Source organism: Arvicanthis niloticus, chromosome 11 (genome assembly GCF_011762505.2).
Source record: "Arvicanthis niloticus isolate mArvNil1 chromosome 11, mArvNil1.pat.X, whole genome shotgun sequence".
NCBI lineage: Eukaryota > Metazoa > Chordata > Mammalia > Rodentia > Muridae > Arvicanthis > Arvicanthis niloticus.
The window spans coordinates 69,304,807-69,593,164 of NC_047668.1; the positions used below are offsets into that span (position 1 = coordinate 69,304,807).

The 288,358-nt window shown below is 48.2% G+C and overlaps 2 protein-coding genes and 3 long non-coding RNA genes across 35 annotated transcripts in view; 1 reads left to right on the forward strand and 4 right to left on the reverse strand.

The window, feature by feature from the left end:
* Window positions 1–17,380: 17,380 nt before the first annotated feature.
* LOC143443983 (uncharacterized) lies at window positions 17,381–34,405 on the forward strand. The gene is made up of 3 exons (XR_013113443.1): window positions 17,381–17,939; window positions 25,393–25,478; window positions 32,529–34,405. It is a non-coding gene; the product is annotated as an uncharacterized LOC143443983 (long non-coding RNA).
* Window positions 34,406–43,496: 9,091 nt separating this feature from the next.
* On the reverse strand, window positions 43,497–144,038 carry LOC143443925 (uncharacterized). Of its 28 annotated transcripts, XR_013113354.1 has the most exons (13): window positions 91,261–91,956; window positions 90,615–90,720; window positions 88,260–88,351; window positions 84,762–84,835; window positions 83,282–83,454; window positions 76,828–77,125; window positions 72,143–76,401; window positions 66,868–68,727; window positions 66,395–66,492; window positions 51,011–61,270; window positions 50,073–50,156; window positions 47,422–47,612; window positions 43,497–46,895 (listed from the first exon to the last, which is right to left on the reverse strand). It is a non-coding gene; the product is annotated as an uncharacterized LOC143443925 (long non-coding RNA). The 28 variants fall into 28 exon arrangements; XR_013113360.1 differs by lacking the exons at window positions 88,260–88,351; window positions 90,615–90,720; window positions 91,261–91,956 and adding an exon at window positions 137,059–144,038 and having other exon boundaries at window positions 72,143–74,609; window positions 75,782–76,401; XR_013113366.1 differs by lacking the exons at window positions 88,260–88,351; window positions 90,615–90,720; window positions 91,261–91,956 and adding an exon at window positions 137,059–144,038 and having other exon boundaries at window positions 72,143–72,285; window positions 74,084–76,401.
* Window positions 144,039–148,184: 4,146 nt separating this feature from the next.
* On the reverse strand, window positions 148,185–170,368 carry LOC143443927 (uncharacterized). The gene is made up of 9 exons (XR_013113371.1): window positions 169,878–170,368; window positions 167,905–168,009; window positions 165,877–165,932; window positions 164,523–164,601; window positions 162,139–162,310; window positions 159,573–159,684; window positions 149,799–155,824; window positions 149,208–149,338; window positions 148,185–149,122 (listed from the first exon to the last, which is right to left on the reverse strand). It is a non-coding gene; the product is annotated as an uncharacterized LOC143443927 (long non-coding RNA).
* A 31,817-nt stretch (window positions 170,369–202,185) lies between these two features.
* On the reverse strand, window positions 202,186–204,596 carry Zfp36l2 (ZFP36 ring finger protein like 2). Its single transcript, XM_034514175.2, has 2 exons — window positions 204,237–204,596; window positions 202,186–203,740 (listed from the first exon to the last, which is right to left on the reverse strand). The coding sequence occupies exons 1-2, from the start codon at window positions 204,285–204,287 to the stop codon at window positions 202,331–202,333; spliced, it is 1,461 nt and encodes a 486-aa protein (XP_034370066.1). The 5' UTR covers window positions 204,288–204,596; the 3' UTR covers window positions 202,186–202,330.
* A 2,044-nt stretch (window positions 204,597–206,640) lies between these two features.
* The window catches only part of Thada (THADA armadillo repeat containing), a 294,393-nt gene continuing 212,675 nt past the window's right edge, over window positions 206,641–288,358 (reverse strand). For all 4 annotated transcript variants that reach the window (XM_076942388.1, XM_076942389.1, XM_034514071.2 and 1 more), the window contains 8 exons: window positions 269,935–270,029; window positions 246,672–247,045; window positions 245,355–245,473; window positions 244,760–244,832; window positions 241,438–241,591; window positions 240,281–240,412; window positions 209,878–210,047; window positions 206,641–208,879 (listed from right to left, as the gene is read on the reverse strand). In XM_076942388.1, coding sequence (XP_076798503.1) covers window positions 208,499–208,879; window positions 209,878–210,047; window positions 240,281–240,412; window positions 241,438–241,591; window positions 244,760–244,832; window positions 245,355–245,473; window positions 246,672–247,045; window positions 269,935–270,029 — 1,498 coding nt within the window. In that variant the 3' untranslated portion in view covers window positions 206,641–208,498. The remainder of the gene's footprint in view (window positions 208,880–209,877; window positions 210,048–240,280; window positions 240,413–241,437; window positions 241,592–244,759; window positions 244,833–245,354; window positions 245,474–246,671; window positions 247,046–269,934; window positions 270,030–288,358) is intronic.

The following is a 288,358-nucleotide window of genomic DNA, read 5'->3' on the forward strand; positions in this document are numbered from 1 at the left end:
AAGAGCGCCAACAAAAAAAGTTACTGAAGTCATATCTCCATCATCTGCAGATGGCTGTGTATTTATTTCTCACCAAAGTAAAATCCCAAATGGACTATAGATATTTGCAGAGTCAAAACTGCTTCCTCCCTGCAGAGCTAGGATGGAGCTTTGATCTTCTGAGAAAATAGAAAGGTTGGCTCCAGCCTGGCAGCCATGATGTGTCATGGACTCTGTTGGGGTGGGATGAGGTCTGGGGTCCGGAGGGACTGACCAAATGGGCCAGGTGGACACAGTGCTCAAAAAAGGAAGCCTGGAGGGAGCCAAGTGGTGTGTGTGTGTGTGTGTGTGTGTGTGTGTGTGTGTGTGTCAGAAATCAAAACAGGCAGGTGACTGGCCCAGAGTAACCCTCTGTCAGACCACAGACAGACAGAGTTCACTGTCTGAACTCTGAACAAGCCAGTATGTAGCGGGAGAGCCAATTGTGGAAAATTACCCAGCAAAATACACTGCCCCCAGACACAGAACCCTGCTTTTAGGCATTTAGCCCCCGTTTTTCTTTGAATCCTTAGCTCTAGACACTGAGTTTTGCATAAGGAGATAGATGGTCCTCGGACTGAGAGCTCCTAATCTGTTTCAGGGGAGCCTAGGTTATGCTGAGCCTGCCTATCCCCGTCACCAGGGGGCGCCCTCCTGCGGAGTAGACTCCTCCCAGCGGTCCTTTCTCTTCAGAACCCAGCTCCTGGATTCTAGAGGAGCTAAGTGAGGACTGAACTCTGCAAACCGAGAGACTCCTTAGGGGTTCTGAGGCCAAATGTGGATAAGCGCAGAGGCAAAGCATGAAGGCTGGCTGCCAACCAACAGCTTGCTCTCCTGTCTCCTCTCCTTGTCCTCTGGCCACTGACACCCAGAATGTGTTTGCATGTTTCCCTCTGTTTCTTGTTTTGCCCTCCTTTGGCTTCAGAGACCCTCTGGTCATGCTGACTTCTGTTACCAGAGTCCTATGTTCCCTTCAGATCTAGGACAACATTTAGATGTGTCCTCACAGCTGTGGGAAGGGAGTGCTGGAGTGGGTGGGGCTTAGACCACATAGGAGACCTTATCCACAGAGAAGCCAGAACCCTGCAAGTATTTTGATGTCCTTTCTAGAATATTCCAGACTTTTCTTTAAAAACAAACAAACAAACAAACAAAATTATTTATTTATTTTCTTACTCACTTTACATCCCACTCACTGCCCACCTCCTGGTTGCCCCTTCCCACAATCCTTCCCTCATCCCCCTCCCCTTCTCTTCTGTGTGAGTGGGGGCCCCTCTTATTATCCCCCCCCCCGGCACTTTAAGTCTCTGTGAGGCTAAGTGCGTCTTCTCCCACTGAGGCCAGACAAGGCAGCCCAGCTAGAACATATCCTAGAGACAGGCAACAGCTTTTGGGACAGCCTCCAATTCAGTGGTTCAGGATCCACATGAAGACCAAGCTGCACATCTGTTACATATGTGGGGGGGGGGGCGGATTCTAGGCTTTTATAGTAATCTTCTCTACTCTTTCCCAGTTCTATGAAATTCCCCTAGTGAGGAGTGTCCTAGCTTTGTGGCCCTGCAGGGTTTGGGGTGGAACCCTTGGGCCCAAGACTGAATCTGGTAGAACCCCCAGGATACATTCAGCAGTATCTGGAAGCTGGGCCTGTGGCCTGCGTTTGGTTCAGTCAGTTTCTCTGGCTCCTGGCAGGGTAGCGACCTCATCCCCCACCTGCCCCACCCTCTCCCACAGCCCTTGGCTCTGCAATGTGCTCTCCTTTTGAGACTTTCAACAGAGCAGAGCCTGGCCTGGCCCACCTCAAAGCCTGACCCTGAGTCATGGCCCTGGCCCTGCACAGGACGTGGTTCACGCCGGTTCAGAAAACTATACAGCAAAGTCAGAAACCATCTGCACCTCTTCTTCCGCCCTAGACATTATTTATGTGTGTGGCTTTGTGTTTGTGGCTAAATGTGGCTATGTGAGGGCTGTTAATTAACCCTTCGAGAAATGTGCTTCCCAGCAGGGCAGGGACAGGAACCGGGAACATGTTTCTGATCAAGTAGTTAAATGCAGAAGATTTATCCCACTTCAGATTAGGCGCTTAATGAAGCCAAAGGAAGGCACGCTCAGGAGATGCGGTTGAATAAGGCCTGCTCTGTGCACAGAGATTGTCAGAAGGGCAGGAAGTGCTAAATCAACTGTGCTTCTAGACCTGGAAGAAGGCAGGAGGTGCCTGGGGTCGAGGGCCAGGGCGAGCTTCAAGAGTCAGTATGTTGCCTGAGGCCAAGCACAAGAGACCCTCATAGGTGACTCGCCAGTGACTGTGTGGTTACTTCATCTCTGGCCATCTGTAGAATGGGACCCCACCTGCCGCAGAAGGTACTTGTAGAGGAAGAGTCATAGTGATTTGTGAGCTTTCCAGAGACGCCTTGACTTCTTCACCTGTGTAAAGGAGGTCATTCTAAAATATTCATAGTGGATCACATGACTGTGGCTTACCCAATGCTGTAAATGGTTTACCCAAGTGCTATAGAGCATCCACACGCTAGAGACAGGAGAGAGCAACTTTGGGGTCCTCTTTCATCTTTGGTTTCCTAGCCAAGACCCATCTCTTATCCCACCCTTCCCAGATATACTAAGCTGGTTCTGTCTGGAGGGTTGCAGGCAGGAAGTCTTACATGGCCCTGCCGGGTGTGGGGTGGGGACTCCATGGGCCACCGAGGCCTGCAGATATTTATAACTGAGGCTCTTTACATTCCGTGGAGAGAAATGCCTTAAAAACACCATTGAGAGGCAGGCCTCAGACGCCTGCATGTGGCCAAGCTTCCTGTCACAGGCAAATGAGCCCAGAAAACAAGAAACCATATTCACAGTTCTGAGGCTTCTCTGCTTCCCAGGCTGATTTCATTTGAAACTATTCAAGATGGGGAGGGAGGGAGGAAGGGAAGGAAAAGAAAACAGGGTCCAGCTGGATTCCCTGGGGACCATGTGATGGCTGGGATACCGTGGGACCTCCCAGAGCCAAATTTAGCAACTTAGAAGGTCATTGTGAGGAGTGGGGGACAGAAGGAATACCTCAGAAGGAGACACAGTACAAAGCAGTCTCCCAAACTACATTTTCCCCTTCCCTGTGCCACCTTTCTTTCCTCTCACTTTTTCTTTTTTCTTTTTTTTTTACTCTTTTTTTATTAGATATTTTATTTACACTTCAGATGCCACCCCCTTTCCCCATTCCCCTCCCTTAGAAAACCCTTATCCCATGCCCCCTTTTCCTTTTTGCATTTATACATTTTTTAAAATAATGTTAATCATAAGCGTTATAAGTTTGGAATTGTTCAATCAGAGGTGTAACCCACTGACCAACCTAGATATAACAACTATCTTTGACTGGTGGAGATCCATGAATATCTGCCTCCCTGTCTCCCCCCTCTTTCTCTCTTTCATCACCTAGCTTCTCCTCTCTTTCTTCTTCTCCTCTTCTTACTCCTTTTCTTCCTCTCAGTACTCCTCCTACCTTAGCTCCTCCTACACATCACCCTTCCTGTTAAAATGAAACTTTTCTCTCAAAATACAATTAGAGCATAATTGTGCCAATTTGTACCAGTGAGGTACAAGATAGTCCTAATACCCAGTCCATCATTTTGTTGACTAACCAGCACCTCTGTCATCTATCCTAACTAAAACATTTAGTTCTGAACCTGGCTTTAGGATGAATGTCAGCTGACGACCATCCTCTCAAATCTTTTCTCTTAAGGTAAATAGCTATAAGTTTTCAACCCCGTCAGAAATCCAGAATGACTGAGTTAACTATAATTGTGGGAAGCACAAAGCATAGCTTCTAAAACTTAGCCAATTTATAGAGACCTCTGAACACCTGAAAAGCCCCTATACTACCGAACGTTGGAGCATCAAATCTTCAGCCTTCTGGCCCAGAATCATCTGACAGACCTTGGTGATGCAGGTTTATTAAGGACTGATTACTCTGTCTAGGCAGATATAATCAGTCGACTATTCTGCATGTGTGTCCTTTTCTGGACAGTAATTTGTCTGTAGATGGAGAAAGGCAATTCTTGCCTAGTGGCTGTTACCACACAACTGGAGTAACTCCAAGGATGCTCAATTTCTTCTTAGAATCCACGACAGGAAGCTGTCAGGAGCAGACAGGTCTCTAATCAATATGAACATTAATATATAAATATTTGTAGCGTCAGTTCTATGGACTTCTGATGTTTTGAAAACCAACTATCCATGTAAGGTAACCTGGACTGTTGTCTATTCACTCCTCTCAGCTGTTTCTAAATAAAATATGGAAAACACCCTAACAATAAACTCAAAAATATGAATTTGCTATAGTCCCTTAACTCATAGGTTAACCGTCCTGAATCAGTTAAAAAAGTTAAAAAAGGGCTGGGTCTAGGCATTGTATTCCTAAATGTGTTATACAGGCACAATGCCCATGGGCGTATCAATATTCATCTCATTTTTATATTAATAAGAGGCTCGTACCAATGAAAACCTTAAATTTGAGATCAAAGTAAATTTTGTACCATTTAAGAAATTATAACTTCATCTTGATAATAATTATACAGATTTCTACCAATAGGTTATGGCTATGCAATAAGTCCTAGCTAATCCCTCCTGTTCCAACAAAACCACTACTTGTCCCTAGAAAGACAGACCATTATTAACCACATTAGTCCCCAAGCTCAGGGAATAGGGGCGCTGACTCTTCTTTAACTTCTTCAAGCTGATTAAGGGCGTTGAGATTTTAGAAGAGGGGTGGGGGGGGGGAGAGTAAGTTGATAAGCCTCTGATGCTGCCTCTCACTTTTTCTTAACCACCTGACCTGACGCTTTCTGCTGTATCTCTTTGAAATGTACTCAGATCAGACTGAATCAAGGTCCTCTAATGAGTCAACACAGGTAGTCTAAACTGAAGTGACCCCAAATGTCTGCAACAAACCCAAGTTGAAGAACCTGTGCTCTGGGGCCTGCAAGGGTGCCTAGTGGGAAAGGCCCTCCGACTCCTCCGAGGGAAGACCAGAGGAAATGACAAGATTGCCCATTTCAAAGGGGCTCCGATGGAACCATTGCTGGTGAGGCATGTCCTTTGGTCACTTTCTCCTTCCTGGAGACTCTCCTGGCATTGCTAGCCAATCAACAGAGACTCAGGAAACCTACAGTCCACTCCAGAACTCAAGAGTGCATTCATCCAATACCAGGCCAGATTCCTTTGTAAGAGGTTTGTGTCCTCAATCTTGAGGTCAGAGAAGGGCTGAGCAAGTGTCCTCAATGTCTTTCTTTTAGACCCTCTCCTGCCCAGGACAACAAAGTTACCAATGTGCCCAGGAACTTTGATGATTCAGCCAGGCGTCATATGGCAATAGTATGTTCAATAGAGATAGAAAACATTTCATGGCTACGTTATCCAACATGGTAGCCATGAGCCAACGCAGAGAGCCATTGAGCTTCAGAATGAACCAGGGACAGAACCTCACCTCTTTGATTTAAGTGCATCTTCCATACCTACATGCGGCTGGGAGCTGCTTTATGGACAGTGAGGTGTTAGCATCCCTTTAAAGTCATATCACCTTCTCTGTACCCTGGTAGCCACGCCAGTCCTACAGAATCCTGCCCCATTACACAGAGGGGAAACTGAGGCTTGAGAGAGTGCACTTTGGAGAACATAGAAAGCCCCGACTTTCTGAGCCCACTCTCTCATCTGTCTCCCAGTCCAGGCTTCCGGCCAGCAGCTCCTCTGGACCCTGTGTTCTGACTGCTGTGTGGGAAGTCAAGGGTGATGAAACCCAAGCCCACTTGGCTAGTGCCCAGCTGTGGTTTCACACTTGAGCTGAAGAGCTGGGTGGGGGGCAGCTATCACAGGGTGGGAGCACACAGGCTGAGCCAGCAAGCCCTCTGAGCAAGGTTTCCAGGCCAAGCAGGCCTCCAACTCCTGATGGTTCCCCCCTGGTGACTGAGAACCCTGGTATATGACCCAGGCCCTCCTGAAATCCTATTTAAGTGAGAACCAAGAATTATGGCGGGTGAGGGAGATGGGACAGTAGGGTACATTAGCTCTTCTAAGGACACAACAAGCTAGCTTGATCTTCCCACTAGCTCCACTGGCTACATAATTTGTGGAACCCAGTGCAAAATGGAAAATGCAGGGCCTCTGGTGTAAAAATTAACAAGGATTTCAAAATGGGAACATAGATATGAATCCAAGCATGTGGTCCTCTGACCATGGAGCCCTGTGCAGCTTGCACTGGTAACCATGGAGCTAGCCTGCTACCAACATCTCTGGCCTTTGAGGAACTCAGAAAAGAGAGACCCATCTTCTGGACCAGGCTTAGGATAAAACTAGCCTGTCCCTAGCCTCCTCTGGAGGCAGAAAATGCTTTTCAGTTCTGTGACAAAAGCATATATCATCATGTCTTAGGCAGGTGTGTGTGTGTGTGTGTGTGTGTGTGTGTGTGTGTGTGTGTGTGTGTGTTAAGGACCAGAGTAAGCTTCGCATGAGCTTTGATTCTTTCCTAGCCAAAGAGGGCTCAGAACAGAAAGTGCTTCACTGGGGAGCAGCAGTGAAGCCCTTGTACAGCATACCATCCAGTACAAGCGAGGACCTTCCTGCTTCCTTTAGTCCAGCGAGGACCTTCCCTGCTTCCTTTAGCCCAGCTCTCTCATACAGGGCCCACATCTGCACCTTTCACAGATGGAGGAATCAGTCCCCAAACAAGAGGTTTCCTGAAGGAGAAGAGGGTGATTGAGTCTTGAGCAATTGTTCTACAGGGATGTTCATTCATCAAAATCCATCAAGCTGTGCACTTAGAACCCAAGTGCTTTGTATGCAAATCATTCCCGGAGACAAAGCTGGGTTTCATGAAGAACTGTGTTTTTAAAAGCAGGATACAGAGGCTCTGGGAAATTGAACTGAGGAACTTGAGAGTAGGCCCACGCAGTCACAAAGAAGCCAAGCTGGGGTCGGAATAACAAGCTCTTACCTGACCGTGACCCCCTCCCATAGGAAGAGGCTGTCTTGCAGGGTCACGGTTGAGTGAGCACATACTGGTGCTGACATCCACAGTGCCCTGGGAGCTGCATAAGGCTCTCGGGTCCAGCCACCCTTGTGGAAGTGGGGTAGAGCTGGGGCAGCCTCTCCTGACGGCATGCCTTCCTAGCTCTTTCACATAAAGTGAGCAGAGCAGGTAGAGGGTTGAGGAGGCATCAGATAGTGGCATGCAAGATGCAGCAATGCTTTCATATGTGTCCCTAATGAGTTCCTCTCCACAGGAAGCTGCTTTGGCTATAAGTGTGAAGGATGAAGGATGGGGAAAGCATCAGAGGGGACTCGGGTTTCCTAAAGAGAAGCGGAGGCTTTTTATAGACAAAACAGTATCAGGGAGCTGGAGAGGTCAGCTCAGGTGGTAGCATGCTTGTCTAATAAGCATGAAGTCTCTGGGTTCTACTCTCAGTGCCACAGAAACTGCAGGGTGGAGGCAGGAGGATCAGAAGTTCAAGGTCAGTCTGGAATCCACAAGATTCCCATCAGCAGGTAGGGGGTCAAAATCAAAACAGAAAAACAAAAGCCAATATCAAGTTGAAACTGTCTTAAACCTTGCAGACCTCCACCAGCAGAAGGAGACTGGAAGTATTGCTTCTGCGGCTGGCTTGGCCCTGTTCTCACAGGTCTTCAATCCGATGCATAGATAGGATTTGTTTTTACCCGTGGGTCTCTTCACCAAAGAATGTAAGTTGCTTATCACTATGGACTCCTGACTCTTACCCAGGGACCAACACAAACATCCTGGTGCTTAATAATTGCTGGCAGATGAAGAACTCTACCAAATACCAAGAGTGGGTGTGGTGGGACGGGGGCTTTGGTCCTCACCATCTTCCTAACATAGCCACACCCTTCTTGGCTTTTATCCCTAACAAGCTCTCTGGGTTCCTAAACCTTAACCACCTCTCCATCCGTAGAATAACACATTTTGCCAGTGAAAAAGCTGAAGAAGCCCAGAGAGTTTAAGAGATTGTCCCAAGGACATACTGTGAGGAATTGAGCGTCAGGCTAAGAACTCGGGCTTCCTGGCTGCTTCACCACCCAGGCAATGTGAGCTTCGCTCTCTCAGTTCCCCACCCCACCCTGTGCAGTGCTGGAGCGGAGCTGGGTGGGGCTGGCCACAGGGAGTCTTGAGGCTTGGCTTGGGCCAGGCACTCAGGAAAATTGGACCGTTTTTTTTTTTTTTTTTTTTTTTTTTCCCTGGGGCGGAAATGAGAAACAGATGTGACTATGGGAGCTGGGGTGCAGACTCATGCTGTGTTGGGGGCTCAGGTTACAGAAGGGACTTGTGACTGTGGTTGTAGAAACTGCTCGAAACCCCAAAGCTGGGGTCCAGCCTGGGCCTGGGAAGCTAAGCTCCTTCCCCTAACTCTCTACTTTCTGGTATCTCTGAGAATCTGATGCAGCCAGTAGAACAAGAAACTGGGGTGTGTATGTGGGGGGGGGGACACGACCCCAGCTTCTGTGGCTGCTCACTCCACTTTGTCTGTAGTCAAAGCTGCTTCTCAACTCAAAGCTGAGGCCCTGTACCCCACATGTTCCCTCAGGAAGATGCCCAGAAAGGCCAAAGCTGCCCCACAGCCTAGGCCTGGCTGGAGAGCCTTTGAGCACCCCCAAACATGTTTGCAACCTCACATGATACTTCCTGTGTCACCAACCTGCCCCAAATCTTTGGAGTGAAGGGATGACCCTGCTAACAGCACTCAATTGTTCCTGGAAAGTATCAAGTACTGGGAATGCTTTGGGAAGCTTCACCTGAGTGAGGATTGTGGTGACCGGAGTATAGGGGATGGGATAAAGCCAGATTCCAGAGCAAGTGAGGCTCCCAGGTAGGCAGAGAGCCTGGAATGATTTAGCAATACATGATACGGTTTGTGAACATCTGGGCTGATCTGCCAGGGTCCCCTTGGTCATGCTTGGTCAGAAAAGCATCTCATTCGATGACATACTCATGCATTCGTTTAATAGGTGTGTTTGCACACCCATGTGGACACTAGCATAAGCCCTGGGTGACCACCATCTCTGATGAAGATCCAGAGGTGACAGGGCATGGATTCCTTCTCCAGGACCTCCTTGCTGGTTCATTCATTAGGGAGTAGAATATGGACTTCATGCCAGCATCCTTCTGGATTATGGACTCTGTCAGTGGTCAAAACACAGCCACAGTGAAATGGGTGTCTGCGGGGGATATGGCCTATGAAACACAAACCTAGGCAGGCGCAGCGGCTCTAATGCAGTGGCCCACCTGTAATCTAAACGCTAAGGAGGCAGATAGGAGGAGTAACGGAAGTTCATACCCAGTCTTCAGGCCAGCCAGGGCCACATAATGAGAATCTATGTAAAAACAACACACCAGGCTGAGCGTGGTGGTATACACCTGCAATACCAGCATTTAGGAAGCTGAGGCAGGAGGGTTACAGTGAGTTTGTGGTTAGTCAGGCCAACGGGTATGAGAACATGAAATTTAATGTCAGGGGCTGGGGGGGGGAGAAAAGAAAAGAAAAATTAAATAGTATGTTTGGAAGGCAGTGAGTGCCTCAGAAAGAGAAATTAAACAAGGTATGTGGGGATGGGTATTGGTCACTTTTCTGTGATTGCTGTGATAGAAGCTACTGGCGGGAGGTTGTGGGAGAGGGTTAACCTTGACTCATAGTTCAGAGGGAACTGTCCCTCAGGGCAGACAGAGCAAGGCAGAGTCCACCAGCATGGCAGGATCTTGCAGTGGTTTCTCCCATTATGACAACTAGGAAACAGAAAGCTGGAGCCAGAACCAGAGACAACTGTCAAGGTCCCAAGTCCCACTCCCGACAGGTAGCCCCACATACTAAGGGTTCCACAATGTCCCAAACAACTGGAATGGCTAGGGACCAAGTGTTCAAACCACAAGCCTACAGGAGACAGTTTACACTCACAGTATAACAGAAGGTCAAGAAGATAGTGTCTTGTTGCCATGGTCCCCAAGCCAGGAAGGGAGAGGAGAGCAAAGAGAAAGGAGAGTGGCAAAACATTGGAGCTGGAGATAGAGTTGAAATGAGGTATCTAGGGGGTGTGCAAAGGCCCTGAGGCAGCAGCAGCAACAGGAGACATCAGGGAGGGGGGAGTAGGGGTGGGCCTTTAGCTGTAGCTTTGAGTGGAAGATACCAAAGAGGATTTTATTTGTAGGATTTTTTTTGTTTTATTTTATGTGTTTGAGCATGCATGTGACATGTGTGTGAGCACCCAAGGAGAGCAGAAGAGGCTATTGGGTTTTCTGGAGCTGGAGTTACAGGCAGTTGTGAATTGTATAATGTGGGTGCTGGAAAGTAAACTTGGGTTCTCTGGAAGAGTAGCATGTATACTCAAACACAGATACACACATGCACACAGACACACATCACACACAGAGAGACATGCATACATAGGCACACACATACAAATACACACACACACACACACACACACACAGAGAGAGAGAGAGAGAGAGAGAGAGAGAGAGAGAGAGAGAGAGAGAGAGAGTCTTGTATAGCCCAGACTGGTCTTGGACTTACTATGTAACAAAGAATGACTCTAAACTTTTGATTCTCAGATTCCTAACCCCTGTGCACAGGAATTATGGGACTGTACTACCACACCCAGCTTATTTGGTGCTGGGCTCAAACCCAGAGCTTCATGCCTGCCAGGTGAGCCCTCCACCAACTGCCCTGCATTCTTAAACGACCACTGGTGCTGTTAAGTCTGCTATAAACTAGAACTAGCAAAGACAATGAAGAGCCAGGGGACAGCTATGACAGTTGTGGCAAGACTCTTACTGCCAGGAGGCAGCAGTGGGACTGTGGACATTCTAGGAGAGAAATCACACAAGGTTTCATGGTAATGGAGCAGGGGCTGATTAACTCTGACTCAGGATCTTTTCCCATGGGAAGTGACTCAGACGGTGTCATGGAAGACGAGAAGCTGACAGTACTCCAGAGACCCACAGCCTCTTTCACGGCTTGGCAGTGACAAATGACTAGGCTGAGATGAGGAGGGACCTCTAGATGTAGCCAAGCATGAGGTGTTGGCCAGAGACGCCAGAGCTGCTGAGGATCCAGGAAGGGCATCTTGTGGGCACCAGCAGTTCATGAAGGAGCTAGAACCCATGAGGCCACCTGTCCAGCTAACACCAGGTCCTGGCCACCAAGAAGGGGTTGGAAGGAGATGGAGACAGAAGCAAATGGGAAGGAGACACAGTGTGTCTGGCAGTGCTGGGGGGCAGTGCTGGGGGCAGTTCTGGGGGCAGTTCTGGGGGCAGTCTTGGGGCAGTGCTGGGGGCAGTGCTGGGGGCAGTCTTGGGGCAGTGCTGGGGGCAGTGCTGGGGCAGTGCTGGGGGCAGTGCTGGGAGCAGTGCTGGGGGCAGTTTTGGGGCGGTGCTGGGGGCGGTGCTGGGGGCGGTGCTGGGGGCAGTGCTGGGGGCAGTGCTGGGGGAGGAGGGACTGGAAGCCTCCAGTAGAGGAATAGTCTAGCACATGTGCATGGGGCTGTCAGGAAGGGGACCAGGTGGCTCTGGGGACAAATATAAGTCAGCAAAGCCTGGGCAGAACTAGAGACATCTTCAAAAAATAGGATGACAGAGCCTAGTAGATGACTCTCACAGTTGCTGCTCATGCATGCGTGCACACACACACACACATACATACACAGTATGCACACACACATACACATACATACACAGTATGCACACACACATACACATACATACACAGTATGCACATACATGCACACATACACAATATGCACACACACATACACATACATACACAGTATGCACACACACATACACATACATACACAATATGCACACACACATATACACATATACACATACATGCACACACATATATACATATACACATACACACATACACACATATACACATACACACAATACACACATATACATAAACATACACATTCACACACATATACACATACACATATACACACATATACACATAAACACAATACATACACATACACACGCATACGCACATATACACATATACATACAATACACACATACACACAAACACACATGCATACATATATATACACATACACACATATACACATAAACACATAAACACAATACATACACATACACACGCATACGCACATATACACATATACACACAATACACACATACACACATATACACAAACACACATGCACACACATATACACATACACATATACACACATATACACATAAACACAATACATACACATACACACACATACGCACATATACACATATACACACAATACACACATACACACAAACACACATGCACACATATATACACATACACATATACGCACATATACACATAAACACAATACATACACACGCATACGCACATATACACATATACACACACATACACATATACACACAAACACACATGAACACACATATACACATATACACACATATACACATACACACAATATACACATACACACACATACACATATATACACAATACACACACACACAAACACACATTCACACATATATACACATACACACAAATATATATACACACAATACACACACATATACACATACATACAATACACACACATGCACACACATACACACAATATACACATACACACATACACACATATACACACAATATACACATACACACATACACACATATACACAAACACACATGCACAAACACATATACACACATATACACAATATACCCATACATACATATACACATACATACAATACACACATACAGAGAGAGAGAAGAAGAGAAAAAAGAGGGAAAGAGAGAGAGAGAGAGAGAGAGAGAGAGAGAGAGAGAGAGAGAATAATGAGACATTTTTAAGGATGTGAGACTAAGCCAAGGAAACAAAGACACTGGTGTTCCATCTCTACGCTGTAGGGTGGTTTTCCTAGCCATGGTCGTCCACTCTGCTATGAGGTGCTTGGCTCCAGGCATCTCCAGGCATGTGTCTTGAGGAAGCTCTGCTTAGAAGTCTAGCTCCCTCCTCTATACCTTAGTTCCAAGGACAAGGAGAGACGGGGTCCAACATGAATCTTAAAGGCAGATCCTGGAGGTGGTCTCTCTGGATGATACTGAGAAATCACAGACAGACAGACAGACAGACAGACACGCTCCACAATGGCCCAAAGCCCCACTTCAGGTGAGGGGTATGGAATCTCCAGAGGCCTTCATAGCATCTTGTCAGTGGATCATCTTAGGCAACCATTTCTTGTGTGCCCTCATGTACATGGGATGTCATTTAGAAATGCCCCTTCATGTCCCCAGGGTTCTTGTTCTCCTAGCAGGCCTTCCAGGGCAGACTTACTGCAATGGAAGGCTGCCATCAAAGCCCAGTTCTCATTTAGAAGGGGGAAGCAGGATGTGATGTCCGCGGGCCCAAAGAAGAGAGGCCATGAAACTCAAAGTCAGTTCCATCACTCACTGCAGAAGAAGAATGGTGGGATATTCTCAGTAGAGTTTGTGAGTAAACAGGCAGAGCCTGACTCCCAGGGAGAAGCCAAGAGGTGTCTGGCTGAATCCACCCAGCAGAGCAATGGCTAATGGTGGTATCATGCTGAGGCAGGGGGTTGCCACTCAGGAAACTCTTTAGAAGTGGCAGACATCTGGGTCTAGGAAGTGGATTCACAGAATAGCACCTGACCTGGTGTAATGGGGAACATGAGTCTGGGTTCTCGGGGTTCATAGGGACTGAGGCCACAGAGGCAGGATCTGTACCCTGGTCGTGTAGAGAGACCGCCGACTTTAGCATTGCCTCCCATCCATCACAGGAGCCTCAGAAACCAAGATGGAGCATTTCTGTCTCAAGGTGTGTGTTGTGGGAAAAGAAAGACAATCCCATGGTCATTGTGAGCTCCTTTTTCCTTCTCTGTGGGGTTCATAAATGTCTTCAATGGTACATTCTCTGGGCTATGCGTGGGAGGGGTGAGAAAATTCTGGGAAAGTCACATTTTACTCTAAGGACACTGAGTTCAATATGTAAACATAGGACTCTGTGCTATGGACAAATTAAAGATCTATCTCTTTCCTGTAATGCAGTCATTCATTTATTCACCCATTCATTCACTCACGCATTCCCTGTGAACAGCACGCATGATTTCATCAGACCAGGATGAAGACAGTAATGCTGGAGACATAGCTCACTCAATAGTGCTTACTGTGCCAGCATGGGGAGCTGAGTCCCATCCCCAGAACACTCATACAAAAACCATGCATGGCAGCGCATGTAAGCCCAGCACTGAGGAGGCAGCCTACCTTAATGAGTGGGTTTGAAGCCAAGTGAGAAACTGTGTCCCAAAAAATAGGGTGAAAAGCAATTGAGTAAAACAGTTGAAGTGGCTATATACATGCACAAACCTATATACACACACACATTACAACAACAATAACAATAATGATAATAAACAATAACTTTTTTATTGGGTATTATATTTACATTTCAGATTTTATCCCCTTACCCCACTTCCCACCACCCAGAAACCTCCTATCCCATCCCCCCTCCTCATGCTTCTATGAGGCTGTGCCTCCACCTACCCCCCCACTCCCACTTCCCCCACCCTCACATTCCCCCCCACTCAGTGTTCAGCCTTCATGGGACCAAGACTCTCCTCTCCACCTATGCCTGACAAGGTCATCCTCCCCTACATATATAGCTGGAGCCATGGGTCCCTCCCTATGTGCTCCCAGGCTGGTGGTTTAGACCCTGGGGAGCTCTGGTTGGTTAGTATTGTTGCTCTCCTCATGGGGTCACAAACTCTTTCTGCTCCTTCAGTCTTCTCTCTAACCTCACCATTGGGAAACCCTTGATCAGTTCAATGGTTAGCTGTGAAGGTCGTCCTCTGAATGTGTCAGTCTCTGGCAGACCTCTAAGGAGACAGCTATATCAGGTTCTTGTCAACATGCACATCCATCAACAATAACTTTTAAAGATGAGAATTATACAAAAAAATGAAGATACTAGTTTTCCATATCTGCATTGTGGAGTGTGTGATTCATTCTCTCTCTCTCTCTCTCTCTCTCTGTCTCTCTCTCTCTCTCTCTCTCTCTCTCACACACACACACACACACACACAATTTACTTATTTATTTTATGAATAGACTGTAGGTGTCTTCAGACACACCATAAGAGGGCATCAGATGCCATTACAAAATGGCTGTGAGCCATCATGTTGTTGCTGGGATTTGAACTCAGGACCTCTAGAAGAGCAATCAGTGCTCTTAACCACTGAACCATCTCATCAGCCCCTGAAATGTGATTTTCAACCACCCACATGCCTCTGCAGGTTCATCTGGTGGCTTAGCATCTTTGACTCTAATCTTCAAACCTTTCTTTATGACTCATCACAGGCTTTGTTTGTGGCATTTACAGCAGCAAAGGCATCCGTTCTGTACCAGATACCTATTGTGGCATAATGAATTGGCCTAAAACTACAGCTGCGAATTATAAGGAAAAGGTATTCTCTCAGACCCCTGGCGATTGAGGAATTGGAAACAGCTTTGCCCAGTAGCTTTGCTTAGGGTCTCCTGAGGCTGTAATCAAGATGTCGTTAGGGGTTGTGGGTATCTGAGGCTGATTCCGAGGCACACCTAAATGAGGCCCCGAGCCATCAGCAGAAGACCTCTCTGTAGGGCAGCTTAAGTGTGTGGTACCATGGATAGCTTCCCTCTTGATAAGTCAATGTGAAATGACTTATTCACATGGGGGGTGGGGGCGGGGGTCCATGCCTACCGCAGAAGCAGCCCTTCCCATGTTTCCCTTGCTCTCAGAAAGATCATGTGTTACAGGTCATGAGATAACCTCTGATGAGACCAGAAAACTCTTGGGTCCAAAAATAATAGGAGCTTTCTGAGGGCAGCCAGTTGCACAGCCAGACAGCAGACAGCCAGGTGGAACAACCTGGGCCCCTTGACCCGTCCTGAGCAGAGCTCACTGCTGCAAAAGGAGACCTGTCTACTTATAAGATGTGGAACTCTTGGTGGCTGTTCAAGAGATGAGGCTAGCTCCTGTCTATAGGGCAAAAGAAGTATATAGTCAGGGTAGTGCATTCTGAGCTTGAGGGTCTGCTAGGGGCCTCCTGGAATGGTGGCCAGGCAGGGCTCCTAAGGATCTCCAAGCAATCTAGACACGGTAGGGTAGGAGACAGAGCTCAGAGGAGGGAGAACAAAGACCAGGGCTGGGCAGCCGCTCTTCTGTTTGATCAGCACATTTCTGGACTCTCACCTTTGGCTATTGGTTTACTCATGTGCTCGTTCACTCCTGCCAAATTCTTAGGCCGTAGATATGGGGACTGACCGTCTTCAGGAAGCTTGGTTTAATGGGGGAAGCTCCCAGTATGGCAGTGTGTCTATGAAGCCTAAGGAGGGTGGAGAGGGGGCAAGCCAGGCATATGGAAGTTCACCTGCTGGGAGAGAGTGGAGGTCAGAAGAGATGTGTGAGCCAAGCAAGGGGCCTTGGTTTAGAAGAAAGCAGTAAGGTCGTGCAGGAATTTAGTGAGGCATGAATGAATCAGACTTGCGTGATTGTGGGGACTCGGGGAAGATGGTCCTGTAGGGGACCATGGGTCCCCAGCTATCGCCTAGAACAGAAACATGCCAAGAGACCTTTAAGAGGAGGCACAAACACCAGAGGTGTCAGCCCAACTTCACAGTGAAGATGTAGCAGTCTGCCCTGACCATCTCAGAGCGACTGACTCCAGTGTCAGGCTGAGCCCTGCCTGCGTCTGGGAAAGAATTCTGGCCCTGCGGCCCTGACCCCAGTATTAGCTCTAACAAAAAACCTTGAAGGTGGTTAAGGATACCGGGCTGTGCGCAGTGAGTTGAAGAAAAGAGGCTCTCTTAAGCTCATTGGAGTGAGTGGGGCCGTGGAAGGCAAGGAAGAGGGAGGAGTCTTGTGGTTCGCTGTTGTGCCTGCTGAGAGGCAGCTGGGCTCATGTCGGAAGTCCATGTACTACAGTTCCAAACTGAGGTTCTGCTCCCTGTGGAGCCTCCATGCCAAGTCCTCCAGTCCAACAAGATGCAAGGGCGCTGTAGTCTCTGAAACAGCAGGTGGCGCCCTCCTGCTGAGATTAGATTTTTTAGGAGCTGTGGGTTTTTTTGTTGTTGTTGTTTTGTTTTGTTTTTTGTTTTTTTGGTGGTGGTGGTGGGGGGGACCTGTTGGGCTTGAAAGAGAAGAGCAGACACTCCCCGGGAGCTGGCCCCTGGGCGTTCACCTAGTCCCACCTTATCTACCCACTGTAGCCCAACCACTAGCCTCACCCTTGCTCTCCCTGTCTGTCTCTTGGGTCTCGGTGCCTTTGCTCTTCACCGCTAAGGTCCACAGGGCAAATCTGGGCTGCAGGAACTTCACAAGCTAAGGCAACTCCAGGACCAGGACGGTGGGGGGTGCAGTTGGTAGTGGAATGCCCCAGGGGGTCTTCTGAGCTCCCCTCAGGTCCCAATGGCTTTTCCTCTCAGGCCCTCAGAAGGTACTCCTTATGCCTAGCTGGGGGGGGGGGGTTCTAGTAGGTGACCAGGAGTGTTTGCCTATGGAGGGCTGGCTCTGCCAATGACAGCATAGACCCCAGCATCTCTATGCAGGGTGAACTGTGCCCACTGGTGAAGCTGCCCATTTTCTCCCAATCTCCAGTCTTTAGTCCTAGAAAACCTGAGGGGTGCAGAGGAGGCCCACAGGCTCCTCCACCTTTCCTGGCACCCTGTTCATTCCCTACTTGTTCTGTCCTTGGAACTGAAGTCCGACCTAGGCAATGCACCTGCGGCGGGTAGGCTGAAGGCTGGGCAGCAAGAAATGGAAGCAGAGAGTGCCCAGTTCAGGAGGACCCTGGGAAGAGATGAAGTACCATGAGGTAAGATGTATCAGACGGGCTCCAGGTAGGAGGGGACCAGGACGACAAGATGGGAAACTGAAAGAGGTTCCTGAAGGAGGAAGAAGAGGATGAAGAGAGGAAGAATTTTTAGAGGAAAGGTAGAAAACAGAGAAGTTTGTGGGGGTAAAGGGGAAGCCAGGGGGATGCTATGGCTCATCACAAAAAAGACAACAGATTTTGTAAGGAAGGGGGAAAGTATTGGAACATTAGAAGGTAGGGGCCGAGAGCCGCTCTCGGAGGCAGGCACCTGTCAACCCTGTGACAGACAGGTATGGAAACACCCTGAGCACCGCAGCAGACCCTCACGCCACCAGCCACCACCCCATTCATAAATGTGAAGCTGGAGCTGAGGAGTTGAACCATCCCCACCCACGTTACCCCACCCCCAAAGCACCCTCCACCCGGCTAGATAGCAGCCACCCCACCTCTCTGCTCCAGTTGACAGGGTAATCAGTAACTGTTCACCAAGATGGTAGCTCAGCCAGACAGGGGGGCCTTTGTGTGATCCCAGCCCCGCCGGGATCCCTAGCCTGGCCCTGAGTTTGCTCAGTGTTAATCATTGGCCAGCACCCAGGGTTACAGCCCCTCTAGAAGCTCTCAGGACTGGGGCCTTGGTGTCCCTCAGCCTCAGGCGAGGTTCACCTGGAGCAGGGAAGGGACAAAAAGGAAGGAGAAAGGAGGGCGCAGGCTCTGGGTGGAACTCAAGGACATTCTGCTACCACCTGTGCTTGTAGAGCCTGGCTTTCATGAAAGGTCCCACCTGGAGGGACTGAAAAGTCCCCCACTGGGCACCTCATCCTCCAGAGAAGTGAAAGAGGCAGAGGAAATCCTTTTCCCAAAAGAGTAAAGGGTATGGATGGGGTTGCTCTGGAGGTGAAGTGAGACTCTCTGGGGACCCACACAGGTGTAGACCCCTCCTCTGGACTCTGATGGAGACTGAGGGGTTGACTCACTATGTGCCAGAGGGACGAGGATGGTGGTGAAGCTTGGCCAGGAGCAAGGAGGAAGGCATACAGAGATGTACATACCAAGAGCAGAGGTAGAGAGGGGCACCTTCTATAGGAGCACACACTCCTGAACATGATCTCCGTTCATTATCCTAATAGCTTATGCGCCAGGGGCTACTCTACACCACGGTCTCAAATTAGGAAACAAGACACAAGTCCATCACTTGTCCAAGTCCCAGAGTTAGGAAAGGCAGCAGTGACAGACTGTTTCCAGACCTAGGACCTTGGGCTGTGGTCAAAATAGAGGGGATATGGAAAGAGAGAGACCCTAGATACCTTCCAGTAGCAGGGCATGGGCTCTAAGACTTGAGCCTCCAGTGAAAGGATTGCCTTTGAAGAGGAGCAGGCAGGGATCGGGCTTCTTCAGGTATTGGATACCTGGTTTAGACATTTCTCCACAGGGAAGGAGGTCAGGTGAGCCAGCCTCTGAACATCACACAGGGGAAGCCCCACCAGCCCCCATATTCCCTTTGGCCTTACCCTGAGAAATCAATATTGATGTTTTATGACCCAGGATAAGTACATGCTTTCTTCCCCTGTGGAGGGTTATCTGGTTTGAGGGGTTAATCAGTGACCGCTCTGTCAGGGGAGGGGAGCAACTGAGAAGAAAGCAGCTATTCAGCCTGAGCGCCTCAACTCAGCTCCCTAACCCAGTGGGCAAACCTGTTCTTTCTGCTGGGTGGAGACAGGGCCTTTGGGAAGCTGAGATTGAGTCCACAGGGTGTGTATGGAGGATGTACCCAAGGAAGGTATCCTCAGAACGAAGATCGCCCAGGGAATGAGCTGGCAAGGCAGGCGTGTTCTCCACGTGGCTGCCATGGAGTGGGGAGCATAGAAGAAACAAGAGTCAAAGTATAGAAGATTCATAGATGACTCCAGACAACGTGGGCCGCCTCTCTGGAGGGTCGGGGTATTGGAATTCAATATATATATCCTGTTACCCAGGATAGTTTTGGATAGGAGGTTTAATAAATCCCCATGAATCTTAATGTCCCTAAGAGCCTTATCTTCCAGGACAGTTTCAAAGACTAGATCAAATATTACACTTAAAGCAGGAAGAAAATAACTCTTTAGAAGAGAGGTAGAGATGTCTAGAGGGAGACTCAGTGGTTAAGAGTGTTTGCCGCTCTCCCAGAGGACCTGAGTTCCGTTCCCAGCATCCACATTAGAGGCTGCGCAACCACCTGTAACTCCAGCTCAGGGTACACACACAGGCACCTGCACTCACATGGACCTACCCACATTCAGATGCACACTCATAGGCATAATTAAAATAAAATTCTAGAGGGGGTTATTATGTGGCTATTTAAAATTCATAGTAGCTTGCTCTGCTTTCTATGAAAGGAACAGTTCTCTGGGTTGACAGTCCTGTTGCCTAGGAACACTCAGTAAAAGGCCATTAGGGTTGAGGAAAACAAGGACTCTTGAGGCCCCTGTCTACAAATGAGTTAGGATAAGACAATGAGAGCTCATTTATCTGTAAGGTACCTTCTGAAGACATGATGCGTGACCTTGAACTTGACCTTTCATTCCTGGTGTCGGATCACCCTCCACCAGGCCTGAACTAGATTCTCCATCTGCAGGATGAGAGCCTTGCTGTTCTGGAACACTGAAGGGAGAGCGGGAGCCTGTCCTCGGCTTAGAGAGGGGCTAAAGGCACAGGCTGGGGGCAAGGTGTTAGTCACCGGAGAAACAGACACAGGGCTGGTGTGGGAGAGGAGACGGGGTGTTGGTCACAGGGGAAGCAGAGGCCTGAGAGAGGCACCCTAGGAGAAGCACAAAACTTAGGAGTAGGTGGGCAAAAGCAATTGCAGTCAAAGCTGACTACCTGAGTTTAGTCCCTGGAACCAACATAGCCAAAGAGAAAAAGCAACTCCAGAAAGTCATGCGGTAATGTGTCACCACCATGCAGGCACGTGCAAAATAAATAAGCAAATATACAACACCTTCCTCAAAGCCCCTCTGGGATACTGGGGCCTGGAAGATGAGCCACATCCCTAGAGCTGGAGTCTTGAACTTGTGAAGGGTCAAGACAGTTTAGCTACATAGAGAAACATGCCTATCAAAGACCACAGATGTTCACTGTTAGTGGTCTGGATTGTAGTTTGGGAAATGGGAGATGAACACACGTAGTCAAGCTGGGCCTTTGTCTTGCCTGTGAATGATCAAGAGGGCACACTGTGGTCCTCGCTCCTTAGCCCGTCCTCTTGAGTGGAGCCAGCCATGGAGGAGTAAGTAACCAGTGTCCACCCTCACACCACTGTCTCCGCCATTTTCACACTATGCTGAACCAACTGATTTTCTGCTGAGCACAGAGTGACCAAGAGTACAGACTGCATTTCATGGCCCTCTTTTATGCCATGTAGCTGAAAGCAGAGGGAACTTGTCTTAGTCTGTTTATGATGCTGTAATCAAACATCTATGGATGTGATGGTTAATCTTGTTTGTCAACTTGAGTCCATCTGGAAGTGATGGAGTGATAAGCAATGGCACGGCTGTGAGGAATTTTGTTGGTCAGGTGAGATATGAGACAGAATATGACCCACCCCAAATTTGAGTGAGCCCTTGTCATGGTAACCAGATAAAAGCAGGTCCACCAAGAGAAGCTCCGCCTTCGTGCTGCCTTCTCAGTGATACAAGCTCATCTATGCGTTTTGCATCTTGCTGTGAGCTCGTCCACCCTGCTGCCACCTGCCTTCACCGACATCAGAATGCAGCTTCTTCAGCCTTCTAAAGTGTACTGAAGACCAGTGGGTCTCCCAAGATCCTCCAGGCCTTCAGTGACCAACTGGAATTGCGTGGGGCACCCAACTCTGTGCACTGAGCATCGTCCAGGTTCTGACCTCTGTGATGTGAAGTCAGCCATTGTTGGTCCATCAAGACTGTATTGTGTAAACCAACCTAAGGACCCCCCTTTAATATACACGAGTTCTACTGGTTCCGTCCCTCTGGAAAACCTCAGCAGACATGACAATTTATAAATAGTAGGAATTATTTTGCACAGTTCTTGAAGTGTACAAGCCCATGTGCCTGCTGAGGGCTGTTGTCCACTACCAAGACGGAGACTCATTGATAGGTTTTCATAGGGCAGAGGAGGGGGAACAAACAGGGAGTAGGACCCTTGAACCCAGCCCATCGTCACCTCCATTTTCTGTTGCTAGAAACAAAATACCTGACTGAGGCTATATGTTTTATAAAGAAAAGAATTCACTTAACTCCCACTTATAAAAGACTCAAGAGCACAGAGCCAGTAGCTACTGAGACCTCATGATGAGGGCATCCCATGCCACAGGTGCATATGGAAGAGACAGCTGATGGACATGGCTAGCGAGGAAACAGGAAAGAAGAAGCCAAGCTTGCTCGTGTGTAAGAAGGTAGGAACTAAGCCTCCCTCACCAGACCCATGCCCTTCCAGAGATCAGGGTTATCCATGTGTGAGAGTGGAGCCACCAGGACCTGATTACTTCTGTCCACGTGCTCATGGCCGGCCTCTACTCCTCTACTTCTCTGCTCTCTCTGTCTCTGTACGAGGTGCTACCTCTTAATGGTCCTGCCACCTCAGCACTACCTCACAGAGGAACAAGCTTCCAGCACACAAGCCTATTCACTGGGGCCCCGCCCTGTGTCTTAGCACTCCCTAAGGTTCATGCTTTTGAAAACCCTAAGTAACACTAAGTAGTAACTTTCCAACATATTCAAAACAAAGCAGATCCAAACAGAGACAATGTATGTAATTTCTGGATTGGCCACTCCCAGGCCAACCCAGGGCCCTGAAGGTCATTGTATCTGCTCATATGCTCACATGTCAGAGAGACAAGCCCCCCTCTTGGTCAAATCCCTTCTCTGCTTGCTTTCCAGTTACAGCTGCCAAAATCTATTGCATAACAGATTTAGAATACAGTCAGCAGTCTGTAGCCACAAGTTCCACACGGGTGGGACCCAACCAATGTGGACTGAAAATATTCAAGAAAAGAGCGTCTGTACTGAACACACATAGAGTTTTCTCATTATTATAGCCTCAAACAACCGATTAAATATGTATTTACCTCGCATTTACATCGTGTTAGGTATCATAAGTAATCTGGAGATAGTTTAAAGCATTCAAGAAGGCAAGGGGTAGGCAAATGCCTATCTCATTTTATATTAGGGACTATAACAGCTTCTGATGTTGATATCCATGAGGGAGAGGGAACCCATCCCCTGTGGATACCAAGAACAATTGTACCTGAAAGCTTCTCACATGTCTAAATTCCAGTATCCTAGAAGGCAGAGCAGGCCCGAATGTTATAGACCAGAAGCTAGTGGCCTCTGTGTTCTGTCAGAGGATTTAGTGGAACTGTCATCTGGGACAGGGAATGGGCAGGAAGCTTACTTGCTCTTGGTCCTGTAACTATAGAAGAATTTGGGAATTGGTGAGTAAGTCTTCTTGCTGATTTCAACAAATTCCTTTAAAAAAAAAAATGACCTTGGGTTATAACTGGCTAGTCTGCAGGCCAAGGGGGTTAGGGAATATACTTCTGCCAAGAAAGCTCACCTACTGGCTGCCAGCCATCTGAATTGACTGAGTCTGGCACACTGGAGCCTTGGAGAACTATGGAAGTCACATGCTTTCAGATCCCAGTGGAAGGCAGTCTAGGCTGACTCTACACAGCCAGACTGGGTAGGAACTGTGCCCTGGGCCTTTCTCAGGCTTTCCCAGTTAGGAATTCTCCACAACACAATGGGAATCAACCCAGCAGCCAAAACCAGATTAAGGGTGTGTTCCCTTTTTACCTGGGCCTATTGTCTCAGATGGCCTGGAGATAGTGGCCACTAAACCCAGAGAGGGACATGGGAGGGGTCTGGGAGGAGCCTGGGCAAAGGACTCAGAGAAAGTACAGCCAGTGTTGTCAGGCCTACAAACTGTCCAGACAAGACCTCTGGCTGGAGTTTTCTGAACATGGGACCGGCTTGAAGCAATATCCAGAAGTCTGAGCAGGCCTGCTGTTCAGCGCCTGCTGTAGATGTGGTGACAGAGGGTGATGACCCAGTTAGAGCCTCCCAGAGGGTAAAGCCACAGACTGAGGAGATCGCTGGACAGGGAGTTACTTCCAGAAAAATGGAAGAACAATGAGTCTTTAATGCCTCTGAGCAGCCTGGCTTGGTTAATTACTGGGGACTGGGGCTGTCTGCTGAGCCCCTACTGTTTTGTTTTCCAAGCAAGGGTTGGGTTCAATTGTGGTGTGTGGCTCTTCCATCATTCCACCACACACTGTCCCCTCACTGTGAGTTGGAGGAGGGTGGTGGCGGAGCACTCGCTATTGTGTGCTGGTCTCCAGGCCACAGGAGGCTGCATCCAGACATGACTGAAGGGTTGGGTACAGGATATGATGGTTCTCAAGGTGGCTTCCCTTGGCAGGCAGCATTTGTGTTTTGTGTGTGAGATTAGCAGATATGGGGTGCTAAAGGAGCAGAGTGACAGATTTGCCCCAAGGTCTCCCTTTCCTCTCAAAATAGCCTGACTTTTAGGAAAGCACATGACTCTCTTAGTAAAGCTGCGTTGCCCAGACACCTTCGCAGGTGTTTGTAGTTGCTACTAAATTATGGCCAACAGATATAGAAAGAGTTGGTCTTCAAGTTTTAAATCATACCCTGTAAAGGAAGGAGTCATACCCTGTTCTCCATTACTTCCTGATGGTGAGAAAGCCATGCTGGACCGTTCGCAGGAAAGCAGACCCTAAGGTACAAAGTGTGCAGTCAGGCCTTTAATGGGGGAAAGAAGGAAATTCCACTGAGACCATTTGGTAGTCTGAGTCTTTCCTAACAAATACAGACATACCTTAATTATTGTGCTGCCGGTAATAATCTCCGTGAGAGAGGTACGCAGACGCTATGTGAGTACAGAGGGGAGCACTGAGTCCTGTCAGAGCCATTTGGGGGTTTCCAGGAGGTGATGGCATTTGTGGAGTCTTGAAGGACAGTTAAGAGACTTTTGCAAGTGAGTATCTGAGTGGGGAAGGGCTTGCTTGACAGTGAGCATCCTGAGCAAACACTCAGGGTGTAGGAGCATCTGGAGAGTGCTCTAGCATGGGAGGCAGGCGTCAAAGAACATGGGCCAGGTGTGAAGGACCATGGATGTGGGAATCACCGAAAGCTGAACTGGAAAGTAGCTTCTCTCTCTCTCTCTCTCTCTCTCTCTCTCTCTCTCTCTCTCTCTCTCTCTCTCTCTCTCTCTCCCTTGCTCTTCCCCTCCCCCTCCTTTCTTTCTTCCCTCTCTCCTCTCCTTCCCTTTCCCTCTCAAGTCTCCCTGTCTCCCTCTCCTCCCCTTTTTTCTTCCCTCTCTCTCCTCCCCATCTGTTTCCTTCTCAATTCTGAAAATACTGAATAAGACAGGCCTAGGGTAGAAGAAGCGGATGTAATTTGTGATTTTTCCATTTTCCCCATAGAAACAATGTCACAACAGAGGACTATATTCCTGGCCTTGGGCCTGATGCACAAACTTTATGAGAACCAAGCACAAAATCAAACTCAGGTAGGTAGCCATGAGGATGCACACAGTCTGTGCACGCAAGTTTTCTCAGTAGCTCCTGAACAATCAAATAGGACTCCAAAGTAACTAACTAAAAATATGGATATATAATGCAATGTCCTTATTCCTAAAATTCTAGTAAAAATTATCACTTGAAAGGTAGCCCTACACAGTTTTAAAAGGTGTGTGTGTGTGTGTGTGTGTGTGTGTGTGTGTGCTCCATGCAGAGACCAGAAGGAAGCATCAGATCTCCTGGAGCTTGGGTTACAGTTGGTTGTGAGCTGCCAGATGCCAGTGCTATGGAAGACCAGCAAATACCTTTAACCATGGTGCCATGTCTGCAGCTCCTGAACTACACATTCCTAAGACATAATCTGATGAGTTCAGCTATTTATACACCCTCAAAATTATCACAATAGTAACTGGCTCAGTAGTTAAGAGCATTGGCTGTTCTTCCAAAGGATCCAGGTTCAATTCTCAGTATGCACACAGCAGCTCACAATGCCTGTAACGCTTGTTCTAGGGATCCAGCACCCTCTTCTGCTTCTGTGCATGGATGCAGTGCACAGATATATACCCGAAACACCCACACACATAATAAAATATTAATAAAAAATAACTACAACCAAGAATCTGACACTTTTAACATTTTGTGTGTCCCTTCTGGAAGTTTCCTTCGGGAGACGTCTGCTATTCTTTTTTTGACCCTGCAGATTAGTTCTCGTTCTTAAATAATTTTGTCTAAGTGACGTCATGCTGTATGTGCTCTTTTTGTCAGACTTTTCTTCCCCCACGTGGTTTATTGAGAAGCATCCATGTTGATACACTTGTGGATGGTTGACACCTTTTACATTCTGAGTGACATTGCCATATGAGATTAAAACACCAGTTACTCACTCACCCAAGGCCACATGCTTGCCTTGGTCCTAGTTTTAGGCTGCTACAGATAAAGCTGCAGTGAGTACTTATGAACCGGACTTCTACAAACACCTAGGCATGGAATGCTGGAGTCACATAGTGCACATTTAACTTTAATGAATGTGCCAAAACGTTTTCCTGCGCAGTCAGCGGTTACAGCTAATAGCTCTGTTGCTCTGCAGTTCTCCCATGTCTTAACCCACACTTGGGATGGAAGGTTTTTAGTTTAGCTGCTATGTAATAGTGGTATCTCAAGGCTTTTGTCTGTTTTTGATTAGTTTTCTTTGTAGCAAATTTTAAGTGTTTAATATATTCTGTGTATAATTCTGATATCATAGCCAGGATATGAAATCACCTTCTCCCAGGGTATGGTTGTTTTCATTCTTTGAAAAATGTCTGTTAAGAACAAAATATCTTAATTTTTCTAAAGTCCAGTTTAGCAGTTCATTCTCTTATGGATCATGCTTTTTGGATCATAAGTTCATTCTCTTATGGATCATGCGTTTTGGATCATAAGTTTTTTTATGGATCATGCCAGCCCACAACAACAGAAATTGTTTAATGGATATTAGGTCTGGAGTCTGTGCTAGGTTCTCTTGACATGTGGTACATGGAACAGTTTGGGCTTTGCTTATGGAAATGTACTTGTTATAGTATCATTTATTTAAGAATATTTCTGTGGTCCTGATGAGTCAGCACTTAAGAGCACCTATTGCTCTTGAAGAGGACTAAGTTCAGTTCCCAGCACCAATTTAGAAAGGTCACGACTGCCTGTAACTGCTCCCAGAGATCAGGCACCCTCTTCTGGCCTGTATAGGTACTACACTCAAATGTGCAAACCCACATTCAGACATCCAACACACACATAATTAAAAATAATACAAATAAGCCAGGTAACACTCAGGAGGCAAAGCCAAGTGGATTTCTGTGAGTTTAATGCCATCCTGGTCTATAAAGTGAGTTCCGGGACAGCCAGGGCTATTACACAGAGAAACCCTGTCTTGAAAACTATTTATTTATTTATTTATTTATTTATTCATTCATTCATTCATTCATCAATCTATTTATTTAAAAATAAGATAATTTGGGGCTGGCAGGATTGCTCAGTGGTTAAGAACACTTGCTGTTCTTGCAGAGGTTCCAGGTTCAGTTCCAGTACCCATATGGTGGCTCACAACAGTTCTAGGGAATCCAACACCCTCTTTGAATCTCTACTGAAAGCAGGTACAACGCACATGGTACACAACCATTGTGCAGGCAAAATGCTTTTAAACATAAAGTAAAATTAATAGATCTAAGTTATTTAAAATAATTTTTTTGAAGAATGCCTTTTCTGTGCCTCATTGTCTGTGCCTTGTTGAAAATCAGTTGTCCTGGCCAGGCAGTGGTGGCACTCGGGAGGCACGGTCAGGTGAATCACTGAGTTTGAGGCCAGCCTGGTCTACATGGAACAACAACTGTTCACTCACCTGCTCCTGCATGTTGTTCGCCTTATTCCAGTTCTACAGAGCAAGTTCTAGGACAGCCAAGGCTACACAGAGAAACCCTGTCTCAGAAATCAAAAAGAAAAGAAAGGAAAAGAAAGTCAGTTCTTGTGACTGTGTTCTACTTCCAGACTCTCGACTCTGTTTCATTGATCTTTCTGTAGGTTCGCATGCTAACAGCACATAAGGTGTGGTGATGCTTTTCACTGTACCTGATAATACATTTTGAAGTTTGTCTTTGTCTTCCAGCCTTATTCTTCAAGTTTTCTGGTACCTTCTGGTTCCTCTCTACTCCCATACAAATGCTAGAATCACTTTTCCAATTTTCATTTTTAAATTTTTAATTTTTGTATAGAACCCATTTAAAAAGGTAGCTAAAATAATCAGAATAATTTCGCCATTTAGAGATAAACCTTGAGATTATTTTTGGTATAAATTTCCAGGCTTCTTATGCACTAAACATATGCTTTATTGAATGTGCATTGAAAGAACTAGTCACTGTTCTTGATAACATCTTGATAACATCTGGCTTACAGAAATATAATTTACATACAGTAAAAGTCACCATTTTCAAGGGTGCAGTTCAGCGAGTTTGTTTGGTACATAGAGGGAACCACCACCACAATAACAATGCAGATGTTTCTGTCACCCTGACAGGTTCCCAAGGCAGCTGTGCCTCTCTGCCCACACACTGCTCCCACATCATCTGATTTCTGTCCCCATGATTTTGCATTTTTCCAGAATAGAACTAAGTGGAACCATGGGTCATCTTTTGTATCTGACATCTTCCCCTGGCCGTATTCATTTTGAGATTTACCAATGCTGTATATGTAAATAGTTCATTTTATTTTATTTTATTTTATTTCATTTCATTTCATTGTTTTGATTGCAACAGCTACCACAGTTTGGATGTTAACAGGCCTGATCTCCAGCCTAGCAGCATCAGGAAGTGGCAGAGTCCAGTGGGAGTTCTATAGGCTCTGGGGGTGTGCTCCTGAAGGGATTGTGGAGCCCTAGGCCCTTCCTCTTCTCTTTTGGCCATACGGCGAATCATTAGTTTTGACACACACTCTCCACTCTTGCCGTCCAGTGTGCCCACCAGTGGCCCAAAGCAGTGTGCAGGTTTAACCTTAGACCTTTTCTCTTTATAAATTAACTATGTTTGGTATTCTGTTACAGTACTGAAGCTGACCAACAGTTTGCTTCTGCACTCCTCAAGAGACAAACAGTTGGGTAGTGTCTGGTTTGAGGCACTTGTGAATAAAGCTGCTATAAATCTTTGCATATTACATTTGTGCACACATGTATTTTATTTCTTTTGTCTAAATATTTAAGCAGAATCGCTAAATCATGGGATGTGTGGATATTTAACTTTGGAAGAAACTGCTCCATGTTCTCCCTAGGCAGCTGTACCCTCTGGCATTCCCACTAATGATATAGAAAACTCCCACCGCCCTCCACAACCTCTTCAGCACCTGCCGAGATCCCTTTTTAAAGTGTAGCCATTAGACCTGGAACATCCTGTGTTGCCTTGTGTTTTCTTTGGTGTCTCCTCAGTAACTAATGAGAACAATCATTTTGTATGAGTTTTGGGACCTTATCTATAGATCATCTTTGGTGAAGTGTCGGGGACTGCTCTGCCAAATGTTGGAACCCGCACTGCCTCAAGCTTTTGGGGGCTAAATTGTCAGAGCCCGCACTGCTGCTCCGGTTCATGGGTCAGGGTTCAGCAAGAGAGAGAGTGAGGGCGGACGCAAAGAAAGGAAACCAGACAGAGTGTGATTCAGTCCCATTTATTCTCAAGTTTCTCTTCTTCTCTCTTTCCAAGTTTCTTGTTCCTAGTCCAAGTCCCAAGTCTCGAGTTCCTAGTCCCTAGTTCCTAGTCCCTAGTGCCTCCAAGTTCCAAGTTTCCAGTCCTCTCTTCTGTCTACCTCTCACCTTTTATAAGTCTCACTTCTTAAGTCACGCCTTTAAGTCTTGTCTCTAAGTCATACCTTTAAGTCACACACACCCAAGGGAAAATCCTAGGTATATAAAACAAGATGTTATCAGAGTGTGCTCAGCTGTTGTAGGCTGTTGAAAACAAGTCTCTTGTCAGGGTATATGGCTCAAGATGACTGCAAGGATGATAGCCGCCTTCTGTCAGCTCCCCACAGTGAAGCATCCAAAGTTTGTACCTTTTTTTTAAGTTGCACATCTTCTTACTATTGAGTTGTAAGAGTTAAACATTCTGGGAAGTGTTGGTTTAAATGCATTACAAATATCAGTTAAATTAATCTTATTTAACCCTTCGTGGTACAGACACTATTGTTTTCCTGATTTTGCAAAAGAGGGAACTGTGGTACAAGACCCCAGGTCTCCTATGTCAGCAAGTAGAGGGGCAGGGCTGGTGGGATGGCTCAGCGCATAAAGGTGATTGCCACCAAGACTGATTGCAAGAAGAGAACCCACTCTAGCAAGTGTCCTTTGACCTCCATATGTGTGTGCACATGCAAGCAAACACACACAGAATAAGTTGATAAATGTCACTTCAAAAATTCAAAAAAAGAGAGAAAGTGGATGGCCTCAGTGATCCCCAGACAGCCTGGCTCCCACCCTGCCCCCACCCCCATGATGCCCCCACTTCTCCCAGTGTTAGTACAGTTTCTGTCTGTGTGTGTGTGTGTGTGTATGTGTGTGTGTGTGTGTGTGTGTGTGTGTGTGTGTCTAAAACCCTCAACCCTGCAGGGAATCCATGTATTAATTTCTTGTCAATTTGGACAAAACAAAACACTTGGCAGAAGCAACTCAGAGGCTGGAAAGCTTATTTAGCACGTGGTGTCAGAGGCTTGGAGTACACCACGGTTGGGAAGGAATGGCGGCAGGGGCTCCATCCCTGACGGCGAGAGCCTGTGCCTTCCATTCCATCCATGGTGGTGTGTAGGTAGATGCTGCTCTTCATTTCACATCATGGCTGATGGGGAAGCAGAGGGTATACACTGGAACCAAAGCAGTCTAAACCGGTCTTAAACCCGCCCCTAGTGACCTGCTTCCAGCAGCCAGGCCTAGCTTCCTAAAGGCTCTGTCATGTTCCAAACAGCTCCAGGGACTAGAGACTATGTGCTTGGTTATGGGCTGAAGGGGACATTTCACGTTGAACCCTAACAGGCCACAGGTGGAGGGCCACAGGAGCAGGGCGTTTAAATGTGGTTCTGAGGAGATTTTCATATGAAAACGTGGAGAGCCATTAAAGCAGCCTTAGAGCCACCATTTGCTGTTCCTCTGAGAAAACAAAACAGGCATGTTACTCTCTTCAGGGTGCCGAGTTCTGAGTCAGGACTCATGTCCTCAAATACGCTCCTATATCGTCATTACGGTTCTCACCGACGGAATGAATTTTACAGGCAGTCATAAGTAAAACTCGGCCAGCAGAAACCTCAGTGAACAGGGATCCCTGTAATTTAGACAGTCCCTTAGTTATCAAGCAAGAAACACCAGGACTAGGAACCATATGGTGGAGTGGGCCAGTGTGAGGGAGGCAAAGCTCCCATTAAACAGTCATACAGAGCAGAACACAAATCCCACAAAGATCATAAGAAGCACCTGGAGGTGATGACTGTCTTTTATCATGACTGTGGCAATGGATTCATAAGCATATATCCCTGAGTAGAAATTCATTCATGGTGGAAAACTGACCTCAGAGCATAGTGGCCATCCCCATCTTCGTCAGAGTTGCTGTGACCACCATAGGAACCCCTCAACAAGAGACCTTAGGGGACAGAAGCATCATTGCTCTGTCCGTTTAATCAAGACATTTATATTTAGCCCCCACTGACCAACTTCACAGTGGGACAGTGAGCATCTGTCTTTCCTAATGTCAAAATCTTATTTTTTACAAAATAGTTTGGAAAAATAGTTTGGAAGATGTAAGTTTTTATGTTTTTAGCCAACCAATTCAAAAAAAATAATTTAAACCCTTATTTTGAAAACTCCTCAAGTCATTTACTTTAATTATGGAGAGGGTGGTGGTGGTTTAAATAATTAATTTTAGTTTTTTAATTTCAAGTTTTTTCCCCATTCGTATTTTATGTGTATGGGTATTTTGCCAGCACCGTCTGTGCACTGTGTATGTGCAGTTGTCTGTGCACTGTGTGTGTGCAGTGCTCCCAGAGGCCAGAAGAGGGCCCTCCTGAGCCCGAGGATTACAGGCGGCCACCATGCCTTCCGACATTGTCATGGAACTGGGGGTCCAAACTCTAGGCTTCACACTTTCGAAGGAAATAAATACTAAGCCTACTAAGCCATCTCCTTAGATCCCTCTACAGAATCAACAGGGGACAGTGCGTTCAGTTGCCATGTGACCAAAGCACTTCTGAATCGTTGTTTCTGAGTCACTTTACACTAGCTTACACTTAATGAAAAGCAGTTACTCACTTACTGCTCAAACAGCCCAGTGGCTTGAAGACACGGTCTAGTTTCATCTGAAATGTCCCCTGAAGTCACACAGCACTAACAACTTTTGGCCATAGAAGTCCACGAGTCTTGAACCTGTTCACTTTCTGTCCAAAGGGTGAGTAGAGGGTCTATCACCTCAAAGAGCTTCCTGTCGGCCCCTCTCACTTTAAAACACAGCCTCTTTACAGCATCCTTTTTTTTTTTTTTTTTTTTTTAGAAAACCCCACCATGCCTGCGCACACAGAGGTGCTTGCTCAGCAGTGGAAGAAGCCATCCTCTGAACCTGGGTGAACAGGAGGTACCACACACCCTCACGCCCAAGAGCTGGCCCTGGAGCCCAGATCTTCCAGAGAACCTTACATAGCTCAGGACAGTCTAAAACTGGGGCGAAGAAGAGAATATTGAATCTATTAAATATCAAGGAAGTCTTTCCTAAGATCTAGATTTTGAGAGACTGATGGTATTTTCATGTGTCAGGCAAAGGTTCTATTAGACACTTCTTGCTGAAGATGAAGACAGAGATAAAGCATAGAGTCCCAATCCAGATGACTTTAGAATTCAGGAAGCAGCTGGAGGCAGAGGCCAGAGACCAGAAGAGGAGGAATTATGGGAGCAAGCAAGACCAGATTCTCAGAAGCATCTGGGCAGTGGCCACTATATGAAACCCTCCCCAACCCTGTCCGACCTGCCTCTAACCATGTTGGCTGTGAAGTACCTGCAGTATGTGTCTATGTGCATATACCACGTGTTTACTAACTCGCTAACTCACACAGTCTGAATTTCCACTGAAAGACCCACATTGCCCATTCCTAAAACATCTCTTCCGAGAAAGCTTGCCAGCTAGTTCTGTTTCCTGGCCTACACCTTGGGGAGGCACCTGCTTGAGTATATGTGCTCACACATGCTCAGAGGCACACACTTGCCTACGGTTGGTCAGACTCCCCTCTCAGGCACAATTAACAACCCTCAGATACAGGTTGTCCCTCAGGCACAGAAAGACAGCCTGGGGGTGAAACAGCCGGGGTCCCCTAGGCTGTGTGCCTCTCCAAGGCCGGTGTCTACCACAGCCAGAGCCACATACACAGCTGCTGCCAGGACACAGGCTGCCATTGTGCCTCCTGGTCCAGGGGGACAATGAAAGCTTGTTTCCTCCCGGGAGCCCGACACCATCCCTCTCCTCTGCACACTGCCTGGCAGCCTAGGCCAGGGAGCCCAGCGCCCTGTTTCAGAAAGTTAGGGAGACTCCTCCAGTGTTATGGTCTCCTCAGGAAGTCCTAGGGAAACCCTGGTCTGATGGGGGACCCCAGGGGAACTGGTAGTCTCTTCTGCTCTCTGGATGAGGACAGAGCAACAGGATTCGAAGTTGTCCTGCCCCTTAGAGATCAAGTCAGACTGAGGCCTAGAGCAGAAGTCCAATTGGAGGGCCCACTGGGCCCACAGGAAGATCTCTGCTACCTGGGACTACCGTGTGCTACTGAGCTGGCCTTGCCCCATAGGGTTGCAGGCCTTGGACTATGCCTAGGAAGATAGTTTCATATCCTCATCCATTAGAATGTGGTACCACTCTGAATGTGAGCTTTAGATGTATGGAGACTACACCTAAAGACCATAGACAAAGTCATTAGAATATTTTTGTGTTGTTATTTTATTTTATTTTACTGCCATTCAATACCACCTTGGGCTTGGATGTAGTAACTCAACTGGTAGTGTCATTGCCTAACATGCATGAAGACCTGGGTGTCATCCCTGACACTGTATAAAGCCAGGCGTGATGGCACACACCTAAAATCCCAGCACTGGGGAGGAAGAGGTAGGAGGATCAGAAGTTCAAGACCATCCAACACAACACGAGCTACATATCTCGAAACGAAAGTAAAGCAAACCAGTACCACTCCTTCTCCCAGCCCTGACCGCCGCACCTCTGCAGTAGGAAATAGGTCATTCACCCCTCTGGTCTCTTGTCACTATTAATAAAGTACTCACTAGGCGCTCTGAGCACATGGGGACCAGACTTTTCTAATCTTGTTCTCTGTAACACCTTTGCACAAATCTTATGTCCTAGGCAAACTAATTTTTCTTGATTTCTTCCATATATACTGCTTTTCTTTCCGAGGTCGTTTCTTTTTTTTTTTTTTTAATAATTTGCATACAAAGTAATACCATTAACATTTATTGAGATAAGGGCATCAGAAAAAAATGCAAGATTTTTTTCAATGTATTGTCATTATTTTATTGCTGTTACTCAGTTGGTCTGAACTTTTTAAAAATTCATTTATGTGTGTTTTGTCAGAACGTATCTATAGGTCATTCATTTCTGGTGCTTACAGAAGTCAGAAGAGGGCGTTGGATCTCATGGAACTGGCGCTACAAACCATTGTGAGTCACCATGTGGATGCTGGGGATCTGAACCTGGACTCTCTGGAAGAGCAGCCAGTGCTCTTAACTACTGAGCCCCTTGTCTGAAATTTGAATTTAACTGGCAATTCTGTATTTTTGTTTGCTAAATTGGGCAACCTTAACTGAGCACCTGCCTTGAGCTATGCTCTCTACATAGGGGATGACAGTGCCTGCTCTCGGGGTGCTCCCAATATAGCAGAAGTCATCATAAGGTCCACCCCAACCCAAAGAAGCGTGAGGCTTTTACAGGGGGAAGGTACCATGGGAAGGAAAGGGACACCCACCTGGCTTCGGAAGGTCAGAAACGGCTTCTGTGATGAAGTTAACTTACTTGAATTAAGCCTTTAAAACTTAAGCTGACCATAGCACAGGCCTGTAGAATGTGAGCTCCCAGCCAGCCTAGCCTACATAGGGACAGTTTGTCTCAAATAAATAACCGGGACTTAGCTCCACTGAGCAGTGTGGCCGAGGAGATATGACACTATCTTGGGCCTAGATGTAGGAAGCGGTCTGTACAATGGGATCTGTGGCACAGGACCACAGACACTGAGAGCACTGCAGCAGAGATCGGCCTATGAGATTAGATAGAGAAAGGAATCAACAACCGTGGACAGCAACAAAGTCTTTCTGTGAGAGCTGAGACAGGGACATGACAGGTTGGGTATTGGTTGTCAGTAGCGGCACATGTCACCTTGGCTTTGTGCTGGAACCAGTTTGCATCTCTCCTTTTCCGTTAGATGATTCCCAGCACACAAACCTGTGGCTTGGTTGTGAGGAAAGGCGCAGCCCTGTCCATGTGTGTTGCTCGTGAGTGATCCCCATGACGGATGTACGTGGGTACCCCTGGGCTGTGTGGGGCAGCTGGTGCTACACGTCTTCTTGCCGTTTGGTTTTGGTATACTGGGGCAGCAAAGAATGCAATGGGCTTGGCCATCATCAATCAAAAGAGGCAAGTTCAAAACCCAGCTCTATCACTTGTTAGCTGGAGAACCACCATGAAGCCACAAAACCTCTCTGAGCCTGAGTTTCTCTCCATGTAAAAAGAAGAAACGCTCACTTCACCTTAAACAGAAACAAGCCAATAAATAAACAGTGCTAGGTTTGCAGGGTCATTATTAGGATAGATGAGACGAGGTAGATATAAAATCATAGATTTTACTTGGGCTCCAGGAGAGCTTGTTTTTCCTGCCCTTCAAATACCACACCTGCTATTCATTTAGCATAACAATAGCAGGAGCACGAGTATGATGTGAATGACCAGTTAAGGCTCTCTAGCTCCTAATTAAGAAGTCTTTTTCTGCCCTCACGCGTTTTTCCCATAGTCTCGTTCTTTGTTCTGAACTTAGAGGCATGCAGACTTGCTCTTCACTGCTGGGTAAAATGTAAAGAAATACAAATCCTTGGGTATAGTCCGGTATAGACACCAGTAAGTTTCTACTGATGTTAGTAACTGTTAAAGGTTGTCATTTTGCCCGGTTCTGACTTAAGACTGTCTCCGTGGAGAATGGAGAGGTGGGTAGCATGTTAAGCCCATGTATGGGTCTTGTAGAGAACAGGAATTAAATTGTCAGCAGGCACATCAGTTAGCTCACCGCGGATACCCCTGGCACTGGAGTTAGCTCCATAGGGATCCAATGCCTCTGGCCTCCAGGGGCATGGCCACTCACACGTGCACAGACACATTCCCAGGATTTAAAATAATAAAAGTAAACCTAAAAGCCGGGCGGTGGTGACACACGCCTTTAATCCCAGCATTCCAGAAGCAGAGGCAGGTGGATCTTTTGAATTTGAGGCCAGCCTGGTCTACAGAGTGAGTTCCAGGAACTCTGTCTTGAAAAACCAGGAGGCTCGAGGGGGCAGGGGTGGGGATAAGATTATTCTGCCCAGGCAGCCACCAGCCTCCATGGCTCTTGCTGGACTAGGAGTCTGCTCAGTCAGTCTCTGGAAGGACCTTCAGTTCTTGCACATCACTTTCTCCTGCCTCGGCCTGGCATGTCTGGAAGGCCTCTGGTCTCAATTGAATGTTGGACCTCTCCAAAACCCATCTGTTAAAGCCACAGTCCCCAGGATGGCTGGGTAGAGACTGGGCCTCCAAAGAAGCAACTGATTTAAACAGGGCCTCGTGTCCTTAGAAAGAAAACTGAAGAGCCAGGAGAGGAAGGCGGTGTGAACAGTGAGAGGTTCACTGGCTGCAAGCCCGGAGGAGGACCCTCCTTAGATACTGGATTCTGTCAGCTGTCAGCTTGATCTTGGGCTTCCCAAGCTTCTAGAATTGAGAGAAATAGCTATCCACTGTTGAAGTCACCAGGAGTGTCTTCACATGAAGTCTTGGGGAGCATCCCTGAGGCAGATCCACGCCCACATGGCTCCCACGGACAAGACTTGAGTTCATGCTTCTGCTTCCTTCTAATCAGCCCTTCCTCACCTCCAATGTCTTTCCTCATCTGCTCATTCTTGAATGGGCTTCTCTGCTCCCTTATTAGGGAGCAACAGATTCAACAAGTTGACATTCTCTGGGAAATTTTCACTCCCAACATGATCTACCCAGCTTTCTGTAAGCAAAGCAAGGGTGCTATTAAATGGTGCTTGTGGCTGCTGACTGGGAAGGTGTGTAGCTTGCTCTGGATGCTTGGTCCTCATAGTAAGGTGTGGATGGGTGTGAAAATGATGCCTTCCCATCATTTTCTGGGGTTTCTGCCCACTTAATTTCCTTATACTCTTCCTTCCCCGCAGGAACCCACCCTAGGCTTCATCCCACTTGGGGTCAGCTCACACTCCTCACCTGTCAGGGCAGCTGGCCTAACCTGGTCAGCTCTGCCGATCACTAGTACTGTTTCACTCTGGGAGGGCTGGTAGCCACCGCACTGGGCTCTGTGTTCAACACTGGCCTCGCCTTTCCTCAGCATTCAGCTCCAAGAACAGTCTCACATCCCCGTTTTACTGATTCTGTATGGCTCATGGAGAGAAACTTCCTGTGGAGGATTTCTAGGGAGGGAGAGTAGCTGAAGGAAGGTCGCGGTGGGATTGTAGTAACCGCAGATCAGCCCCTCCCCCTGGCCCAGACTTGAGGGCTGCCTTACCTGTCTACTTTAAAGTCCTCTTTCCCCTGTCCTACCCACCAAGTGTCCTGCTAGATGCAGAGATTATACCTCTGCATGTTCGAGTACATTTCCCTAGAACACCAGCAACTTGGAGCTACACACACACACACACACACACGCACACACACACACACACATACACACACACACACCTCTGCACCTGCATCTGCCTGCACATGGTGGGACCATGAGGACCTAGGTAGGAAAAAAGAACCTTTTTTTTTTTTTTTTTTTTTTTTAATTAACCAAGCTCTACTTAAGCTGGCAAAAAGAATGTCCATGGCTATATTCTCATCTCTGGACCCTGACATAGGACAGGGTACCATGGGTCTCCTTCTACCATACGATACTTCTGGCTGGCCCGAGCCTGCTTCTGCCCGATCCCAGCTGAGCCACTCAGTCGCCTTGACTCCTAGCCCCACCACTCTGACGGCCTTTGCCATGATTGTGCTCCCAGAAAACATCAGCTCTGGTAGCGCCTCTCCTTCCACGTAAAAAGAATGGAGAACGGCGTCTGCACGAACTCGGGGTGTGTTTCTTCTTGCCTTGTCAGAACAGTAGCTCCTATCTGGTTGGTGATGGGCTGGGAGCCAGACCCAACAATGGAGGCCTTGTAAGCTTGCCCAGGGGTGTGCTGGGAGCTCACAAGTTAGCGCGCACACACAACCCTTCCTGGTGCCACCTTCTTATCTCCTGCCATAGAGCCTTTGCCAGTCCTCCGCCTGTAACTCAACCCCCTGTAATTGCATGTCTCAGATACGGCATTCCTGGGCTTCGGCCATGATTAAACACTGACTCTAGGAGCTGAAGCCTTCGCTGACAACTGCAGGAGCTCCTACTGGGGAGGTGCTAGCTGCGTGTCCACCACTCTCTTGATTTTGGAGATACAGACCTCAAGAGCAGACACGGCTGCCTGGGATCCTCATGCGCACACCCCTATGGGGCCTCTAAGCACTGACCCTGTAACTGTCCCAGCCATCCCCTGGCTCCCCTGCAAGCCCACTGTCAACCTAGACCTGTAAGGGTGGATACTTTGTGATGTTCTGCAGAACCATGGGTCATCTCCTATCAGCTGTCACTTTGTCTGTCTCCAACATTGAGATCTACTCAGGTCTGAGGACTATACCCAGGACACCACAAGGGACTGGGGGCCACAGGGGCTATGATGCTCACACTGCTGGCAACACTGAGATACAGACACTGAGTCTCCTAAGTAAGGGGTTGGTACTTTAATAAGGGGATTGTAAACATCACACCCCCGTCAAGGAAATAGGTTTAGAACTTGGGAGCCTCACACTTCAGGATCAACCCTCTTGTCCATAGTACAGAGTACTTCAGGATCTATGTCCTTCAAACCCTGTGTCCCACCTCAGGGACTCAGGCCTCAGCAATTAGACATAGGCATAGTTGTGCTTGGGTAAACTAGGAGACCCTGAAACCACAATGAGGTAACTCAATTCAACTCTCTAGCTGACATCCCATTCACCCCCTTTATAACGGCAGTGTGATAGCCCAGATACACATAGAGACCCTAAGCCAGGTGAAGCACAGAAGCATCCGACGGAGTCAGCCTCAGGCCTACAGGCACCCTTAGCCTCCCAGAAGGCACAGCCTTCAAGCAAGAGCACTCAGCAAGTTGAGCCTCAGAGGCAGGGCTTCTGGATGGGGGAAAGTCTCACTGAGGACCCCCTTTCACCAGTGTTTCCCAGTCTCCTTGTATGGAGCTCCTAGAGCCAGACTGATCAGGTTCAAACTCTGGTCTTGCACTGATTACCTGGAGAATTTTGACAAACTTCTCCCTTAATGTTCCAGAGTCCCATTATTTCCATCTGTAAAATGGGTGTAATAAAAGTCTACTGTCACTGTGGCCTTAAAGAAGACCATAAGAGAGAATGGAGTGTACCTGCCTCAGTGTAGATGCTGTAGAGGTGGCTGGCAGTTCTGCTGGTTGTCATGACAGTATCCAAGGAAGAGTTGTGCTATTACAATGGGGGAGGGGGGCTCATAAACAAATGTGTTGCTCCCTTAACCAGAAATGCCTTCCCCTCTCATCATTATAGACTTCCCAGGCCGCCAGAAGCTCTAAGTCCCTGGGCAAGTACTCATCCTGTGAGCTGTGTCCCTAGTTTCTTGTACCAGAGTGACTTATTCTAGGTCCTAAGCCAACTGTGCTCAGACCCCAGAGGCATGCTTAGATCTATGGCTGTGGTTCTCAACGCCCCTAATACTAAAATTAACCCTTTAACACAGATCCTCATATTGTGGTGACCCCCAACCATAAAATTATTTTTGTTGCTACCTTGTAACTGTAATTGCGCTACTGTTGTGAATCATAATGTAAATATCTGATATGCAGGATATCTAACATAAGACCCGAAAAGGAGTCACGACCCACAGGTTGAGAACCGCTACTCTACGAGAAGAGCTTTGCCCTCTTTGGAGCCTCTGGTGTAGGTCAAAGGTCTCCAACCATGACACGGACAATGAAGGGTCTTAGTATATTAGGTATCTTTGGGTCTGTGTTACCTCAAGGCTTCTGAAGTCAGTAAGATGTATGCATCATCTCACACCGCTCTGGGGACCAGGAATTTGGGAGGAGTTTAGCACACTTCTACTCTGGGTCTGTCATAAGCATGCAGTTGAAGTTTCAGCCGTGGCTTGGTCATCTGACGCCCAGATGGATGCCAGGATCCACTTCTACCACAGAACAGTCACATGCCTGTCCTCTGTACTGCACTGATATTGTTGTGACCCTTCTGCTCTTGGCCACATGGAACCTTCCATAGGAATGCCTGAGTCTTCTTGAGACATGGATGCTGGTTTCCTCGAGAGCAATAGTTCTCAAGCTGTGGATCACGACCCCTTTGGGGATCGAAAGACTCTTTCCCAGGGGTTGCCTAAGACCATAGGAAAACACAGATATTTACGTTGTGATTCATAACAGCAGCAGCATTAGGAAAGCTGAGAACCACTGTTCTAGAGTTAGTAATAGCAATTTGAGAATGGTCTCACAGTATATTAGTATGACCCCACCTTGGAGGTTACATATAACCATTTTCATGATATCTGATTGTTTAAACACAGCAGATTTACTTGGTATGGGAGGGTGATGCACTGGGGTATGAATATTAGTAGGTAAGAATCATTGGGAGACATTTTAAAACCTGCTAGCACATCAGGAAAAGATACTGAAGAGACATAATTTTACTTCCCAGAGATAGTGACCTGAGTGAGCCACTGGGTAGGAGGATATGAAGAAGGAAGTGTCACCTCTGAAAGCATAGGCATGGCTTCGATACCTTCCCACACGGCTCTAGGTCATCCTGCCTATGTATGCTGGCCACACTGCCAGCCAGAAATATAGTTTTGATTAGTTATAAAGATTTATATTTGATTGAGACATGAGCCATCCTCCTCCTCCTCTCTCTCTCTCTCTCTCTCTCTCTCTCTCTCTCTCTCTCTCTCTCTCACACACACACACATACACACACACACACACACACACAAACCCCACTCCTGGTCTTAGAGCATTTGGAACATGGCTCCATCTTAGCTTCTGAGTATCTGATGTGCCATCCCATAGTAGCATCAGGAAAGAGGCAATGTCAAACTCTTGAACTGTGTAGACTGTAATTGTCTTCTCTCTGCCATGGTCTGGAAGGGACTTTGTCATGAAGAATGGCTTCCCTGACTTCTGCTCTTCCCAAGGGCATCATCGCCTACCTTCCGAAGCCCAGAGCTCCTTTCCCAGGTACAACGTCCTGGCTCCACTTCCTCAGGGCTGCACACTCCAAAACATGACAAGAATGTGGTAGCTTATGTGTCTGACAGAGCCCTTGCCTCCTCAGAGCCCCTGGGTCAGGGAAGGAGACTGGTGCTAAAGCATTCTTCAGGCCCTGAGTACCGTGAGAAGTGACCAGTGAATTCTAACCTAGACCTCTCCTGATTAAAAGATCACTGGATTTATTTATTTAGCACTGGGATCCATTCGACATGGCTATACCTCTAGTTGTCTAAAAAACAGTCTTCTTGTTCAAATGTTTCTAAAAGATGTGTGGCTTGCAACAAGAATAATCATAAGCACAGGAAGATGATGGGGAAGCCATTGGAATATCAGAGAGAAGATATTCTGATATCTTCTCTCTGGAGCTGGCAAGGGTAGGCAATGGGAAAGTAAGGACTGACTGGGATGCAAGCGATGGGGTCTATAGATATGGTGAGGCTGTTGTTTGGGTTACTTTTATTGTAAAGAAGGAAGGGAGGGATGGAAGGAGGGTACATTTTGGTTCACAGAGTGAAGAGACAACCGTGATGGGGAAGGCTTGGTGGTAGGAATGCAGGCAGCTGGTCACATTCCATCTGCAGTTAGGAGACAGAAAGAGATGAAAACTGATACTCAGTGCGGCTTCTCCTTTGTACTGCATCTGGTACCCCAGCCTAGGGGATGATGCTACCCATAGTGCAGGTGGACCTTCCCACCTTAATTAATCCTATCCAGAAATTCCTCAGCCCAGAGGTTTGTCTCCTGGGGGATTCTACATCCTTTAAGTTGACAGCCAATATTAAGCAGCACAGATGGTGATGATGGTTAATTAAAAATGCCCTGGCAGACAATAGGAGTCTACCCAGCAGCCAAAAATCAGACTAACACCCAAAACATAACAAGCATGCAGTCAAGTGAGGGTGTGATGGACAGAATCAAGTACAGAGATGCCCTCACTAGCAATAGTATATTCATACACTGTGTACATCTAACCCACGTCAGAAACAGTTGGTTGTTTTGCTTTGTTTTGGGTAGTTTGTTTTTTGTTTTGTTTTGTTTTGTTTTTACCAAGCTCATGGAGCAGAATGTTTGGAAGCAAACAAACCAGATGTGTACTTTTTTAAAAGTTAATTTTAAACAATGTTCAGACATGCTGTTTCATCTATAATGCGGTCTTTAACATATTCGGCATTGTAGTTGTGAGATATTCATAGAGATGTGCAAGCTCCATTTCTGTCTACAGCCAGAGACGACACTTCATCACTGCAGAAGGAAACCCCGTGCCCATTCGTCTCTCCCAGCTCCTTCTGCCCTCCAGCACCTGGTAACCACTAATCTACAGTCGCTGTGACCTGCCTATTTGGGGATTTCATATCAGTGGAATTGTACATGTGACCATTCTTGTCTGACTGTTGACTTACAATGTTTTCAAGGTTGATCATGTTATAGCATGTGTTTCATGCCTTTTTATTGACTAACCTGTGGATATGTGTATGTATACATATACAAACCTTTTATCTGTTTATCAGTTGACACGTTTGAGATTTTCTTCTTCGAGCTACTATTTATAAATAATTTTGCTGTTAATATTCATGTATACGTTTCAGTGCAGATGTATGTTTTCACGTCTTAAGGGTACAATTCCAGGGTTAGAAAACAACCCATGTTTAACTTACTCAGGAACTGCCAAGCCTTCTTCCATAGCAGCTGCAACATATTATGTTACCATAGCCACGAATGGTGGGCAATGGTTCCAATTTCACCCATCCTTTCTGATACATGCCATGACCTGCTCTCTATCCTACTCTTAAAATGTCATCCTATGGGCGTGGAGTGGTATTTTATTGTAGTTATGTTGAGCATGCTTCCATGTACTGATTTTTCATTTTCTTCTTATTTTAAAAAGAATGGGTGGTGTCGCGCCCCGCTTGTCCAGCAAGGAAGACGCGACAAACCGGATTCTTCTCAACAGCCTTTATTGGAAGCGCTCTTTTAGGTTTCTGGGAGAGACTAACTGGAATGCTCAGAATGGGCTACTTATATACCCCCAGCCCTGGGCGTGGCAAAGCACATGGAGGTGTCCGATTGGTCAATTTGCAATGACTCATTAGCATACTCATTAGCATACCCCGCCCGGGCGGGGTGATTGGCCAGGTTCGTGGTACCCTAGTTGTACCTTATTTGCATGCCCCGTTTGGGAGGGGCTGGAGTCAAGTTCAGCGCAGTGCACTGATGGTTTTCCCTGAAAGCCTTGAGTTAGCCGCCATCTTGGATAGTCGCGAATGTCAGCCGCTTTTGAGGCTGCGGCGCTGCTTCTCTCGGCTGGCAGCCACAGCCGCTTTTAGTCTGTGGCGCCGAGAGAAAAAACGGGCAGCCGCCTTGAGTCGGCGGCTGCACCGTAAGAAAAAACAGGTAGCTGCTTTGAAGTGGCGGCAGTTCCGCCGCTTTTAGCAGCTTTGAATCGGCCCGCTTTTCAAGCTGACATGACAGACCTGCGGTGCCTTCCAGCCGTCAGGTCTGTCAGGTCAGCTTCCTACAGGGTGGTCCTCCTCCACCTAGAATCAAACTCAAGGACAAACACTACTATTGAGCTATATCCCCAGACCTTTTTAGATTGAGGCAGGGTCTCATTAAGTTGCCCAGGCTGGTCTTCAATCTACTTAGTAGCTTAGGAAGTCTTGAATTTCTCATCTTCCCGCCTCAGCCTCCCAGATGCTGAAATTAGATGTGGTGGAGCAGGCTTGCCATTTGTCTTCTCTAGAGAAAGATTGTTCCTTTGTCTGTTTGTTTGCATTTTGTTTTGTGTGTGTGTGTTTGTTTGCATTTTCTAACCCAAGCTGACTTGGAACTCACTGTGCAGCACAGTCTGGCCTCATACCCAGAATGATTCTCCTGCCTCAACCTCCGGAATTTATAGCCATGCATCACCATAACTTGCTATCTTATTGTTGAATTATGAGGTGTTTTTTAATACATCTGTAGACAGTTTCTCAGACATGTAATTGCAAATATTTTCTCCACTGTGTGGTCATCTTTTCACTGTTTGGGTGGTATTTTTAAGTACAATGTTGTGTTACTTTGATGAAACTGGCTTTATTCTGGCTTCAGTTTGTACTTTGGTATCAAATCTAAGAAGTTAATATTTGATCCTCAAACATACTGTGTAGTTATATCTCTGACACTCAGAGGTACACTCCACTTTGGTTAATATTTTAGATGTGTTTATTTTCTTTTTACATGCATGAGTGGTTTGTGTCCATATATGTTTTTAACCACATGTGTTCCTAGGAAGTCAAAAAACGGGGTGGGGGAGAACCCCTGGAATTAGAGTTATGGATGTATGTGAGCCACCATGTAGGTGCTGGGAGCTGAAACCAGGTCACCTACAAAAGCCACAAGGTACAGTGGTCCTATTATATATTTTGAATATGAATGCTCCATTGTTCAGCACTATTTATTGAAAAAACTATTCTTTCCCACACTGAATTTTATTGCCCCCTTTGTTGTGAATCAGTTAACCATATGTCTAATCATTTCAAACTCTCCATGCATTTACATTGATCTACACATTCATGTTGCTGGCCCTACCAGCCTAACAGCACCACAGTCCTGTAATAGATTTTGAAAGAGGAAACTGTGAGTCTTTCTACTTTGTTCTCTCTCAAGATTGTTTTGGTTTGTTTGTTTGGTGCCATTCAGTTCTGATAGTTCTATATGAATTTTAAAATCAGCTTTCACATTTTGGGCTGGTGGGGGAAGCATTTGACTTTTCAAAGGATTTGTGCAGGAGTCTGCAGAACATCTTCAGGCGCACTGCCATCTACCAACAGTGAGTCTTTGAATGCACAAACACAGGGCGTTCATTTACTCGGGTTTTCCTTCATTTCTCCTAACAATGTTTGGTAATTATTCAGTGTACAAGCCTTCAAGTTCTTTTGTCAAATCCATTCCAATTTTGTTATTTTTCAATATGGCCCTAAGTGGAATTTGTTTTTTAAATTTAATTTTTGTATTGTTCTACTAAATTTTCATGAGGAAAATTAGTTAACAAAAAGTCTGCAAGCCTGAACTACACAACTCTCAGATTGCTCAACTCCCATGGCGAGCCATGAGCTGGCTAACCTGCAGTGGGAGGAAGAAGGCTGTGACCTCTTAACTCTCACCACTGCAGACAGCAGTGGCTTCTTCCCCTGTGGCCCTGAAGAACAGTTGGCTAATAAGGACCTCCCAGAAGGCACATGAGAGTCCATGGAGAAGAATGGATAAAGGACTATTTCCCAGTCTGAGGCACTTGGTCCCCTAGGAGGTTGGGAACCCTGGCAGTTCTTGCCCAGTGGGATCTCCTCATTGTTATGTATTTTCCATTCTTCTTTTCCAAGAGGAACCTTTAATTGTGGTTGCCTGTTTCATCCCCATTGTATATTGCGCATGAGTGGCTGGCTGGCTGGAGGAGATGGGCACAGAGACAACCTGCCTTTTGATTATATGCCACTGGACCAATATCTGAAGTTCACGGAGAGATCATACAATCACCAGGAGGACCCAGGCTTTGAGCTAGTTGCAGTAATTATTGGATAAAACCTGGTGGGCTTTGAACTTGGGAAAGAATTGGCATGTTTTGTGTGAGGAGGAGAGTGTGCATTTATTCAGGCAGAGAGCACTAACTTCAGTATCCATTGTCTTCTTTCTTGTTAGTGACAGAATGTTTAACTGGACTTATTGATACCAGGATGATATGCCTTAACTTCCCTCACAGCTAGAGATGTCTTAAGGGCAAGCCTGTGAATAAACATGATGGAAATGTAACCTCAGGCAGGGTCTGCAGACTTCTTCCTCTATTTCAATATCCTTCTGGCCCATGTCTGAAGTGGGGCAGTGGCTGGAGCATCCTCTTAGGAGAGACGAGGCGTTAACAAAGAAGGATCCTTGCACTGCCTGCCTAGGATTTGCCTCCACAGTCAACCTCCTTGTTTGGTACTCTGACTCATGAGTCCTTTTGTTGGGTCAGACTAACTTTGATTCGCTCTAATAAGGCTCTGTTCCATCTTTAAGATGGGACGGACCAGACTGTTTATATGCAAGTAAAAATGACCCAGTGGGGAGAGATAGCCTAACAGAGAATGAGAACATGGGAACCAGAAAAAGAACAGAACCCCTGAGAGGATGAAGAAGAATGAGACCCTGAGAACAAGTGAAAGGATTTTTCTTTGCCTGGAAAAACTGGGGTGTTTCATCCACCATGATGAGAAGGCTAAAACAGATCAGTATGAATCCTGAGAGACTGCGGACTCCTTGGTAGGGCGGTAAGTGATGCTCGGAATACCTACAAGAGAACAACGGAATGACAACTCATGGATTCCTCTGACTCCGCACTGGCACGGTTTACTTTCATTTAGATCCTTTAATGACATAATGTGCTCCTGTAAAATAACACACAAAGGCAAGCCTTGGTAATGACCCACATCTCGCCACATCTGCATCCCACTACCGCCTTCAGTCATCCCACATGTAATATTGCCATGCTTTCTCTATGCTTTCTCCATGCTTTCTCTATTATATGGTCTCACTGCCTCTCTACATTGCTAAGAAGAAAATTGTATTAGCTGCTTTTAACATCAATAAAAGGCCTCATTAATCTGTTAAGATTTACCTTTTTTGTTTATCTGTCTGTAGCTATCCCTCTGATATTCTAATCTCTCTAATATTAGTCTGAGCAGTCTCAGCTGGCGTAAGAGCGAAGCTGACTGGAGAGGAGAAAAATCTTAAGGCTGGTCTCGCACTATATTTCCAGACAAAAGCCTCTGCACCCGTCTCACAGTGGGCATGGCTGCAGAAGGGTTAAGACTCACCAGCCCTGGTGTCCCTCTGGCTTGAGGAGAAGGGCAGCTAAAAACTCATAGTTCCTCCTGGGTCCACTGCTGGTGTCAGGAAAAGTCAATGTGAAGATTTGACTTCCAAAGTTGCCTTCTGATCCACTACCATAGTCTTCTAATCACAAGCTGAGGAACAGGTGCCATCTTGGTTCTGAAAGATTTTCCTTCTAAGAGAAGATATTTGAAAAAAAAAAAAGAAAGAGAGGTGAACCCACTTAAGAACCAAGAAAAGCTTCAAGAAAGCCCTGGGCCTGCCTGCCATTGTTCTTTAACACAATCGGTACAGAAAGAAGAGGAAGGTCCATCCCAGAGTGAGCCTGTGTTTCTGTAGTCTGAGGAAATGTTTGCTTCTGAATTTTCCCTGTTGGGCTCAACTCAGTTATGCTGTTGGAGGAGGGGCATTAAACACAGCCATACAATTATTTTCTGTTGCTAACTCATAAGAAGACCCCCACCTTAGAAGCTATGCTTTGTGCTTCCCACAATTAAAGTCAACTCAGTCATTCTGGATTTCTGACGGGGTTGAAAACTTATAGCTATTTACCTTGAGAGAAAAGATCTGAGTGTATGGTCGTCAGCTGACATTCATCCTAAAGCCAGGTTCAGAACTAAATGTTTTAGTTAGGAGAGGTGCTGGTAGGTCAACAAAAGGATGGACTGGGTATTAGGACTATCTTGTACCTCACTGGTACAAATTGGCATAATTATGCTCTAATTGTATTTTGAGAGAAAAGTTTCCTTTTAACAGGAAGGGTGATGTGTAGAAGGAGCTAAGGTGGGAGGAGTACTGAGAGGAAGAAAAGGAGTAAGAAGAAGAGAAGAAGAAGGAGAGGAGAAGCTAGGTGATGAAAGAGAGATAGAGGGGGGAGACAGGGAAGCAGATGTTCATGAATCTCCACCAGTCAAAGATAGTAGATATATCTAGGTTGGGTAGTGGGTTACACCTCTGATTGAACAATACCAAACTTATAAAGCCTATGATTAACATTTTTTAAAAAAATGTATAAATGCAAAAAGGAAAAGGGGGCATGGGATAGGGGTTTTCTAAGGGGGGGAATGGGGAAAGGGGATGGCATCTGAAGTGTAAATGAAAGATCTAATAAAAAAAATATATAATAAAAAAAAAAAAAAGAAGACCCCCACCTCTCTCACATCCCTAGGACCCAGGACCAACTAAGCTGGTGCTGTCAGCCTCTGGCCCTTTCTGTTTCCCCCCTGTGGTGCTTGGGCTACAGAAAAGCTGGTTGAGGGTACAGTCATGGACCACTGCAGAGGAAAGACAAGGTGCCTGGCTGCAGTGTCTCCTGAGGCCTTTGTATGGTTCTGGGAACTTGAACGCCTCTGATTCCCCAACTCAGGAGAAGAGGGAACTATCTGCTGGACTACCCTTACATGAATAAGGCACACAGCTCCTATTGTCAAGGAAGCCAGGGACAGTGATTTGTATCTTTCTACAGCTTCAGCGTTCACAGGCTACCTGGCAAAGGACGGAGCCATGGCCTTCACTCTGTAGGGGCTCCTGCACTGAGCCAGAAACGAAAGCCACATGTAGAACACTGGAATATACTTGAGCTGGCTAGTTTTTTGTTTTGTTTGACATAAGCCAGGGTCATCTAGGGAAGGGTAAACTGTAGGCAAGCCTGTGGTGCATTTTCTTAATTGATCATTGATGTGGGAGACCCCAGTCCACTGTGGGTGGTGCCATCCCTAGACAGATTATATAAACAGGCCAAGCAAGCCATGGAGACAGAATTCCTCCATGGACCCTGCTTCAGTTCCTGCCTCCAGGTTCCTGCTGAGTTCCTGCCCTGGCTTCCCTTCCTGATGGACTATAAGCTGTAAGGTGAAATACACCTGTTTTGTTCATGGTGTTTATCACAGCAACAGAAAGCAAACTGGAGTCTGAATATGAAAGACAGAATAACTCCTAAGGAGGACACAGCTCCACAATTTGTCCCCACATTCTGAGCAAAGAGCTGGCTACAAATGGGCCTTTTCTGGGACAGAGGTAACTATCCCAGGAAAAAAAAAACTCACCCGGTAAAAGAAACTGGGTTTGGGCTCAAAACTGTGGATACTAAGAGAAGGCTGTCAAGATATTGCTTTGATTACAGACGTATCTGATAAAGCAGAGACCCAAAATAAAAGAGGCTCCACCGAGATGGATTGTTTTTTTTTTTAAATATATTTATTTTATTTTATGTGTATTGGTGTTTTCCCTACATGTACATATATTCACCCACGCACACCTCATGCCCATGGAGGCCAAAAGACGGCATCGGTTCCCCTAGATGACAGAAAGCCAAGAGGAGGGTGTTGGCAACCAAACCCCAGTCCTCCATGAGAGCTGCAAATGCTCTTAACTTCTGACCCGTATTTCCAGCTCAAAATGGATTGTTCTTTTCCTCTGTGTGTCCAGAAATAGAAGCCAGGACTCAGGCTGCTTCTGACAGTTCCTTTGCCTGTGTTCTCACATATACGACCCAAGATATGACCTCACATACATGGCCACACACAGGTTTGCAGCCTGTACCACAGATTCGAAAGAATCCAGGAGCGCCTGACTCCCTCCTTTTAAAGGCCCCATCAGTAAGCTACCCACAGTACTTTGCTCACACCCTACTTACCATAACTTTTATACCCATGGATTGCAGACCTCTAGCTGCAAGGAAGTCTGGGAGTCTGTAGGGTTTTTGTTTTTCACCAAGAAGCTGTGTGTCCAGAAAAAAAGAAAAACAACTTAATTTTTTTTATTATAAATATGTGTCAATGTCTCTGCGTGGGTATGTGACCATGGATGCAGGTATTCAAGGAAGTCAGAGAGGTCAGAGCTCCTTGGAGGTAGAGTTATACAGGTGTTATGAGCCACCTGATATGGTTGCTAAGAACCAAAGTCCAGTCCTCTGTAAGGGCAATGTGTGCTTTTAACCAGTAAACCATCTCTCCAGCTCTAGAAAAGACTTTCTGATCTATGAGAGAAAAGGTAACATTGATATGGGGGTCAACTAACAGCTGTGTCACAGAAGACCCCAAGTGTACAGCACAGAGATTCTTGTATGTGTCTGATAACGGGTAGGACAAAGAATCTGAGAAAATTACATCAAGACATCTCCCTGGCCAGAGCAATGTCTGGCCCAGATCTGGTCACATGGTTTGATGAGAGCCTATACAAACTTTCTAACCAAACCCAGTGACAAATGATAGCATTTTCTTTCTAGTCATAAAACCATGAGGATGTGACCCTGAACTGGGTGACATGGTTATTTTCTCTCTAGGTTGGGGGGGGGGGGGAGGTGCACAGCCCATCTGCAGAAGAAAGGATACAGCCAGCTCCTGAGACCCTTAAGGAGAAGACGCAGAAGATGCCTTTGCCATGGAAGTTGGCCTCAGCTTCCCATCCTTCCCCATCCTTGCTCCTCTGGAGAAATGTCTCAAGACGTCTCTCCTCCCAGGCTGACTTTCGGCCCTTTTCAGCCCAGAGTCCTGTCTTAGCACTGAAAGTGGCATTTCCCTCCCCTCCCCCCCAGACCCCAGGAATGAATGGATTTGTGAGCAGAGAACACACCTGACGTTGAACACAGGATAAAAGCATGTGGATTTCCCCTAGTTGACTCTTCTTGCTGCACGATAGTCCCGCTGCACTTTCAAGTTACCACAGAACACACCTTGCAGGGTAGGCTGCTGGGCCTCTCCTCATTTTCCCAGCCGGCCCTGCTTCCTGACAATCAGCCCCACCCTCAGGCTTGCTCCAGCAGGCCCAGCTGTGAGGAGGGGGCGAGGAAGGGCAACCATCAACAAGGACTGCATTCTGGGCCGCTGCTGTTATCAGCTAAGCCTGGGCTCTGACTCACCTGCCTCTGTGGGCAGCCTGTGGGTGTGGGTGGTGTTTGATTTGCCTGGAGGCTTCCCTTTGCCAGGACCTGTGAGTGGAGGTGGACACTAAACAAGAGGCCCATTGTTTCCTTCCCTCCAGAGTCAGGCTCTTTCCAGGACTTCCCTGAGCTGTCTTTTGTTGCTCATCCTCCTCCCTCTGGCCCCCTGCCCTCCAGCTTTTCCCTACCACCCCCTCACCAGCAGCTAGCGGTGGTAATGGTGAAGGCAGGAGGCGGTGGTAATGGTGAAGGCAGGAGATACCCATGAGGTGGACGCCCAGTAGTCAGAAGGAAACATCTGAACCCATGACCTTTGGGCTCCCCACTCCCTTGAAGCCTCCAGAGTCCCCCTCCACCTGCTGTAGACAGGAGGTGGGGTGCATAGCACAGTCTCTTTTCTCTCTTGGGGGGAGGTTGGGGATTGCTTTTTATTTTAAACCATCATCAGTGTGGTTTGGCTTCTTGGGCCATCTTTTAAACTCAGATTACAGATCTATGGGCTTCCTTCTTTGCTGTACCGGTCTGGGTCTGCCGCTGCTGCCTCGGAAACCCTTTGGTGGTGTGTCTGTCTACCTGACTGGTCTTGGCTGACTGAGGTGAAGCCAAAGCTACCTCCATCTCCAGGAAAGAGCAAGCCAAGAGTCAGAAAATTAAAAAAGAATGATTCGAGCACCTTAGGTCTTTGAAGAGCATTCGGACACTTCCTCCTGAAGGCCGTTCCCATCACTCCCTTCTAAGAAGAAGCCGGCTCTCCTCTGAGCACCGGCCTCAAAAAAACGAGCAGACTTACCTAGACCCACACCATGTTTCCAGTCCGAATACCACCCCTGCAGTGGACTCATTGTCTCTTTTTCTAAAGTAGAGGTGGAACAGTCCAGTTTGGTGATGGATCCGACAGACATTTAGGGCCAAGCTGATCACATATTGAGTCTTTCTTTGTGCATGCTTGTGTGCCTGTGTATGTTTAAATTTCTGAAACAGGGCATCGGGTAGTCCAGACTGGCATTGAACTCACTGTATTACCTTGAACCTCTGATCCTGCTGCCTCCCTGAATGCCAGAGTCACAGGTAGGCACTGCTAACTACACTCAGTCTCATGCAGTGCTGAGAATCTAACCCAGGGCTTTGTGCAAACTACACAAGTTCTCTACCAACTGAGTCCTTGCTCCATCAGCTAAGGAATCTAAAGCCCAGCACACCCATGGATTGGGCCAGCGGGATTACAAACATTCAAAGAAAACCTAGTGAAGCCAGGATGGCAAGGTGATGCCGTTGAACACACAGAGCAAGGAGAAGGGACACAAGGGGACCGAGAAGAGCAGAGGATTAGCGAGACAGGTCTGCTAACAGCCACGAGCATCCACTACATGTGAGCAGGAGCCCATGGAAACACTGCCGTACTGGGCAGAATCAGGCGGGCGATAACACCACATCCCACCAAAGCAATATTTGCTCACTGTCAGTTCCAACTCTAACCTGGAGGAAATGATTTCTGCCTGTGGGAATAAGGGCGTAGGCAGAGAGGAGGGCGCCTGCTGACACCACTTCATCTCCTCTGTGAAGTTCAGCTGCTCCCTCAACCACACAAACAAAACCTCTTTAGACCCCGCTGAAGCCCCTTGAGATCGGCTGTTACAGTACTAACCGCTCCTTTCTTGCAGCAAGGTTATCTGACCCACGTCAGAGTTCCTGGAAGGATTTTCTTCGCCATCTTACATCGCCAATGGTTCACAATGCCTCATAGAGATGGCTGCTGCCTGACATTGACCACTGAGTACTCTGTCTCTTGTTTAATCACCCTGCCACAAAATGTCAAGATCTCCAATCCTCCTGAAGAAACGGAGGCTGAGGACAGTAGCTGCCCCCACTGAGCCACTTAAATCAATTAAATCAGAATTTAATTTCACCCATCTTGCTCCAAGACTCTGACTTTCACTCCCCTTGAACATCCATGAGGAGACGAGAAGACCATAGTGCAGAAAGTGGGACCTGCATCTGTGACATGAGGTCACAACAAGAGCTATAACAAGCCAAGTCAGAGACCCAGTGGCAGCAAGAAGAGAGGCTGGGTCCCTCCTCCTACTAGAAAACAGTGCAATGGGGGAGAAGGGAAGAGGAGACACTGGTGTGGGTTCCCTGTATGTGCAAGGCGAAGCCTTGTAGACTGAGAGAAGTTTGGATGCAGCCAGGCCAGGGCCCCTTCTCTATGTAACACACTACACACTAGGAGGGACTGCTGCTAGGGCAGGGGGAGCCTAAGTCTGGAAGAAGCCCGGAGACCTTTCCTTCTGCACTGGAGCAGAAGCTGCAGAAAATCACATGGACCGGGTGAAAGCAGCAACGTGGAGCGGGGGTGGGGTGGGGGGGCTAATCCTGGTGGCTCTTCATGTCTCCCCCCCCCCCCAAGGCCCAGCTCAGCTCAGCATCAGACTCTGGAGGGATGTTCCTAACTCTACCAGCAGAGGTCTCCAGAGCAGAGGGCTAGAGGGCTTGGGGGCAGGGTAGGCTGCACACAGCTCTCCGCCCATTCACAGGTGTCCACATGCATGGGTGGTCTTTACTCATGCATAGGTGTGTCTGTGCTTGTGTGTATCCTTGTGGGTGGGTGTAAAATGAACGTATCTGTGTTTGTGGGCAGGAATCTACAAACAAGACCACGATTGCTGGTCGGCGTTGAAGGCATCCTCTTTGCACACGTGGGCACTGTTTGTAGCCCCATGAGTATGTGTGTGCACTGGGTGCCTGTATAACTTGTGCATAGACCTGCCTGCTTGGGCTTGTAAGCAAAGGGGGAAAATAAGTAACACGATTAGCTGTGGTATGCGCACCTGTAATCATAATACTCCAGAGGAGGAAGCAGAAGGATGGCTCATGGTTTCAAGAAGCCTATCTGGGCCAGACCCTTCATGAAAACAGGAGAAATGGGGTGTGGTGTGGTGTGGTTGTGCACACCACCACTAATCCCAGCACTCGGGAGGCAGAGACAGGCAGATCTCTGAGTTTAAAAGGAGAGGGGACAAAGGGAAGTGACAAGACACGGGACAAAGGATTATGACCTCTCAACCCAGCCTAAGTTTCTGTTAAAACCCCTTAGTCAGCAGGTGCTGATCATGACCAGAGCTCTGACCCATTCTGATTGTATTTGCAATCGGTAGGCCTTGTTCTTTGGAAGAGAAGGGCAAGCAGGAAGAAGGTAGGTGACTACCCCACAGGTGGATGGCTGGCTTGGAGAGGACAAAGGGGTCCGGCTGTTAGGCAAATCCAGGACCCAACTCTGCACCCGATACTGGAAGCCCATGCTGTGGGTAGCCACTTCTCTGGCCTGTGTGAGTTTCACCAGGGCTTCCAAGACAGGTCAGACTGGCAACTCTCAGCCTGTGGAGTGAGAGGAACTCTGGGCCCCACCACAGAAAGCTGTTTTAGTGTCCTGGGCTTCTATAACAAATTCCACACAGAGAAGCCTACAACATGACAAATGTCCCATCACGGCCCCTGACACCATCTTCCAAGAGCAGCATCCTTGGACACAACTGAAGAGTCTGCAGGGCTGGGCGTACTAAGCAAGGTCCCTTGCCTTTTCCAGGTTCTAGGACAGCCACGCTGTGTGTGCTTCTTTCTCCTGCTTTCAAGTCAGCCACAAGCAGCACGTTCAGACACTGCACTGCTCCCAAGGGCCCTCCCTGCAGCCTTTGCTTGCTGTCCTCTCTCGTCTGAGAACTTTTGTAACAACAGGGACCACACACAATCTTGACAGTCTTCCTACTTCGAAGTCTTAATGTAATTACACCTGCAAAGCCCCCTTTGCCTGTAAGGTGACATATGCACAGGTTCTGGGAAGTGGGATAAGGACATCTTTTGGGTGGAATATATTATTCTGAGTATCAAAGAAAATGGCCAACCTCTGTTAGGGTGACACCTTCTTCTTCTTCTTCTTCTTCTTCTTCTTCTTCTTCTTCTTCTTCTTCTTCTTCTTCTTCTTCTTCTTCTTCTTCTTCTTCCTTCTTCCTTCTTCCTTCTTCTTCTTCCTCTTCCTCTTCTTCTTCTTCTTCTTTCCTCCTCCTCCTTCTTCCTTCTTTATTCTTCCTCCTCCTCTTCCTCTTCTTCCTCCTTCCCTCCCTCCCTCTCTCTTTTTCCCCCTGAACCCAAGGCCTGATACATGCTAGACAAGGGCTCTAACACGTAGCCTATATTTTAAGATGGTCTCACTAAGTTGCCTAATCTAGTCTTGAATTCACTATTGTAGGCCAGACTGGCCTTGAATTTGCAATCCTCTTATCTCAGCCTCCTAATTAGCTGACTATTACAGGCTTATCCTAGCAGGCCTGGCTGGGAGTTGGAAGGGGCACTTTTTGTTTTTTTAGATTTAGTTTTTAAATTTTTAATTATGTGTCTGTGTGTCTGTCTGTGTGGGAGTAAGTTCATGTGAGTACAATTAACCACAGACACCAGAAGAGGGCAGCAGATCCCCTGGACCTGGAGTTACAAGTGGTTATGTGTGATCTGAAATGGGTGCTGGGAACCCAACTCAAGACCTCCACAAGGACAGATGGCTCTTGACCACTGTGAGCTATCTCTCCATCCCTGTGACACTCTTAATCCTCCCATGGCTTTCCCGAGACACTCTCCCAAGCTGAGAACACTCCTTTGTTGAGGATTCTCTGACCTTGGCAATGCTGTCTAGGGAACTGAGCTGTCCCAAGCATTAGGAACCAGTTCTGACCAGTGAAGGGGCTGCCCTTTATCTTGCTCTCCAGCAGCCCAAGGCCAGGAATTCATTATTACTGGGTACTGATTCCTGGGCCTCATCTCCTTCCCTTACCCTGACCAGCCATGGGTCCACATCCATGCTCCTTGAAGTCTTTTTACGCTATCAGCATTGGCCCCTCTGACCACTGTGCTAGGCCACCTTTGGACTACAGGGCTGAAGCCAGCAGGCTACACTCCTCTTCATATGGTGGAATCCCACCCATGGGCTCCTCCATGGAAAACCCAACCACATAACTCAGCATGAGGAAGAGGGTCATGCATGACAGCATAGGTCAGCACTAGGGGGCCACGGAGACCCCAGGCTTCCCAGATGCTTTTTTAAATGAAGCTCCCCAGCCCAGTCAGCACCACATCTGGAAGCAGGCTGGAAATTCCAGCCATGCTCCCCTGCTAGGAAGTGTGTCAAATCCTCCCAGAGACTTCATGGAAGCAGGAAACACTGGAGAGGGGCTGACTCTGCAGGACCCTAAGAGCGTTGGAGAAATCCAGATGTTACCAGGAGTCCACAGTCCTTAGCCCTGCTCTGTGCCTGCCCCCAAGGAAATTCAAGAGGCCTGGAAGGGATGACAGAGCTCGTGTCTCATCGGGACCCACAAGTGCATGTGTGCGTGTGAAATGCTGAGTTCTTGATATACGCTGAGTTATTTTTTCCTGGAGAGAAAAATGTTGACATGCCTTTGGAGGGTCATCTGCCCAGAAAGTCTCTTGATGCATGAAGAAGGAATGGTCTCTCTTCTCTCTGACACACGCACGCATCTCCCAGAGGCCCCAGGGCATCCATTCCTCAGAGCTGTGCTCACTGAGAAGAGCTGGCCACTGGCTCCTTCTGCAGCTCCCAGCAAGTGTAGCCCTCCAGTGATTGCCATGGCCACAGATCAAATGGCCAGAAACAGCAAGCACTGGTTTCCCTCTAGTTCTGGAGGCTTGGAAGTTCAAATTCAACATCACTGGCCTAAAGTCAGGCATCTACAGGCCAAGGCTCTGGGGCAAGCCCACTTCCTCGCTGTTCTTAGTGTCTAATAGATGTTTATATGCCTTGGCCTGTAGCCCCTTACCCCACCTTCACAGACCACCTCTCTCCCACCCCCTTCACCATGTCACCGGCTCTAACTCATTCTCTGTCCCTCTTATAAGCCACTTGTGATTAGATTGGACCTGCCTCAGCAGCAATCAACACCTCAAGATGCACAACTAATCAAACCCTTAAAGCTCTGTTGCTGTGAGGATAACACACAGAGAGACCTTAAGACCGAGCTTCACTGTCCAGCCATGTGCAGCAGAGGCCCCTCCCCGAGCATCAGTTTCCCTCCTGTTGCTTCAGGGTAGGTCCTCCAGCTAAATGGGCTTGGCCTCTCTGCTCTCTGCTTAGAACAGTCTCTGAAGCTCGTGTGGCTTCCTTTCCATTGCCAGAAGTGAGACTACTCTACCCTGCCTTTAGTACCTGGATGCCATGCACCAGGTAGGGATATGTGCCTACACCCAAGCGACATCCTCCACCCACGAAGAGTTTACTCTCCTCAACCCCCGAGTAGTTTCAGATCTTAGCTCTAACTTTCTCAGGTGCGGCCTCACTTGCCTATCTGTTGTTTGGGAAGAAGAATCCAGAAGAGATATTCGGGAGGAAGGGACGGCTGTGGACATTCCCCTCTAATGCTGTTTCCAGTGCCTTGGTCTCCTGGGGCTCGGCCACCTGCCTGGTCTCCTCAGCACTGTACTGACACTCTCCCTAGAGTACCCAAGAGCCTTGGAAGCCTTGTGAGTTGCTAAGGTGAGGTGCTGTACTTAAGCCTAGGAACACTAGAATTCAGAGGCCACCGCACACGCCTGTAAGGAAATGCAGCCACGGCTTAGCCAGTCCATGCTGTTCCCACTGCCTCGTGTCCCGACTGTTATTTCTGACGTACAAGCCACCTCCTGCAGAAAGCATCCAGTGTAAACTCCCTTAGACAGTGCTCCCAGAACTGTGGAATGGCTCCCTGTGCCCAGGACAGGCACTGATTCCTGCCTAGTGGTCGAGCTCCTGCTTTGGAGGGGCTCAGAGTAGGAGACAGGCAGCGACTGGAGAGATGGCATGGAACTCATCTCAGTCTGCTTCTCCAAAAGGGCCTTTCATGCCAGCTTGCCACAACCTGGAACTGACAGAGAAAGGAGTGTCAGTTGAGGACTATAAAGGTCAGGTTGGCCTGAGGGCATGTGTGTAGAGGGACTGTCTTTATTAACTAAGGTGGGAAGACCCAACCCGAATACAGGTGGCTCTAGTCATGAGCCCCACAGTGGATGAGTGACAGAGGCTGCTGAGCAGAACAGTTAGAGAGAAAGGATCTGTGAGTTTATTCTCCCCCTGCTCGTGATGGTGGGTGTGGTGCTTTTACGGTCCCTGGTACCAGGAGTTCCCTGCAAAATGGATTGTAACCTGGAAAGGCAAGCCAGATGAGTCCTTTTTTCCTTAAATTGCTTTTATGTCATATCTTATCATAGCGACAGAAACGAGAGTAAAACACTTTATCTCCCGCCGCAGAGAGATGTCCCTGAGTTAGCTAGATTTCCACTGTAGTGACGAAAAACAAACAAAAATCGGAGATGATCATCTTGAAGGAGGAAAGCGGTACCTCGCTCATGGTTTTGGAAGGTCTCCATCCATGGTTGGTTGGTCCTCTTACTTTGTGACAACGCAGAGGTCATGGTAGGAATGTGGGGCATAGAAGGCCACTACTTCGTGGAAGCCAAGAATCAAAGAGAAAAGGATCCTTTAGCTGCTTCGAAGACACACCCTCCAAAAGACAAACTTCCTTCCGGTAGGCCCAGCTTCCTGAAGGCTCCGTTAACTTCCAATGGCTCCTCAGGCTGGGCCCAAGCTTTCACTACAAAGTCCTTTGTGGATGCTTTATAGCAGTCCTTGTCCGAGGACCAAGAAAGAGGGCTGAAGACTGTGACTGGGAGCCATCAGTCACTGTTTGCCTTCCCTATGGTGGCGGAGAACTAGGTGAGAGGTTGCCTGACTCCTACAGGGAGGTCCCAGGGGGCACCAGTCCCCAGACCTAAGACAGAACAAACCCAGACCAGCAGACACACCTGAAGGCAGGACCAGCATATAGCTGTCCTTGTAGAGACAGCACTCTGCTGACTGAGCCATCCAAATTCTGTACTTTTGGGGGAGGGTGCAGTGTGTAGCTCACTATGTAACTGTGGGTAGCCTGGGAATCACTCTGCAGAGAAGACTGCCTCTGCCTCCCAAGTGCTGAGATTAAAGACGTGTGCCACTGTGCCCACCTAGATTCTGCTAGGGGTCACCTGGGTATGCCCTCTCTGCACAGAAAGAGCCTTTAGTGCTGTGCAGTATAGAGTTAGGAACATCTGGGTCAGGATGCACCAGACACCTGGAGGCAGGAAATATCTGTGCTAATGTCACAGTCTGGCCACAGACTGGCCTGGTTCCTAAGAGAACTCTGGGATTTCACCACGCTGTGGAGAGAAAGGCCTGGGTTCCAGCTCTGGGCTCTTGGCTGTGCATGTGGTCATTTCCCTCTCTGGAAAATCAGAACAATAACTAGACACCCCTCCCAGGATTGTCTCAAAGACTAAGAAAGATGACACCTAGGGTGTCTGACAGGGATGACAGTATCAATAAGAATTACAGCCTCACCATTGCTTGCTGCTCCAACCACTTGCTCAGGGTCAAGAATCAGGAACAAAACCTGATTAAAAAGTCACACCCACTCAGTTCAAGACTCCCAAAGAGATTTTAACTGATCAGGCAGGGATGTGCTGGCTGGTTTTATGTCAACTTGACACGAGATAAGAGTCATCTGAGAGGAGAGAACCTCAGCTGAGAAAACGCCTCCATGAGATCCAGCTACAGGGCATTCTCTTAGTGATCAAGATGGCACTATTGTGGGTGGTGCCATCCCTGGAGGTCCTGACCTCTACAAGAAAGCAGGCTGAGCAAGCCATGTAAAGCAAACCAGTAAGCAGCACTCCTCCATGGCCTCTGCACCAGTTCCTGCCTCCAGGTTCCTGCCCTGCTTGAGTTCCTGTCCTGACTTCCTTTGGTGATGGACTGTGATGTGGAAGTGTGAGCTGAGTAAACCCTGTCCTCCCCACTTGCTTTTGGCCATGGTGTTTCACCACAGCAGTAGCAACCCTGACTAAGAAGTGTCGCAGGGATCTTTGTTTATTAGTATTAAATATGTCTCCTTATGAGCTGGGGGACACAGATTGATTGGTAGAATACTTGCCTTGCATTCAAGAAACCCTGCATTCAATTCCCAGTACCACATAAACCAGGCACGGTGGCTCACATCTGTAGTCCCAGCACTTGGGAGGTGGAGACAGTATCAGAAGTTCAAGGTCATCTTCAGCTACATAATATGACATTCTGTCTATAAATAATTAATAAACAAACTTCCTAGGTGGTCCTGGACTTTGGTCAGCTTTGGAAACCACCAGAATAAATGATGCAGGGGTTTTATTTTCATCAAAGCCAGTTTGTATCCTCCAGCTAGAGGTCCAGCTTGAAGGTACCTGTCCATGGCCACTAGTCATAGCAAGTAAGGCCACTGTTTACCATGGGGAGGCTGGCATTCCTCCAGACAGTTCCAGTGACAGGGGAAGAGACAACACCCTAGTCCCCTCCTGCAGCTGCCTCAGCACCGTGGCCAGTGGAGCTCACCGTGAAATTGGTTCTCCATCCTCCCAAAGCCAGAGCAGGAGGCAGCTGGCTGACATCACAGATCCCACCAGAGGAGAGGCCTTTGAGAGCCAAGGAAATCCAGCCACCCCCTCCACCCAGCCCAGGTTTCTGCCAAACCCTGTGCCCTTCCCTCCTGATGGGGACACTCCATTTGGCCTAAGGAAACTTCTGGCCCTTGCATTTCCCAAATTAAACCAAGGCTGAGGTGTGGGGGATGGCCGTGGCTGGAGGAATCTGAGGGCAAGAGGAAAGTGAAGATATAAAGGAGTCCGGTGACCCTTGGTGAAATTGGAGGGGTTGGGTCTGATCCTGCCTCTGGTGACCTGGCCTTGATCCCCACAGGGGAAGTGCCTCGGTCGAGGATGGCTGAGGAAGAGGAAAGGCACAGAAAGATAGCACCGACCTCCACCATGGACTCCGACTGTTGACATGAGAGAGACAGGCCCGCTCAGCCTTGGTCTGGCTCTGGTCCACCGTGAGGAGGAAATGGTTTTCACTAAAAAACAAAGTTGAAAAACAGTTTGCTGACGGGGAATGAAAAAGGAAAGAGGGAAAGGAAGGGGAAGGGAAGGCTAGCTAAACTGTCTGCTCATCAGAATCACCTGGGCAGCTGCTAAAAACACAGATTCCGAAGCCCATGCCAAGTCAGTAAAATGTTATTCTTGGTAGCCTGGCTTTCTCTTCCTTACGGTTTAAAGACATAGACTCAACCAGCGTGGAAGATCTGGTGCTGGGTATGCCAAGGCGAAGGGCTGGCTCACAGTCCTTAAGGAAACGCCAAACCAAAGAGACCCAACAAACTCAGGGGAAACTCCTAAAGCTACTCACTCCTCCCCAGCCAGTCTGGGGCTCCCTGAGCTGAAACCCCGTGCCTGCCCTCACTGTGTTCCAAGAAGGGTCTTCAGGACTCTGCTAACACTTTCCTCTTGTCCCTGCCACCTCAGCCTCCTATGGGAGGCTCAGGCATTCCCACCCTGCAGTCCGCAGCCTAGCAGCATGTCTCCTAACAGGACTTCGTACTGTGGTTAATTAGGGACCTGGATTACCCAGGTGTGGTGTCTTTGTAAAAGGGACACAGGGTTAATTGGAGTAGGAGAGAACAGTAGGGTGAGGGAAGCAGAGATCTTTGTAGATCAGGGAAGGGGCCACAGACCAAAGGACACAGCTCAGTAGAAGACACTGGAGAGGCAAGGAATGGCTTCTCCCCAGATCCTGCCAGAAGGACCTGCCCTGCAGCCACACTGATATTAGCCCAGCCACACTGACGTGGACCCATGGCCTCCAGAGAGAGTACATGCTCGCTGTTTTCAGCCACCTGCTTTACAGAGCCCTGTGTACCAGACTTCAACAGACTCCCCACAGCTGATTGGTGAATCAGCTCTCACCAAGGACTCCAAGGTCCCCACAGTCCCTCACCACCCTTCTTCTGGGCCTCTCTAGACCCCTCAAGCATATTTTCAATGTTGCTTACAACTCCTTTCTGTCTGAACAGGCAATACACTGTGTGGCCATGTGGTCAGGGTTCTGTTCTTTCCTGTTTCATAGACTCCTTCCTAGCCATTGTCCCAAAATGAGACCTGGTACTCCACACCCTGACTCCCAACAGTAGGAGGCTCTCCATGTACCTTCCTGGCCTTTTTGATGAGACCCAGGTCACCTGCTCATCCATCAACACCTCACCCATACATCACCCTTTCTGGAAGTCCTCCCTGGCTGTCATGCCATTTGCTCAGTGCTTGGCACATAGTAGGTATTCAATAAACACCTGGGGCCCTGGGGCCAGCTGATCAGCTTTTAAGAAGGGATTGGCTCCCAATGGGCTTTGATGTCAGGAATGAATTATCCCAATGATGGTTTCCTCCTACTGGACAGTCCTATGGAAAGGTGGTTGGAAGCTATGGAGGCAGGGTCTAGATGGCAGAAGTGGGTCATGGCTGCCTTCACCCCAGTGACTTCATTCCTTCCCACAAGGCTACTTCCACACTTCACTCAAACCTCTGCTCAAATGTCAGCCCATCTACTAGTTAGTTACCTCCCCATTAGAGAGTTCTATCTTGTCCCTGGTCCTTTCCCCCTTTTTTAAAATTTTAGGTGTATGGGTATGTATGCTGTGCACCACATGTATGCAATATTCACAGAGGCCAGAAGGGAGCAGCAGAGCTACACACCGCTGTTAGCCACCCTCTGAGTGTTGTGACTTAAATCCAGGTACTCTGGGAAAACCCCTGAGCCATTTCTCCAGTCCCCAAACCTGCAATTTTTACCATGTTGTTTATAAGGAAAAATTAGGTCTTCTTAGCCTGTATATGTTTGCATATAATTGCACATAATATTACCCAAATTTTATTTAAATATGTGGGTATATGCTGAGTGTGATTGTTACAGGGTGTGTTTTTTAAGATTCATTTCATTTTTATTTATGAATGTGCACTTGTGATCTATCTAGTGTTGGTGCTGGGAACCAAATTCAAGTCCTCTGAAAGAAAATGTGTTCTTAATCACTGAGTCATCTATCCAGCTGCAGATGAGGGATTTTTGTTTTATTTCTTTGAAATTTTTAGATTTTTTTAAAAATCTTATTTATTTATTCATTCATTCATTCAATTATTGGTGGTGATGGTGGTGGTGTGTATGCACGTGTGTGTGTGCACATGCATGTGTGTATGTGTGTGCATGTGTGTATGCACATGCATCTATGTGTGCATGTGTGTGCATGTGTGTATACGTGTGTGTGCATGTGTATATGTGTGTGTGTCTGTGTGCATGCATGTGTGTACATATGTGTGTGTGTGTGTGTGCATGAGTGTGCATGTGTGGGGACACTTCTGGTACATGAGAGTCATGGTGAGCATACCATAGGACAGTTTTGAGGAGTCGGCTCCCTCCTTCAACTTTTACATGGGTTCAAGTATCAAACGGGTCACCAAGCTTTCAGGGAAAAATGCCTTTACCCAAGGAGCCAGCTCTCCAGCCCCTCGTGTGTCATAGATCTTTGCTATTTTGTGAGTTCTTCTTTTTCCTACCCTTTAACCCTGTTTTCAACCCTTATCACTAGATAAAAGAGAAAGAAGAATGGGGGGAGAGGGAGAGATAATGATTCCTGAATTTAATTTCTTTCCTTTTGCTTCTTCTTTTAGCACAACTACTAACAAACTGTACCCAACCTCCCTGAATGACCGCCCACCAACCTTGCCTATAAGGGCTCTACCATTTATGGTAGAAAAGGTCCCAGAATCCCAAACATCACACAATTGTAGAAGCTATCTGCAGTTGGCAAAACCACGCCTCAGCTAGAGCACAAGGCAAATCACAGTCAACTGTTATGGACAGTCCGAAGCAGCCCCACATCCCCACACCTGGGATTCAAACAAAAGCACATTCTTATAACATTTCTGTGTTTTTAAAGAAACCAAAATTCCAGGTTTGTCACTACACCAACATTGCTCTTGAAAAGCTTCATTATATTCTGTTTGCTGGATGGTTTGTCATGTATTTAGCCAGTCCCCTCCTGTTGGACACTTGGGCTCTTAGTCTTGCAGATTTGTAGGTAACAGTGAAGAACAACCTCACAGCTAAACCTTTCTTTGTCCTCTGTCTCCACGGGTGGAATAGACCCCACTAGGTTTCCCTTCCATCCCTGAGGAGGCCCGGAACTAGTCAAGAAACCTTACAGGCCTTGGAATTAAGCCTTCTATACCATGTTCCAGGGGCTCCTCACCCCAAGTCACCAGAGGATCTCTCTCCCCAGAACTGTCCTGTGTCTTGTCTTTCCTATCCCTCAGCCTTCATAGTCTCCCTGGAGGCTAAACTGCATCTCCCAGCTGGCCATGAGGCCATTTGCCCCCTGCAAAGCAGTCCCTGTTAGGTAAAATCTGAACAGTACATTTATTTACTGACTATCTGGGTGGACAAGCTGAGCTGAGGGAACTACCTGGATTGAAAGTCTATAGGGATAGAGACAGGTCACATGATGCTGAGCAACCGCTTGAGGACTCACCCCATTCAAGATAGAGGGGACCCCATATTTCCACCCCAGGCCCAGCTCAACTCCAGCTCCAGCCTCATGAATAATCCTGAGCCCCACTCTGGGGTGCAAAGAGCTTTCAGGGTGTTTTCTCCTTGTGGTACTAAAGCTGTTATGAAGGGCGCTGCTCTTCCGAGGAGCTGGGTGCCTAGAGGTGTACCCCAAGCTGGCTTTGAGACTGCACTCCCGGGGACTCAGCTGCATCTACAAGGGCTTTGGTGCCAATCTGCGAGGGCTACTCAGGCCTCTCCTTGAGCACATATAGCTCTCCCTGATTCTGTGACTACCCCTTGTTGAAGACCGAGTGCACATGCTTTGAGACTCTCACTGACCCTAGGGCTCTCGTCCTCAGCTAACCAGAACTTCACCTCCTAAGGCCACCTGCCCACAGCCCTGTAAGCTTTGCCTCTCCTTCCCACCCACAGTGTGTCAGCGGCCCCAAGGTGGAGCTTCAGGCCCCAGGACAGCTCTAAATGTATGGCTACCTGGGGGCCTCTCCTCTGAGACACAGACTGTTTTCACACTGGGTGGCACTCCTGGCTCTCTTCCAGAACCATCTTTTTGCCTCTTCACTGATGTGGGGCAAAGTCATTTAAGCCCCACAATTGAGCAAGCCCAAAATAGTGATCCAGTGGGGACCTGGGGGAGGGACAAGGCCACTTCCTCAGGTAAGTATTTCCAGGAAGTTTGACAGCCCTAGGGTCCCTGATGGCCTTAGTCACACAGGGCCTTCCTGACAATCTCTCTCCTCAGGGGCCTCAGGCACTTGCTTGCCAGGGATATGACTCTGGCCTGGTGGCTTGTGAGGGTTTGTGGCTGGAACAATCAAAGCCACCACTCTCTGTGGTTACTGCACAGAGAGTGTCTATACTGCCCTCCCCCTCACACACCCCTGCCTTGTTTCCATCTCCTGGGCCTCCTGCCAGCCCAGGGCACTTGGGAGTGTAGGACAAGCCTTTCTGTACTCCTGTTCCTCTCCTGCCACAGAGACAGAAGGTAAACCTCCCTCTTCCTCAGACAGGGGTAGGTGGTAACCCCACTGACCCCCACCCCATTCCAGCCATGGATGATTTCTACAAGTTTGACTGTAATGGCAATCTTCTAAGTAGACAGCAAAATTCATTCTTCATTTTAGTCAAGGGTAAGGCCATCCCTTCTTTTGCAGGGACACAAACCCTTGGAGCACAGCCCTGAGGTCTTTTCTCACAGTCCAGGAAATCAGTGAATTTTACCCACTGGATCCCACCAAGAATCCCCCCACCCACACACACACACCTCTTCAGCTACTGTGCCTCAACCTGGCTTACTGTGGCACACCCATTGTGTCCTTCATGGGTTAGGGTAGAGAGGGCTTGGCAGAGCTGAGTTGGGAGGTGATGGAGGAAAGCCAGTCCAAGGCTAAATTATGCCAGAATCCCATATACTAAGGGCCTTCCTGCTTGGTCTCATTCTAGCTATTAATAAGAAAACAAAGGGCTGGAGAAATGGCTCAGCAGCCGAGTACAGGTGCATCCCGAAGCAAGGCTAGGAAGAGACCGGCCATCCTGCCCGTGAGGACTGGAGGTCCACAGAGCAGAGGATGCTAAGCATACTCACCCAGCAGAAGGGGCATCAGATCCCAGGTCAACTTTACAATGCAGCCCAGACCCACTGAGGAAGGGACAGGGGCCAGCCGAGCCAAAAGCAGGTACTGCCTGGGTATGGAAATCAATAGAGTTCATCACCACAGATGAGCCTGACACTAGCCAGGACCTCTCCCCAGTGGGGTCCCAGGCCTCACAGGTCCCCATCACCCAACAGGGGTTCTTTTCCTTTGGCCATCATGGACATCCTCCAAGATCCTCCCTTTTTTGGCTGTCCCTTTTGTAGACTGGAAAGGGAGAGTGGATGAGAAAGAAGAATCTCTTCTGGACCCAGACAGAGCTGCTTGCAGCAGGCAGCTTACCCCCCACCCCCATACACACACACACACACACACACACACACACACACACACACATTGAACCCCCCCCCATCCTACCCCCACCAGCCCAGCCCTGCTCCCAGCCCTGACTCAGCCCATAAATTACCTCGGGATGGTGGCTGACTCAGTCAGGAAGCCCAGCATCCCCAACCCTAGGCCTCAACCCCACAGCTGGCTCTCATTCCCAGAGTGCAGGCCCCTCCTCTCAGGAAATTCCTGGAAAATATCAGGCTTCTTGGAGGAGAGATCTCCTAACCACAGCGCCAACAGGGACCGAAGCCACCACAGCCCATCCATCATTCTGCTGCCCTGCCCCTCCTCCCTCAGCCTGTGGGTTTGTGTGGGGCTGAATGTGGAGGTGTTAGTCTCCCTCGAGGACCAGACACACAGTCCTGAAGGGAACAGGGCGCAGAGTACAGTGCAGGGTGAGGCATCACAGCATGCTTTGGGGAAGCAAAAGACTGGTCCAGTTTCAACGATGTTGAAACCTGATAGGTGAAGAGGCAGGAAGGATGTTCCAGGCTCCAAGGCAGTGTGAGCAAGGCTGGGGAACACAAGCTAGTGTGTGTAGGGGCAGGGAGGGAAGGAAGGCCAAGCAGGGGAAAGAGCACCTGGGCAAGGGATGGGCTGCTGAGGCTAGAATACCAGGGTTCCTTCAACATCCAGAAGCTGCAGAAAGTCTTGAAGGCAAAGACCAGAAGATTCCAGGGGACTTAGGAGCACAGGATAGTGCTGGAGTGGCCAAAGACCTGATCCATCTAGTCAACCAGCCCAGAGAATACATGGTCCTGCCAGCATCCTCAGATTGTCTACTTAGGCCTGGGAGACAGAACACAGCCTCTGCCTCACCACACTCAGGCAGATGGCAGGTGCAGTACTCTGCCTTCCAGGAGCCCAGACAGAGGCAAGGACACGGCCTCTGGGAGCCCCTCCGTGTCCCCTTCGCCCGCGAAAGAGACACGTGAGGCAGTGTTTGGGTGGTTACCACAGCGAGGCTTTATTCTTGTATCAGCAGAAGCGGAAAGACCCCCAAGCCCAGAAAAGGCACTGCTATATGTACCCTAGAGTGGCGTGTTCACTTCTGATTGGCTGTTCACTCATTACCCATAATACGCCCCGGGATGGGCAGTGACTTTGGCACGCTTTTTGCCTTTTGCACCTGCGTAGTTAGTTGTTTACTTGTGGGAGGACAGGATGCCCGCGCCATCTTGTAATGACGAATGTTATCACGCTCATGCGGCTCCTAACAGCACAGAGAATAAGTCACTTCCTCAGAGCACTTCAAACCTAATGAAGAAAGATTTCCAGGTCCTTCTTATCTCCCCTGGGCCTTAGGGTTCCTTGAATCCTTTCCTCAAAGAAAACCCCATTCATTTCTGTGAGGAAAGCCAAGCCCAGGTCACAGATAAGTTTTCCTTACAAAATAGGTCTCTAAAACTATGGTAGTGCTTGGCCCACTTTCCCCCTTGGGAACCCTACAGTAACAGAAGAGGGAAACAAAATGAGGGGTTCACTCAAGGATGGGCAGTGAGTCCAAAAGCCATTCTGTCCCAGGCCAGGATGCTAACAGGCTGGATCCGGCATTTGCTCCCTCTCTTGGGAATTGTAGTTTTCCAGTATCTTGACCAGGTCAAAGACAAGCAAAGACACAGCCCTCCAGACAAGCCAACAGAAAGATGTAGAAGAAAATAGTAACAGTAGGTGGACACGCCATGAAAGCAAGGTTCCCAGTGTGCCCTCAGCTCAGGAAGCCACTTGACAGACGGTGTCTTAGTAAGTCCCTCCTTGTGCCCAGCTGGAGTAAGGCCTTCCACAGCCCCAGCATCAAAGCCGTTAAATACACACCACGGATGTTCCTAGGTTACCTGTTGTACCGCCCAGCTCCATCCAGCTGTGAAAGAGCTTCCTCTTTGGGTGTCGAGGCACGCCAACTTCAGTCAGAGCCCTTCCATTGTACTTGGTTCAACTTGTAACACAAAGACGAAAGGATAAAGCAAGAACCACCCAGACAGGCCTACCCGAAGCTTGGCCTCTAAAGGTGGCCAGGAGAGCTGGCCCTCCTTCCTGTCCTGCATGAGGCTCTGTTCTGTACCTGGGGCTGAGGGACACTTCCAGCTGTGTTGGGGTAGGTGAGGACAGCACCAGCTGGGCAGCCCTGGGAAGCAGGGTGGAAACATCCTGCCTCATTGTTCCTGGTCCACTTGTTTTCCAGAAATCTATCCCACCATTCAGAGACTAAATGGTGAGAGCAAGGATCTCCTGACTGGGCCAGCGGCTGGTTCAGCCCTGAGACAAAAATATGTCAGGAAGATCTTACCAATGGAACTGGGTTTGCCATGCCCATGCTGGGCCAGGCCACATCCCTATAGACACAACAGAAGCTGGGAGAGAAAGGCCTGGTGATGACTGGATTCTCCATGGGCCTTTTGCATTCTGGCATCAAAGAAGACTGAAAGTTACATATTTAATCCAGGGCACTGTTTTGGTGGCTCTGTTCATCTGTTTAGATGGCTAGCCTTCTGTTAGATCCAGTGGCATAGAAAAGTGTCTTAGTTAGGGTTTCCATTGTTATGAACAGACACCATGACCAAGGCATCTCTTATAAGGACAACATTTAATTGGAGCTGGCTTACAGATTCAGAGGTTCAGTCCATTATCATCAAGGTGGGAGCATGGCAACACCTAGGCAGACATGGCGCTAGAAGAGGTGAGAGTTCTACATCTTGTTCTGAAAGCAAGCAGGGGAAGACTGGCTTCCAGGCAGCTAGGACAAGGGTCTTAAAGCCCATGCCCACAGTGATACACTCCCTCCAACAAGGCCACACCTATTCCAACAAGATCACATCTCCAAATAGTGTCACTCCCTGGGCCAAGCATATTTAAACCACCACAGAAAGCATATGATTATTATTCTCCAGTAAAGTGCTCCATAACCATTCTCTGCTCAACACTCCCCTCAGGGATGGTCATTGCTTTAACAAGTGGTTTTCCACCCTGATACATCAGTCCCCTCTTGAGGACTCTCAGGGCACACTGTAAACAATGCCATCTTCAAGATCCCCTGAGGAGACCTAACTCACTTTGGATGCTTTGTTATTTCTCAAACTATTTGACCACAAAACCCCTTTGTCACAGGACATACAGTTATGAAAGTGTCCCATATGTTTTGGGAAACATTACATTCAAGTTTCTTACAGGTAGTTTTTTGTTTCTCTCCAAGGCACCCCAAGGGGAGCCAAAGAAAAAAGGAAGAAGGAATTGTCTGAACTCTGTGTGCATTCTACATACATGCACCCCAATTTAATCTGCAGATCCTTTTTTCTAAGGGAGTCTGCTTTGAATTTTCAAGAATGTCTTGATACTTGATGGAAGGACTCTGATGCTAAAACAAAGTTTGAGGTCTGCTGGGGTCTATATGCCACTGTGACCCTGAAACTAGTTCCCCGACCAGGTATCTGGCTGTCCTTTCCCCAGCACCTTGAGTTTAAGAGAATAGTTCCTAACCACCGGAGGCTTCCAGATTCTGGAGGACGCAATCATGGCCAGCACAGAATCACCAAGAAAAACTGCCTGTGTCTCAATGCAGACAAGAGTCCTGTGTCTGAGCTGCAGAAGGTCTGAAGGAAGCCAATTAGGGAGCAGAGGGAGTAGAGCTACCTCTGTGCCATCTAGAATGGCGGCAAAATATGGCCCAGGCCCCAGATAGTTCTCCTGTATGAAGTTTGTTTTCTTCACCTTTTGGAGCTGATTTTTCCCCCCTGGGCTAGAGGGATGACTCAGCGGTTAAGAGTATTTGCTACTTTGTCCTGAGGACTGGAGTTCTGATCCTATGTCACAAATGCCTGTAACTCCAGTTCCAAGGATTCTTGTGCCCTCTTCTGGCTTTTGTGGGCACTGCACACATATGTGCAGAATTACACAGATGCACATGTTTACACACACCCACAAAAATTAAAATAGATCTTAAAAAATAAAGAAAAAGAAATGTTTGATGGTTCTGTTCTGCAAATACCAGTCCTTTCCAGATCACTTCCTGGACCTCTGCGCAGAACTGGCTGCATCTCCTGGTTTTGCTTCCAATATTCTCAAATACTCATTCCTATCTTCTATGCATTTACTTCCTTGTGATGCATTTGTGTAAATTCTCAGATCCCTTTTCCAACTCTGTGCCGCCCATTGTGTGAAAATCTCCAACTATCACTTTTTTTTTTTTTTTTTTTTTGAGAGTGTTATCGTCTGGCTTTTGAAATTCCAACTCTAAGAACTCTTAAGTCTGTTTCTTAAGGTAACAAATGCTGGAGGGTCATGCTGGGATTCCCAGGGTCCACAGGCTGCTTCCAGCTCCCTCGCAGTCTCCCTAGGTCTCCTGCAGTAACCCAGTGTTCACGTTACCTATGTCCACCTCAACAGCCTCGCTAGAGAAGGTGAAAACAAAGCTACTCAGAGGAAGGAAACATTGAGGAAAAACACTGCTCTAAACATTTTCAAATATTCTCCCAGTTGTCTCCCATAGACAGAAGGTAACACTATTTCTATTGTGAGGATTCTAATTCTTCTAACACCCTTGGGTGGCCCCTGGGAACCAGCCCTAGCTCTGGCTGAACCTTGGTTATTCACACAAGGCTGTGCCACTCAGAAGCATCAGGAATTTGGTTCTTTTCTCTGGTCAGTCCTCCAAGCTCCCCTTCCCTTTCCATCTGCCCTTGTCTTCTCCTCCCCCTACTCCAGAGCTGGGTCTAGATGCTCCCATGCCTGGGCCTGGATAAAAGCTGAACAATGGATGCTGGAGCTGAGAGCCAGGGGGGCCATGGGAACAGCTGAGATTCTGGAGTGAGTGGCAGGAAAGGGGGAGGAGGGAATGGGCAGTTACATAGCCGGGTGTCCCCCCACCCCCCAGCCCTATTCTGGAAGCCCTGCAGTTACACAGGCTGGGTGCCCCCTCCCCCTCAGCCCTGCCCTGGAAGCCCTGCATCCCCAGCTGGTGGAAACCAGCCTGTTTCCCTTGGATGGCCCCCCGCTGGGCCTCTCATTCATTCAACAGCTATTTACTGGACACCTACTAGGTACTAGGCTCTAAGCCAGGAACAACCTTGCCCAGGGGACAGTCCCTTAAACACTGAAAAAACATTCACTACTGTGGCCCTGGACTCACCTCACAGCAGCAAGACAGAGGCCAATGCCTCTTGACAACTCAGAATGGAGCCCAGCAAGCTGCCATGACTTCTGCAGGGGTTCACAGCAGGATGGGCTTTGTCCCCAAGTCCCCTGGACATCTTCCCTAACTGGCAGTTAGCAGAGGTTACTTTGCCTCCGGTCTCTCCCACTCCCCCCACCCCCCAAGCCTTCTCATGTTTAGGTCTCCAGGGAGCCAGAGCAACTACCTTTATCCTGAAGAGTTGTTCTGGAAGCTTCGCCCGGACAGCATCACTGGCCTTCAGCCTTCCCCTGGCTTCCACAGAGTTCCCAAGTCTATCATGGCAATTGCTCAACTTTCCACTGCATGGCCATTGGGAACGCTTTTTCTCTGAAAGGCAGAAAGGCCTGGAAAGTTTGATGAGCAACTTTTCTCGGAAACTGCAAACCCCATCCTTGCTTTCGAATCCGGCTTCATGACCTGGCAGCTGGCTTCCGCTGGACTCTGCTCTTTCTGCTTATCTATGTTTCACAGGGTGTGTAAATCGGACTCTAGAAATTCCCGGTTTCTGTTGGGAAGAGGAAACCCAAGAAAGGGACAGGGCTCTTTGCTTTAATTTTCCTGCTATGTTCCTTACTAGGAGCTGTCTCAGATAACAAGGTTACTTTGAGTCATCACCAGGTCCTGTTCAAAATCAGTTGATCACAGAGAAAGGCTACTAGATGGTTCTCCAGAATGCACATAGCTTACTTAGGTCACGTGCACATACCCAGTGTATGCAATCACTCTATACTATGGGTTGGTTTGGTCTGGTCTGGTCTGGTCTGGTCTGGTGAGACAAGGATTCATACACCCCCAGCTGGCCTTGAATGTAGCCAAGGATGATCTTAACCTTCTGCTGCTCCTCCTGTCTCCTGACCGCTGGGATTGCAGGTGTGTAACATCATGCCTGGTTTATCAGACTGAGCATTGACTCTCGGGATTCTTGCATGCTAGGCAATCACCCTACCATGTGATTTACACTTCTAGTCCCCATAAGACCTTTTTTACAAACAGTTATGCATACTTCATATATGCATGCTAAATGCATACATATACGTCCATGTTCTACAAACATAACTGCTATGTGTCACATATGCACCATCCATACCATCTTTATTCTATATGAACATGCACTTCAGACATCAGCGTGCATTATAAGTACTGCATTAATAAATACACACAGCAATCACGGGGCTGGAGAGATGGCTCAGTGGTTACGAGGACTGGTTGTTCCTTCAGAGGACCAGGATTCAATTCCAAACATCCACATGGAGACTCACAATCATTTATAACTCCAGTTCCAGGAAATCCAATGCTCTTTTGGCCTTTGAGGGCAGTGGGCGTGCATGTGATTCACAGATAAACATGCAGGCAAACACACCCACACACATCAAATAAATACGTTTTAAAATTAAGAAAATACTCACACATTTGTAAACATACTCTAGTTTTCTGATTAAAATTCTTCTCAAGTTCTGTAGTTCTAAACCAGATATGATCCCAGCACTCAGAAGGTAGAGGCAAGAAAATCACAAGTTCAAGGCCAGCCAATTATAATGTACCCTTAAATCTCAGAACTCAGGAAGCGAAAACAGACAGATCTTTGTCTGAGGTGGTCAGGTCTCCATAGTGAGTTCTAGGCCAACTAGGGCTACATAGTGAGATCCTATCTAAGGAAAGGGGTGGGCTAGATATGTCTCAGTAGTTAGGAATACTTGTTGCTCTTTCAGAGGACCTGAGTTTGATTCCCAGAACCTATCCAGAGGCTCGCAACTATCTGTAACTCTGGTTACTAGAAATCCAATGATCTCTTCTGGCCTCCAAGGGCACCAGTTACACATATACTACAGAGACATACATGCAGGCAAAACATCTATATGCTTAAGATAAAATGAATTCTTAAAATTTTGAAGAGTTCAAGGCTATCCTCAGCTACAAAGCAAGCATGAGGCTAGCCTGGGGTACTTATAACCCCATGATACAACTCATCAATTTTCCCCAGTCTGTTCTCTACTGGCATTTTTCTTTTCTGTTTCTGAAACAAACAAAACAACAATTTTTTTCTCCTTACTATCTATAAATAAATGCAGCTGGGCACAAATTTCTCAAAATTCCAGGAAAATCAAATGAATTTGGGGATGCCTACCGTTCCTTCCTCTTTCTCTTGCTCATGCCTTTGTCTGCATGAGGCCAGGCATCAGATGCCTGGAGACACCTGCCTTCCATTAGATGTTTGGCCCTGGGGGAACACATCTGATTTGTCACAGTAATGGGAGAGTCATTTCTCACAGAACGTTGGTCCCCTGCCCACTGTTGGGGCACAGGATATCACGGAGGGTGTAATGACGTTGGTAGAGACAGGGCCATGGCAGGCATCACTAATTGATCACACCATCTGTCTTGTTGAGCTTGGTTTTGGCTTCGTAGTCTTCTGCAGAGCTTCTAGCCTTACCAGCTACTTGAGCCTGGCATGAGATGGGAATTGTGTGACCTCAGTGAGCCCCATGTACTCATTCTACAGGGGAAGACACTGTGGCCTGAGAGAGGTGATTTTTGTGAGGTGAGGTCACACTCCACACTGTTCAGCCAAAATGAGAACACATTTTGAGAACACAGAGGCTCCTGTCCACTTTGAACTCCATAAATATGGCCTCTGCAAGGACAAGATCTTCCTGTGAGAACAAGAAATGGAGTCAAGGGAGGCCAAGCAGGCCTGAAACTCCCCAGATGTGGGAACCCCTTAGTGACACCTTGCCCATCTTCACTAGGACAAACTGAGGGCTTCTACTCATGTCACATACAGCCCTTTGGACCCTCAGTCCCAGGCCTCTGGCCTTCAGGATCAATGTGGGATTGGGCACCTTCCACAGCCCATGCATTCCCTTCTGAGGTGTTCATCCTTACCCTCCCCCAAAGCTTTCCAGCCATACTAATCTCACAAAGCACCTCTCCCCATTCTTGGTACCTCACAAGTGGAGGTCCATCCCTATTCTGACCCTTCCTGGCCTCTTAACTGGTTCTCACATTTAATCCCACAGTTAAACCAGAAGGGAATCTTAGGGCCAGGTCTGGACTCCTGTTGCACCTCTCCCAAGAGCATCCTTTCTACCTCCTCCTCTGCCTCCTACCACAGATATCACTGTGTCTCCTTGCCTCTAAGGTACAATGCACCTCCATCTAAGCCGCTACACTGTGTTTCTATGCTTTGCTCACAATCAGTCAGATTCTGTTTGCTGTTGTCCACAAAGGTTGATTGTGTCTTGATTTTTATCACCTTCATGAGGTTGCTTTGAAGAACCAGCTCCCTTGTCTAGGAAGAGCCTTGACCCAGCACACCAATGCCTCCCATCTGCTCTGGAGATGTCCGTCTGCTTACTGAAAAGCACTCCAGCAGGGTGTGAATGCTGAAGACAATCCTGGTGACCAAGGCACATGCAGGTGACAGCACCCTGTTTCCAGTATTCTTAGCCTTGGGACGGCAGCTGCTGTGGGCAGCACTAATAAGGTGCTAGGGGGAGTAGGGGGAGACTCCTCCTGGGAGGCCACGTCCTGTAGCCAGCTGGACACACTGTTGTGCCACCTGTGCCTCTGCTTGCAGCCTGGGGTGGGCATTAGGGCTGCCAGGGACATTCTTTTCCAGGGGTGGGATGGACACAGCTTTCCTGAGAACTTCAGGGCAACGGAGGAGAGGGTGTACAGAGGAGCTATGAGGCTCAGCATCTGAGTCACTTCATATCCAGACAGACAGACAGACAGACAGACAGACAGACAGATGTGCCATGTATGCTCTTCTTGTCACACAGATTCCGCAGTCAGTCACATACCGTGGCACCTGCCCACCCACCTCTGCCAAGCAGCATGGTCAAAGACGCCACTGGATTCTTCCAAGTGATTGAGGAGGAAGATGCAGCAACACAGGGCAGCACAGGACCGGCTCGTGTTCTAATCTCATCACGGCTCAAACTCAAAAGGACAAAGAGGGAACTGTCTTCATCTGCAGTCTTTAGAAAATAACTTAGGTTGGGGAGGTAGCTCACTGTCAGAGTACTTAGTACATGTGAAGCTCTGAAAAAGAGTTGTCAACAACCTGTGCAGGACACAGAACCAAGAGACCATAGCTCAGTCAAACCCATTCCCCAGAAACCCCAAAAGCAGAAAATGTCGGGTCTGAACCCAAGAAGTCTGGGCTGTCAGACTAGTTCATCTTTGACTTTGAGGCTTCCTGGTCTCTGTGCAACAGGGCAGTGCCAGGCTCTTTCCAGTCTTAAACATGCACATGAAGAATTGGAGGTGGGGGAGGCTGATTCTGATGCTGATGACCTCATAGGCGAGAGAGGATAGGCAGAGAGTGCACTGGGTTCTTCTTTCATTGCTGTCCCGAGGTACCTGGTAGTTTGAGCATGCAGCCCACCATGGCGGAGAAGACACAGCAGCGGGATTATGAGGCAGCTGGTCACATTGCATCTGTAGTCAGGAAGCAGAGAGAGGTGGTGCTGGTGTTCAGCTCACAATTTTCTTTTTATTCATTCTTGTACTCCTGCACAGGGGATGCTGCTGCCTACATTTAGTGGGGGTCTCCCCACACCCATTAACCTGGTCTAGAATTCCTTCATAGGCATGCGCAGAGGTTTGATGTCTCCTAGGTGATTCTAGATCTTGACGCTGATAACGCAATTACCACAGAGTGATGGAATTGAAAGACTAAGGAGGAGGGGGTGCTACCCATTCCATACTGCAGCAAGGTCCCTCATTCTTCTCTCTACAGCGCCTCTCCGTCTCCATAGACAACTGTTCTGACCTTAGACTGCCTCTCCCTGGTTTAGAATTTTATATAAGAGGAATCCTACACGTATTCTTTGTCTAGTTTCCATCTTTGTTTTTAAGGTTTACCTGAGTTGGCATGCGAACCAGTCGCAACAGTCTTTTCTTGTTGCTGTGTAAATTTCCATCTTATAAAGAGATGTCATTTGTCTAGTTGTTTTCCTGTTGGCGAATATTTAGAATTGCAGATTAAAAGCGCAGTCACCGAAGGAGCTGAAGTGAAGCAGGTTGACATTACTAAGTGCTGGCGAAGACGTAGCAGCTGGAGCCCTCATTATCTGGGTGTGGGCGTGTGCAGTGGGGCAAGTGTCACTTCTCAGCAACGGCTCAAAATGAGCACACACTGCTTTGAACACAGCAATTCCATCTATACCCAAGAGAAAGACAGCTATGTCAGCTAAAGGACATGTGCCAGAATGTTCTTGGCAGCTTTATTGATAATTCCACACTGTGTGAACACACGTTCTCCATTATGTGACTGTTCCAGTCTCTCACGGAGCAGTATCGGCCCTACAGGAGGCAGAGGCAGGGTGTCCTGGCGCTCACACCTTGTATGAACTCACTATTAGTTCCTTGGTGTCAATTCCCAGAAGAGACTGAGTCCTGTCCCAGTTTGAACTTCATTACACATGGCTAAGCTGCCCCCAGTCTCCTCCTCCCCTGCTCTTCACCTGTGCCTGTGACAGGGGGCTTTCCCAAACCCCAAAGCCACCCTGTTTAAATATACCCTGCCCCCTCCCCTGGAACCCAGACAGTTCAGACTTTCCTAGAAGGAAGGCATGGTGTCGCTACACTGGACAGTACAATGGCCACCCCTCTCAGGATCAGGCTGCCGTGTCAGCAAGGCCTCATTCCCTCTGCTGCTGACACCAAGCTTATCTGCGTAGCTGTGGCCAGAGCATCTGTCTACTGGTGCTGGCAGCCTCTGTCTCTATAGTGTCCCCACGCGCTGGACACAGGAAGCGTGGCTGAAGCATCCAAGTGAGCAGCTGCACTGGCCTAGAGAGGAGATGCTGATGCAAGCCTGACCAAAGGCTATGTTAGCGGTCAGAGCAGCAACCAGTGCTTCCTCTTCACAGGCTTTGGTTCTCTCCCCAGCCTCTTTCAGTTTTCCTTCCTCAGTGCCCAGGGGATGTCCTCATGTCCCCATGATATTCAGGCAGTGGTGGAGTAGGGGTAAGAATCAAAGCAGCCTAGTGTCAGAGGCTTTCCCTCTTCTCTGCGATCAGAACAGGGTGATGTAAGGGACTCTGAGAAGTCCTCTATCTTGACAAGTTTCCAAATCTTAACAGTGGCAGTGCCTGAAATGCCCCCATTATACCCCTGCCTTTGTGCTGGATACTGCTCCACCCAAGCTGGCGGGAGGCAGAGCGGCCAGAGGGAGGGAAGTCATAAGCAGAAAAGGGGAAGGGAGGCTTCCTGCCTCCCCAACTTCCCAGCCCAGCTGCCATGGGGTGGGTCAGGCCAGCTGCCCTCAGCCCTTCTAACACAACCTGGCCTATCTCCAGATCAGGGAAGACCCAAGATTTAATGTCCCCCAAGTTCTTTGCTGTTAGGTATCTGACCTCTGTCATCAACACACACACACACAAAGAAAGAGAGAGAGAGAGAGAGAGAGAGAGAGAGAGAGAGAGAGAGAGAGAGAGAGAGGATGGCAGGAAACAAAATGGCTAGGCAGAGCCTAAGGACAGACTATGTATGACTCTGGTAGAGGAACTTAGTCACTGACTGAGCCAAAGGTTAGAGAAAAAAAAATGAGTCTGGGGTCATGGCTGACAGTTCACAGAGATGGGAATAAACACCAGAGGGAGATAAAAAGGAAAGAGATGGAGGACAGGCTACCCAGACAGATGCTTCTGATCCCAGTGACCCCCTCCTCTCATCCACTTGGAGATCCTTCAGTCAAGGAACCTGACCTTCTGCAGCTTCATTCCCCATCCTACCCCTTGAGCTCACCCTTAGCCTTGGATCCTGGAGCCACAACACTGCTGCCCTCTTTCCAAGGGTTCTTACCCAGGTCTAGAAGTTCTGAAGCATAGATAAGAAGAGCAGGAAGCTATGACCTCTATTTAGCCTGTTCCAGGGAGCTAGGAGCTTCCTGCCTAAGGGCAAAGGGCCAGGAGATATCCTGGGTCAGAGCAGGGGAGAGATGGGATGGCAGCCTGGAAGGGGTAACCTCTAGACTGTTGGTCCAGGAGCCCTCTCTGTGGAAGAGAGCAGCAATAAGCATCAGACATTCTCTCATGCAGCAAGGGTGTATAAGTGGTCATCACAGCAAATATGGCTCCACCCGGCTCAGACTAGGGAGCCCCCAGTTGGACAGCTAAGTACCAGCCTTCATACTCACGTGCCCCAACTAGAAAGGATGAGACCTTTGTCTCAAGATGGGGCATGGAGGCCCAGAGAACAGAGGCTGAGCTGGAACCCAGGGCAATCACAGGGGTCTTGAACTTGAGCCTGACCTCAGTTCATGCTATCTGTGGCACTGCATAAGCCGGCATTTCTGCACAAAGAATCACAGTGCCATGGAGTCTCAAAGGCCAGAACTAAGCTTGCTGTTATTGCCGTCTGTCTGCCCACAGATAAGTTACTGCCCAGCCAGGGGGATGTGACAGGGATTCTCAGCTTGGAAAAAGTCCAGAGAACTGGGACCAGCCATCCCTAGTCCTTCCCTCCAGGGCTTGATGAGGAGCACAGGCTGGCTTGGAGGGGTATACAGCTGCCTTGGCACCCAGACGGCAAGTGTGGTTTTTCTTATCTGGAACTAGGATTAGGCAATGTCACCCACAGGGGTGGGGAGGCTAGGATCAAACCCAACAAATTGCCAGAGGAAGTTTAAGCATCCATCCATCCAGTTATCATTAAGAAAATTGTACCCTAAATCAAGGAAAATAAACCAAGGAAGAAAAATATCCCCTCTAAGTCAGTGAACATCAGAAGGAGCTTTCAGGGTGGGCCCGGCCCTGGCCTCTCCATCACCCTTGCTGACCTTGGTTGGGCTCAGATCAGGCAACCTGCTCCCTTCCCATGGCCTTTCCTGCCCACCACTCTCCCTCCGGCCACCAGTCACCGAGAGCTGTTTCCAGGGTGACCCGAGGAGCAGAGGAGGGCTGTGACAGGGGGCTGGGGGCTGAGGGCTCTGAAATCCTGAACTAGGGCAGGGCTGGGGCAGCATCTCAATGAAGCTGCTGAGAGATTCCAGGCCTCCCGCCAGCTGCATGCAAGACCTACAAGGGGGACCTTCGCCACCTCCCTGTTCCAAAAGCAGCTGAGACTGAGCAGCTTGAGAGGACTGCAAGACAAAGCTAGAGCCAATCCTGAATGCTGGGTATCTTGTGCTCTGCTGGGGGTCAGCAGCCACTGCAGAAGCAGCCGACTGGGCCCAGCCTGGAAGGGACTGGTGATCTTGGGTCTCCCCGCTCCAGTCCTAGCTGCTCAGCTTAATATGCCTTAGGGCCAGGGTTCTGCCTGCTCTTTGGAGTCAATCTGGACCTTAAAAGCAGTCCTGTTCTGGGCCTCACACTGACTCTGCAGTGACTTTGCAGTGACTCGCACTGAGTCTGCAGTGGACAGCCAGGGCAGGCAGTCATTAGATTGACTAGGTTCTAAAGGAAGAGCCTGAGATGCACTGTACTTGGACAGGCCTCATAAAGCTCCTTGCTGATTCACAGATTAAAAAGTATCAAAGGCCCTGCAAACAGACAAAAACCACTTTCCGGTGAAAACTGTTCAGGGGTAGGAGGGCGCACACATGCGCAATGCTATGCCTATGGGTATGCGCATGCGCAATGCTATGCCTAGTTTATAAACAGAACTCAGAACTTTCCTGTCATCATCCCTATGGTGAATGGCAAAGCATGGACTCAGATTTGGGATCTCTCCACATGTGTCGCCAAAACAGACTAACTCAGAAGCTCCAGAATATCACCAGAAACTGGAGGCTGGGGTCAGCTGGCCTGCTCTGCACACACTCTCCTGGCTATTCTCTAGTTCTCTCTGAAGTGAGTCCCCTGCCCTGCCATGGGCCTGCCCTTCCTGCTTTCCATAGAGGCTCCTCGTACCTCAGTTCTCTAGTTCTGCTTTCTTTTCAGTTCCAAATCCTACAGTCACTGAAGATCAAGGCCAGCAACACAGTTACCCTAGAATGAAGAAGTGGGTCATTTTTCCAGGCCTGGGCAAGAGCTGTTGGAGGCTAGAAGAACATCATGTCCTCTGCCTTTCAGGGGTCAGTCATTCATGCTCCCCATCAGAGACCCTCACAGCCCAGGAAAATTTCAGTCCCTCCTTCAGTGCCCATCTTGGTTTGAAAAGCTCTCATTAGAGGTCACTATGTCCCTGCAGCCCCTAGAGCTGGTGACACCTGAGTCCCGTGGTATAGCCGCTGCAAAGCACTTCTGAGTTCTCAGAACCTGCACAAAGATGTGTGGGAAAGTCCCATTGAGTACATTCGATTTTCTCTGGCTAAATCTAATTAAGATGAAACCTGAGCCTTCTCAAGAACCATCCTATATTATTGGGCACTCCTAGAAAGCTAAAACTCACCTACATCCCTCAGCACCCCTCTCTGGACTCTTATTTCAACAACAAAATCCATGGCTTCTGCTTCCCAGTGAACCTAATAAGCAAGAATGGCCACCCTTCCCCCACAGCAGGCTCTCTCTCCACTGCTACCTGGCATTCTTTCTCATTTCCTAAGAGTCCAAACAAAAGAAAGCCAGACCAGCAACCAGAAGCAGGGTGGGTGAGGGAGGGCCCAGGGGCCATTATGGGAGTGAGCAAGTCCAATCTCACCGGCAGGATTTGGTCCTGCAGCAAAGGTGACGGGAGCCAGGCAAGGGTCACGTGATGCAGTGGAGGACCCAGCAGGCCCACATCCCAGAACCCAGAAAGGCTGACAGCGAAGATTGGCAGAGGGATCGTGCACATGTCAGGTGATTTCACCTTCCCTGGTAATTCTACATGGCTGCCATTCACCCCACTTTCCAGATGACTTAGCCAGGGCACAGAAATGCTAGACAGCGTGTGGAGACTACCTGGTACAGTCAGGATCCGAACTCAGGCAATCTGGCTCCAGGCTTGCTTCCCTACCACACCACCCTTGAGTACAGAGGCAACCAGGGCCTGCCATTGGATGTTCGGATAGCCATGCAAAACTCAGCAGCTTGATGCATCTTTATCCCCTCACGAACCTGCATTGGGCAGGTCATGATGAGAAGGGTTAGTTCCTGCTCCACAAGATGGTGATTGTGTGCTCGTCATCTGCAGATGGGAAGATCCATTTGCAAGATGGCTCACATGGTTAGCAAGTGAAGACTGGCTGTCAGCTGGGGATGCAGCCAGACCTGAGAGCGGGAGGCCCTTCCTCTGCACACAGGCCTCTGTGCCCCCACCAGCTGTGGCTGGTCACTTAGACTTCCTCTCAGCATGGAGTCTTTGTGCCAAGGGTGAGAAATCCTACAAGATTGGAAGGGGAAGTTAACGGTTTCTAAAAGCCTAGGTCTGCACAGAGCATGGCTTTCCCCAAGTGTATTGGTCAATACAGCCATAAACCCCAGACTGTGCAGGAGACCATCTGAGACCTGTCTTTAGATAGAAGGAATGCCAGAACATTCCCCGCCCACTCACCTCCAAACACCCTCCCCAAACAGTGAAGAGCCTCAAGACACCTTGTCCTGTGGCACCTCTTCTCAGGCCAGGACAAGCACAGACCTTCTTCCTAGACACTGTCTCCATGGCTAGATTTCTTAACCCTGAAACTTTTTTGAACCTCTTTGAAACATTGTCAAAGCATGCTCCCAATTCCAGCGTCTCAACCATAAGCAGAGAACAGCATTCACACATGGCCCCCAGCTTTCTCCATACAATTTTTATTTTGGTATAGTTTTACATTTATGGGGAGCGACCACAAAGATGGTGAGTTCCCATCTTCCCTCCCCTCAGCGTCACCTCGGTCACCTCGAACTGGCAGGGCTCATTTGTCACATCTCATAATCAGTTGGGTGATGTTACAAGCAGCATTACTAAACTATGCGTCCACTTCATTCCTTCACTTTAGCTGCTTCACCTAACATCCCTTTCTGTTCTGAGAGACTCTCTGCACTGAGTCATCGTGTCTCCCGAACTGTGACAGCTTCTCAGACATCCCACCATTTTGAGAACTATAGATCAACCTATAAAGTAAGTATGTAAAGTAAGATCACAGAGGTAAGTGCCCTCTCATCATGTCCCATGGAGCTCACATCATATCGATGTTAGCTCTGACAACTGGCTGAGGGAGGCCGTGCCTCTCTGCCAGGATAAAGGTCTTCCTTCGTCTTTGAAGTCTGTGCTGTCTGGAAGTCACACGCACAGCCAGTTCTGAGTATCTGTCTCAATCACCTGCAGTTCTTCTGCACCAGAGATTTCTATCTTTTCTCCAGTTTACTTAGTCTGTCCTTCCTCTACGCAAGCACAGATGCTGAGGTGCTTGTTCTGAGCTTTGGGTCACACAGTCTGGTGCTGTTGCATTTAACATGTCACACACCTTTAATCCCAGCACACGTGTTCAGCTTCATCCAGGGGAACTTCTGTGTGACTCCCTTGTTCCTCTGACACACTCCCGCTGTTTGTGTGTTGGTAATTCCATAACATTCCAGTGCTAGAAGATGCTCAGGGTGCATTTCTGAATCACTGACTTCTCCAGGAAGCCCTGGTTCCCTTTATTGGAGAGGAAAATTAGGAGTTTCATGCCTCTATTGACCTAGCTAGCCCAGTGTCCCCAAACTAAAATCAAGAACCAAGATCCGGACACTAGGGTGTGTCCATTGCTACTGTCAATCCTACTAGACTGTCAGCTGACAGAGCTTGTGAGTGTATGAGCATACTAACTACTCAGACGTACACGAATCTGTCACTGTTTCTATAGCTGTCTACCTGCGTGGATATCAAAGAAGCCAGATCTCAAGTGCTGCAGTTCTAGGTGATTGCCCTAGGAATCAGGATAGCCTGAGGCTGTTACTTCCAAAGTGAGAGCCCTGGCACCGGCCATCCACCATCCATTTACCTAACTATTCAGTCCTATCCTCCTGCACAATGGCTTTGGACTAGCTAATCCTTGCTCCAAGGGAAAGTTTTATCAACTAGAGACAGCAAGTAGGCACAGTTTCTTATGTCACCGTCTTAACACATTTCACTCATTTTCAAGGTCGCTTAGGTCAGAACTCACCCCCCTCAGATGAAGCTGCCTCAAATTATATATATATATATATATATATATATATATATTCAGTTAGTTCTGTTCATTTCTACAAACAATAATGGCATCATCTAACCATCTTGAAATCTGCATAAAGCCTCACTCCTTGTGCTACAAAATACTGTGGGTTTTTTTTTTTAATACACTTCATTTTTTATGTACTGTGTGTGCTGGGAGAGAGTGTGTGTCTGTATGGAGGGGAGGAGTCAGTTCCTTCCCTCCTTCCATCATCTTGGTCCTGGGGATTAAACTCGGCTCATCATGCTTTGTGACAAACATTCTGAGCCACTGAGCCATTGAGACAGCCTGACGCTGTGGGTTTTCACAGATGTTAGCAAGCATGAACAGCGTCATGTGTCACGTATTTACCATGCCAATGCAATGCAAAACCATTACCCTGGCTGCAGAAAAACCTCCCCCCTTCCTCCCATAGATTTAAACGTTGATTTCAGAGCTCCTCTTTGCACATGGTCTCATGTGACCCTCAGAGCAGCCACAACTGTTGGGAAAGGCAAAGAGGTCCAGTCTAGAGAGGAGGAAACTGATACTCCGAAGTGTGACAGGCTTGCCTTGGGCCTCTTAGCTAGTAGCTCCAAGCCTGCTGAGACCCTGAGCCTTCTCATTCTGGTTCTGACACCGAGTCACTGCGTGTCTATGAATTAATCACCTCCCTTGGCTGGCTTACTTGTTCCTGTGAGACAAGGCGCTTCGTAAGGCCACATTCATGTCTAGCTGGTTATGTCTAGCTTTTGGCATGATGGTGACTTACCCGCAGGGAGATTTGAAGGGCGTCACCAATAGGGAAGATGACTGGAGAAGTTGGGCCCAAGCAAAGGTCAAGATCTGCAGAAGCAGGTCCAAGCCAGGTCAGTGATGGGCTGTCCAGGAATCAGGGTAGATGCGCCCAGGTCACGTGTGTGAGCGCACAGAAACTTTACAGCCCCATTCTGAACTGCAGTCCTCAACCCCATGGGGTATGACTTGCAACTTTTCAAAAGTTGAATGAAGAAAAGCACACACACACACACACACACACACACAAAACCAAACTGTGCACACCACATATTATTATCTGCCCCTGCTCTAATTTATAGGCCAAAATGTCAAATGTATGATGTATGGGTCCAAAACAGCTGGAAGCTGCTGCCCAACAGAAATCTAACGCCCACTTAGATTTATCCTTACGTAACTCCCATGCCCACCATCATGCACCTTCAGCCGCTTGGCAAGTAAACCAACAGAGGCCCAGAGAGGCGCCATGAGAACTCCACTGGCTCCCAACTGGTGGGAGAGGCTCAAACCCAGCAGGAGCTTCCTGTCTTTGGTCCCTCACAGAACCACAGCACTCGCCTGCTTCACGAAGGCCACACAGCAAGGCTCATGGAGGAAGGTCCAGGGTAGAGGTGGCCAGGACCCCTGATCCAAGCTCACCACACGAAGGCTAGGCAGGATGAGGGGCCACTCACACTCAGAGATACTCTAACCAGAGCCAGGCTCCTCTGGATTTGTCAGTGAGAAGAGCAGTGAGCTGGAGAAGTGAAGACCAGCCCCCAGCCTCCACCGTTGGCCTGATGTACTACGTGTAGCCAATACCTCCCCATTCAACACTTGGGCTGGGCCTCTCAGCATCCTCAGGTTCTACTGTGACTTCAAAGGTCCTGTCTTCTGCCTCCTACCTTTCCTACTCTGTCCTGATCAATGTGAGCCTTCTGGAAGCCACACTTTGCTGCCTATTTCCTGTCCCCTGATCCAAATGCCCACACCCCTGTGTTAGCTGGTGATTCACAGGCTCACCGCACACTAATCACTTGTCCTCAGGTACCTGGTATGAAGAAGCCCTCGGTTTCCCTGTAAAGAGGAGGATCCCACTTTTCTGTGGAACACAGACCACCAGTCCATGTCTAGGGGACTTTCCCTAGGACTGTCAACCTGCACATCACCCATGGTCTGTTCGTTCAAGAATTCCAGTGTCAGAACATCCCCGGCAGCGGAAACAAAGACAGGAAAACTAAAGGGTAGGAGTTTACTATAGCCCAGGCTGTCTCACCAACCTTTTCCTGCTGCTACCCAATGTCGAGCCAGGAACTTCTCACGTACTACCAAAGGTCCCAGAAGACCCACATGGCAGCCCTGGTGGGAACCTGCCTACAAGCCTGTTGGGTTCGTTGGCCTGGAAATAGCACCAGACCTTCACTTCAGGATTTCACTGAAATGCCACCAACCCAGAAAAGCTAACTCTGACCACCTTCCTCACCTGGCTCCCAACAACCCTTTGCATCTGTCCTGACTGTTCCACCCCATCAAACGGCCCGCCTCCCGTATTTGTTCTTCATGGCCTCCGAAACCAGAACACGCACGGCAGTCTTGACACCATTGGTGGCTTTTCTCTGCCACTGAGAGTCACGCCTGGCACTGAGTAGATGCTCAGTGTATATTTTCAGTGAAAAACAGAGTGAAATTCTGCTGAGCACGCTGCACACCTTTAATCCCAGTCAGCAGGCAGAGACAGGTGGAACCCTGAGTTCAAGGCCAGCCTGGTCTACAGAGTGAGTTCCAGGACAGTCAGGGATACAGTAAAACTTTGTGTGTGGTAGGGTTTCAGGAAGGGGGATTCTTGGGTCCTAAAATTTCCAGAAGTAACCAACTCATGACTTGCCCAGCTCTCTTTGAACATCGTTTCCCACTGAGTTCTAAACAACAGACTCAGACATCAGGCCCTCTCCTTGGCCACCCCAACTGAGGCTGCTGCAATTACCTCAAGGCTAGGAATTGACCACAAGACACTGAACCTCCAGGAACTCTCAGCTAGCCCGTGTTCAAATGCAACTGTAGAAGCCTGTGTGCGCACACACGGCTTCCCAACCCAGCCTGCACACCTCAAATGCTTCCTTCTAACCTAGAGGTCCCCTCGCTAGAGGCGGGGCCAAAGCTTCACCTAAGGCCATTCACAGGAAAGCTGCCCTCTGTCCCCCAAATAATTAGCTTCCCTCCTTCTCTCGCTCTCACACTGGGAATCGAACTCATAGATTTATAAATGTTACCATTTTGTATCCCCTAACTCTCCCCAGAGCTTTCCCGATTTCCTTCCATTTAGGATGGGCCAAATTCCAGAGGTACTCTGCAAAGCCTGAGGAACACCTGAGGCTGCTGGACTAGAGCAAGCTGAAAGTCAAGATGGTAGGCCTCCAAGCGTGGATCCCCAGATTGGGGAGGTTGATCCTGGCATGAGAAAGGTTCCGAGGACAGACACATTAAGCCTCAGAATGGGCAACTGTAGATATGGACACCTAAGAAAACACAAATCAGGGAACGAGCTGGAGAGACACATAGATGGGGGGAAAAAGAAAAGAAAAGAAAAATAGACGGAGAAAGAAAGAAAATCAGAGCAAACAGTGCGCCTGCGCTCAGCCAGACAAGGACAGGCAGAGGTCGTCGGCAGAAGACACAGAGGCCCAGGGTGGCAGAAGACGCTGAATCGCCCTCTGTTCTTCCGCCGCACTGAGGGGCTTTCTTCGCGGCCGTGGGAAAGTGGTGGGCGAGCGCGCGCCCCGACTGCCCTGTGGACAGTAATTAGCCGGATTAGGGCGGGAGCTGCGCGGCCCTGCAGGCCTGGCCCCAGGAACAAAGGCCCCTTTGCCCGCTCAAACATGGGTCATGAGGTCACCAGGCAGGGTGCTCTAGGAATGGGCAAAGGAACACCCGCCTGCAGAATAAGGTCTCTGTGCACCTGCAGGGAAGCATGCTGGGTGGGAACCCTTTAGGAGGCTGCGGCCGGGCATGGGGGTCAGACTTGGGGATGAGGGGTAGAAGAGAAGAGGAGGAAAAGAGACATACAAATATAAATGTTGTGATCAGAGGGCAGGGACCTAAGCCATCTTAGTAATATCACGCTGTTTGTAATTTGGATAACAATTTATACCGGGTGCCCACACCCCGTGCCCCCCAACCCCGCCACACACACACATCTCATTAAGAAAAGGCCGTTGTGGTGCCAGACACCTGTAGTCCCAGTGCTCCAGAATGGGAAGCAAGAGGACCGGGCAGTCTAGACCAGCCTAGGCTACTAATGAGACGCCCGTCCCAATGTGACCCTGTTATAGCAATGGGTTTTACAGATAATCAAGGTGGGGTGCAAAGAGGTCTGGAGGAAGAAGTGTCTCACGTCTCCACTGATACATAGTAGGCATCCAACAAGTGTGTGTTGGGTGGGTTACAAGGTTGGAAGTGTCTGGAAAATACCGAAATACATAGTGCCCTCCCTGCTCACCTCTAGCCTGTGAAATCTGGGCAGTGGAGGCTCCCAGCTTATATGAGGTCTACTTCCTTCCAGGACAGGAATGAGACAGTGCTTGCATCCACCTGGAGCAATGCAGGGACACCAGAGTCAGGAGATGGGGGTGGGAAATGGGACTAGCTTTCTTTCCGTTCCATCTCTTAAAGCTCTGTGTGCAACCATGGAAGAGGGCCCCTCCAAAGCACCAAGGGAAGGGGTCAGAAGAGGAAGAACACAGTCTTTTCCCCACCACTAGATCTGGGGGACACTTCAGGGAGCAGCAAAGTTTGTAGATGCTGTCCACTAGCTGTCCACAAATCTCTCCTCACAGAAGATGGTATCAGGCACCAGCACACACCTGTCCGTGGTGGCAGGGAGGGCAACGGGTGTGGTAGGGATGGACAGATGGATATGATGCAGGTGGTTGGCACTTGAGGGTTATGGGGACTGAAGACTTCGATGCATGTGCCACCAGACAAACTGGTCAGATTTGAGCTTTCTCAGAGAAAAAAAGAAATCTGGCTTTTCAGGTAAGATGTCCAAGCAGGAAGGATGATGTGGGGGCCACATTAGCATAGGCAAAGAAGTTCTGCCTCCTTCTGAATTCTGAGAATGTCCAGGCTGCTCCCCCTAAATGTACCTCGCCCTTGTCAGTGAGTGAGAGAAGGGTGTTAAAATATGTGATGTTGGATGCCAAGCCCTCCCTAGCCAGGGTTCCTGTGTCCTGCTCTAGGCTGTCCCCATGCAGAGGACACTGTTAGGGTTTACTTGGTTGAAGTACTTTGGTGGCTCAGGGCCAAGGTATACAGCAGATATTACACCATGCAACAGAACTCAGGCAAGACATTTACTGAGGGGTGGGAAGCGAAAGCCTACCTCAGAGTGGGGGCAAGACAGACAGATAGACAGTAAGGGCTGGCTGTGATGGTGAGGACCCTTTAAGGTGCCACATTTGGCATGGCTCTGAGGTGCTGAAGGCAGGCTGGGGCTAAAACAGTACCTGCTCCAGAATCTGCAGGCCAGACAGTGCTCAGGCAGAGGGTTTCTAAGCCAGTAGGATCGAGATAACTAGGCTCAGAGCCAGGGGACAGAGTTTCTGACCCCCAGCTCAGATGAGGAAGCTCAGTGAACCATGGAGTGAGGTCTGTCTCCTGGGAGGGCATCACAGGCTGGGAGAGCATCGAAGGCTTGGCAAGCTTGTCCACTGCCCAGCCTTCCTCACACACTGCCTCTTCCCTCCTCCTTCCATCCCTCCATGCTATCTCCTTTCAGACCCAAAGTCTCCCCTGGTGGCTCTTCCCTCGAGCTCAATGGTTCTTAACCATCCTAATGCTTTGACTCTTTAACATAGTTCTTCATGTTGTAGTGACCCCCCCAGCCATAAAATTAGTTTCACTGCTACTTCATAACTGCAATTTTACTACAGTGAACTGTAATATTAATGTCTGTGTTTTCTGATATCTGTGAAAGGGTCATTTGACCTTCAGAGGGTCACAACTCGGGAGCTGAGAACCAGTGCTCTACCGAGAGAGACAGGCCTGAGTAGCAAGGAGCTCCTAGCCTCTGAAGTTGACTTGGGGAGAGGGGGATGCTGGCTTTGGGCTAGCAGTGGCTAAAATGGTGACTGGATATCAGAGTCTTCTCTCTTCTAGGAGCCAGAAGCCCATGAGAGGGCTTAGCTCCAGATCTCCCTCAGAGAGAAAGAAGTTCTCTCCCACCCCGTCACCATCGTAACACCCCATTCTCCACCCCCCTCGCCCCAACAAAGAGGAGGAAGATTGGAAAACTGAGCCTGAACTCTGTAAAAAAAGACTGACAGAGAGGCAGAAGGAGCACTACACCCGGCAGTGTGTGGCCTCAGGGACGACTCTCTATCTTTTGCAAGGGCTCCCCGACTCCCTGACACTTTCCAAGACAGCCAGACCTCTAGTCATGGTGAATGCTTGCTTCCTGTCCCAGCCCTAACCCACTAAGGTGGGGATGGGAGTTCTCCAGAGAATATCCTCAGAGAAATGTGGTATGTCTTAGCTGCCTCTGTCCCTGATCAAATTTCTAAGCTCTTTTCCCAGCCAGGCCCAGAACAGGGACAGGTCAATAGAAGTCATTCCCTTCCCCCCACTTTATTTTGCACACAACCAGCAGGTAGCTCATGTTCCCACTCTGGAAGCCCCAGGCTGCAGCCCGGCCCTTTCCTCCTGGAAGGAAAAATTGTATTCGGAGACTCGTGAACCATGAACATTTACCCAAACCTCGAGCTTAAAGGAGAATCACCCAGAACGATTCCCCTCCCCCAATCACCACCTCCAACTTCTGAGTCATGGGTATGTTCCTGAGTCCTGGCTTAGATACCTTAAGTGACATGGGATGGATACACCAGGACAGGCCTGAGTGTAAGGAGGGGTAGGAGCAGAGAGATGCTGACTCCTCTGTTACTGTGATGTCGCCCTTGGACCTGCTGGGGAAAAGACAAGAGTGGACATTCAAAGCACGTTAGGCAGCAAGTTAAGGTGGACCCAAGTGACCAGAGTGTCCTGCTGACGGGACAAAGAGAACACCAGAGTGTGCGGCAGGTCCCCTAACTGAACTCAGCAAGCCCTTCGGATCCTCCTCCAATGACAGAGACCAGGAGAGTAGGAGCAGTCTCCATGACTCTTCAAGGGACATTGTTCAAGACCCCTAGCAGGGCTGTGGATGCCGTTCAGTTGGTAGAAGGCTTGCCTAGCATGCACAAAGCCCTGTCTTCAGTTCCCGATACGGTTTAAACCGAATGTAGTGGTGCATGCTTGCCGTTCTTACACTCAGGAGCAGAGGCAGAAGTAGAAGAAGCTTAAGGGCATCTCCAGCTACATAGCAAGTTCAAGGCCAGCCTGGGATACATGAAACCATGCCTTAAAAACCTAGCAGTGGGCTAGAGAAATGGCTCATGGGTTAGTGTGTATACTCTTCTTTTAGAGAACCAGAGTATACTTCCCAGTACCCATGTAGTGTGACTTACAACTGCCTGTAACTCCAGCTCCAGGGGATCTGACCCCTCTTCTGTTCTCTGAGGAGACTGTATTCACAGGCACAAGCATATACTGCCCTCCAACACACACATACAGAGTCATACACACACACACATGCACACACATATATACACATACACATGCACACAGAGAAAGGGAGAGAGAGAGAGAGAGAGACAGAGAGAGAGAGAGAGAGAGAGAGAGAGAGAGAGAGAGAGAGAGAGAGAGAGAGCAAACAGATCAAAACAGATGGTCTTTGGGATTCAGCCGGGGCTGACCACGCCCATGCTGACTCAGCTACTAAAGGTCTTATTTTATGTCCCTGTTGTTTTATAACATCAGGAATTGAAACCAAGTTTAGCCAGGCAAGTTCTCTATCACTAATTCACATCCCTATAACCCCCGAGTTTCAATATACATACTGTTTTATTTTGCCACATGGTCTCACTTAAGTTACCCAGGCTGGTTTTGAACTCATTCTATGATCCACTCAGGCCTTGAATTTGCAGTCTTCCTGCCTCAGGTTTGTGAGTAGCTAGGATTACAGGTACCTGCCACCAGGCCTGTCTTGTGCTCATTTTTTATCCATCTTCTGACCACTGACATTCCACACTTTTGGGACTTGCAGTAAATTTGGAGTCCTGAGCCCCTCCATCCTACTCAGTGAAACCCAGAGCATTCATTTTTAGTACAGTCCAATATGGCTGTGGAAACACTCAGATCTCCTTCCCATGCTAAGCCATCTTGCCATTTTTTTGCTGCCTCTCTCACAGCAAACAAAAAATAGCCTGGCAAAAAAACCAAAAAGCCAAAAAAAAAAAACAATACAAAACAAAAAACCCTCCCTGTTAGAACCCCCACTGTCCCAGATTTCCTCCCATGGGTGAGGACCCTGCCCCTATAAATGACCTTGTCAAAGAAGATTCTAGAAGATAAAGACAAGATAGCTTATAGCAGAGTTGTGATGGGGGCACTGGGTTAGGACATAGGCTGAACTTCTCAGACAAAGAACAAGACTTAATCATATTGCCCAAGGGCTATGATCCAGCTCTGCTCAGAGCCTTGAAAAGACTGAGAAATAAGCCATTTGTTCCTCTTTGGCGTGGGAAGAGCTCTGGTTAGAGAGGCAGCCTGGACTGAGCGTAAGGCTCGGCTCAGGCCTCCCCAGCTGTATGACCTTGAACAGTGACTTCATCCTCTCTGATGCTCAGCTCCCCCGAGACAGAAAGCATTCCTCACACAGCCGTTAAGAAGAGTAGATGCAATAATGTAAGGACCACTCTGGGATGTTGCTTGTTGAATGTGTAAATGGATAAGAAAGAGAATTGATGGGGGCTGGGGAGATAGCTCACCAGTTAAGAGCACTTGCTGCTCTTACAGAGGACCCCATTCAGTTGCCAGCACCCACATAGTTCATTATAGTTTCAGGAGAGATCCAATGTCTTCTTCTAGCCTCCAAGGGCACCAGGGATATTTGTGGTGCACATACATGCAGGCACTCACACAAAATAAAATTTGGAAAAGTGGATGGATGGATGGATGGATGGATGGATAGATAGATAGATGGATGGTGAATGGATAGATGGATGGATGGATGGATGGATGGATGAACAGATGGGTAGATAGATGGATGGATGGATGGACAGATGGATGGACAGACAGATGGAAGGACAGACAGATGGACAGATAGATGGATGGGCAAATGGGTAGATGGATGAATGGATAAACGGATAGATAAATTGATGGATGGATGGTGGATGGATGGATGGATGGATGGATGGACAGATGGATAGATGGATGGATGGGTGGACAGATGGATGGATAGATGGACAGATGGACGGATGGACAGATGGACAGATGGATGGCTGGGCAAATGGGTAGATGGATGGATGGATGGATAAATGGATGGATAGATAAATTGATGGATGGATGGATGGATGAACAGATGGATAGATGGCTGGATGGGTAGACAGACGGATGGATGGACAGATGGACAGATGGATGGCTGGGCAAATGGGTAGATGGATGGATGAATGGATGGATGGATGGATGGATGGATGGATAAATGGATGGATAGATAAATTGATGGATGGACGGTGGATGGATGCATAGATGAATGGATGGACAGATGGGTGCATAGATGGACAGATGAGTAGATGGATAAATTAACAGATGGTCATTCTTCTTTCTTGCAGACCATCAGCCTCTACTTCTGAATTGATTAGTCCCACCTCAGAGTAGTTCTCTGACATCTATCAGATGCCTCAATTTGGGGTCCACAGCATACCCTTGGGGAAACTTCACCTCTTTCTCTGTTACAGTTCCCCCAGTGTCCCTCTCTCAATCACCATGCTGATGTCAAGGCATTCTCGTGTGGCACCAGGACTCCTCCATGCAGGATACCCATATATCAGGACACAGCAGTGAGCTACTGGCTCAGCTTGGGACTCTTTTCTTGCCAGTTTCTAGGCACAGCTCTGTCCACAGACCTGTGTGGGAAATCAGCTGTGTGGGTGGGGCAGAGATTTGGGTCTTGAGATTCAGAGTCTAGGAAGAAAAGGAGGAGAGAGTTAGCAGGTGGTCATTGCTAAGCACAAGAAAGCAGTCCTATGTGGAGTATCTGGAGAAGACTTGTGAAGAGATGACTTCTCAGTCTTCAAGAACGGGTAGATGTGGAGTACCCAAGCTGGAAGAAGAGTGCTCCAAGGAGAGAGAACAACCTAAGCAAAGGCAAGAGGGGTGAGGTGGGGTATGGATGTCTGCTAGGAGCACAGGGAGGGAAAGAGACGTGAAGTGGCATGGCTTTGGGAGGCTGTGGTACACACGGGGAGTGTGACAGCAAGAACTTCTAGATGATTATTCAAGCAGAGTTCAAGGTCATGATCAGGGTCTGGTTTCTCCCACTCGCTTCAAGGTCTCAGACCACAGCCACTTTCAGATCCACTTTCACCCATCCCAGCAGGCATTGGTGAGCCCTAGACTGAGGGGAAGGGGTTATGCTCTTCAGAAATTCAGAGCATCGGGGTGTTCTGTGCTTTTGGTAACCATCAATATTTATAAAGCTGCATAGATCATCACTGATTAGAAAGGAATAGATGGAGAAGCCCAGGCCTTGTACACTGCACCGAAGTCTGAGCTCTACTCATGTCTGTGTAAGGGCGAGCGAGGTGCTCACAGACACATGCAACTTCTCCTCTGGCCACAGATTCCCTTACTTCCTGCAGCCTGCAAGTGGCAGGTCTCTCCTCTCTGCACTTTCGCCAGCTAATCCAAGCCACACAGATCACCACCAACCAGCCAGCCAGCCAGCGGGTCTTATTTCCCTGGAATGTTGGCATTGAACTCAAGATCGGAAATGAACTCATTATCTGATTATTTTTATTTATGAAAATATAACTGCTCCGGGAGAGGCCTTTCTTGAATAGTTCTCTGAGTGGATGAGTAATCTCTCCCCTTCACAGACACACATTAAAAGCTTCAAACGTTCAGAGCCCTTTCCATACACACACATCTATACTTCTACACACATGAACAAGTACACACAGAGAGAGAGAGAGAGAGAGAGAGAGAGAGAGAGAGAGAGAGGCAGAGAGAGAAAGAGACAGAGAGAGACTGAGAGAGAGAAACAGCTTCGTGTTGTAGCAAGAAGCTGTCTTCAGGTGTACAGACATCACATGGAGATGTGTCTGGCATACAATAATCTTCTTTGAGGTCAAGGCCTTTGTCTCATTTATCCACTGTGGAAACCCCAGTGGTACATAATAAGCAATTAGTAAATACTTGCAGAATGAATGAACAAATAGCTAAGTAATAGATGTTTGTATACATAGAGACATTACTCAGACACATGCTTACAAGCATACACACCCAGCCTCTCTCCCTTCCAGGAACAAAGACAGAACCCCTCATTCCACAGCCTGAAGTCTTCATACTATGAACAAAGTTGAGAGTGAGTTATCCAGAATCTTCCAGTAAAAATGTCCACTGTCAGCTGCTAGGACATCAAGGTAGTACTTCTCCTGAGCCACTAAGATCTCCCTACAAGCTCAAAGCCATCCGTGAGCCTCCCAACCTGAGACCAAATGAGCAAGTCTTGCCAAGAAAGCCTAAGGGGGTTGGTAAGGGCAAATGAGTTTTCAGGAATGCTGTGTGAGAGCTGCCTACTCTCTCACCCATGTTTGGCTGGCTCACAGGCAAGTCTTGGCATGGGTCTGAGGCAATACCAGTCCCCCAGGCTCATGCTTAATCCCCTACCTCTATAGCTCACGGTTATAACCCAGCCTATCCACGGCCTGTGACTATCTTTCTGGGAACAGACAGGGCCAGAGGAAGGGCTGGAGTCGAGCCTATAGAGGAGTTATCTGGAGGCTGATATGAGAGCAGAGCATCCATCTTGCTATCCCCAGGTGCCTCCCTGTAAAGGGGCAGCCTGCAGTGGCTGAAAGATCTCTGGATGAGAGGGCTGACTTGAGGTGACATTCCTGTTGGTCACATGACTTTAGACATGTCAATGGCCCTGGAGCTCCAGCTGGCTTCAGTATCCGGGATAGTTTTATCTTCCTGTCTAAGGTTCCTCCCCTTCCTAGACCCCACTGCTTTCTGACATTCTTTTCATCCTAAAATTGAGGGAAAGAATTCATAGCTCAGTAGGACCTGGTGGCTTTAACCCAGCACTAGGAAGGCAGAGGCAGTCAGATTTCTGAGTTCAAGGTCAGCCTGATCTACAGAGTGAGTTCCTGGACAGCCAGAGCTACAAAGAGACAGAGAAACGCTGACTTGAAAAAAAAAATACAAATAAAATGGAATCCACAACCCCTTCTGGCGTGTTGCAAGCCTTATCTCATGGCCCCTTAAAAAGATGGGAGCACCCTGCGCCTTGACATCTAGGTCTTCACATCCATCAGTGGGAAACTACTACTTGACCTACCAAGAAGCAACACCGAGTGGACACTGAGGACAGTGCTAAGTTGTTTTACTGACACCACTCTGTCCCAAAGCCAAGTGAGCAAGAAGGATTCTGCTCCACATGTCCTACACCCAGAAGAAACACATGTAGACACAAGTAGGTGTGGACACAAATGTTTTAATCATGGAGGTTCAAATTGGAACATCCCAAATACCTGTGCACAGTGGGTGGTTAACCCAACTTCGATGTGCTCATACACTGGAACACTCTGCAGTGATTAAAACAACAAAAAGCATCAGCCAGGGAAATTCTCAAAGGCCTTACTTATGTTGAATAAAATAAACCAGACACCAACCCACAATCTGATACCATCTGCACAAAGGCCAACAACCTATGATGGTAAAAGTCAGACCCAGGGGTGGTCTTCTCTAGATAAGAGCACAAGGTAGTCTTAAAATATGTAATGCCTTGGTCTGCACTTATATGGGTAGAGACACATGTATAACCACCTAGCCCGATGTGCAGCAAAGTTCAATAAACTCAACTGCATATAAATTAGCATGAGGAATGGACCCAGTCACATAGGCTCTAACCCAAACAGAACAGAGGTCTGGGTTAAGGGGAAGAAGAGACGAGAAGAGCAAACAGTGGGCACACTAAGGCCCAGGACTGGTGGGCAGCACGGCGTAGGGCTGGCCATGCTACTTACAGCCTAGAAAGGCTGAGTGGCTTCACCAGGGAGGAGCTGCCACAAATACAAGCAAGGACCTGGTCAAGTACCCTTCAGTGGGTCTCCTGCACAGAGCAGGCATCTTGGGAGTCAAGGTGGTACCTAGCTTCCAAGCACACTGTCTGCCCATCTTTTTTTTTTTTTTTTTTTTTTCCTTCTTACAGCTGTGGAACAAAGGAAAGACTGAGTCCTACGTCTGTCTTTTGTTCCAAGTAACAGCCAAACTCAATTTGCCCAAGTGTGCTTGAATGAAAAGATGTAGAGAAAGGCTGGATGACACGGCTCAGTCGGTAGAGCGCTTGCCTCGGATATACGAAGACATGGGTTTGATCCCCAGCACCACAGAACATAGGCACAGGGCACATGCTGTAATCTGAGCATTCATGAGGCAGAGAGAGCAAAATTAAAAAAGTTCACGGTTGGGGCTGCAAAGGTGGCACAGCAGTTAAACGCGTTTGTTGCTTTTGCAGAGGACCTGAGGTCAATTCCCGACACCCACAGAGTGGTTAACGAACACCCCTAATTCTAGTTGCAGAGGATCAGAACCCCTCTCCTAGCTGCCTCAAGCACTGCACACATGAAACATGGATGTGCACGCAGATAAGATACTGGTACACGTAAAATTAAAATTGTTTAAAATCTTAAAAGCTTCAAGACCATCCTCAGCTACAGTGAGTTTGAAGCCAGCCTAAGCTACACCAGAGCCTGCTAACCACGAATAAACAAACAGCACGTATAAGGAGTGAGTGTTTGCTTTCTCTCAAACTGGACCTCTGGGCAATCTGTCCTTAGAGATTCTAGAAAACTGCAGGGAGCCTACCATTGTCTGGGCTCTGTTGAAGATGGCAGGTGAGTCTATAAATAGAAGAATGAATGTCTAGGTGAGCCTCCTGTGTCTTCTGTTCCTTACCTGTAGTTCTCTGACCATCTCCACATCCCTCAGATGCTGCTCATCCCAGCCTGCTCCTATGTAGCACCCTGTTGTAACCTAATCTTCCCGCTGTTCCTTGATCTCTTGCCTTGGTCCTCAGATCTAAGGAAGCTATCTTCCACAATACAGAGAGACCAAATGCTGTCCTCGGTAGGGTTTTTTTTTTTTTTTTCCTTAAGAGCCCAGAGAAGGTGAAAGCCAAACTTGAGGTACTGCTCTCAAGTGTCCAGGCAGGCAACTCCAGATCCAATCTTGCTATTCATCCTCCAGTGTGGCTGGGGCTAATGGTGACATTGGGGCTTACAATCAGAAAGCTGGGGGGTCCAGGAGACAGCAGAATTGCCAGGCTCCCTGCACCTGTATGAGCTGGCCAAACTATGGGAGACTGTGAACACATCTACACCATCATCCCTGGAGGACACTTAACGGCTGGGCGCTGGGACTCGGCAGCCATTCTCAGCTCTGTCCTCTCTTCCCTGCTTCAGCCACACTGGTCTGTTCTCATGAAGCCTTCAGTAGGCCGTCCCCATGCCCCTTCCCCCTGGCCCACCCAGCATAGACCTTTATTGCACAGAACCACAGTGACAGGTGAGTGAGCCACTCCCAGGAGCTGCCTAGCTTTGCTCAATCCCCAGGTGAGGAAATCTCGGTTGAGCAATCACTGATGTCTCTAAGCATATGGCTGACAACCAGTGGAGCCAGGATTTGAACCCATCAGTCAGCTGTTACCCCAATTCCTGCCCAGCCCTGCTCTATAGCCTGATAAAGCAGCTCCCACAAGCTGCCGTAGAGCCATGCTGACTGAAATATGAGCTGAGGTCCAAGATACCTGGGCTCAGGACCCCTAGCCCCTCCCCTTCCTGAGGAGACTGCTAAGCCCATCAATAGTCTCTCAGTCTCCTCATCTACACCATCCCAATGGGCTGGCATTAGATGAAGCCCTCATTGTTGCTTACACAAGTTCTTATGGGCAGTCAGACCAGCATAGACTCCACACATGGCCCAATCTGAACATGAAAAGCTGACCAAATATACAAAGGAAGGTAAGCATTCATAGGGCCTGCTCCAAAGAGATCCATGGGACCAGGAGAACATAACACCTCTACCTCTTCACAATAGCCAACACACACACACACACACACACACACACACACACACACACACACATACCCCAAGGACACTGAAGGTCACAGCTCCTGCTTCTCTAGCTCAGTCTGAACTCCTGGCCTAAACACTGCCATTCCCACCATATACTCCCTTGAGTGAACCCTATCAGAGTCTCCTTCCTGGGTTTCACACATGAATTCCCATTCAGAATGTGAATACCCCAGGAACAGGGGGTCTATTGTCCACATCCATCTCTCTCTGGAAGCCCCTGACACAGGCTGCTCCCCATAGCAGGCCTTTAAACCACGCTGAAATGAATGGGGTTAGATTTAGGGGATTTACCAGTACAACTTCAATATTTGGTTTTTATGGAGGAAGAAAAAGAACAGGCGGTGTGAGGGTGTGGCTGCGGGTTTGGAGACAAATGTACGCAAACGACTGTGCAATGCTATGCAGATATGCATGCTGGATTTGTGCAAAGGGGTCCTGTGACTTCGGGATTCTGGTTCTGGCAGGCTCTGCCCTCTGAGGGGCTCTGTGCCTGATGGAGACTTTATAATCTCATGTGGCAATGACAGAGATGGCTGCCACACAGCATCCTGGTGCCAGTAGAAAACATTCCTCTGTGAAGCCGCTCCCATCCCACAGGGCCCACTAGCTGAGACAGAGGCTGAGGACAGAGGCCTGCCTTGCATGAAGGCTTGGGCCTAGTCAGAGCTGGGGACTTCTGGGTTCTGGAGACAGCTCTTGGGCACAGCAAAGACCATTCCTTGGCTATTTTTAGGTTGTCAGAGTGCCCCGTAACTTTCTGCTGTAACTCCAACTGCCAGCCCTACTCCATGCTGCCCACCAGTCCTGTGCCCCAAGCAGGCAGTGGACCACAGTACCCAGAAGACATAGGGACTTCCCAACGTTGATAACCGCCATGTATGTGGCACCCTGTCTGGCCAGGTGCTTCAATAGGCTGTTATTTAACCCTCAGCAGATCCAGGCAGTACTGATAAGATTCCCATTTAATTATGATTAATTAATTTAATTAGTTAATTAATGACGATATAGAGGCCAAGGCCACTCAACGCGGTGGGGCTGGAATCCAAGTTTAAGTCTAGCAGGCCTAGTGACTCACATCCTTGTAATTCCAAGGACTCAGAGGCTGAGGCAAAAGGCTGCCATGATGGGCTACATAGCGATGTCCAGGCCAACCTGAGCTACAGAGTGAGACTCTGTCTCGAAGAGCAAAGAAGCAGGACTGGTGTTATGGCTCTGCAGGTAAAAGCACTTGCCACCAAACCTGACAGCCTCAGTTTGATTCCCAAGACCCATATGTAGGAGAAAATGATTCTTCTCAGGTGTCCCCTGGGCTCTACATATATGCCATAGTACACACACACACACATACACCTACATATATGCCATAGTACACACACACACACATACACCTACATATATGCCATAGTACACACACACATACACCTACATATATACCATAGTACACACACACACACACACGTTACTTTAAACCATACCAACTACTACTACCTGCCCTCACACAATCCTTCAAAAGCCATTGAACACCCAGCTCCAATGGCGGTCACTGGGGAGAGAGCCAAATTCAAGTCCAGTGCAATGACTGAAGTCCCCTCCATGTAAGGTCAGTTGACAGGCTTTGAAATGTACCCATCTTCTTCACTAAATGCAACCTGCCACTCAAGCACTGGAGTCTCATGCCTTTGGGATAAGCTGTTGCTTTCTGTACCCTCCTATATTAAAACACAAATCCTACTGGAAAAAGAAAGAGACTCAAATCAGCAGTGCGGGTTCCTGGTGCCTACGGACAGGAAGGTATACAAAAGGGAGGTGAGTTTAGCATGCAGATCGAGCCATCAAATTCAGCCTGAAATGATGACACCAGGGACAATGACCTTCCCAGGGCACCTTTACACTTTCCAATCAGTCACAGAAGGAGACCACACAGGAGATATTAGTTATTCTATAGCAGCAGAGGTGTGTAGTCCTAAAATACGGACACAAACCAGGATTATCATTCCACTTTGCTGTCAAGGAAACTAAGGTTCAAAGAAATTTTAAGTAATCCAGAACTAAAGGTGGGTCAGGATGAAACCAGTTCAGTTGTAGATGAAGGTTACATGTCCTCAAAGTCCTGCTGGGAAGAAAGAGAAGAGAGCAAGGGCAGGAGCCAAGAGGAAAGCCCGGGCTTCTGGGAATCTTCAAGGGGCTTTGCAAGGCAGCCCACAAATGGGGTTCCCACAGTGGCAGGTGGGCACCAAGCAGGCCAGGCCGGACAGGGCTGGCACTGACCCTAGCAGGAGAGGAGGTGCCAGCTCTCACCCGCCAGCCGGCCTGCCAGCTGGGGAAGCTTAATTAGAATTCCTCGGCCCTCCAACCCATTTCCTTCCTGGCATACAGGACAGCTAATGGCTTCTGTCGCTGCCAGAGTGAGCCGGGCTGGGCTGGCTGCTCCAGGGTGAACTGGGGATGGGGGTGACCTCAAACAAGCCCAGAATCATTCCTCTCCACTACCGTGGAGTAGGAAGCAACCCCTAATGTAACCTAATGATTCCCCAAGTCAAGAGCCCACCTGCCTGCCTCTCTGTCCGTCGCCCCAGGGCACAGTAGTTGTTGAGTATGGATAGACAGACACAGGCTGTGGGAAGCGTTAGTGATTAATGGGTGATGAAAACCAGACTCCAGCAGGATGGGGGTGGGAACAGAGAGGCATAGAGAGGCTGTCTGTTTCACACTTGGCTCAGCTTTGAGCCCATAATTGGGGGTGGGGGCCATAGCTGAGGGCAAGGCCTGACCCTGGCCTCTGAGTTCCAGCCTGAATAGAAGACCCTACTGTGGACATCAACCAGTACCAACTCAGACTCGGCCCTCAGGGGACTCTGGGAGCAGGCTGTTAACCCCCACAGACCTGCAGTTACCTTTAAACACCTTCTTTGCCTTTAAATCCATCCTCCACAGGTCAAAGGCAAAAAAAGCAGCCTTACACACCCCATCCCTTCATCTTCCTCTCAGGGACAAGAAGCCCCCCTCAACCTCCGTCAACATGACAACTGCCATGGTTCACACACAACCCTAAACACTGTCCCTGGGACCTACTGAGCCCAGCCTTCACCTTGTAAACTCTGGGAAGTTTAACTAAAGTGGATTTACCTCCAAAGAGAAACTGGCAGTAAAAAAACAACATCTAAGGCCCCCAGTGATGAATATAGACTGTTGAGACTACAGAAACCCAGGCAAGAGCAGGGCCTGTTACAGGGGTGCTCACAGGCCCAGCAGATAGGCTCTTGGGGATCCCTAAAGCCTTACCTTCCTCTCCTATACCTAGGAATGGCACATTGGGCATCTGTCCCAGTGCCTAGGAGGGCACTGTCAGCCCTGGGTAACCTCTATACTGTAAGCATCTTCCAGGGCTCTCTCACCAAGCCCCATCTCATCAGGAAAACCTAAAAGAAGGAACCAACTACAGATAGAAGAAGTGGTTTTAGGAAGGACAAGAACAAAGACATATATATGCTGATTGAAGACTTGCTTCTGACTGAAGGCCTGCCTTTCATGAAATTGAGAATTTCTTCTTGTTAAAAAAAAAAAAAAAAAAAAAAAAAATTCCCTGGCTGGAGGTACAGACCTGTAATCCCAACATTCAGGAGACTGAGGTAGGAAGCATACTGACAGGCTAGCCTGGGCTACTTAGCAAAAGCCTGTCTCCCCCCAAAAACAAGGAAAGCCCCATGTGAAAAGGCTGGGAGTGAGGATAGCCTTCTTCTCATGTGTTTATTGATTCATGTGTCTCTCTGAAGATCCTGAGGCCCTCCCTCCCGCAGAGGAAAACAGCACAGGGAGATGCCAAGTCTGGCCAACTCAAACTCTCCTCTTTCTGGATCTCCACCCTGCTAGGGGCTGGGGAGAGAAAAACTATTCACCATCTGGGAAGTGTTAGAGAGTTCCAGAAAGGGTCTGAAGTGGGGATGAGAAAACCTTTGTTAGGGTCTTTTAATCAGTAACGCAGAAACATAAATATAAAGCAGAAACAGAAATTCCTTGCAAATAATTCTAGATCCCCAGGAGACACCTGGGGCATAAATCATGTGCCCAGCAATTTGTTAAGGAAGCAAGCACATGATTTATTATTATTACTATTATTGTTGTTGTTGTTGTATTTCTTAATTTGTGTGTGTGTGTGTGTGTGTGTGTTGTGTGTGTGTGTGTGGTGAAGGACAGGCTGAGATCCACAGATTTGTGTGGCGGTCAGAGGATGACCTGTGTGAGCCAGTTCTCTCTCCTCCCACCACGTACATTCCAGGGATTGAATTCAGTTGTTAGGTTTGGCAGCTAGTCAGCAGAGTGCCTTTTCCCTCAGAGCATCTCCCTGGCCCAAGTTCAGGGTTTTAAACGTCACCCGTCCTGCCCAATCAGAGAATTCTTTGAGCCAGGGTGGGGGAGGGGTGGCCTTTACTGAGCTTTGGATCACAGTTCCTGTTTCTTGCCTCCACAGAGCCCAGACTTGTCCTCTAAGAGGAAGAGGGAGGCTGAGGGAGGTCACTCCCCTTCTCATCTCCTCTCACAGCCCAGCTCTTCCACAGGTAACTGGGCTGGAGTACTTGCACCCTGAGGGGGTCTTTAAAAAGAGAATATGAGATGCGGAGGGCCCCCACCTTGGGGCAGGGGAAAAGGCACCCTTGATTAAAGCCAGTGTGTGTGATATAAAAAAATATTGGAACTAGCTGGGCTGAGGCCAGAGCCCCAACCTGCAAGTTGTCACTGTCCCACCTCCACCCTGGGAGTCCCCAAATCTAGGAGACAGTGAGAACATGGGCGAATGATCCCTTTCTGTCACTATAGAACAAGTTACCTACAAGTTAGCCCTTCAAACGCCTGCTTATTGTCCACAGCCCTGCAGATCTCAGTCCAGGTGGGCCCAGCTGGGCTGGCAGCTCAGACGGCCAAACAATCAAAGATTCAGCTGCCTGAGGTGGTTTCTAGAAACTCTGAACCAATCCCTGCTTGGCTGTGACAGAAATCAGTTCCTTCAGTGAGAGGACAGAAGTTCACAGCTTCCTGCTGGTTGCCAGCTTCCAGAGGCTGCCTCTCTGAGGGTCTTTCTTCCATGTGGATCCCTCTGTCTTCAAATGACCACCAGATTCCTGTGTTGGCAACCAATGACGTCCCCTCCTGCTGTCAGATGAAGATCTCTCCTTCTGAGGGGGTGGTGGGGTGAGGTTTGCCATCCTTTCAGGAGCTCACAGCTGTAACCTTAATTACATCTTCAGAATCCGTGTTCCTGAGTTATGGGTCTGAGATTTCATCTTGTTCTGGTAACAGGCTGAGAAATCTCAGGAATCCTAGTTAGAATTCTGCCTCCTGACAGGGAACCAGATTGCTAGACTAGGACTGTGAGCCTGGCCTTCCTTCACTCACCCAGAAACCCAGAGGACAGGGTAGGCCCTTGATCTCCTCTGGGGCCAGCCTCTGGGCTTTCTATGACCCGAGAAGGAACCTGCTTCAGCACCAGAGGACTTGTCTCCGTGCGAGCCGCATGTCTTTCAGAGTTGCAGCCCTGCCATCCCCCAAGCTCCTGACTGGGCTCTGCCTTTCCTTTGCATTCCCCAGACACCTTCCAGCTACGTGCCTTCTCAGCCATCCACACTGGCCACCCCTTCCCATGCTGGTGTCTGGTGTATACCAGCCCTCAGCCCTACCCTGCTTTCTCCCTTACCCTAGTGGGCACCAGCAAGGCCACGTGTCCCAGGCACTATGGTGATGGCTGAGATAGTCTGTTTTGGGCCCTGCTGTAATCCCAACACTTATCTCAGTGCCAGAAGTATAGCTAGCATTCTAACAAACTTATTATGTGGTTTCTCTGGATTGAATCTATGGGGTCAATTCCATCCTGAACCTGACTGTCCTCTCAAGGTAAAAAATCTGGGTCCTTCTCTCCATCAGACTGGGAACAAAGTAAGACTGGATGTGCAGTCCAATGGGATGAAATGTTGCTATATGCTCTGCCTGGCCCCACTATGCATCTCACATGCAGAGAGACACCATCCATTACACAGAGAGAAACGCTGTGTTCCTGGTTTGTGGCTAGGAGGCTACTCCCCTTGACATACCTGGGACACCTTCAGCTGACCTCTATGAATTTACCCTCCTGGCCTTTCTCCTTCCATCTCTAAATTTGGGTCTGTGTTTTCTCCCCAGTGACCCACCCACTTCCTCTTGGGAGTCTAGCCAAGGACAGTGAGGCCTGAAGAACATTTTAATCCCAGCTCCAAAGCTCTGAGAGAGAAAGTGACTAAAAGCTCTGGAGTGCAGAGCCTGCTGCTTCCTGCAGGGCATTCTGAATGAAACACACATAACCCACAGCTGCAGTGAGACAAGCCGCCCGGAGGAGGGATGCCACCCGGGCTCCAAGCAGGCCGATGAGCACAGCAAGCAAGCTCTTGACTTGGGCCTCAGCCCCAGTGCCCTGGTGACCACCCTTCCTGCTCAGCTTTGAGGAATCAAGCCCGAGACATCAAGCGCATGTTACTGTTGGTCTTATTTAAATGCTCCCCCTTCCCAACACCTAATTGATGGAGAGAAGGAGGAGAAATTCCCCCCCATACCATCCTCCAAGAGGACTGCAAAGCCCCCTTTCTATCACCCCAGAGCAGCCCCCCAGTGACAATTCAGCTAGGTCACACCATTTCAAGCAAAACACCAACATGCTTCAAACGTCTCCAGGGAAAGTTGAGATATGCACTGGTCTTGAAGGTCCAGGTCCATGAACTCGTTTAGATATGTACCCCATCCGTATGAAGTACAGAATATTTCCAGAAGGTTCCCTGGAGCCTCATCTTATGGGCATCATCCATCACCCTGAGTAACCACACTTAACAGATTTCTCCTGCTGTCAGTTAGCTTTGCCTGGTTTTGAACTTTACTCTCATGGGATTGTGGGTAATATATGTATGTGCCTGACTCCTTCTGCTGCATATCTCAGACCTGCCCCTGGGCTTTCTATGATCTGAGTGAGATTTCTGCCTCCACATGGGACTCTGCCTCTTGTTCACCCTGACTTCCTTCCAGAACTGCAGCTACAACATCCCCAGGACCCTGCCTGGGCCTGAGCTTCCGTCACAGTCCCCTGGCGCCGTAAGTCAACGTGACCTTATGGCCATGGACACTTCCCACTCCTCTCCGATTGCAGACGCTCTGGCATCATCCACTGTTGATTCAGATGCACTCCTTGTCCATTTGATATCAAACTTATTTGATTGATAAGAGAGTTAGTTAAATCAGCAGTTCATTATCACATAATGAGGGGATGGGCTAATCATCTCAGGAGCATGGTGTGTCAGAGAAGGTTTGGGAAGAAGCTACTCGTTCATCTATTTAGATTACTTACTTGGGGGCTGGAGAGATGGCTCAGTGGTTAAGAACACTGACTACTCTTCCTCCAGAGGTCCTGAGTTCAATTCCCAGCAACCACATGGTGGCTCACAACCATCTGTAATGGAATCTGATGCCCTCTGCTGCTGGTATGTCTGAAGAGAGCAATGGTGTACTCATATGCATAAAATAAATAAATAAATATTTAGAATATTATTAAAATATTAAATTTAATAATATTTAATATTATTAAATGAATCCTAAAAACCAAGCTCTGCCTTCGGCAGCTATGGGGAGGGGGTGTGGCATGTGTGGAGGTCAGAGTTCAACACTTAGAAGTTGGTTCTGCTCTCTTGTTTCTACTGTAATGCATAGTCTAGGCTAGCTGGCCACTGGATGATCCTCCTGTCTCTGTCTCCCATCTGGTTGCAGAAGAGCTGGGATTTCAGATGTACATGGCAAGCACTTTTATCCAATGATCCATGACCCAAGCCCAGCACTTGTTTCTTAATAATCTACAATTTTATGGTAAAGCCAATGGAGAGCTGGGGAAAGAGCAGTTGGCATCTTTTTTACTCTCTCACCCTTTTCCCTTTTTGGTTTTCTGAAGCAGGGTTTTGTGTAGCCCAGGCTAACTTCAAACTTGCTCTAGAGCCAAGGCTGGCCTTGAACCCCTGATCTTCCTGCCTCCTTCTCCCGGGTATTGGGATTATAGATGTGTACCACCACACTCAGTCTCTACTTTTTTGAAGCTGGTGCTTGCTGTGTAACCCAGGCTGGCTCCAAGCTTCCCAAGGTCTTCGGTAATGGGTATGTGGCACTAGGCATAGCCTCCAAGTACCTTTGTAGAGTGCACTTAAACTAAACACCATTTCCCACGAACTCTCCAACAGAACGGTCAGGTTTTTGTGGCAGGGTTTCATGTAGCCCAGACCTGCTTCAAACTCAGAGGCATCCTCCTGCCTTCATGTGTCGCGTGATAATATCTGCCATTACAGGTATTAGCCCCCACATCTAGATTTGAGGCTTACACAAATCTTACCATTTATCTGTGTTTGTTTTTTTTTTTTTTTTTTTTTTTTTCCACTTGTGGAGGCTGGAAATGAGAAACAGATTTATTTTCAACCCCCCAAGTTCTTGGCTCTCTTATAATTTCTATAAATTTTATTTGAAACTTAGCTTCCTTTTCAATGCATTGTCCCCCCCCCCACCCTGTCACGTGCAACTTGATAATCCAACAGACACTTCCAAAGTGTACCTTAACATCTCTTTAGCCTAGATGGGCAGGGTAGAGTACTCAGGAGGCTGAGATAGCCAGGTCAAGGGTTCAAGGCCAACAAAACCCTGTCAAAACAAAATCTCCTTAAACCATTAACTCCTCGGGTACATTTCTTATGACCCAAGTCACTTCAAATGACAATTCTGCTAAGCTTTCTTCTACTATCTAAAAAAGCATCCCATGCTTCCAATGATGTCTCCCTCACTTCCCTTTAACCCCTGGCCTGTAGGCTCCTAGAAGACCATCAGGTTTCCAATGGTAACAGTAGACCTTCACAGCCCTGAGAGCCGCTGCCCACATCCCATACTTAGGCTTTGTTATGGCAGCAGGTCTGTCTCCAGCTAGCAGACAGTCTCTGCCAGCTTGCCTACTGTGCCCTAACACACCATCCTTGATCAGGGGCTTAGAACAGTGACAACCTTCTCTATTGTGTATGGATCTGGGTGACTGGGATGGCCTGGTGGTTCTCACTCCAGGTCTTGAGTTTGCAGTCAGAGGAAGGAAAAGCTTAGGGGCTTCTTCATTCACATGCTGGGGGCTCCACCAAGGATGGGTGGCTCAGGCTAGGGGGCCAAGGCTGTTCAAATGTCTAAGATTCCGAGTAGCTGGCTTTCTCCTGTGGCAACTGAAGAATCCCAGCGTCATTGTCCTAACAGAAGCCACTGGAGGCTACATGAGCTCTTCCATAAGAAGTCATTGTCACTTGCTACATTTAAAGAACAAGGCATCGGATCCCCTGGAGCTGGAGTTATAGGCAGTGTGAAGCCATGCAATGTGGAAGCTGAGGATCAAACTTGGGTCTTCTTCCAGACCACTCTCCAGGCCCACATCTAAGTTCTTGATGGTAGGAGAGCCAAAGAATAATGTATATATTTTAAAGCCCATAAGAAGCCAGGCATTATGATGCACACCTTTAGTCTCGGCACTTTCTGAGTTCAAGGCCAGCTTACTAAGCTTCATGGTGAGAACCTGTCTTTAAAATTAATCTAAGTAAACAAATAAAATCTGTAAGAGGTTAATATGTCCTGGCCACAGAACTAGAAAGGGACAAAGTTGAGATCTAAACCCAAATGTACCTTGCTACAGATTCATACCTTTAAATGCCTTCTTAGTTCCTAGTGCTGGTGCTGGGCTGTACTTTGTACATGCCAGGTCTATACCCCAGAATCATACCCAACTCCCACACTGCCTTCTGCAGTTATGGATGCAGATACCCTACATGACGTCCCCTGAAACCAGACAGTCATGACTTGCTCATAGATCTATCTGGTTTCCTCCCAGAAATCCAGAATGGCTCACATGAGGGAGAGTCCTCCTCTGGTGGCTGTGGCTGCTTGGCTGTAAGAAGGGCTGAGGTCTGTCTGACAGCACTTCGCTTCCCTGGTCTTTCTCCCTGTGGTCCTCAGTCCTCTGGGGGTGATTTCTGTGTCATTGTCACCATTGCCCACAGGCACCACCTTGTCAGCTCACCTTGACTGTACTCCCTCAATTAGTTTTGTTCCCATGGGAGAGGGAAGAGTGTCTGTCAGACTGGGATGGAGTTTCGTGTTGGAGGTATGTGGAGCCCAGCACTGGCATGGGAGTTGGTCAGGAGCAGGCTTCCTCTGAAGCCACCTACAAATTCTGCAAATCAGATATTTACGCCACGATTCAAACTTACAGTAATAAAGTAGTAATGCAATCATTTTATGCTTGGGTGTCACCACAACATGAGGCACTGTGTTAAAGGGACACAGCTTTAGGGAGGTTGAGAACCGATCACACTCTAAAGCCTGTGAGTTGGTCATCTGAAGGTTCAGAGAACTTGGGAGGCTGAGGCAGGAAGATCAAAGCCAACTTCTACATGAAACTCTGTCTCAAAAGAAAAAGAAAAAAAAACCTGGACCAATATTTCATATTATGAATGACACTTTGAGACAGAAGACAAAGCATCCACGAAACAAGTGGCTTGCAGGCCGGGTCGCCTTGAATGGTTTTATGTAGCCTGTGCCCTGCAGCCTCACATTCCTCCAGCAAGCATTTCTGTCCTGATGGGAGGCTATGCCTGCCGCAGGGAAAGCACTGCTTTTTCTAATTTGCCCACCCAGAGAGGGGGCTCCCGTCTCTAACTCAATGAAGATACCATATTCTGAGCAGCAGCAGGGGAGGACTGCAAAGTAACAAAATTAACCTACTTCATAGCACAAGCCATAGAAACCAACCTGACAAACCATAATAACATATGTATTAAATATCCAGAGCGAAAAATTGAACAAAATTGAGCCCCTGCAAAGGCAGAAGCCATGGCAGGTCTAAGGAGCTAAATATCTCTCCTCGCTAGAACACTCCCATTAAAGCAAACATGCCAGCGTTTCCCAGGCTCCACCTCAGGTCAACATTCCACCATCTTGAGATGAAGAATCTTGGGGCAGGGGCAATACCACACACACAGCGAAGGCCAGTGAGCCTGGTGTGTACAGTGAATGAGAGACGCTGCCTGAAGCAAGGTAGAAGTGAAGCTTACACCTGAGGTTCTCTCCTTCACATATGTCATGTGATATGTTGACAGACACACACATGCACACAAGTACATGCACAGGCACACACATGCACACGCACATGTACTCACAATACTGCAAGGCAGTACTGTTTCTTTTGCTTCACTTCATCACTAATCAACTCACTCACAGCCTCTGCACAGTGCAGAGGTGAGTGACAGTCTTCTAAGGAGAAGAATATGAATTTGAGTCTCTAAGTGCTAACTAACACTGTTACACAAGAGCTTTGGTGAGTGGCAAATGTCTCCTGTAGCTGCATCTGGAGGGAGGGATAACACGGCTGAACACCCAGGAATCTCCTTTGTGAATGGTCACATCAGGCAGGCCCCTGAGGATTCTGTGGGAAAACCATCCGTGACCAGTTGGCCTTCCTGGAGACACAAATCCTAAACAAGCCATGGACTACTGTAACAAGCACTTAGAACACTGCACAGCTCACAGTTGAAACCTTTACTCTGGGGACCACCCCAGGACCATGGGGAGTTCTTCAGAGAGCCTGTCCTGGAATTCTCATGCTATTCAATCCTGGGCTTTGCCTCCTCCAGGGAGTCCTCTATGACCACCTCATGCTGATCCCTCTCCTTTCTGGGAACTACAAACATCATTTAAATATATCTATTTCCTCTCCCCCTCCTACTCCCCCTCCCCCTCCTTCTCCTCCTTCGTTTGTTTTGTTTTGGTTTGGTTTGTTTTTTGAGACAAAGTTTTACATCCAAGTTGGATGACCTGGAACACATTACATAGATCTGGCTGGCCTTGAACTTACAAAGATCTTGCCTGCTTCTGCCTCCAGAGTGCTGGAACTAATTGCATGCTGGGCTAATCATACCTAGTTGTATCTAATTCCAGTCTTTATTATTCTCCCTAAATTATATTGAAACCACAGTGAGGGAAAAACTATGTCTAGTTTTTAAAAATTACATTTACTTATTTATTCCGTGCGTGTGCGTGTGCGTGTGCGTGTGTGTGTGTGTAAAGAGGGAACAACTTTCGGGAGTTAGCTCTTCCCTTCCACCGTGTAGATCCCAGGGATTGAACTCTGATCATCAGGTTTGGCAGCAGCCACCTTTACCCACTGAGCCAGCCCAGCCCAGCCTGGCACCTTTCAACACTTAATGTGGCAGATGCTCAGAAGTCTAGAGAAGAGGGGCCTGGTGATGAGTCAGCAGTTAGGAGGCTGCTGTTTTTTCAGAGCTTGGTTCTCATCACCTACACTGGGCAGATCATAACTGCCTCTAACTCCAGCTTGCGCTGCTTCCTTAAGTGAAGGATACGATGCACACACAGAAGTGCTCTATAAAGTTGGGGGAGGGGCAGACACACCTCCATCCTGGGTGACTTCTGAGAACAGCCTGTTCTAGCCATCTCTTTAGCTTGCCTTTCTCTTTTATCTACCTTAGAAATGGAGTGAAGAAATGAAAGTGGTAGTACACACCTTTAATTTCGGCAGATCTGGAAGCAGAGGTAGATGGAGCTCTGAGCCAGCCTACAGAATGAGTTCTAGGACAGCCAGGCATGTCTGGGAAAGCCACTGAGAAACTTCCTCTTGGAAAAACAACAACAACAACAACAACAGAAATGGAAAGACGGGAGTGAAATGAAACAGGGTGGTTGCACAAATGAACCAAAAGCACACTCAACAAGCTAGTTGTTCTGGCTGGTTTTGTGTATCAACTTGACACATGCTAGCATCATCAGAGAGGAGAGAAAAATGCCTCCACAAGGTCCAGCTGTAGAGCATCTTCTTAATTAGTGATCAATGGGAGAGGGCCCAGCCCATTGTGGGTGGTGCCATCCCTGGGCTGGTGGTCCTGGGTTCAATAAGAAAGCAGACAAAGCAAGCCATGTTGAACAAGCCAGTAAGCAGTATCCTTCCAGGGTCTTTACATCAGCTCCTGCCTCCTGGTTTCTGGGCATGCCTGTGAGGGATTCTCTTAATTATGTTGGCTGAGGTGGGAAGACCCACCCTAAACGTAGATGACACTATAAACTATGTTCAGACCTTGGGCAACATAAAAAGGGGAAAGCTAGCCAGGCAGTGGTGGTGCACGCCTTTAATCCCAGCACTTGGGAGGCAGAGGCAGGTGGATTTCTGAGTTCAAGACTAGCCTGGTCTACAGAGTAAGTTCCAGGACAGCCTGGGCTACACAGAGAAATCCTGTCTCAAAAAAACCAAAAAAAAAAAAAAAAAAAAAAAAAAAAAAAGGGGGGGAGGGGGAACTAGGCTGGGTTGGTGGTGACACACTTCTTTAATCCCAGCACTCAGGAGACAGAGGCAGGAGGATCAGTGTGAATTTGAGGCCAGCCTGGTCTAAAGAGTGAGTTCCAGGGCAGTCAAGGCTACACATAGAAACCTTGTCTCAGAAGAAAGAAAGAAAGAAAGAGAGAGAGAGAGAGAGAGAGAGAGAGAGAGAGAGAGAGAGAAAGAAGAGAAAGCTGGCTAACATAAGCATTTGTTACTGTCTGCTTCGAGAGTGTGGTGCTGAGTGACAGCTGCCTCTTATTCCTGCCTCCAGGAGCTCCCACAATTAACTGTACCTTGGAACAAACCCTTTCTTCCTCAAGTTGCTTCTGTCAGGGTATTGTATCAGCAGTAGGAAAAGTCACTTGGCCGGCATCCAAGAATGTGACCTCAAACCTGTTTGTGTGGTTGCTTAACTTAGGGATGGGGGTCCTGGGTGGTAAATGAAGAACATGGAGGTAATCCTTTAAGTAAATGAATAGATCAACAAGACAAGTACAGGTGTTTGTGGGAAACACACAGAGTGCCACTGAAGGTCTGCACCCTGAGGGCCAAACAAAACAGGAAGCTGAGGCTAAAATCCTTCTTGGAGGGCCAGGGGTATAGCTCAGGGAAGGGTGCTTACTTAGTATGAGCAAAGTCCTGGGTTCGATTTCCAGCACCCCACACACAGACAAGAGCAACAGTAATGACAACCACTCTTGGAAGTGTCACTAGTCAGCCACCTTTGAACAGCAATCCTGACTGGGTGTGAGGGAGCAAGATCCAGGCAGGATTTGTCTGTTGTTGTTATGTCTCCTTTAAAAGGCATGAAGCAAAAAGGTGAAAAGTTAGCATCCATCACTGGGAGGTGCAGGAGGTTGGGAGGGGGGTGTGCTGTGTGGGCTTTGATTAGTTCTTTTTTGCACATTTTAAATATATCACAATACTTCAAACAAGATACTGCAAACTGAACCGGGAACGGGCTCGCTGGATATGAGCGCTCCCGGAACTGCCATGACTTGAGTTGGAATCCCCAGTGACCACCCCATGTGCTGTAGCCCCAGTGTTGGGAGACAGACAGGAAGATCCCCAGAGCACACTTACTGGCTATTCAGACCGACCTGAATGGCAAGACCCTATCTTAGGGGAATAAGACAAGTGATACAGGAAGACACCTGCTGTCCTCCTCTGGCTTTCACCTGGGTGTGTGCACTTGCACATGCATGTGCACCTATACATATAACACACATACACACAGAATCCTTGGAACTCAGGCATTAAAATCACCTGCTTTCCTAAAGGAAAAAAAACCTACAGTGAGATTCCATGTCACAGCAGTTAGAACAGCTGGACTCAGAACCACTGACAATGCCAAGTCCAACAGAGATGTAGAGTGACTGGAGCACCCGATACACCTGCCGTGCACTGTGAGACACACAGAGTGCAGATGCTTGAAAAAGGAAGCTGCCTGCTATCTCCTACAACTAAATGCTTTCCCCACGACCCAGCAACTCTACTTCTAGATATTTACCCAAAAGACACACATAGAAATATGTATACAAAATATGTATACAGCGGCTTCTCTTATAACAGCCACAACTCAGACGCAGTCCGTTAACCTGCAGACGATCTGCTTAATTAAGGAAACCAACTCTGCATGTACACTGTATGGATTTCAAAAACTCTGCTGAGAAATCAGGCATAAAGCAGCACAGGCTGCAGGACTCCATGGGGCTTCAATGCAAAGCCAGATGGAACTTAAGGGACATGTCACTAACAGCAGAGCCTGGAAGGGTGAGCTGGGAAGAGGATTCAGGGAATGTTCTGGACTGATGGTTGCTCTGTCAGTGTGCGGCGGATGACACAGGGCATCTATGTGGCAAAAGGCACATTGAGGAGCTGTGTGATAACAGGCCTTCGAGAAGGGTCATCAGCCTTCTGTTGCCCCTGAGACTGAAGGTCTGAGGTTAGTCTCCCAGGATTCACATGGCAGAAAGCGAAAACAGACTCCCACAAGTGGTCCTCTGACCTCCATCCACATGTGCGCTGTGGTAAAAGCACAGGGGACAGGCATGAACGTGTGTGTGTGTGTGTGTGTGCCCCCGTGCACACGCGCACGCACACAAGAATAATAAATTTCAATGCTTTTCAAGTAACTTTAATTTATACATTTGTTTCACTATTCCACTCTAGGTTTTTAAAAACTGTATCATCTGTGGTGTAAGGACACTCCACACCAATTAAGTCAGGGAGTCTTCTGGGTGAGGCCCAGGAATCTGCACTCTAAACAGGCTTCCAGCTTTAGAGCCCTAAGGTCCAGGTCCCCAGGGGTGACACCCACTCGCCCCTCCCCCACTTCAACCGGTGACACTTCCAACAGGGCAGGCTTGGCATCCCCCCTCCCTCCAAGCTCCCAACCCCTCTGCCTAGTCGCCCCTGGCAACCAAGAAAGGACTTGCAAATCCTCAAAGTGCAGCCGCCCAGGGAGGGGCGGCGCAATGTCAGCAAGACAAGGACACATCCAAAACGCTGGGTAATTGCCGGGCTGCTAATGCGTGGCCCTTTGTGCGACGGCGCAGAGCCAGCGGCCGCGCTCCCAAGCCCCGGCCTTTCAGGGCGCGCAGGGGGCCGGACGGCGGCGCTCCCGCGCTCCGCGGCGCATAATTAATCGGCCATCGCTGAGTAGGGGACAAAGGCGCCCATTCACCCCGTCCGCTCCTCCCTCCCCAGGATATTGTTATTGCGGAAAACTGCAGCCAGCTGGGCCGCAGGGCAACGTCAGCGCCATGGGAGAACGGACGCAGCAAGGAGACCCGAGCTCCCTCTCCTCCAGAACACCCCCTCCCCCAAGAGATCAGGGTGGGCAGGACGCAGGGTCCTTTTTGCAGGCTGCAGGACCCTGAAAGCCTCGAAGTTTCTGTCGGGGGGCGGAGGGGGACCCCAAGAGCAAGGGCTGTGGAAATGGGAATGGCACGTGCCTACGCTGGCTTCTAGGAGAGCTTAGATGCACTTGCTTGCTCAGGCTAGAGCCCTACCTAAGTCAGGCCCTGCACAACACCTAGAAGAATGGGTCAGTAGTTAAAGTCAGGGTCTCCCTTTGAGGAGTGTTGGGGGAAACTTGCCTGGGCCCACTGTTAGTATTCCGTCTAAACTCCACCTCCACAGTTACCTGGCAACAGCCAGGTAGGCCTGACCCACAGTTACCTGGCAACAGCCAGGTAGGCCTGACCCACTATAAAAGGGGCTGCTTGCCCCCTCCTCTCTCTTAATCTCTTACCCTCTTGCCTCTCTGTCCCCTCCCCCTTCCCTTTTCCCTCCACTTGGTCTTGGTCATGGCCTGCCTCTACCCTTCTACTCCTCTGCTCTCTCTCTCTCTCTCTCTCTCTCTCTCTCTCTCTCTCTCTCTCTCTCTCTCTCTCTCTCTGCCTCTACTACCCTCCTGGCTCCCCTCCCCATGCCCTCAATAAACTCTATTCTATACTATACCGGTGTGTGACTGACTGGTCCCTCACGGCAAGAGATGCCTCTACATGGGCCCGCTGAGACATCCCCTTCCCCATACCTCCCCACACACCCACAGAACATACTCTCTTTATCTTTTTATAAACACTTCACCCACTGTGCCCTTATCAAATGTATGAGATGGCTCAGTGGATAAGAGTCCTTGCTTTTAAACCCGGAGTCCTCAGCTCAGTCCCTGTAAACCTTATCGAACATGGAACGAGAGACCTCCACATATGTGCACCTCCCCTCAGACACCCCACCCCACCCCACGGTAATGATAAACAAAATTATTTTTAAAGTGAAGCAGTATCCTGGACATCTATCTGTATTTTCTTGTTCTTCGGGCCCTCTGAAGCTCTCTGATAGTAACTGCAAAACTGGCTCAGTGCTCCACCCTAGTTCCTGGGTGAAAAGACAGTCTACAGAAGTGAACTGGCTAGGCCATGGTCACAGAACAGGACTGGCTCTGAACCCAGAGCAGAAGACTGTAGAAGCTGCCAGGGAAGGAGGCTCTGGCCTTCCTTAAGCCTAAGCCCTCCCTGACTTCAAAGTCCTAGACCAAGTGTCTTATTAAAACCCCGACCTCTCCTTGTACTGTAAAAGACTCTGGCATGTTATGTTCTTGGGACTTCTGGGAGTTCCGCTACCAGCTGCATCAGAGGTGTCTTTGAGACTAGGCCCAAGGATTCAGGGATGTGTCAAGGCCACTGCCCACTGAACCTCAGTCATGGACGGCCATGGCAACATTTCACCATTCAGAGGCCCTGGCCTGAGGGATCCATTCCTCTTCAAAGTCCTTGTCCCCCCAGGCCTAGCAGAGGCTCAGGTTCCAGGTTGGCAAGGCTGGGCTTCACCTTTCCCACTGAACTGAAGGCATTAGGCACCAGGCCATTCCTCCTCAAAGCAGCACCAGTTGTGATGAGCCGCCATGGTCTTCCAAAACCTCAGCATTCTGAACAGCTCCCAGAACAAGCAGGGGGGTTCCAAAACCCTGCCTGCCCAGCCTGGCCCAGCCCAGCCCATCTCCTTGAGACGTTCTGTCCTTCAGCTGTGCTCTGGAAAATGTTTCCTTTGCCTAAGACTTCCAGTCTTGAGCAGGACCACAGGACAACGAGCCAGACCACCATAGAGTCTCAATCTTCCTGGCAAGATGGAGATGGGAAACCTTCTCTGTTAGCTAAGGAGCCCATTCTGACCTCCAAGGCACAGAGGGCACCCAACCAAGCTAATTCTGTAGCCAACACACCATGCTAGACACTGGAAAGCAATATCATATGACAGTCATATCTGTGGGTGGGAAAATGCACAGAAAATTCTAGAACAAAGTGGAGGGAAACAGAGTTCAGTCAAGGCCCAGCCAGGCCTGGAAGAACACAGACTAGCTGTCCAGCAGAAACTCAAGCAGGGACTCCTGAGGTCAACACAATTCTGACAAGACTTGGGACTTAGGCATCTCCCAGTGGCCAGGACACCAGCACAGCATCATAGAAAAGGATAGCCTAGCTGACTCCAGCAAAATAAGTGTTATTTACAACAGAGAATAGCCCAGCAGTGTCTGTGATAAGACTTAAACTAAAGGAGTGCAGACTATATTAAAGAACATCCTTGAAAATGTCCCCTGAAGTAATTAAAGTGAAAAGTCAAGATGTCTAACTTTTCCTCAGATGTTTTCAGAAGCACGAATAATGGGTGAATCTAGGGAAAGGCTCTTCAGTGATCCTGCTTGCTAGCCTTGGAGGCTTCTGAAGCATCCTGGGTACCACAGGGCCGGCACTCCCACACTCAGGCGCTGGAGCCACTCTTCTGTTCCTTCAGGCCCATCCCCTAACACATTCCCTTTCAGAAGCACCTGCCAGAGAACCCCAAACTGGTTTAACAATCCTTAAGGGAATGTCCTGTGTTACTGACCTTTGAATCTCAGTTCAGCTAACATCATGCTTTGTGAAAACTGAATATTCCCTAAACCTGGAATCCAGTTACTTGGTTGGCATGGATTCTAGTGCTGAGGGAGAGAGGGGTAAGAAGGACAGAGACCAATGGGGAGACTGAATAAAGAAAAGCAGGAGAAAACAGACAAACAAACAAACACACACCAGGTATGGTGGTGGAAACCCCAGAACTCAGGATGTGAAGACAGAAGGATCAAAAATTAAGGGTAAGCCTTAGCAACATAGAAAGTTAGAGGGTCAGCCTGAGCTACAAGAGAACTTTACTCAAAAAATAAAAGAAAATGACAAAAGAAAAGCTAGTGGAGCCCACATAGATTTTTATAGCCTACATGTTAGCACTACATGTCAGCATTGCATGTCAGTACTACATGTCAGTACTACATGTCAGCACTACATGTCAGCACTCCATGTCAGCATTACATGTCCGCATTGCATGTCAGTACTACATGTCAGTACTACATGTCAGCACTACATGTCAGCACTACATGTCAGTACTACATGTCAGCACCACATGTCAGCACTACATGTCAGCACCACATGTCAGCACTACATGTCAGTACTACATGTCAGCACTACATGTCAGCACATGTCAGTACATGTCAGCACTACACATCAGTACTATATGAGAACCACACACTCAGACCAGAGCTGATGAATTCTTCTTTGGCCAAGGCTAGTTAGTGAACAAGCACTCAGGGAGCCCAAGTCTGAATCTTGCCTTGTGCACTTCAACAGTCTGTAGCTCTCAAGCACACACTTCTTAGCCCTTTCGTCTGACTGTTTCAAGTTGATGACTATTGTCTCCTCAGGGAGGTGAGAAAGATGAGGGAGGCTCGCTTACTAAGCCTTCACCTGGCTGTGCTCACAGCTTGGGAGAAACACTGACCCACCGGTAAGCCCTCAGTAGACTCTAACCCCACGAGGAAAGGAACTGCATTGTCTGCCCTCTGGCACTGAGCAGAGTCGCTGACACACGGCTGGCACAGAGTCCTGAGTTGGGCTGAAGTGGGCAGCTGTCCTCACCAGGGCACACTGAGCAGGCCGTTTGACCTTGGATGGTCAATGAGCACCCAGAAGCCCTTCTTTAACTCCCATCCTCAGAGCAGGCCCTTCTTGCAATGGCTTGGAAAAAGGTCATGTTCTGGTTTCTGTGGCTGGTGTAGCATGCCCCATGTTGGGATGGGGTCCTCTCCTGATCTGGGCATAGGAACCCCTCTGGAAGAGCAGATCTGTCAAGCACATCACATTTCTAGTCGGGGCAAGACTTTCTGAGAGTGTTCCTGGTTAAAATCATGGTTGTTCCATGCCTACCCGCACTCCCAGCCTCCAGTGCTCGAACAGTGAGTGTCAGCGGTCAGTAAACCACCCTAGTTTGAGTATTTTATTATGGTGACCTGAGAGGACTAAGAAGCAGGGGAGTCTGGCCACACTTTGGGGGAGACACCCAAAGCTTCTCCCTTCTCAGCCTCTGTCCTATCCCTCTGTCCCCTAAGGGGCAGTCACCACCTGGGCCTCTGAGGCAATGGGACACATGTCCATCACATTCAACCTTTGCTTCCAGCATAAAATAGCCAGGCATTCTGGTGGAGAGCTCCTTCCTCCCCTCCCCTTCCTTCTCTCCCCGCCCCCTCCTCTTCTTTCTGCCCCCTCTCCCATCCTTTGGCTCTCAGAGCTTCCCAAGTGACAACATGTGGCCCCAGATCAAACCTTTGTCCTCAGCCCCTGCTAAAGCCTTTTTAGATGACTGCCTGCCTTCCTCCCCCAGCTCCTCCAGCTGGCCCCCTTCCTCACCCTCACACACCCCCACCAACCCCGCCATTCCTGGTTGCGATCAGCTTTCTAACTCCAGCCACACTTCCCCTTTCTGTCCGGAGAGCCTACAGCGCAGCTGCAGCAGGCCAGTGTTCCGCCAAGGTTCTCTTGCGAAGTCTGGCTGAGACCCACACCCTCTGGTCTGCCCACAGTTTCCCCACGCAGGCTCTGGAAGAAACCGTGCCCTCCAAAAGCAGTCCCCTACCTTCTGCCCATCCTGTCCAGAAAAGGGTGGCATCCACAGACAACTCACTGAGGGTCCAGGATGACTGGGTAGTAGAGGAAAGCAGAGCAACAGTTGAGCTGGCTTCTGCCTGTCCTACCTTCTATCCCTGCCTCCCTGCCGCCATCCCCCATCCCTGCCCCTGCCACAGTGCCAGGAGGCCCCAGGTGGTTACCCATTCCTTCTAAAACCCTCTTGTTTCTGGAATGAAGGGATAATTTGGTAGATTTTCCTGGCCCCTTCTCTTTCTTGGCCATTTCTCCCCAAGATGCTCTTGTCCAGTGCCTGGAGAAACAAGGTTTGGCCAGGGACACTCCACTACCTGAAGACAATCACCATTTCAGGCTTGCATGCTGTACCCAGTGTTCTTTCTGTGGCACTCTCCCCTCAGGAAAGCACTTCTCTCCATCCTGGACACAGAGCAAGGTATCCCCAGCCTGTCCTCAGGTGCACTTCACATCAAAGAAGTCAGTCTGTCTGGGAAGTGACCAGGCTACCCTGACTGAACCAGTCAGGGGTGAAGGGTGTTGCAGAAAGGTTCCCAGAGCTATCTCCGCTGAGTGAGGACTTGGAGCTATGGAACGAGCCCTAGTATGTACATTCTATCCTGAGGGGTGAGGTGGACCTGGACCATACATTTGCCACCTAACCATGGTGGCCTAGAAGCCCCGCTCTATGAATGTGGTAGAGGCCAGCCTTCAGGCTGTGGCCAGCAAGAGGACCTCGTAGAGACTGAGAACGGTTAAATAGAGAAGGGAAACCCGAGAGGAACAGAGGCTGTGGGGAGATCAGGGCAAGAGGAAAGAGACGGGATGAAGCAGACAGAATGTGGACATCAGAACCCCTCTGTCCTCCTTCACTGTCTCCCCTCTATCGATCACTCCTGAAATAAAGAAAAAAAAAAAAAAAAAAAAAAAAAAAAAAAAAAAAAAAAAAGGCACTCAGCCAGCAAGCCACAGAGCACAGGATACAACAACCTGTCAAGATCTAGGACATGTTCCACCACCAAGTCTGAGAGCCCTATGTGTCTGAGCCAAAAGCCCTGATATACGTACACACGAAGATGCTGTCAGACAGTCCCACCTCAGTACATCAGAACCATGGCCTCTCACAAATACTGAAATACTCTGGCCATTTCTAGGCCAAAGGGAATATTAAATCAGATTCCAGAGATACTGGGCATCACATCAGGGGACCTAGAGGATGTGATGGTTGATGGTTGACTATCTCTGATGGAGACCTCTCTCCTATGTCTCATCTGCCCTCTGCCAAGACATCCTGACCAGCTCCACAGCGGATCCCTCACCTGTCCAGTGAGTGGACAGATGCGTCAGAGGAAGACTACAGACAGCCTGCCCCTGGAATATACCACTCATCTCAACTCTACAAGGGCTGCCCTTGACAGACCTAAAGAAGATTTAACCTCCATAGAAAATGTATGGGAAGTGTAGCTCGGGGGCAGAGTATTTGATTAGCATGCTTACCTGAGGCACCACAGGAAGGAGAAAGGGAGAGAGAGAACTGAGGAACAGGTGTGTGCAGAGACTTATCAGAGCCAAAGGGATGTGTGCAACTTGGAAGCTATGGAGAAAGCTCGCCAGAGGCTGCCATCAGCAAGTGAGCACAGGAAAGATGCAGACACAGGGAATGCTGCTTCTCAGTCAGTGGGCTTTATCTTCTTCCCTCAGAGGACATTTGACAATATCAGACTACATTTCTGGTGGTCTCCATGAGGACTGTGGCTACTCACCCAGTAAAAGAGACCAGGAAGGCTATTTAATGTGTTACACTGCACAGGAAAGCCCCAAACTAGCTGGCTTTGAAAGTCAGCTGGGCAAAGTGAAGAGAGTGTGGCCTAGATAAAGGGATAAACAAACAGATACTGCACCATGTTAGACAAATTAAAAATTAAAGTTGGGGGGAGGCTGGCAAGATGGCTCATCGGGTAAAGGTGCTTGCTGCCAAGCCTGATGACCTGAGTTCAGTCCCACAGGATGGGAAAGAACTAACCCTCAAAAGTTATCTTCTGACCATACACACACACACACACACACACACACACACACACACACACACACACATCTTTGCATCATATGTCTCTACATACAAAATACACTTGTTTGTTTTGAGACAGGGTTTCTCTGTGTAGCCCTGGCTGTCCTGGAATTCACTCTGTAGACCAGGCTGGCCTCAAACTCACAGAGATCTGCCTGCCTCTGCCTCTCAAGTACTGGTATCAAAAGCATGTGCCACCACTCACAGTGACAAATGTTTTATTTAAAAAGAAAAAAAAAAGGGGGGGGGGGGAGTCCTGCCTGGGTAGTGATGAAGGCACATCAGGAACTCAGGCATAAAATTAATTAAAATACATGAGATGAAAGAGCAGCTCTTCCAGAAGGCCATGGTGTGTGGCTGGTCCCCTTGAGCCGTCTCAACTCCTGCCCTTTGCTCCAGCACCTATCTGGGGCCTCAGGCCTGCCTGAGGGAACCCTGCCTCACCCAGAGAGGGAGGAACAGTTTGCAGCTCTGCAACCAGATGGAGGGCAGGAGCTGAAATCGACATACTCAGAAAGAAGAAGGGTGGTGCGAGGGACCGGGTGACTGGGAAGGGGAAGAGAAAGGCGTGCTGCAAGTTTCAGGGTTTCACAATGTAACAAAAATACCAGACGGCCTGGGGGCCGCAGGAACAACTTCAAGTTGAGCAACAGCTGTACTACCGTTTCTAATCCATAGAAAATTCTCTTTCATTAGATCCCCTGCTAAAGCAAAGCCAGACCCTTCATTACCAGGACAGTGACTGAGAAAAAGACATTTGCCCTTAGTCACCAGGCCCCTCCTTGTTCTCCCACACACCCAGGCCAATGCTCCGCCCTGACTAAGCTTCTCGGATTCTGATTGCTGTGTTTACTGACCCCTACTCTGCCTTCACTGGACTCCAAAACAATAGCAAAATACCCACAAAAGCAGCACTAAAAACGCTGTGTGTGTCTGGCCAGTGTCTGGAAAAAAAAGCCATCTCTCTCAAATGGCAGCCCACATAGTCCTCCAAGAGTCTTAAGGTGGACCTCAGATTTACCTGTAGTTTGCTAGCAACCTAAATGAAGAAAAAGTTGTTGGTCATCAGCCTTACAAGTCTTGGGGTCTGCACATCAGAATCCCCTGTCCCCAATTCATCAGCAGATGCAACATTTTGCTGGAAGCCAGAGCCTAAAATGTCTCGTGCTCATGGTCTGAGGAGAGAACATCTGGAGAAGAGCATCCCAATGTGCACTACTGGGGGACAGGACTCCCCAAGTCTTAGAGAGAGGTGGATAAAGATTCTGTGGTGACCAGGAACAGCTCAGTTTCCTGATCCTCTGACTGGCTGGGGATAAGTATCTGGAAGAATGGATGGAATGTGTGGCCTTTAAGTGACCCCCCCCTTGAACTGTATTTCTCTCAACTGAGCTTTTGATAAAACTCAAGCAGCAGGAGGCAGTTGGAGGGTAACCGCTGACCATGGTCTGGCATCGCTACCCTAGTACCCGGGCATGAGGCGAGGGTGGAGCCATGGGCTCCTGGCACTTGCAGAGATATCATTCATGAATCAAGCTAGTCACAGACTCCCAGAAAGGCCCAGAGCATTCTGCTCTGATAAAGTGTCTGGGAGAAGTAGAAGCAAGACAGAGACCCCCATAGGGACTGTGGGTCCACTCCCACCTCTGAGCTTCCATCTCACTTTAGGTTGTCATGAGGGTAACATTTTACTCTGCCCAGACACTATGTTGCTGTCTGAAGTTAATCTTCACAAGCAAGCTATTAGCCGGATGCTGTGCTTGTGTTCATTTTGCAGAGAGCAAACTGAGGCTCGAGTCGTTTAGCCAAGTGCAAATCAACTGAGAAGGGCAAAGACTATGTTGCTCCCTCAAATCTGTTTGATTCCAAAGATCACATCCTTTTAAGGGCTACCTGTGAGACCCTGCCACACGGAAGGAGAGATGAAGCCTGTCGGGAAAGTGACAAGGTAGTTAATTGTCAGCATGGGACAGAACTCAGAACTCTAAGAAATAGTGACTGGGGAGGGGAGGGAGTTGGAAGACACACAATTCCCTCTTCCACTGTCCTTTCTGATTCCAGGACTGAGATCCAGAGCCAGCAGAGCTTTGAGGTGGGACCTGGAAGTGCCTGAGCCCTGAAGGAAGACTGTCTGCCCAGCCACGCATCTTAAACCTTTGTGAGGACAAGAGCACTGTGAGCAAATAACAACAACAACAAATAACAACAACAAACATGGCATGTGTTAGGATTTGGGTAAGAAGTATCCCCCTAAAAAGACTTGGTCCCCAAAACCATGTTCAGAGGTGGGGCTTTCAGGAAGTGGTTGAATCTTGGTGGTGCTAACCTCATCACTGGAGTCTCCACTGATGGATTCCCAAGTGACCGACTGTAGGAAACGTAGGAACTGGGAAGCTGAAGCGTGAGTATGAAGACACTGTTGAAGGGGTGTCTTTGCCTCAGACTCTTCCTCTCTGTCTTTCTCTCATGCCTGGCTGCTTCATCATATCTCTGTCTTGTCATAGACCTAAAAGCAAGCGAGCCACCAGCCGCTCCCTGCAGAGCCTCCTCCCATACGCCGTCTCTTCTGTGTGGAACACCTTAGTCTTCCCCTAATCTCTCTTCAGATCTGTCACTTCAAAAACTCTTCCTGACCTTCTGAATAAGGTAGCCAGCATTCTGCTATGGCACAGAATACTACTGTGCTAGGCTTGCTTACATGTGGTGCCATGAAGGCACGTCTCCCTCACAGGATAGGGCCTGTATCCGTTCTGCTCACATTATGCCCAGAGTCTTAGTCTTGTGTCCAACACACTGCAGAACCTAGAGAAAGAACACAGGTATCTGAAGACTAGAACTGAACTCTAAGTAGTCATGGTCCCCCAAAATTGTTGTAGAGCTCATAGTGCGGACAGTTCTTGGCTTAGGAATTTTCAACAATGGTGCAAAACCAATATGGATTCAGTAGAAATCACATTTCAAGTTTTGAATTGGCTTGTTCTGGCCACCATAGCTGGCCCCCGGTGATTACTACAAAGATACTCTCTAAGGATGCTGGTCGATAACACTGAGCCTGTGGATGGATAGGTGTGTGTGTGTGTGTGTGTGTGTGTGTGTGTGTGTGTGTGTGAACAGAGAGAGAGAGAGAGAGAGAGAGAGAGAACTATAGAGAATTGACTCAGCAATTATGGAAGCCGGCAAAGTTTGAAACTTGCAGGGTTAATGTCTGTTTCATGCAAAGTAGCAGGTTGCTACAAAACCAGGAAGAGCTGACATCTCAGTCTGAAGGCTGTCGGATGGGGTACTTCTCCCATTTGGGGTTAACCTTCTGTTCTATTCAATCCTCCCACTTACTAGATAAGCCCCACCCACATTTGCAGAGTAATCTGCTTGGCAAGGTTTAAATGTTAATCCTATTAAAAACACCTTTATAGAAACGGCCAAGACACCTGACCGAATATCTGGGTACCCAGTGACCCTGTCAAGTTGACATATAAAGCAGAACTTCACAGGGATCATATAAGAAAGCAGATGTGTTAGAGGCTTAGTGAGTACCAGAGACCAGTGCACCATAACACCAGCATGGGGGTTAGTCACTCCCTCATTCCAAATGCATTTATCAAATGTCTATGACAAGATTCTCGGTTCTTATTGCTGTGTAACAAACCACTCCTAAACCTAATGGGTTAAAATAACACAACTTTATTTGCTTATGGTTTTATAGGTCAATAATTTGGGAAGGGCTCAGCTTGGTGCCTCTGTCACTTCAAGTAGTCACTCGTGCACTTGAATTAGTTTAAAAAGCCCACAAAGGCCACAGCAAATGATCTAGTACCCACACTATGTGCTGGGTGATCTCATGACTCTGAACCTCAGTCTTTTCAGAATGATGGCTGTCTTCCCTGAGAATGTTCTACAAGGACAGGTATGAGGAGAGGTGAGGCTTATCAGAACTATTCTCGGCCATGGTTGTCATGTTACTAAAAGCAAGGCACATGCTTATAAAAGAATAGAACCATACAAGACATTTGTAGGGAAGGGTGTGGTTCTCTGAGAGCCCCTACACAGCTCTCTACCCCAAGACACAGGGGACTCTATCCTTCCTCCTGTTCCCCAAGGATCCTGAGTCCTGCTGAATGTCGATCCCACTCATGCAGCAAACACGGCCATCCGAGTGTTCCTAACATGTTTACACTCTGTAAGAGCAGATTGTGATATGATAACACAGTATTCATAGCTTATCACTTTTTAATGCAGATATCTGGGAGGGGGGTTGAAATATTATTTTAACTTAATTTTTGAGACAGATTCTTTCTTTTGATTTTCATTTTGGAGGGTTTATTTTCCAGGCAGGAATTCTCTGTGTAGCCCTGGCTGTCCTGGAATTGAACTCAGAGATCTGTCTGCCTCTGCCTCCTGAGAGTGCCAGAATTAAAGGTGTGCACCACCATTCCCAGAGTAATTTAATGTTGTTGTTATTATTGCTGTTTTCAGGTACATGTGTGCTAGCTCGTGTGTGCTGGCTCGTGTGTGCTGGCTCGTGTGTGCTGGCTCGTGTGTGATGGTTCATATCACACGTAATGAGGTCAGAGGACAACATCGGTTCTCCAGTTCTGTCTGTACACAGTTCCAGGAATTGAACTCAGAGCCTCAGGCACCTGCTGAGCTGTCTCCCCAGGCTTCAGAATAATTCTCTAAAGAAAACTGGTACCACTCATATGTACTTGTGGGAGAATACCTACATAGTAAATGTTCTCAGTGCTGCTTTGGAAAAATAAAAAAAAAGCTGGCAGTGGTGGTACACACCTTTAATCCTGACACTCAGGAGGCAGAGGCAGGCATATCTCTGTGAATTCTAGGCCAGCCTGGTCTACAGAGTGAATTCCCTTACAGACAAGGATACACAGAGAAACCCTGTGTCAAAAAACAAAAACAAACAAACAAAAAAAAAAAAAAGAGGAAATTGGATTCTGCTTCCTGGTGGGAGGAGGCAGGAGGAAGAGGAAGTTTAGAAGAGAAGCAAGAGGCTCGGATTTCCAGAAACTTCCTCATAGCTTCCTCCTCAGCACAGCTCATCCTGGCTACACCTACCCTTCAGGGCAAACCCAGCTCTGCCTTGCCCACAGTTTTCTCCTCCCATGCCTCCCTTCCCTTTGACCTGCCCTGGTTAGGTGGATGGCTGGCAGGAGGCCTTCATTTCTCTCCTTCAGGCCCTAGGTCCCAGCCTCAGGGACAATGGGCAGGTTGCTGAGAACAGAGGAGTCTGGCGGTATTCTCAACATTGTAGGGCAAGGAGGTTGAAAGGCCTGGGGTAGCTCAGGGACTAGTACAGCAGGCTAGCCAGCACTGGGGAAGAATAAGCGCTTTCAGCACCCACATGTGTGGATTCACAGCTGCCCCTCCTCACAAGTCTGGGAGGAGAATGTTGAGCTTCATGAGTTTGATAAGGATGTGTGTGTGAGTGTGAGTGTGTGAGTGTGTGTGTGTGTGTGCGTGTGCGTGTGTGTGCGCGCGCGTGCACTTATATGTATGTGTAGGTATTGTTACTAGCCTTTAACTGTGAGTCTGCTCTTCCTGTCTGTGTGTAAAAAACATCTACAATAGTAACAGACACAGATCACTTTAGACTTCTTGCAGACCTTTGAAAAAGCTTACCCATCACTGCTGCAGAACAACCACCAGGCAAGTGTTGCTAAAGGGTGGGTGAACATCTTTAATCCCAGCACTTGGGAGGCAGAGGCAGGTGGATTTCTGAGTTCGAGGCCAGCCTGGTCTACAGAGTGAGTTCCAGGACAGCCAGGGCTACACAGAGAAACCCTGTCTTGAAAAAAAAAAAAAAAAAGGGCAGGTGAGATGGCTGATAGTTAATGCCACACAAGCCTGAAACCCCAAGTTGGAACCTGTCATCTTCCTAAAGCTGGATGTGGTGGTTCAAGTCTGAGACCTCAGCACTCCTCTGACGACATGGGAAACAGAGATAGAGAATCACCTGTGATGGTTTGCATATGCCCGGCACTATTAGAAGATGTGGCCTTGTTGGAGTAGGTGTGTCACTGTGGGTGTGGGCTTTAAGACCCTCACCCTAGCTGCCTGGAAGTCAGTATTCTGCTAGCAGCCTTCAGATGAAGATGTAGAACTCCCAGCTCCTCCTGTACCACACTTGCCTGGATGCTGCCATGTTCCCACCTTGATGATAATGGACTGAACCTCTGAGTCTGTAAGCCAATCCCAATTAAACGTTGTCCTTTATAAGAGTTGCCTTGGTCATGGTGTCTGCTCACAGCAGTAAACCCCTAACTAAGACAACTTAGAAGTATGTGGGCCCTTGCCCTACAGAACAAAAAGCAGGAGGAAAAACAAGATGGATGGAGGGTGAGAACTGACCCCCAATGGCCATCCTCTGGACAGCATGCTTGCTGGCTCACTGGGTAAAGGTGCCTGCCACCAAGCCTGATGACCTGCGTTCCTGAGTTCAATTCCTGGAACCCATATGATTGAAGCAGAGAACCAAGCCCCTCAAGCTGTCCACTAACCTCTACAGAGTGTCATGTGTGCACACACACAAAAACACAACCACACACATACACACACTAAATTAAAAATAAATAAACTGTAAAGTATTAATCAAGAAGCACCTCAGGGGACAGGGACTGAAGAGATAGCTCAGTGGGTAAGAGTACCTGCTGCTCTTGCAAAGGATATGGGTTCAATTCCCAGCACCCACACGACAGCTCACAAACACATGTAATGCCAATCTCAGGGGATTCCATGCCTTCTAGGTTCTACAGGCACTGCATACATGTAGTGTATAGAAATGCATGTCGGCCAAACACCCATACATATAAAATTAAAATAAAGAACCTAAACACTCCACTGCTCTCAGAGCTGGCTCCCTGGCTGGAGGGCTATTCTCATTGTTTCCTTTGACAGTCCTGGTTCAGTTCTCCGTGTTTGAAACCTTACTCAGAGAGGGACCCACAGTTCTTCCCAGATCCCATAGGGTCCAGAGTACACGGAGGTCAAATTCTAGGTTTGTATGGTCAGCATACGAAGCCACACCCCTCTGAAAGTACCCTCTGCTTGCTCTGCATTTCTGATGTTCTTGAGATGGAGGACAAGCCTTGAGAGTTGAGAACTGTTATGTAACGCTGCTCTCTTGGAAAGAATGTGCACTCCATTTGTGACTCCAGGATGGCTCGGTATTTGCAAACCAGGCCAGTCTGCTTCCAGAGCCTCCTGGAGCTACCCTGGCCACTGCTTGGCTTCATGGAGTTAGATTATGTGGACCTAACAGGTACACCCCGTAAGCCTCAGTGTGAGCCATGCCTAGCCTGAGCCCCAGGAGACACAGTCAACAAGTACTAACTAACGGAGTGATCTGGGTTGGCTGGCTGTCTCTCCACTTCTCCATCAGCCCTCACCTCACTTAGGTGTGCCTGGATTAAGCAGAAACAATGAGGGGCCCACTTGTTTAGATTTGTAGCAAATAATAACTCTTTAACATAAACACCTCCCAAGTAATAGTCAAGACATGTCTATACTGAAAGAAATCATGTGCTGTCTGTCAGAAGCCTACTCTTTAGGGGCTGCACCGGGAGAAAACCCCACGGAGCCAGAAAAGCATAGGGAATGACTAAGAACAGCTGAACTAAAAAACACTGACAATGCCAAGTGCTGACACAGATGTAGAGTAACGGGACCGCTGATACACTTCCCATGCGCCATGAGACGCACAGAGTGTAGATGCTTGAGAAAGGAAGCCGGCTGCTTTTTCTTACAACTAAATGCCAGCCAGGTGTAGAGGAATACACCTCTAATCCTAGCGGAGTTCAAGGCTAGCCTGGTCTACAGAGTGAATTCCATGACAGCCGGGGCTACAAGCAGAGAAGCCCTGTCTTGAAAAACAAAGTAAAACAAAATAAACAAACAGAAACAAAGAAAGAAAGGAGGGAGGGAGGGAGGGAGGGAGGGAGGGAGAGAGAGAGAGAGAGAGATGCTTTCCAAACCAGCACAGCTTCTAAGCCCAGTACTTCTTGGTGGGCAGGCCTGTGTGACCTCCAAAAACTCCCTCATTCTACTGGCATGACCACATGACCTACGACTCTGTCAGAAGGGACCCAATAGCCAGTCCCTCAGCTACACACACAGCACATGTGGAGACACCCTCGATGAGGGAAGTGAGGCCATTAGATTGTGAGGCACACACCGAACCATCCTACGAAGGCAAGATCAGGGCCCACATACCCACACCAACACCCACAATGAGCTTGCCTTCAGCCCCACCCAGTTATACACTTGCCTCACACACACAAGCTCACACAGATCACGAACGACAGGCACCCACCTGCACACACTGAGACACACAGTCTCTCTTAAGATGACAGGGACCCAGCCAACCCTAGCTGTGACCCCAGATATGCCATACCTGGAGTTTTCATCCTGAATCCAAGCGCCTGAAATATTTCTGGGTCCCATCTCTCCCAACTGCCATACCTCAGGGTTCCCAGAGAAAGAGCCTCGTTTTCACTCCTAAGCCAAAGCAATAGGTCACCTTAAAACTTCTAGGAACTGAAATGGCAACTGTGAAGATTATAATACTAGATTATATATAAATAATATATATTATAACCATATTTTCCAGCATGTATTGAGTACCAACTACACACACAGACACACACACACACACACACACAGAGAGAGAGAGAGAGAGAGAGAGAGAGAGAGAAAGAGAGAGAACTATGCTAAAGCCTTTCTGTACCTTCCCAACCACCTAGAACATAGACGTGTCAGTAAACCCATTTACAGATAAGCAAGTCAAAGCTTTGGGGAAATTAAAGTTCTTGTTTCCTGTATATTGCAGCATCTGGCTCCAGGGCTGGCTCCAGAACATTCCCTGACCGCACAATGCCACAGGATAAGATCCAAGGATATTAGGGCTGGTCTCATGTCTCACATACAGGTATACTCCTGGCCCTCAGGAGATGCTGTGGGGCTTAGCCATGGAGCATGTGAGAGCAGCGGGGCAGTGGGGGAGCTTGGTTTCCTGCTCTTCTCTTCCCTATCCTCTGCTTAGTCAGGTTTGGGCCCTGGGAGTGGACTTGGAGACAGTCCTCTGAAAGGAAAAGCAGGCTTGCGTCTTCACAGGGAAGTGCTCCAGATCTCCATGGCTTGAGAGGGTGAGAGAGCCTCCCTCCCCACACCCTCACATCCCTGCCCCTCCTTCAGAGCACCACCCCCAGGAAATGGGAGCCAGGCCCCTACAGAGTTCTCCACAGGAGACAGCAGCCTCTGCGTGGGCACTGAGAACCCTGGACTGCCCAAGCCCACCTAGAATTGAGCAGAGGAAGGCTGTGTCGTGATGACTAGCCTCTGGGACATTCCTAACCCCAGCTAAAGGGGGATGCCTTCCTTGGCCTCCAGTGCTGCACTGGGGCCTGGCCAACAGCTGTTCCTGGCTGAAGGCTCGGTCTGTCCCACCCACCCAGTCAGTTCCTAGGAGACATGCAAGCAGCTTTGATGTGCTTGTCAAAGCGTTCTTGTTCTGACAGCTGTTTCCCAGGAGGGCAGTTCCTCCCACATCTGGCTATGGGATAGTGCCCCACCCACCAGCAGACAGCAATGCTGAGCACACAGGAACAGCTGAGGACCTCAGCCCATTGGGATTAAAAGGGGTCACTGCATCCCCATTTATAGATGAGGTCAGGTACTCTTTGCTCCCAAGGGCTGGCCACACTACCCTAAGGACTCTAATTCAGGTCTGGATCCTCCTCCTTGGCTCAGGCCCACCTCCACTTGCACAAGCCACATTCAGACCAGAAAAGTGTCTCAGGGCACCCAGAACTATAGAGGACAAAGGTGAAACAGTCAGAGTCGACTCAGAGCTTGCTCTGTCCTCTCAGGAGTGAGCACGTCTCCTGTGGGACCCACTGACCTGGGTCACTGTAATGATGATAGCAGATCTGAATTTATTTATTTATTTATTTATTTATTTATTTAATCATCTTTTATAACCCAGGCACAATTCTTTGTGCCTCGTAGGACAGTTACTGCATCCTTGACATTTATTCTAAGATGCCAGTAGCATCCAGGCCCCACCCACACCCCTCACATTATCAATAGACTTTGCTGATGTGCCCCAGGGGCAAGACCACACCCATGAGCATAACTGATCTTAAAACCACTTTAGTCCCAGCACTTGTGGAGTGGAGCAGGAGAACGGTAAGTTTAAGGCTAGCCTGGGCTACAGTAGTGAATGTGAGGCCAGCCTGGGCTATGTGAGACCCTGTCTGAAACGAAAAGACATGTATGATCTGTCCCCTGGACCTTCCCAGAGCTCCAGGAAAAGAGGCAGCATAGCCTTCCATACAGTGGTCCGAGCTTCTAAAGGTGGGATCGGGTAACATATGCACAAGACAATGCATGTGTGAGAAGTCCTGCGAAAGCCTGGAGCCAGAGAAAAATCATTGAAGCCTGGGGCTATCTAGAAAGGCTTCCTGGAGGAGGGAGGAATTTTTATTTGGCTAGATACAAGCAGCTAGGAAAGACAATAATGTAGGGAAGTCTCAAGAGCAGTAAAAGGTGCCCGTGGTGGGGATGAGTTTGCTGGCTTTCTCAGAGGTAAAGTCGGAGCTGTTAGTGAGCGGCTGACAGAGGAGATCTGCAAACAGGGCTCAAGACCACCCTGTCTTCGTTTTCTGACTTCTGCAGACCTGATGAGGGTCAGGTCCAGGGTAAGCAGGGAGGGTTCCTCATTCCTCAAGCCTGCCCCTGTATGATATCCCCCACCAGGCCATGTGGGCTTGGGCTGGCAGAGATTTCAAAGACCCAGGAGCCTACTAAACTTTATCCTGGAAGTCCCGGCTCTCCAACTCCAACCCCAGCTTGGACTTCATGCTGCCTAGACTTTCTGGGGACCCTTTTGATTTAAAAATGGGCGTCCAGAGGGCAAGACCCCACCCGGGGTCAAAGTGAAGAAATGTGGGGTTCGGGCTGCCCACAGGGGGCTTCTGAGAGAGCCTGCCAGCAGGGGGCGCTGTGAACTCAGGCACAGGCCCAGGCTTGGGGAGGGAGGCGGCAGCCACATGGTGAGGCCTCCAGACTCGGAGCCTCGCTCCACCCCAGGGAGCTTGCCCGCCTCCGCTCAGCAGGTTGTTCACCTCCTCCCTGCTTCCCAGGCTCACCCACCCTTCCCCCTCATCGGAGGAGGGAGAAGCGACTGTGCTGACCGTTTGGCCGATGATGAGACCAAGGTCAGAGAGAGCAAAATAACAAGGGGAGATGCAGATTCAGGTTGACCGGCATGCCAGTGTGTCAGCCCCAATGTGGTTGGGGCAACCTTTGGGCCTTGTTGGCAAGCCTACCCTGTCCCCAGGCTGACACTGCATGCTGCATAGGCTAGAGCGGACAACCCCACATCATGAGAGGAAATGCTGACCGGGGATAGAGGTACATGCTCATGCCCAAGTCTGGTGGAGCAGAGTGTAACCAGCATATGTGAATTCCCTCTCAACAGCTAGTTCTGACAACACACACACACACACACACACACACACACACACACACACACACACTGCCTGGGGTACTGAGTGCCATGTCGAGTACCCATCTGAGAAGCAGGTGTGACTATGAGCCCATCTGACAGATAAGAAAATGAAGGCTCAGTAAAAGTAGCTTTGAAGAGTTTTTGAGGTTACCAGGAGGAAACCATCATGCCCCAAGTCAACCTGGCACTTACCTGTGCTCCCAGGGCTCTTGGTGGGCCTAGGGGTCTAAGTAAAGAAAGTATGGAGCCCAGCCTATGGCCAAGACCATGGCTGAATCTGTGGCTGACGAGGATGCCACTGAGCATGGAGGGAAGAGGACAGGACCTCCTGGAGACCCAAGGAAGGAGTCCAGCAGGCCAGCTGGCTGTCTCTAGTCAGAGACCCTCCTGTAGGGGGCAAACCTTGACCAACAAAGCTTGATTCCCAACAGCCTGAACAAAGACAAGCAACTGGTTCACATCTCCACTGGGCATCAGCATCTGAGAAGAGAGGAAGGCAGGAACTGCCAGGAAAACGGGGCACCAGATCCTTGGGGAAAGGATATCAGATCTGTGGGTTCTACTGGCTGTTCTTGGTAGATACTGACCTAAGCTGTTAGGAAAATGGGGAGTTGGGTCTGGAAGCACACAGCAGTTTCTCCTTAGTCAGGAGGCTGAGGCAGGGAAATTCTGAGTTCCAGGAGCGCTTGGGCAATTTAGTGAGAAGTCTTCTTAAGATAAAAATAGAATAAAATACATTTTTAAAGAACTAAGGATACCAGGCATGTTATTATACACCTATAATCCTATAAAATTAATGTTTGCTTTTATTTCTTAAGAGAGGGGAAAGAATTCAAAAGACAGGCAACCCCAGGGTGTGCTCTTGCCAACAAAGACAATCAAGATTGAGTAGAATTAGAACCAGGTCTGCAACCAAGGAAGGGGCACACAACAGTCAGAGCCCCAGGAGAGCTGGCTAGGGTGTGTTCTAGAACTTGGAGAAGGATCCAGAGGTCTAGGCAGACCACAATCAAGAGTTTAGCAATGGTGACAAAATCTGAAGAGAATTTTGATTGATGAGAATTCAACTCAGGGCAGAAGGGGACTCAAGAGGTCAGCTGGCCTTAACCCAACTAAGGAGTAGGCTCCTCTCTGAAACTGCCCCTCCCCTCATCCCCTACCTCTCTATCATCACCACAAGGCTTGCCTAGCAGTGGCCCTGTGTGACAACAGAGCGCTGGAGTCAGGGATGCTACAGGAGAGACAGGAGGGAGAGCGTGCTGGCAGAGCGCTGGCTCCTATGCCGGGCTCCAGTGCTCTGCAGCTGTGGGGCTCGGCTCCTCCTCGGCTGATGCTGAAGATGAGATGACCTTAGTGGTGGGCTCTCTTGCTCTCGGTGGTTTCCTTTTTCCACCTAAGAAACAATTTCTTTTGTTCCAGATAACTAACGGGAAAGCGGATGCTGTTTAAAAGTCTGTACTTGAGGAGGTGTCTCATGGAGTCCCCAGAGGGCAGCTTGGTGGGCTGGCATTTCTCCCTGCCTGTCCACTCATATCCCCCCTGCCTCCTTGGCCTCCTGGCACAAGGGGTGTCTGCCTCGTATGACGCCCTCAGTCTCCTCTTGCTATCCAGCTCCATTGACAGGGAAGTCAGTGTGGACCCGCCCTTCCATCCTGCCTCTAACATGAAGTCCTATGTGCTCCTGCTCACACTGATCTGCTGACTCTCTGGTCCTTTCATATGGCACTATCCACAGGTCACCTTTGAGAACAAGGACGAGGAAGAAATAGCTACAGGGCTGACCTCAGCTCCCAAGAGGCTGTTGGCTTCACATGGGCAGGAGAAGCAACAAGGGGTCCCCAGTAGTAACTATGCAAAGGGCAGCAGGATGCCACAGTCTGAGCCTAGGTGACCTAAGAGACCCAATGACCCCATCCCAGAAGCTCTAGGGCCACCAGGTCAGCATTAAGCAGAACCAAAGCCCAGGCCACAGGTGTGGGATTCAAGGCTTCCATCCAAGAATGCAATTGGGCATCCTTCCTGGGAGATATTCGGCTGAAGCAAAAGAGAACAATTACGGGGCAGGGTGGAAAAGGACCTTCTGCAGTTAATCCCACCTTGGTAGCGTATCTCTGTTGGTAGACGGGGACCTGCCCAGCAAAACTAGGACTGAGCTGAGCCGCCAAGGGGCCCTGGACCTCTTAAGGCCCCTGTGGAGACGCCCTGGTGCCTAGGATATGCCAGGGCATTAGGCTATGGTTCAGTGACGAGAAGGAGAAGACAGAGGTGAGTGATGTCACCCAGGAATGAAGCAAGCGAGGCTACTGATAACATCGCCAGTCGGCCTCACTGTGGGCAAGGTGACTCACCCAGACAGCCACAGTCATCAGGACATTGTTGTTGTGCCCAGCCAGTAGGACTGGGAGGAGTGGCTCCTGCAGCTGGGACAGGTCCCCACTGAAGCCTCTGTTTGGTGAGACCTCAGAACACCATGTCCCCAACCTCCATTACCCTACCAGCTCAGGAAATGGCCCTCCCCGTGGCGGTTACCATTATCTTGGTCGCCAGCATTTGGTGGGGGTCTGTGGGGTGTGCTGGGTGATTTCCCTACCCACCCACTGAGCACAGCAGGTACCAGAGATTCTAACAGCACACCAGTTTCTCCCCCCTGGGTCGGACAACTGCCTTTGGAGACAACACCGGATGGTAAACTGCTAACCATAACCACGTGGCACCCTCATGGAAGGTACAGCCTGTTCCTCCTGCTAAAGATGCCTTAAGCCTGCTCCTAACCCATGCATTCTTGCCGCCTCAGAGTCTGCTGAGGCCAAGCTCGTCCTTCCCCACCTGTGGGGAGTACCGTGGACTGCTTGCTGTCCATGTTGAAAACTGAACAGCTACAGAAGGTACCGTTGAGCTTTGAGGTCACATGACTATACGTGGTGGCCCTGTTCCTTCTCGTTTCTAAAGTACTTCTCGTTCTCCTCGGCTGCCTAGAGCTATCTATTTGGCTTTCCTTTAGTAACTTTACCCTCCCACTGAACTTTCCCCCACTTAGCTGTCGTCTTCTGCAGCCTGACTCTTCATTCCTTCCTTTATCCATCCCATGAAAGAGCAGCTGAGCTAGGCATCCTTCTAAGCAAGGAACCAGATAAACCAGGACCTCTGAGGGTCACAATCTAGCCAGAAAATAACTAACAAGCAGATTAACTGGATGCATAAACTAAGTAGACAGCCCTGGAGACGCAGGCCTGTGATCCCAGCTCCTGAGAAGCTGAGGCAGGAGAATGGAATGTTCAGGTCCTGTCAGGGTTGTAGTATAAACTCAAGGCCAGCCTGGGCAACTCTAGAGAACTTGCATCCAAATAAAAACATTAGGACACCCTGTTCAGTGGTTCCCAGTTTAAATCATCCCCCCCACCACCACACACACACCTCCAAAACACACACTCGGGAAGCAGAGACCTGCTTTAGTCTCACGCATTTGAGGCTAACCTAATCTCCATCGCAATTTCCCGGCTAGCCAGGGCTACCTAGTGAGACCCTGTCTCAAAAGGAGAAGCAACAACAAAAATCAAGAAAACAAACAAAAAAAGGAGCCAGAAGATGTTGCTTAATGCCAGAGTGTTTGCTTGCCTGGCCTGTGTGGAGCACTCACTGCCATCCCAGATACTGAAGAAAGCGAACCAGACCAACCACTGCATGTGACAGGAAAAGCCAGGCGGAGGGCAGAAGGTGTCAGGCCCTGCTCAGCTCCAGCTTTCTGAGGAGAGCTCTGGAGGTAGTCAGGAGCTTTCCCTGCATAGCCCCTCCCAACAGGTTCCCTTGGCCAAGGAACATTCTCCACCCCAGTGAGGTTCTGCCAGGAGCCCGTGGCATAGCCTGGGGCACTTACTTCCTTCTCAACAAACAGGAGGCCTCTGAGGGCTCCTCCAGAATGAATGAACTCTCTCACCCCTGCATCCACCCCAGCTAACAGGAGGCGTTGGGGCCCCAGGTGGGAAGGCCTGCTCTGCCATCTATGAACTACATACCAGGCCCGGATGGCTTTCTCACCTGTAAAGAGTGGGGTGACATGAAGGCTCAAAGGAAGGTCTGGCTATGAAATTACCTAGCCCATAGTGGGTGCTAAACAGTGTTTCCTCGGGTAGCACTTAGGGGGAGGGTGGTCGTGATTGGGGGTGGTAACAGTGGGCCAGCTGGTCATCCAGAGCTTCAGTCAGTACAACCTGGTGCCTTGTCACTGCCCACCAGTGGCTGGGGCTGTGGGTGGAGAGGCACTCCCCATGACATCATGGGGTAGGAGCCAGGCAGGAGATGCGTGAGGCCCTAGGACTGTCACACCACAGGCCAGCTCTGACTTCCTCCAGGCAGGGCACCCAGCAGGCAAACCTTTTTTCCTTCCTTCTGCATTTGGAAAGAGCTATCCACCCTCCCATCTAGTGCTGGGTTGGTGGTTGGCTCCCAAGAGCCAGAGCAAGGAAGTGGGGACGGTATGCGCAGTCCTGGGGGCAGGCAGTGACAGCCACAGTACTATCACCTGGCATTCTCTGTGCTGTGGGGATTCTTGTACCCTTCACATTTGAGGAGCCCAGGGCTTCAAGGAATAAAGGCTATGGGTTCTGGGCAGCAAAAGAGAAGCCTGGCAGGGTAGAGGCTTGGCAAAGAGTGGAAGCTGGATCACGGTAGCAAGACCAGCCTGAGGCTGGGTGGGTTCCTGTCCCACATGACAGATGGAGAAACCCTCCCAAGTTCTCCCCCTGCAGCACCAGGTTCCTAGGGGTTACTAGAGCCTCCACGGAGACCCCAATGTCCTCAAGGTTTGCTGGCTGGGGCAGAGCAGAGAGATCATGACCCATCCCTTCTAAGACAAGAAATCAGACAGAGCTGACTGCTGTCTCTGCACAGTAGACTTAGGGGGAACTCACAGAGCTCTGACAGAAAGAAATGTGGCCTATCCCAGCTCCTGAAGAGCTGGCACTGAACCTGGACCCTCCCTCCCAAGTCCCCCCTCAAAGCCAGAAAGCGGGAACAGACACTGCAGTCTGTGGTACACTTCAGCCTGGGGTAATCTGGAGCAGGTAGATCTCCCAAAAGCCAGGTGGGTTTCTGAGCATGTCCTCAAGCCTGGCCACCATGAGTGCTCGCCCCTGTTGAGCATGGAGCAGGCAAGCTGGGCCCCACTGAGGGCTGAGTGTGGAAGCTGGCCTATGGGGAAGTGGTTTTTGACATGAGAAGGCAAAAGAGCCATGCTCCTCCACCCCCCCACCCCCCAAGACAAAAGCTGATACACAGCCGGGTACCCTCTGTGAGGCCCAGAGAACCAAAGGTGGAAGTTCAGGGGCAGGAAGGTGCCCTCACCGCTTCCTCCATCTCCCTGTGCTCCAGCACCACTGAGTACAGGGTGCTTGCTGTACCTGAGCCCAAGGTCTAGGGGTGGCCAGGCCAGAGCAGTTGTTTATCCACATGTACACCACACACATGTACATGCTGGACTATTCAAGAAGTGTGGGAAGAGGGACTGTGTGTGTGTGTGTGTGTGTGTACATGCATGTGTTTGTGTGTACACATGTGCAGGATCTGCTGTCACCCCCACCTGCACCATAGCCTCTGAGGACAGGACGCTCTGTCTCTGACTCTGGTCTACGCCAAGGGCTGCAAACCACAACCACGTCAGCAGCACATGCAAAGTGTCTGAGAGGTGGGGCCACCTCCGCAGGGTTCATAGCCTGGCACCAGCATGCATGCACAGGGTGGCATGCAGGACAGTCACACCCCCATTCTATTGCCCCCCCCAAGGCATTGCCAGGGCTTTGGGAAGGGAGATCTCCATTTGTACACTGGGTGGTTTCCCTTTCTGCCTCCTGTCCAGACAGCAGTAGACTCTGGAACACCATCTGTGGTCCAAGGTTCTAGATACCTGGTGATACCAGGGAACAGCAAAGCTCCCTGAACTCAGGCCCTGTTTATGTCAGGTAGAGTCTAACTGGGCAGAGACAAGAGCAGCAGCAGCAGCAGCAGGGGGCCATGTAGTCCATCATGAAAGAGACATTTCAATGTCCTGGGAGAAGGAGCCACCCAGAGTCTGGGGAGAATGTTCCTCCAAGCCTGTGTGCTACACTGCTCCTCTCTTGCTCCCTTCCCCCGCTCTCCCTGCCTCTGAGAGGCCTACTGGTCTCCCAGCACCTGATGTCACCTTTCTGGCTCCTTTACTAGGACTGACTCAAGGGGAAACCTCTGAGCAAGGTGTTCAAGCCACACCAGACAGCGCCATGTTTTCTCCTCCTTAGCTTCTTTCACCCCAACCCCTTACTTATTGTCTATCAAGTGTTTCTCTAAACATGAACTCTGGGACAACAGCAATCAATGGTTGCTGTCTATGATCTGCTATGATCCCTGGCTTCTGGAATGGTATCTGGGTCAAAGGATTCAAGAACTATAGGATGGATGGATGGGTGGGTAGATAGATGCAGACAGGCATCTGTAAAGCCAGGTCAGAGGATGGGAGTAGGACCAAGCCTGAACAAGCCATTTCTCTGTTCCAGGATATGTTGTCCCCAACATTTCTTTCCCATCACACATTGCACCTCTGGGGGTTTAGTAGGATGGTTTTCAGTTTACAGCTACAGGCCTAAAGACCACACAGGCCATAACCCAGGGTTGCTGGGCTGTCTCAGCCCTCCCTGTCCTCTCTGTAAGGAAGGCTCCTCTTTCTTCAGAGCCAGAATCTGCTTCTCCTCCCTCCATTCCTACTGCAAGGCTCGGGCTGCCCTTGTGCCCTGTTGCAGCCAACGGAATGTGGCACTTTCCATAGCCACTCAGTACGCAGGGGGTAAGCCAGGCATACACACAAGTATACACACACCACACATTCACATACACACACACACACACATGCTCACATACATGCATACATACACATGTAGACACACATGCACACAGTCACATACATGCTCACATATACACATACAAATATATACTCACAGGCACACATTCTCACACACATGCTCATATATACACACACTCATATACATATATACACACAAGCACACACACTCACATGCACACACTCATATACATACAAATGCACACTCACACACATGCTCATACATACACACAGATTATTGCCATCTCATAATATCCTGTATAAATTATCATTTTTAAATACTCCCATACTTAAAATCTCAGCACTTGGCGGTAAAGGCAGGAGGATTAGGAGTTCAGGATCGTCTTTAGTTACAAAGCAAATTCAGGGCCAACCTGGGCACATGAGAATCTATCTCAAGAAAGTGGGGTAAGGGGAGAAGTAGGGAAGAAGGGGCAGAGAAAAAGAGCTACTTATTAGCATGGGCACTGTCCTTCAGCTTTCTGCACACCAATGGCAGGAGTTGGTTGGTTGGTTGGTCGGTCGGTCGGTTGGTTGGCGACACTGGAGTGCACAGTGAGGGCCTGACACCCTCTGGGCAAGGGCTCCACTCCTGAGCTGCACTGGAACCATTTTCCACATTTTATTTGAAGCAGAGTCTACCTAAGTGGTCCACTCTTAGCCCAGGCAGGCCTTGAATTCTCAAGCCTCCCATCCCAGCCTCCCAAAGAACTGGGGTTACAGGCCTGGCTCAGTGACAGTTTTAAATGCAAGAGCATGTGTGTCCCCTGGGGATCTGCACAGTGACACAATGGCCAGCTGCCAAGCTTCCTTCTTCTATTTCTCAGTGGGGTGACAGGGTTGCACTGTCTCCTGGCCAAGACTGTTCTTACCCATCTACCCTCAGATGAGGTGCAACGAAGGAAGAGGAGGAGACTGGGAACAGGTGTCCCCAGGTCCCACCGTCCCCTGCCCCATCAGACTTTCTGAGACATTCCTCCATGTATAGATTACATGAGCTGTCTCCCAAAACCTGCCCAAATGCCAGAGCCATGAGCAAATGCGTTCCTCTTTGGAGCAACTAAGTTTGTTCTTCATTTTTTTTTTAATTTTGTTCATTTGTTTGTTGATTTTTGAGACAGGGTCTCATGTATTCCAGACTGGCCTCAAATGTAGTGTAGGATAACCTTATACTTTTTTGTTTTAAAGATTTATTTTAAAACACTCAAACACATAAAAGAAGTGAATCTAAATTTTTAAGGGGGGGCTTAAGAGGTAGGTGGCTCAGCAGTTAAAAGATTTGTTTACTTCACATACACCTTTAATCTCAGTATTTGGGAGGCAGACGGATCTAGGTGAATTTGAGGCCAGCCTGGTCTATGGAGTGGATTCCAGGACAGCTAAAGCTACATAGTGAGACCCTGTCTCAGAAAAAAAAATTAATATATATGAGTTTTTGCTGAAATGTGTATCTGTATGTGTGTCTGGTGCCTGTGGAGGTCAGAAGAGGGCTTCAGATCCCCTGGCACTGGAGTCATGGATGGTTGTGAGCTGCTGTATGGGTGTTAGCAATTGAATGTGGGTCCTTTGAAAAAGCAGCCAGTGTTTTTAACCACTGAGCCATCTCTCCAGACCCCAGGTACTTAAAAAAGTAAACAACAAACAAAAATTTATTAATTATGCATATGTGAGTTTTGTTGTTGTTAGGTTTTGGGGTTTTTTTTGTTTGTTTGTTTGGTTTGGTTTTTTGAGACAGGGTTTCTCTGTGTAGTCCTGGCTGTCCTGGAACTCACTTTGTAGACCAGGATGGCCTCGAACTCAGAAATCCGCCTGCCTCTGCCTCCCAAGTGCTGGGATTAAAGGCGTGTGCCACCACAGCCCGGCTTGTTGTTGTTTTAAAACAAGGTCTTGCTATGGCTGGCCTGGAACTCATAGAGATCCACCTGCCTCTGCCTCCTGAGCGCTGAAATGAAAGGTACAGCCAGCTTGTGTATGTATATGTGCATGTGTGAGTGTGTGTGTATGTGCATATGCTTGTGTATGTGCATGTGAGAGTGTATGAATGCACATGTGTGAGTGTATATGTATGTGCATGTGTGTGAGTGTGTATGTATGTGCATGTGCGTGTGCATATGTATGTATGAGTCTATGTAAGTGTGTGTATATGCATGTGAGTGTGTATGTGCATGTGTGTGAGTGTGTATGTGCATGTGTGTGTGCATATGTATGTATGAGTCTATGTATGTGCGTGTATGCGTATGTATGTATATGCATGTGTGTGTATGTGCATGTGTGTGTATGTGCATGTGTATGCATATGTATGTATGAGTCTATGTATGTGCGTGTGTGTGAATGTATGTGCATGTGAGTGTGTGTGTGTGCAGATGAATGTATAAGAGTATGTGGGGAGAACAGAAAACAAATCTGTCAGACTCGGCTCCATCTACCACATGAGTTCAGGCCTTACAGCAAATGGGTTTTATCCATTGAACCATTTCTCCAGTTCTAGCCTAGAATTTCTGATCCTCCTGCCTCTACCCTCTAAAGAGCCGAGTTATACTTGTACCACTCACCGTGCCTGGTTTATTTGGTTCTGGGGATTGAACCGAGCCAGGGCTTAATGGCGTGCTAGGTAAAAGCTTTGCCAACTGGGCTACATTCCTAGCCCTTCAGCTACTGAGACCGTGACAGTTACACAGCTGGTGGCTGACACAGGGCTTAGGAACCTGGGACAGAGCAGGCCTCATTTGGTTCAGTCAGTTCCCAAGGCTACATTCCTCTCCCCAGCCCCCAGGTTGCTGTCATTGTCCCTCTGCTTCCTCCAAATCTTCTCCCTGGTGACTTTATAAGTCTAAGGTTGAGCTAAGGCTAAATGTTGCCAGATTTTGACAAATCCAAAGGATTATCAAAACATGGAGACAGCCACAGCTGGGCTTTGACATGAGGAACAGGGGCGTGTTGGGAGGGTGAGAGCTGAGAACAGGCCCACTTCTGTCCAGGCTGAGCCTGGGCCCAGCAGGGCTCCTGGGCATCTGTTTCCTATCCTGATGCACTGAATGAAGCTGCTTTCCTCAGCTCCCCTACCCTGACCCCCACCATCTCCTCTGCTGACCCCACAGGAAATAGGTCAGAAGTCTGGCAAACAGAGTGTGGGCCCCTCTGATGGCGTAAAGGAGAGTCTGGGTGCAGAACCAAGCTGGGGTGTTCTCTTCCCCTCTGAACCAGCAAGGAAAGGCTACTCAAGGCCTCCCTTGGAGAGAGTATGATTCTCCTCAGCTTGCACACTTCTGCTCCTATGGGCAGCTACGAGATTGAGTGGTTCTCCTGATTCCACCTCAGGCCTCAGAGGTGTTTTTATGACAAGAAACAGGAGATGTCTCCTCAAAGTCCTTGGACAATAAGGAAAGTATATTTTCTCACAGAACAGTAAGTCCAGAGGAAGGGCTGCTTCCAAGACAGGTTGACCCTGGGGCTCAGCATTATCAAGGGTCCAGGTTATTTCCTCTTTCCCTGCCCTCAGCTGGCCACCTTATCCTTGGCTATCTTACTTTAAAGTTGCATGATGGCTGCCACCACCCCAGACATCACATCATCAGCCAATAATGTTCACAAGCAAAACAAACAAATAGCAGGAAGCATCTTGCCCTCTGTCCCACTGTAAGAGTAAGGAAGTCTTTTTCCCAGAAGTACCAGGAAACTGACCTGACTAGACATTGACTAGAATGATGCCGCATCTCAGGCCAGAATATGTTCTGGACAAGGGTGATCTTGGTACTATGGTTGCTTCAACATTGACTTCAGCTGAGGAGGAAGACAGATGCCTGGAACAATGTGGACACCTGGACATCCAGGAGAGTCCAGTGGGGTGGGGACACTGGGACCAGTCTGTGTGGGTCAGGGAGCAGCAGCAGAAGACAGGTTTCTTCACAGGGAGCCCAACTTCTCCTGTTTCCCAACAGTGTGTTTCAGGGGCTGTGCTCTCTTGAAGGAAGTAAATCCCGGAAGTATACAAAAGCCTGCAACTGAGGCAGACACTCGTCTCTCTCTCTCTCTCTTTCTCTGACCAGGAACTTAGTTCTTAAGAACATTGGTGTTGAAATTAGACTCAGATTTGTTTTCTGGTTTGTTTTGTTGTTGTTTTGAGACAAGGACTGTCTCACTTTATAGTTGGACTTCATTATGTACCCCAGGCTGGCCTATAATTCGTTATGTAGCACAGGCTGGCCTAGAGCTTGCTACAATCTTCCTGTCTCAGCCTTCTAAATGTTGGGATTTCAGGAATGAGTTATTTTGCCTGTGAATTCTGAACCTATTCTTTTCTGTTCTTTTTAGATATGGGAGTCTTGATTTGTAGCCCTGGATAGCCTTGAATCCAAAATTCTCTTGCTTCTGTGCCCAGAGTGCTGAGATTACCAGAAATTCTTTAATTATTCTCTACAGCCCTTTCTTTGTATGAAAAATGCCCAACTAACCAGGCACACCTTTAATCAGAATTTGTGTGGAGAGGCAGGCAGATCACTGAAGTCAAGGCCAGCCTGATCTACAGAACGAGTTCCAGGACAGCCAGGACAACACAGAAAATCCCTGTTTTGGAAAGAAAGAAAGAAAGAAGGAAAGAAAGAAAGAAAGAAAGAAAGAAAGAAAGAAAGAAAGAGGGAAAGAAAGAGAAAGAAGAATGGAAGAATGGAGAAAGGAAGCAGCTGTGGCTGACTCAGTCTGGCATTTAACTCCAGTTTCCCAATCTACAGAGCAGGAATGGGCGGCCTGGGCAGGGCTGGGAGTCTGCTCATGCCCATGGAGAATTCTCAGGATCCAGGAAGGGTCTTGCTCTGAGCCCAGTTCCTTCTACCCCACTGTTCTGTCCCCTGAAGCGTGGCTGAGTCCTGAGGAGAGGAAGGGACAGGCAGGCCTGGACAAGATGCTGGGACTGGGCCCCTCTGCCCAATCCCCCAAGGACACATTCCTTCAACACCCCCCCCCCCCATTCCAGTGGGTCCTTTTAAGCCAGAAAAGATGGCCAAGAATTGGTCCCTGAGGCTAGAGGTGGGAGAGCACTTGCCTAGAATGTGACAGGCTGCAGGCCTGGACTCCATCACCAGCGCTAAGAGTAGAACTTCTTTCCCTCCCACCCTCCCTTCCACCTTCCCCCTTCCTCCTTCCCTCCCTCCTCTCTATCCCCTTCCTTTTCTCTTTCTCCCTTCCTCCCTCCCTCCCTCCTTCCTTCCTACCTTGTTGGAGGCAGGTCTCATTGAGTAGCCCATGTCCACTCGTGCGGGAGAGTTCAAATTCTCTGCACAAACCTACCAAGTACTGATGTCTCAGGCCTGTGCCACCACGTCCAACTTCAGACAATTTTTAAAACCTAACTCTCTCTCTCTCTTACTAAAAATTTGGTTGGCAAATTAATAACTACATATGTCATAGAAGAAATTAAAATAAATGGCAGAAAGGATAGATGGATGGATGGATAGTTGACAGGTGCCATTTGTAAGGAAAGATTTTGGAGGAGGAGACAGACAGGCAGAGCCAGGATCTATGGGAGTTCGTGGGAAGGAGTCAGGAGGCTCTCCCAGGAAGCCTGGAGCACTGAGCCGGCCCAGCAGAGGGAAAGGTGGATTGATGGGTTTCTGACCTGGGAAGGCTGTCTGTCTCTATTCCCATCCCCCACTGAAGCTCCTCCCTAGGGTATATTCCAAACCTGGAAAGTCCCAGCTATCAGCAGGATACTTGCTATACCATGGTAAAACCAAAACCAAAACCAAAAAGGATGGATGGATGGATGAATAGACAGATGCAGTCACCAGTTAATCCCAAACCAAAGTGTTAGTCACACCTTCTCCCCAGAAACCTCCCTCCAACTCAACAACAAATAATTCCCTAGGCTGCCAGGTCCAGCTGTGCAGGCTGTCTGCTGCCCAGTGTCACACACGGTCATGTGACTAATGTGACATGGGGTATGTAGTGTGGTTACAAAACACGGCTTCTTCCTCTTCAAAGCTCAGGGAAAGCAGAATCACATTCAGAAGGAAAGGGGTCAGGGAACCTCCTCACCCAACACCATGGACTCTTCCTGACTTTTCTCTCTGGTTCCGAAAGCCCCAGCCTTTGCTTCTTTCTAGTCTGGGTTTGAGATGGCTTTAGCCCAACAGGCCAGTCCTTTGTTCCTAGACTTGGGTCTGGAGCCTCAGTCTGATGGGTGAGCCCTACCTAGGACATTGCTGCATCTCAGTTTCCTCATAAGAGAAACGAATTAGAACGAAGTTGATCATTGCTTGCCTAGCACGCAAGGAGCCCTGGGTTCCCCGCCAGCGCCAGGCCCCTGACCCGTGTGTCTCTCAGCCACAGAGCAGCCAGCTGTTTCAGAGGAAGCAGACTGGTAAACACTAGGATGTGGAGTCAGTGCTGGAAAAGATGGGGTTTGTGTGAGCATCCCAGTTGGGGTAAGTTGAAGGAAGAAGAGCCCGAGACAGGAGGGAAAGGACCAAAGTGTCTCCAAAGACATTGTGAAACTGTTAAACAGATGGCTTTCTCTCTTGCCTGTTTTCTTCCTTTTAAAAGAAAAACAGCTCATTGTTGGAAGAGGTCAGATTAGGGGGCAGAACAGTGCTGAGGGTTCAGGACTGGGGGCCATGAAACTCTCAGGCACCTGTGCCTTCTCTCCCCACTCCACAGTCCAGAGGGGTGTCCCATCACCGGCCTACTCGGTGGGCATAGAACCTGCTCCTGTATGTACACCCACCCTCATGTTAGTTTCCTCCCGAGCCTGCCTCCTCCTAGTCTTTATAATACCATGTAGCCCAAAGTCAAACAGTCAAGATCTATGCAGTCCCACTGAGCTGCATGGCCGAGCGGCTCAGGCGGGGGCAGTCTGAATCCCACCTGTGCGTAGTTCTAGCTGGGTAATCATTGTTCCTCGGAGCCCAGTTTCTCCATTTTCATAAAGAGCATAAAGAAAACACATGCAGCTGAGATGAAATGCAGATGGACACTTTTGGTTCCACCCCTAACAGCTGGATCTAACTAACTAGCTAACTAACTAACTAACTAATTAACTAACTAATTAACCCTAGCTCCTCTGACCTCCCTTCTCAAGTTTCAAAGAGGGAAACTGCTTGAGCAGAGCCTGAGACACACACAGCAAGAGTGTGTCCTGACCTGGCTGAGGGCTTCCTGTCAGAGGCGGTGGAATAACCTACCTGCTGGAGTCAGGGTTACTACTGCTGTGATGAACTACCATAACCAAAGCAACTTGGAGATGAAGGTTTATTTCACTCACAATTTCATAGATCAGTTCACCATCCAGAGCCATGAGGACAGGAGCTCAAGCAGGGCAGGAACCTGGAGGCAGGAGCTGATGGGGAGGCCATGGAGGACGCTGCATGCCGATTCATGCCACATGGCTTACTCAGAACTCAGGACCACCAACCCAGAGAGGGCACCACCTACAACAGGCTGAGCTCTTCTCCAGCAAAGAGTAATTAAGAAAATGCCCTCTAGGCTTGCCTACAACCGGATCTTACAGAGGCATTTTCTCACTTGAGGCTCAGTCCTCTCTGGAGATTCCAGCTCGCGTCCAGTTGACGTAAGAAACAACCAGCACACCACCAGAGAGGGTTTCAAGCGTGTCTTCCTCCTATCAAGAGCTATGGATGTTCTTCAGCAGAGGAGGGTTGCTGGGGGTTGCCCTGGTGCTGTTGGTATTTTGATGTTAATGCTGCCCTGAAGAGCGATTTCAAGTGAACTGTCTTCTAACTGGTCAAATAAAGGCTGGAGCTAGTGATTGGGCAGTGGAGAGGAAAGGAGGGGCTGGAGGTTTTAGAGAGTGGGGGAAGGGAGAGAACAGAGAAGACTGAGGAAGAGGAGGTGGGAGGAAGATGGAGCAGAACCACCTGGCCTGGAGAAGCTGTAACAGGAGATCTCAGAGCTGGGGAATAGAATAGTGTGGTGGTAGATCTGCCCAATCTAGGCATGCAGGTTATAAATATAGTAGCTGAGTTGTGTGTTTTTTGCACAAGCTTATTGGGGTGGGAAGTTTACCGCAGCAGAGGGTCCACTGTCTGGATTCTATATGTGTCTGTATTCTACAGGGAAGGGCTCAGCTCTTCCAAGCATCCCAGACCAGCAAAGGCCAAGGACCCAAGTGACTAGAGACTCTGGGACAGGCTGGATCTCCTTTGTACTGTTCTCATTGGGGAGATTGGAGATGTAGGCTCACTACATATTGGGGGGATTTGGATCAGGAAGTCTCTGAGCTGGCCTCAAGGGATATTGTAAGGATTCACAGGCCTGGTGCACCTGCTGAGGCCCAGAGGGCTCCACAGCTGGGCCTCCCTCATGGCACCAAAACCTGGTTGATAAGAGGTAGACCTGCAGATGTGAGCTGGGATTTCCCCATCTGATCAGCAGATCAGCAAAGCCTTTGTCCAGCTCACCCAGGTGAGCTAGGCCTGGAGGCTACTCCATCTGAAGGGTGATCCTGCCTGCGTGGCCGCACTGGCCGAGACAGGTTCCCTCTACAGGTAGGCTCCCTGGGCCCTCTCCAGCAGCTGGGCACCCGAGCAGGTGTGGAGGCGGGGGCTACAGGCTGACACTTCTAAAAATAGAACCCCAGAGCCTGGGAGGCAGTCAGGTGTGTCTGCCACACAGCCTTCCCAACACAAACACCCGGTACAAATCCGATGGCCACTGACCTGGGTCTGGTCCTGTTGATGGTTAGGCCCCCTTATCCAAACTCTTATAAACAGCCCCCGAGGTTTCCTGAGAACATCAGCCTCCTAAGGTCAAGCCTTTGCTGCTTCGTCTTCCGTGTCTGTAGTGGTGCTGGCACATGAAATGCTTGGAAAAAGAGCACCTGTTCAGTGACTGCCTCTCAAGTCATGCAAGGCCTGTGTGAGAGACTCTGCTGCTAAAGTATACTTACATTACATCCAGCAAGGGCCCTGGCTCTGGCTCAGATGGTAGAGTTCTTGCCTAACATGCACAAAGCCCTGGGTTCAATCCCCAACACTTCAAATAGCCAGGCGTGGTGGCTCAAGTCTGTAATCCCCAAACCTGGAAAGTAGAAGCAGGAATATCAGAGGTTCAGCGTCATCCTTGGCTACACAGAGAACTTGGAACACACGAAACCTCATCTCGAATACACTGAATCAATAGTACGTAGGTGTCTTTCAAATCATGTCGTGGGGCCAGCAAGATGGGTCAGTGGCCAAGGGCACTTGCCGTAAAACCCGACAACCCGAGTTCAATCACTAGGACCCATGTGGAGAACCAACTCCTAAACGCTGTCCTCTGACTGCTACATGCCAACTATGGCACCAGCACATGCATATGCAGACACAATAAATAAATAAATAAATAAATAAATAAATAAATAAATAAATAAATAAAATAATTTTCAAAAATTATCTCATATGTGCATGAAGGTGTTAGCTGCATTTTGCAAAAATAAATAAATAAATAAATAAATAAAAAATGTCAGCTCTCCAGAAGTGTGCCCATAGTTGCCACTTACTTCCTGGATCCAAAATGTGTCACTATTCTCTGTGGACTGGCTCCTGAGACACAGCACACAACTGTAACACCAGTCTTTAAGAACTGAAGGGAGAAGGGTCAGAAGGTCAAGTTCAAGATCCTCCTCTGACACTGACTTCTAGGCCAGCCTTAGGCCACACGAGACCCTGTCTCAGAAGAAGAAACCAAGAGAAGGCTGAAGAGGCGGTTCAGCAGTTAGTGCACCCACTGCTCTGACAGAGGAGTCAGATTCTCAGCACCCACACTGGGTGGCTCACAACCTCCTGGAACTCCAGCTCCAGGAGATTTGACACCTTCTGGCCTCCACGGGGACCTGCCCTTACGTGCACAGACTCATACACAAATAATCCTGCATATGCACAAATAAAAATAAGACTTTTAAAACAACAACAAAGAGTGCTCGTGGGTCCCTGTTCCTACTGTACTGCATGCCCAGCGCGGCCCTGAAGTGACAGCAGGGTACTAACACTGGAGCCATGCAGGAAAACATGAGGTGTAGCTCAAGAAAAACAACTCATCAGAAACTGAATGTCACCCTGGCACACGCTCTGGGTTTTATATCTCCACACAGTGTTTGGGACTCTTCAAAGCCCTAGCTAGGGCCCTTCTGGGCTGCCCCTCTCACCCAGGGTGCAAACAGCTTGGGTGGGGGAGGGAGGTGTACCCAGGAAGCATGAGGGTTGTGGGGAACAGCAGCTTTGAACCTTGTGGGAGGTGAGAGGGGACCCCCATTTTTGACAGGAAAAACCTCCCTAGCCAGAAGCACTGTGCTGGGCCATGAAGGAACAGACTGGGTCTGAGAGGCAGGAAACCCCAGTCAGCTTTCCTACAGCCTGTACAAGGTTACCAAGTAAGACCTAAGGATGCCAGAGCTCATGGCCTATGGGTGGATGGCCAGGAAGACACCATGGAAGAGAAGAATGGCAAATGTGAAAGACCACAGAGCCGTCTGGATGAGCGATCGAGGCATGGCGAAGTCGTTGGTGGATAGGTCTTTCGCTCTGTTGTGTTGTGGCTGCTTTGCATTTCAGTGCTGGAAAAGGGGCCCTATCTGCCCTGGGGCCTCAGGACATCCACTAAGAGGTGAGGAGGATGAGGAGGGTGTGCTATGACCAGGGCCCAATCAGCAGGTCAGGCTCCAATCCCATCTTGCATTGGATGACTGGAGAATGGTGTACATGAGGAAGCTGGTGAGGAAGGGGAGGTAACCAACAGGTGGCCACTGGACTGACCAAAGTCAACTTAAACATCGAAACCATAGCCCATCATTAAAGGGAGTCAGGACAGGAACTCACACAGGGCAGGAACCTGGAGGCAGGAGCTGAAGCAGAGGCCATGAGGAGTGCTGCTTACTGGCTTGCTCTCCATGGCTCCCTCAGCATTGCTTTATCATACAAACCCAGGACCACCTGCTTAGACGTGGTGCAGGCCAAGTGGGCTCCGCCCTCTCGCATCAGTTATTAATAAAAGAAAATTCCTCACAGACTTGCCTAGAGACCAGTCTGACAGAGTCATTTCCTCAATTGAGGTCCCCTCTTCCATGATGACTCCAGCTTGTGTTACATGGACATAAAACAACACAAAATAAAAGCTAGCCAGCACAGCGTGTTTGGAGTTTGTGTACAATACAGGTGTGTATATGTATGCATTTGTGCACATGCATGCCATAACATATATGTACAAGCCAGAGGACAGACTCCAGTGTCTTCCCTCATCTCGCTTGAGAAAGCATCTTGCTCTGTGCTATGCAAGCCAGGCTAGCTGGGCCATGGACTTCCAGAGACCCGCCCATCTCCATCTCCTGTCTTCCCGAGGGGCCACTGGGATTACAGCCCCTGCACCTGCTACACCCAGCTTTGTGTGAGTTCTGAGGACCAGACACAGTGTCAGGGTTACATGGCAGATGGTCTACTCACTGAGCTTCCCTCTTGCTTCCTAGCTGGCATGAGGTGAACGTCTCTGTACTGCCAAGCCCTCCCACAATGACAGACTGAAATCTCTTGAGACCATGAACCCAGGTAAACCACTGCTCCCTGAAGTTTTCCTCATACATTTGGCAAAGCAAGAGAACACTAAGACAGGCAGAGGTGAGTCACCCCCAGCTTCTCTGTGTGACACACAACTAGGCCTCCAGAAATGTTTGTTGACCAGATGAAATCATTAGAGTCATAAGTCAGCTACGAACAAGCCTGGTATGAACCAGAGGCCCAGGCTGCAGTCAGTGCAGGGAATCCTCACAAGCACCCCCATGTCACTACATTCCATGTCACTAAGCCTGTGCTTACTATGGAAATGAGGCTCGCCTAACAATAGACAGCAGTGGTAAGGGCTATGGAGTGTGGGTAGGCCTTCAGCCAATGCTGGGGGCTCCAAATCTCCTGCTCTCCCTACCCAGCACACCTTGGGAAGGGCAGTAGTCTTCTAGGCTTTGGGGCTAAGAAGTGCCAGGGCAGGCCCTCTGCCAACTCAGCAGAGGACTTTGGATGTGCTAACAGTGGTCACCCCACCACACCCCTATGCCAGAGCTGGGCCTGGGAATAACTGGACGTCAACAAGGACCAACACACACACACACACACACACACACACACACACACACACACACACACATACACACACACACACCAGGGGACTTGTGTAAAAAACCCTTTCCTAAGCAGTTTGCTTCAATTTGATTATTGTAATGACCCTATGAAGGAGACACTGTTCCTGTGCCCATTTTCTAGTTCTAGAAACTGAGACCCAGAGACAGATGAACTAAGTTACACAGTGTGTAATCAGGTTACTAAGTCACTCAGTGGGTAGTCCTCTGGTTTCCAGCCCAACTGCCTGCTTCAGGCTACATTTTTGCTTTCAACTCTTAGACTATACTATCAATCTTTTCTTCTCCTTCTCCTTCTCCTTCTCCTTCTCCTTCTCCTTCTCCTTCTCCTCCTTCTCCTTCTCCTTCTCCTTCTCCTTCTCCTTCTCTTCCTCCTCCTCCTCCTCCTTCTCCTTCTCTTTCTCCTCCTCCTCCTTCTTCTCCTTCTCTTCTTCCTCCTCCTCCTCCTCTTCTTCCTCCTCTTCCTCCTCCTCCTCCTTCTTCCCCTGCCCCTTCTGACAAAGCCTCACTGTGCAGTCTGGTCTGACCTGACACTCATTTTGTAACCTTGCCTTAGCCTCCTCAGTGCTGGGATTATAAGATTATAGCTGTCATGTCTCAGTATGTGTGATATGTGTATCTGTGTGGTGTATATATGTGTTGGATATGTGTATAGTATGTGATGTATGTATGTGTATTATTATATATGTATGTGTGGCATATATATGTAGTGTGTGAGGCATGTGTGATGTGTGTCATATGTCTATACAGTGAATGTATGGTGGGTGTATGGTCTATATGTGTGTGTGATGTATATGAGGTGGGTGTGGGTGTATGTATGTATGCATTGTGTGGGGGATGTATACTGTAAGTTTGTGATGTATGTGTGTTAGATGGGTATATGTTTGTGTGGTGTATGATGTGTGATATATGTGAGTGTTGTATGTGTATGTATATCTGTATATGTGCATAATCAGCGTATATATATATATATATGTGTGTGTGTGTATGTGTGTGTGGTATATATGTATAGGGTGGGGTGTATGTGTGTGTATGCTCACCTATGTACAAATGTAGGGTCAGAAGTCAACATTGGGTGTTTCCTTCTATGGATCATGTGATGGCTGGTTTTATGTCAACTTGACACAAGCTAGAGTTATCTGAAAGGACGGAACCTCAACTGAGAAAATACTTCCAGAGATCAGAGATCCAGCTATAAGGCATTTTCTTAATTAGTGATCGAGGGTGGGAGGGCCCAACCCATTGTGGGCTGGTGGTCCTGGGTTCAATACGAAAGCAGACTGAGCAAGTCATAGAAGCAAGCCAGTAAGCAGTGCTCCTTCATGGCCTCTGCACCAGCTCCTGCCTCCAGGTTCCTCCCCTGCTTCAGTTCCTGTCCTGGCTTCCTTTGGTGATGAACTGTGATATGGAAGTGTGAGCTGAGTAAACCCTTTTCTCCCCAGCTTGCTTTGGTCACGGCGTTTCATCGCAGCAATGGTGACCCTAAGACTGATCTCCACCTCATTTCTGAGGCAAGTCTCACTGCCTAAGGCTGTCCTGCAAGCCTTAGACTTGCCTGAGCTGTCAGCCAAGGAATGCATACCCACTTCCCTTAGATCTTCTTCCTCAGGGCTCGTGACTCCAAGACCCAACAGGTAAATGTCTGGCTCTTCTTTGCCAGGGCCCCTGCAGCCCCTCCTCCTCACTTTGCTCAACTCAGCCACCTGGCAGCAACTGCTGTGCCCACGTGCTGGTGGGCTCTGGGAGGAAGGGCAGGGAACTGATCTGGCTTTGAGCAACCTGATCTAGAAATGCCATATGGACTGGTGACAGGGTTTAGCAGCAGTTCTCAATGACCCTTTCACAGGGGTCCCCTAAGACCATCAGAAAATATAAGACACAATATGATTTATAACAGTAGCAAAATTACAATTATAAAGGAGCAACAAAGATAATGTCGTGGTTGGGGGTCAGCACAACATGAGTTCACAGCATTAGGAAGACTGAGAACCACTGGTTTAACAGGTAAGGGAGCCTGCAACCTGAGTTTGATCCCTGGGCCCCGCCTGGTGGAAGGAGAAAACTGATTCCTCCAAGTTGTTCTCTGACCTCCACACCCATACAGGGACGTGTGCACCCACACACCCTCTCACAAGCTCACACCCAGCGGTTCTGATGGTATGAAATGTCCTGGTGTGGGGCTGAGGCAACTAGGAAGGAGAACTGAGCTACTTAAGAACAGGGTATGTGGGATACAGCCTTCTGGGTCGGTCACTCACAGCGAGCTATGCTCTTCCAGATTCTAAGGAGTCATGGCAACGGAGCTGTGGACCCCTCCCTGGGACAGGCAGTAATACTGCATACGTGCTAACCGTTCAGTGGTTTCCTATCTCTCCCCGCTATACACACTCCTAGACCCTCTGTGACCCCCCACGTCACCCCGTTTCTCACGTCGCCCCATTCCTTACATTCATTTCGTTCCAAGCCCTGTATTAAGACCCCCAGGGTTAGTGAGAAGGTGTAGAGAGTAAGCAAGGGTATTTGTCACCAAGCAGAACAACCTGGATGTGATCTCCAACACCTACATGGTAGAAGAACACAAATGAGTCACAAAAGTTGTCCTCCGACTCACAAGTTTGTTGTGGCACACATGCACCCCCACACATGTGCAAACAAAAACAACCACAAAACAAACAAACAAAAAAAAAAAAAGCTAAAGAAAGGTCATCCACCTGTCTCAGTCTTGGATCCTCTCTCAGCCCCGTAGTCTGAGCAAGACCTGGCAGTCAGCTTTAGAGTCTCTCTGCCCTGGAGAGCTCAACTCTGTCCCACCACTGTGATGCATGCTGGGCCACTGTGATGCATGCTGGGTCACCATGATTCATGCTGGGCCACTGTGATGCATGCTGGGCCACTGTGATGCATGCTGGGTCACCATAATTCATTCTGGGCCACTGTGATGCATGCTGGGCCACCATGATGCATGCTGGGTCACCATGATTCATGCTGGGCCACTGTGATGCATGCTGGGCCACTATGATGCATGCTGGGTCATCGTGATTCATGCTGGGCCACTGTAATGCATGCTGGGCCACTATGATGCATGCTGGCTCACCATGAATTTATGCTGGGCCACTGTGATGCATGCTGGGCCACTATGATGCATGCTGGGCCACCATGATGCATGCTGGGTCACTGTGCACTGCTGTTTCTATGTGCTCCAATACACCTTGAGCAGTCTACTCCTGATGCTATCCCAGGGTGGCAGGCTCATCTGTTCCTTGTTTTTTCCACATGCTGTTTGCTGGGCCCCAGAGTGTTCACGCCCACTCCCCACCACCATACGTCAGCTGTCCACACATTGTCCCCACCAGGTCCTCTACCTTGAGCTTTACGAACACTGATTCGTCTGTTTCTCGAGAAGCCTGTGAAGAAAGCACACCAACCACACTCATTGTTTAGATGGAACCTGAAGCTGAGGGGGGCTGAAGGATGATACATTTCTACCATCTGCTACTCTCTCAGGGTCACTTTGGGCATTTCTTTCCGAGGACTCTCCCTTATAACCACCACCAACACAATATACACCAGGCAGGCAGAACCTTCCTCTTCCAGTCAATGCCCCCAAGGTACCTTCCTCTCTATGGCACAGACTTGCAAGAGCCAGGTTTGGGTCTGGCCTGAGTTACCACCCACCTGGACTAAGCATCGAGTTAACAAGCTGACCCCACATACCTATCCCCAGACCCTCTCCTGCCCGTCCTCTTACCCCTGCACGAGGCCACATTTCTCTGCTCTTGCTTTGCTCTGGGGTTGGAGCCTGCACATTATGAAGGGCAGCCCATTACTGGGCTCAGTCTGGGAGAGCTAGATCAGCACCAACTCCCCCACTTACCTCCCCAGCTCAAAGTGGGCTCAGCCTGACCTAGCACCTAGTCACCTACAGCTTTAGGCATGATTGTGTGAGGGACAGAGGAGGCCCACAGGGGGTGGGGACAGGAGAAGAGCCATTGCGGGCCATTGCCAGTAGCCACTATTTAATGGGGATGGAGTTTAAAATAGTGGCTGAGAGCAGGCAACAGACAAGGGAGCATTCCAGAAGCCCTAGGACAACAGGGCCTGCCTTCCCAAGAGAGGCGGGTTGGGGATTCTGTCAAGCATCACACACCTACCCCGGGGTTCCTGGATGGCCACAGTAACAGGTTCTGTATATCACAGACTTCGATGTTTCACAACACAAAGTGTGGACTTTAGACCACAGCAGAGTCCAGCATGCTTACCCCACTGCCCTGCCAATGTCCAGAGTGGGAGACTGATGTTCAAGCAGATGTAACTGGCTCAGGGTTGTGGAGAGAGAGACTAGAACAGGGCCTCCCGGCCCTCACCTCTGGCTCTACAGGTTGTGCTGTGTCATGTCAAAGGGATCAGATGTCACAGACTAGAATATGTTTAATTTCATGATGTTATATCAGCAGTAGGGAGGGGAGGGGCTAGGAATGAGGAGTGGAAATAAAAAAGTAACAAAGACAGTAAGGCTGACACACAGGCATGGTGCGCCCTCCCTCCCTCCTGAGAAGTCTAGTCAGGTGTAGCAGGTGTGGCCAGGTTCAGCACCCAATGCCTTAATTAACTCCTGGTGACAGTTTCTAGCTTATGCTTCATCACCTTGGGTCTCTTGTTTTTATCAGAACCAAAGGTTGATTGGCGGCTCTGGCAAGGGCTCAAAGCAGCACCAGTTCTACAGAGCGTTTACGACTACAGTGAATGAACAACAACTCTTCTCTCCCAGATGCAGCTGCCTTCCAGAAGCCTCTGCTGGCTCCTCACCTCGATCACTCCCTCAGAGGACCACACCGATCTTTCTTATCTGGCCACTGGAGAACAGGCTGAGCTGGCTGGGACCCAGCTTCCTGATGGCCACAGTCAGAATCCCACAAGGGTGTCCTCAGCCATGGACCTACCAGAGGCTTACAAACTATCCCTCGGTGCATGCTCCTCAGCCTCTCTCACTGGGACAAAGGTTCCAGGCCTTATCAACTGGAGAGGTAGAATATTAATCTGGCCATCTCTGCCCCAGCCCTGACCCCTGATGGCCACCGCTCTGCAGAGGATAGGTATCAGCACTCGGGATAGGTGAGGCAGATGACCTGAATCAGACCTTTCCAGACCCCTCGGATTCCTGTTTGGGCCCTTGGGGAGAGCAGCCCAGAATCTGTTAGCAGGGAGAATATCTGAGTTTTCTCCTCACTCAGCCAGGCTCTCCAGCCTCAGTCCTATGGCAGTTCCCCACACCCCAGATCTCAGCTGCACTACCATAGGCTATGTGGACTTTGAACTGTGGCCAGATACTTGTTCCTTTGAGACTTGGCCCCTAAGCCAAGTGATACCTCCTCTCCTTCCACCTAGATCCAGACCCTGAGCAGAACTCATTTGTGTTTGTACCCACTGAACCCCACCCATAGCCCTTGGCTTCTGGTCCAGAGATCACTTGGTGAAGCAGGGGTACCTTGCAGGAATGTCCTAGAGACCTCGGTAGAGGCAGGGTTCCCTTCTTGATAGGAATGTGTGTGTGTTTGTGTATGTATGCATGTGTGTACACACAGGTATGTGTGCCCATGCCTACAACACCCTCCTGAGACATTCGCTGTATGAAGTGACGCTGTCCATACACCAGGCGGTTTCCTTTATGGCCAAGTATAAAAGGTAATCATTGACCACTCGGATGCCACCCTGCGCGTCAGAGCCACCCAACCTCGACCCTGCCAGGCCCTGGATTATTTTACAGTCACATAAAAGGAGCCTCCAGACTGTTCCCTGAGGACTTTGGCCCTCGAGGGGGAGTGGTTCCTTGGAGACAACCCTTTCTTATAATATTTACTTGACCAGAGAGGAGACCCATGCCTTTTATCAAACACTGGGATTGTCTCAGCACAGCCCACTGAGCCACATGACCTAGCTACACCTGCTCTCCACCACCTGCCCCTTCCAAAAGGACCCTACAGAAGCTCAGACCCACCCAGCAGGGCCCTGCCCACCCTGGAGCTTAGAGAGAGCAGGAAAGTGTGTTTTCCTTTGCATGGTGTGTCTCATTGAGTCCTTGCTAATCTATGTGGTAGGCACAAACATGATGCCCATTTCACAGATAGGAAAGCCTGGGCTCAGAGAGGTCAAGCGACTTGCCCTATCACACAGCTTCGAAAGAGCCAACCCTGACAATAGCACTTCAAACCTGACAGTGAGGTTTCCAAACTCATCTATGTACTGCTACCGTTGAAAACAACTCTTAGCTGCACTTTAATAAGTTTGTTTACCTGTACTCATAAAGCATAAAGCTGCGATCAAAACTCTATGTATCATGTAACAGTAAATGTGTCCACCTCGGTGCTGATACTCGAACCAGGTTAAACCAACTCAACACTCTTCCCAAGTCTGCAGGGGGACTCTGGGTTCAACTTGGGAGGAAAGACAGGCAGGTGCCATGTTATGAAAGGATATTCCCATGGAAGAAACAACCAAAGCAGACGTCAACTGGCACAGAAGGCCAGGGAGTGCTTGGCCCAGGAGAAGCCCTGGGGACTAGTGTAGCCAGAGACTTTCAGCAGAGGCTAACGTTGTCTCCTGATAGTGCCAGACCTTGTCTAGGCTGTTACTGGGAGACACAGAGAGTTCATGACCAAAAACATGACTTTACCAGAGCTGGGTTCCAGAAACTTCTCTCTGGCTGCAGAGAAGAGTGTGGATCGCAATAATAGATTAGTATTTCCCAAGCTTCGTAAAGCTGCTCTGGAGCGGGAGGGCACAAGACCGAAGGCTGGTTGGGATAACTTCCCCTCTGGCTCTCAGCATCCACACTGTGTTCACCTACCCTGGTGGGCTCTGCTACCTCATGATACACCACGCCCTTCACTCTGCTTGATGGCTCAGCCCAAGCCCTCATACCCAGGTCAACTTCATTCTGAACACCAAAATTCTTTCTGCTTTCTCCGGGCTTGCCGAGATCTGGACAGCAGAGTCCCGGTTGTCACCACGGACAGATCCTGTCTACTCTAAGATTCCAGGTCTAAAACAAGCCTTCTGTGGGGTTGGGAGCGTGGCTCAGTTGGTAGCATGCCTACACAGCATAAACAAAGCCCTGAGTTCAGTCTCCAGCACTGAATAAAAGAAGGTGCTCACCTGCCATCCCAGTACTAGGGAGAAGGAAGCAAGAAGACCTGATGTTCAAGGTCACTGTCTGCCGTAAACCAAGCTCAGGACAATCTGGCCACTGGAGTTTCACACTGGGAACCTAAGTAAAAGTAGAAAAGATGAATTCCAAAGTTGTCTTACACCTCCAAATATGGTGTCTCTCTCTCTATCTCTCTCTCTCTCTCTCACACACACACACACACACACACACACACACACACACACACACTTGTGAATCTCAGCGCACAGGCGTGCCCATAGCAGCACTCAGGGTGTTCTTCGCTTCACTTGTCCCTCTGCTCAGAGTGAGGAAGGGGGGGGGATCTTGGGTGCCATTAAGCAAAGGATTAGAGGGTGATGGAGAAAGAAACAGGCAGGAAGTTGGAGAGAGACCAGGGAGACTTAAGCAAACTAAAACAGTTGACACTGTCAGAGAGTACGGGCTGGGGCCTGTGAGAAGGAACACAGATTGGCTGCCTCCCGCTGACTCGTGCCTCAGTTTCCCTCCAGTTTAAAGAAGTAAGGCTGCTGTAGGCATGAGTGAGTTTATAATAGAAACCAGCACAGGCTTGACCCCAAGGTGCTAAGTAGACAGAACCCTGTCCTGCCCACTAAGCCAGTGGCTGGGCTTCCCCTTGAGCTGGGGTAGGGTGTGGTCTGGTGAGCAACCTTTACTGTCTTGGCTTAAGCGACCTGCTGGGATGGGGACAGATGTGTCCAGGAGAGTAGAGTACTGAAGAAAATCTGCTACCTAGACAGCAAAGCCCCAGAAGATCTTGTCTGGCCTTCTGAGCCCTGCTCACTTCCCTGCGGTCTGTCTCTCAGGACTCTCTGGAGCACGTGCTGGCTTTCAGAATTGGATGTCCTAAAGAAAAAGAAAAAAGCGCTCCAGGGCTTCAGGTCTAGCTCACCACTTAGAGAACAAGGAAACGCAATGGTTCAGAGAAGAGCCAAGTGGAGGCAGGAAGAAGCCGGAGCCTGCGTGTTGTGGGGTCGGAGGGGTGCGGGGTGCACTGCACACTATAACTATGTCCACAGGCTGGACTGCTGACAGCGAAGCTGGTGTGTAACAATGAGGATGCTTCAGAAAGGAGCGGAGGCTGAGCTGTGTGTGGTCTGGGGAGCTGAGATCCGGATAAACATAAGTACCAAGGGGCCATATCTGGTCAGCCATGGGTGGGACAATTCCAACACCCGGGTAGTTGTGACAAATGTAAGACAGACACTGGAGATCCAGCATGCTGAATTCACTGGAGCCACCACCATCAAGTGCAGAAACTGCCACCATCTCTGGATATTCCTAGCTCCTCTATCCAACAGGACTGGGGATAGTCCCCCCACCAGCACCACCACCACAAACCACAGGCCTCAACTGTGTTGACAAATGGGTCCTTCCTCCTGCCCCATAGAACTGAGCCGTGACATTGTAAAGCTGGAAGTGAGTCATAGCATTCTTTCCTTCCTTCTTTCTGCTCCCCTTCGATCACAGACACCCCTCCATTCCCACTCTCTCAGCCCTCACACCCCAGCTTTTAAAACCCATAAACTGTATATAAATAGCCAGCAACAAAAATGCTCCAGTCCAGGCTGGGGTACAGAGGAGATTGTCAAGGTCCTGGAATGTGGGGTCTGTATACAGTGGGAGCTGTCTGGGTCACAGCAGATATCTGATCCTGTGAGCTTGCTGAGGTCAGTAGGGACCCGAGACAAGTCTGTCTGGGAGGTTATGGTTGGGGTGGGAGAGTCTGGGGGCACCTTTGGAACTGACATCAGTATGTTTGTCACATGTTCTACTAGTGAAGTAACAAGGGTGTGTGGGTCCCAGGTATGTCCTCATGACCATCTGAGTAGGGGTATGGGAGGAGGTGGTGGCCCTGTATGATGCAGGGGACCCTTAGAGTGTTTCTCTCCCTGGGAAGGGGAGGGGTGGAGATGCAGGGCTGGGGATCTGTAACTGGACAGCCTGCCTTGGCTTTTGCTTCTGCAGGATGTGAGCGGGCTGTTCTTGGATTGAGCCCAGCATCGCACCCTCCAGTCTGTTTCCCGCAGCAAGGTCAGAGTGTCAGTTAGTGGCTGTGGTTGGAATCTGTGTCACTTTCCCAGGGGACTACAGCAGGTAGGGACGCTTATAGCATATCCTGAGGTGCCTGCAACCACCCCATCCCTCAACCAGACTTCCCTCATCAGCTCAGCTGGAGAGAAGGGCGACCAGAAATGTGGGACACAAACACCATCCAACAGGACCTTTCTCCTCCCTGACTCAGTCTCCCCCAGCAGGACAGTGAGGAGGCCAGCAGTGAAGACATGTACACGAGGAGAGTTATGTGGCCCTGTCTTTTCTTTCCTTCTATTATATTCTAAACTATCTACTACACACAATGGCCAGAGTCACTAGGTGTCTGCTATCATCCTGAGGTTTCAAGACACATAGGAAAACCCAAAAAGCCTACAGTGTTAAAGAATTACAGCCAGAACTTCCCTGTTTCTGTCTGAGGGCCCTGTCCTCCCTCCTGTCTGTAGACAGATGTTAGACAGATCTATAGACGGACCTTACCTGCCTGGAGTCGTGGTCTGCGGGGAGCTGAGCCCAGCAGATGGGCTCTCTCATTTTACACCCCTCTCCCCTAAAGAAAGAATTCCATCAGAGACTCTCTGGCTGAGGGCTGTGGGTCCTTGGGTTATCTCCGGGAGGTACTGACAGGCAGCCAACCCAATCTTGAACCTGTCTATAGATGAAATGAAATTCTTAAAAAACCCATGGCAGGCCTGGGGGAGGCAGAGAGGGGCTTAAGGAAGTTCGTTGGAGCCTGGCAGGGTCTGTCTGGGATGTGCAACTTCTGTCATCTATTGGTCTGAGGAAGAACACCAGAGGCCCTCTAAGGATAAAAGCCCAGAGTAACAGGGGCTAGACTCCATGGACCAGAGCACAGCATCACGTTGCCCCTGGAGGCTCCCCTCCTGGGGTGGTGGCTGGGGTAGGGGCAGAAGTTGGGTCTGTGTTCTTTCACTCTTCAATGCTGGCTTCCCCATCTGTCAGTGCTCCTCAGAAGACCATCTTTCACTTCAGCCCCGGAGGCTGGCAGCAGGCCTACTGATGGAGCCATCCCCATCATGAACTCTGGAGGGAGCCCTCTCTGGGACTCACTAGAATTCCAAGCATGGCTGCTACCTTCTCCTGGGATTTTGCCCATGATACCTGGGGTCCTTGGGACAAAGCCAGCCATTCCCCAGGTTCAAGAATCTCTGAGTGTCAACATTACCAGAATAGTGGCAACTCCAGGGTCAGGTCTGAATTCTGAATTCCAGGGGGAGTCTCAGCTCAGAGGGAGCCGCTCGTTCTCCCCTGCCCTGTTCATCCATAAAGAACATTTATGCCTTATGCCGAGGCAGCACCTCCCACCTGGGGCTGCTGCTCACACAGTAAAGCAGTGAGAGGCGGCAGTGAGAGGACAAACATGCCTGTGTGAGTCTGGCTGAGGTGCAGAGGAAGCATGGCTGGAGCGAGGTGTTAATGGCCTCCTTCCCGCCTAGCTTGAGCCAGCTCTCCCAGACTCATTCCTTCTCCCCAGAAATGCCTCCTTCCTCCAGGTCCCAGCTCCCTCCACGTCCCTGGCTGCAGATCTGTCCTACTTTGACAAACAGCCCACTCAGCTCTTGGGTTTATGGCTTTGCCTAGCGCCTTCCTTTATGTGGTTGGGAACCTGTACTGTGGTCCTGGCAGAGTAGAGGATTCTGGGCTGGGAAGAGGGGCTGGGTCCAGTCAGCAAACCACAAGAGGAGGTTTGGGTGAACAACATGGAAAGACACACTTGCTGGGCCAAGCTGTGTTCAAGGATAGAAGGGGGAGTTCCAAGAAGGTGCTGAGCTTGAAGGGTGGAAGGGACATGAGAAACCATTCTGGAGGGGACAATGAGTAGCAATCAGTGAAGCTGCGGCCATCGTGGGTTGGTTGGTTTGCTTGCTTTGAGACAGGGTCTTGCATATTCCAGGCTGGGCTGGGACTTACTATGATATCCAAAGTTGACCTTGAACTTCTGACTCTACTGCCTCCATCTCCCAAGTGCCGAGATTACAGACATGTACCACCACACCTGATTTTATTCTGTGCTGGGAATCAAACCCAAGGCTTTGTACAAGCTAGGCAAGTACTCTAACAACTGAATTACACATTCGGCCCTTTGGTTTGAGATGTGATGTTTGTTAAGTCCCTACTGTCTCATGTCCACAAAAACTTGTAAGTGGAATCAATGCCATTTTACAGATGACAATACAATACCAGGGCCCAGAGACATGAAATAGGACATGTGTGTTGTAGACATGCACACTGTAGAGCTGGTTGGTGGCCAAACAGGCTCTCAAGCCCAGGCAGGTGGCTAAGGAAGGCACGGTGCTGGAGAAAAGCCACCACACTGTTCAGTCTTGTCAGGAATTGTAAAATGTTCAGATCTGGGCCTCAGACGGTTGGTTCAATGTTCCAGGAAGGCTAACAATAAAGGCTCATCCTATTCCAGAACTCTCTGTGCCCTTTGATACCTCAGGGTCCCTGGGAGACTTGAGTCGTAACTATCAGCATCTTCAATGCTAATGTGTGCTACACAGGTCTCACATGTCCAATGTACATAGAAGTTACCGAACAGAATAAACACTCTAGGGCAGGGGATGTGGCTCAGTTAGTGGGGTGCTTGCCCAGTGTACAGAAAGCCCTGGGTTTGGTCCCCAGTATCACATAAACCAGGCTTGGTGGTATATGCCTGAAATCCCAGCTCTTAGGAGGTAGAGCTAGGACGAGAAAAAGTTCAAGGCCAGCCTCAACTATATAGGGAATTTAAGGCTAGGCTGGGCTTTATATGAGACAGCACCTCAAAGATAGATAGATAATAGATAGATAGATAGATAGATAGATAGATAGATGTATCACATTCCAAATGCATTACTTACTTGTCATTTGCACTCAGCTCGCTTTCAGGATTCCAAGTCAAGCTGCTACCCAAGGGACCAGGTCTGTCAACCATGTTTGCTATAAAAGAGAATTTTTATTTTAAGAACTCAGGAACCACTTTGCAGACCAAGATACCAAGATAACACTTGGGCCAAGTTTCAGAGCAAGATGGGGATACAGTAGGGACAACCAGAGCACCTGAGGCTCCTTATGTATCAGGACAGTGTACTCCTTCACTCCCAGGAAGCAGCCCAGTTGTGGTGGTACAGGTGTGTAATCTCACACTAAGAAGGTAGAAGAAGCCACACAGGCTTGAGGCCAGGCTGGACAGCAAGAAGAAGCAGAGAGGGGAGGGGTGTTCTAGCACTCAGGAAGCAGAGGCAGGAGAATTCACTTAAGTTCAAGACCAGGCTTGTCTCCCTCCATATAGAGTCCCAGGCCAGTCAGGCAAACATAGCAAGACACTACCTCAAGGGGAGAAGAGATGGGGGGCAGGGGGTCGTGTTGTCTCTGTCAGGAGGTAGGAGGTGGTGGCAGGGAACACCAGAGACTAGGAGTCTAAGATGTTGGGAACAAGCTCATCCTGTCTCCCAACAGAGCAAGGACAATTCCAGGAACCAAGCAGCCCCTGGACTCAGCTGCCTCTATCTCTTATTTCTAACATGGCCATGACATGGAGTCTAACCTGGCCAGGCCAGCGTTTGTGCAGTAAAAGGAGTCAGCTTCGTATGGAACCCTGGCTTGCCCTCTCCATGGTGTGCTGGGCCAAAGGTTTATGATCCAAAGGGGGAAAAGCAAAAGAGGAAGCCTTCTGAAACACCTACTTCATAACCAGTGCAGTCTTTCGTGTTTTCAACTTTGTTTTTTGTTTTTTTTTATGGGTTTTTTTTTTTTTTGGGGGGGGTAACCCTTGACAACCTTGTAAAGGGAATCTGAGGACTCCCATTTTTGCATACAGGACTAAGAAAAGTCAAAGCAATTCAAAGGTAAAGGCAGCCCCTCTAACCAGTGGGGGCCTGATTCTAGTAGTGGGGGCCTCGCTGAGGGCTGAGCGTGAGGAGAAGTGTGGGCTTGGCCGGGGAACATCCTCTCGCCTGCCTTTATTGTTCACAGAACCGAAAAAGTGATGATAGCTTTCCTTCCTGTCTTTAAGAAAACAACAGAATCAAAACAAACAGAGAAGGGGAACTCCCCTCCTCCCTTCCCTGCCAGAGAGAAAAGGAAACTCTCCTGCCGGTGGCAACCTGTGCTACTTCATGCTGGGACAGAGGCTGCTAAGCCTGCTAAACCAGCACCCACACTAAACCCCGGGGCTGCCCTGTCCCCTGCATACTGAGTCTGGTCTTAGCTTACCTCCAAGAGAGGACACAGGCGCACAGGAGGCTGCTGAAGCTCCCTCCCTGGAAAAGCTTTGTAAGGCCGGGGCCAGGGGGAAACGGAAATATGTAAGTCCAAGATCTAAAAACAATAAGGGCTCTGGAAATAACTCCCAGTTAGTTCCTTCAGGGCTCCCAGCCCCCCCGCCTCATTTCTCAATGCCCAAACTACCCACACTTAATGAACTCAGAAAAGGGGAGTCACCCCCCACCCCAAGGTCCTTTCCTCCCTGTCCTAGACTTGCTTGTGTGTGCCTTGATGACCTTGCCAACAAAGTCTAGAACAGCCACAGGGCCCCTGCCAATGTAAGATACCCCTTACCTTACCGAATCTCTCCCACTTGGCTCTTTAGTCCCAAAACGCTTGTGGTAACTGGTTGTCTAAAGTGACTGACAGCCAGAGTGACTTCTGCCCCTCTGGACAGAGGTCTGAGGCCTTAAAAGGTGGTGGTGTCACCATTACTAAGCCCACAGTGACAATGTTTTCACCATACAGGTTCATTGGGTGAGCCTCTGCTTTAACAGACACTCTAAGGCCATCTGCACCCGTTGAAAGCTTTAGTTCAATTAAGGAATTTGTCTGCGGTCTGGGTTCACGGTGAGTTGGTAGCTAGGCGGATAGTTGTTCTCCACTGAGGCTGATTAGTCTCCGGAAGCAGTAAGTGACTAGTGCATTCCACACTCAGGCCTGTACCTGCTCCTTTGGGGAATGTCAGCGGTCTACCAGGGCCGGAGAAAAGGCTAGCATGGAGTGGGATCCAAAGGGAAGCTCCTCGGAGACTGGACCAGGGAGAACAGCCCAAGTGTTGGTTCTTGATATTGCTACTGTCGGACAGTTGCTGCTCCCGGCCACCAGCTGGCTCATTCCTATCCCAGGCCCTGCACTTAATGTCCCTGAGTTGGTATCAGCTGAATGAACGGTCACTACCTGAGCTTCCCTGGCCCCGGATGGCCAGAGGTCAGAGGTCAAGGAGGGGTTGCTCTCTGAAGACCAGGCCAGAGCAGGGCTGAAGCTGGGTCCTCTGAGCCCCTGCACAATCTCTTCCTTGGCATCCCCACTGCCTGAGGCCACTGTTACCAGTTCTCATGTAATAGTCAAACCTCATCTCCCTTCCTGATCTCTTACCAAAGCACAGGCCAGCCCGAACCCTGCCCTCCCTCCAGAGTTTTTGCTGGTTCCCGGTTTCTCGGTGGATAAATTCTGGTCCTGGGGATTAAGGGTTAACGCTACTTTCTTGGATCCTGATCCCTGCCCTGCATCTGGATGAGCACAGTATTGGAGGGAGGGCAGATGTGCTGGTTAGGTAGGCGCTTTGCCATGTCGCTGCCTTCCCAAAGGCCCGGTTCCAGTCACTTGTCTTTCTCTCTGCTGTCTTTCCTGACTCTAGGACCTTGCGTATCCTGGGCAAGCCTCCCTGGAAGCTGCACACCCCCTGTATAGCTCTGACCTGGAACTTGACCATACTGGCTTCACACTCACAGAGATCTATCTGCCTCTGCCTCGAGTGATGGAATAGAGGTGTGCACCACCCACCGAGTCTGGCTTCATGGTCTTAGACAGGGTCTAAGTTTCCCAAGCTGGCCTTGAATCCTCCTGCCTCAGCTTTCCAGATAGCCCAAGCCTAGCTAAGGCTCAGCTTTCTCTACCACCTCTAGAAAACGTCCTGACCCTCAGGCCCCTCAGCACCCTCCCTGAACACAGGGCAGATAAGGCTCTGTCAGGTCAGGGCTCTATTGTAGACCAGTTATCTGTCCTTACAGCTGGTTCTCCAGATCCTGGGCCTCCCCAACCGCCCCACTCTGGAGTCTGACTCAGCGGCACCCCAGGAACCTGTGCACGAATGGATCAATCTGCCCTGTAATGTCCAGTCAGTTCTCTCTGCCCTGCTGTGGCCAAGAGAACATTCTCTCCTGGGTAACTGGGAAGTGGCTGGCCTATGGGTGGTGCAGGACAGGGGACCACTTGAAGTGGTTTGTGGTACCTGCTATGGTCTAAAATACTCACCTGGAGTATCCACATCGACTTAGGAGTAGATGCTGTGCCAGGCAGTTATACTATATCTTCATGTGGCTGACAGAGATCCTGGGACTACATGGAAATGAATGGGACCTTGACAATGGAAACAATAATTATTATAATTATTATTTATTATGTAAAATATTTATATTGTTGTTGTTTTTCGAGACATGGGTTTGTAAACCAGCCTGGCCTCAAACTCACACCTGCCTCTGCCTCCCCAAATGCTAAGATTAAAAGAACACCACCACCACCCAGCTTGGAAGTCTTTTTAAGAAGTTGTCTGTGGGGTGGGAGTGGTGTATTTCACAATTTCACAGGTATGGCACTTGCCTGGGTTGCATGAGATCCTACATTCCACCCCCAGCACCAAATAAGTAATAAGTAAATAAATAAATACATAAATAAATAAGCATAAACAAGAAGTCTGCTTCCCATTTAGGGACCTGTCCTTCTCTATGTGATCTCCAGCTGTCACCCACTGCCCCACTCAAGTCCCACCTCCACTAAAGGGGCTTCAAGCACCACCCAGCAGAGACTGGGACTGGGGCCCAGGATGAGTCCTGGCTAGCTACCCACCTCCAACTGTGGTGTTGGCACAAGCCACTGGGTTTCAGGTTTCAGTGTTTTCCTGTCTAGGGCACTTTCTATTTTTCAATACTTTTCCTATCACAGCCAAATAACAGAAAAAGGAAATTAGCTGAACCTCCTAAAGACCAAGGGTTGGGGGTGAGGGGAGGGCAGGACAAGTGGGAGGACAGGCCAAGCTAGCATGGGAAAAGCCAGAGGCCGGGTTGCTGGGTACCAGTCCCCCTCCCTTCCCAGGCTGACTCATTGTTTCCCTACAAACAGCAGGCCTGCCAGGCCCCGTTCTTTCTTAATGAACAGCCCCAGAGCCTGCTGGATGCCATCCTGGCCTCCCAACAGCTGAGCCAGGCCTGGAGCAACTGAGTTATCTCTGCCTGCACCCACTTCATGAGGGACAGCCCCTTGTTCCCTCCAGGGACCAAGCCCTGCACAAGCTTGAGAAGAGAAGGGCGTGGGCAAGGCAGTGTCCTGGGAGCAGCCATCTTACCGAACTCAGGCTTTTCAAAGTCTGGGGTCTGGGGGGTGGTAACAAATCAAGTCCCAGGCTCCCCATCTGTAAAATGTTGGAATAATAATCCCGCATCTTAGAGGTGTTTGGTAAATCAATAACTTCACCTTTATCCCTTTGCATGTGTATGGGAGAGCATGTGTGTGTGTTGTTCAGATTAAGCTTTGTGTTCTGCACCTGGGCTACATCCTTGACCCTAAGGGTAACTGTATCTGTTTGTTTGTTTGTTTGTTTGTTGTTGTTTTTTGAGATGGAAGTCTCATGCAGCCCATAGAGTCCCCGAGTGGTCTTGACTTGCTAATCCTCCTGGTTCCACGTCCCAGAGTGCTGGGATTACAGAATTACACCTCCACCCCCCAGTTTTAATGCTACCTATTTTTTAAAGAGCTGTATGTAAGTGTGTTACAGTTGGGGGGGGGGGGAGAAGAGCTAGTGTTAAATAAAACACACCCAGAACCCCAGGCCAGGATCAGAGGGATATTCAGCTGTGGGGGTGGGGTGAGGGTGAGGGGATCCTCCAAGTCCCAGCAGTCCCAGCTTCTTCCCTCAGCACCCCTCAGTGAGAGCATTGACGGTCCCAGCAGGATCGGCCCAGAGCCTCTAAACCCCTTTTCTCATGGAAGCTGTGCTGGGCAATCCTCTGGGGAGCTAGGCGCCAGCTCCAGCTGACAACCTGCCCACCTGGGCCACTGACAAGAGGCTTTGGGTTTCCATCCAGAACTTTAGAAATTTTAAAACGATGGGCCCACGGGGATGAAGTGGTGGGGGAGGGGAGCCCAGCTGCAGCGCCCACCCCACCCTAACAGTGAGTCCAGGCTCACTGTGTTCTCATCTGAATTGGTGATCCAGATTGCTGGAGATGTACCTCAGCAGAGGAGTGCTGGTCCCGGCATGGCCAAGGCCTAGCCCCTAGGATCATCAAAAAAGGAAGAAAACAAACGAGTGGAATTCATATCTAATTTCTCCGGCTACAGTTGTAGATCTGAATTGGGCTGGACGGTTCTGTCAAGTTAGCTCCAATTTTTGACACCCACCACCACTTCCTTGTCCATATTGAGAGAAGAATCCTTGCACTGAACGTTAGGACAAAGAAGGCACCCCAGATACCACTGAGTCGCTTGCCCGCTATGGAAACAAGTTTCTTTAGCTTCAGCAGGCTTCTCTCCCCTCCCCAAATTCTAGCCTTGTGACTCTGTACCTCAGCCACTCTCCCTCAGGCCTTGCACAGGTCACGCCTTGGTGTTTGTGACCCACAGTGGCTCCAGGTCCCTTCCCACCTGCTTTATCCTTTTGACTGAGTCTTGGGCCTGAGAGGCCTGGTTTCTCAGTCTTTCTGTATGGCTCACTTCGTGGGGCCCATACTACAGAAGCTAACAATGCTCAGTTGGTTACTTATTTACACCTTTTTTGATTTTATGGGTGTTTTGCCATAACCATGCATCTGTGTACCAAATGCATGCCTGGTACCTTCAGGAACTGGAGAGAGAGGGCATCGGATTCCCTGAAACTAGAATTACAGTTGGAAGCTACCATATAGGTGCTGGGAATCAAAGCCAGGTCTTCTATAAAACCAGCCAGTGTTCCTAATTGCTGAGCCATCCCTTCAGCCCCAAGACCTATTTTAAACTTTATTTTGGAGATAAGGTCTCACCCACTGTGTAACCCTGACTGTTTGAGAACTTGCTCTGTAGACCAGGGTAGCTTTTAAATTCAAAGAGATCTGCTTGCCTCTGCCTCTCCAGTGCTGGGATTAAAGGTATGCACTGTAGAGTGAAAAATTATAAAGGCCATTTTATGAAATATGTGTAAATTTTTTCGCCTTAGACCTTGGGGAGAAAAGCACCTGCCAGCAGGTTTGGGTCCATCTAATTAGTTACAGAGGAGAGGGAGTTACAGGACAAAGGCCTGTTAAGAACATCCCAGAAACTGACTGGCCAAGGGAGGAACTACACCCTGCCCCCATGGTACAGCCTACTAGTGTTAAAAAAAAAAAAAAAAAAAAAAAAGTAAAACAACCAATCCTATGCACCCGCGCGAAAGTTCGATTTTTCCCCACCCCGCCCATATATAAGCGCTAGACCACTGAGCCACGAGGTCAGTCCCTCTATCCCCTATGTGAGATATGGAGATATGGGCTGGCCCAGAGCTCTGATTTAATAAACCACCTCATGTGCTTTACAGCAAGACAGTCTCTCGTGTGTCCTTTGGGTGCGTGTTATCCTGTAACTTAAGTGGACCCCCCTTTCTGGGGAGTCCCGGACCTTTCAGCACCAGTGTGTGTGTGTGTGTGTGTGTGTGTGTGTGTGTGTGTGTGTGTGTGTAGGTGACAGAGGAGGCCAGAAGGCCAGAGAGATCTGGTCCTCTGGAGCTGAAGTAACATGTGAACTGCCCAGTGTGAAAGAGAGCCAGGAACTGTACTTAGGTTCTGTGAAAGAGCAGTAGGTGCTCTAACTACTAAGCCATCTCACCATGGACAATTTAGGGCCCCAGAGATTAGGATGCTGTGTGGGCCTTTCTGCTGACTAGTAGTGTGAATCATCTCAGGCAAGGAGACCCAGCAGTCTAGGTGAGGAGCTGTGAGGGTGAGGGTGGACTTGATCAGTCAGTCCTTCCCTCCTCTCACAAGAGGTCGAAACTCCTACTGGCCTTAAGCAAAGATGAATTCATCCCGTACATTCTGATAGCTCCCCCCAGCCAATGAAGCCGCATGCCAAGAGGGGCACAAGCCGAATGCTCTTGTGCAGTGCACCCAAGTCACAGCCACCTGTGACAGCTCTATGTGACCAGAGTAAGACGGTCTTGAAGGGAATTCCCTGAGAGTCCTTCTTAACCTGCCACTGACGAAGGCCAGTGCCACAGAGCTTCCCTGGCTTCATTCAGTTTCTTTTCTGTACAGCAGCGGAGCCTGTCCAATGGCCTTCAGAGTGCCCTGGGGACAAATGAAGGGAGGAAATGTGCACACTGAGGAGGAGGGGCGTTGATGTCAGACCAGACAACTACATAGACGCTTGCCATTTGCTGTCCTCTTGGGACTCCAACTTAGAGAGCGGGGTGCTTGCTGCTGAGTACACACGTGGTATAGTAACTCGGAGAGGGGTGCTTGTTGCTGAGTACACACATGGTGTAGTAACTCAGAAAGTAGAGACTGCTGCCCAGAGGCTAACTCTGCTCATGCTAACTCTATACTTGGTCTTGCTTTGGGGCTGGGATGGAGCCTGGGGGAGGCATGACAGAGATCTGGGGCCTCCCAGTGTGCCCATTCCCTCAGCAGACTGTGGAGTGAAGCCTGATCTCAAAGAAGTGGTAATTCCCAGTAACAGCCGTCTGAGGCCTGTACCTGAGTCACAGGGACTTGAAGACCCTAGAGCAGGCTCCGGTGGGGGCTCCATGAGAGACAGGAGAACAATACGAATTCCTCCCAGTCCAGGACAGCTTCTGGAAGACACAGAAAGAGGCCACTTGCCCAGACCATAGAAATCCCACTGGACAGAGTGGGAGAAGAAATCTCCAAGTCCCAAACCCTCTGGAAGGGGGGCTGGGGGGGGGGGATAGAGGCTCTATCTGGAGAGGTAGGGAAGGTCTGGGCTACCCCAGATCAAAGCAGGCTCCCCAGTCTTTGATTCTCAAACAAGCCCTGTAGGAGGGTGCTCCAGGAATTGGAGACCACTGGCCTTGGGGCCCAGGGAAAGTAGTGAGAGAGTGGTCCTGGCCAGCTCTCTTTGCATAACAGCTTGGCTGTCTAACACAAGGGCAGTCCTTAAAAAGGTCTATAGGGTTGTTAAGAGCTTCCTGGTGATGGTTTAATTGGGGGCGATTTAAAGTGTCCTCAGGAAGGCTAGCCCTTCAAAGGCTAGGCAGGCCTGTCTCTCCTGTCCTCAGCATCCACTGGTCCCCCAGAGCTGGACCTGTCCCAATCTGTCCCTCCCCCGGCTCCCTGCAGACCTGGCAAGTGTGTGGACAGACCCTTTGGCCAGCCTGTCTGAGGAGATTCCGTCTTGGCCCCTGGTCCAACAGCGCCATTTGTTCACACAGTTTGGCCTCATAGCTGGGTCTTGAGCCTGAGGAAGAGAGGGAAGGCTGAGCTAGACACACACAGGAATTGGGGCCACGCGAATTGCCTTGGTTGTCTCCCCTTGCCACTCCTTCCCCTGTTTTCCTCCTCCCTCCATCACTGTTTGGAACTTCATGGCCACTGTTGGGGGGTCCCATCTCCATGTCAGCCCTTAGCCTTCCTGACACGACATCTGCTGCGCATGCTCACTGGATAGTCTTGATGATTCAGAAGTGACCAGACATGGACCAGACCTGTCAAGAGGGAGATAAGAAAAGATGAAGAAGCCTCAGGGTGTGAAGCATGAAGTGAGGCTGTGGGGGGAGGGGTGGGCCAGGGTTTCTGGAAGCACAAAAGGCCTGATGTTAGAGGATGACCAGCTCTGCAGGATCATTGGCCAACCCTGATGCTAACAGCAATACTGCAGCCAGCTTCGTGAACCGACCTTAGTCACTCAACCACCCCGGGGTCCTGAGAGGGGAAGTTGGGGCGGCACTTAGCCTGGAAGTGTTACCCCCTGGACAAGTGTCACCCCCTGGAGCTTGGGCACATCTGACCTGTGGGGTGCAGGTCTGAGGAATCACCCACCCCTTAAGGCACTTTCCTTTTACCTCCAGCCTTCCCAAGCCCTTCTCCCTTCAAGGTACCCTGCTACCTCGGCAAGCCTTGTGGCTCTGTCCCCCACCCCTGCTGTGAGCTTTTGTCTTGTCTATGGAGCAAGATGTCCTTGTGAAAAGGGGCTGGGACCTGGAGTCTCTGGGACATCTTCAGCAGCTGGCCAGTGCAGGGTGTGCCCAGACTGGGATTTTAAGCAATTATATTTTAAGCAAGCTGTGGTAGGCAGTCATCCTCAAACGGGAACAGCCATAGTGGGGTGTACAGAGCCCCTGCTGAGAGAAGTCTCCCTTGGAAGGCTAGAAACGGACTTTCAGCACTGTGAATCTCCCACCCTTCCAAGCTTCCATGGGCAGAGGCCCTCTGGCAGGGGATCCAGCTCTATACTGGTCATCTCCATTTGTGAGCAGGTCCCTCCAGGGCAGATGCAGGGTACCACTGAGGCTGTAGTAGTGAGATGTCTGAGAGCTGGAGGAAGGAGCTTTCAGCCCAGCATCCTATGCACTGCCCCATCTCTGTTACTTGCTCCTTTGATCACCCACCCTTCATCCATCCAGTCACTCCCAAAGTGACCACCCCTCTTTGGGTGTCCAGAACAAAGAGGGCTCCCTAGATGAAGGTCTTTCATCAGGAAGATCTAACAAGTGGTCCTGCTGTCTTAAGGCCTTCGGAGTTTCCCAGGAAATGTGGGAAAGGGCCAGGCAGTTACCTTGCGATCACTCCATATACTGATCCCACTGGTTTCCTGAAACAGTGGCCAAAGTCCACCATTAAATACCTCTTTTGGTTGTTCTTGCCCCATGGGGGAAGGTAAGAATGCTGGGGTTGCACCTAGGGAGCCTGGGGTATGTATGGGGGGGTAAGGTGAGGGGAAGCTGCCTCTGCACCTCTTGCTTGTCCCCTGCTTCTTGGGTCGCTGGATCTATGTTCTTTATCACACTTGTGCTACAGACGCTGCTGGAGAAGCACCCCCTCCTCACCCATCCCAGCTCTGTTGAGACTCTGATAAGTTGAGGCACCACCCCCAACCCCAGTCCAGGGAAGAAGGGGAGGAGCTTTGGCCTGATCCTCCCCAGCCATGTGCCTCTACACCCTGGGCTATACACCCTCCAGAGAAGCAGCAGCAGCCCTGGCTACTGCTCTTCACAAAAGTGAGGGTGGTGGGTATACATTCCTGTGCCCACATGACAGTAGACAAGACAGAGGTAGAGAATTGACCAGCCTAGGCTCATGGGGCCAGAGGCATGCTCTAGGGAGGCATGCTCTGAGTCTAGCTAGGGGTGCAAGCACTATGGGTCCTGAACCAGCTGTCCAGCTCCATTGGAGCCCAGAGCCTTGGGACCCTCTTGTCTCTGTCCCTATCCCTCCCATGTAGCTGTCTCAGGCAGCCACTGTGGCCACCAGATCTTCCCATCCTCAGCCTTGCGTTCTCTTCCTGTTTCTGCTTGTCCCTCCTCAGGGAAGGGGTACTTCCCTCCTCTCTTGCTGGAGGGATCTAACTAATCCTCCAAGGGGGTATTTGATGCCTCCTCCTGGAAGCCTCGTTGAACATGCCAGTCAGAAAGGAACGTGCTGCCCCTCAAACGCTCACCCTACTCACTGTGTGCCACAGCACCTGTGGCCTGGGGCAGCTGGTACTTTACTATTGTCATTCCTGGTCTCTCTACACGGCCAGCAAGGCGAAGGCCCAGGGACATGGTCCAGTGCTTAAGAACACATGTTCTTACAGAAACCCAGGTCCACTTCTTTGTGCCCACATGGTGGTCCACAACCATCTATAACTCCAGTTTGAGGGAGTCTCTTCTGACATGGGCACCAGGCACGTGTATGGCACATGTGCATACATACAGGCAAAACACACATACACATGAAATAAGTAAAAAATCTTTTTAAGAAGAAAGAAATGAAGCCGGGCAGTGGTGGCACAGAGTGAGTTCCAGGACAGCCAGGGCTATACAGAGAAACCTTGTCTCAAAAAACCAAAAAAAAAGGAGAAGAGAAAGAGGAGGAAGAGGAAGAAGAATAGGAGGAGGAGGAGGAGGAGGAGGAGGAGGAAGAAGAAGAAGAAGAAGAAGAAGAAGAAGAAGAAGAAGAAGAAGAAGAAGAAGAAGAAGAAGAAGAAGAAGGAGAAGAAGGAGAAGAAGAAGAGGCAGAAAAGGAGAAAAGGACCAGGCCCAAGGTGATACAGCTGGAAATGGACAGACAGGATTTGGGCTCTGGACTGTGCACCTTGAAACAGCAATGGCCTGCCCAGTGGCATCTGCCATTCCTTTTGGACCCCTCCTCGGATCAATATACCCTTTAACTCCCTGTCTTTTCCACACTGGGGTAGAAGATCCCTTAAATAAGGACCCTAGATAAAGCCTGGCTTCCCACCCAGGAACATTAGTGATCATAGATAGTGATCCAAGCAACTCTGGCTTACACAGCCCACAGAGCCATGCTAGGAGGGGCACAAGGAAGGACAGACTTCTATAGATCTTAGCCTGATTTCTTAGGAGTCTCTGTCTGGCTTCTTTTCACCTCTGTGAACCTGGGCTTGGGAAGTGGTCACTAGATTTGGGGGGGGGAGGAGTAGGTCCCAGGAAGCTATGGGAACTCTCAGGCTCCAAATCCTTCCTCCTTAAAGACCAGCATTATAGCTACCTCCTCCAAGGACCCCCCCCCCCATCTGCCTCAGGAAATGCATAGTGCTCAAGGATGGGAAGAGGAGACTCCTACCCTCCCTGGCTGTGTGTGATGTACCTGCCGTGGGGACATCACAGCATGAGTCCTCTGCACCCTTGTAACAGGCTGTGTCTGGGGATTCTATGATGTGCTTTGCGTCACGTGCTCCAACGGGTCACAGTTCCTATTATAAACGCTGCACTGCATGTAACTCCTCCTGACTCTCTTTACCTCTCAGGAACCTCTCCTTACTGACTGACCTCTGACCTTCCTCCTCACGCTTCCACCCTGCTCACCCTATGCCTCTGGCCTTTACTAATACTGCCTCTCTTGTTCTGGTTCAGCCTGTCACCTTTGCTCCCCCCTAGGGCAGATGAGGTTGACTTTTTTTGTTTGTTTGTTTTGTTTTGTTTTTTCTTTTCTTCCCGTCAGCCCTGCAGCCTAGTTTGGGACCTGGGCAAACAGCCTCATTAATAACCATTTGATTACCCAAATTAAAATCAGTTCCATGGAGAAGGGCAACATCTGAGTGGTAACACAGCTAGCTTCCTTCTTTCATCTTTGCGCCTTTTATGACTCTCTCCTCCCTATCTGCTTTCAACTTTGCACCTTTTATGGTGACTGCCTGTGTTTGTAGCTGGGAACTGTCTCTAAGCTGCTCGCTATCTCAGTCTCCCGTCTAGAGAGCACTTCCTTGTATGCTCACAACTGCAAATCTCATGACAATCCTTCAAGCTGCGACTGCATTTCCTCATTCTGAAGACAAAGAGATTGAGGTTCAGAGAGGCTGTGGGACCTGCCTGAAGTCACACGCACGGCCTGGGAGAGACAGCGGGCCCTGGAACCGTCATACTTGAATGGATACCATTCCCAACTGCTGACCACCTACAAGAGCCCCTGGATTAGGAGATTCGGAATTTCAAGGGGACTCTTTCTACTGTCTCCATGCCCTTAATTACCACAGAAAGAGCCACACCAGGCTCTCCAGGACCATGGGTGATTCCCACACAGCCAGCACCCCCAGCCTAGCCAGGAGAGGCAAAGAAATCTGTGGACCTGTGGTTACTGATCTAACGACAGCCCGTCCTCCCCAGCCAGCCAGAGAGTTAATGATTAAGGAGGGATTAAATATTAACCACCTGTCAGGCTGTGGCGTAATGTCTCAGTCTGTACCTGAGCCTATCTAAAAATACCTGCCCCTGCTGTGGGCCGGCCCCACACAGGGCCTCTAAGCCCCTGTGCCTGGCTACCTCCTCCTGAGGCGCCCCATCTGCGGCCCTGGACCTGCCTTTAGCCACCTAGTCCTAGGCTATCTCATACTTTCTCTCTGCATTCAGTTAATACCTAGCAGCTTCACAGCACACACTGTACCACCTGAGGCAGTCCTGGTGGGCTTTCTGGAAGAAGGGCCAGCTGCCACTTGTTCCTGGGAGGAGGAGGGTCAGTGGGTTACATCCGTATGTGAGACCTTGTTTATCGGCATCCTTATCCTGTGTTTATCTTGACTTCTCTGATCTCCACACCCCAGCACCCCAGGCTACAGGAACTGGCTATGTATTTCACTGAAGAGTCACAGAAAAGCTCTTCTTGACCTTCTTCTGGAAGTTAGGACCTGGGTGGCGGCCTGCAGAAAGCTCCTCACTTTAATTAGCTCAGGGCCTGGAGTCCCTGTAGCTCTCACTCCTCAGGTTCTCAGGCCTGAGAGACTCCGGGCTGCTCAGCTGCAGGAAGAAAGGTCCTTTGAAGTTCAATTGAGCAGCCCTGGAACCCTCCACAGATTAGGGATAAGAACACCTGAGCCTGAGGCCCTCCACGTTAGCATGCACACCTGCTCCCTGGGGAACCCAGACATCCCAGCCACTGTCCCCTCCTGAACCTGTGCAGCAAACCTAGTTAAACTGACATCATAGATCATCTGTAGAAACTGAAGCAGGCAGGGCCTGCAGGACTTAGCTACTTTCAGAGAGCCAAGAAGGAGCAGAGGCTAGCCTATCTGACTAGAAATCCCTAGGACATTTAAAATACTGAAGGCCTGTGCCACAGTCACCACAGCCAGACTCGACTCTTCCCCAAGCCTAGCTTCCTGGGCCACTCCTGCATGAAGAGAGGACACCAGCTCCCTATCCACTGTGCCAAGCATGTGGCGAGAGGACAGCCACGTGGAGACCCAAGGGCTGCAGATGGAGGTTCCAAGTTCCTTGGCAGAAAAATTTGTGGCTTTTAGATCTTTCACTAACTCCTCCTGGACACTTCTAAAAGGACCCACTGGGACCTGAAAGATGGCTCAGTAGTTAAAAGGCTGTGCTATTCCAGAGGTTCTGAGTTTGGTTCCCAGCTCCCAGGAGCTCAGCAGGAAGTGGCATTACACAACACCTCTGACTTCTGTGGAGATGTGCACGGATATGCACCAGTACACGCAATTAACAATGATAATAATACATCTTTAAAAGGATCTCTGAGCCATTTGGTGGTGGCACACACCTTTAATTCCCTGCACAAGGGAGGCAGAGGCAGGGGAATCTTTGAGTTTAAGGCCAGCCTGGACTACAATGCAAGTTCCAGGACAGCCAGGGGCACACAGAGAAACCTTGTCTAAAAAAAAAAGAACAAAGAAGAAAAACGAAAAAGCCAAAAGGAAGAAAAAGGAGAAGGAGGAAGAAGAGGAGGAAGAGCAGGAAGGGAGGACCAGGAAGAGCAGGAGGAGGAGGAGGAGGAATTCAATGGGGGAATGCTTCAATGGCAAGTCATCCCCCTACCCCACGTGAGTCACTCTAAGCAATGCTGCCGCTGAACAGAGGATGGTTTCCAGCCAGCCCTGACGAGCTATCCTATGGAGTCACAGTCTTCTATCTCAGACTCAGAGCTGACCCCCTGCCCCCCACCCACCCCCACCCCAGCTTATTCTTGCAGCTTTAAGTTGTTCCTCTCTGCCCTGGCATCGCCAGACTTCCTTCTCCAGCCTTCTCACCACCCTTGGCAGTGACTCCAAGGCTTCCCAGGGCTCAGGAAACATTTGTCAGCCATGCACAGTGTATCCCACCCCTCACCTCCTCCCCACTCACTTTCACCAAGTCACAAGTTCAGGTGGCTCAGGTGGGGCAGAGAGGGAAGCAATGTCTGAAGGTGTGTTGGGTTTTGTCAGATATGATGGATCTGATTTCGGTGTACATTTGCACAGGCTTCCCCGAAAGTTCCTTATTTCCCCAGAAGCACTACGAGGTATTAGATTTGTGGTTCCCGGGGACATCCAGGCATGGCAGGGTCTGGGCCTGACATGCAGGAACAGAAATGAACAGAACATTGGGTCAGTGGGTCAGTGGGGAATGAGGGAGACATTGCGGCATTTCCTCCTGGTCTGGCGGAACCTTCTGGTGACATGGACCCTGCTTCTGGATACTCATCTATCTGCAGACTACTGCCTGGCCAGACTACAGGCAGCAGGCATGGAGGTTTCAAAGATCAGAGCATGGTAAGGTCCAGCTCAAGGAGGCACAGGAGTCAGAGATGAGGGTGGGGCAGAGAGAGGAAAGGAGGCAGAGCCTGGAGCTCAGGAGGTGAATGGAGGCCCAGTGCTAGCTGCCCTCTGGGCAGAGTCTCAGTTTAATATCCATAGATAAGGGTCTAGGTGAGCAGAGCTCTGGCCCAGCTGTATACCCTTACTGGATAACCTGGGCAAGACCCTTCTTTCTCTAGGCTTAGCCATCTCTCTAGTAAATGAGGAGTATGTAGGTGGCTTTCCGCAGGTCCTCACGGGCCTAAAACGGGATGCCATCCGGCCACCCTCTTTCCTGTAGCTCAGGAGGCATCCTTCATGTCTTCCTTCAGCTCAAGTCAGAGTGCTCTGGGTCTGGCATCACCTAACTAACCAGCCTCATCCTTCTCTGGCTTGGACATTCCAGCAGGGCCGGCTCTCTCACATCCAAGGATCCTTGCTCCGGCTCAGGCTTCTTCCCTTCCTTCACTGAGGTCCCCACTGTGGTACACTTGTCCCTCTGTAAGGACAGGTTCACGGATATGCTGACTGTGTAGGCTCTTGGGATCCCAAGCTAGGAAAAATACAGTGGCTGCTTAAGTGCTCTGCTCTCCGTGAGCTTGCTAAGCAAGTGCTCTACCGATGAGCTACACCCTACCCCCACCTGATGTTTTCATCAGGGGGGGGGGCGGGAGCAAAGCAACAAACATTTTGTGTCTTGTTTATTCATGACCTTTAGTTGAAATTTTTAATTTTCTACACATAGATTTTTATAAATTACTTTTTTGTTTATTTGTTTGTTTGTTTGTTTGTTTATATTTTGAGATTGGGTCTCGTTATGCAGCCTTGGCTGTCCTGGAATTCACTCTGTAGACCAGTCTGACCTGGAACTCAGACATCTGCCTGCCTCTGATTCCCAGCTGCTGGGATTAAAGGCATCCTCTCTCTAATTCTCTGTTTGTTTTCCATTTAGTTCACTCTATTTAGTAGTTCTCTCCAGAACTCCTCCTGAGGTACACCTCCCTGAGGTGTCTTCACAGATGCATGGCCAGTGTTCCAGGTCGCCCGGGGCAGAAGCAGAGAGGCCCAAGCACCACAGGCTCAGGCTTATTTATGTCAATTGGGACAAAGGCACAGAACTGCCAGGAGGTGTAGAGAAGAGAAAGGGGCTTTCTTAGGAGATAGGGCTTCGGCTAGAACGCCCCAGAACAGAGGCCAAGTGCTAGCACAAGAAGGTCTTCATCACCAGACAAGCAGGACTACTGTGGGGCCTCAGGCAAGCACATTTCCACTCTCGCTTGCCAGAAAGAGGAGGCCACATGGCTATTCTGGAGCTGGAGAAAACAGAGGTTGAGTCCCCCTGTGTCCACTGTCACCTGCAGAATGCTCATCTCAAGGCACCCCTTTCTGTAACCGCAAGTGAAGTGTCTCTCTTCTACATGCCCCTGAGCACGGGTCACCTCTCCATCATGCAGAGCGCCATCTTGCAAGGCTTACCTAGTGTTTCCAAGCATGTGTGCTCCTGGCTGCAGGTGCCTGCCTGCCTCTTCCTCCATGGCTCCAGAGTCTGGACTCTGAGAAGCAGAGCCTGCCACTCTTTATACCCCAGGGTGAGAGCTATTTCTGTAGGGGCCATGTGAATGGTTCTTCCCCAACTCCCAATCTAGAGGTAAGGCAATGACCTCAGTCTCCCTTAGAGACCTACCTTTAGAGGTTGACTGTAGGTCAGCAAGGAGGACCAGATTTGCAGGGGCTATGATCCTATAGATCCCAGGGAACAGAGACCTTAGTCTGCAGGACCCCTGAACCTCCTGAGGACTGGAGTCAGGTTGGGATGGCTATCGCTGTCCTAACTGGCTTTAGAGCATCTCTCAGTTTTTCCTTTACCGCATCCCTGCCCATGTCTGGTGCCAGCCTCCCTGTGGACCTTTGTTATTAAAACACCTTACCCACTTTCCCAAATAACTCTATTCATCCTCTCAATTCTGGCCACAGGACATTTCTCCCTGAGACCTGAGTACTCCCACGTGCTCCCTGACATGGAGACTTAGCACCAAGACTCTGTCTTCAACCTCAGCTCAGAGCTTCTTCAGGGTAAGCAGTGCTATCCTTGATCAGTGGAACCTGGGGTTGGTCTGGAGCTGGGGTCTAATCTCTGAGTGGGAGGGGGCATCAAGGCTGAAGGAAGTAAAAGGAGAGGGGTGGTGGGTGGGGTGGAAGGAAGTGTGAGCTCAGGGCTGTCCTTTGTGAACCCAGGCACCTGGGATGCTGGCTCTGTGCGAGACAAGTGGCCAGTAGGAAAGTCTGTCCACAGCGGGAGGTGATGAGGTCTCAGGCCTCAGCTGCCTGGCTCAGATACAGCCTTCAGGAAGCCAGGGCCGACCACTCAGAGGCTGCAGGCCGTGAGTATTCACTGTTGGTTTCCATGCTTGCCAAACTAACAGCCTCCCCCCAACCCACTCCCTCTTGAGTGGCCCCCCTACCACCAGGCCAACTGGCTTGGTTCAGCTGCAGAAACCGCCAAACCGTCTCTCTGGAACCCAAACAGGAAGCTGAGGAGAAGGGGGCCAACGGCTGGGGATCTTTGAGCCTCCTCCAGGAAACTGTGGGAGACCGAAGGGACAAAGACAGGCCCTGATCTCCTGCCCCAGTGCTGGGAGCCCCCCAGAGTCTCTCTCACTTCCTCAACTTTCCCCAGTTATTCCTAAATCCAGATCCCCTGGCGACAGGGGATAGAAAGGAACTAAGGGAGAATGACCAACAACACTCCAGAGTGGTTGACAGGTTACAGCAGATGAGACCACACTGACAAACTGTCACCCAAAGTCCATAATTTACACTGGGGCTCACTGTTAGCTCAGATATTCCAAGATAATTATGGTACCATCATGCAGAACAGTTGCCTGCCCTAAAAACCCTCTGGCTCACCTGCTTGTCCCTGACTCTGCCCTCCGGCAGCAGCTGAGAGTTGATTATCCCCAGGGTCCTTTCCCAGCATGTCATACGGTCAGTCTGGTGAGGTAGCCTTTTCAAATGGACTTCTTTCACTTGTCAGTATATATGAAGCTAAGGCTGGAGAGGTGGCTCAGTGGTTAAAGGTGACTGTTGCTCTTCCAGAGGGACCCAGATTCTATTCCTAGCCCCGACGTGTGCCAGCTTACAAGCATCTGTAACTCCAGCCCCAGGGGATCCAACACCTTCTTCTGAACTCCAAAGGGCCCAGGCACATGCGTGGTACATTTATATATATGTGCAAGCAAAACACTCATACACATAAAATAATACATCTAGAAAATACATGTGGAGCTTCTTTCAGCCTGATGACTGAGCAATAGTCCACTGCTGGCTGGTTATGTGAAGCCTTGAAGAACATCTTTTCTGATTCTGAGTTCTGGCAAATAAGGATAAAGCTGCTTAAACATTTGTGTCAGGTTTGGGAATGGCTATATTCTCCATTCGTTTGGGTAAATGCCAAAGGCACTGTAAGAACACATTTCCTTATATAAGGAATTGACAACCTACCTCCTCCCAAAGTAACTGTCCCACCTCGTATCCCTACCAACAATGGATGACAGCGCCTTGTATCCTGGCCAGCATTTGATGTGACTGCATTCTGGATTTTGGCCATTCTAATAGGTGTGGAGTAGGTGTGGTGGTATCTTTTTGTTTGTTGTTTGTTTGTTTTGTTTTATCATCTTTTTAAAAATGTGTATGTGGCCAGATATGGTGGCAAAGAGGCAGAGGCAATGGATTTCTGAGTTCAGGGACAGCCTGGTTTATGTGCTAAGTTCGAGACTAGCCAGGGCTATGTAGAAAAGACCCAGTCTTGCCGGGCGGTGGTGGCGCACGCCTTTAATCCCAGCACTTGGGAGGCAGAGGCAGGTGGATTTCTGAGTTCGAGGCCAGCCTGGTCTACAGAGTGAGTTCCAGGACAGCCAGGGCTACACAGAGAAACCCTGTCTCAAAAAACCAAAAAAAAAAAAAAAAACAAAACAACAACAACAACAAAACCCAAAAAAACTGAGGGGAGAAGTCTCAGGTTCCAGGTTTTCCCCATTGTTGGTGGGGACCTCACATCCCGCATAGAGATGTGGGAAGGCTCCTGTGAGAAGAGGACTTGGCACAGGGGCACCTGGTCACTGTCCTCAAGCAAGTCTGGTCAGGGGCTCAGAAAGCACAGGCAGGTAGTATGGCAGATCTGAGGCATGGGGACTGCTGCCAGGTAGTGGTGGCACACCTTTAGTCCCAGCACTTGGGAGGAAGAAGCAGGCAGATGTCTGAGTTCAAGGCATACCTGGTCTAGGACAGCCAGGGCTACACAGGAAAACCCTGTCTTGAAAACCCAAACCAAGCAGACATACAGACATGGTGTCTGGCTCTATAGTAAAGGAGGCATAGCTCACACCTGAAAGCTGACTTCAGAGTCTAAGGCCTGTCCTGGGTCCTTCAGAGGCCATCCTAGCCATGGCTAAGAACATCAGCTAGGTGGGACTGTGTCCCCAATGTGCTAGCTCCTTCAAGCTCCATCCAGGGCCCTCCAGCCTCTCACTCACAGGCAGACGCTCCCTGTCCTCAAGAGCAAGACCTGACGAAGGTCACACTCCATCCTCTCTGACGAAGGTCACACTCCATCCTCTCTGACGAAAGTCACACTCCATCCTCTCCTAGCCTCAGTTTCTGCTTCCTTTCTGGCTACAGAGAAAGAACAGAGTGGCGCAGATAGCATCTGTTGACGTTTAAAGACAGTACTAATATACACGCACGCAGCAAAACAGTCAAACAGAAGAGAAAGGTGCTGAGTAAAAGGAAGTAGCTCCCTCCTGCCTGCCCAGCCTCGCTTTGAAGGGGACCAGTTAATGGCATTTAGGGTAGCCTGCTGGCAAAGCATAGATGCCCACCCCAGCAAACCAGTACGTGCGTGTCTGTCACATGCATGTCTCCTAGCACAGAGCATCAAAGCCCCGCAGGAACACGCTGTTCTTCCTTCATTCTTCATTCTTGAGGAGAGGCCTTGACACCCTCTACTCAGCACAGACAGCCCTACCATTCCCTGGTCAACTGGAATCCATTTAACAGCCTGGCTATGGCGGCTGGGCTCCTGCAAACAGGCCTCTGTCCAGTGACCTGAGAGAGTATTTTAAATGTCCGCTTACCTTTCTCCTAAGCACCCGTGGGCAGATCTGGCCAGAATCTGGTTGGCCCACCTCAGAGCCCAGAAATCTGAGCACAATTAAAGCAAGACATGCAGAGAGGCCCCAAGGCCCAGAGGCCCAGTGGCTTTGGTAGACAATCTTGTCTTACTGGATTCTGGTTCCACCTCTGTAGCTTGGGGCAAGCCATGAGACTTCAAACAAAATAGCTGAATGAGTGAGATGCTAGACCTTTCTGGAACTTACCGGCTGTTTGATGAGATGAAATCTGTACACCTGTTTCCAGGGACCGGTGAAGGCAGGTGGGGAACAAGGCTGAGAGAACAGGGCCGAGGGAGACTGTGGGACTTACCCAAGGACACAGCCCATCACTGGGAAACCAGGCCAGAAGCAAAGTGGTCCTCAGGATCCCAGGCTACATTCTGGAATGTTGGAGAGCAGTCCTAAGAAAGCAGGCACATGCAAATGTGTCCAGGGATGGCCAATTTAGGGGAGAGGGGACAGTGTGTAGACCAGAGTTAGAGCAAGGCATGTACATGTACCCCCACATCCCTCCAAACACCCCCTACCAACACACTGGGCAGAGTGACAAGCTCACAACTCTCTCTAGACTTTGTCTCCCACAGAGCCTGGGACCAGGAGAAGTTCTGTGGAGTTCAACTGCAGGTGAGAAGTGTCAGTAAGGTTTGTGGGGGTATAGCCCCGTGGAGACTGGGGAAGGCCCCCATATTACTGAATAACATTGTGTGTCAACAAAGTATACCTTACGTATTAAAAAAAAAAAATCTTTGCATGACAGATTCTTGCTACAGGAGGTTAGCCATTCTAGTTCATGGGTCATAGCCTGCTCCCAACACAAAAAAGCCTTAATGGGTAGGCCTAGCCATCCCAGGGGAGCAGAGGAACAAAGACAGAGTAGCTCTGGGTCCCCAGGACCTCCCAGGCTAGCCCTGGAGGATGTTTCCTTAGCGTCGGGGCCATGCTCAGGCATTTCTCCCCAGCTCCCCTTTTCTGTTACAGTGTCCAGAGGGACCACAGGGTTCCCTAATTCCTTGTCACTTTGAGGGACCATAGGGTCCCCTAACTCCTTGTCACTTTCCAGATCTCTGGGTTTTACCCATTTGCCTCCCTGTGGGTCGGGACCCCCTTGATGGGGGGGGGGGGGAAATCAGATATCCATCAAGGGGGTCCAGACCCACAGGTTGAGAACCACTGCTCTTGGCGCTGATGAGAATACCCAGTCACGGTGTCTTGCCCATCAGCCCACCACCCTGGGAAGTACTGCATCCATCTCCAGTGCTGCAAAACAAACAGAGCACTTGGGACACAGTAAAAGAGAGCTCCTGTGCTCCTGGGCATAGGTCTCCTCCCCTGCAGCTGACGGTTTAGTGGAAACAGACTTAAAGGGTAGATAGCCGAAGCATGCCATGAATTAGGGATGAAGGTCTTGGAGGGAGCGTGAGAGCCAGAAAGAGAAGAGGTGAGGGAGGGGTCAGGGGTACCAGGAGGTGGGTAGGGTCAGGGGTAGGGGCTGGACTTGACCAATCATGAGCAGAACAGATGAGATGTCAGAAACAGGGCCTAAGCGGTGCAGGCCCAGTTCTGTGTGTGCAGGAGGGATGCTGAGGGGCTGGGTGACTGAGTGTCTAGGTGCATCCTGTGGCTTCCAGTCCTCTCCAGGGTGGGCTGGTAGGTAAGATGCCCTGACTAGGTATTCACAGCAGTGCCTAGAACAATGGTTCTCAACCTGTGGGTCGAGACCCCCCACAGGTTGGTATATCACATATCCTGCATAGCGGATATTTGCATTGAGATTCACACCAGTAACAAAATTACAGGTATGAAACTGCAGTGAAGTAATTTTATGGTTGGGGGGGGGTTGTCCCCACATACAACAGTGCCTATAATCCTTTTAGAAACTTTGGAGGGAGTGTACTGGCTAGCTGGCTAGTCTCATTTTGCACTTGAGGAAACAGTTTCAGAGATCCCCATGAGCTGCTTGAAGTGAGACAGCGTTGGAACTCAAGACCGCTCTTTACACGCCATTCAGATGTGTTCTGTCCCATCCCCATCCCCCACTCCCATGCGAATCAGCCCAAACCACGGCCTTGTACATGGCAGGCAAATGCTCTACCACTGAGCCACACCACCACTTTCTCACTCTTGTGAATAAAAGGTCTTGGTCAATTCTGACAATTAGTTATTTGACCAAATAGTTGTTAACAGCTACCAGCCACCTACTAGTCACAGAGTTCGTTACAACCTCTGAGAATATAGAGGCCAAACAGGTGGGCCTCTGTCAGGGACGGCAGGCCTGGGAAGGATTTCCTGCCTTCATGAGCCTGTAGGTATGTGTAGAGTGAAAAATTATAAAGGCCATCTTATGAAATATGTGTAAATTTTTCACCTTAGACCTTGGGCAGAAAAGCACCTGCCAGCAGGTTTGGGTCCATCTAATTAGTTACAGAGGAGGGGGAGTTACAGGACAAAGGCCTGTTAAGAACATCCCAGAAACTGACTGGCCAAGGGAGGAACTACACCCTGCCCCCATGGTACCGCCTACTAGTGTTCAAAAAAGGTAAAACAACCAATCCTGTGCACCCGCGCGAAAGTTCGATTTTTCCCCACCCCACCCATATATAAGCTCTATGCCCCTGAGCCACGAGGTCAGTCCCTCTATCCCCTATGTGAGATATGGGGATATGGGCTGGCCCAGAGCTCTGATTTAATAAACCACCTCATGTGCTTTACAGCAAGACGGTCTCTCGTGTGTCCTTTGGGTGCGTGTTATCCTGTGACTTAAGTGGACCCCCTTTCTGGGGAGTCCTGGAACTTTCATATGAGGACACCGGGCTGGGGCACCCACCGAAGCTACCAGCCACTTGCACAACCATGGCCACAACCATGAACTATACATTTAACCCCTCTCCAGGAAGTGCATTGGTAGGGCTGCTGCAAACTCTAACGAGGACACTTGCAGGGACTGGGTTGGCAGAGTGTGGCCACTATTATTAAAATGCACAGCTGGAGAACAGGGGTCGATTGTGCAAGGCCAGATGTCCAGCTGGCCTTCCAGAGATGCCTGAGGAGTTCAGAGCCCAGGTGGAGCTGGCGGTGTGTGTTTCCAGGGCTGCAGCCTGCATGCAGCACAGGTTTCTGCAAGGGGAGGCCTCAGGTGTAGGGCTCAGGGCTGGAAGGGAGGCGCCAGGCTGGGGCCGTGCGGGCAGGGAGGAGGAGCCTGACTGTGTGTTTGGAAGGTAGGGTGAGCAGGCCCGAGGTCACAGGTGCAAATGGGTAAGCTTCCTTGCAGGTCAGTGAGGTGATTAGCTCCAAGTTGGGAACAGGCCTTGTGACAAGGGAGCCCCAGAGGCTTTAAAAAGAGGACCACTGTGGGGTGAGGGATTTGTTGGGGATGCATGACCCATAGCAGACCAGGAGAAGGCAACACACTGATCCCAGCCCATAGGCCAGTCTCTGTAATCAATCCCAGAACTGCAGAGTTTCTCTGACCCTTGGCCTGGGCCAGAGTGCCCAGACCAGCCCCCAGGGGCTGGGGCGGTGGAAACAGAGGACAGGAGGAGCCTGGTGGCCCAGGGCTCCCTGCTGGAGGGCAGGAGGACGAAAGGGGACTTTATATTGTCTTTCCTGCCCCCCCACCCCAGGTGCCTGCCGGTTACACCATTGTGGTTTGGGGGCCCCAGGGAGCTCTCGCATTAGGTAATGCTGGACACAACGGCTCCTAAGGCGAGCACATTCTCACAGGGCACCACATATGCTGTGCTCAGTCATCTGACTCATCACTCGACATCTACACACACCCCTCACACGGTGGCAGCACACTGGCAGGGCCTCCCTCAAAGATCTGGGAGGTGTCTTCCCAGTCTTTGTCCCCTAGGCTCCAGGAGCCCCAAGCCCAAGGCAGAGAGGCAGGAAAAGAGCAAATAGACCCCAGGGTAGAGACCTTGTCCTGTAGACTCCAGACCAGGGAGATAAAAGGGGAGGGAGTATGGAGGGAAGGGTAGAAGACAGACATATCTTTGAGACATGCGGTAGGAAAGAGTTAATGTGGCTCTTTTATTCCTAAAAGATATGCTATGACCACGGATTTTTTTTTTTTTTTTTTTTTGAGACATGTTTTTTTAAAGTCCAGGCTCGTGAATTTGAACTTCCGATACTCTTGCCTCTGCCTTCGGAGCGCGGAGATTACAGTTGTGGGCCTGCGCCTTGCTATTGCTCACCACACCCCGGCCAGGCGTTGAGACCTGGCATAGCACGGCTAGGGCTTGTGAGACATAAGTGCTTGCCCTAGGGCCCGTGATACAACTGCTCAAGCTGACCACTTATAAAGGAGAAAGCATTGGAGGAGGGGCCAGTGAGTGTCCATCTCCAGAGTCGTCATCCTAGGCAGTGAGAGGAAGCTGACATCTGCCATGAAGAGAGAGGAGACAACCCCTCTCCCTCTCCCTTTCCTTCCCCCTTTCGTGTGTGTGTGTGTGTGTGTGTGTGTGTGTGTGTGTGTGTGTGTGTTGGTGGGAAGATGATTTAGCAGTTACTACTTCCTGCTCTTGCAGAGGACCAGAGTCCAGTTCCTAGCGCTCAGTAATGGGAGCTTATTACTGCCTGTAACTCCAGCTCCAGGGGGATCCAACGCCCTCTTCTGGCCTCCAAGGGTGTCCACTCATGTGCACACCCCCCACATAATTAAAAATAATAAACTTACTTTTAAAGAAGGTGGCAGCACAGGTGACTACGAAATGGCTACCTTTGCTGAGCTGAGCGGGACTAAGGCCTAGGCTAGAGAGCTCTACGCATGTGCTGAATGCAGTGTTTGCTGTTTAATGCTTCCTAAGGAACAGACAGGAGAGTAAAACTTGTATCTTTCCCTCTTGTGAAGAGCTAGGTTCTCTGTCCTCTCTATGCGTCCGTGGGTGGGTGGCGGGGGGCGGGGGGGGGGGAGGAGAAGGGGCCCAGCTGTCCCTGAGTTGGGACACTTTGGGCAAGTCTCTTCCCCTCTGTGGTCCTGAGCCGGCCTCAGAATGGAGGTGGGGGTGGGGCTAGTGTTGTCACGTGATGTTAGTGAAGCACTGCTAGGAGCCATCCTGGGGTGGCAAGAAGGAATACAGGAACTCAGGCTGGAGAGAAATATAAGCAGCCACTATGGGAAGCAGCCACTATGGGACAGTGTGATGGGCCCAGAAAGGCCTCCCCAGAGGGCCAGGCCAGGCCATAGGAATGGCGATAGAAGCATGGTTCTGTTGAGATCCACCAGGCAGAATTCACGGAGCCCGAGGAATACATCCCAGAGGGGCCTAGAAGGCTGAGCAGCACCCTAGGGCCCCTGTGTTGCAGAGTCAGCCGAGAGAGGCTCGCAAGCATCAGAGCCTCACTGGGTGTGCCGGAAGCTTAGGTCTGAGCTATGGAGACTAGCAGCTTTCAGAGAGTGTCAGTCATGAGTGTCTCCTTTCTATACCCTGCTCCAGAACACTGGCTCTGCCGCTGTCCAAGCCAGCACTGGGAGGCCTGCTCTGCAGAGGCGGTAGGAGCAGAGAGGGGCTGGGGGTTTGGCACATAGGACGAAAAGGACTGTAGGTAAAAATGGAGGAGAGCACCAGGGACCTCAGAGGGTGCAAGCACAGACGGGTGTCTGGAGAGAATCTCTCATGTACTGTGTGGAAGCATCACCCGCCAATAAAAGGCTGGTGGCCTATTAGCTGAGGCAGGAAATAGAAGGTGGGACATCCAGGAGAGAGTCGAGGGAGGGAGATTCAATCCAGACTGAGGAAGTTGGACACATGAAACTGAGGAGAGGTAACTAGCCGTGTGGCAGACACACACTAGAATAAATGAGTTATATAAGTTTCAAGTTAGTCAGAAATGAGCCAAAGCTTTTAGCCCAGGCATTTATTCATAAATAATTCTCAGAGTCCTTATTCTGGGAACAAAGAGGCCAGGTAGAAAAGCTCGAGGCTACAGGTGCCACACATGTGGTCTGACAGGTACAGCCCAGGCTGGCCCCTTCACCAGACGGCATGGTCTCTGGACTGAGGAAGTGGTGTTCTAGTTTCTCTTGGCTCCTGAACAGCAGGAGAATCACCAAAGGCTTTGTGGTTGTGTCCCAGAGCATGCTGTGACAAAGGACAGTTGTCCAGGGGCAGGATGACAGGTTACTGTTTGCACCTATTTTATTTCTTCCTGTTTGCAGCGCTGTGGTTGAATCCAGGGCCTCAGGCATGTCAGGCAAGCTCTCTGCCACTGACCCACAGCCTGGCCTCCACCATGAGTGCGGGTTTTGTTGTGCTTTGAGGCAGGAACTCATGCAGACTGGGCAGGTGCTGAACTTCCATCTCCTGGCTCTGCATGGGGAGGTGCTTGGTGTCACGCCTCTAGTGCATATGCATGCTCGTGTGTGCCAGAAAGTGCTCCTGTGTGAGTTTGTGTGTGTATACAAATGTAATTTGAAAAAATGAAAAACAATCAGTTAAGTAACCGTGTTTAAGAATTTGGGGTACATATCATAGGTCCTCCCTGACACCTCTCAAGTTGGGTGTGGCAAAAGAAGAATAAAACAAACAATACCTAACCCGGTGATTGTGCCCAAGTTTCTCTAGGCTGGTTCTTTCCCTGAACCTTTTGAGAAAGGCCCCGTCTTAGTCAGGGATTCATTGCTGGGAGGAAACACCATGACCAAAGCAAGTCGGGGAGGAAAGGGTGGATTGGGCTTACACTTCCACATTGCTGTTCATCTCGGATGGATGCCAGGACAGGAATTCAAACAGGGCAGGAACCTGGAGGCAGGAGCTGAAGCAGAGGCCATGGAGGGGACTGCTTACTGGCTTGCTTCCCCATGGCTTGCTCAGCCTGCTTTCTTATAGAACTCAGGACCACCAGCCTAGGGATGGCGCCACCCACAGTGGCCTGGGCCCTCCCCTCTTGATCACTAATTAAGAAACTGCCTTACAGGCTTGTCTACAGTTCAGTCTTATGGAAGCATCTCTCTCTCTCTCTCTCTCTCTCTCTCTCTCTCTCTCTCTCTCTCTCTCTTTTCTCCCCCTCCCTCCCTCCCCCCCCCCCTCTCTTTCTCTTCTTTTGTCCCTGCTTCCCCCTTTAGTTTTTGAGACAGAGTTTCTCCGTGTAGCCCTGGCTATTCTGGAACTCATCCTGTAGACCAGGCTGGCCTCGAACTCACAGAGATGTACCTGCCTCTGCCTCCTGAGACTAAAGGTGTGCTCCATTGCCACCTGGTTTGAGGGCTTTTTCTTAGTTCAAATTCTCCCCGCTCAGCCAACTTTAACTTGTGTCAAACTAACAAAAACCCATCCAGCGCAGGCCCTGACATACAGTTAGAAACCCAAGGCACCAAACACAGTAACTGTCTGCCTTGTCGGAAAAGAGAGGGACACTTTCACAGTGGTCAGGGACAGGGCTGGCCCTGCCCCAGGTAGCTGGGCTGAGGGAGGAAGCTGGCTAAACTTATGATATTTGGAATCCTATTTTGACCTCAAGGGCACTTGCTGCCATTGGGCCTGCATACCCCGGTCAGCAGGAGGAAACAGGCTTAGAGATTGGTTTGAAGTTACAGGGGCAGAGCGTCAGTGTGGTGATGTTTGAATGCAGTTCTATGACAATCTACTGAAAACCAAGATCTCTCCCAGCACTGATGAAGCCTACCCCAGCCCCACAGCAGCTGAGGGGTTGTCATAGAACTGTGGTAGCATGCTGTGCCCACTGGCCCACCGTACCCTCAGCTACCCCTATCCCAGAGGCTCCCTGGATAGAATACACAGGAACTAGTCAGAAGGGAGAGGTGATGTGGAGATCCTGAGGAGACTCGGGTGGAGTGAGTGATGGAGTTGATCAAGATACATTGTGGACATGTATGACACATTCAAAGAATAAAAAGTTGAAATTGCTGTTTTGAGTTGCTGAGTTTCATAAAGGAAAATAAACTACATGAATTCTGGAATAGGATTTGGACAGAATTCCCAGAAATTACAAAATGTCCTAAATGTATTTCTGTCATTTCTTGCTGTCTACTTATGCAAAGTGCTGCTCTCAGAATTAATGATTATAAAACCCAAAAATCAATCAACATCTTTGGTGCTGTGAGTCTTGCAGAATCAACTACTCAGACAGCATTTAATTCCTTATATAAAAACAAACACACCTACGGCATGTGAATTTGTGTTTAATAAAGGGTAAAATTCATGTATGTGAAAGACTGTTTCATAGTGAACTTTTGCCGGGTGTGTTGGTGTGCGTCTCTACTTCCATGGAGCTCTATGAGCTAGGGGCCAGCCTGGCCTACATAGCGAGGTCCAGGGTAACTAGGGCTACACAGTGAGAAGTTGACTCAAAAAAACAGAACAAAACAACCCAAAAAATCCAAAACACATAGGAGTCACCCATGAACTGATTAACCAGAGGGATGGGAATTCAAGGGTAGCCTGAAGTATATAAGACCCTTTCTCAAAACAGAAGAACGTTTGTTTAGCGAGGCCGGGCAAAGTGCACCCTGGAATGGCACCCAGGGAAGAGGGTCTTCTGGGAGGACTCCATTGCCAGGGTAAAGCGCTATCGAGGAATCAGCTGACACCGTGGGGACAAAGCAGGGATTCCTGGAGATGGCACCCTTCTCCCTGTGACCTCCACAGCTTCTGGGAGCATTTCCTCGCCTTTGAAATGAGAATAGTGACCCAGCCCCAGTTAAGGACCTTAGGATGTGTTATTAACATATGTAAAGCCTTAGTTGTGGGCTGTGGTTCAGTATCTCTTTAGAGGGTGCTATTTGAATTTCCAAGGCCTTCCTGGAGAATGATGGGGCTTGCAGTGGGGGTGGGGAGCAGAGCTGACACACCGGCATTAACAACTGCTTCCTGGTCCTCAGGCCTGGTCACTGCAGCTCTAACATATAGTCATTATCCCTGAGAGCAACTAAGGACTAGCACAACTGGAGACTGAGGCTCAAACAGACTGTGTTCCAGGTTATCCAAACTGCCATTGGCAGCACCTGAGGTCCTTCTCCCTGGTGGCAGGGACTCTCAGCTATTCCCACTTGTAGTAACATTCTGTGCTCTGGGATGGGAAATCCAAAGGAAGCCCTGTAGGGCAATGCCTATGGGGGCGGAAAATCTAGGGCGATTTATGTTTTTGCTTTTTACAGTTTCCATGTGCGTGCTTATCTGCATGGGTGTCTGTGCACCACACATATACAGTGCCCTTGGAAGCCACAAGAGGGCGCTGGGTTCCCCAAACCTGGAGAATTACATTACAGGCACTTGTAAGCTGCCATGTGGGTTCTGGGAGTCGAGCCCTAGTCCTCTGGCAGAGCAGCCAGTGCTCTTGACCACTGAGACATCTCTCCAGCTTTGTATGCTTTTAAATTAACTATTTAATTATTTTGTTTTGGGATGTTTGCCGTTGTCCAAGCTGGTCTCAAATTCACAGCAATCTAACCCCGAGTGCTGGGCTTACTTACAGGTATGAGGCACTGTGCCTGATTAGTTTGGGTTCTGTCTCACCAGGCTGGCCTTGAACTTGCCATACTGCTAGCTTGTGCCAAACCTGGCTTAAAAGTGTATTTCTTCTGGGGCTGCGATGGGAAGCAATGTCTGCCTTATTACTGTTACTGCCTTTCTCTTTACATCCTGCATTTCAGCTTGCAAGTACAACTTTAAAAAAAAAAAAAAAAGTCTCACTTTGTAGTCCTGGTTGGTCTGGACACCCCCCCCTCCCCCACCAGGCTGGCCTTAAACTCAGAACTCTGCCTGCCTCTGCCTCCCAAGTGCTGGGATTAAAGTTGTGTATCATCATGCCTGGTTTAGCATGCCATCATTTTAAAAATATTTATTATTACTACTTTATTACTTTATATCGTTTCTTTTGTGTGTGTGACAGTTTTGCCTGCATGAATATATATATGCTCCCTGCGTGTTTTCAGTGTCCATGGAGGTCCCAAGAGAGGTCAGATTCTCTGGAATTGGAACTCATTAATAGATATTTGAGGTGTTTATTTTTTTTCCCCCAAGACATGGTCTCATGTAGCCAAGGCTAGCCTTAAACTCACTATGTAGCTAAGGATAGCCTTTAATATCTGATTGTCCCGCCTCTGCCTTCCAGAGTTGAGGGCAAGGTACCACACTAGCAGTGCAGAGATCAAATCCAGGGCTAGGCAAACACCCTTCCAAGTGGACATCCTTAGGACCCTAGTTCTAACTTTTCGTTATAAAGTTTAAAAGTTCTCTTTCTTGCCTCCTTCCCTCCTTCTTCCTTAGACTAAGTCTTGTTTGTCCTGGGACTCAGTTTGTAGCCAAGATTAACTTTGAACTCATGGCCTTCCTCCTGTCTTAGCTTCCTGAGTGGAGGAATTACAGTAAGTACACCTGGCAGGGTCTCTCAGGACTCAATCTGGTCTTGAACTTGCTACATGGCTGAGGATGCCCTGAATTCCTGGTCTTCCTGCAGCTACCCCTCAAGACCAGCTGGAGTGAGTTCCAGGATAGTCAGAGAGAACCAGCCTCAATAAAACAATTCATAAAATACCCAATTTGGCTAGGGATGTAACTTGACAGTGGAATGCTCCCATGCCTTGGACCTCAGTACCACCAAACAGCCCAAACAAAAAATAAACCAGTCTAACATATTACCTTGAAAATGATGTGGGAGTTCCCTTGAGCAGCCGTGAGCCTGGGGGTGTGGCTCAGTCGACTCCAGAGCTAAGTAAGCCCTGGCACGTGTGAGTCTCTGGGGTCAATCAAACACGGTGTGGTCCAGTGATTGTACTCACTGGTGTTTGCCACACAGGGCTGAAACCATACATTACCAACAAACCTGGGCCTGTTTGACCCTAGCAGTACCATGTAACAGTCGCCACGTATCCACGGACTCGTGGCTGTTAAACAGGTTGTTGTATATCTACACAATGGGATGAGGTGCTGATGCTTGGTACCCCATGGGCAAATCCCGAAGCCCTCGCTTGTACACTCCCTAAAGGCAGCAGCTATTGGTTTACTCTTTACCAGACACTGGGAACTATCCGTGGGACAAAGGTCAGGCCCTGGCCCTCTGCCCGGTGCCCAATGGGGGATCTGCCTGCAGGTGGATCACAGCCGGCTCTGCCTCAGTGTGTGCACCCCCAGCTGTATCTCTCAACCAGTAACGTGTAACAGGTGGCTGCTGGTTTCTGCTGGGTTCCACCCACCTCTGGGACTTGCTGGGTCAAGGTGTACCCTAGGTACACGTGGGGTATTGATCTCACTGATTCTGAAGTCTCAAGGGTCTCCAGGTCAGGGAGACCAGGTAGGAGTGAGTATCAATGCACACACCCCCCCCCCCCCCCCCACTTTACTGTTTGTTTTGAGGCAGGGTCTCATTATGTCCTGAAGCTAGGTATATAGACCTGGCTGGCCTCGAACTTACAGAAACCTGACTGTTTTTGCCTCCCGAGTGTTGGGATTAAAACTGAAAGCCAAATAGATCCAGCCTATGTGTCTCTCTTGAAGTGGACCCTCTGCCCATGGTGTCAGTGGTACTGATGGTGGCTGTGGGTAGGGGCAGTAGCTTTCCTGAGCCTGAGCCTTAAGTGCTAGGGATACGGCTTGGTGGTAAGCACTGGCCTAACACTGACCAGGCCCTAGGGTTCAGCACCAGCAGAGAAAAGCAGCAGCAACAACAAAGTAAAAGTATTCTGAGCTTCTTTTGGAGCCTGCCGTGGCTGCTGGAATTTACAGTCCAGGCCCAGTTCTCTTCTGGATGAAACAGGCCCTGAGCCCAGTAGAGGGGACACAGGCTGCCCACAGCTGGCCTGGCCTCCTGCAGAGGGTCACTGGGAATTCTGTGTTTCATCAAATATTGCTGGGCTACAGAGTTTTATTTGAAAATAATTTTAATTAGCCGGAAACTAGGAGTTTAATAAATGGAAAACAGAGAACTCTCCAAGGCCGCAGCTGGGAAACACTCGCTTTTTAAAATAAAATTCCGCCTGGCTTCCCAGGTCAGCTAAGCACCCTGACTGGAGGACCCTAGTGCCAGGCAGATCCACAAAGAAAACACAGCTTATTTTTAGAGAAATAGTTTAAACTTGGTTTCAATGATCTCAGGAGTTTCCTTCTCCATCCGTCCTGGGTCCTTACGTCTTCCCTCTATTTTTGGGGCGACCTCTCTGGGGAAGAATGAATGGCTGGCAGGAGCTATTTCTGCTCAGATGAAAATAAAAGGCCCCTCCCTCAGCCCCAGAGAGTGAATCGGTCGGTGCTAAAAATGTCCCTGCAGACAGCAAGGGCCCATGAAGCTTAGCCTTGGCAGGTGTGCCCAGCAATGAAGGTGGCTCTGGGGTCCCTGCAGGCTTGGAGACTGTAGTCACCCTCCCACACGTCCCTGTTTTGCCCCCACCCAGCAGGAAGCGGATGGCAGCCTGGCAGTTATTTCCTGGTTTTGAAAGCAGTTTTAAGTTGAAAGTGGCTTGATAAGGAGAGTTGCTTTTCCTCTGTAGGTGTTGGTCCCCTCCTCCCCCCTCCTCCTCAAGACACACCCCCATACCACTGCTAATACATCTAGGCCTAAACACAAGTTGAACTTTCCTTCTCATACACAGAAGGCCCGGACACCTACCCCTACAGCTGCAGACACGCCCAAACCCACATTCCCTCACACAGCAGGGCATAAGGGCACACCCACTAGAGCAACACACACTCACTCACATGCACACACCTGAACACATCCAACCCCCCATATCATGACACCCATACCCTACCAGAAACACACAGATGTGTGTGACCCCTCCACAGGCAATATGAACATCACAAGACACACCCACGCTCATCAACACCGAGACCCTCCTACTCTGCATATTCATAAGCCCCCTACCGGAAGTCCAGAAACCCATCCCCACCAGCCCTTCCTGCATCCTTTACACACATCATAGACACAGATCCTGAACACTGCACATCAACACCCACAAACACCTGGACAACCATACAGACACCCAGAACTTATGGACACAAATCCACCTCCCACATGGCATCCCCAACACTCCTTCCTTCAGAGATACCCTGCCAAGCACACCCACACACACTCTTGTACTTTCTGGCTCCTCTGGCTGTCGTCCTACCGTGCCTCGTGCCTCAACTTCCTCTTTTCTTCTTTCCTCCCCCTTTGGCTTGCTAGCATCTCAGATCAAGAACTGCCTGCCCTGGGTGTCTGACGCTCACCGCAGTCCCTGACATAATAAAAGAGATTTGAGCTGGGCGTGGTGCCTCACACCTGTAGTCCCAACTCAGCTGGAGGCTGAGGCAGGAGGATCTGCTGTTACAAAGACTCTGGTTCAGCAAGCAGGCAAAGAACAGTGGGTAAGAGCTTGCCTGGCCTCAGTCCAACAGCTGGTCAGCCTGAAGGGCTGAAGCGACCCAACTTCCGGTTTTAAAAAAACCATTGGGTGCGAGTCATATCCGCCTTCGTTTGTCACCGTGAACTAAGCTAGAGGGCAGCGGTGTTATCGGCAGGTGGCTTTCCTTCCTCCCCAGGTTTAGTGTTCTCCAGCAGGCTCTGTAGACACCCACCCCACGGCTTTCCTGAGAGCCCTTCTCAGGAGCAGACCTGGCAGTTCCAAGAGCCTGTCCAACATCTGTCTTTCCTGTATCATGGACTTTTCAGGCTCGCTCATAGCTCAATGCAGAGCTTCTCAATTGTGTGTGCTGCTTTTTTACGTGGATAGCAGAGTCGGACAGCAGGGGCGGAAGACCTGTACTGGTACACGCACATCCCCCTTCCGGAATGATTTCTAAGGTGGTGTACACTATGTTGGGTTGTTTCAAACCCACCCCAGTCTCCCAGCAGTCAGTGGGAGGGCTCCTTGGAATCACTTGGGTCTGGGCCCACAACCACCCATGATAGGTCCCTTCTCCTGCTGTCACCTGTGGTGGCTAGTTCTATTTTGCTCTTACTTGCAAATTTTACTTCTAAATCCTGGATTTACAAAAATACTGTCCTAAGGATAAGCAAGTAAACACTGTTCATTCTGAGCGCTGCAGAAGCACAGTAACCCAGCGCCCCTACTGACCTGAGGGCGAGGAAAGTTCTGAATGACCGCCTACCTCTCCAAGCTTCCCAACACGTTTCAAACACCAACCTTCAGAGTCCTAGCTCTAGGCTTTCAGAGCAGTTTTTAAAAATGAATGTGGCTTACCCCAAAGAGAAGTCCAACATTCCAGCTGATCAAAAGTACTTGTTTAGAAAAATAAGTTTGAGAATGAAGTGGAAACAAGATCTTTGAAATGAAGCCGGGCCTAAATAGCTCCTCGGTGGAGCCAGTTTCCTCCCCACTGCATTCTTTATGGCCAGGAGGCCACGGAGCTGCAGGGGCTTCACCCAGCCCCAGGCCTTCTTGGCCTCCGGCTCCTTCCACCCCGCAAGGCCCAGCATCTGGGACAACTTTGAAACTGGCTGCAGCAAGTAACCACCCCACCCGACCCACGCAAAAAAAAAAAAAAAAAAAAAAAAAAAAAAAAAAAAAAAAGCCGCTCCAGTGAACACCAACTCCATCTTCCTTAACTGGAAACAGCTGCCCAGCTTGGCGCATCCATCAGACAGGCCCCCTCCCCCCAGCTGTGAGTCACAGCAGACCCTGGCCAAGGGGCAAACCGAGGGGAGCGGCAAGGATTGGTTGATAGAGCCCAGCTGTTGTCGATAAGAAAGCAAACTCTTGCTGGGTCTCTTGCCTACTTTGGAAAAGGTGTCTTAACTGTGTGAATGGGGGTAGGGGAGAAAAATCTGTCATATGAGTTTAAAAGACTGTCTTAAAACGGGCAGGGTAAAAACCAACCACCAACAAACCCAGAAGCACAAATGACTGTTTCTTAAGCCCTGGGAAGCAGGCAAACCGAGGCAGCCTTGTTTGCCTTTGGTAGAAGCCTGGATGAATTTGCTTTTCTGGCCTCCTCTTCCTTTTGCATAAATAGCCTGAATGTGCTCATTCCCAGAGGAAGTTGTCTGTGTAAACAAACATCACCCAGATAGAAGTTTAACCGGCTTAATCTTCCTTCCTCCCTCTCTGAAGGACATAACCCGGCTTTCCAAAGTCCAAGCAAAACCCTAGCCCAGCTCCCAATGCCTGGCCCAGACCTCCCGGTCCAGACTCCAGGCCCTGGTCAGGCGTACTGGAGAAAAATCGGACCTTCAGCAGCCACGTGATCCACTGGGTGACTCACAGGCCGGCCACACCCCTTGCGGTCTCCCGCCAGTCAGCCAACATTGGGATGCATCTTATTACCAAAGGGAACAGCTAACAAATGCCCTTGACAGCCAAATAATTACTTTCTTTCAGCTGAAAGGACTTGCTATAAAACAAATGCAGGTACAAGTGGATGCAGGCTCTTTTGAGACCTGCCAGCTCCACACCTCCTCGACACACCCCTTCCCAGACTTGCTGAGGCCTCGGGAAGCCGGGAGACCTGGTTTAAAAAAAAAAAAAAAAGAGAGAGAGAGGGAAAAAAAAAAAACTACTCAAGAGCTTTTTTCCAAAATATTTTATTGGGGGAGAGCTACAAAACATTTACAGTACAATGTTTACAGTCACAATTTGTAGTGAACTGATTCCCCAAAATATATTACAACTCAAGTTGACTTATCTTGTTACATTCAAAAACCTACTTCTGTCAAAGTAGTCCAGAGTGCACACACGGTGCTCCAACTGTACCTACAAACTAAGCGGCCGCTCATTCATCTGCCATCCAGGAAAGCCAGAGACATTCCTGCCTCTTACACCGAGAAACAATAGTACAAGTTTTGGACTGTCGTTTAAACAAGGCATAGCCATGTACCACCACCATTTCAGGGCTAAGACGTGGCCTCTTCACTTCATAGCTATAGTAAAAAAAAAAAAGTGGTAAAAATCTTTTCCTTTTGTGCAGGTGAACCCATCCGGACATTCAAATTCTCAAGCACTAATGAAATACTTATTTGGTTGAGGAAGATTTAAGGCAAGTTCGGGCCCTGTGAAGGCACTGAGACCACTCCCATTTATTGCTACATGTCTTTAGACTCCATGTCACAGTAGAGCTGGTGGAGCCAGGAAACCTCCTTTCCTTGCTGGTTTATAAAGCTGGAGCTAGAGAAGCATGCCACACGTGAGCCTGACTTCAGTCTGTGGTCATTCTTTTTCTCCTTTAAGTTGGATGGGCTACACCGTTCTACATTCTAAGAAAACCTCAAAATGTTCCCCAAGCTACTTCCACAGCATCGAGAAAGACAGATTTCTGTAAAGAAACCATGCTATCTTTCGAAATTTACGTAAACAAGGAAAGAAATTAATGAAATAAATATTACATACAATCTCTTAAATTAAGATTTTTCTTACTCATTTACAATAAAATAACCAAGTGAAGTTACAAAAGGCATATATTACTGTGAAAAGAACACACTCCACATTTTGCCGATTAATAATGGCAATTATAATTTAACATAATAAAAGAATATATATCTATTGCTTTCATCATACTCGATAAATACAGTATGAACATCCTCAATGTATACTTTTCACAAGATAATAAATAAGTTAAATAGTTTTTCATGTTGAGTTGGGGTGCAGTGGTGCAGATCAACTCACAACAGCTAAAACTGAACTGAGCCCTGCCCGCGGCTCCCAGCGAGCAGAGGAAATGGTTCTAAGCTCAACACCCACGGAGTGGCGGCAAGGAGCCTGTTATCAAACTTTGGAATGCAAGGGCTCCCCCACCCCAGACATACAGAACTTTGTTAAAAAACAAACAAAACAAAAACAACAAGGTAAACAACCGCCACAAAGGAGGCTGAGAGCTACGCATCAAGGCATGTTCTTGGCATTTTTTTGAATTCTAGAAGCTTACAATTTAGGGAAGTGGCGGCCGGCTGGAACCGCTTCCTTGGAACCCCTTCCAAGTAAGAGTCCTCACATCTGGACTGTAACTAAGGCTTTGAGTGAAAGAAGAGACGGAATGGTGCTTGGTAGCTGCTGGTGCTGGGCTGATCTTTTTTTCTTCTTTTAAAACTAGAGTTTCGAACTCATCTGAGACCTAAACAAGTGTTTGGTTATCTTTTGTTCTTTCCGCATCACAACCGCCCTGTTGTGTGTATTTTGTTCACCCATACGAAAAGTTCGTTGGCTTTTATCTCAACAAGAACAAAACTTTGCAATAATAATAATAATAAAAATAATAATAATAATAAAACAAAAAAAAAACGAAACGAGAAAACCGAAAGGGAAGGGGCGGGCCCCTCCCGGCAGAGCTGAGTCCAAGTGCTCGGAGGAGCTTGCAGGTCGGCCTGCGGCAGTGTCACCCCCCAACCGGTGCCCCCTGCAGCGCCTCCCAACCCCTCGCGGGCGCCCCCTTGCCTCAGTCGTCGGAGATGGAGAGGCGGCTGAAGATGGGCAGGCGACGGCCGGGGTCCAGGCTGGGGGACTCGGAGCCGCTGAGGCTGCCCGAGCTCAGCGAGCCGCTCAGGTAGCTGTCGCGGTCCGACAGCGAGTCCGGGGGGCTGGGGGGCGCGTCGAACACGGGCGACTCGGACAGACGGCGCGGCAGCTGGAAGCCGAAGGGCGGCGAGGGCGGCGCGGGGGCCGCGGGGGGCTGTGCAGGGGGCGGCGCGGGGCCCGCCAGGCCCTGCTGCTGGCTGCGGTAGTAGGCGGCGGCCGCGGCCGCGAAGCTGTGGGTCTGGATGGCAAGCGGCGTGATGAGGCTGCTCAGCTCCGGGCCGAAGGCGAAGGCGTTGTTGGCGCACGAGGTGGTCGAGCAGGAGGCGCACGGCGTCCCGGGGGTCAGCAGGTCCTCCGCGCCCCCGGGGCCGTAGAGCAGCGCGGCCGCCGCCGCCGCCGCCGTGGCGCAGCACGTCGGGCCGCCCGAGGGCGTGGAGGCCGCCGAGGTGGAGGAGCAGGAAGAGGCCGATGAGGAACAGGACGAGGCCGACGAGCAGGAGGGCGGCGGCGGCGTGCGCGACGTGGGGCTGTCGAGCAGCAGCGGCGACTCCAGCCCCCCCGGCGGCTGGTGGTGGCCGGACGGGAAGCCGGAGAAACTGAGGCTGTGATGCAGCTTGGGCCGCGGCTCCCGGGCAAAGCCCAGGTGCAGCGCGTCGCGCGCGCCAAACGCTCGCAGGTCCCCGGAGGCGCCCCCCGACGGCGCGGGCCGCCGCTCGTCCGCGTTGTGGATGAAATGGCAGCGCGGGCCGTAGGGGCAGAAGCCGATCGTGTGGAAGGTGCGGCACAGCTCCGTCTTGTACTTGGGGTGCCGAGTGAGGCTGCGCAGCTCGTGGAAGCCGTGCGCGAACTGGCACTTCTCGCCGTACTTGCACGTGCCGCTCTCCTCGAAGGGCCGGCACAGCTCGGTCTTGTAGCGCGTGGAGTTGATCTGGGAGCCGCTGCCCCCCTTCTGCTGCTGCTGCTGCTGCTGCAGGTGCAGGAGGTGCTGGCTGCGCTCGCCGTTCTCGCTGAACGAGCGGTCCCGGAATTTGCTCTCCTTGTTGACCAGCGCCGTGCCGCTGCCCCCTGAAGGCTCCTTGAGCTGGCCGTAGGAGGACGGGCCGCCCGCGCCTGCGGGGCCACAGCTGCCGCCGTTAGGGGCGCTTGGGAACTTAGGCGAGCAGCTGCCCGGACTGGGAACGGGGTGGGCGAGCGCGTGGAGGTTGCTGGCGGAGTGGCGTCGCAGGAAGCCCGGAGTGAAGCTCGAGCTCGGGGCAGCGGCCACGGGCGTCCCCACCGCCTTCTTGTCCAGCATGTTGTTTAGATTGAGGTTTGCCAGGGATTTCTCCGTCTGCCAAAGGGAGGGGAGCGGGGTCGGGATGAAATACGGATGGGCAAAGAGAGTCGGGGCTAACTGCAGAGTGAACGCCTAGTCCCAACTGCCCACTTGTTGGGGTTTCTTGTGAGTTCCAATTCAGCCACCAGGGCTACACTCGCAGAATGCAGGCCGGAGAAGAGTGGAGGACGCCCACCCCGGCCGCTCCGGGTCTAGCCATGTGATCCTGGGCCCGTGGCCACGGGGTGGGCGGCGCAAGCACGGTCCGGGAAGTCCCGGCAGCGTGGCCGCGGTCCGCTCGGGAGGAGCACGGCTGCTCCAGCCGCTACTCGCTCCCTCCCAGCTCTCCACGCCCACAGTCGCAAGCACAGCACTGCTAACTCCAGGACTTCCCTCCACCCGCAAAGTCAACTTGGAAGGGTCCCTCCCGCCTCGACCCGGCCCGGCGGCCAAGTCTCGGAACTCCAAAGAATTCCAGGCCGTCCACCATCCTTTCCCGCTGCCGGCTTACCTTGCACAAGAAGTCGATATCGTAGAAGGCTGACAGAAGTGTGGTCGACATTTTTCTGGGTCCTGTAATGGTCGGAACTGCAAGCGGGGAGGTTGGGAGGAGCCCTCGGTGCGGCGCGGCTCGAACCAAGACGAATTAACGGGCGAGGGGCAGGGAGGGACGGAAAGTTTGCTTGCGGGCCGAGGAGGAGGCCGCGGAGTTGGGGGGCAGAGGAGAAGCGAGAGCGCAGCTCGGCGCCTCGGCCTGCCCCCCCGCGCGAGCCGTCGGCAGCTCGCGGACTGGTGGAACTCCGAGACCCGCGAGCGCGCGCCCTATATACAGCCCGAGAGCGGCGCGGCGGCGGGGCAAAGCGCACTCGGGGAGGGGACTGAACGCTGACCGGCCGGGGTCTCCAGGCAACGCCGCCCGCCGGCCCGCGGACGTCAGACCCCTTCTTGGCCTCTCATTGGTCGCCGCCAATTTTTCCCCTTCGGGGGAGGGGCGGAGAGGAGAGGGGCGGGCGTCCGGGGCGTCCCGGGCGTCCGGGGGAGCGCGGCCCCTTTGGGTGCTGCTGGGCGGTGGCGGCGGCGGGAATATCTCTCTCTCCTCCGCCTCTTGGAGTCTAGAGTTGGCAAACACTTTCACGTTCTATCTGACCGGGACCGGGCTACCCGGGACGTGCCTTTCCCCGCCCGATCCAGCTGGGTCGACTGGCCCAGCTTTTATCTCCCACCCTAGTTTTTGCTCGGCGCGCGGGAACTGCAAAACGCAACAATATTGCAATGGTGCGCGTTGCCAAGTTGCTTGGGACTGGGGGCGGGGGTCGCGGTCTGTCCAGTAGGTGGCCGCTCGGGCCGGGCTACACGTGGGGACGCCGCAGGGGTGGGGGCGGGAGCGGCCAGCCTGGAGGAGCAGTGGCGCGTTTCTCCGCCCTTCTCCCCGCCCAGACTCAGTAAACAGGACTTGAGCGCTGCGGCCTGTGGGGCAGGGCTGAGTGTCTGAGGACAAGGCGCTGGCTTTGCTAATCACATCACAAGACCTTGAGCCTGGGCCAAAGGCGCGGAGTGGCGCGGGGTGTTCGGGGCCGGAAAGCCGACTCCGGGGGACTAGAGGGAAGCCGGGAGAGCAGTGTGGACATGGAGGAAGTCACTTCCTTCACCTTTGTGCCTGCTGTTTGGCCTGGCCTCCCCACCCGTCTCAGGGATGGGGCTGCAGCTGCTAGCCAAGGCTTCCCGCCTGTACAGCCTTGGCCTGTCGAGTCCTGCAAACCTTCCTTCTTCGGCTGTGGGAGGCACCGGATTGAATCTAAGCTTTGTGCTAGCTAGCTGTCGGAGGCGGTGGTTGCTGAACCACCACCCAGGTTGAGGGGAGAGGTCTTCATTCTGTTGCCTTTAGCGCAACTCCTACTAGCTTTCCATTGGAAAAAACCTTCCGAAAAGACCCCTGACTCTTTTTGAGGGGGGCACACCCCTATACACCTAGCTCCCAGTGAGGCTAAGGCTGCGGACAGCTTTACTCAGCCGATCTGGTCAGGTCCAGAACCCTGTATTCCTACACTGAGTTTATACTGGCTGCCAAAAGCTGGATTTGGGCCCATGATTTTACCCAGCTGGCAGTCTAGGTTGCCCTGGGTGGAAGGCCCAGTAGTTGCCAGGGAAGGATGCTTGACCAACTACATCCTTCCCACGTTGCTCTTCCTGTCTGCTTGTGCACTTGGGCTGTATTGTTTAACCTGGAAGGAGGTAGTTGTGTCACTCAAAGGCTCCTGAATCCAGGTGCATTTGGCCACACTGCAGTGCATGCTGCCCCTGTAGGAAGAGCCCACGGCAGAGCCGGAGGACTGTAGGGTCACGAATATAGTGCTAAGTAGGTTCAGTGGTTCATACCTATAATCCTAGCACTTGGGAGGCCGAGGCAGACAAACTATGGTGAGTTTTAGGCCAGCCTAACACAACTTAGTGTGAGAGTGAGACCATACCTCAATAAGGGGAAAAAAAGCCTTTAAAGCAAACTGGCTGTTGGCTGTGGTCTGAGCAAGTGGCTGATGTTCCAGAATGAGTCAGATCTCAGTGTAGTGACTTAGGGAAGGTGGCTGCGTCCCTCTTCCCACCCATGCTGTTCTTGCCCCTAGGACTGCTGGGCAGCTGTGGTTGAAAGGACCCCAACCATAAGCATGACTCTGCCTAAGGTTTTCCTGGCTCCTCTCAGGATGCCTCAGGAGAGCAGGAAGTATTCCTCTAGCTGCTGCTAGTAGGATCTCAGAACACAAACCTGTGGAAACACCCATCCCTCCTGCCCTCCCGGGCTGGCCACAGACGGCCAAGATCCAAATCTGGGGTAATTCCCAGCTAGCAGCAGTGAGAACACCCACTGGGCAGACTTGGTAGGATGGACTTGGAGGTGACATACATGCTCTGGAACATGCTTTGGTACATGGCTGCTAAAGTCAGATAGCTTTATTGTTATGTAACTGCTTTTATTTCATTTTACAGGGAGGGGGAGGGAAGGTCAGCCCTGATCAGAATTGATCTCCCGAAGTTATCACCACCTTACACCACCAGCCCTCCTGCAGCATCTAGATCTTAAAATAGTGCAATGCTGGGTATGATGGTGTGTGCCTGGGATCCTGGCACTTGAGAGGCAGAAGCAGGAGGATTAACACAAGTTTGAGGCTAGCCTGCTGTAAATAGCAAGCCCAACTCAAAAATAAAAGCAAAACCAAAAACAAACTAAAGAATGTTAGGTTTTCAATTTTTCATCCAAGGTGGGCCACAGTGATAAGCTAACTAGGTAATTATTACAGGGTGCTGAGTGTCTATAAGGCTACCTAGGGGGTTTTCTGTTTGTCTTCATGGACAGGATGGACACTGCTTCTGCCTTCCCTCTTCCTGTGTACAGTTCTCTACTCCAGCATGGCTGTGTTTTTTGTGGTGTGGGATGGTATTCTTCTCAGAGACCAACTACATGTGAAATGTCAGCTTCTCTGCAGAAGGAAACAGCACATGAAATGCCTCTCTCATCTGCACCTTCAGTCCCCTTCCTACAATTCTAAGTGACTCTCAGATGAGAAGCATCTGAACATATGTATAGGCCCCACAAGTTTCTAACTATGGCCAGCATGGTCTTTGTGGATAACTAGGAATGTGGAGCAAGCTACAGTGAAAAATACAAGCTGTCAATCTGAGGGCGAGTGTCTGTGGGTGTCACATACTCTGAAAGTACACATTAATGGTGATAAGCTGGGCCCTCGTGCTGTGGCTCAGTGGGTAAAGGGTATGTTATGCAAGCCGGAGCCTGAGTTGGATCTCTGGACCCATGCACAGGTGGAAGGGGAAAACTGACTATACAGTTGTCCCTTGATTTCCTCAGACATCCATGCTGTTGCACGGGTCTTACGGAAAGCAAGCTGGAGAGCTAGACCAGCAGCATAACGTGTGCAAGAGTGCCACCTGCTGGTGCCTGAGCATGCCAGCTGGGCTGGGCCTGACCTGACAGAAACCCTTAAGGTTTCTAGATGGAATTACTGAAGTACGAATGGTTTTGCTGTTTGCCCCAGTCACAGGATGGGACAGTGGAGGCACTGAATGAATTAAGCATTTGCTCAGGCTTCCCTTTTTCCCAGGCTCCTTCAAATAGCTGACGCCAGCGATGGGTGACAACCAGGTTTCCTTGCCTTTGCAGGCATTTCTGGGGAAGACAGCAGGGACTCTTGATATGGGCCACTGAAGGACTTGGACATGTAGATAAAAAAAAACACAAGTATTTGCATGTTGTGCATTCTTATTTTCCCAGAATCATACACTTGGAACATATTTCTCCTTTACTAAAAATGGAGTAAAAGTTTAGAAATATGACCAAACAGGTATTTGCTAAGTAATCTAGCATCTATACACAGCCCAAACCAAACCAAACCAAAGACCACTCTGTGCGTGGGTGCGTGAGAGAGAGAGAGAGAGAGAGAGAGAGAGAGAGAGAGAGAGAGGGAGAGGTGCTAAAACTCAGTTCAGTGTATCAGTGTACAGGGAAATAGGCTCTGGCTTTGGGATGGAAAAGGCTAATTCAGGCCTGCAGGTGGCCTGCACCTGGAGATAGTAAATATTCAGAATAGCAGCCTCGCTTCCTAGGTAGCTGCAATTAATTGGGTTGCCTTGAATGAGTGTGCTGAGCACAAGATCCTCTGTAGGAAGGGACAGAAGCCTAGGCTCCCAGAAGTGGAAAAGAGTTTCAATTGATGTCCACTGTGTGTTTTGCAGATCTGAGTTGAGGTCCCCAGCCTTCTTTCTTCAACATGCTGCTTCTGTTCTTGGGGCCATCACTTGCCTCCATTCCCTAGGACAGTCTTCGGCTCTGAGAACCTCCTTTCCTTCTAGGCAGGCCAACAGCCGCAGGACAGCCAAAGTCTTTTCTTCCTGAATGCGCAGCCTCGTATATTCCACTGTCTTCAAAAATTCAGCTGAGAGTGGAAGTTCTCTGAAGAGCTGAGAGATGAGATGACGCTGCTCTGATGCTATCCTTTGCAAGTGACAGAGCTTCTGGGAGTGAGGGGACTCCCAGCCAGACTGACAGAGGAGATGGAAGAGTTGCCTACACAAGTATTTTACGAAGGTCAGAGTCTCAGCCCAGAAGTTGACTTCTGATTTTTCAAATATGTGCTCTTCTTCCCCCTGCATCGGGAAAACAGCCAAAGTAAGGCTCCCAGGAGTCCTGCAGAGCCAGGCACAGCACTAGATGTGGGAGCTGTGTCTGCTCCTGACAGAGGACTCACTTGGGCCTGTCAACACCCATGCCACAGCACTGGCAGCTCTGAAGGTCACTTCTACTTTCACTCGGTGCCTCTCTACCAGGAAGGAATATTGTTCTCCTAGCCGTAACATGACCTTTGATAAAGATGTGAAGCAGCTCCAAGCCAAGATACTTGGGGAACTGGTGGTGTGGAAGTGGGTCTTAGGTTTTAAGGTGTACTAAGAAAAATCTTAGGTTTTAAGGTGTGCCAAGAAAATTCAGAGGAGGCACAAAAGATGTCTCGGCAGCAGAGCAAAGAGTTACTGGAACATGTGTGATAGCAGCCTTTGGAGACCAAGTTTCTAGAATGCCATGGGTGTTCAGGGTCATTTCATCAAAACCATTTTATTACATCTTCCTGTTTCTTATAATACAGACTGGGGTTTTGAAGAGTGGGTGTAGCTGACTCTTGGTCTGCTCAGGATACCAAGCTAAGCTAGCAGTCATATGTGGGACAGACTGCTCTTTTCCCAGTGCCTGTGCTGCCTATGCTGGTCTTCAGTTTCCAGATTTGTGTGGCTGTTCCCAACGAGGAAGTGGGTCAAGTACCATGTTCTCTAGAAGGACCCTAATTCTTGGGAAATGCTTAGACCCAGAGCTGTAAGGGCCCTTGCCCATGCTAAGATCAACTGGTAAGCATTTTTCTTAATTTTATTATCAATATTCAAGGTGCATTTTTTTCCAAGTACTCTTCCTAACTTGTCTGAACCTTGCCCTCAGGACCTCCAGAGTCCTGTGAACCTCACCCAGGAGGTTTTCTCCTAGCCATTAGAGTAGGCAGAGGCACACTTTTTACTATCTAGGAACTCCCCAGGCCCTCAGGGCTCCACCTCAGGGTTAGGACACGCTGTCTGCCCCCAATGTAAGTAATTGGGATTACCTGATGTGGGCTCTGCACAAGGCCCTCGAGGTCATCACCCTCTTCCAGTAGCCATCCCAGTAGAATGGGCAGTCCTGGCCCCAGCTGGTCCCACTGCCGGAGCAAGTCACACAGAACAGCTAAGGCCAGGGTCAGAGCAATGGAGGCATCCACCTGGCAGAAGGCAAATTCTGTAGAGACAGGAGGGAAACAGTCACTGAATGTAGCTCAGGAACAGTCCTAAGAGGTTTGGAGGAGTCTGGGAACATGAAGGGTCTTGGCTAAAACCCCTGTCACCACACCAGGGTGGCAGTGGTAGTGGAACTGCTCATGGAAGGCTCTGGGTCCCATCCTGGGTTCTTTCTACACTGCTAGATGGAGCCCTTAGCCTGAACCCTGGCAGCCTATCCTATAGAGCAGCAGCACGTGGAGGACCAGACATCTCAGCCTCTCTAGCACATGTGGAAGGTGAGGGAGCCTTGTCATCTCAGAGCAGAGTGGCAGCACACTTTACCTCATCTGTTTCATATGATCCTGATCTAAGCATTACGGAGACAATCAATAGAGATGGTGGCTGGGTGCCAGTAACATGCTATCTATGCATGCTACCATTCAAATTCCACATGTAAGAACATTTTTTCTTTCAAGTCCCCTTACCTCCCCAAATACAGGGTCTCATGTAGTTGGCTAGCTTCAAACTGGATGTTGTCAAGGATGATCATGAGTTCTGATTCTCTTGCTTCTACCTCTTAGTCACACGGATTACATGTGCCCCCACCATGCCTTGTAGCCAAGGATCACCTTGAACGTTGGCTATCCTCTGCCTTTGCCTAGCAAGTATTGGGACCGTCGGAGTGTGGCACTGTGCCCGCCAGCTTCATGCCACCCTCAGGGAAGCACTGGAGGCAAGCATTCTACCAACTGAGCTGGGGATCCCCAGCTCTCATGCCAGTTAGAAATGTGAGGCCTCACATATCTCCCAGCTGTGCAAAGGCAGCGGTGCACTGGGTGTTGGTCCTGATTTTTATGTGTCAGGCAACATTTTGTTGCCGTTGTATGGAGAGTGAATTTCTTGTTTATCCTCTTGATTTCCTGGCTTTGTAAGGTGCTGGAAGAGCCAGTATTGAAAGGGGAAGTAGGTATCTTGGGGGAACCCTGCTTACTTGATTGTCTGGCCTTAGGCCTAAATGTGGAGTTGCAAGCAGGGTTGGTTTAAGCCTTCTCACCTCAGCAAGAGGGAGCCTGAACCACAAGATGTAAGGTTTTCAACTCAGAAGAGATCTCTGTGGAAGCCCCCTCCCTGCACTAGTGTTTCCATTTAATGACTCACTTCTACTGATCCTCCTATCTCCCAATCCACAGTTGAGCTCAGCCCAGAGAATGCTCCTGGCCATCTGACCACAGTTGAACCTGCTTAACCCACTCAGGAAAGGGCTGCAATGCAGACTAGAAGGCCAGGTCCTCAGGTGTTAGCTGGGCTTATGGAAGGTCTGTGGCACTTGTACCCTACTGAGTACTTGGCCTCTAGTCCTTTCAGGAGCTATGCTTTTGTGGTGTTGCCAAGTCCTATGCCACCAAGTTGCACCTTCAGAGCCCGGCATCTAAGGACTGGGTGTTATTAACTCTGCCTCCTCACACATGAGGATATCAGAGCTAAGCTACTACTGTACAGTCACAGAACTCCAAGTGGCTCAGAGGAAACAGAATTGCCAACAGTTTCATGTTACATCTGAAACAAAGACTAGGATACCGACAGGAACTTGCAGAAGCATGCTGTTTTTGTTTAAATGGTGAGATGAGCGGGTTAGTGACTGTCCAGCATGGTCAGCACTACTTGGAGGCAGCAGAGCAGGGCACAGAGCTGACCCTGCCACTCTCAGAGCCTGGACTATCTGTTCTGCACACTTCAACCAGCACTGGGAGCAGCCACAAGTCTGCTTGGTGGTAATACAGTGCTAAATACGGCTTAGAGCAGACTGTCCCTTCCTTGTAGGATGGCACCATGAGAGAGACAGCTTCTCTGAAGTCTGTGAAGGTGAACGGCATGCTGGTCTTTTCACTTTTACTCATTAAAAAGGCGTGCATGTAAACCTATACTATGTGATCAGCATTAGGTTAGCTCATCTTGAGATTGCAGAAAAATGTACCCCCTGACTTTTCTGCCCTTCCTCTTCCTCTTCTTCCCCCTCCTTCTCCTTCTTCTTCTTCTTCTCTTGCATTTCCCCTTTCCCTCCCCTTCCCCTTCTTCCTCCTCCTCTTCCTCCTATTGGTCTGATGTTGTCATTACTTCTCTTCTTCCTCTCCCTCCTCTTCTTCCTCTTCCTCCTCCTCTTCTTCTCCCCCCCCCCCCCTTTCCTTCTCCCCTCCTCCCTCGATCTTAAGGCAAGGACTGAAAACTCTGCAGGAAAAATAAAAATTTCTCCCCACGTCAGGTATGGAGGTACATGGCTTTAATCACAGCATTTTGGAGGCAGAGAAAGGCAGAGCTCGAAAGTTCAAGGTGAGCCTAGTCTACATAGTGAGTCTAGGCTAGCCAGAGCTACATACCATTAAACAAAATTCTCTTACCAGTAAAATCAATGTCTGCAGCTCAGATGACACATGTGTTGGGTCTAATAAAGAACACATGGTATGACCAGACATGCCACCAGAAAGCACAAGCTGTTACACTTACGGCAAAATGGCTTCCCTCTGTGCCATGAGTCATTCTTAGTAAGGGGTAGAAGAATGACAGGCATAAAAAGAACGTGTGTGGGGTGGCTGGACATGAACCTGGAGAGGATTACAACCACCAGGGAGGATGCCAGGAAGGTAGGATGCTGGGATTAGGTGGTGTGGGTCTCTTGCTCCAAGGCCAGGTGCAGCCTACACATCCCCTAGCTGACTACTTGGCCCTGGACTAAACTTGGACAGAGTCAGATCTCTGCTGGCCAAGTTGCCTCTAAAGGGAGGCTAGAGAAGAGTGAGGGGACTTTCCACTTAGCACTCAGGCTGCCAAGTCCATCAAGGAAACAAGAAAGCCAGCAGCCAAGCAACAAGTGTGGTTAGGAGTCTGCAGTGAACCTAGCATACTCAAGGGATCCTGAAAATCAGAAACAAAAGCTAAGGATTTTACAAACTCTCCCTTTTCCATTTCAAAACTTACCACAAAGCTATTGGGGATCAAGGCAATGCAGAGAGAGATGAAGAGAAGGACTGAGGAAGAGAGGGGGGAGAGAGAGGGAGGGAGAGAGACACAGACAGACATACTGAGGGAGGAATGGAGAGAGGGAGGGAGGGAGGGAGGGAGAGACAAAGGGAGAAGAAGAAGGAGGGAGGGAAGAAAGGAAAAGAGGGAGTGAGTGAGCGAGGGAGTGAGCAAGGGAGGGGGAGGGAGGGAGAGAGAGAGAGAGAGAGAGAGAGAGAGAGAGAGAGAACACACATACAGGGATTTGAAGAACCAGAGGAGGGTACTGGGTGCCCTAGGGCTGGAGTGCCAGGGTTGTGACCTGCCCAGGGGAATGCTGTCTAGAGCAAGGCCCGGTCACTTTCTTTCCCACCCTCCCTGAGAGGTCAGGTGAGAGCTGCTCAGTAGTGATACCTGAGCAGTTTGTTCTTTCTGTAGCTCTGGAGAACCTTGTTTGAGGCATCTGTGGGAACCTGTATCAGCTTTGGGATTATAGGTGTTGCTTATAATGTCTGGTTCCTTTAATTTTAAAGAATAGACTATTTTAAAAATGACTTTTAAAAAAGATTTAATTTTATTATTTATGTTTAAATGTGTGAATGTGTAAGTAAGTGTATGTGTTTGTGTGTATGTGCATGTGTGTGTGTCCATCTATTTACTTTCAGGTGCCCTTGGTGGCCAGAAGAGGTTGTTGGATCTCCTGGAATTTAAGTTGTAGGCAGTTAACTGGGAGGGGCCCAGCATGTTGGGATTTGAACTCCAGTCTTCTGGAAAGCTGCCTGTGCTTTTAACCATTGAGATTGAGTCACTTCTCTAGCTAGTTCCCTGAAAACCCTTCAAATGTTGAAATAACAATAATTTAGAAAAGACAAATTTCAAACATTTGAGTAAGTGCATTTCCCCTTCAATTTTATTTATTTGTTTTTTCTTATTTAATTTTATTCTTTATTTTTGAGGCAGGATTTCTCTGTGTTGCCCTGAGTGACCTGGAACTTGCTATGTACAACAGGATGGCCCTGAATTTACAGAGATCTACCTGCCTTTGTCTCCAGAGTGCCTCTCATTTTAAAGAAATGGTTGCAGCTGGGCTGCTCCTTTGTGGCTTCCTTCTGTTGAGTACCCAAGGTCCCATGCCTGCAGCTCTGAAGACGGTAGATGGCTTGTGTAATTCTACTCTGTCCAAAAGTGATTTCCCTGGAATGGCAATCTGACTCCAACCTCATGAGCCAAGAAGGGCAGGCTAATGCCTACACACTGGGAAGCCCTTGGAGTTCCAGGAAGACTTGGGCTCCCTTTTCATTGGCTGCCTCTTCCCTGGCCAGGACAGAGCTCAGTGGCTCTTCACACAAGTCTATATCCCTCACTCAACAGATACACTGAGATGTTTCTTTCCGATTCTGTGAAGTCATGAACTGCTCTCTCAGAAGGCATTTCTTCTCAGTCTGAGCTCTTAAGACTAAATGTCTTTTAAGAACTTACAAAGCCACTCTAGCCTCCTGTGTCATTGCCTTGTCTCCTTGACTGTCACACACATACTCACATACTAGAGATAAATGTAATCAAAGGATTTAGAAACATGGTTTGAAATGTTAAGTATCTATGATTTGGTCTGTGGAAATCACTGCTTCTAGTTTGAGATGGAGCTTGTAGATCCTGGCCAAGTGACCCACCACTAAACCACATTCTCTGCCCTGGGAATCTTCTACCTTGAAACTGAATTTATGCTCAAGCTCCTTCTTAATACCCTTATCTGTCCCATGTTACCCCTATTCCTGGCAGCTGCCCTGAAAATACAGTTTCCCTCCCTAAGGCCTGTGTCTATCTGCTGACATGGCGCTAGGCTGATGGAAATGGGGAGCTGAGCTTGACGAAGTCCTAGGAAAGGGAAGAGAAGTAAGGAACACGGTGTGAAAGAGATGCCAGTTCAGAGGAGGGCAACAGTGAGGCCAGCTGAGCAGAAAGATGTATTTACATGTGGGCGTGGCGTGGTGGGGGTGGTGTGTATATCAGTCAGAGGACAGTTTGCAGTTCTTTCCTTCCACTGTGACTGAGATTTAACTCAGTATTCTCAGGGTTTACTGCTTGATGCTCTGGCCTTAGCTGCCTAAGAACTGGTGCTATGGGTGTACATTAATCATACCACGCTTTAAGGATGGGTTTAGAGCAAGAAGGGTTCAGGCCTTGCGTCCAGTGAAAAGTACTCCTTCTTCCTCTCACTGTCTTGGAAAGAAGCAGGTTGTTTCTAACTGTGACCATGCACACTACAGTCACAAGTCCACAACTTATTTTAATAGTGACAATGAAGCTAATCATAGTTGTATAAACCCAGGCTGAGACTTCGTGGTGAAGAACATACAATAGGTCAGGCACAGTCTACAACTGGGAGCGGGCAAATCTTTTCTTAACTACAAATTCTAACAGATAAGATTTTTTTCCCTTACTGAATTTATACACAGGAGTTGCTATTCAAGACCATGAGGGAAACCACGAGACTTGGTCTCGCTCCTACCCTTTACAGAAAACTGATCTAGGAGTTAAATTGGCCTCATGAAGTTATGATGAGAGTCATTTCTTAAAAAGTGATCCATATTAGTATAACTGAGATTAAAATTTGTTTTGAAGTCGCGGTGTCCTCTAGGTCAGAGATGAGGTGGAACTCACTGATGTTATTCTGGAATGTGTGTAGGCTTGAAGAAGGGAGGAGGCCACCCACTGTATGTCTAGTCCTCACTCTGGAAGGGGCAGCCTGGCCCTCTTGTCTTGGCATTCGGGACTGCTTAGCTGTGCTTTGATTTGTTCTTTCCCTGACATGGCGTCATCTGTTGTCCTGGCCTATGTGTTTCAAAAATGAGGGCCCTGCAACCCCTGCAGACTTGTCCAGCTCTGTCCCACTGAGGCTGCTTGGCTTCTTCCTTGCTCCTCCTGTTCCAGGAACAATGCTGGATTCTCACCAGCCTCCTGGTTTCTAGATCAGCCTCCTTGATTCAAAGCTATTCCCTTTCCTGTCCAAGTACCCCTGACCTAGCTGGGTGTGGCGGCCCAAACCTGTCATCTCTGCACTTGTGAGACTGAGGCAGGAGGATCAGGAGTTCAGGACCAACTAGGGCTACATAAGACTGTCTCAAGAACCAAAGAACCAACTAACCAACCTTAAACCCAACCCAAACCATCTCACAAACAAAAGCAGCCCTGACCAAAGTGTGCCTCAGAGAACCTCAGTGGTTGCTCTTGTTAGGGAACTCTGTCTGTAGCTCTCGGCTGTGAGCCCATCTGCTGCACAGTTCAGCTCCTCTGTCTTAGTCAAACCTTCTCCAGACACCTCACATCATCTCAGCATGCTTTCTCCCGCCTCCACCTTGTCTGCTTACTGTCGTCTCTTTGGAGCTCTTGTTCATCTAAGGAGATTCTGTAGCTTGCCTTTATTTTTTCCGGTTTTTCCTAGCTCTAACAGGACAATGTGTTGACTTCCAGTGTTTACGAGGTGTAGAGGATACCTGCCTGTCGTGCTTTGTCAGAGCTAACTGAGGGAGAATGTCCATGGAAAAAGACATCCAGTATCTTGCAGTAATTAAAACATATAACTGCCATATGACCTAAAACTCCACTCTCAAATACATACCCAGAGACCTGGGACTTAAACAACAGTGTGTACAGGGACAATTGAAGAAATACTCTTAACAACCCAGTGTCCTTTCATTAACAGATGAATATATAAACAAAATATGGCAGAGCTATACAATGGAATATCAGTTAGACCCAAAAAGAAAGTGCTTGATTCAGGCTACAAAATGGGTATGGCTCACATAAGCATTATGAATAAGGCTGAGCACAAGTGCATATTCTATGGGTCAGTTATATGAAGTTATATGAAGAAGGCACACTCATGGAGACAGGAAGCACTGCTGGCCTTCAGGGGCTGCTTAACAGCTGTGTTTTTTTCAGAATTGTGATAGAATGTTCTAGAAGTGGACAGCAGTGATGACTGTAGAATACTGCCCATGGATTCAATGTCACCCAGCTGTAAACTCTCAGATGGTTAGTTCTGGGCTGGTGGGATAGCTCAGTGGGTAGAGATGCTGCCCTAAGCTTGACAACCTGAGTTTGAGCCCTAGATCTCACATAAGGGTTGTCCTCTCCACTCCACATGCAGGCAATGGGAGGGCACACTCTACCCTCAATAATAAAGAAAAAAAAAAAACGCTTAATCAAAATCATATTTTAGATTTAATTTTTTATTATTTTAATTAATTAATTTATATGTATATGAGTGATCTGTCTTCAGACACAACCAAAGAAGAAATCAGATCCCATTACAGATGGTTGTGAGCCACCATGTAGTTGCTGGGAATTGAACTCAAGCCCTCTGGAACAGAAGCCAGCACTCTTAACCCCTGAGCCATCTCTCCAGCCTCAGATTTATTTTTTAATTTTATATGTATGAGTGTTTTGCCTACATGTACATGTACTACATGGGTATCTTATGTATTGGCTCCTCTGGAACTGTAATTTCAGATGGTTGTGAGGGAGCTGGTAACTAAACTGCCAGGACAAGTGCTCTTAATTGCTGAGTCATCTATCTCTCTAACACCTAAAATGGTTATAATTTTACATTATATAATTTACATCTCAAACGAAGAAAGAAGTTTTAAGAAAATGTAGCAGAACGCAAGGCCAGAAAAGAGAACTCTAGATAATTAAAGTCTGCCCTGAGACATTCCAGGAAAATGGGTGCTTAAGAAAGTGCCTGTTCAGCCAGGCAGTGGTGGCGCACGCCTTGAATCCCAGCACTTGGGAGGCAGAGGCAGGCGGATTTCTGAGTTTGAGGTCAGCCTGGTCTACAGAGTGAGTTCCAGAACAGCCAGGGCAACACAGAGAAACCCTGTCTCAAAAAACAAACAAACAAACAAACAAACAAAAAAGTGCGTGCCTGTTCAATGAACCTGAGACATACAGATAAAGGGGCTAAAAGAAAGTAGCTTGGGTGTAGAATTTAGAGGAAGGGTCTGCTTAGCAGGTATGACGTTCTAGATTCTATCTCAGAACAACCAAAAAAGAAATAAAAATTGGGGGGGGGGGTAAGTGGGGGAAAGCTATCTCTCCTCCTTGTTTCCAGGGCCTGGGCTCGGACAAGGACAAAGTAGTCTAGGGGTAGGAGGACTAGAGCATGTGTGAGCCCAGGGGGGTGGTCTGCATAGCCCAGAAGCAAAGCTGCTTTCTGTACCTCATCCTAGTCAGAAATAAAGCAAGGGCTTTCCCAGCAGCAGTCGCCTGCACGGCTAGCCTCAGGTGGAAGCTTGCCCTGAGGCATGGAGCTCCAGGCAGAGAGCAGGGTGGGATCACAGAGCTGCAGGGAGAAGCCTCTTCCTCAAATGGCGCACTTGTTGGCTTTCTAGCTCACTGCCCCTTCTGCTTTCTAGTTGGCCTTTTTCATGGAAGCCTGTAGGAAGACTGTATCTTCTCGCAGCCTCTGATTTGTTGGATCCCCTGCCATTCTCCTTTGGCCATCTAAGCTCAACTCTTGTGAACCTACCTGAGCAGCAGACCCAACCTTCCTCTGTAGGTTTAGACACACATACGCATCAGTGTCTTTAACATCCAGAAAGATGAGCCTGCTGGCGTTTGCTTTCACCATCTTTTTTTTACTTGCTCAACCCCAACATTCTCTACCTTCACTTTCCGTGCTCCCAGCAACCACTGTGGTCTCTGCTCCTAGGGTGTCTGGATTCTGTGCTCCCAGAATTAGAGCTACTATGGTGTCTGGGTTGTTTTGGTTTATGGTCCTAGAGGCTTAAAGTCCACAACAGTAGGGCACGGCAGCAGGTGGCCAGAACAGGAGGTGGTGGATCATATTTTGCTGGTACATCAGGAAACAGAGAGAGGGAAGTGGCAGTGGGACGAGGCTGGCCCATAGGGGCAAGCCCACACCAGTGAAACACTTCCTGTTCTAAAAGTTCTATAACCTCCCCAAACAGCACTACCAACTGGGACCATGCAGGAACCTATGGTGGAAAAATATTTAAATTTATAAATTTATTCACACCACATTTGGCTTCTTGCCCTTATAGGGTTGAGACTATCTCATGATGCAAAATTATTTTAGTCCAACTTTAAAAGTCCCCAAAGCTTTTAAAGTTCAAGTCTCTTTTAAGTCTCAAGATATATATATATATTTTTTTTTTTGGTTTTTTGAGACAGGGTTTCTCTGTGTAGCCCTGGCTGGCCTCGAACTCAGAAATCTGCCTGCCTCTGCCTCCCAAGTGCTGGGATTAAAGGCGTGCGCCACCACCGGCCCAGCTCAAGATAATTTCTTGATTCTAACCGAAGTAAAATTAAAACACAATTTACGTAATCCTAACGTAAATGGACAGAATATACATTTCCATTTGAAAAGGGAGGAAATGGGGCAGAGTGAGGAGAAATTAGGCTTAAGAAAGACTCAGACCCAGCAGGGCAGGCAGCCAATTGTGCAGCTTCATGGTATCTGGGGCTCCCCACATGCTGCCCAAAACACGGTTCTCTCTGCCCAGCTGGCTCCATCCCCAGTGCAGCTTTCCTTGGCACATGTCTCACAGCTCTGGCATCCTCAACATCTTGAGGTCTACACTACAGCCCAGGCTTCACCTTCACAGCCTTATGCAGGACTGCAGCCCTGCTACACATAGGCTCCTTGAAACCACGGAGGGAGAATCCACACCTCCCTCATGCTTGAATCTTTCAAGCCTTCAAAGATAGTAACACATGGACCACACTGACTAGCCTCTTGGGATAAACCTCACCTTCTGCAATCACACCAGCCACAAGCTAGCTTTTACTTTGTAAAAGCAGAAAACCTCTTGGATTCCATTAGAAGTTGAGTGCTGGGTGGGGTCTTGCCCTGGGGGCACCTTTCTTACTGTTCCAGTATAGCAGGGAGGCCTCTTCTTACCTGATTTTTGCAATTAAGACTGTCTTTCAGCACAGTTTCACTGTGCCTTTAAGCTCTGTGCTTTTTCCTCTGCAGGCTGTATTTTCCAATTTTTTCTGTCCCACTTACCTTCTCTATTTAGACCTGCCTAAGAGTCATCAGTGATAGCCACACCACAGACGCAACATTATAATGTTGAAACTTCCTGTCCAGAAATGTCCCTCCATCAAGGAAATTAGCCCATTACATTTAAATTTGTCCAAGTAAGTTCTTAGTACATGGGCAGAAAGCAAGCAGATTCTTTGCCACTAGTCTAGTTGCCAATAAAGACCTGTTCTCTTCTAAAATCTCCTCAGCCGGGCCTCTGCATCACGCTCAGCACTACTAGTAGCCTGGCCTGTTACGACAACTTTTAATTGCTTTTCTAGTTTACAGTTCCCACAAATCTTACACATCCCTTCAAAAGAACCATGGTCAAGTTCTTCACAGCCACAACCCCATTCTCTGGGGCCAGCTTCTGCCTTACTTTTCTGTTGCTGTGATGTAACAACAGAAGGAAGAGTTTGTTTTGGTTTATGGTTACAGAGGATTAGAGTGTATAATGACCTCCATAGGCTTGTGTATTTTAATACCTGGTCCCCTGCTGGTGCTGCTATATGGGGAGATTATGGAGCTTTTAGGACAAGAAGCCTTACTGAAGTCCCTCACAGGGGCAGGCTTACCCCACTTCCAGTTTGTTCTCTCTGTTCTCTGACAAACTGTGACCAACCAGCCTTCTTCTGCTCCTCTGCTCAGGTTCAGCTCTGACACACTCTCCTCTCAAGAGTCCTCTTCTCTACTTTCCTCCAATGACAAAGCTTTGTCCAGCAAACTCTATACCAACCAGGAGCCAGGTTCTACTGCTGCAGAGACCAGGCCTTCTAGCTTCCTCAGTCCTCAGGGCCTGGATTTGCTCTCTCTTCCTCTCACTAATTCTGGCTTCCCATGTCAACAGCAACACACCACAAAAGATTTCTGCAGGTAGCACACTGCTTTGCCTAGAATGGTGGTAGATTTTTCAAACAAAAATCTACTACTGCTGCTACTACAACTACTACAACTACTAAGGCCAGAGAGGAAGGAGAAGAAGCAGAGAGTGTGTGGATTTCTCCTACTCACTCATAAAGTAGGCACTGTGCAGCGGGAAGTGCCACATTCCTCTCTGAAAACATGTTTAGGTTTAATGTAGGTGCAGGTTATTTTATATACACATATAAATATCCTACCTTTGTTTGAGGTGCCTGTTTGCTCTGCACAGGGACCATTATGAATACAGAAAAGTGTTCATTGTTAAATATGACATGGTAAATGGTTTTGCTTCCTGGCAAAGCTCCAAACCATAATTATAAAGAGACTACAGCTGCCGAGAAATTCTTGCGTTACAGGAGGCTTTGATCCCAATCTGCATTCTACCCCGAACATGCATTTTCACAGGTGTGGCTGTTGCTCAGTGCTGCCACTTTGGAGGTATGGGTTAAGGCTAAACTTAAGTGCTAAGTGTAAAGTCACCAGGAGCTTGTCTCACTTAGCCCTTGACCACCGAGACAAGACAAGACACTGCTCCCCGTTTGCCGTGCTGAGCCTTGTAATCAAAAGGATGCTCAAATGAGTCCAGTACAGGAGCTGGAATGCTGTGGGCCCTCAGCTTCAGATTCCCACACAAAGCAGGCACACAACCTCACTCTCAGTTTCCTGTGAAGTGAAGCACTAACCAGCTCCAGCTCTCTAGGACTTTGTTCAGCAGAAAGCCTCAGGCTTCCAGTGAGTCAGGTGGTCATTTCATTCCCATCAAAGGCAAGAGAACTGCTGTCAGATTCTCTGGGTAATATGGCTGTTTGGCAAGAATGGCACTCAAATTCAACCCAGTGCCTCCTTTAGAGTCAAAAAGACACCTTGCCTTCATCACAAACATCAAGCCACTCCTGAAATATAGCAACAACTGAAGGGCAGACCTAGTCTTCAGCCCCTTCAACTCTTTCCTGCCTGAAAGAGACAGGAACCAACATTCAGAAGTCCCTAAATCCACAACAGAAAAAAAAGAGACCTCCAAAATTCATGTGCTAAGATCTCCATAAACAGGAATAAATGAATAAACAGGAGTTTACAACAAACAGAAATGCCTTTGATCTTCAGCATTAACAGGTACTATCTAGCATTTGGATTGGAGATGGAGCCCTGTTTATCTTTTATATTTATTTATTTATTTATTTGGTTTTTCGAGACAGGGTTTCTCTGTGTAGTCCTGGCTGTCCTGGAACTCACTCTGTAGACCAGGCTGGCCTCGAACTCAGAAATCTGCCTGCCTCTGCCTCCCAAGTGCTGGGATTAAAGGCGTGCGCCACCACAGCCTGGCCCTGTTTATCTTTTAATGCTTGTTTTTTATTTGTGTTTTAATGCAGATGTTCTGTGAGATATGGCACCACCTCATCTTACAGATGCTGAAACTGACACCTCTCTCCAAGACAGCACCACTCTGCAAAACTCTCCTTTCCAGATGGGAAACCCTTGCCTGGGGGAGGAGACAGCTCTGTGTTGCTGGGTAAGAGGAATGGAGAGATGCAGAGACAACAGAGTCTAAGGTAGTCAATGGAAGCCAGCAGGTTCTAATGCAGGGGAGGTCAGAGGATTATCCGGAGTGGAGTCTCTGGTTTTTGGAAGGAGCCAGAACATGAAAGCAGAAGGCTATGAGGGATCTGTTATAACTAGAAGAAGGGCGATGCTCCTGGTCAGCTGGAGGAGTGTAGTGTTTCTTCTCTGACCAAGCCAACTGAGTGGGAATCTCTTTCCACACCATTACAGTCTATGCTATGCCCTCATTATGGTCTGGAGCACTCCCCTCCTCTCTTACAGTCTCGTCCACTCCTTCCTTCCTGCTCCAGATGAAGGTCAATGACTCACATGGCTAAAGATGAACTGAAGGCCACTTACAAAAAAAAAAAAAAAAAAAAAAAAAAAAAAAAAAAGCAAAGCCAGCATGCACTCAAAAAGTTAGATTCCCTTGTTAACACAAAACCTTATCTAGTAAGTATACCCAACAATCACTTATGAACATTTTAATTTGGAGTGAGAGCAAAACGAGGAAAAAGGAGAGGTGAGAGGGGGAAGGGGAAAGACAGGAGTGGGGCCTGGCAGCATCCTGACAACGCTTCCTGCTGCTGTGGACCTGTACCTGGAAGCTTCCAGAGAGAAGGGGTGGTGGGTACAGTACAGGACACTGAGCTCCATTTGAATTTTAGGTAAACAATTGATTATGACTGTTCACTGTAAGAATTCCCAAATAACAGCAGGGTCATGCTTTTCACTAGTTGCTCACCTGATTTTCAAATTTAATTGTATGTTTCTATTTTTATTCATTAAGTCTCACAATCCATGAAAGACCCGAACACCCTGGATGGCTGCCACGTGACCAGGGCAGTCCTCACACTGCGGATCAGGGGTGATGGAGGGTTATGAGTGAGTAGAGCAGCTTGCTAAGACATTTTACTAAGTTGTGGAGAAATCAAGTCAGGATGGCGGCAGGGAGGATCACAAACCTCCTACCGTGGTCCTCTCAGTCGGCTCTTAGTCTCTGAAGACTGAGACTTCTCTTCAGCTGAGACTACTCTGTCCCCAGTCTTCACCAGGGGTAACAGAAACTAAAATGTAATTTCATGGGCCTCCTGCTGGACTCTGGGGAACATGGCCCATGGAGGCTTCCAGTAGGTTCTGGAGGCTCCATGGCAGGAAGTGAGGCTGTGGGAGCACAACAGAACCCTCCACAGTAAAACAAAGCATTGCTCCTAAGTTCTAAGAAGCTCGAAAAGAAATTTTAATTCCAGTCCAGCCACCATACAGCTTTCTGAATAGAATGACTAAGCTGCTTTCACCAGTTAAGGAAAAGGAGGCGGCTCCTTTCAGTTCCTCATGACAAGTTCACCCTGCACTTGCTGAGGACTCACAGCCATGGTGACAGAGATTACTGACATTTGCTAAGGGGCCAAAAGAGCTAGCTCGAGACTAAAACAGAGACTTGATATGTTGAGTCCATGAATCCCAAAGTCCAGCGAGTCTTCATTTATGGCTGCTGGCTAGGGAAACCTGGCAAGGTCACACCTCACAAGTGGCTCCAAATGTTTAATCCTGGATGACTCCAGACCCACACATTTGCACTCCTTGCTCGTCCCTGCAGCGAGAGATGGGAATGTATAGTATAGCTTTCTACATGTACAAAGTGCATGCTGTTGTGCATGTATGGAGATCAGAGGACAACTTATAGGAGTGAATGCTCTCCTTCTACAATGTGTGTCTCAAGGATCAAACTTGCAGTTAAGCTTAGTGGCAAGCACCTTCACCTGCTGAAATCTTGGCAGCTCCACCTTATTTTTTGAGACAGACTCTCTAGTCTCTCAGTGAGTCTGGTGCTCACTAATTGGCCTGAAAGCCCATGGCAGGGGGGGGGGGGGGAAGCCTTCTGTCTCTACTTCTCTAGTGCTGGGATTATAGGTGGGTACTGCCATGCCTGGCTGTTTCCCAGAGTTCTGAGGATCAGAACTCAGGCTCTCATGCTTGCTTACACAGCAAACATGCTAATGACTGAGCCATTTCCCCAACCCCTTGATGAATCTTTTTCTATCATTTTTGTTTATTGATTTTTAAAAAGATGACATCTTTGTATATTCTGGATAACATATATTATAAGTGTTTCCTCTAAGAAGAGCTTCACATATTTAAACGTTGTTGGAGATGGGGTCCTACCATGTTGCCCAGATTGGCTTCAAACTCCTGGGTACAAGTAATCTTTCAACCTGAACCTCCCAATAATTGGGACTATAGGCTCTCATACTGTGCCTGCTCACCTATTTCAGTTCTGATGGTGTTTTCAACTATTTGGGCCTCAAGGGAGTCTTTAATTTTGTGTGTATGCTTGTATGCCATGGGTCATACCTCATGTGTGGAGGTCATGTGGTATCCTTCCTTCCACCGTGTTTAACATAGGGTCCGTGTTGCCTGCCACTATGTATGCCAGGCTAGCAGGCCACGGACTTACATAGATCCACTTGTGTCTGCTTCCCACCTCACCGTATGAGCTCTGAGGCCACAGATGTGTGCCTGCTCACCACTTGCCTAGAATTTGGGTTCTTGGGATTTGAAACTCAGATCCCCAGGCTTAAGTGGTAAGCACTATCCTCACTGAGTCAGCGCCTAAGTTTCCTTGTTGTTGGAATAAGGATGCACTTAGCAGCAGATTTTCTTAGACGTCTGACTGGTGTTTTGACACACTGAAGCTCCTTATTCACTTTAGGTGCTGGGGAATGGGCCCAGGGCTTCAGGTGAGCCAGGCGGTCCTCTGCCACTAAGCCATACTTCTGTTTCTTAACTTTGTGAATTGAAACCTACAGTATAAATGCAAGTGTCCTGTGGCTGTTTAAGGTGTCATATGTAGAGTGTACACCTGTCTGTGATTCAGTTCTAGGGGATCCAGCGTTTCTTCTGGCTCTATAGGGACTAGGCATGCAATGCAGCAAACTTAAAATACATACAGGCAAAATACCTGTAAAACATACAATACATTTTAAAACAAAAAGCAAAACAAGAGCTGACAACTTGAGTTTGGTTGCTGGGACCCACAGGGTGGAAGGAGACAACAGATGCTGCCAGGTTGTCCTCTGAGTTCTTTGAGTGTATCCTGGTATACTTGCAAATATGCATGCATAGGCACACACAAAATAACCACAAGAAAAATTAAAACAAAGCAGTAACAAGATCTGCAGAGACACTGGAGATCTTAGAGTTGCTCATTGCAGCTGAGTTTGCTGAAGCCAGGACTATAGACATCCATTGGCACAGTCCACGCTTCAGCAATTCTCTGATTACTGAAAGCTCAGGTTGAGTCAAGAGTGGTCCCTGTAACCTTGCAGCTTTTAAGCTTTGATTACCACTGGGACCCTTGAACATGGAGGACCTCACAAACCATAGCAGTGTCTCCTGTTAGCCAAGCTTCTCTTAGAAGTATTTATAAAGGGATACCTCATATTTTATAATGTACTTGTAGGGATTGCTTCCATCCTAACTGAGCAACTTAATTCTGAAACTGAGATGTCAGTGTCCTTTATCTTACAAGTGTGTATTCTCTATGAGGCTTGTTCATGTTATTCTTTTCTTTATATTTCTTCTGGTGCTAGGGCCTTGCAATAGTCTACCACTGAGTCACCTGTTCCACTAAGCCTACTTTCTCCTTTAAACATTTATTATTTTATGTGTGTGGGTGTTTTGCTTGTGTATATGTATGTGCCCTTGGTATCAGAGGAGGCCAGAAGAAGAGATCAGATTTCCTTGTAGGTACTCAGACTAGAACCCAGGTCTTTTAAAACAACACCCAGTGCTCTTAACCATCGGGTCATCTCTCCAGCCCTACTATTCTCATTTTTTACACATTGTAAACCTGTAAAAGATTTTCGTTGTAAGACAATACATCGGTCTGTGATCTGTAAAGACAAAGTGAGATCAGCACCATATTTCTACCATTTGAAACACAATCTATTCTTCTTGTTGCTACTTACCTGGAACAGTCCTAAGCACCCCTTTATTTCTTTTTTCTTTCTTTTGTTTGTTTGTTTTTCTGAGTCAGAGTTTCACTATGTAGCCCTGGCTATCATGGAACTTGCTCTGTAGACCAAGCTGGCCTTGAACTTAGAGATCTGCCTGTCTGTCTCTGGAGTGCTGGGATGAAAGCTATGTCATCACTGCCCAGCACTTCTCTTTATTTCCAGAGATTGTGTTATTTAAGGAGCATCTCTTGTATAAAAATGACAGAAAGGTACATGTGTACATACGCTTTCTTTAGAAAGATTAACTCTAGGTAATATGCCCAGCCCATTTCTTCGCACACCTTGTAGTTAAGTATGGTCATGCTATTAAGTGGTAGCTGATGAAGTAAGTGAAATGTGCCACAGAACTCTGGAAGAATCCTTAAAAAGGGAAAGGTACATGCTCTCTGATGTTCTTTCTTCTCATGTGCGATGAGTCTGGCATGGTTAATGTTTCTAACAGCTATACTGGTCCAATCAGTGACCTGGTAAGGGGATACCACATGCCAGCATAGTAAAGCAAAGAAAGTTGGGGTTCCTCCTGACAGAGATAGGTCAGTCAGCCCTGGCTGCCTCCCTGTGAATCATTGTTTGATTTGTCTATTACATGCAGATATCAGATTACCAAATGCTGTATCAGATTTTGCCTTTGGAAAAAAAAAATCAGTATCTGATGGATGGTCCATGCCTGTAATCTACGATGTTCAAGAAGCAGAGGCAGAGGGACTGCTAAGGCTTGTCTGTTCCACAGTGAGTTCAATTGTAATGAGACCTTGTCTCAAAATAAAAAGTAAAAAAGAATACTGGGATGTAGCTCAGTGGTAGAGGCCTTGCCAAGAATACATAAGACCCTAGTTTCAATCCTCAATAACAGAAACCAACCTTCCCCTACCTGTCTCCATGTACACTTTACACAGACAGACAGACAGACAGACAGACAGGCAGGCAGACAGGCAGGCAGGCAGGCAGGCAGGCAGACAGACAGACAGACAGACAGACACACACACACACACACACACACACACACACACACACACACACTTAAAATATTTTTAAGGCTTAACAAATCTGATGGACACTTGTTTTTCCAAGATCACTCCCACCATTGTTTTTGAGACAAGATCTTAGTAGCCAAGGCTGACCCTGAATTCTCTATGTAGCAGAAGATGACCCTGAACTGATCCTCATATCTCTACTTGAAAAGTGCTGGGATTACAAGCATTCTCCACCACACTAAATCCAGGACATCTTTTTAGGGTCTTGCCACATTCTTTCTACTGCATGAAAAGAAGCTTTATGCTGTGTCTTCCTCCTTCTAATCTAGAGAGGTTGGAAAGCCAGCATGTGGGCTCTGGTAATATTGCTCAGTTGGTAAAGTGCTACATGCAAGCATGAGAATATAGCTTGGATCCCTGGGACCCATGTAAAAAGCTGGGTGCAGTGGCATTTACCTGTAATCCTAGAGCTGGGAGACAGATAAAAGACTTCCTGGCGTGAGCCAGTATAGCTGAATTGGGAACCTTGTTTAAATAAGGTAGGGCATAATTAAGGAAGACAACCAAATGCCTCTGGTCTCTACATGCACAAACCTCTCAAAGACAGAAAGAGTGGCTGGCCATGGTGGTGCATGCTTTTAATTCCAGTGCTTAGGAGGCAGAGATAGTCAGATATCTGTGAGTTCAAGGTCAGCCTGGTCTCATCACAGGTTCTAAGACAGTTAGAAATACAAAGAGGGACCTGTTGTAGGGCAGAGGAGGGGAAGACTGACAGAGACAGAAACAGAGACATCATGAAGACCATTCTTTGGCTGAGTCTGTATCTGTCTCTCAGCTTCCTTTCTCTTTCTACCTATTCCAAATTTACCCTCCCTTCATCCTTCCTCTAGGTGACTTCGCAGGGAATTAAGATGTGCTCTAGCTCACTAGAATGTTATATCTTAAACTAAGCCTTGTGTTTTAAATAGCATTCTCATCTCTTCAAATCTCCCAACCCACCAAGTCTACCACTTTAAAAAATAGTGGGAGTTTAATTCCCTATTTTCCATGGTAAGAGACTGCCCCACCCCAGGCAAACCCTGGGACCAGCTCCCTTTCTCTCCAGGTGGCTGGCCTTGAGTCTAGCAGGCTGTGTCATTGGGCATCTTGCCTACTGGGTACTCATTTAAAAAAAAATATCTGTGGTTTCTGGGGAATGGATGTTGTGAAATGGAGTGAAAAGAACTTGCAGTCTGAAACTAGTGGCCTTTCCCTCTCCTCATGTGTAAGGACTCCCTGACAGAAGCGGCTTCTTCAAAGATGAAAAACAACTGAGATTTATGAACAGGCCTGTTAAAGAAAGGCCAGGACTGCTTGTAGCCAAGGTGGAAGGTCAGGCGATTCCTAGATCTTTTGTAGGTTGGTAGACAGAGTAGACAGGAAGGAGAGGAGACGAGAAGGTAAGAGGTCAGGGTGGGGTGCAGAATATAAGCAGGCTGGCCCACTGGGAGACTTCCTATGAGGTTTATGCTAGTATGAACATAACCCCTATGTCCAGCATAAGATGGCCAGTGAAAGCCTGTGCTCACTTCGGGGTCCTGTGGGACACACTGAGGAAGATGGAGATGACTGGATGGAGAGAAGGGGCAATGTCTCTGAACCAGAATTCTGCTTCTGAGGGCCCTGAAAACTCACTGTGTTTTAGGAAGCCACCAGAAAAATATCCCTGCCAGTTTCTCATAGTCAGATCAAATTTTTGGCCAGAAGCCTACTTATGTTTGGATCAGTTTCTTACTTATAACTCCTGAAGGGTGAGGGAGGGTTGGAGGCACAGCCTAAGGGTGACACTGCACATGACCACATTTGGAATCAATGATTTCATGTGTGATTTTATAAGTGTAAAAATAGAGTGTGGACTATCAAATAGGCCTCCCCATCTCTTCCCAGGCTGGAGAGGTCAGAGGAATTACGACACTGTGGCCTAGTGGCAAAGGCTTATAACACTGAGATCTCTTACTTTCTGGTCTGACAGGACTGAAGTACCTAGGGAGCCTGGCCAACTCAGTTTGACCTAATCCAAGCCTTCAAGTCCTGTTATTCCTCACAAGGGGCCCTTGGGTTTACTGGGAGGCTGCACAGGAAACCTGACCACCCTGAGGTCCAGATCCACCTTCCTCTCCACAACCAAAGAAAGCTACAGAAGCCAAGGTCTCAGTCTGATGCAAGCCACTCTAGGTGCTAATGTGCCAGCTACCTTGCTGGTTCTGGAAATCTCTGTCCTTAAAAAGCTTCTGGTGTGGGTGAGTGGAAGAGACTCCTGACCAACAAACACCAGAACTGAAGAAGGTGGGTGTGACCAAAGAAGTCAGAGTACTAATGTCCAAAAGGCCATGTGGAAAAGGAGGTCCAAGGAGCTGGCTGGGCCTTAGGAACCCAAAGCTAACAGGCTGACCTAGCACAGGCCATGGCAACACTCCCACAGACATGAAGTAGGTATAGGCAGGGTGACTCTAAAAAGACCTGGGACTCTCTTTCTACCCATTCTTGGGTCCTTCCACAGTTGTCACTCTGCTATGTCCCCCCTGCAGGTCTTTACTCTTTAGCCGCTACTAGTTGCTATCAACTAAGCATTCTTTTCCCATCAATTCTAACAAGGGGTGTGTGCTTGTTTTCTAAGCAAGCCTTTACATTTCAGGTGATGGACGGGGCCTAAAAAGGTAACACGGATCCACATTCACTTTTTATTTTATTTTTTTAATTTTTGAGACAGGAGTTCCGTGTAGCTCTGGCTGTCCTAGAACTTGCTCTATAAACCAGGCTGGCCTCAAACTTACAGATATCCACCTGCCTTTGTCTCCAAGTACTGGGATTAAAGGTGTATGTCACTATCATCTGGCCCATATTGACATTTATGAAGATAGTGACAATTTGTCAACCAAAATTCTTATATTATTCTCTTTTCTTGTATACTTGGCTATGTGAGTTGTTACGATAAAATCAACATGGATGCAAGTAAGGTTAAAACCTGTGTGGAATGGTACAACACTCAAGAGCAGGGTTTTAAATAACCAAGGCCAGGGGCTCTACCATCCATGTGGGAGCCACCAGCTGCTAGTGTAGCTACAGCTAGCCCTCCACAGCACTAGAGCATGTCAGAACAGGAGGGTGGAGGTGAGACGCATGCAGCCCTCTTCTCCACACACTCCCCCGTATGGAGAGACACATGTCAGAACAGGAGGGTGGAGGTGAGACGCATGTAGCCCTCTTCTCCACACACTCCCCCGTATGGAGAGACAGGACTTTTTAGCTGAGCATGTTACCACTTGGCTCATCGACAGTCTTGGGCCTCTTCTGAGAGCTGCAGAACATAAGCAGCTCCAGGTTGCTAAGGTGGATGTAGGGGTAGATGTAACTCTTCCCTTCTTCCTCATCACTAGACAGTACACATGGAAATGGTGCTGGACCTACCATCTTGAATGACAAGAGGGACAGCACAACTGGAAATGCAGAGCAGTAGAAAATAAGGTGTGTGTCCCTTGATGACAGGGCCACCATACAAGCCTGCTGGGTCTTCTGAGTTAAGGAGAAAAGCTACTGATTTGTTTAAGCGACTATGAACATGGTCTCCATGCTACAGACACCAGGTTTGTTTCATGCTTGAAGCTGGAGTCCCTCTCAACACACACCCCACTGCTTTACTCTGGTACTGTGGGTACTCCTGTTGAGGTTTGGAGGGAGGCAAGATCAAAGGAGAAGGGAGGGTCCTGTCAAGGTCGGTTTTGATTCTCACCTCCTGTTCTCTGCCTTTGGTCCTGAAGACCAGCTGCATTTTGTTTCTTTAAAGGCATGGTTCACATCATGTAGCTGGCCTGGACTTCAAAGATCTGCCTACCTCTACCTCCCAAGTCCTGGGGTTAAAGTCGTGTGCCACCACACCATTCAAGTGACAGCTCCGTAAGTGCACTCCCTGAAGATCTGCTGCCCTTAGACACGCTGGACATTGTTGCCTCAGAGAGCTGGTCAAAGCATAGCTCCTAGGGTAGGATCTTCTCTGTGACCACATATAGAGACACGCCCAACTGCTGTCCTGTGCTCCTTTCAGAGACCCTGAGAGGCATTAGCTTTACAGCACAGCACTCTGCCTGAATGCACACACACACTTTCTCCCAGTATGGGCACAGGTAAAGTTCCTCTTTGCAGCAATTGCAGCAACAGCCACGTTGCTTCTGTTTTGCTTTGAAGAGCTCCTGTCGTGTGGAACAAGAAAGCCTAGGCTAGCCTATTCCAAACAGGAGCTCTCAGAACAGGATGCAAAGGATTTTGTGGGAAGGATGAGGGTTTCCAAGGTCTCAGACAGCGCTTGTGCTCTTACTTGGATAATGGTAGAATGCTGAAGAACAAGGGCTTCGTTAGTGGCCTATGCAGGCCTACTCTTGGGCTTAGCTCTTGCCTTGCAGAACCTTTCAGGCTATATAGTGTTGCAAGAGCATGGATCTGACAACTGTGTGTAGTTAGTGTTGGCAAAAAGATGTCTGGGGCTGGATGAACTTGGGGCCAGGGACGGGCAGGCAGACAGGCAGGCAGGCAGGCAGGCAGGCAGGCAGGCAGACAGACAGACAGACAGACAGACACACACACACACACACACACACAACCAGCAGTGCTCCATGGAATGATGAGTAGGAACCGGGGGCGAGTTGCTCACAAGTAAGCTCCTCAGTCATCTAACTGAACCAGGAGTGAATGAGACCAAAGCCTAGATCCTTCACTCTAATTTCCTCACCCAGCTTAGGTTCAAAGAGAGAAGGCTTGGGAAATGGCTCAGCCAGTAAAGTGCTTGGTATATGAACATGAGGACCTCAGTTTGAACCTCAGAACTCACCTGAGGAAGCATAAGCATAGCAGCACATACCTGTAATCTTGGTGCTGGGACTTAGGGAGAGACAGATCCTTGGGGCTCAGTGGCCAGTCTGGACTAATCAAGTAAGCCCTATGCTGCTAGTGAAAGAACTGTGCACAGTCCCATACCTTCAAACACATGCACATGCAAAAGGTGCTTTCCCGGCCATAGACCAAGGGCTTATCACCACCTACAGAAGTCACCTGGGGCCCAGTGAGCTTGGCTATCAGAAACAGTATTAGTGGAGGCAAAACGATTCAAAAATGGCTCTCATTTCCTTGAAAGGGAATTATTGTTGTCTCTTCCAGGCACGGTCACTGGGAGGCCATGGGAATAGTCCCAGTGCCCCAGCAACAAGGCTCAACTAGAGTACTCGTGGGGCCTGCAACCTACTCCTAGATTTAGATGTGAACATTGGTTTGCATCAATTTCTGTACAGCATGGGAGCCAGCTGCTGGTGATGTACTGGCTGAGTGCAGGTGCATGTCAGGGGACGAGGGTCCCTGGGAGCAGTGACAGCTAGGAAAGGCAAAGTGGTATGTGGTCATTCACTGTCACAATCCCCTACAGGGGATTTGGGGAAGGGGTAGAGATTCTGGTCTACCTTGACCAGATGTCTGTGACTTGAAGAAATGAATGAGGAAACAGAGACCATTCCTTCCCTGGCAGATCACAATTCTGATCTTTCTGACAATAGAAAGGAACACCCTGACAGCAATGGAGCAGGCCCAGAGCTGGTCTTGGGGTGGTTATATGGAGGGAGATACTGGCTTCATAGAACACTCTGTTCTTCCACCCAGTGCTGTTGGAGTTCTGCCAAATTCTCTTCCAGGCAGCATTCTTTGTGTGGCTCAGCTCATTTGTCCCAGGAGAGGAGTCTACACTGGTCTTCGAGGTCATATTTACATCTCTGTCACTTCCTCCATGAGAATGAAGGTGTCTGGAAGATGAGTGCAGTGCTTTCTTGAGCTCAATGAAGCTTGTGTTTCAGACCTTACTTCCCACCAGCAGTGGGATTCAGGGTCATTACCTGCCTTTGCTCTTACATCCCTATCTGTAGATCACAAGGTGTGACTCCTCCAGCCCTAGGTGATACCCCACCCTCTAGGAAGGGACTCAGAGGGCAGGAACACAGTAGCCTTTGGTGCAGGACCATCTGCTCTTCCTGGAAAGGATATTCACTGCCCTGTCATAACTCTCATTTGCCTTGGCTCTAGGCCCCCAGTCTACTTTCTTAGCATATAACTTTAGTGTTTTCTATCAAATGTGCTAGTGTATCTGGATACAGCAGCAAATACCTATAATCCTAGCATTCTGAAAGTGGAAGGGAGAGGATCAGGAGTTCAATATTATCCTGGGCCTGAAACCAGCCTGAACTATAGGAGAAACATCTCAAAAAAAAAAAAAAAAAAAAAAAAAAAAAAAAAAAAACCCAAAAAAAAAAAAACAAAAAAAAATAAAAAAAACATGACAGTTCAGAAAACCTCGACTGTCCCCTGTGCTGTCATACACTTCTAGACCTTTAGTCTGGCTTGGATTCCTTTCACTGTCTCAGAACAGGGTCTGAAAAGGCAAAGCTTTAGCCTCCACAGGGTCCCAGCTCTAAGTCTCTAGTCCTCATGGTCTACAGGACTTTGGATACATTAGTTACTGCTTAGAACTCGAATATAGGAAAGCATAAATGCTCTCCCAGCACTGAAGGGTACTCTGCAACATTCAGAGGGCAGAGACAGTATGTTGCATCTGCTCAGAAACAGGGGATTCGAAGGACATATCCCTCACTCAGAACAGCTGCCACTGCAGTCCCCAGGAGGATGTGTGTGCCCTTAGTCCCTAAGCTTGGCCTTCCCAGGGTGTGCAGGCATAAATGAAACTCCACCTTGTGGGGGCTGGAGAGAGGGCTTAGTAGTTAAAAGCACTGCCTGTTTTTGCAGAGGATATTATTTATTTATAAATAAATAAATAAATAAATAAATCAACTTTGAATTTTTTATTTTATTCTTATCTATATGGGTGTTTTGCCTGCATATGTGTCTGTGCACCATGTGTGTGCAGTACTCTCAGAGGCCAGAAGATGGTGTCCAGATCCTTTGGAACTGGAGTTGTAGATAGTGTTGAGCCACTGTGGGGGTGCTGGAAGCTGAATCCTGGTTTTCTAGAAGAGCAACCAATGAGTGTTCTCTCCATCCCCATAAATACATTTTTTTTAAGGGTTTCTCTGTGAGGCCTTGCCTGTCCTGGAACTCCCTCAGTAGACCAGGCTGGCCTCAAATGCGAAGGTATGTCTGCCTCTGCCTTATGAGTGCTGGGATTAAAGGTGTATGCCACCACTACCAATAAATCATAAAGGAAAAAAAAAAAATCCATCCTGCTTGAGAAAGGAGGCAATGACAAGGGAGAGAGCAAATAAATCTAGACCTGTCAGAGGTAGGGGCTGAGCAGATGCTCAATCACCTTCTTATTAAATTAGTGTTTCTAGGAAGCATGGGCCTAATGCAGCTTACACCATCTGCTGAAACTCAGATCCCCCACTCTAAGGTAACCCTTTCTCTTTCCTTTTTTTTTTCTTTAAGATATATTTATTCTACATGAGTAAACTGTAGCTGTCTTCAGACATACCAGAAGAGGTCATCAGATCCCACTACAGATGGTTCACCATGTGGTTGCTGGGAACTGAACTCAGAACCTCTGGAAGAGTAACCAGGGCTCTTGACCACTGAGTCATCTCTCCAGCCCCAACATTTTTCCTTCCTTTTTTCCTTCCTTTTTTCCTTCCTTCCCTCCCTCTCTCCCTCCCTCCCTCCCTCCCTTCCTTGTTAGCCCTGGCTGTTCTAGAGTTCCTATGTAGTTCAGGTTGGTCTCAAACTCACAGAGCTCCATAGAGCAATTTCTTAACAATTTAAAATCCAAAGGGCTTTACTTCCATCTCTCCCACATGCAGTCAGTGTTGAAAATCCCAAATCCTTATTGTTTGAACTATTCTGACCAATACATTTTCCCATTCATTCATTCATTCATTCAGCTGATCACACGATGATTTTTAGTGGATGCCAGGTTCTAAAAATTAAAGCAGTGAACAAAGACAAAAATCCTACTCTATACAGCAATTGGGAAACTGAAGCAGGATTACCAAGAGTTTGAGATCAGCCTGGGCTGTGAAGTAATTCCAGGCTAGGCTGGGCTACAGAGTGAGAACTTCTTTCAATAAATAAATAAATAAATAAATAATAAATAAATAAATAAAATCCAGGACCAATAAGATTGCTTAGTGGTTAAAAAAAAAAAAACCCTGCTGACATGCTTGATTACTTGAGTTTGACCCCAGGTAGAAGGAAAAAGGCCGACTCCTGCAAGGTTCTCTAACCTCCACCATGCCATGTATCCATGTCCGCTGTAGCACACTTGTGTATGTACATAAACACACAAATAAACATGAAAGTAAAAAACCCTACTCTTTGGAAACTGTTGTTCTGCTGGAAGGAGTCAAAGTAACAAAACCTAAAAACTGCAGAGAATGAAGGCGGCAGGGGAGGGTCAGCCAATGATGGGTGCTCAGCACAGTCGGGGAGGCCAGGCAGTCCTCTATGGAGTTGGTGCTGAGGCTGAGATGGGTTGGTAGGTAGGAAAGTCCACTGCAGGAAGAGTAAGCATCCACAGGCTGTGCAGATGCCAAGGTCTTCAGGTTGATAGGACACAGCTAAGGGAGACTATGGTGGAGAGAGCAGGAAGAGAGAGAGGCAGGTGCAGGGGTCAGGCCAGCATGCTTTTGGTGCTGTTGAGGGAGTCTGAGCTTAGACTATGGGAAACGAGGGTGGGGAGTGGCAAAGCAGTGGCATGGATGGCTCTTACAGTGAACCCTCTCAAGAGCCCATGGACAAACTGCCTGGAGGCAGACAGGAGAGGAGAAGCAGCCCAAGAGAGATGGTCAAACTCCAACACAAGCACGAGTTTTGTGGGCTTGGTAAGTGGGTGGACATGGCTCACCTACCTTGCTTCATACTTGCATCAGTGCGTCTCAGATTTTATGGCCCTGCCCCTCCAATTTATTTTATTTTTTAACTTACATATGTATCTGTGTGTGATAGGTACACATTCATGCAGGCGCTCACGGAGGCCAGCAGTGCTGGATCTCTCTCTAACTCATTCATGCAGGCGCTCATGGAGGCCAGCGGTGCTGGATCTCTCTCTAACACTTACATATGTATCTGTGTGTGATAGGTACACATCCATGCAGGTGCTCACGGAGGCCAGCGGTACTGGATCTCTCTAACTGGATTCTGGGTGCTAGTGAACTGCTGGGCATGGATGCCGGGAAGTTAATTTGGATTCTCGGCAAGAGCATATCTGTTCTTAACTTCTGAACCATCTCTCTAGCCTCTGGTCTTTCCCTGGTCTTCGGAAAAAGACAGATGGTCCTCACAGAGGACTGAGTCTGGGCCAGGCAGAGGCTTGAGACAATAATGCTCCTGAGCAGATTAGGAAGAACCTACAGGAAGGCGGAGGGAGTGATGCTTAGAGACCTCTTCTAGGCCTGACCCTGCAAAATGCCTGTGAACCAGCTGGAAGGACAAGGTACAGGTAACCTTCCAGGTTTGAGGCTGGTGGGTAGCCTTCAAAAGTTCTGGAGGTGGAGCCAACGGTGGCCCAGCATAAATCCTCACAGGCCTGAGGCTCTACTGAATGAGGTCTCACCATGAGGTCACTGTGAAATGTCACAGTGACCTAGTACTCTCTCCTCTCCTCTCAGGCCTTTCTGAGGCCTGGGTTGGAACATATGAGGAGCATTCATCCTTTCTGCTGGCTCACTGGCTCTATGTAGGTGGCAGTGGTGCATACATGTTATGTGTATTGGGTGGTAATGGAAGAAGAGCATTTGGGGGGGACCTGAGCAAGTGTGGGTTTCCCCCTCCTTTGTTGCCCAGGGCTACAGGGCTGTCTGAATTTGCTTTACAATTCTAACTGCCCTGCTCCAATCTCAAACATTCCTCTCTCATATTCTCTATATCCCATGTACATGTCCATTGTGTATGCTTCCATTCATTCTTTGGCTTCTCTGCTAAGGCTCACTATGATTCCAGGTTTTTACTGTCTGTCACAAGCCCAGGAAGCTCCTTTAGAATCTCCTGGTTAGCCTATGTCCATGGCCTCTATCACCCCAAGCTAGCTCCCAGCCTCACAGTCTGAGACATAGGGCTGAAAGGTAGGAGGGCAGGACCCAGGCCAAGGCTGGCAAGCTGCAGACAGTGAGTGAGTGAGGCAGACAGGTAGCTACAGCTTTCTATGTCATTGCTGAATGGGGTCTTTAGCTGCTTCTAGGAGGGATAGTCCAGCTGCTGGTTTCAGAATGGCATTGTCAGTTTTTATAGGCAACTAGGGATTGAGTGGGTAGAGGCCAAGCCACTGGTGAAAACTGAACATTCACTGTACACCTGATAGAAGACAAAATCGGAAGCTGGAGCACATCCGTAAGCTTAGCACTCAGTGGAAATGGAAGTGTGGATCAAGAGTTCAAGGTTAGCTTTTATAAGCTATAGGAGATCCCCAAAAAACAACAAAACCCCTCATTAAAAAAAAAGCCAATGACATAAAAGGAGAAGATGACCTCTAAACCCATGGCTGCCTGTACAAAGAAACCCAGAGCATGCAGAAAAGGAAATGCCAGAAGAAAAGGAAAGCCAGAGTTATTTGGGATGACGCAGTGACCAGATCTCAGGGGTCTGGAGGCAGAGCACTACCACCAAATATACTCTCGTGGTGGAAGATAAAGTCTTATGTGATCCTTGGTGGTTCAGGAGCCTAAAAAAGAGAGTTAGACCAGAACCAGAGCTCCAAAACGATGAAGGCAGGCACATTTGTCTCTGTTTATACTTCTCTGTCCCCCTCTGTTCCTTACTTCTTTTTTCCCCCCTTAAGTAGGGCCTCACTATGTCACATATGTCTCTGTATGTCAGGCTGACCTGCCTCTGACTCTTCAGTGCTAGTATTGAAGGCATGTGACTCCATGCCTGGCTTGTTCCTAAATCGTTTCTACTTTTCTCATGGGTACATTTTTATTGAGCCTTCTTGAACCTAAACACACAATCCCTTGTTAAATAGCTTCTCTTTCTTATCCTCTATTAACGCAAGCAGACTGCTGGTCATCAGAATTATTTTTTTTTCTTTAAAATCTGACATGTCGGTATAGAGAAAGCCCATGTGATCAGGGGGCAAAGCCTGACTAAAGCTGAGAGGGTAGAGAGTGAACCAGTGCAGGGGAGAAGGGCTCAGGATGCCAGCTATTGTCTGTCTCCAGCTTCCAGGAACCCTAGTTCTCACCCAGAATGCTGTCTCCTAACTGGAGTACCAGACAAACTTTGTATTTTAAGCTTAAACATTGTCACATATGGAATCCCTTGTTCAAAAGTTCAGCTTAGATCATACACAGGTAAAAGTAGGCTGTTAGGGTGAGGAGCTGCCAAGATGGTTCAAGGTATCTTCTGTGAGACCTTTCTTGTGTATTCCAAGACCCAGCCAGACATACTCTCCTAGCTGCAAACTTCATTTATGTTTTTATTTTTCATTTATTTATTTTTTTGCTTCTCAAGACAGTTTTTCTCTGTGTAGCCCTGGCTGTCCTGGAACTTGCTCTGTAGACCAAGCTGGCCTAGAACTCAGAGATCCACCTGCCTCTGCCTCCTGAAAGCTGGGATTAAATCATGTGTCATCACCAAGAATGGAGGAATGGAGGTGTGGTAGAGCACACTTTTAATCCCAGCATTCAGGAGGCAGAGCTAGCTCACTCCTCTAAAGTCCCAGGCAAGCCGTTTCTTCTGTACCCATTTGAAGGCTGGGTCTGACACAGAGTGGAGGTTAGAGGTAGGAGGGTCTGCTATAGGACTTCTCTTAAGTTTCTATTTGTGAAGGCTGAAGGCGCTCCAGGCACTGCTGTGCTAACTGAATTTCATCCTCCAGGTGGCCCAGATGGAGCGCCGTAGATAACAGAACCCAGCAGGCAAAAGATAATGAGTACCATGCCAGTCTCCAGAAGGGATAATGAGTACCATGCCAGTCTCCAGAAGGGCTGTCTGAGCGCTGAATTCTGTGTTCTGTGTTCCTGTTCTTGTTCTCCCTCTCTTCCTCTTTCTCTTCCTCCCTCTCCCTCCCCCCTCTCCATCCCTCCATCCCTCCATCCATCCATCCATCCATCCCTCCCCCCTCTCCATCCATCCATCCCTCCATCCCTCCATCCATCCATCGTAAGTGTATGGTTTGGCCTATATATATATCTGTGTACTTTGTGGTGGCCAGAAGCAGGTATTGGAGCACATGGAGCTGAAGTTAAGTCACAGATGGTTCTGAGGCCACGTCAAAGCCACGTCCTCTGGAAGAGTCAGTGTTCTTAGCCACTAAATCACCTTTACCAGCACCCTGAGTTAAACTTTCCTTTGGGCCTTCCAGAATCCTTAACCATTCCTACTACAGATCTCCAGAGAAGCCAGCTCTGTGTAGGGCATGAAAAGGTGCTGTGGTGTGAGGAGTAGAGTTAACACTTGGTGTCAGATGGACCAACGGCCAGCTGTGTGAAGGGACAGCAGGGCTCCCAATAGTTGAACTGTGCTGTGGAAAGATCGAGCTAGAGCCTGGGCACTTCATCTTGTCCCCACTGAATGTGACGGCCCTATCCTTCCCTCCTGTTTTTAGTGCTGAAGAATACTGTGTCCCATATCACGGTGCCTTGTGGCTTTTAAGTGCTGTTTTCTATCACAACGGTAAGGTTGAGGAAGAGGCTAAATGGTTAGGCAAAACTTCAAATATTCATTATATGCCATCTTATGGTAAGTTTGCCAGTCCTGGTTATAGAGCAGTAAGGTATGATACTAGGTGAAGAACAAGTACCTGTTGACTGGCAAGTGTTTCCTTGTGATATGGCTGTTGTCACGATTTCTGTGGCTGCCTCTCTGACAGTTTGTTCCTCACTCTGCAGAAGGGTAAGAACACATCTCCAGAGAGAAAGTGTGTCCTGCAACTCTGTGAAGAAAACCAAAGGGAATGAATTCATGTCATCTGCAGTACCACCAATAAGCATGCAGGAACACTGCTTCAGACTCATGTGGGACGAACACATTCATGAGGAAGCGACAGACATTCTTTTTGGGAGGGGGGGTGTTATTGTAAGACAGGAAGACCTGAGGATCAGAACGACACTGGAACAGAGAGGACCCTGCTGGGGAAGCTTGGACACATCTGTTTTTATGGGAGGAGGAAAGCCTTCTGTAGTCAATCAGCCTTAGGCACTTCAGGAGGTGCTGACTGGCCTACAAGGCTCTGGGGCAACCCTCTCCAGTGTCATGATTTATGCAATAAGAATGTTTCTCATGTCTTTAATCTCAGCACTCAGAAATCAGGTAGATGCCTGTGAGATCAAGGCCAGAGGTCTATATATAGAGTTCCAGGCTGGCCAGGGCTATATAATGAGACCCTGTGTCAGGAAGAAAAAACAGTTGAAGGCTGGTGGCACACACTAGTAATCCCAGCCTTGACTATGCAGTGAATTTAAGGCCAGCTTGAGCTACATGGTCAGACCTTGACTCAAAAAACCAAAGTGTGCGTTGCACTTTGCAGAAACTAGTTTAGTGTTGATTTGACAGACTGTGAGAACTTACCAATTCTGGAAAGCAAAGTGTTAATATGTTTGGGGACAGGAATCAGAAGTGAGGAAGGCATATGAAAAAGGGTCATCCTCAGTTCCATGCCCATTCCCATATAAACTATGTGAAGAAAATACCATGGAAACATGTAAAAGTATCACATATGACATCATTCCCTGCCCCCTCAAGGTAAGGTTTTTCTTTGTATCCCTGGCTATCCTGGAATTTGCTTAGACTAGGCTGGCTTCAAACTCATAGAGTTATTTCTGCCTTTGCCTCCTAAGCGTTGGGATTAAAGACATGCACCACCAGAACCTAGCTAAGCACCCCTTCTTTTAGCCTGGAATGTTTGTCTCTTCCTGTGTTTGCTGAGTTGGGTGTAGGGGCCTCGTTTAGCACACTTACCGAGAACAGGCTGGGGATTAGTGAGGAACAGGGGTGCGGTGCTTGTGAGGACTTCAGCAACAGCCAGTCTAGATGCAGTAGGGAGATTGTCTCCACACGACCAGACAACCAGCTGGACCCACTGCCTCAGCTCAGGGGCGAGTGAATCTCTGTTCTGAGAACACAGGAGGAGGGAAGGGCTCCATCAAGCTGTGTACCTGCAGCCCCAGGAAGCAGCAACATCCCAGTGCCCACTTGGAGCAAAGCCCCACTGCTTTCAGCAACCAGAACTTGTTTGTTTGTTTGTTTAGTATATTAAATGCAGGTTTATTGGGAAGCTGCTCTTGGGTGGGCAAGCTCACTGGCCCCAAGGGCTGAGGCCAGGGAAGTCAACATGAGGAGAGAGAATGGGGTGGGTGGGAAGAAAAAGAGAGAAAGAGCACTAGTCAAGAGAGAAAGGGGGAGAGGGGAAAGGGACAGAGAGGGAAGGAGAGAGGGAGGAGGGAGTGAGAGAGAGAGAGAGAGAGAGAGAGAGAGAGAGAGAGAGAGAGAGCCAGTAACAAGAGCTTTATTGGCACATAATTCACAGTTTTCTTTTGAAACTCTGACTAACACCTAAGATGAACATGTCTGTGGCATACCATGATGCTGACTTGTGTTTTGTGATGTCAGGATCAGAGTAAACACAGCGACTTGTCTGCGGTGGTCAACATCAGAACACTCTTACTGACACTCCCCGTCCTCGGTCCCCTGTCTCAGTGGCTCGGCCTCTCTTTCTGTGAGTAACTTCTTTTTACACATTGATGATTTCCTTTCTTCTAGAAGGGGTTCATACAGCACAGGCTGACAACAAACTCTCGATTCTCCCGCCTTCTACCTCCCAAGTGCTGGGATTACAGGTGCACACCACCACAGCAGCAGATTAAGGCTTCTACGCTTTATTTATTCCTTTTTAAGGTCAAATAATATTATACTCTGAGTTTTGGCATTTGGTTTATTTTTAGCACTTATAATCAATTCTCACTTTTCCTAGAGAGAAGATTCTCATTCCTGTGAATTATTTCATGGTACACTTTGGAGGTCATGTTGAAATCAAACTGCGGCGGTATATATATATATATAGATAGATAGATAGATAGATAGATAGATAGATAGACAGACAGACAGACAGATAGATAGATAGATATAGATATAGATATACTATATACGGTCATGAAAGCGGGGGAGGGAGGGACCTTGAGGCATTCATGGATAAATGCTGTTGTCTCCAGGCTGGGCTAATCATGACAGGAGTGGCCCTGTTGTACAAGTGAATTCTCCCATCTGTCTGTCTGTCTGCTCTCTTTCTTCATGCCTTCTCACCATGTGCCATACTCTGCCATGTCTGCGGTCTCATTAGGCAGTGAAAAGGCCCTCTCAGGGAAGTCTCAAAAGTGGGAGGAAGAAATGTCTTTCATTCATGAAGTTCACCATAAGAGAACCAGAGAGCAGTATTCCAAGACACTCACAGGGAGCTGACTTTCACTGTACTGCATGAGCCTACTCATTTCTTTGATTGCTCTGGGGCAACGGCTCTATGGATCTGAACGGAGGCTCTCAGCTGCTGATGCCAGCCTCTTCAGTGTTTCTCATGGCCATCTACCGTTCTGTGGATTTTTCTCTTCCTAGAAAATGTTTCCAGTTTTATGGACTTTGGGGGTTTATTGTGGCTTGCTGTTGCTGTTTGTTTCCCAAGACAGCCTCTCCCTGTGTAGCTGTGCTCTCTATGGCCCTTCTGTTTCGTTGCAGTGCTGGGGAAGGAACTTGCACATGCTAGGCTACCTTTGCTACTGAGCTGCCCCAGACCTCTTTATCTTTTTAAAACAAATCATGTCTTACCATATTTCTCCTACCCTTCCAAACACTATTTTCTTCTTTTTTACTTATTTATTTTTAAAATTTTTGTATCTCCTGTGACCTAGGTTTGGTCCTTGGTCATGCCTTTGAACGACAGAGCCAAGGAGTGTTGCTTGCTAATGCTAACCCTGGCTCAGCCTTGGGCAATCTGATGTTAAACAAACTCCTCTCGCAGGTGCTCCTCAGCCGAGGACTTGCTCCTTCCCCTTGGGTTTGGAGTCCTGCCTGCCATTTGCTACAGTGGCCCAGCAGTCTTTCTCTCAGTAGTCTGTGCTCTAGCCTGTGCATCTCTGCAGCCCCAGCAGGTGTCTTGGTGCTGGCTTCCCTGTGACCATGCAGAAGCCAGGAGCACAATGAGAAGAGGTGCACTGCAGACTGGCCACTGCCTACTCACTACCCTGAGATGGTGAATGTGCTCTTTATAATTTTATACAAGTATATGGTGTATTCTTATTGCTCACCCCACTTGCTCATCTCCTTCCATGTCGTGCCCTCCCTTCTTCCCTGTCACTCACTCTCCCATACCTGTGCTTTATTTTGTGTTCCCTTGGGTTTGATCAATACCATCTGTGTAGTCTTAGTACTGAAACTCTCCACTGGAGTCTGGTGGGTTCACTAACGCTTACACAACTTAAAATGAGCTGGCTTTCTCAGAGTCCATTAGTTCTGTGATTCAAGGGATAGAGTCCTCCTCTATCCATGACCGGACTGCCGAGAGGACTTGTTTTGCAGGCCTGGTATAAGTAAACATAGCTACTGTGAGTGTGGGGTCCTACTGATGAGTTGTGTCTGGAGAGTGGGATTTCTCTGCCTTCTCCCTGTTGTGGCTCTTACATTCTTTTGACCTCTTCTGCAGTAGTTGCTGAGCCTTGGTACTATGCCTCTCGTACACACCTAGGTACGTATGTATTTGTCTCATAGCATTTTTCCATGGAGCTGTTTTAATTACTTTGGCTCCACTTCACCTTCAAAGGGCATGTGGAACAGATAGGGCACACATGGGACCTGGTTCAGATACAGCTCAGCTACACAGTAGGCAGGGCACCTACCTCACCTTCAGCCTGTGTAATATATCATCAGACTTATTAGCTTATAAAGTATAATTCTAAATATTCTCAGAATTGACTTGCTTATTCCTCTAAAAATATAGTCTAGCTACAGAAATGGGGAGGAAGCAATGGACATATATGTGTTGGGGACTGTCAATCTGAAAGGCTCTAGTCAATGGACATATGTGTGTTGGGGACTGTCAGTCTGAAAGACCCTAGTCAGAACTTGCTAAAACAAGAGAGATCCGAGTCTTTGCAGGTGATTCCCAAAGTAACCCTTCAGCACCATCAACTGTTCAACGGAGTCACGACAATTCTCCTTGCTGGTATTGTCACCTTTTACTGACACCCTCTGGGTAAAATCCCAGCCCTCAGGACAGGTATAGAACCAGCCTCACCTTCTCACAACTCTGCACATGGTAGGCAATTATTTTAGAGGCAAGCTTCAGAGATACACCCTGGATTTCAGATCTGGAAAATAGAAGAAAATTAACACACAGGCACACACACACTCACAAATCCTCAACAATTACAGCATACACAAGTCAAGTTAAACACTTAAGATGAGACAAGGTCTCATATAACCCAAACTAGCCTCAGACTCACTGTGCAGGCAAGGCTGACCCTCAGCTTCTGATCCTCCATCTCCACCTCTTTTGTACTAGAATTATAGGTATGTGCTACCACTCTGCTTTTCTGTGAGGCTGGGAGTAAGCTGGGGTTTTGCTGATGCTGGATGAGCCCTCAGCCGTCACTTAAATGTTTATGTGGACAGTCCATGACCTCTGTAAGTGTGAATTCTCTCCCTGCTTGTACACTGCTTGTACTTTGAGCACTAGTATGAAAGCCTGATACTTCTGTTAGTGGTTTAGAGCACAGCTCCTAGGCTGAGACTTAGAAAGAACCTTAGTATCCGAGCTCTCAGAGGGCACAGGGAGCTCCCTGCATGAGGACTGAAGTCTAGCGAGGTTGTACAAAAGACCTGGGGCAAACCTGTCATTGGAAGCAATATCCATAGTCCAGATCAGGAACTCCTTTGGGGAGAGGTGAACATAGCACTCTGTCTGGGGAAGCCATTCACTGGGGTTCAAGTGATAGAGAATCTTCAGGACCTATGAGTCAAAACCAAGAAGACAAGATAAAGAAACACATGGGGAAAAGTCTTGTGCTCCTAAATCAAGACTGTTTTTAACAAGGAAGGGAGAATCTACTTTCAGAAGGTCCCTAAATTTCACTGACTTCTTCTTTCCTTTTTAACATCTTTGAGAAACTGAGGCAGGGCACAACAATGACAAGCTTGAGGGTTCTTGGTGACCTAATATCAAAGCTAAATGCCTATATGGTCTCATACATGCTAGAGCAAGCAAAGTCCCCTCACCCCCCTTTAATACTAAATTTTGAAACAAGTTCTCACTAAGTACTCAGGTTACCTTTGAACCTTTGAACTTGTAGCTCGGTTATGCTCCAGCTTTCTTAATATCTGAGATTTTACATTCATTTTGACTAGACTTTTCAGGTAGCCATCTGACTGTAAAGAGATGTGCAAGCAAAAAGGAGCCCTGAGGGCTGGAGAGATGGCGCAGTGGTTAAGAGCACTGACTGCTCTTCCAGAGGTCCTGAGTTCAATTCCCAGCAACCACATAGTGGCTCACAACCATCTGTAATGGGATCTGATGCCCTCTTGTGGTGTGTCTGAAGACAGCAACAGTGTACTCACATACATAACATAAATAATTCCTTAAAAAAACCAACCAACCAACCAACCAAACAAACAAACATAAGAGCCCTGATCTATGTGTCGCTAATGGAGGCCAGAGGTGACATCAGTTGTTTCCCTTCATCATTCTCTGTGGTCTCTCATTGCCCTTGGAGCTCACTGTTTGGCTAGTCTCTCTAGCCAGCTTTCCCCAGGAACCCCATCTTTAACCCCTGAGTGCTGGCATAACAGGTGGGCTGCCATACCCAGCTGGCATTTACATGGGTGCTAGAGATCTAAACTGGTCCTCAGGATTGTGTGGCAAGCACTACCCACAGTGCCATCTCTCCACCCAACACAGCTAATTTTCAATGATCTTTCCTAAAGACAGAGAGTGACTTGACCTATTACCAATAAATCTTTATAAGTACCACTGGCATCTTAGGGTTCTTTCTATATAGAAAGCCAAGCGACATATAGAGCCTTGATCTTTGGGATGCTAAGCTACTGTCTGTTGTCCAAGACAGTACAGGCCTAATTTGATCTCATTTGTATCTTCCTGGTGGTATCCAAAATTATGGGACAGAGGAATGTCGGCCCAGCAGAGAGCCTACCCTGCCAAAGCATCCTGGGTGGTTCTCCTTCATTGCCAGCAGCAGGAACTCCTCTCCCATACTGTATAGCAAGGAAGGTGGCCCCTTCTGTCCCTGTTCAGAGGATGTTGCCCTTTCCAGCAGGGTATCCAGGGCTAGCAAGCGCACTTCAGGAAAGGAAGACTTCAGAAGCCCAGAGAAGGAAAGAGGAGCAGCAGCCGCCTGCCCTTCAGCTTCAGCCAGCGATGCCCATACTTCAGGAATGGCTAGTTTGGTAAGGCTCTGCAGGTACTGGGGCAGGCCTGGCACTTTGAAGGTCCAGGGGAACCCCGTAATCAGCTCTGATCCCAAGATAATTCTTCTCACATCTTCCCAGAAGCCAAGACTCTCCAACGCTAGAAGTAAAAAAGCAGAAAGAAAGAAGTAGTAATTTCATTTTTCTCCCCCAGAAAAGGATATAGGAGAATGGGAACCACCTCAGAAAATGGGCTCCTGTACCTCTTCTGGACACCCAACAAATCCAAACACAGTGACCTTAACTGGAAAGCCCCAGAAGTACCCAGGGGAAACGTCCAGACTTCCTGCACGACTTGGATCCCTGTAATGCACTAGAGGCTCTGGGTTGGATCCTGTAATGACTCGAAGCTCATGAGACAGCACACTTCACTGTTAGTACAACTAATTGTCACATAGGTTTTTCTAGGACTCCACTCACTTGCCTAATTCTGCCCTCTCCATGGTAACCCTGTAGGCATCTGAACACCATCACTTGACTCTCTTTTTTCTTCAGATGAAAATCTCAACTTCCTTTCTATCACAAGGGGCTTCCCCTTCCTGTTCAGCTGTATTGCTCTGGGCAGATCTCACCCTCTCTTAACTTGGAAAACAGAATGGTCTTATATCCTGCATTATCAACCAGTAGGGCCATTAACCTTTCTTGCTCTGGACACCAGGCTGCTGGCCTTGCTGTTGGATCCTGATGCACAGAGTTAGTAGAAGCCACAGCCTCCTTCTATGACTACTGAGAGGGGAGCTGCCTTTTATCCGGGACTTAAGTCAGCTTGTTCTCTTTGTTGGCTTAATTCCTATTAAATATTATCTACCTGTTAAGTTTTATGTTCTGCTTTTTAGTTGTGAAGATTTAAAAAAAAAAAAAGGCTATTCAAGTGTACTCTCAGTACATCCAGGAATGAAGAATAGAAGGGCTGGTCAAACATGAACTGGCTTTGGGTACATGTGAAGTAAGGTAGCTATGTCCTTTAGTAAACGGTCTGGGATAATCCTACCCTATTCACCCACTGCACTATAAGGACAACATTTCCCTGAATAGAAGTCAGAAATATGACTCAGAGATCTGCTTCTTAAAAGGCATTAGTGAGCTGGCTTAGAGGGCAAGAGCACATGCTGCTAACACAGAGGACCCAGGTTTGGTTCCTAGCACCTATATCCACTGTGGCTCACAACTATTTGCTACTTCAGTTCCAGGGAACCCAATGCCTTCTTCTGATCTTCAAGGGCACCAGGCACTTATGTGGTACACATACATACATGCAAGAGAAATATTCATATGCATGAAATAATCTTAAAAAAATGTCTTAAGAGCCAAGCTGGTAGTGCTTGCCTATGATCCTAACAGACTGGAAGCTGAGGCAGGTGGACATCAAGGTTCAGGTCAGCCTAGGCTACACAGAAAAATCCTATTTCATAAAACCATACTAAACCAATAAACCTGAATGTAATTAAAACCCAAGAAGTGCTTGGACCATTTTTGAGTAGTCTATTATCTGTAGGGGATGTTCCAGGTAGAGTCTCCTGGACTCCAGAGTGAGACATGCAGAAGCAGCTTGTTTTCTCTGGGGTCTTTCGGGGGAACATGTTTGAGAGGTCCCTTGTATACAGGCACCTGGCCTTCCATGCCAATGAAGTTGATGAACTGAGTACTCGGGGACACATGAAGATTCAGACTTGATAAGGAGAACTATTTATTATAGAAAAGTCTTAAGACTAAAGGCAACTAAAAGCCATGTACACAATATTCAAAAGGCAACTATAAAAAGTTTCAAAAGTCTACTGCACTAAAATTGCTAGTGAATCAATCATAGGGTCCACAGTGCATATTATGTATCTTGTACTGTTTTATCATTATAAATTACTGTATACATATTATTTAATATTATGAGTTAAAATTACTTTTAAAATGGACACTGTTGGGTGTTCCTTTACCCATTTAACAACTCATGAATAAAGTAGCACCATATTATTATTATTTTTTTTACAGATAAGTCAAGAGAGAGGTTAAATTATTTGCCCCAAGTTTCCAATGAAATACTAGGTAATGGGCTGGTTAGGCTTATATTAACTTTACACAAGCTAGAGTCACTGGGAAGGAGGGACCACAATTGAGAAAATACCTTCCTCAAGCTGTAGAAGATCCAGCTGTAAGGCATTTTCCTAATTAGTTATCGATGGGGGAGGGCCCAGCCCATTGTGGGTGGTGCCATTCCTGGGCTGGTGGTCCTGGGTTCTATAAGAAGGAAAGTTGAGCAAGACACCAGGAGCAAGCCAATACTGCATCAGCTCCTGCATCCAGGTTCCTGCCCTGTTTGAATCCCTGTCCTGACTTCTTTTAGCGATGAATAGTGATATGGAAGTGTAAGTTGAATAAAATAAACCCTTTCCTCCCCAACTTGCTTTTGGTGATGGTGTTTTATCACAGCAATAGTAATCTGACTAAGATGGGTAAAGAAAACATAACAGCTGGAAGAAAGACCAAAAAAGAGTGCAACAGTTATTACTGAGAAAAGTTAAAAATGTCTTTCAGGGGTCTGTAGAGATGACTCAGTGGTTAAGAGCATTTGCTGTTTTTGCAGATATCCCAAGTTCAGTTCCCAGCACCCACATCAGATGCCCTGGATGTGGATCTGATACCCTTTTTTGGCTTCTACAGGCAACACACACACACACACACACACACACACATACACACACACACACCAATATAAAAGAATTCTTTAAAAGGCAGCTGTTCTACTAGGAGAGCGAGGAGAGAGCAGACAGAAGGAGCATCCAGGATATCCGAGGGTTCTGCTTTAGGTCTGCACCATGGGTGGAAAAGCACCAAAGTGTGTTCATGTCATCCTTTCTCTATCTAGATTGCTGCTTAGAAAAAATTAATATGTTGTGTAATAACTGTGACAGAAAGAGATATACCAGAACTAAACTTTCCTCAAATTTCATTTCACTTATTACCATGTATGGGTAGAAATGCACAGGAGCCCAGTGGAGCCAGAGGACAACTGTGTGAAACTGATTTTCAATGATCACATTTACACAGGTTCCAGGGCAGATTCAGGTTTGTGAAGCAAGCACCTTTTTCATCTCTGTGGCCCAGGCAGAATTCCTGAAGCACAGTGTGGCTCCCCTGGAGGGATCAGTCTTTACTTTGTTTTAGTTAACTAATGAATTAATTAACTAATTTCTGTGACAAGGTCTCAAGTAACCCATACTGGCCTTGAATGTGCCACAGAGCTGAAGATGACCCTAGTCCTTCTGATGCTGGGGTTACAGGTTGGAAGCATCATACCCAGATTATACAGCGTTAGAGGCTGAAGTGGGGCTTGCTGCATGCTAGGCATCAAGCGTGCATCAAGCCATTTACAAACCTAGACTTAGCCCAAGCACCACTTTTTGGATTATCCCTAAAAGGACATGGATGGCCTAGATCTTGGTATGTATGCCCAGCTGGCTATACATTTGTGATAATTCTGCTTCAGCCTCCCAAATGCTAGAATCACAGGTGTGAGCCATCATGCCTGGCAAAACTACAGACACAGTTCTCACTGAGGAAGTCACCCCTCTAGCCCTTACAGGTGCTGCTGCAGCAGTTGCTGATACAGGCATTTTGGAAACCACAGCCCTCAAGCACACGCATATGGTCCTAGGAGGTGTGCATTCTGCTGCTACATTCCTGGTTTGTTAAGAAGCTGATAGGAGAATCTGCTCTGTGTCCTGGCACAGTCATAGAGAAGAGTCTGGAGCACTCTCCCAGGGTTTTCTGGGTTTATGATTGGGCAGGCAGGGACTGCAGCTCTAAGTGAAGTGTAGCTGATGCTGGTTTAGTACTTGCCAGTAGGGCAAAGGAAGGCCATTGACCATGGTGTATTTTCTCCTTAGGGAAGACACTAAAGGAGGGTGTTGCCAAGACTTCAGAAGAATGAATAAAAGTGATCAAATGCTGCAGGCAGGCAGGGCAGGCAGGGCAGGCAGGGCAGGCAGGGCAGGCAGGGCAGGCAGGGCAGGCAGGGCAGGCAGGGCAGGCAGGGCAGGCAGGGCAGGCAGGGCAGGCAGGGCAGGCAGGGCAGGCAGGGCAGGCAGGACAGGCAGGGCAGGCAGACAGGCAGGGCAGGCAGGGCAGGCAGGCAGGCAGGGCAGGCAGGCAGGCAGGCAGGCAGGCAGGCAGGCAGGCAGGCAGGGCAGGCAGACAGGCAGACAGGCAGGGCAGACAGGCAGGCAGGCAGGGCAGACAAGCAGGCAGGCAGAGGGGCAGACAGGCAGGCAGGGCAGACAGGCAGACAGGCAGAGGGGCAGACAGACAGGCAGACAGGGCAGGCAGGCAGGCAGGCAGACAGGGCAGGCAGGCAGAGGGGCAGGCAGGCAGGCAGGCAGGCAGGCAGGCAGGCAGGCAGGGCAGGCAGGCAGGCAGGGCAGACAGGGCAGACAGGGCAGACAGGGCAGACAGGGCAGACAGGTAGGCAGAGGGGCCTTCCACACAGTAGACGCTGGCTCACCACATAGAGTTCTGTTCTTGGTCTCTTTTAAGTCTTAGATGTAGCAGAGAATTAAAAGACCAGCCTCTACTTCTTGGAGGTCCCATGGGTGGAAACTGTAGGAACCACTCTCCCCACTGTGCTCCAGAACCCAGTGAATGAGGGGGCCTCTAAGAGGAACTGGAGGCTGGAGGGAGGAGTGTGCAATTTTTTAAAATGAGCAACTGCAGAGATAACAAACAATTCCTTTCCTACAGTGGTTCTCAGCTCAGAGAGTGTGTGAAACTCGTCCGGGAGCTTTAGGAAAAGTGGCCCAGGTCACTCTGGGGTTCATCTGGGACTGACAGCTACTGTTGGTGCCTCCACACCCACTACAGCACTCACGTGAGTGCTTCTCAACAGAATCTCTCTAACAAAATGTGTCTTGGGATAGCAAATGCAATTCAAAGTCTATTTCAGCATATGGTACTTACATTTTTGTTTTTATGGGTCCCTTTTGTTAGCAGGGCATAAAAACCTGACAGTAGCTTCCTGGGCTGAAGCTTAACAGCTTTCTCTAGTGGGAAGTAATTTTAGACTAACTTTTCTGTTTGTCATCTCAATCTTGATTGGGAAGCCATGGTCTCATTGAAAGGACCAAGTCCTTGTTTGATTGGCCCCATTGTATTTGCATGCGGATCAGATGGCTTTGGCAATTCCATTTTGCATGGGACTTTTCCAGTCTTCCCTGTTGGGAATTCTTCACATGCTCCCACTAGTATGGTCAGCTCAGTCATTCAAGAATGTATAATTGAGCTGGGCGGTGGCGGCGCACGCCTTTAATCCCAGCACTTGGGAGGCAGAGGCAGGTGGATTTCTGAGTTCGAGGTCAGCCTGGTCTACAGAGTGAGTTCCAGGACAGCCTGGGTGACACAGAGAAACCCTGTCTCGAAAAACCAAAAAAAAAAAAAAAAAAAAAAAAAAAAAAAAAAAAAAAAAATTACACATACAGACAGAATGTGTAATTGAGTCAGTATGAGTTCATCTTCAGATATGTTTTTTTGTTTGTTCTTCTAAGCAAACTGTATTTCTAGTCTTTAAGATAATGGCTTAATGGCAGAATTCACATGGAAGGAACTACCTCCTGCTGTGTTATGTCTTGCCTCACTGGAGAAATAATACCCAGAAAAATATTATTGGGTCTGGTGGCTCATGACTATAATCCTAGCTCTTTGAAGGCAGAGGCAGAGGGATCACTGGGAGTTCAAGGCTAGCCTGGGCTACACAGTGAGATTGAATCTTAAAAATATAAAGTCATAAGTAATGGAGAAGACAGTTTTACCAATTTAAGAAAGGTATTTTTAAATTATGTATATATGCACGTCTGTGTCATGTTGTGTATGTGTATATGCACGTCTGTGTCTCAGGAGGCTAGAAGTAGTTACCAGATTCCACAGAGCTGGAGTTACAGACAGTGAACTGCCGGATGTGAGTGCTAGGAAGCAAACTCAGGTCCTCTGGAAGAGCAGCATGTGCTGTTAACTATCAAGCCATCTTTCAGCCCCATTGCCAAATATTTACTTTGCAAGGTAAGAGTGTTAAAAAGCCATAATTAGCCAGGTGTTGTGGTACAGTATTGGAGCCCCAGTGCTTGGGAGGAGGCAAAAGAGTCAGAAATTCAAAGCCATCTTGGGTTATACCCTGTCTCAAAAACCAAATTGAACTAAATCAAATCAAACCAAACCAAAAGAATAAAATTCTACTATTATCTGGTCATGGTGGTTTATGTGTATAATCCCAGTACTTGGGAAGCTAAGGCAGGAGGATTACAGCAAGTTCAAGTTTATCCTGGTCTATGTAGAATTCTAGGCCAGTCTGAGCTGCAGAGTAAGACCTTGTCAACAAAGACAACCAAAGCACAACTACTTCCATCCCATCTCAGAGAAGAGGATATGGAATCACAGCAAACAGTTTTCTAGTTCTGGGGCTTAGACCTGGGGTCTTATCCATGCCAGGCAAGCAGATTAGCAGCAGGCTATAACACCAGACCTAAGGGAAATGGAAACAACTTGGTTTTTAAGAAGTGTGCCATGGCATCATCTTGCTACAGTTTCACTGCATCAAAGCTTGGTGAAGCATCTCCAGGACCTACACTGGGAATGGCAGCCCAGGGGAAGCTGAGATAAACTTCCTATAGGTGGTCCCTCTGCAAAGGTCAACTCTCTTGAACATACATTTCTCAGGGTGGAATGAGTCCTTACCCCATGAGTCATGTTTGTGTCATGATGCGGCAGCCATTTATCCTGTGTCCTCTTGTGAGCTCAGGTGCACCATCTGAGTAGGTCTTAGTTCCAAGGCTGGGGATTTCAGTATTACCTCTCTCCCAGAACAATGGTGCCTAAAGTCAGCTTAGAGTCTCAAATCTGCCATTTTTAATGGGCCAGGTCAGGGGCACTGACACCAACCAAGTTGCTGAAAGATGACTTAGCAGCAGCATCTTAAGCAAGCTTGGGAGAAAGAGCTCATCTTTGATTGTAGACCATCAAAGGTTTGAGCTACTAAAAAATGTTTGTTCAAATGCCCTTGAGACAGGTTTAAAGCCAGTATAAAGCTGAATGTGGTAATGCATACTTGTAACACTAGGGAGGCTGAACTTCAGAGGTTCCTATTCCACTTACTCCTATATGTGCTGGCTTCTCAGCTCAAATTCAATCTGTCTTCCATAGTTTGCAAAGTTCTGAATTCTCTCATGCTGCTAGGTCAATACAAGTTGGCAGATTGGCTGTGGATATGGCTCTGTTGTCAGGGTGTTTGCCTGCCATGTATAAGTTACTGAGTTGGATCTCCAGTCCACATACTCTAGGTGAAGTCATGTATGTACTCCTGTGATCTCATCACTGGAGAGGTGGAGGTAGGAGAATCAAATACTCAAGGCCACCTGGCTACACGGCATCCTGGGATACACAGGACCTCCTCCTGCCAAGTTTGCAGATACAGTAGTCCTAACTTTCTTCCAGAATTTCTTAAAGGAGGGGCTAAGAAAGTCTCAATGTGCAGTGGGGTTCCACCTTCTCTTAGGTCAGTGAGTTCTACAATGGAGCCAAGTAAAGTACTTATCTGAAATGGCCGATAAACTAGGTCTAAAAATAATCAGCTGATAATTTGTACTGTGAATGTTAATGTATTGTTACGTAATTTCTCAGTTAAAAATTACTTGTACAGAAAAGGAAACTATAGGAATTACAACAACAAAATCAACTGACTTATTAATTTTTGGCTTCTCCTTATCAAAGGGAAATTCCATTCTTCTGTTTAATCCTCAGCCTCTCCAAGTAAGCTGTAATCCTGACCCCAGAGGCCCTTCCAGTTACAAACACGGAGAAGAAGATCTAGAGAGAGGTCTTCCCTAAGCTGGTCTTAGCTTGCTCTTTCTTGTCAGGCTTGTTTCTAGTTCTCTGACACCCCATCACTTACTAGCCTCTAATAATATCCCCTTTCCCCTCTGTGCTAGACAGTTTCATGTCAACTTGACACAGCTAACGTCATCTGAGAGAAGTGAATCTCAATTAAGAAAAACCTCCATAAAATCTGACTGTAGGCAAGCCTGTAGGGCATTATCTTAATTAATGATTGATATATGGGAGGGTCCAACCTATTGTGGGTGGTGCCATCCCTGGGCTTGTGGTCCTGGGTTCTGTAAGAAAGGAGGCTGAGCAAGCCAGTAAGCAGTATCCCTCCATGGCCTCTGCTTCAGCTTCTGCCTCCAGGTCCCTGCCCTGTGTGAGTTCCTGTCCTGACTTCCTTCAATGATGGACTATGATGTGGAAGTGTGAGCCACATAAATCCTTTCCTCCCCAACTTGCTTTTGCTTATGGTGTTCCATCACAGCAATAGCTACTCTAACTAGGATACTCTGGTTGTCAGAATGTTCTCAGAATCATGGATCTCTCCCTTATCCCGCCAAACATCATGTTTTAGGCTGGCATGGAACTCACTATGTAGCTGAGGATAACTTTGAACTTCAGATGCTTTTGCCTGCATTTCAAATGCTAGCATCACAGGCCTGTGTACCAGGGCCAGCTCAAAGGCAGGTGTGTTTAAGCAAAGAATCCTTATGTGCTTTGGGGGATGGACTGAGGATGTCTTTTAAGTATACTATTTGAAGAATACCTTCTTAAGCCATAAACTATGAACTTGTGAATCAGAAGATTCCAGAAGTATGAGTGTATGAGGAGGGAACAGCATTTTTAACTACTTCCCTTCAGTTCCATCCCACACAGCCTTTGCCCAACATAGGGAACCAATCAGGAAACACTGTAGATAAACACAGGACGAACTAAAGACACAAACTTGCAGTTACTTCCCAACATAGACTGCTTCTGCTTCTTCAAAGAACTGCCCTGCAGTGCAAGACTTAGAAGGGATCTGCACTGACAGAAACCCTAGCACCTGCCCCCTTGATTTAACCTGTGTCCCCCACAGAACTCTAGGCTTCTCTGGCGCTGACAGAAACCCTAGCAACTGCCCCCTTTGATTTAACCTGTGTCCCACACAGAACTCTAGGCTTCTCTGATGTCTCCAAGCAACAGGAGAAACCATGAAAGCACTCTGAGGACTACACCTGTTTGGATACACTCCTTTCAGTACCTTGGCCTATTCTGTTGCCTTACCACCATTGAGAGGGACTGGGACTAACCAATCTCAGTCCCTTGTCAGTGTTACAAGACAGTCTGGAGACTGTGCCTGAGCTCTAAAGTATATACTTTAAGAAACAGAATCTGGGGGCTGGAGAGACTGTTCAGTGGTTAAGAGCACTGACTGCTTTTCCAGAGGTCCTGAGTTCAATACCCAGCAACCACATGGTGGCTCACACCCATCTGTAATGATATCTGATACCCTCTTCTGGTATGTCTGAAGACACCTATATTGTACTCATATACATAAATAAATAAATTACAAAAAGAAAAAAGAAAAAGAATCTAAGATCAAAGAGGTCTCTGGCATTACTAGACCGCAGACAAACTGCAGGATGAGGAGGGCTGCAGGGAGGGGCTTCCAGCTGGTGAACCCAACAGAATCTGGTTGGGCTCCAGAAGCAGGGAGGGAGGAGTTAAGGAACTTCTTTCAGGTAAGCAACAACAGGAGGTGAGCCAAGGAGGAAGTGCATCCAGGGTTTCTGTTTGTATGTGCTCACCAAAACTCCAGATAAAGCAGTTAAAGGGTGGAATTTACACACTGGGTGATGGCAGACATGAGAGAAAGCTTCAAGACTGAGGTCCAGATCCAGAACAGTGGCTTTATAAAAAGAGGAGAGACACCTGAGCCAGGACGCTCTGAACACTGTTGCCCTCTGCCATGGATGACACTGCAGGAGGCCCTTGCCAATGGCAAGCAGATGCTGACATCACCTTCTTTCACTTCTAGAATGGTGAGTGAAAGAAATACATTCTTTATTAAGTTAGCCTATGATGTTTCTAGCAACAGAAAATGGTTTAAGGCACCCAAACATGAACCCAGAAGCTCTGTCTCCATGTGGTAAGCTCCCTTCTTTGCTGTCAGTTAACTTCCAGACAGCTATGTTTCACAGCGTTAGCTTTCTTCCCTTTAGGTTTTTTATTGGGTTTTCACCATCTCTTATGACTCCCCCTGATCTGAGAATATTGCCTTCATTATACAGGTAAAGAACTAAGAGGTGCTGATGCAAGCTGAAGCATGGGATTTTGCGTCTGCATGGTTCTCTGCAAGAATCACCGTCAACTGTAAGCGACCAACAACTGGAAAAGGCATGAAATTCTTGTTTTTATATACTAGATATGGGCAGGGCATGTCCCCTTGGACAAACCAAAGCCCTAGCACAGAGACTGAATGATGAGCTTAGGGTTGGGAGGGCCAGGCTTCAGTCAGACAGTGGGCTGTATTTCTGGAGAGGAAGTGCTCACAGAGTAAAAGGCCCTAGTTATCAGCACAGTTGCAGGTCAAGGGGTTGTGGGATCTGGCTGCACACTTTTGTATGTAGAAAGAGATGTTCCCTTCAGAGGGCAAGGAGAGTGAGGACAAGACAGCCACGGTGGGCTCAACAATTCCTTATGCTTCCCAAGCCTCATCTTAGTGTTGCTTTCCTACCCAAAGTGTGGACTTTGTAGTACGGGGACATCACACATGTAACAGGGAGCCATCTGCTTTAAACTAAAGGTTCCTCTTCAGACTGAACTTTTCAGGACAAGGCTAAAACCACTTCTCAGAAGATGAAAGTGACCTAAGCAACAAACTGTGCTGGAACAGATGAGCAGCACAGGGCCAACACCTTCTGTATTCCACAGGAACTAGCAGGTAAAGAAGCAGGGCAGTATGACCCGAGATGACAGGGAAAATTCATAACAAAGAAACAAATGCAGGGATAGTGTGCAATGAGAAGCACGGTCATGTAAACGGATGGTATTAAATATGCTACTCATCTCATGGTAAAGAGGAGAAGAAAACTGAGCCTGAAGAGAAATGCAGACGCTGTAAAAGATCCAAATCAAACTTCTAGAGGTAAACATTACAATGTCTGCAAACAGGACATACTGAACAGAACCCACAGCAGATGAGACAGCACAACAGAAAAGACTAGTTAATAGTTAATCTGAAGACATAGAGATAGAAGCTGTGAAAAATGGAACACAAATTAAAGAGCAAAGAAAAAGCCTAAAACATGGGGTGCCTGTAGGAAACCTTCAGGTGACCTAACACATGTAACAAGAACCCCTGAAAGGGGAGGAAGTGGGCAAGGTACAAAAAAAAAAAAAAAAAAAAAAAAAAAAAAAAAAAAAAAAAAAAAAAAGGTGTACAAAGGTACAAAGAAATAATGGTGCTAGAAAAACTGATCATCATATGAGACATGTACCTCACATGGGAGTTACATAGATATAGGTCATGCAACATGATGTAAAATCTAGAACTATAAAGCTTTAGAGCTCAGGATGCAGCTCAGTAACTGTGTGTGAGTTCTTGCCTAGCAGGTCCAAGGCCCTGGACTGATCATAAACCAACCAACCAACCACTGAATCCATCAAATGAAATCCCACTAAGCTTTAGAAGAAAGTATGAAAGATTATCTTTGTGACCTTGTGATACCAATGACTTAACTAGGGCACACACACACACACACACACACACACACACACACACACAAAGCATGAAATATCCACAGGTAATAGTGCAGACCTATTATCCCAGCATTGTGGAGAACACAAGATGATGGTTCAAAGCCAGCCTGGACTACACTATGAGTTCTAAGCCAGCCTAGGCTATACGAGGAGACCCTGATTAAATCAAACCATAATGGAATAAAAAAAGCCCAAGTCATTCCACACAAATAAGGGAAGAGAGGGAGGGAGAAAGTGAGTGAGAAAAAGAAAGACAAAAGAAAACAATCAATTGGACTTCATTAAAATTAAGAATGAGGGGCTGGAGAGAGGGCTTAGAGGTTAAGAGCACTGACTGCTCTTCCAGAGGTCCTGAGTCCCACTCCCAGCAACCACATGGTGCCTCATAACCATCTATAATGAGATCTGGCCTGTAGGCATACATGCAAGCAGAATGCTATATACACAATAAATAAATCTTAAAAAAAAAAAAAAAAAGAGAGAGAGAGAGAGAGAGAAAGAAAGACTGTTCTTCAAAGACACTGATAAGGAAATGAAAACCTAAGTCAATGACAGGAAAAACTATTCCCCAAATGTTTATCTCTATAAACTCACACATGGGCTGGAAAGACAGCTCAATGGTTAAGAGCACTGACTGCTCTTCCAGAGGTCCTGAATTCAATTCCCAGCAACCACATGGTGGCTCACAACCATCTGTAATGGGATCTGATGGCCTCTTCTGGTGTGCCAGGGTACTCATATAAAAAAAAAGATTTAAAAAGCTTTAAACTCATACACACAATAAGAAACAAAACCTCAGGCCTACCAGATGACTAGGTGGGTAAAGGCACTTGCTGCCAAGCTGAGTTAGATTCCCACAGCTTGTCCTCTTCACATGCCTGAGGGCACATATATGTTCGTTCTCTCTCTCTCTCTCTCTCTCTCTCTCTCTCTCTCTCTCTCTCTCTCATACACACACACACACACATGCCAAGAGACCAAGAGAACTTACAGCTCAATGATAAGACAAACATCAATTTACAAAACTGTGTAAAATGTTGAATAGATACTTTGCTTCAGATGGCAAATACTGCACATGAAAAGATGCTCAACCTAATCAGGGAATGTTAACTTCACGTCAGGAGACACTACATATACTCACTGAAACAACTAAGCTGCCAACGATGATACCAAGTGTTGGCTAGAACATGGAGCAACTGGATCACTCTTCTGGTAGGAATGCAAAGCAGTCAGCTCTTTTGATAAACATTCTGGCTGTTTCTTTTTACCTAAGGCCTAATAGTCTTCTGCTTAGATTATTTTTTTTTAGAATAACAAAAAAAATTTTTACTAAATCATAAGTTTTACAGAATTTCCAGACAAGATATTCAGAATGGTCACATGCTTCTTCTTGTTCTTTGTCTTCCTTCTTTCCTTTTGGAGGGGAGCAGGGTTTCTCTATGTAGCTCTGGCTGTCCTGGATCCTTCTCTGTAGACCAGGCTAGCCTTGAATTCACAGAGATCTGCCTGTTTCTGCCTCCCCACTACTGGGAATAAAGGTGTGAGCCCCTACTGCCTGGCAGCATTTGTTTTTGTTTGTTTTTGTTTTGTTGCTTAGGTTTTCTTTAAATCCAAGAAAAATCAAAGCATTAAACTAAACAGTTCTTTGCAGATGTTCAGAATGTCCATCTCTGACATTCTCTAAACAGAGAAAACAGCAAACATGTCCATCAATTGTTGATAAACTAGCCATAAACAAATTATATAAACACTGGAATACTAACTTAGCATATAAAAAGTCATAGTTCATATTGAATGAGCAGAATAATGAATAAAAACCATACTTTCAGAGTGTGTGACATGCCAGCTCTTACTCAGCACTTGGAAGCTGAGGAAGAGAACACTGAGTTAGAGGCTAGCCTAGACCATGTAAAATGCTCTAGACCAGCCTAAGCTACCAGTGACATTTTGAAACCAATGAGATTTTGTCTCAAAATACAAAATAAAAAAAGAAATGACATCATCAGCTTAAATACAAGAAAAAGCTCTTGTTGGGATTTGACAGCCTTTTAGTACTGAAAATAAAAAAAAAATCAATAAACTGGATATAGAAGGAGATGTCTTTAGTTTGATAAAGGTATTTATGAAAGTTCACAGATAACATCATTTAGCTTGAGGTCAGGAACAAGACAAAATGCATATTCCTGACACTCTAATTTTAACAATGTTCCAGGGATTCTAGCTCCAGTACTCAGACAAGAGGTAAAAAAAAAAAAAAAAAAAAAAAAAAAAAAAATCCAGACTTAAAATAAACAACTTCTATTATAAATGACATGATCTTGGATGCAGAAAACCCACATGCTCATCAGAGCTCATCATGAGCTCAGAAAGGTTGTAGGACAAAAGATCAGTAATGAAAGACACACATGGTGTGGCTACTGAAAACTATAGACTATCACTAATAAAACAAACAAAACAAAACACCAGAGACTTTTATTTTTGACTGAGCCTCATATAGCCCAGGATGGCTTCAGATTTACTATGTGCATGAAGATGGCCCCTTATCCTTTCATCTCTCTCTATTGCTCACAGGGATTACAGGTTTGTACCATCATACCCAGTTTTATGCAGTCCTCAATATTTAGGGCTTTGATATGCTAGGGAGGCAATGGAGTCCCCAGCTTGGAGACTTAAATAAATGGAAACTACTCAGTTCATAGATCTGAAAATACTATTGCTATGCGGACAGTACTCCTCACACTGACCTATGAATCAAGGCTCTCCATACTAAATTCCAGTTAGCTTTTCTTTGCCATTCTTTTAACAGATTGATAAAACGAACCTAAAATTCATATGAAAATGCAGGGAATCTAAATGACAAACAAGGTCTTGAAAAAAAAGTTGGAGAACTCACTGCCATTTAAAAAGCTACTATATAGCAGTGGTAATCTAGACAGTATGGTCCTGCTAGATGGCCAGGCATACAGAGCAATGGAATAGAATTAAGAAACCAGAAAGGGTCAGGGTAGTGCACCAAGCCTTTAATCCCAGCATTTGGGAGGCAGAGGCAGCCTAATCTCTTGAGTTCCAGGACAGCCAAGGCTACACATAGGAAATTCTTGTCTCAAAACAACAAGAATAGAAGACAACAATAATAGAAGAAGAAGAAATGGGCAGATGAGTCAGCAGTTCAGAGCTCTAGCTGCTCTCACTAGTCCTGAACTCAGTTCCCAGCACCCATGTCAGGCAGTTCACAACTATCTGTGAGTCAAGCTCCAGGAGACCAACTTCTTTTCCTGTCTCCATAGACATACTACACACACACACACACACACACACACACACACACACACACACACACACAAATCAAGAATACAGAATGAAACTCATAATTTATGGTCAGCTGATTTCTTTTGACAGGGAACAGAGGTGATTTAGTGAGAAAATGGGTCTTTTACACATACATATGGGCAGTCACATACAAAAGATGTAGTTGTACTGTATCTCATACCAAGTTAAAAAAAAAACTCAAAGTGGATCACAGATCTAGAAGGCAAAACTATGCCGCTTTCAGAGGAAAGCATGGGTGAGATCTCTGTGATGGTAGGCAACCAGGCCTTAGGAAGATATCAAATACACAGCAACAGCGGGGAAAGCTGATGCAGCAACCTTATTCAGACATACACCTTTGTCCCTCAAGACACCATCATGAAAAGTGACAAACAACCTCTCTCAGAATAGTAAAAAATAGTTGCAGCTATGTATGATTTACAAGGGATTAAATCAAGAACATTATAACTTTCACAAGTACAAAATATAATTAATCCAATTTTAAAGTGGGCAAAGGAGGGCTGGAGAGATGGCTAAATGTTTACGAGCATATGATGCTCTTCCAGAGAACCCAAGTTTTGTCCCCAGCACCCCCGTCAGGCAGCTCCCAATCACCTATAACTCCAGGAATCTGATACCCTCTTTTGGTTTGTGTGGAGAATCATGTACATACAGAAACATAGACACACATAAACAACAATGAATCTTTTAAAAATGAGCAAAAAAGTCTGAATGGACATTTCTCTACAGACAAATGACCAATGAACATCAGGAGAGATGCTGTATCACCAGTCAGAGGGAAGTCAAACCTTAGCACAGCCGGGGTCACTGCACACACAGCACAGCCAGGGCCACTGCACACAGCACAGCCAGGGCCAACACAGCAGGCAACTGCACTCAGGCAGTAGCAAGTACTGCAGAGAAAGTGGGAGAACTAGGAGCCTTAGGTGCTTCTGGCGGGAACAGCTCAATTCCTCAAGCAGCTGACACCTAGCCCTCTCTTTCCCTCCCCTCCTCTCCTTCTCCTTTACTCCTATGTGCAATTAGAACTGAAAAAAATGCCCATGAATATTTATAGCAGGGATACTTACAAAAGATCAAATGTAAAAGCAAACCAAATACTCGTCAGTTGATAATGACTAAAAAAGTGATGCTGACACTGGAGTATTATTTAGCTATAAAATGAAGAATGTGCAGCTCTAGGCTACAACATGGATGAAACTTGAAAGCACTGAGTGAGACAGCCGAGACATGAAAGGCCACAAAGGAATGCTCTCCATTTATGCAAAACATCCTGGACAGACTTCAAAAAGCTATGTACACCAATTTAACAGCCAGCCAATGAGTTTCTCATGATTGGTGATGAAAGGCTGGAGATGGGAAAGGTGGGAACATGTAAAGGGACAGGAACCACAGAGTTCTGGGATCATCCTGAACATTTGAACAGTTATTTCTCTGGGGTAGGAGTATAAATCAGGAAGTTTCAGGACATGGTTCTGATACAGACAGACACTCAGTCCAAGTGTCAGACCATTGCCACCCTTAATTTGGATCACTGACATGGCAGTTGGATCCTTTGCAGTGACCAGCTGCATGGTTAAGCAAGTCACTCCCTGGGAGAGTCTCCATCTTCATACCAACTAGACAATATGAAAATGCAGTTCTTAGAGTGGCCTCTGTACATGGTACTCATGGAGTTAACATTCCACGTACTCATCCAGTACCACCCTGCTTTGCACCTCTGCAGAAGGGAACTACTTGCTTATGTCGGAGTGCAATGCTGAAAAGCAACAGTTCAGACCAGAGTCCAGTGTCTGTAGAAAACCAAGTAATCTACTGATGACAAAACTTGGAACAATTTCCTAGAAATTTCATAGGTGCAGACTCAGAAATCAAAAGTCCCCAGAAGCCTCTAAAACCTGTTCTCAATTCTCCGTCTTCTCTCACCCCAGCCAAGAGGCTCATAGCAGCTGTGTCACACTGGACAGGTCTGTATGAACACTAGTAAAAGCATACAGCTGAGGGACAGCACAAACCATGTTCAAGTTGCTAGATGGAATTGGTTATATCTAACCTAATTAGACTGGAGAACCAAAGCAGGTGTTTGTAGGTTGCCAATGCTTTTATTCTCTGTAACTGTTCAGCTGTATTTCCTAGGAATGAAGTAAAGGAAGTTCATAGGTCATAAAAATCATGGACTGTATTTCTTTACATGCACAGTGTTCACGTTCTAAGCAATAAAAACATAAGCACTGCTGAACATGTCACACAGACGTCACCATTTGATTCATAGCACCTAGGCAGGCTAGAGGGAGGGCTTATATCACCCAGTTTCTAGTCTACAAATCCAAGCTTATTACAGAGCGGCCTGTGTTTTTATCCAGCTGTGATCTACAAAGCACACTGCTTGGCAGTCAGAAGTTAGGATTCTGATTCCCTCCTGTGAGCTGGTCATTTTAGGGCATCTAGAAGGAAAATAGTAACATAATTGTTAAACAAACCTCCCTGACAGTCTGTGAATGAGTTTTCTGTAATGCTGGACTTATTAAATTCGTTTGTAATTACAGCTCTCGGGAGGCAGAGGCAGGCAGATCTCTGTGATCAACATGGCAAGATCTAGGTTTGCCAGGACTACTTAGTGAGATCTTGCCTCAACAGTAACAAAAAGAAATACAGTCTGTCAAGATGGCGCCGCAGGTAGAGGTACCTTCCACCAAGCCTGATAACCTAAGTTGGATCCTCAGAGTCCATGTGGTGGAAGAAGAACATCAAAGCCGGAAAGCTGTTCTCTGACCACTTGCACATGTGCACACACAAATAAGTAAAGTACTGACAAAATAATAATAATTAATAATAATAATAAAATAATAAAGTACTGACACATGTGCACACACAAATAAGTAAAGTACTGACAAAATAATAATAATTAATAATAATAATAAAATAATAAAGTACTGACACATGTGCACACACAAATAAGTAAAACAAAGGAAACATTTTAAGGTGTACCACCCCCAAAATCTTCATTCATATATATATATATATATATATATATATGAACATGGCTCCTTAAAGGTGCTGAGAATCTAGGAAAAGTGCAGACAAAGAGAGGCCATGTTGTTTTAAAACCCATATAATTCTACTGTTTTATAACATGAAATAACTTCCTTTGCTTATACAGTCAAATCTAGGCTCCTTGTATTTTGGCCCATGGGGCTCTGTGTGACTGTCTCTGCCTTGGCAGTCTCACTTTTAGTAACACTTATTTAGCGTTGAACCCCAAATTCCAAACACCCTAATTCTTTGAAAGTGGTGTAGATTCTCTTTGTTTGTAAAATCCAGCTCTCTTTGTTCATCTTCCGAACCCCTGCTACTTGTCAAACCTGACTGTGCCCTTCCCTACACAGCTCCCATTCCTAAGAAGAAAGGTAAGATCCTGAAAAGTGCCTCCTGTAGGCCCGACTGTGCTTCCTTCTAGCTCAAGGCATAGTCAGCACTAGCTTCAGGTACATGTACTCAACATGTATCTGATGCTTGCATCTCTCATGAATACAAAGGAAAGCAAAGAGTCTTTGTCCACATCAGTCAGGCGGTGGAGACAGCAGTGACCACATCGATTTCTGACGGCCTAAGTAGGTATACAAGCATACCTTCTTTTCTAAATGCTAAACACTGGGAGGAAAGCCATGAGAGTGAGGGAGGAGCATAGCCATGACAGGCTGCAGGGAGCAGGCTGGACACAAGTTTTCACTTGCTAAGGACTATGATACACATCATGAAGTCCATAGTAGCTAGTACATACTGTGCTACATGAAGCATGTGCTCTGCATGAAGCTTACATGTATAACTGCCTACTACTCTAAGATGTAGATTCTTTGAAAAAATTCATTTAATTATTTTTTTGAACGTAACTACGTGTGTGTGTGTGTGTGTGTGTGTGTGTGTGTGTGTGTGTGTGTGGAGTGGTACCACAGCACCTGTGTGGAGGTTAGAGAATAACCTAATCTCATGGAGGGGAGCCAGTGCTCTCCTTCCATCATGTCAGTTCTGGAAATGGAACTCTGGTCACCAGGGTGAACCATCTTGCTGGCCCCATAGACTCTTTTATTATTCTCATTTACAACTGAGAAAAGGTATCTCAAAGAACTTAATTAAGTATTATGCTAAGGTCACAGAAAAGGAAAAGGATACAAGAAAAGAAGGAAGGAAGGAAAGAAGGAAGGAAAAAAGGAAGGAAGGAAGGAAGGAAGGAAGGAAGGAAGGAAGGAAGGAAGGAAGGGAGACAAACAGGCAGAAGGGCAGAAGTAGGATTCAAATGTGGGATCAAGCCTCAAAGTCTATGTGGTGCACATGGTTTTGTGAGACAATCCCATAGGCACATATATATTTATATATGGTTATAATCATGTATAAACATATAAACAACACATTTGAATTTAGGACACTAATTCACATCAGATTGATGAATTAAATTAAGTAAGGCTGTGCCGTTTGGGTGGAGGGCTTGAGACAGGGTCTGTGTAGTTCAAGTTGGCCTTACATATATTATGTAGCTGAGGGCAATCTTGAACTTCTGATCCTCCTGCCTCCACCTCCCAAGTGCTAGGATTACAGGTATGGGCCACAACATCTGGCAAGATTGTATCCTGACAACAAATCGGGTATTTTAAAAATCAATGAACATGCTGGGCAGTGGTGGCGCACGCCTTTAATCCCAGCACTTGGGAGGCAGAGGCAGGTGGATTTCTGAGTTCGAGGCCAGCCTGGTCTACAGAGTGAGTTCCAGGACAGCCAGGGCTACACAGAGAAACCCTGTCTTGAAAAACAAAACAAAACAAAACAAAACAAAACAAAACACAACAAAACAAAACAAATCAATGAACACTGCACTTCAATCCATCAGTTAATAACCCCCGTTTCATGAGGCCTACTATATTACAGCTTAGTTAGGCTACAAAGAGCCCAAGCCATGGTTCATCCCTCTGGAAGCTTACAAGAGGAATCTGATATGATGATAGGATCCTGAAACATATTGAATCTGCACAGTCTAGTAAGGGAGCACTTATTTGGCGACAGGTTTACCTGGTGCTCAGATGCTGCTGAGTTGGAAACAATCCAGAACACAAAAGCAGACTTCACTACTGCAAGGCCAGTGCTTTTTACCCTAGAGAGTGATATCCATTCTAAACACTGTTTTACATGATATTTGGTTAGTTCTAGAGACCCAGGAGGGAAATTTACTATTACAGTTATATGAGTATAGTCTATGAATAGAGCACACACACACACACACACACACACACACACACACACACACACGCATGGGTGTGTCATATACACAGACATCATGTCTTTTGGGGCTTATGTATGGAATTTAAGACTTTCGACTCCAGCCTTTCCCTCTTCACAATGCTCCATGAAAAGTTAAGCACATGCATTCAGTGACAGCTTTGTTTTTCTTTCTTACCTCCCCTCTTTCCTATTTTAGTGGTAAAAAACACTTTTTTTTTTCTTTTGAGACAACGTCTTCCTATACAGCCTTGGCTGGCCTAGAATTTGCTATGTAGACCAGGCTGGCCTTAAACCACAGCAACTTTCCAGTTATGGTTTCCTAGATACTGGATTATAGCTGTGAGTCATTATACCTGGCTTAGTACATGCATCCAAATTGTTTTGTGTTACTAGGACTGAGCTCAGGGCCTTTGTACATGCTGGGTATGTAATGCGTCACTAGGCTATACCTAGAACTCCTTATATTTTGACTAAGAAGTAGAAAAAAACTATTAATTAGTTTTAATAATTAATTTAAAAATGTAATGACTTCAAAATATCACCTTTTCAACAAATCATCAGCATAAAAATGTTTGGAAAAATTCTTGTTTTAACATTTGAACTCTATTTTACTTACTTGTGTATGTGAGTGGGCATGAGTGTGCCATGGCAAGTTTATGAAGGTCAGAAGACAACTTTCGGAGAGTGGTTCTCTGCTTCCAGCATGTGGGTTCTGGGGATCAGTCGCAGGTTGTCAGGGTTGGCAGCAAGCACCTATCCTCTCTGAGCCATTTACCAGCCCTTCTTTTTTAAGTATTTCATAGACAGTGTTGTGACATGTAGCCCAGGCTGCCCTTAAATTTGTCTTAGCCTCCCTACTGCTGGACTTCTCTGAACTGTGCTGTATGTTTTATACCTGCAGAGCATCTCAATGTAGAGCAGCACTAGACATCAGATGCTCGAATGCACCCGAGTCAGTCTCTGCCTCACTGGGCAGCGCAAGTACAACACATTTAGAGCTACGGCTGTCACACTAGAGAAGGAGGACAATGTGTGTTCCCACCAAGTCTTACTCCATAAAGGACACTAAGAAGAGTGACCTGTGCAAGTGAAATACCTGTGAGTTACTGAAGACAGTGTGTGATGACATTTAACAGGGGCATATGCTCTTATTGATGGTAAGAATTTGGAGGACAGAATGAGTAAAAAGTCCCCAATGCCATCTTCATGGAGTTCATAAACAAAGGATGAGAAAGAAGTTAGGAAAGCAAAGGTACATTATAACATCCAAGGACTGACCCTTTTGTACCAGACTAAACACTGACCAACAATTTCAGTCAAACATCCAACTCGGCCGGGGTCCTAGTGAAGAGGTTAGTAAGCAGACCTGTCAGACACAGCTGCAGACAGCGATATGGGATTTGGGGAGAAGATACAGAAGGTAAAAGTCTAGAAGAGCTCATTTGTTAGCATCTGATTTCTGTTCTTTCTATAATCTCTGGAGTCCAGTTAACTCAAGTATAAACTAAAGTGGATGCCACACAAAGGTTCCTTACAGCTAGAATAACATATATTTTTATTATACAGACCTGGATAGTTTCAAGAATATAGGTGGGACAATATTCATAACTATGTTGAGATGAAAGGTACAAGTTAGGATGTTAGGGTTTTTTTTTTGTTGTTGTTGTTGTTTTGTTTTTTGAGACAGGATGCAACCCAGGTTGGCTTAGAACTCAATGAATAGCTGAGGACAGCCTTGAACTCCTGATCTTCCTGTTTCTACCTCTCCAGTGCTGAGATTACATGTCTGGGACACAATGCCTGGCTAAACCAGGATATGTTTCCCATAAAGCAACATGATCTTATACTACTGGATGTGGAGAGGATTATGTGTTCTAATTACCTCTGCATGGCCACAGGGGCTTTGTGGGCTAATAATACACATTAATCTAGGTGAGGCATTCAACATCTTTCCCACAAAATACTTTAAATTGGTTTGAATTTGGGAACAGAGCTCCATATAGACAGAGCTGGACTTTGACAGCCTGAACATATTTATTGAAAGTAATGACTCATGATCAAGTTAAATGCAAGTGAGAGAAGGCCTGGCCTGCTGTCTCAGAACCTGACTTTACAGTGCAGCCTCCTTAGACAGGCCTAATCAGTTAGAAGAAGCTTTAGCCAGTTGCAGGCTAACTATCCTGCATTCCAGTTTGGATGGGTGAAAATCCACTTCAGTCTGTGGCCTGGAACTCATATACTGCACTTCCCGAGGCCTCTTATATGAACATATCAAAATTATTTTTATTTGAGATGTCCTTCTCTCTTTAATTCACTTTGCGAATCATATAGAACAATTATATGTGGATCTATAATCAGATACACACATAGCCTAGAGACATGTATGAAGTCAGAGCCTGCGGAACTCTTACATGAACTGGTGAAAGGTAGATTGAGAACAGGGACTCAAATATCCACTAATAAATGGGCCAGTTCAGCTAGCTCTATAGGATGGAACAAGAAGAACCATTACAGAAAATGATGACATTTTTGAAGAAAAGTACAGACTAGCAAAAGGCCAAGGTCTTGAGAACACAGGTTATCTGAGTTGAGTTCACATTCTTTATAACCAAATAGAACATATTTGATGGTAAAATTCTAAGCAAACAAGGGCAGATTTCCTTGAGACCTCTAGGAAAGAGCCACACAGATTCTATCGGCTAGCCTCACACACTTAGCTGTAGGTAAGTGTGTTGTAGTACTGGCTCAAAGTCTACCTGCAGTGTTCCAAGGGAGAACTGCCAGTCATACCTGTCTGCTTGCCTTCCTCAGGTCTGTCCACACAGTTAGTCAGCAGGAAGAGAATATCAATACACACAGCTCTGGTCACCAAGCATGGATTTTGCCTAGAAAAGCAAAGAAGAGAGAGAGAGAGAGAGAGAATAAATAAATGGCTTCGGGAAAGAGAAAAATGGGTGTTTTCTACTAGATGTGTAATTAGGAAGCTATATTATATGAAACAATGATGGACTATTGTGGGTAGAAGAAATCAGCAATGTGTAAAATGAGTCCAGGAGCCTCTGACAGACACTAGGTCTGTGTGTTAGTCACTTTTCCATTGCTGTGAAGGGACACCAAGACCAAGGCAACTCTTAGAAAAGAAAACATTTTTAAAAAATTTTATGTCACTGTCATTGTCGTCATACATATCAGAAGAGGGCATGGAATCCCTTTACAGAGGTTTTAAGCTACCATGTGGTTGCTGAGAATTGAACTCAGGAAAAGCCGTCAGTGCTCTTAACTGCTAAGCCATCTCTCCAGCCCACAAAGAAAGAACTCAATTGGAGGCTTGCTTACAGTTTCTGAGGATTAGTCCACTATGGTCATGGCAAGGATCATGGAAGCACTCAAGCATAGTGTACAAGACCTTTACATCCAGATCTGGGCCCTGTGTGGGCTTTTAAAACCTTAAAGTCCACCCCCAGTGACAACACTTTCTCTAACACCTACTTCAACAAAGCCATGTCTCCTAACAGTTCTAATCCTTCACAAATGACTAGGCATTCAAATATAAGAGCCCACGGGGCCATTCTTACTCAAATCACCAGTCTGTGTGAGGACCAAGCAGACAAAACTCTGCCTTGCCATGCTCTATAGACTTCAAATGTCTATCCTACTGACCTGAAAACAGGGAGAAGGTGTTATGAAGATATAGTATTTTCCTCTTAGCTGGAAAAAAAATGGGATAACTGTAGTCACTGGTTATGAAGTCAGGTATTTAACCAACAGCTACCAACTGAAAACAGTCACTGAACAACAACAAACAACAGCTCAACACACTCTGGAACTGGGGAACTGGGGTCCTTCTAATAGATAAGACTTTTTTTTTTTTTTCAATGACTGGCTCATTTTAACCTTGGACCTATAAGGTAGACCCATAGATAAGCAGCTTAGATTTTCTTTTTAGAACAATGCTTGAGGAGCCCTGGCTCTCAGTCCCAGTTCAGACTGAGACTACATAGGCCCAGATTTGGGGTGCTAAGGACCTGGCGCCTGTGGTAAAATCAGTAGGCAAAGTGCAGTCTGATACATAGCTTTTGCCACTGTTATCTCTGTGACCTGAGCAGACGGCTACTCTGTAACAGCACTGACCTTACTGTCTCCCTGTGAGTCACTGGGGCATTAAGGTGTCAGAGTGAACTGGAAACGGCACCCAAGGCCTGGCAGGTAGAGACATCTCAGGAGGGCTTAACCCTGTCCTCCACTTCTAACCCAGGACTCAGGACAGCACAGTGCTGTGTCTGGTGGAGTCTGAACCTGACCCTCCATCACTGTAAATGTGCAGTTCCACTGGTTCCCTACAGTCTGCTTCCATTGTTATCCTGAACTGTACCCATCCTTCAGCTGGCAGACTCTAACCTGAAAAAGCACCATCACCGTGTATGCTGCTGTACACCTGTAATCTACCTGTATGTGCAGAAAAGATTGTTGCCAGGCCATCTTTCTCAACTCTTCTATACTTTCATTTTCAATGTATAAGTATTGTGTCTTCTTGATATGGGGTGATCAAAGATAATTTGTCTCTTTCCTTCCACCATCTGGGTCCCAGATATCTAACTCAGGCCATCAGCCTTGGCAGCAAGTGCCTTTTCCCCCTCGGCCATCTCTCTGGTTCCCCTTATTATCATTAAAAAAATTAAAAAAAATTATGTGTGTGTTGCTCATGTGTGTGCTGTGCAGAGATTTGTTGTTGTTGTTTTGTTTCTTTCTTCCTTTCCCCTGTGTGGGTTCTGGGAAATAAACACTGGTCACCAGGCTCCTGTAATAATCTTTACCCCCTGAGCCATCCCTTTGGCTCTCTAACGTGTTTTGAGACTCTGTACTCACTGAACCTGGCTAGACCACCTGGCTAGCAAATCATAGGGATCCTCCTGTCTCTGCATCCACAACACTGGGATTACATGCACTCCCTGCCATGCCTGTGTGTGTGTTTTTTTGTTTGTTTGTTTTTTTAAACAAGGGTTCTAGGGTCTGAATTCAGATCCTTACACTCGTGAGGCAGCCCTCTACCACGTAACCAAGCACCGCCCCAGACCCTTGTCCTTCTTTCCCAGTCTTGCCCATCTTTGCCTTTATCTTGTTTCCCTCCAGTTTCTCTGACACAATTCCTTGTTATTCTTCCTTTCACAGTCATATCAGCGTTTAACAGCTGGGGCCATCTTGCCAAAAGACTACTCAGGGAACAAAGTCAGAAAACAGGCAGCCAGCCTTGGACAGGAAAGTCAATGAACCGCAGGGCTGAGCAAATGGCCCCAGGGGCTTTGTGCTAGGTTTGGGGAGAAGAGACAAAAAGAATGGCATTAGGCCTCTGAGAAGTCTGCCTAGTTACACAGGGACAACAGAGACCCTGAGATAAGACCCAAGGAATGAAGAGGAAAACGTACCAGAGTGGACAGGAGAAATGGCCATGGCCTATAAGAATGCTAGTACATGCTGTTGTTTTATTTTGTCTTGTCTTTTGGGGCAGTACTGAGGATTGGACCTAGGATGTCAAGCATGAGAGGAAGTGCCCACCACGGAGCTACAGTCTGTCATCATAAATGAGCGTGGGCAGGGGAAGATGGGAAGAATTCAGCTGAACAAGCTGACCAGAGGGCACTCTGAGATATGACAACACATGTGGAAGGGGATCTGTTGGATCATAAAGAACCTGGCACGTGTGGGAAAGCGAATGTGATGCTTCAGATGGGTGACTTTAATGTCCTAAGTTACTGGTGCCATATACTACGTGCCATTGCAGTCAGCCTCGTGCCTCAGTGTTTAGTAGACAAGCTTGTGGTAAACTGGTTTGCTTTTAAAACTCAGTGAATAATAGGTTTTTACAATGATATTTTTAGCTAAGTTAATGTCTGTTGTTGTTATGATGATGATGATATAGCCCAGGCTGGCCATGAACCTCTTATGTATCAGAGGATGTCTTTGAACTCCTGATTCTCCTGCTTCCACCTTCCAAATATAGATAGATCCATTCCACTGTAAAACCTGCTGATTTTTTTTTTTTTTTTTAAAGTCCAGGTTCAGTATGTAGCCCAGGCTTGCTCTGAATTTGTAGTGATTCTTCTGCCTGGGCTTCCCAAGTGCTGCATGCAGCTGCTAACATCCTTTTAAACATTCCTAAAGGAACAGAACCCCCTGCATATTTACTAAGCATACACCGGCTGCCCAATGTGCTGGCTTCCTGAGACACTGGAGAGACAGATCACTCTGGCTTCTCCATGACTGTGAGGCTCTGGGCCAGTTTGTTGCAATCAAAATTATGGAGGCTCCTTAACACACTGCCACTTCAGATGCAATGAACAAAGACTTGTGGTCATAGCACAGTCCATGCTGGTTCTGATGATCTCAGAGTGATTCTGGCTCCAGCCCACTGTTCATGGCTCCACCCTCCAGAAAAGCCACATAACAGGCCCATGTAGAGTCAGAGAGTTGGGTTTTCTCTGACCTGGCTTCTCAGTCAAGAAATACTTTTTTCTTTCTTTCTCACTCACTCTGACTTGGACATAGTATATGTGAGTTCAGGGTGAGCCAGAGGTTTGTTCTTGGTCTGTCAAGCCTCTTTGATGATGGGAATAAAACCCCAAGAAGCAGCAAGCCAGTTGGATAGGAAACAAGCCACACGGTTTGGGGGTGGGGGAGCTGGGGATTTTTTTTCATCCAAATGAAAAAATTCTGGCATGGGCATAGTCTAATGAAGATTTATAGTGTTTGAAAAAAATCAGAACTTGTCAGGGTCTAACAGATGGGCTAAAACCAGCAGAATAGTAGAAGGTGCAGGAGGAATCAGCCATGAGGACTCGGTTTCTATGTAAGAGGTGAAATAAAGGCTCTTTTGAGAACCTTGTTTTTTCTTCCACTATTCTTTCTAAAACTCATTTGTCCTTTTACAAACACCCACCAGAAAGCCTGATGAGTATGTCTGTGCCTTGGGAAATTTCTGAACTCCATTACACCTTCTGCCCTCTGTCCTGGAAGCTGGGGGTTGGAGAGGGAAGACAGGACATATCCACAATGGTTCCAGTGTTTGCAGGATGGCAGGAGCTCTTGGGAAGCCCGTGATAAATGATTTACCTCTCTTGGCCCTTCAGGAATCCCAGAGGCTGCCGATCTGTTTTAACTTAGGCCTATTCATTCAGAAAACATCTACTCAGAAGTCACTAGGAGCCAGGAAGAGTGCCAGGGTCTGGAAAGATGAAGATGACACAGTCACTGCCCTCAAGGAACTTAGAATCCTGAATAGCGTGTCTCAAACTGCAGCATCTATGGTCCACTTCATCAGTTATGAAGTAAAAATGCATCAGTTATGATTGTGGCCAGGAAGGAGACAGGACAGAGAAAGGAAATCGGTCGGGAGTGAGAGAGAACAGTAAACTCCAAGGGCATTCTAGAAGTTTCAGTATCTTTGTTACAGGGTTTCCAGAAAGTTTTTGCCCAGAATGATTAATCTTGTATATCTTTAAATAAGATGTAATTAATGAAATGCAACAATTTTAAGTAAAATAATTGAGTATTTTTCCTAACTTTTAAATTCTTTTTCTAGGTAAAGACACAACTTCCATTGCACAGAATGGATAGTGTCAGTAAGGTTACAGGTATGCCGAAAGCTAACATTCCTGAAAGCAAACCTGCTGAGTCTTAAGAAAACTGAATTAGATTCCCTAGATGTGTGTGTGTGGGGGGGCACTTTTTTGTTTGTTTGTTTGTTTGTTTTCGAGACAAAGTTTCTCTGTGTAACCCTGGCTGTCCTACATCTATGGAGACCAGGCTGGTCTTGAACTCAAAGAGATCCTCCTGTCTCTGCTTCTCAAGTGTTGGGACTAAAGGTGTGTGCCACCAAGCCTAGATGGTCTGTGTGTATTTTTGACAGGGTCTTGCTACATAACTCTGCCTGGCATGGAACCAGGCTGGCCTTGAGCTTGTTATAGTCCTCTTGGTTCTGCCTCCCAGATTCTGCTGCAGGTTTTGAGAGGTGTATGCAAGTTATTAGCAATTATTCACAATTTCAAATCATACTAAATTTCACAAGTCAGGGTGCATCTAGTGTATCTGTGTATATACATGTACATAGATGCACACATATCTATTGGCCACCATGTAGAAGGTTTTTTTTTTTTGGGGGGGGTTATGGTATTTTTTTTTTTTTTTGTCTATTTAAAACAAAACAAATACTTGAAATCTATTAGTGGGAGAAACATATAGCCTCTCATAGGATGGGGGCATGAAGAGGGATCAACAGACTAAACTAAAGGCTGCTAGGAGGGGAGATGGACCTGGAGAAGAGTCTAGATAGCAGGCCGGAATTGACTCTAGCAGAGAAGTGGGACACCTGAAAACTTGGGTCCACAGCATCTATAGAGAATACAGAGTTGAGAGATGAGGAGAAGGGACCAGGAGGGAGTGCTGCAGGAAGGATGAACAGAGGCCGGGGGAGTGCTTACAGCTGAGGAAAGAGCTCCAAAGCCTAAAGGACTCAAGTTCCTGTGGATCATCCCATCAGCTCAAACCACACTGGAAGGCATGGATGTTCACTCAATACTGTGAACCCACAGGCACGCTCTCAAAGAGACAATCTAATTTGTATATGTAACAGCAAACTCTTCCACAAGAATTCACGGTTATGTTCAGAGAGGGCTGGAAACAACTGTTCTGCATCAAGCTCTTGGTGTTGGTATTTAAATCAGGAAACCTGATCTGGACTTCCCAAGGAACTAGTCCCCAAGCTCTGGGTGGACCCAAAGCTAAGGTCTACTGAACACTCTAGGGGTATTCTGCAGAAAGATAGAGGAGAGGGGAGGGGAGAAAGAGGACACAGTTTTGACCTAACAGAGTATATGGTTTTTGTAAGGGAGAGAAAAATCAAAAATCAATGAAAAGGAATGTCATGAAGGAGGAGGGGGCTGTGCCAGACATATATCAGTTACAGCTGACATGTCTAAATGATGGGGTCTTGAGTCTCAGCAAGAGCTCATCCCAGTCTGGGTACTTCAAATTGTAGATTAAAGAAGCCAGCAAAGAGGAGTAGGGGCTTCTGGCAGAAAGTGAGAAGTAGCCCTGGCCTTCAGCAGGCCCACACAGGGGCTGTGGTCATGGGGAGGGGTGGGGGAAGAACATCTAGGGCCATCAGATCAGGGAAGAAGGAAGGTGGACAGAGCAGGTGCAGGAGGAAGGAGAGGAGAACAAAAATTGGCAGAGAAGGCGCCATTTATATATAATGTCTGCACACCCTGTTATGATTGGGCTCTTGACCCTTGCCTGCTGTGCTGGGCCCTTTATTTAAAATTCTTCTTTTATTAAAATTGTTCCTCTAGGGATGCCTTTCCTGACCAGCCTCAGAGGAGCTGCTGTACTGGCCAACATTCTGCTGACAGTCCCTGGGTTTCCCAACTGTCCCTCTTAGCAATCCCAGCAGCTCAGCACGGTTGTGAAGGCTGTGCACAGAGCTTGTGTTTGCTTACAGAGCTGCTGTGGCTAGGATGTAGGAGGTTTTCCTTTGATGCAGGCCACATTAAGCCATGTAAACGTGGAAGTGTAAATTAAATAAAGAGAGGCTCCTGCTCCCATTCTGATTTCCATTTTTACCACAGCCTGGGCAACTAATCAGCATACAGCATTCTTGGAGAAACAAATGGAGATTTGTTTAAGCCATGATGCCAAATGGTCATGAATTACAGAATATGTAATTTTAAACAAGCTATTTCCCTCCATGGTACCAGCTAGGATTCAGATCTGCAGGCAAGCCAGCTGGCAGCAACATGTGGGGTTGGCAGGCTACCCAGTCCTGAGATTACCTTGTCCTCACAAGGGGCTGGTGCTGGTGGGCTGAGTGATTACTGCAACTAAACCCACCAGTGCTTTCACACATACCCCAAATGGACAAACTGTCATGTAGTCCTCCTCCTTGGGCTCTTAAAATGAAGTTGTTCCCCAGTGCCCTGTTCTGATATGGATTAGCCTTGAGGGAATCTGCAGAAAGACCCTAAGTTGGAAGTGTCTGGAAATGTAACAAAGGCCCAGTAAATATCCCTCCATGGCTCCTCCTTGGGGGAACAGCTTTTCTCCAGGGGAGAGGATTCAGAAGGGCTGAGGCCTTTGCCCTTGCCCAGGGTCCTGGGGAGGTATTCCCTAAGGCCCACCTACAGTCTGTGGAAGGCACTGGGGCTCCCTTCTCAAGGTAGGTCTGAAAACACAGCCTGCTCTGCTTTCCCTCTGCAATCTCAAAGCCATGACTTCCCCTGTTGCTGCATGAAGGCTTACCTGGTCTGTTCAGAAGGCCCTCAGGGAGCCCTGTACTCCCAGAGACTTTTGTGTTTTTCCATCCTTCTATTAAGCATCTTTTTCTTATTAATGCAGTATTATTCAAGCTGTGTGCAGAGAATGATGAAAAAGAGACCTTGTGTGGGTTTTGGGATTTGTTCAAAGCCTGGGAAACTGTTTTATGAGAGATGCATGTTTCCCTCCCTCTGTGACTTGTTTAAAAGTAAAGTTAAATATGCTGCCAGAGAAATTGCTGGTTAATAACTTAATAAGCTATGAGCTGGGAATTATGGTAGAGAAGTAGTATCTAAGAAAACCTTACTTGTAGTTTGGTCTTGGAGGCTACATAGCATTGATTGATTGTGCTATAGGATGCTAACAGAGCCTCTTTGATTCTTCCAGCTTACTTCCCAGCAGCAGACGAGGATAAACAAGCAAGGAAAATGGCAACTTCTGGATGCTGAATGACAAGTCTACATGTATCACGGGGAGAATTTCTTATAGCATGTCTCACAAACTATGGTCATGTGAAGCTGCCAAAGTATAGGCTTGGACCTCAGTTCCAGCAATAAGAGCAACAGAATAACAGTATACTGTGTTTTATGAAAAGGCTATCTTAAAAATAGTCTTCTTTAATTTTATCTTTTAACTAAGAAATATAGACATTATTTTTCCATTTTTCAGAATCAACAACACTGTTCATAGAGCTCAAGTGACCTCTCCCAAATCAGGGCAAAGCCAAGAATAGAGTCAAGGTTTCCCAGACAACACATTGTATTTATGTCCCAAACACAACTCCTGAAAAGAGACCGTGTGCCAAGCATAAAGGGCATGTCGGTGTGTACGCACACATGCCAGTGTTGGGCCTAAGAATGCTAACAGAGCCTAAGCTACAGACCACAGACACCCCTCTCATGTGCTTGGCTCTTTCACACTGCAAAGCTATTATTACTATGTCTTTTTTAGCTGCCTTCATTTTTTTTTACCCTAACTTTTATTATTTCTTTTTCTTTCTTACTTTTTTTTTTTTTTTTTTTTTTTTTGAGATAGGGTATCACCATGTAGTTCTGGATGGCCTGAAACTTACTCTGTAGAAAAGGCTGTCTTCAAACTCACAGAGATCTCCATACCTCTGTCTCCCAAGTGCTGGGATTAAAGTTTTGAGACACTACGCAGGCTTATCCCAACTTTAGAGCTTTCAACTCTGAAGATAAAAATGGAGCCTCTGGATGGTACAGGTCACCTTAGTGGGCTTCAGGGACAGCCTAGCAGTGCTTCTTCTAATTTTACTATAGTATGCTCTCCCTAAGCCCCAGGCTTGAGGCTTCCTGTTAAACTGTCTCGAGAAGCAGGCCCTTCCCAGAACATAGGTGGTGGACTGCGGAGGGCTCTTCGTGGTCAAAGAGGAATGAGTCTCCTCATGGATCCTGCATGGAAAGGTGTTTCCAGAGACTTGCAGGCCATTGTGATCACTGTCGAGGCCTAGGTACCACAGGTAGCTGAGGGCAAGAAGTGGGGGGCAGTGAGGCAGTGCAGGGCCTCTTCCAGACTGCCTCCCTCATTCACGCAGAGAGACCAGCCCTTTCTCCACAAGTCTTCCCGGAAGAGAGCCAAACCCTGAGTACACAGGGCATTTGGGTACCAGGGGCTAATCAGCTCAATACTGAGGCAGGGAGGGGGCATATTGTCATAAAGTCTGTATCAGAGTTACTGATTCCAGAGGTACTACTTCTAAGATCACTACTATAGGACAGCTGAGCGGCCAGGAGAATTAACTTACTCATACACCAGAATCTACACTCTGCTTGGCAGAGAAGAGGCTGCAGCCTGCTGGAGCATGCCTCTCAGGAAGAGGTCTAGAACAGCAGCCTTTGCTGGCAAAGTCTAGAGCTGGGTCCTCTATAGGAGGGTGGCTTCTGCAAGAGGCCTGGGCACAGTGCAGGTTGCAGGATCTTCTACAAGGGTGATCAGGCAGCAGGAGGACTGCAGGGCAAATCAGCTTGTTACTTTCACCCCTAACTGGAGCTATCTTCTGGCAATCACATGTCTGTTACCATGGCTGCCCACCCCCCTTGCCAATCATCTCTTCTGCACATCTTTTTTTTTTTTTTAATTAGATCACTATTTTGAAGGAGTTGGGGTCCTTCTTTAGTCTACTCTGTGCTTCCAATGGGAGGGAAGCCACACAGGTAGCCTCCAGGCCCCGCCTGATCTATATTTACCATCTCTACTATGTTAACTTCAGCATCTTGAGTTTTCATAAACGCTTCTTTTTGAGGAAAGAATTTCACCAAACGAGATAATCTTTATATTCCCTTTGCAAGTATAAACTCCATGGTTCTATGGTCCTCTAAACAAAAACACAAGATGAAAGCCATGGTACTTCCATTACTAGTGACCCAGGTGACTGGCAAATTGCTGCTAGGGAGTTTCTGAAATTTTGGATTTCAAGTGTGTCTAGGCAGCTGCGTCTCACCACCAGTATCTACCTGGGACCAGTGACTGTCTCTTAAAGTCATAGACCAAGTACAAACTCCTTTAAGGGCCATCCCATCTGGCCTCTTATCCAATCTTGTATAGCATCTCTTCTGGTTCTATCAGGCACTGCTCATGTGTGACCCAGCATCCAGATGTACCATCTTGGCAGGTTCTTTCCTATCATTTCTGACATTTCAAACTATACTCCTGTTTTAAAGCTAATCTCAAACATCCACCTCCCCTAGAAAGCCTTTTCTTCTGTACTTCTGTACCTACTGTCTCCACTGCTCTTTGAGCTCCACTACCAGTTAACTATTTCATGACACTGGACTGCATTATAACTGGACATGACAATGGAGGCCCTACTGAGGCTCTGGTCGATATGCTGAGAGTACTCACCACAATGCTGAGCTTGTACTAAGACTCCTCGGTGCATCAGTAGCAGATGTTGTTAACTTACTCAACAAAGGCTGGTCTGAATCTGTATAACCTCTCTCATTCTGCAAGCAAACAGCATTAGCCTTATCGAATAATTAAACCTCACCTAGCCTGTAAGAAGGTCTCTTTCCTCCTGGAACACTTCCTTGACCCCTCAACCCATAAGCTAGCATCTATTTCTCTCATTTCAGCTCTGTAACAACTCATTCCAGCCCTTATTAAACTTGTACTTGCTTATGATTAATCTGTTCTTGTCTTGGTCAGACTTTTTTGTTTGTTTGTTTTAAGAGATTTATTTTTTATTATTTACATTATATATATATATATATAAAATGGGTTTTGCCTGTATGTATTATCTGTGCAGCATGTGCATGCCTGCTGCCTATAAAGGCCAGAAGAAGGCACCAGATCTCCCAGGACTGGAGAGATAGATAGTTGTTAGTTGCCAGGCAGTTGCTGGAAACGAAACCCAAATACTCTGCAAGACTAGCAAGTGGCCTTAAACTACTGGGCCATCTCTCTAGGATCTCCACGTGGTTTCTGAAACAGGGACAATATCTTCCATCTTATATTTATATTTTGGCTTTTGAGACAGGTTTCCCTATGCAGCCTAGGCTAGCCTTGAACTGGCAGCAATCCTCCTGCCCTAGCCTCCTCTTGAGAGCTGGAATTATAAAGCCACACCACTGTGCCCTAGAAGTATCATTTATTTTAATATTCTCCAGCATGCTTCTACAGTGTTCTTTACTGTCTGTGAATTGGAATTGGCTTTAATTTACTGGAAATGGCTCAAGGAAGATGCTGGTTTATCTAAGAGACAGAACTTGATACACATTAAAAGGAAAAAAAAAAAAAAACCCACTGTAGTAGGGCTCTACACAGTATTATGAAAATGCAAGTCAGACCATGACAATATTGTGCAAACCTTCTAACAGCAACATTCCGCCCCTATTCTCCCAAGATCAACAGCAATGAGTGGAGAAGAGTTATTTCTGTGCCTTCAAACAAGCTTATTACTAACTCCAGGGTAGGGCTGCAGATTTCAGTATTTAAAAAGCATAAAGCATCAGTAGTTGGGGACTGAATGCCTAGTACACAACTGTGTGAAAGGACTATCTTTCACTTTCCACTGCAGTGCGAAGCTCTAATCCTGGGCAATGTGATTCAAGGCTCAGTTAAACATACTAATCACATCTGCCTGCGTTACCTGACTAGCTTGCATAAGCTCAGCTGTCAGCAAGAAACTCTTCAAACTTCACTTCTTAAACAGCTTGCTCCTTGTTGCATTTGCAAAAGTAGTATTTAATGAAGGGGATGTTTTGCACCTTGTTTCACAAGTTTGGGTTGAAATGTAACTTCATACTTCTATTGTTTTAAAAATACAAACAGGATCTCCTCTCAAGGTGTCATAGCCTTAAACATTCCTGAGATGTCTGAAAGGGAAGAAGTTTGGGTCTAAAAATAAACCAATGCCATCTCTCCCACTACTCAACTCTTCACCAGGTTGAAGGTGACTTCAAACAGGCTGAGTTAGAGGATAAAAGAAGAGTTCTAATGGTGGTCTCTTCTCCCCACAGAACCTCAGACTGAGAGTAAAGCAGTGCTCACATTCCCACTCATTCTGTCTGTCTCTCAGATGTCAAGAAGAGGGACTGCTGGGGAAACCTTTTAGACAAAAGGAGGGGAGAGGAAAAAAAAGGGAAAGGAGGGGGAAGAAAAGAGAAGAAAGGAAAGAAAAGCAACAAGTCCAGCCCACCCCTACACACACAAAAGCAAGATGCTGCCAGGTGTGCTACCTGACTAGTCAGCCTTGTTGAGACTCGTGTGCCTTCATGTCTTGGCAGGGACCACAAATGATAGCCTTACAATGCCCCATGATCACGGATTCCAACAGCCCCTCTGGGCTGGACTCCTGCCAGTGGCATGGAGGTGGGACAGCAAGCTGCAGCATGGCTGAGGGTTGACACCATACTATTTCTCAGGTCACTGCAAAAGAGGGAGCTATTTCCTGTGCAGGGGAGCAGTCCAGAACACAGAAGACTGGGGAGGGGCTGGGGCCATGGGAAAGTAGAATCAGACCTAAGCCCCAGTCTTTCTGCCCTGGCAGTGTAGTCTCTTGTGTGAATAAATCTGGTGATTAGAAAAGAAATGCTGTCTTCAGCTGTTGTGAAGCAGATGGAATTCTTTCTAGAGCGGATTCTGTAGCTGGCCACAGACCCCTGGGGAAGACCTGGGATTGCCACACATAAGCAAACCCCAGCCTTGTCTCTATAAGCACATTTTACTCATTCTTAAACCCACAGGCCATCAAGGGGAACAGCACTCAACTTACTGGGGACTAGTAAAGAAGGACACACGGGGCGGGAGGAGCATCAAAGGAAGCTGAATAGGAAGTGAATCAATGCTGCAGTCCATAGTTTGCAGGTCAGAGCTGGCTTGAGGGGCCCCGTGCTAGAGTTGGCCCCTAGAACAGCTCTTCAGCAACACAAGCTCTCCCATATCTGCTCCCTTCATCAACACCATTTACTGAAGCAAACAACCCCCCCAAACCAAGCAACTCCCCCCACATTTCCAAGGCTGCTTTCTTACTGACCTTGAGACCTAGTCTTGTATTCTCAAGAGCCTGTTTTCCTCATCAGACTATCAGACTGTTACTTTACAAAATGACAAATATCCAACTGCATGCCAACAAAGCACTGGTCCTCCCACAGGCCCTGAGGCCATAGGGACAGCTGCTTGGGCCAAGAAATGTAACTTTCCCATGTAGTGTCCTGGTACCATGCAGCCCTGATGTTGGGAGCGCATGCAGGTCTGAAGACTTTGGTAGTCTTGAGTCTGCTCTTGCAGCTCCAAGCTTCTAACAAGGGAGAATGAGGCCATGAGGGCAAGAACATTTCTAACTGGGTTATATAATTACAGTGGATGATGTCTTAGCCTTTGCTAAGTTTATAAACTATGAACTATGTTTCAGCATCAACAACAGGTTTCACCTGGAGCTAGCCAAGTATTCAGGTTCTCAGGTCCTACCTTCATCCTAACTATGACTTCTCAGCATACTTTCTTTCTGAGAAGCTCTATCCTATCTAGACGATAAGTCCTAAGCCCCAACATTACAAACAGTGTCTGGACAGATAGAGGTGGTAAGGCCTGGGGGAAAAGGCTTGACAAGGACTTCGCAGCTGAGTCCTCAACAAATGTTAGTAGTTTTCAGTGGGGTCCACTCCTGGTCAACTGTGTGAATGAATGGGATTCTCCTGACCTCTGAGGACTACGGCTCTCTACATGCAAAGGACCAAAAAGTGAAGTGTTACGCCGACTTCATGGGGTTTTCCATATTTAAAATCCCAAGCCCATGAGTCTGCCTGAAAAACTTTTTTCTTGCCCTCTTTACACCAAAACTGTGGTTTTAAGAAATAGCTGCAGTGCTTAAAACAGTCTGGCCTACCCCCCAAGAAGCTGACAAGTGAAGTGACCCAAGTATAGTCTATTCTACTTTAGCTACATCTTAAAAGATGAAAATGTGACAAGACCTTCTGTGACAATGACCACACGAGGTCCCAGGCTTCAGTGGACTTGGGAAGCCAAAGGCATTTCTTTCTAAAGCAAAGTCTCTCTCAGAGTGGGAGCCGATGCCGGTAGGTTTAAATCTTTCCCGGTGATTGTAGAATTCTAGTCTGAGCATCAGGAACTATTGTTTGGAATGAAAACTTACTACCAGCCAACCTTGGCATTAGTGCCACGGCCAAGAGTCACAGTCTCCTGTGGGGATCCTAACGGGAGGTGAGGACAGCAGTGGTGCATGCAAAGCATGCTCTATTAAGAGTGATGACCAGAGCCGGAGTGGTAGTGTGCCATTGTTACTCCAGCAGTAGACACCTGTGGCTAGACAATGGGTGTATGCTTGAGGCTGGCTAGGCTAAAGAGCAAGGCTCTGTCTCAAAGTAAAATGAAAACTATTCCCATTCCCATCCCCATTCCCCCAGAAGAAAGAGAACAAGACCGAATGTGCAAGCAAGCACATACAGAGAAAAATAACACAGCTTGCCAACAGGATCTGAACAAGTTGTTAGTTTGGTACCTGGCACCTCTGGCAGAGCATACAGTACACCCAGGCCCTAGTGGCACCCTTGGAAAGCCCAGGGAAAAGTCCTTATGAAGCAGAAACAAATGGTTAAACTGTGTCAGTTACTGTGTTAAAACATTATATACTGTGTTAAAACTATACTGTTTGCCTTATCTCTGAACTTATGCCAAACTAAACTATTGTCATACACAGGGTGTGTCTCTACAGAAAAGTTAATTTTCTAATACCAAGAGAATTTTGAGATGAACTCATGGAATCATATATACTGATTGCTTCATCTAGAGCTTGGTACAAAATAGGCATTCCAAAAATAAGTTTTAAAACCCTTAACCTTTTGGCCGAGGACTCCATGCACTGTTTGTGGGAAGAGGAACTCATATTGCACGGCAGCTGTAGCACTGTGCCGTCTCTCAAGAGACTTAGTCAGAACTACAGACTGACTCCATGCACACAGTCACACCTGGACTTTTTATTAGAACATTATTTAGGACATTAAAAAGTAGAGCAATGAAGCCAGTTATAGTGGCACATGCTTTTAATCCCAGCACACCTGAGAGGCAGAGGCATTCTCTCTCTCTCTCTCTCTCTCTCTCTCTCTCTCTCTCTCTGTCTCTCTGTCTCCTCTCTCTCATCTCTCTCTCTCTCTCTCTCTCTCTCTCTCTCTCTCTCTCACACACACACACAGAGAGAGCTGCTTAAGCCCACTTTTCAACAAAAGATTCTTATCCTAATTAAAAAAAAGGAAAACTTATTTTTGTGGAGATGGATATTGATAGGAAGATTCCCCCCCCAACTCCCCAAATTAAAAAAACAAAAACAAAAACAAAAAAAAACTCGAAGAAATAACAGTACAGAAATTTTTGTTTGGAGTACTTGCTATTTTTAAATGTTTTAAATATAAAGTTACTACGCTAACCCCAGCACTTCTATCTGTATAGCTAAAACCTGTACCTGAAACAGCAGCTCTTGGCTCTCCCCTCTGACACATGCTACCAATGGCAGCTCTATTTTCTATGTCTATGAACGAACCATTCAGCAAACCCTCTCTCTGGGTACCTCCATGTTGTGGCACAAGTCAGATCTCCCTTGCTGGCTGGGGATATAGCTGTGGTAGGGCACCGGCCTAGCATGTGCAAAGTCCTAGGTTCAACCCCTAGCTGGGGATGGGAACTTCTCTTTTAAAGATGGACTAATGCCACCATATGTATATATCATATTTTGCTTATACTGTAAGCAATGAATGTTGCTGTTCTGTGGTGTAGTTACCAGGAAGAAAGTTGCTATGAACATGTTAGTACAACTATCTAAGTCTCTGCACTCTCTCTTGCTCGAGCGTACATGCTCTCTCTCTCTCTGAACTTAGAGAATTACAGGATTATATACTGATTCTATTTTTAATTTTTAAGGAAGTGTGATATAATTTTCCATAGCAGGTATAAAGTTTTAAGTAAAATAATAGCAAATATTTTCATATTGCAAAGTGAAAAAAGGAAGCTATAACTTTTATACTTAATAGAATCTTAGCTATATAAAAGAAAAGAGGAAAAAAGATAAAGTAACCACTTAAAATTGTTGACAATAACATAATTTCCATTGGACTGTGGTAAGAATAGATTTCATTTTTATATTCTTTTTCAAATTTGTACTAGACTATTTTTCCTTGATATGAACTGATAGCCAAGGAAAATCATGGAAGAAGTTCAGTAGAAAATATGTTTCCCTTTGGCCATCACATTGCCCACCCCACTGAGTCCAGCAGTACACAAAGCTCACCAGGCTGCCCTTATCTTTTTGGGTTTTGTTTTTTGAAACCGGTTCACTGAGTAGCTCAGATTGGCCTGAAATTAGCATCAGCCCTTTTGTCTCTGTACCCCTAAGTAGTAGGATTAACACATGTGTACCCCCCCACACACATGGTTTATGTCATCAAGTTTTCTAAAAGGAATATCCAATACATATTTACTCTTTTATGGCTGAAGGAAACACAAGATAACAAACCACTTCTGAAAAATTTGAAGCCCAATACAATTGAAATCCCAAATCACAACCAAAGTGAATAAGCCATTTCCTTAGTCCTGCTTGAAAGAGCTTTTCAAAGTTCTTCCTGTTTGGGCAGGGCCTGTGACTGTTAGGACAGCAGAGCTGCAGCCTGCAGACAGCAGAGAGCAGCAGGAAGGCCATCCTTGGGGACCAGACTGCACCCTAGACAACCTTTCCAGGATGGGGCTCATTCTGATTCTCACTTGGTTCCTAACCTGGGCAGGCTTTCCTCCCCACCGGGATCTGGTAACTGCTGCCCTCACACCAGGGGAAAGACAGAACTGGACTGAGAAGGGAAGGCTGAGGAAAGGGAGAAGGGAGGATGGGAAGGATTAATGAGCTGATTTCCATAAGACTCTTGACATCCTGAAATGAAAAGCGGCCTGGAAGTGCAAACGCCATGTCCTTTATTCAAACCACATTCCCATCCAGCCATTAATCACATAGAAGTCCCCAACAACTCTGCTCATCCAGCTCATATAAATAAGTCCTTGTTAATCTTGCAAAGCCAAAACACGAATGTATAACAAAAGTTTGTGTGCTTTCAACTTAGGAGTCTAAATTTTAAAGTTCAGTTGATTATCTGTAGCTCCTATGAATTTCTTTTAAAGAAACCTTTTGGAACAAAAGGACAAATAAATGGTCCATCCCCTAAAATTCTCAAGCTTATTGGACTGCATGAACTCAAGGATTGAATAAACTACAGGAGGAAAAATGTGTTACTGCTAGAACCTAAACCAACAGTACTTTCTCATAGGTTACACTAGAAAGCTACAGTAAGTCCAAGGCACATTTATCTTTCATGTGTAAATGCCCAGGAATATAAAAGAGCCTTTTCAGCAGTTGACTCTGGAATACTCCCACAGTAACATCTTCAAGGCAAAGCAGGGAAGAAAGTCAGAAAGGATTTGCTGTGACAGGTGACTACCATGACCCTAAATGGGTTCATCTGAGCATGCAGTTGACCAGTGTAGACAAATACCTCCCATAGTAAGAGGCCCTTGGAGACAAGGCAGGCCCAGAACAGGTGATGGTTTCATTTCTTTCCTACATGGAGTTCTATGGTTTCCAACTTGGCCTGTGGGCGTCCCTCAATGCTGTGGATAATACAGAATGGCTCCCGCAAAGCTCTGGAATATCTTGAGCTTCTGCAGCAAAATTTCCTCCCAAACTCTTTATTCTAGGCTCTGAACACACCCTGATTAACACTGTAAAAATGTACGTTAAGGAGTAAGAGGAGGCCTGGCATTAGGAGCCACCTACTGACTGGAAAGTTCACACTTGGATAAAAGAGAGTTGACTGTAGGAAACAGAACCATGATGTTCTTGTACTCTGAGCAAGGAGGCAGAACCCACATGAGGTGAGCTCATGTGACTCAAGGCTTTATTTTCTAGGCTAAGGCTAAGGCTAAGGAAATCAGAGGGAAAACTCAGAAGTGGGCGGAAGGGATGATCAAAATGATACGGTTGATTGGACAACAGTGACAGGGACTATGGGGGATGTCTGCCAAGGTAGGAAGGCCCTCTCCAGCTGAAGAGTGGGTACGCAGAAGTAAGACTTCACCAGCCATCTCCAGGCACTGAGCAAAACTGAAGCCCATCAAGAGCTGGCCTGTCCCTCCCTCTTCTTTCTCATGCAACAAGAAGAAATGGACTGAGGAAATAGGTGGGCGGTGATTTCCGGTGAGCTTGAGCAAAAGGGATAGAGACTCTTCCCTTATACAAGCTTCAGAACCCAGGCTTACCTCTTGCTGAGGGTATGGCTAAAAAAGATGTTCAGCAGGCGATTCTTGGAGAGCCTCCACTTCCTGACCCCCAGAACTAACAGCTTGAAAGACCTGATCTATTATTTGGTGAAAACCAAGGCACAAATATGATCCCAGG

Excerpts from the sequence above, each read along its gene's own strand:
- Zfp36l2 (XM_034514175.2), bottom strand. The coding sequence starts at position 204,287 with ATGTCGACCACACTTCTGTCAGCCTTCTACGATATCGACTTCTTGTGC. Across the intron at positions 203,741-204,236 it reads ATATCGACTTCTTGTGCAAG|ACGGAGAAATCCCTGGCAAA; the intron begins GTAAGCCGGCAG and ends TCCCTTTGGCAG.